This window comes from Populus nigra, chromosome 2, assembly GCF_951802175.1.
Source record: "Populus nigra chromosome 2, ddPopNigr1.1, whole genome shotgun sequence".
Taxonomy (NCBI): domain Eukaryota; kingdom Viridiplantae; phylum Streptophyta; class Magnoliopsida; order Malpighiales; family Salicaceae; genus Populus; species Populus nigra.
In genome coordinates this window covers 46,184,114-46,464,465 of record NC_084853.1, presented here as the reverse complement: position 1 = coordinate 46,464,465, position 280,352 = coordinate 46,184,114, and the positions used below count along the sequence as shown (strand labels likewise).

The 280,352-nt window shown below is 33.6% G+C and overlaps 37 protein-coding genes and 1 long non-coding RNA gene across 56 annotated transcripts; 17 read left to right on the top strand and 21 right to left on the bottom strand.

Annotated features, from left to right (window-relative positions):
• Positions 1-1,078: 1,078 nt before the first annotated feature.
• Positions 1,079-2,769, bottom strand: LOC133681380 (uncharacterized). The gene is made up of 2 exons (XM_062104414.1): positions 2,614-2,769; positions 1,079-2,111 (listed from the first exon to the last, which is right to left on the bottom strand). The coding sequence occupies exon 2, from the start codon at positions 2,087-2,089 to the stop codon at positions 1,403-1,405; it is 687 nt and encodes a 228-aa protein (XP_061960398.1). The 5' UTR covers positions 2,090-2,111; positions 2,614-2,769; the 3' UTR covers positions 1,079-1,402.
• A 6,071-nt stretch (positions 2,770-8,840) lies between these two features.
• LOC133681348 (elongation of fatty acids protein 3-like) lies at positions 8,841-10,393 on the top strand. Its single transcript, XM_062104381.1, has one exon. The coding sequence runs from the start codon at positions 9,276-9,278 to the stop codon at positions 10,185-10,187; it is 912 nt and encodes a 303-aa protein (XP_061960365.1). The 5' UTR covers positions 8,841-9,275; the 3' UTR covers positions 10,188-10,393.
• A 4,167-nt stretch (positions 10,394-14,560) lies between these two features.
• On the top strand, positions 14,561-17,278 carry LOC133681590 (probable 1-acyl-sn-glycerol-3-phosphate acyltransferase 4). 2 transcript variants are annotated; one of them, XM_062104676.1, is made up of 4 exons: positions 14,561-14,747; positions 15,527-16,143; positions 16,286-16,416; positions 16,757-17,278. In XM_062104676.1, the coding sequence occupies exons 2-4, from the start codon at positions 15,569-15,571 to the stop codon at positions 17,167-17,169; spliced, it is 1,119 nt and encodes a 372-aa protein (XP_061960660.1). In that variant the 5' UTR covers positions 14,561-14,747; positions 15,527-15,568; the 3' UTR covers positions 17,170-17,278. The 2 variants fall into 2 exon arrangements, with proteins under 2 accessions (XP_061960660.1, XP_061960659.1); XM_062104675.1 differs by having other exon boundaries at positions 14,562-14,747; positions 15,511-16,143.
• A 4,073-nt stretch (positions 17,279-21,351) lies between these two features.
• Positions 21,352-22,719, top strand: LOC133682177 (pathogenesis-related thaumatin-like protein 3.5). The gene is made up of 2 exons (XM_062105454.1): positions 21,352-21,624; positions 21,921-22,719. The coding sequence occupies exons 1-2, from the start codon at positions 21,570-21,572 to the stop codon at positions 22,607-22,609; spliced, it is 744 nt and encodes a 247-aa protein (XP_061961438.1). The 5' UTR covers positions 21,352-21,569; the 3' UTR covers positions 22,610-22,719.
• Positions 22,720-23,894: 1,175 nt separating this feature from the next.
• Positions 23,895-30,792, bottom strand: LOC133682415 (uncharacterized). The gene is made up of 17 exons (XM_062105759.1): positions 30,265-30,792; positions 29,220-29,576; positions 28,993-29,130; positions 28,713-28,845; positions 28,484-28,597; positions 28,322-28,395; positions 28,165-28,239; positions 27,906-27,998; positions 27,726-27,786; positions 27,065-27,397; positions 26,377-26,503; positions 26,186-26,285; positions 25,516-25,585; positions 25,270-25,422; positions 25,068-25,163; positions 24,670-24,983; positions 23,895-24,555 (listed from the first exon to the last, which is right to left on the bottom strand). Exons 1-17 carry the CDS (start codon positions 30,346-30,348, stop codon positions 24,298-24,300), a joined length of 2,580 nt encoding a protein of 859 aa, XP_061961743.1. The 5' UTR covers positions 30,349-30,792; the 3' UTR covers positions 23,895-24,297.
• A 16,809-nt stretch (positions 30,793-47,601) lies between these two features.
• Positions 47,602-49,477, bottom strand: LOC133682092 (calcium uniporter protein 4, mitochondrial-like). Its single transcript, XM_062105356.1, has 2 exons — positions 48,826-49,477; positions 47,602-48,442 (listed from the first exon to the last, which is right to left on the bottom strand). Exons 1-2 carry the CDS (start codon positions 49,408-49,410, stop codon positions 47,960-47,962), a joined length of 1,068 nt encoding a protein of 355 aa, XP_061961340.1. The 5' UTR covers positions 49,411-49,477; the 3' UTR covers positions 47,602-47,959.
• A 20,407-nt stretch (positions 49,478-69,884) lies between these two features.
• On the bottom strand, positions 69,885-73,433 carry LOC133681371 (uncharacterized). Of its 2 annotated transcripts, none has more exons than XM_062104403.1 (6): positions 72,973-73,433; positions 71,640-71,766; positions 71,005-71,144; positions 70,820-70,882; positions 70,662-70,730; positions 69,885-70,287 (listed from the first exon to the last, which is right to left on the bottom strand). In XM_062104403.1, exons 1-6 carry the CDS (start codon positions 73,186-73,188, stop codon positions 70,216-70,218), a joined length of 687 nt encoding a protein of 228 aa, XP_061960387.1. In that variant the 5' UTR covers positions 73,189-73,433; the 3' UTR covers positions 69,885-70,215. The 2 variants fall into 2 exon arrangements, with proteins under 2 accessions (XP_061960387.1, XP_061960386.1); XM_062104402.1 differs by having other exon boundaries at positions 71,631-71,766; positions 72,973-73,426.
• Positions 73,434-79,299: 5,866 nt separating this feature from the next.
• On the bottom strand, positions 79,300-83,701 carry LOC133682708 (NAC domain-containing protein 37-like). 2 transcript variants are annotated; one of them, XM_062106193.1, is made up of 7 exons: positions 83,580-83,701; positions 83,204-83,237; positions 81,689-81,916; positions 80,966-81,192; positions 80,694-80,858; positions 80,144-80,471; positions 79,300-79,962 (listed from the first exon to the last, which is right to left on the bottom strand). In XM_062106193.1, exons 2-7 carry the CDS (start codon positions 83,223-83,225, stop codon positions 79,685-79,687), a joined length of 1,248 nt encoding a protein of 415 aa, XP_061962177.1. In that variant the 5' UTR covers positions 83,226-83,237; positions 83,580-83,701; the 3' UTR covers positions 79,300-79,684. The 2 variants fall into 2 exon arrangements, with proteins under 2 accessions (XP_061962177.1, XP_061962178.1); XM_062106194.1 differs by having other exon boundaries at positions 80,966-81,189.
• Positions 83,702-86,852: 3,151 nt separating this feature from the next.
• On the top strand, positions 86,853-90,502 carry LOC133681909 (methyltransferase-like protein 2). 2 transcript variants are annotated; one of them, XM_062105103.1, is made up of 9 exons: positions 86,853-87,195; positions 87,281-87,595; positions 87,792-87,825; positions 88,282-88,354; positions 88,680-88,857; positions 88,935-89,024; positions 89,146-89,245; positions 89,417-89,650; positions 89,875-90,502. In XM_062105103.1, exons 1-8 carry the CDS (start codon positions 86,923-86,925, stop codon positions 89,572-89,574), a joined length of 1,221 nt encoding a protein of 406 aa, XP_061961087.1. In that variant the 5' UTR covers positions 86,853-86,922; the 3' UTR covers positions 89,575-89,650; positions 89,875-90,502. The 2 variants fall into 2 exon arrangements, with proteins under 2 accessions (XP_061961087.1, XP_061961086.1); XM_062105102.1 differs by having other exon boundaries at positions 86,854-87,195; positions 89,892-90,502.
• Positions 90,503-91,999: 1,497 nt separating this feature from the next.
• On the top strand, positions 92,000-94,488 carry LOC133682278 (probable NEDD8-conjugating enzyme Ubc12-like). 2 transcript variants are annotated; one of them, XM_062105561.1, is made up of 5 exons: positions 92,000-92,204; positions 93,128-93,779; positions 93,883-93,943; positions 94,057-94,173; positions 94,267-94,488. In XM_062105561.1, the coding sequence occupies exons 2-5, from the start codon at positions 93,649-93,651 to the stop codon at positions 94,405-94,407; spliced, it is 450 nt and encodes a 149-aa protein (XP_061961545.1). In that variant the 5' UTR covers positions 92,000-92,204; positions 93,128-93,648; the 3' UTR covers positions 94,408-94,488. The 2 variants fall into 2 exon arrangements, 1 of the variants encoding a protein (XP_061961545.1); XR_009836649.1 differs by lacking the exon at positions 93,883-93,943.
• Positions 94,489-96,281: 1,793 nt separating this feature from the next.
• Positions 96,282-98,375, top strand: LOC133683203 (protein BRASSINAZOLE-RESISTANT 1-like). Its single transcript, XM_062106757.1, has 2 exons — positions 96,282-96,734; positions 97,277-98,375. Exons 1-2 carry the CDS (start codon positions 96,432-96,434, stop codon positions 97,973-97,975), a joined length of 1,002 nt encoding a protein of 333 aa, XP_061962741.1. The 5' UTR covers positions 96,282-96,431; the 3' UTR covers positions 97,976-98,375.
• Positions 98,376-101,529: 3,154 nt separating this feature from the next.
• On the bottom strand, positions 101,530-104,961 carry LOC133681745 (uncharacterized). The gene is made up of 4 exons (XM_062104870.1): positions 104,241-104,961; positions 102,706-102,847; positions 102,473-102,614; positions 101,530-102,099 (listed from the first exon to the last, which is right to left on the bottom strand). The coding sequence occupies exons 1-4, from the start codon at positions 104,611-104,613 to the stop codon at positions 101,761-101,763; spliced, it is 996 nt and encodes a 331-aa protein (XP_061960854.1). The 5' UTR covers positions 104,614-104,961; the 3' UTR covers positions 101,530-101,760.
• A 4,425-nt stretch (positions 104,962-109,386) lies between these two features.
• LOC133682261 (anthocyanidin 3-O-glucosyltransferase 5-like) lies at positions 109,387-111,143 on the top strand. Its single transcript, XM_062105546.1, has one exon. The coding sequence runs from the start codon at positions 109,564-109,566 to the stop codon at positions 110,989-110,991; it is 1,428 nt and encodes a 475-aa protein (XP_061961530.1). The 5' UTR covers positions 109,387-109,563; the 3' UTR covers positions 110,992-111,143.
• Positions 111,144-115,590: 4,447 nt separating this feature from the next.
• On the top strand, positions 115,591-117,360 carry LOC133682091 (hydroquinone glucosyltransferase-like). The gene has a single exon (XM_062105355.1). The coding sequence runs from the start codon at positions 115,800-115,802 to the stop codon at positions 117,246-117,248; it is 1,449 nt and encodes a 482-aa protein (XP_061961339.1). The 5' UTR covers positions 115,591-115,799; the 3' UTR covers positions 117,249-117,360.
• Positions 117,361-118,727: 1,367 nt separating this feature from the next.
• LOC133681863 (peroxisomal membrane protein 11A-like) lies at positions 118,728-120,226 on the bottom strand. The gene is made up of 2 exons (XM_062105034.1): positions 119,280-120,226; positions 118,728-119,114 (listed from the first exon to the last, which is right to left on the bottom strand). Exon 1 carries the CDS (start codon positions 120,066-120,068, stop codon positions 119,301-119,303), a length of 768 nt encoding a protein of 255 aa, XP_061961018.1. The 5' UTR covers positions 120,069-120,226; the 3' UTR covers positions 118,728-119,114; positions 119,280-119,300.
• A 3,667-nt stretch (positions 120,227-123,893) lies between these two features.
• On the top strand, positions 123,894-128,227 carry LOC133682224 (lysophospholipid acyltransferase LPEAT1). Of its 2 annotated transcripts, XM_062105510.1 has the most exons (9): positions 123,894-124,656; positions 124,963-125,082; positions 125,218-125,255; positions 125,416-125,480; positions 126,024-126,092; positions 126,449-126,582; positions 127,206-127,346; positions 127,553-127,616; positions 128,019-128,227. In XM_062105510.1, exons 1-9 carry the CDS (start codon positions 124,123-124,125, stop codon positions 128,027-128,029), a joined length of 1,176 nt encoding a protein of 391 aa, XP_061961494.1. In that variant the 5' UTR covers positions 123,894-124,122; the 3' UTR covers positions 128,030-128,227. The 2 variants fall into 2 exon arrangements, with proteins under 2 accessions (XP_061961494.1, XP_061961493.1); XM_062105509.1 differs by lacking the exon at positions 128,019-128,227 and having other exon boundaries at positions 127,553-127,974.
• Positions 128,228-128,433: 206 nt separating this feature from the next.
• On the bottom strand, positions 128,434-132,088 carry LOC133682225 (deSI-like protein At4g17486). The gene is made up of 4 exons (XM_062105511.1): positions 131,724-132,088; positions 130,369-130,626; positions 129,745-130,032; positions 128,434-129,008 (listed from the first exon to the last, which is right to left on the bottom strand). The coding sequence occupies exons 2-4, from the start codon at positions 130,577-130,579 to the stop codon at positions 128,767-128,769; spliced, it is 741 nt and encodes a 246-aa protein (XP_061961495.1). The 5' UTR covers positions 130,580-130,626; positions 131,724-132,088; the 3' UTR covers positions 128,434-128,766.
• Positions 132,089-139,006: 6,918 nt separating this feature from the next.
• On the bottom strand, positions 139,007-143,394 carry LOC133681910 (J domain-containing protein required for chloroplast accumulation response 1-like). Of its 2 annotated transcripts, XM_062105104.1 has the most exons (9): positions 142,503-143,392; positions 141,427-142,196; positions 140,951-141,348; positions 140,736-140,847; positions 140,370-140,428; positions 140,185-140,250; positions 140,025-140,102; positions 139,372-139,548; positions 139,007-139,285 (listed from the first exon to the last, which is right to left on the bottom strand). In XM_062105104.1, exons 1-9 carry the CDS (start codon positions 142,979-142,981, stop codon positions 139,247-139,249), a joined length of 2,178 nt encoding a protein of 725 aa, XP_061961088.1. In that variant the 5' UTR covers positions 142,982-143,392; the 3' UTR covers positions 139,007-139,246. The 2 variants fall into 2 exon arrangements, 1 of the variants encoding a protein (XP_061961088.1); XR_009836579.1 differs by lacking the exons at positions 139,007-139,285; positions 139,372-139,548; positions 140,025-140,102 and having other exon boundaries at positions 140,223-140,250; positions 140,370-140,442; positions 142,503-143,394.
• Positions 143,395-144,470: 1,076 nt separating this feature from the next.
• On the bottom strand, positions 144,471-146,753 carry LOC133681911 (arabinosyltransferase RRA3). The gene is made up of 2 exons (XM_062105105.1): positions 146,531-146,753; positions 144,471-145,839 (listed from the first exon to the last, which is right to left on the bottom strand). Exons 1-2 carry the CDS (start codon positions 146,699-146,701, stop codon positions 144,721-144,723), a joined length of 1,290 nt encoding a protein of 429 aa, XP_061961089.1. The 5' UTR covers positions 146,702-146,753; the 3' UTR covers positions 144,471-144,720.
• Positions 146,754-149,724: 2,971 nt separating this feature from the next.
• LOC133682344 (probable protein phosphatase 2C 55) lies at positions 149,725-154,563 on the bottom strand. 3 transcript variants are annotated; one of them, XM_062105641.1, is made up of 6 exons: positions 154,359-154,563; positions 153,004-153,900; positions 152,429-152,753; positions 151,762-151,911; positions 150,883-151,197; positions 149,725-150,021 (listed from the first exon to the last, which is right to left on the bottom strand). In XM_062105641.1, exons 2-5 carry the CDS (start codon positions 153,762-153,764, stop codon positions 150,901-150,903), a joined length of 1,533 nt encoding a protein of 510 aa, XP_061961625.1. In that variant the 5' UTR covers positions 153,765-153,900; positions 154,359-154,563; the 3' UTR covers positions 149,725-150,021; positions 150,883-150,900. The 3 variants fall into 3 exon arrangements, with proteins under 3 accessions (XP_061961625.1, XP_061961622.1, XP_061961623.1); XM_062105638.1 differs by having other exon boundaries at positions 150,907-151,197; XM_062105639.1 differs by lacking the exon at positions 154,359-154,563 and having other exon boundaries at positions 150,907-151,197; positions 153,004-154,352.
• A 3,977-nt stretch (positions 154,564-158,540) lies between these two features.
• On the bottom strand, positions 158,541-160,866 carry LOC133681934 (cytochrome P450 734A1-like). Its single transcript, XM_062105139.1, has 4 exons — positions 160,319-160,866; positions 159,903-160,147; positions 159,408-159,771; positions 158,541-159,220 (listed from the first exon to the last, which is right to left on the bottom strand). Exons 1-4 carry the CDS (start codon positions 160,802-160,804, stop codon positions 158,807-158,809), a joined length of 1,509 nt encoding a protein of 502 aa, XP_061961123.1. The 5' UTR covers positions 160,805-160,866; the 3' UTR covers positions 158,541-158,806.
• A 3,182-nt stretch (positions 160,867-164,048) lies between these two features.
• On the bottom strand, positions 164,049-166,836 carry LOC133683133 (cytochrome P450 734A1-like). Its single transcript, XM_062106662.1, has 4 exons — positions 166,226-166,836; positions 165,804-166,048; positions 164,875-165,238; positions 164,049-164,690 (listed from the first exon to the last, which is right to left on the bottom strand). Exons 1-4 carry the CDS (start codon positions 166,709-166,711, stop codon positions 164,271-164,273), a joined length of 1,515 nt encoding a protein of 504 aa, XP_061962646.1. The 5' UTR covers positions 166,712-166,836; the 3' UTR covers positions 164,049-164,270.
• An 8,825-nt stretch (positions 166,837-175,661) lies between these two features.
• On the bottom strand, positions 175,662-180,450 carry LOC133682815 (UMP-CMP kinase 3-like). 2 transcript variants are annotated; one of them, XM_062106345.1, is made up of 9 exons: positions 180,292-180,450; positions 179,915-179,988; positions 179,525-179,642; positions 178,102-178,258; positions 177,896-177,976; positions 177,626-177,733; positions 177,468-177,539; positions 176,347-176,398; positions 175,662-175,855 (listed from the first exon to the last, which is right to left on the bottom strand). In XM_062106345.1, exons 2-8 carry the CDS (start codon positions 179,964-179,966, stop codon positions 176,387-176,389), a joined length of 600 nt encoding a protein of 199 aa, XP_061962329.1. In that variant the 5' UTR covers positions 179,967-179,988; positions 180,292-180,450; the 3' UTR covers positions 175,662-175,855; positions 176,347-176,386. The 2 variants fall into 2 exon arrangements, with proteins under 2 accessions (XP_061962329.1, XP_061962328.1); XM_062106344.1 differs by lacking the exons at positions 175,662-175,855; positions 176,347-176,398 and having other exon boundaries at positions 177,222-177,539; positions 179,915-179,990; positions 180,293-180,423.
• A 965-nt stretch (positions 180,451-181,415) lies between these two features.
• On the top strand, positions 181,416-183,036 carry LOC133682431 (uncharacterized). The gene is made up of 2 exons (XR_009836688.1): positions 181,416-182,226; positions 182,442-183,036. It is a non-coding gene; the product is annotated as an uncharacterized LOC133682431 (long non-coding RNA).
• A 1,219-nt stretch (positions 183,037-184,255) lies between these two features.
• LOC133682430 (haloacid dehalogenase-like hydrolase domain-containing protein Sgpp) lies at positions 184,256-185,804 on the top strand. Its single transcript, XM_062105781.1, has 5 exons — positions 184,256-184,532; positions 184,614-184,731; positions 184,848-185,002; positions 185,102-185,363; positions 185,475-185,804. Exons 1-5 carry the CDS (start codon positions 184,366-184,368, stop codon positions 185,664-185,666), a joined length of 894 nt encoding a protein of 297 aa, XP_061961765.1. The 5' UTR covers positions 184,256-184,365; the 3' UTR covers positions 185,667-185,804.
• A 149-nt stretch (positions 185,805-185,953) lies between these two features.
• LOC133682429 (phragmoplastin DRP1E) lies at positions 185,954-190,980 on the bottom strand. Its single transcript, XM_062105780.1, has 15 exons — positions 190,656-190,980; positions 190,428-190,491; positions 190,212-190,319; positions 190,021-190,122; positions 189,823-189,873; positions 189,663-189,724; positions 188,954-189,044; positions 188,784-188,848; positions 188,417-188,611; positions 188,190-188,309; positions 188,037-188,107; positions 187,173-187,398; positions 186,989-187,039; positions 186,495-186,884; positions 185,954-186,327 (listed from the first exon to the last, which is right to left on the bottom strand). The coding sequence occupies exons 1-15, from the start codon at positions 190,794-190,796 to the stop codon at positions 186,199-186,201; spliced, it is 1,866 nt and encodes a 621-aa protein (XP_061961764.1). The 5' UTR covers positions 190,797-190,980; the 3' UTR covers positions 185,954-186,198.
• A 2,771-nt stretch (positions 190,981-193,751) lies between these two features.
• On the bottom strand, positions 193,752-202,657 carry LOC133682432 (NAD-dependent malic enzyme 62 kDa isoform, mitochondrial-like). The gene is made up of 19 exons (XM_062105782.1): positions 202,264-202,657; positions 202,074-202,170; positions 201,864-201,982; positions 200,819-200,986; positions 200,434-200,562; positions 199,515-199,575; positions 199,215-199,318; positions 199,004-199,087; positions 197,668-197,774; positions 197,226-197,337; positions 196,678-196,791; positions 196,465-196,530; positions 196,208-196,280; positions 195,979-196,065; positions 195,678-195,732; positions 195,512-195,583; positions 195,153-195,215; positions 194,931-195,045; positions 193,752-194,276 (listed from the first exon to the last, which is right to left on the bottom strand). The coding sequence occupies exons 1-19, from the start codon at positions 202,444-202,446 to the stop codon at positions 194,202-194,204; spliced, it is 1,884 nt and encodes a 627-aa protein (XP_061961766.1). The 5' UTR covers positions 202,447-202,657; the 3' UTR covers positions 193,752-194,201.
• Positions 202,658-215,144: 12,487 nt separating this feature from the next.
• On the top strand, positions 215,145-216,555 carry LOC133681962 (uncharacterized). The gene has a single exon (XM_062105174.1). The coding sequence runs from the start codon at positions 215,491-215,493 to the stop codon at positions 216,472-216,474; it is 984 nt and encodes a 327-aa protein (XP_061961158.1). The 5' UTR covers positions 215,145-215,490; the 3' UTR covers positions 216,475-216,555.
• A 9,888-nt stretch (positions 216,556-226,443) lies between these two features.
• On the bottom strand, positions 226,444-229,436 carry LOC133682874 (probable purine permease 11). Its single transcript, XM_062106417.1, has 2 exons — positions 228,978-229,436; positions 226,444-228,388 (listed from the first exon to the last, which is right to left on the bottom strand). Exons 1-2 carry the CDS (start codon positions 228,982-228,984, stop codon positions 227,283-227,285), a joined length of 1,113 nt encoding a protein of 370 aa, XP_061962401.1. The 5' UTR covers positions 228,985-229,436; the 3' UTR covers positions 226,444-227,282.
• A 3,866-nt stretch (positions 229,437-233,302) lies between these two features.
• On the top strand, positions 233,303-235,323 carry LOC133682823 (acyl carrier protein 1, mitochondrial-like). The gene is made up of 2 exons (XM_062106353.1): positions 233,303-233,541; positions 234,889-235,323. Exons 1-2 carry the CDS (start codon positions 233,350-233,352, stop codon positions 235,063-235,065), a joined length of 369 nt encoding a protein of 122 aa, XP_061962337.1. The 5' UTR covers positions 233,303-233,349; the 3' UTR covers positions 235,066-235,323.
• A 1,032-nt stretch (positions 235,324-236,355) lies between these two features.
• Positions 236,356-237,219, bottom strand: LOC133682822 (putative invertase inhibitor). The gene has a single exon (XM_062106352.1). The coding sequence runs from the start codon at positions 237,051-237,053 to the stop codon at positions 236,511-236,513; it is 543 nt and encodes a 180-aa protein (XP_061962336.1). The 5' UTR covers positions 237,054-237,219; the 3' UTR covers positions 236,356-236,510.
• Positions 237,220-241,135: 3,916 nt separating this feature from the next.
• Positions 241,136-244,487, top strand: LOC133682533 (protein TRIGALACTOSYLDIACYLGLYCEROL 4, chloroplastic). Its single transcript, XM_062105906.1, has 5 exons — positions 241,136-241,558; positions 241,648-241,894; positions 242,428-242,809; positions 243,357-243,673; positions 244,063-244,487. The coding sequence occupies exons 1-5, from the start codon at positions 241,287-241,289 to the stop codon at positions 244,258-244,260; spliced, it is 1,416 nt and encodes a 471-aa protein (XP_061961890.1). The 5' UTR covers positions 241,136-241,286; the 3' UTR covers positions 244,261-244,487.
• A 558-nt stretch (positions 244,488-245,045) lies between these two features.
• On the bottom strand, positions 245,046-247,335 carry LOC133682535 (10 kDa chaperonin 1, chloroplastic-like). Its single transcript, XM_062105908.1, has 7 exons — positions 247,133-247,335; positions 246,976-247,034; positions 246,826-246,876; positions 246,632-246,697; positions 246,487-246,534; positions 246,324-246,353; positions 245,046-245,350 (listed from the first exon to the last, which is right to left on the bottom strand). Exons 1-7 carry the CDS (start codon positions 247,224-247,226, stop codon positions 245,282-245,284), a joined length of 417 nt encoding a protein of 138 aa, XP_061961892.1. The 5' UTR covers positions 247,227-247,335; the 3' UTR covers positions 245,046-245,281.
• A 1,459-nt stretch (positions 247,336-248,794) lies between these two features.
• LOC133683030 (endoglucanase 13-like) lies at positions 248,795-249,977 on the top strand (the record flags this gene model as incomplete). The annotated part of the gene is given in 5 exon segments (XM_062106544.1): positions 248,795-248,941; positions 249,069-249,422; positions 249,425-249,484; positions 249,577-249,663; positions 249,729-249,977. Coding segments are annotated over 5 exon segments (897 nt in total), but the record flags the coding sequence as incomplete, so codon positions are not given.
• Positions 249,978-250,316: 339 nt separating this feature from the next.
• On the top strand, positions 250,317-252,450 carry LOC133682534 (uncharacterized). The gene is made up of 2 exons (XM_062105907.1): positions 250,317-250,642; positions 251,704-252,450. Exons 1-2 carry the CDS (start codon positions 250,546-250,548, stop codon positions 252,297-252,299), a joined length of 693 nt encoding a protein of 230 aa, XP_061961891.1. The 5' UTR covers positions 250,317-250,545; the 3' UTR covers positions 252,300-252,450.
• An 8,594-nt stretch (positions 252,451-261,044) lies between these two features.
• On the bottom strand, positions 261,045-266,694 carry LOC133681598 (uncharacterized). Of its 5 annotated transcripts, XR_009836540.1 has the most exons (5): positions 265,643-266,694; positions 265,451-265,522; positions 265,013-265,140; positions 261,786-261,855; positions 261,045-261,401 (listed from the first exon to the last, which is right to left on the bottom strand). XR_009836540.1 is itself a non-coding variant. In XM_062104684.1 (3 exons), exons 1-3 carry the CDS (start codon positions 266,495-266,497, stop codon positions 265,129-265,131), a joined length of 939 nt encoding a protein of 312 aa, XP_061960668.1. In that variant the 5' UTR covers positions 266,498-266,694; the 3' UTR covers positions 264,816-265,128. The 5 variants fall into 5 exon arrangements, 2 of the variants coding, with proteins under 2 accessions (XP_061960668.1, XP_061960670.1); XR_009836539.1 differs by having other exon boundaries at positions 261,045-261,855; XR_009836541.1 differs by having other exon boundaries at positions 261,045-261,855; positions 265,013-265,112; positions 265,643-266,693.
• Positions 266,695-273,233: 6,539 nt separating this feature from the next.
• On the bottom strand, positions 273,234-276,309 carry LOC133681652 (transcription termination factor MTEF18, mitochondrial). 4 transcript variants are annotated; one of them, XM_062104745.1, is made up of 3 exons: positions 274,539-276,309; positions 274,280-274,396; positions 273,234-273,625 (listed from the first exon to the last, which is right to left on the bottom strand). In XM_062104745.1, exon 1 carries the CDS (start codon positions 276,253-276,255, stop codon positions 274,591-274,593), a length of 1,665 nt encoding a protein of 554 aa, XP_061960729.1. In that variant the 5' UTR covers positions 276,256-276,309; the 3' UTR covers positions 273,234-273,625; positions 274,280-274,396; positions 274,539-274,590. The 4 variants fall into 4 exon arrangements, with proteins under 4 accessions (XP_061960729.1, XP_061960731.1, XP_061960728.1 ...); XM_062104747.1 differs by having other exon boundaries at positions 273,234-273,589; XM_062104744.1 differs by having other exon boundaries at positions 274,280-276,309.
• An 863-nt stretch (positions 276,310-277,172) lies between these two features.
• On the top strand, positions 277,173-279,983 carry LOC133681585 (flowering locus K homology domain-like). 2 transcript variants are annotated; one of them, XM_062104668.1, is made up of 8 exons: positions 277,173-277,490; positions 277,607-277,951; positions 278,234-278,292; positions 278,406-278,494; positions 278,613-278,725; positions 278,943-279,005; positions 279,282-279,352; positions 279,651-279,983. In XM_062104668.1, exons 1-8 carry the CDS (start codon positions 277,218-277,220, stop codon positions 279,673-279,675), a joined length of 1,038 nt encoding a protein of 345 aa, XP_061960652.1. In that variant the 5' UTR covers positions 277,173-277,217; the 3' UTR covers positions 279,676-279,983. The 2 variants fall into 2 exon arrangements, with proteins under 2 accessions (XP_061960652.1, XP_061960653.1); XM_062104669.1 differs by having other exon boundaries at positions 277,174-277,490; positions 279,663-279,983.
• The last annotated feature ends 369 nt before the right edge of the window (positions 279,984-280,352 follow it).

Genomic DNA, 280,352 nt, shown 5'->3' with positions numbered 1-280,352 from the left:
AAACCTAATGAAATTTGCATATTATCAAGAGAGCCCAAGTTATCATCATGGACCGAAAACCTTCTCAGCCCTTCATACATTTCCAAGGCTCCAAAAACCATTAACAGAAGGCAAGCTTAACAATGGTTACATAAATTGGCATATAAACATCATCAAGATTCTACATAAGCACCATATAGACCACCAAAGACATCAAGGAAACCATCAAAAAGATGCTAAGCATCACTAAAGATTTTCTGATATCCCTAGAACACAAACGTAAGCATACAATGTCTGAATAAAATAGCTCATCTCAAGTGTCATCATTCCTCTAAACTTCCCTCGACAAAACATCCATGCCTGATAACCAAAAACATCCACTAAAATTGCCAAAAAAGGTATCTTCCTATCAACTTTGAAAAAGTTCTCTAGCTTATCTTCCTTCAAAACTCACAAGTCGTATGCACTGTATAGATTAAAATCAAGTACATGTAAGACACTCATTCACTTAAAAATCACAATTCACAGGAAATTGACAAGCAAGAATCCAGCAGCATTGCTAATTCTACAACTGAGACCTAGCAAAGCAAAACAAGAAAAGGGTTGCTTCCAAACTCAGTGAGTCATCCGCAAAGCTGTCTATATTTGTAACATGCTTCTATTAAGCAAGCATAAAAGAAAGTTTTCAGAGTTATGTAAAGAACATACACAAATGGAACTCAAAATAAATGCTTCATTAACTGCAAAATAAAGCAATATTTGCAGAATACCCCTGATGAGAAGTTAATGCTTGCACTGAGAACAGACAATTTAGCATGTATCAGTGAAATCCAAGAAAAACTCGTTGATTGAATTGGCACTGGTTAACAGGCTCGGACTAACAGGCAAATCAAAGCCAGATGAGGCTCAACCAGTCAACAAAAATTGGAAAAGAAAGGGACAATAACTTAAATCACTTAGCCGGGGACCAACATTTTGAAATCAACCACGGATTTGTGGCTCCTGTGAACCTTTTGGCTACATCTAAATCACCTGATAGTTTGAGCAAATCCTGGTGGACGATCTATAACCACTTTAAAGCAGATGTGTTTAGACCTGGTTAAGACAAACTGCAAGAGAATGTACCATATATAAGCTAATATACCATATTACAAGAGGACTGAAACCCTACTGGAAAAAAAAGCGGTAAATACAATGACAGCAACATCGTTTTACTCCCAAGTCTTGCAGTACAAGAAGAAAAACATGTGAGTTGCATTCCATGTACTTGTGACACACAAAAGAAGCTACAAGACACTGGTTATGGACAATTTCCTCAATATGAGAAAAGGGAAAAGGAAAAAAGAAACACAGAATGCACTAGCAGAAGATGGCCAGCCATAAGCATCTGTTAGCAGTTTAAGCTCTGAAAGAAGATTTGCTCTCATTGCCAAATAAGAGCAAGCAAAACACAAAAACAAATGAACAAAAGCAGCCTCTTCAGATAATAATCTTGCTGTCCTTGACCTTGGTGCCGATGATATCCACGTGGATGCCCACCATGAAATGAATGAAATCCATAAGGAAAGCCAGCAGCCGGACCATACATGGCAGCATTAGGAAATCCATGCACTTGAAGGTTAAAAAGTGAAGGAATTAGACCACCAAAAGCAGCAGAAAATGTGAAATTCCCAGACCTAGCAGTTGCCGTTGGTGCAAAACCTCCCAATCCTCCCGTTAATCCAAATCCATGTTGGCCAAAATGATTTGGTTCTGGAGGAGGAGCAGTTTCAGGTCGCTGCCCTGCAGGACGGTTAGGAATGTTAACACCAGGAATGGACTTCGATCTTGGGTCAGTCGATGTTTTCCCTCTACCATACAAAGGAACCAACTTCTCCTCTTCCACTAGAGCCTTGCAAACCGGACATTCTCGGGACTTCGAGTGAAAGTGAAGCCATTTGTAGAGACAAGGCCAGCAGAAAAGATGGCCACATAATGTCACAATCGGATCCTGAGCTAAGTCAAAGCAAATATTGCATTCAAAATCACCAGCATCACCATTTCCATTGCTGCTAGTAAATGAAGGGTTTTGAGGAACCCCGCTTGTTGATTCCCCAAAGCCACTTCCCATCTCTGAAAACCCAGCAAAATCCCTATAAATCACATAAAAAATAAAAACATTAATCAACACCAACAACAATATCAAATTCCCTACACAACACAGTTTTCCCAGACTTGAAACCTTAACATAGCAAAATCAGGATGCTGAAGTATATGAACAAATCATAACTGTTGAAAGACTCTATCTTTACACGACAAAAGGTCCAAGAATTTAGAAAAGATCAAAGGGTTCTGTGTTGGAGTCCAGATTTTTATGCAATTTTAATTTTACTATGGCATCATTTTCAATTAACCACACAAAAAGTTAAATATAATTCAAGCCCCCGTATTCTAATCAGGACAGGACAAAAAACCTGATAAATTCAAACACTAGATCATCAGATCTCTATCTTAAAATATTAATTCCTGGTCACTTTAAACAACATCTAGATTATAAGACTAATGCCATAATTCTAGAAGATCAATACAATCACAAATCAGCAAGAGGGCAAGAGGGAAAATCTGATTAGAAGAGATTCAGAGACCGAGACTGACCTTTTTGGATAGAGATGCGTATCAATTGAGTCAGGATGGAGAATGCTGAAGGCTATGCGTATCAATTGATTTTTCTTTTTATCTACTTCTCTTTTACGCTAAAATATTGGACTTGTTATTATGACCGGAGTTAAGCATTTATACTGTGGTAGTTGTTATTTTATAAAAATATATTTAAATAATATTTTTTAATTTTTAAAATTTATTTATAATATCAATACATCAAAATAATTTAAAAATAATTTTTATAAATGGGATATAATCAAACGATAAGTGACCACCACTCACGATAATTAACGAAAAGAAAAAATAATTACATAAATAAGAAGTTGAAGAATGATATTAGGATAAAATCCGTAGCAGGTCTCAACAAAGACATGATCGAGAGTGGGTGGACCAAATGCACCGAAGTTCCAGCCCTTCAGCCCAGAGGTGTTTGGGATTTTCTATTCTCCACTTGGCAAATATCTAATGGCTTATGTTGAGTTTCTTATATGAACCGCTGGATATAGACGCTTTGACGTCGATGATTTGTTTTGACCGTTAGATGATGACTTCGGAGGTCATTCAATACGGTGCATATATTTCCGTGCCCTGGCAGTAATAATTTAAGTCGAAATTTATTATATATGTATAAAAAGTCGTTTTTGGCTACTGCTAGCGAACTGCCATCCTCGTCCTAGGAATCTCTTTACTACGTCATTCAGGATAAATTTAAGACTGGGTCGTTAGATTCAATGTTTATGTTATTTTGATGTTTTTTAAAAAGTATTTTTTATTTAAAAATTTATTAAAATAATTTTTTATTTTTTATTTTTATTTTTTTATTAACATATAAAAATTATTAAGAAAACATTAAAAAACTAATTTAATGTTTTTTAAAGCGGAATATATTTTAAAACACGTCAAAAAATATAAATTATCACGCTTCTAAACACTTTATGTGTTTTGTGATACAATATGTTTTTTAAAAGTATTTTTTAATTAAAAATATGTTAAAATAATATTTTTTATATTATTTATTTATTTATTTTTAACATGAATATATAAAACCATAAAAAAATAACTTTAAAAAATTAATTTGGTGTTTTTTGATAAAAAAACACATGAAAAAAATAAATTGAGCTCAAAAACTAACACACACTTAAAAGATTATAAATAAAAATAATATAATTTTGCACGTGTCCAAAAAATGACGAAGCATGCACCTGGAGGTTAGAGATGTTTTTTCCATGGGATATATTCGGGGCTCTTTTAGATAAAAAGAAAAGAAAAGTAAGACTACGACCATACCCTTTGAAGGGGAAAAAATATACATGCATGGAGGGACTTATTCGATTTTTCATTTTATTAAAACAGTTAAATGAGAGAATTACCCCTGGAATTTAAAAAATCAAAGGTTAATTGTGGGGGTGTTTTCAACTTTTTAGACTGGTTTTTTTTTAATCTTGGATTTTGACAGGAGTATCTTGGTAATTTTAGGTTTAAAAAAATATTTTTTAAAAAAAGTAATTGACGCATTTCAGCGCGTGATGGCCTTCATACCTTTCAAGTGGCGTGTGAAAGCCTGTACAACAATCAAAGTTTTGTTTGATTTTGGTTTTTTTTAATTAATGTTTATCTTTTAAACCTTTTTTAGTTTGGATTTTTTTTTCAATTTTGTCCATGGTATTTTATTCAATTTGTTTTTTTTATCTGGTTTGGTCCCTCTACCTTTAATTGCTCTATTTGTATGCATTTATACTTCTTTTGATTATTATTTTTCTTGCAATTTCATCCATTTTCATTTTTTTGCATTTGTTTTTTTAGTTCATTTTTAATCCTTATTCTCTTATTGCTATATTCTTATAACTTTCTTAATTTTTTTTCTATTTTATTCTTAATATTTAATTTTATTTAGTTTTTTATCTAGTTTTCGTCGTTTTTAAAGTTTGTCTTTAAAGTTTGTCATTTTTTTCACTTCTCTTTTTACTTTGTTATTTCGAGAGTGGGTTGATCAAGCTAACTTGGGTTAGTTTGCGTTTTCGTTCACGATATTTTTTTTTTAGCCTTGACCTTTTTAGCTGGGTCCTTTAATTGGAAGCCTATTTTTTTTATTATTATGATCTCATGTCGTGGGTGTGGGTTAGTCGAGTTAACTCAAGTTGACTAAAAATTTTTACCTCCATTTTCTATGATTTTTTAAAAGAAATTTTATCATTTTGCAATAAATTACCATCCCTAAAGCTTATTTATTTTTCCAAATTTTGTTGTTTGGTTATTCCAAGAGCGAGTTGATAAAATTAATTCTGGTTGATTCGGGGTTTTTTTATTTTTTTTATTAAATTTTGTTTTTTTTACCAGGTCATTTGCTTAATATTCTTTTTTAATCTTAATATCATATTATGAATGGTTGGTTTGTTAAATTATCACTAGGATTTTTTTATTCGATGTTATATTTTTTATGTTTTTTTTTCATATTTGATATTAATTTATTAAACCTTCAATTTTATAATTTATTTTTCTTTTTTCTTTTTACAAGTTATTTCCGTTTTATATCTCACATCACATTTTTAGTTAATCTAAGTTATCTCGAATTATCTTGGCACCTGAATATTCTTTTTTTAATATTGAAAAAAGTCTGCATCGCAGCGCATGCCACGTATATTAGTAACTATGCTATTTATAGTTCTTAAAAGGTAGGATTGTCAGATTCTTCTTGTTTTTTCCCCTCTTAAAAAGAGTGGAACTAGAGGGAGTCAACATCTTTTTTTATTTATAAAATTAGACATCTTGACAGAGATTTGAGGATTGAAAAGGTATTCCGGTCAAAACCCAATTTGTTAAAATTTTGATTTTTAAAATTTTTTATTATTATTTTAATTTATTGATATCAAAAATAATTTTTTTAAAAATAAAATATATATTATTTCAATACAATTAAAAAATATATTTTGAATATATTTTGATTATTCCAAGAACGGATTAGTAAAATTAACTTGGGTTGGTTCATTACTTTTTTTAATTCAACCTTAGTTTTTTTTACTAGATTATTATTTTGAATTTTTTAATTTTAATTTTATATTATGGATTTTTATTTATCAAATTACCTCGAGTTAACTTAAATTTTCTTCTTCAACTATATGTTTTTTTATTTTTTTTTATCTTTGATATTAAATTACCAAGCCTAAAAATTTACAATTTCATTTTGTTTTTCTTACAGGTTTTTTTGGTTTCATATCCCTAGTTATATTTTTAATTAATTTAATTTGGATTATCACATATTATTATGGCTTGAATATTCTTTTTGAGTGTTGGAAAAAGTTGGCTCAGCACACGTGCCACCTAACTAGCTATTTATAGCTCTTAAAAGGGAGGCGCCAGCATTGTCTGACTCATCTTGTTTTTCCCCCCTCTTAAAAAGAGTGAAACCAGAGAGGGAGTCCACATCTTTTTTTCTTTATAAAATTAGACATCTTGACAGAGATTTGAGGATCGAAAAGGGAATTAGCGTATTTTGGCATTTCGGTAAAAATATAGTTTTTTTATTTTAATATATTGATATTAAAAATATATATAAAAAAATAAAAAAATTATATTTTTACACAAAAAATAATTACAATAATGTTATTGAGAATTGGTATTGACTTAAGACAATTCATTTCATTGAATCTATTTTGTACTCAACGGATATTGTATATATATATATATATATATATATATATATATATATATATGCTCTCTGTGTTTTTTTTTTGGGTAATTTGTCGAGAAATAAAACCAAAAAATACTGCTTAATCTTGGAAACATCGAGTGAATTTTTCCAGGCGAACAAATAAACGTCAAGCGAGGCACCTTTTGATTCGTGCGAAAGCTTAGGTAATTGAGATAAATAAATTACATTATGTTAATGTATCAATCTCAATCCCAATCAATATGTTAATATATGTTTACTTTTCTTGATAGAATAATAAATAAGCTAATGCATCAATCGCATTCACTTGACTATTATGTAAGCTGGGATTGTTACAGATATTTCAGGACATTATATTATGTAATAAACTATTAAATATTTTTATTTATCATGTCATGACAATTTATATTATAATTATTTATTCACTTGGTTAATTATCCTATAATAATATTGATTACTAATGTTGCTGTATCACGACTCAAAACGTATATTGTTACTTTTAAAGTAAAATAAATGCTGTTCAATTCGTGAGAAGTAATTAATAATCACGAATTGCATGTTTAATGAATTTACTAAATAAACTGTAAGAAACTATTTTATCCTTTTGTAATTTAACTAATTCCTCGTAATGTAATGGTTACAAACAATTAGGTACAGATTTAATAGTAAAAAATCCTTGTTATTTCAGAGTAAAAAATTTGTTTTAGTTATAAACAAACATACTAGAGTGATTACAAGACAATAAATACTTATATTTGTTATGTTACAAATATTATCTTATTATTTCCCAACTTTAAAATTAAGTATGTTTCAATGTAATTAAGATATATAAATTGCAATCACAACAAAAAGATTATATATGTAAATTATAATATGCAAATTAAACTTGTAACCGGTATTAGAATAATGTCCTAACATGCATATTAACCATGCAGTATATTATTGTATAAATTAAAACATAATGAAATAAAAATATTTACTTATTGAAACACTTTAAAATTAATAAAATTTTATTATTGTCAATAATTATTTATTGTCTTAATTTTAAGCCTTAATACTCATCGTTTAATGTAAATATATTTTTTTCAATGAGTTTTTCAAGATTTCAATAATTTCTTCTTGGTGAAGTGCACTGTTAAATAAGATCTAACAAATCTAGATAAATAATACAAAATCTTTCTCTACAAAAATATAATAAAATGCCTCAATAATCTCAATCAATACCTCTCTACATATACATAAACTCAAGCGTTAGAGAAGAAAGACATAATGGAATAACAAGTTTTCTTTCAATGAAAACCAATAGCAGTAGAGAAAAAAACTTTTAATTTTTTTTTAATTTTGAATTATTGATAATTCTTTAAATAGTTAATGAATATTCAAATTCATGAAACATGTTCATGAATACTTTCACCCATCCCTATCACATAATTAATATTTGCTTCATGTACCAAGACATTCCATGTAATAAAAATAAATTATTAATTAAATAGGGTTTTAATAGCTTTCATTAACCAGACTCCCGCCTAAACTCATAAACATGTAGTGATGTAGACTTGTAGCCCAATCTATAAAACTATTTTAGGTTTAAAGCTAAGAATAATTTTTTATTCATCTTTAATTAATTTTTAAAACATGTTAATATTTCATATTAAAATAACCATTTTGAATTGTTTTCATCACAAATGTGAGCGGGTCTCATGTGTATTTTGGCCTTCAAAATCACGGTATATATTTTATAAACCAATTTTAATAGTATTTTAAAGGTATAATTGTTGGAGTAATGGTTTCAAATGTGACAGCCGGATATCATGTTTTTAAAAATAGTTCAAATTCAATTAAATACAGCTTAAAATGGGTTGAAAAAAACACACACAAAGAAATAAGTTTTTTGTTTCCATTTCGAATTTCGTGTTTGAAAATAAAAATATGAAATGAAAAACGATACCGAATATTCTCTTAATTTTCAAACCCGTGCCTCTGTTTCTTCTAGTATAGTTGTTAGGGTATCTCCATTAGCAATAACCACAAAAATGGCTGGTCCTCCACAGTTTTTTGATACTCAACAGGATAGCCACAAAAGATGCTAAAATAGCTTTAGTCAAAATAAAAAAAGTCATTATTGTATGTAAATATTTCAAATGTGACTGCATCTCTTGAACCGACTTTATTTATGGGAAACCTTCTAGATATTATTTAATAAATTGTTGATCAACTCTATAGAACCTTACCTGCGTTTAGATTTGTTTAGAAATATTTCAATTGCATTTCTATAAATTTTATTTAATTTGAAATAAAAACACAACATGGATGATAATAATTTTTTTCAAGAGACTTGTTTTTCTTATCCATATATAAACATCACATCTATCAGAAAAATTATTTATGCATCCTATCTTTATGTAAAAGAAAATAATACATACAAACAATTCCTTTTCTTCTTCTTGCTATTATATCTTAAACTTGCTGAAGGTTCTATAGGGTTGACCAACTACTTATTTAATAATATCTAGAAGGTTTCCCATATATATATATAGGTTGCTTTCCGTAACAATATACTTTAGAGAAACAGGGAAATCCATAACATAAACACAAATCTCGACGACCCAGGATCACCATGCCAATAATTGAGAAAAGTCTGTGTTAAGAAATCTCCCAACTTTTCTTTTTCGGTCATCACTATATATATCATACGCCGCCGAATGACGGTGTCGAGATTACAGTAGCCGTTGTCCAAATATTTGTAACCGTTGTTCATCTCCACCTTCCATCTTCGCTGCCAGTAAATGTAGCAGCACATAAAGCTCAACCCAATTGTCTTCTTCTTTCTCCATTTCGATTTATGACCGGTCTCCAACAATACCAAGAAAATTCTCAGCTTGAAAAAACCTTAACTTTCCCGTCACCAGGTTCACAATTTTCCAGGGTTTTCTAACAGCACAAGTTTTCATGTCATCTGATTGACAATTCTCCAGGGTTGTAATCAAACATGAGACTATCTATAATACAGAGCACCAAATATTGGCTATCAGAGCACCCATCGATTGTTAACTTCCGATGGAGCCCAACCGAATCATGGGGTTCCACGTGGTCTTTTCTCTTCTCCGCCATCACCATCTACCTCATTTCTGCCGTCATCCTCCACGTTGTGGTCTCCTTAATTCTCCGCACTAACCGACGTCTCCCACTTGGCCCAATCCCAGCAATACACTGCCTGGCAGTGGCGATGGCATCGGTTGTGATTTTTGTTGGCATTCTTCTTTCAACCGCTGCTGAGATTCGTGACACGCGCTGGTTCTGGCGGCGCACCAAGACCACCACGGCTTTCCAGTGGCTCCTCTGTTTCCCTCTCGGCACCCGACCCTCTGGCCGCGTCTTCTTCTGGTCCTACATTTTCTACCTCTCTCGATTCCTTCATTTATTACGTACTTTTTTAACAGTCCTCGAACACCGCAAACTCACTTTCTTTACCTTGTTCAATCAATCCATTCTTTTGTTCATGTCATTTCTTTGGCTTGAATTTTCTCAGTCTTTTCAAGTCTTGGCTATCCTTTTAACAACGTTGTTGTACTCTGTCGTTTATGGGTACCGGTTTTGGATAGCAATTGGGCTTCCAAGGGCTTGTTTCCCTTTTGTAGTGAGGTGTCAGGTTGTGTTGTTGGGTTGCAATTTGGTTTGCCATTTTGGGGTGCTTTCGTTGCATATATTGAAAGGAGGGTGCAATGGAATTGGAGCTTGGGGGTTTAATTCTATGCTGAATGCTGTGATTTTGTTGTTGTTTTTGAAGTTTTATCTGAAGATGTATTCGAACAAGAGAAAGGGCGATTCCTTGAGTGAACTTAAGGGTTCTTCAAGGCATTTGCATTCTGGCTTGGAGAAGCGGGACAGTAAGGGTAGTTGATGGATTGAGATTAACGAGTCTCCCCTTAGCTTACTTTTTGCTTCTCTCTTGTTTCAGTTCTTGAGTTTTTGTTCTCTGATTATTCAGACAAAAGTGTAATTGTGCTAAGTACTAAAGTGTATGTGATCGGATTCATGTTAGAGGCTTTTTCTTGTAATTGCTTATTTATATTTAGTCTAGTTGGTACTTTTTAGTTGCAGAGAAAAGAGGAGAGTTGTGATTCGAGCAACGTCAGCTATTTCAATTGGTCGGCCATGGAAAAAGCAAGACTTGTTTAACTAGATCCCCTCTAGAAGGGTTTTTTTTTTATTATTATTATTAACGTGATGTTTTAAGCCAGTTTATACATGTTTTAATTAATCTTATTCTAAAATTAATAATTATATAAATTTTTAATTATTTTAAAATTTATGAAACTCAAAATTAATATTATTCTAAAACCTAGAAGATATGTTTTTATTCAATGGTCATGTCCCTTTCTTTATTCAATCCCTTGAACAATCCACCAGATGCTTTATCGTTTCCAAATGCAGGGAAGCTTCTTATGTCCGAGACAAGTTCAAAGTCCAACTTCTCGATCTTGCTTTAGAAATTGCTGTGGTCAATGTCATGCTTTGTCCTTACGGGAGCACAGTAGAAAATGAGCCAACTGTAAGCCACGATTAATCCACCCTAGGTGCTATTGGTTCTCAAATGGTGATTCCATGACTGAAATCTATTGCTTTCACAATGAGGTGTGAATTAGAAAACTAAAAAAAATCATCGTGATTTCACACTAAGAGACAGCTTAGATTTGTTGTAATGATTTTTTTAAAAAAATGTTTTTTTAAAAAATATATCAAAATAATATATTTTTATTTTTTAAAATTAATTTTTCACATCAAAACTATTAAAAAAAACTTCAAAAATAATTTATTTAAAAAAAAAAAAGGTTTTGTGAACTCGTTTGGGATGCATTTCCAAATAGGACGAAATGCATAAATGATTTTGAATTTTATGTGACCATTTTAACTTAATCAAACGGTAGATGAAATGTGACAAAACAGTGTATATGACAAGCCCACACCTGCCATCTTTTTTGAGCCCAAGCTATGCACACGCAAGAACCCGAGATTGGGCCCAATATTAAGATGGTCAACCTCTACATCCAGGACTTCCACGCCCGGATAGGGAAATGGTAGAGCCCATAAAGAACGCACAAACCCCGAGGGGACTCGAAGAGGCCCAACTAGCATTCCTTTCTCGAAGGCCCAATTTATCCAAGAGACGAGTAGCATTGCACTTGTGTGGGAACTCGACTCGGATCTAGCATCCGGGTAAGCCTAGCCTAAGGAATGGTCTCGCACGATGGTGGTTGTCACGCTTACACTTGGCAAGCTGTTAACATAGCAAGATTTTTATCTTAAATAAAAAACCACCATCATTACGGGTTAATCTCTCATATAATTGCCCATAGATTAGGATATTTGAGAGATTGGTGTCTGATCCCTTGCCTCGGGTGGATTGAGCGACTGACCGACTGATTGACCGAACTTCCTGCCTGTCTGGTGATTGATGTGTTGACTTTTTTTTTTTTTTAATTTACAATCCCTTTAATATATAAAAAGCCATCATCAAAAATAAGTTTTACATGCTTTTTTTTTTATTATTTTTTTCTCAAAAAAAAAGAGGAAATCACACATTATCACACCTTTATCCTAAAGACACAAGCTGTCAATTCTTAAAAAAAATATTATGTTGTCTTGCATTTATGTCTCTATTTATAAAAGTTTACATTTATCCTATATTTTTACTTACTTAAATATTAAAAAATCCCTTTCATTAACATAAGATTACCAACCAACCTCGTCGGTTGGATATGAAAAAGGCCTAAAATAGTAAAATCTATAGAATTCTTCTCCAAACCTCGTCGGTACACATCATTCTTTAATTTGACTAAGCAGCCTGCAGGATTTTTTTTTGGTTTTTAGCACTTTTGAGAAAATTTTTTGGATAAACCAATACAATACAAAAAACATATAGAAAAATAAAGAAAATCACATATAATATATGAGATCCACAAGTTGTAATTATTTGCAACTCTTTCAAACTCTAAAAATAAGTTGGCACAATTAATAATAAAAAGAAGAGAGAGAAAATCATAAGAAATAAAAAACTCTATAAACACATCGAAACTCTGACGATGACACTATCTATACCATTTGAAAGATATCAACGAGATAAATTTAAAGACATGAAAAAAAGATCACAAACAGTTACCGGAGTGAACTACACGAGTAATCTAAATGTATCGAGACTCATTTACCTTCGAATGACGTACGCGACACACTCAGGTCATCGTTAATATCCTGTTATATCCTTTTATGGTGTTTTGGGATTTATCTCGTCAAGATCTTTTTAATAGTACTAGTGGTGTCACTATCAGAGCTTCAATATGCCTTCAAGGTATTTTTTTTGTCACTCTTCCCTACCATTCTTGGAACTCCTAATGAGATAAAGGAGAGAAAAAAAAAGTAAAAGAACATCTTGGAGACATATCAAAACTCTAGTAACGACATTATTGATATTGTTAGAGAGATCTCGACGAGACAAATAAAAAAATCAAAGAAGGTCACCAACACTGATCCAAAGTGTCACATGAGCTATTTGAAAGACAAATGAGTTTTGATACATTTAAACGACTTGTGTGACCCACATCGATCATCGTTCATGACCTTTCTTGTCATTATTGGGTTCAACTCGTTAATATACTTTCAATGGTAAATATCTATTTTTAGTAGCTGAGAGAGTTATGAATGATATTTGTGACTCGCGAGTTGAATATATGATCAACGACTCTCTAAAATGTTCTACTTTTCTATATATTTTTTGTATTTTGTTATATTTTTTTTATTTTTTTAAGTGCTGAACTACAAAAATACTCGCAACTTGCATAGTGTCTGGGAGAATTCAAACAAGAAAATAGGAGGCTTCTAGATTTTTTTTTTCATGTCTGGAAAGATCGAGGAAAAGACTACCTTGGAAAGATCGATAAGAACATGAAATGAGAAGAAAATCTTTCAACCCAACATTTTTACTCACCTCGAAACTGAAGATTCATTTAAGCATGTGGTATTAATTTACTAACACCGTATCTGCTGCATAAATCCGCTGAGCTGTAAAATCAAATTTAGCTGTAAAAACCACATAATTTATCTATTGCTATCTTTCTCCTTTATTTACCTTTACAAAACACTTCTTTCGTTCCATTTTCGGTCCTTCCAAAGCTCCCTTGTTTATTTATTCATTATCATTCCATTCATTTTCTATTTTTCTTTGTTCTTGGTATTTTTATTTTTACAATGCAATTATATTTTTATTTTTTTAAAATTAAATATTTTAATATACTGATATTAAAAATAAAATTATTATTTTAATATATTTTAAAACAAAAAGAAATCTGGAGGCAGGGACTCGTCACCTATGAGATTAGCTAATTCAAATGAAGCCCATCCTGGAAGCAAATCAGAGCAGGAATCAGGAAATCTGGCGGCTGCCTGACCATCCGTACCATTATACAAACCGAAATTCGTAGCCATAAGATAAAATGGTCCATAAAATAAAGCACGCTTAGTTGACCCGTTGCCGTTTCTAGAAACAGAAACACAAATATCTGCCTGGACAATTTAATTACCACGCAAGCTCTTTGGTTGGTAATTAACCCCCGACACTTTGTTTTTTGTTTTTTTTTTTAATGTTCCCAAACGAAACTGCTGGGGTTGGAATACTAGCTGCTAAGTACTATATTTATATTTAATTTTATTTATGAAAATAATTAATAATATTTTATCAGTTATCATTTAAAATTTATCTCAAGAAAAATATAGACAATCACAAAGATTAAAAAAAATATAAAATTCACATCTCATCTAAAATAATAAAGATATATCTTACTATAATTTTTATCTTCTAGTTATTCTAATTATTTTTAAAAAAATTAATATAATATTACTAATTAAACTTTAAACATTATAAAATCACTCATCGTAATCAGATCAATTTAATTTAATTTTTTTTAAAACAAGATTTTTTCTTAAAAAAATTAAAATAGATTGACATCTGACCTAACATTAAATTAAATTAAGAAAACAAGAACATCTAAAACTTCTATAAGTGAGGTTTTTGCATAAAGATAAATTGTAATTAATATCCTTAATTTTTACTATATTTTTAAACAAACCTTATTTAATATTGTGTTTGGATCGTGTAAAATTTATTTTTTTTGTTTTTAAATTATTTTAATAGATTAACATCAAAAACAAAAAAACCAAAATATTATTTTAATATATTTTAAAATAAAAAATACTTTAAAAATACCGCACACCTCTTTAATAAACTGATGCGATGCGGTGGGATTATCCTCTGGCCGATCTTTACGAATCTAGATGCCAAAATTCTTCCTATTTTATTGGCTCTGCCCTCTCTGTTTCGCGTGCACTTCTCTTATTTTTATCTTCTTCTCGATAACAACTCAGTCTAGTTAAAACTCTTTGACTCTGTCCCTCTCCATACAGAGACCAGGTAACTCATCGTTAAATTCGGTTTTACTTCAATTCACAGATCGTTTTCTTAATTTTATGCTGCTCTTTCAGATTCGAACTATTTAAGCTAAGAATGGGGTGTCTTCGTGTTTGAATTGATGGAATTTATGATTTTTGATGTTTAGGTTCCAATTTAATTATGAACGATATTGTCTTAGTCTTAGGAATGTGAATCTATCGGTTTTGAGGTTTAGAGAATGAGTAGGTGCTTGCTTAGCTTAACCAAAAAGGCAATTGTGTTGTTTATGAAAATCAGGACTGGATAGAATGTCTTACACTGGAATTGTGAATATAATTGTCTATGCTAATTGTAGTTTTAATTGAAGGGCTATAGCTTGATGGCCGAGATTAACTTATGAATGTCATACAGTGGGAATTGTAGGTAATTACTACTTAGGATGTTTAGAGTCAACCATTATTTGTTATGTATAGCAACCTTTACTTCTATGAAATCCTCACACAGTGGGGCTGAATCGCATTAAGTCTTCCAGTTTTTGGGGAAAGGATGGGTGCGCCACCCAATTGAAGAAAGCATGCAATCTTGTTTGTGACTTTACCATGGATTGACCTGTGAACTGGAGCTCTTGTGTTCATTTTTTAATTCCAGTTGGCTGTTTGACAATGATTAGCACCATGGTGTTATGTGCTCGTGCATTTTTTTTCTATATTTTGTTCTCATTTGGATTTTTAGCTTGTTCTTTGTAAAATAATGAGGTTGAGGAATTTCTCAAATGATTCTTCAGGCACATTGTATTGCAGCTGGCATTGGAGGAGGTGGTTGCTATTGAATCTGGAAAGGAGATGGAAGAAACTTTCAAGCCTCTCAAATCCGATGATAGACTAAAGCTTTACCCTTTAACTCCTTTTAGGTTGATAAGGGGTATTATATGTTTGTTGGTGTATCTTTCTACTGCTTTTATGTTTGTAGTGTATTTTGCACCTGTTGCAGCTGTCTTGATGCGATTTTTCAGCATACACTATTGTAGAAAAGCAACATCCTTCCTCTTTGCTCTTTGGCTAGCTTTGTGGCCCTTTCTATTTGAAAAGATAAATGGGACCAAAGTTGTATTTTCTGGAGATTTAGTTCCGCCTAAGGAACGTGTTTTGATAATTGCTAATCACAGAACTGAGGTTGATTGGATGTACTTGTGGAACTTAGCATTGCGGAAGGGATGCCTGGGCTACATCAAGTATATCCTCAAGAGCAGCTTGATGAAACTACCTGTCTTTGGGTGGGGATTCCATATTTTGGAGTTCATTTCAGTTGAGAGGAAGTGGGAAGTTGATGAACCTGCCATGCGTCAAATGCTTTCGACTTTCAAGGATTCTCGAGATCCCTTGTGGCTAGCACTTTTCCCCGAAGGAACTGATTTCAGGTACTTTAATCTCCTATGTATTCTTTATGCAGGCATATTTACTCATAACATTAAGCTTAATTTTTATCAAAGATATTTGGCTACTAAAATCAGATATCTTACAGAGTAATTGGCGGGATCTCCTTTTTTTAATATTTGGCAGTGAAGAGAAATGCCAGAAGAGCCAAAAGTTTGCCGGTGAAGTTGGACTTCCTGTGCTGGCAAATGTTCTACTTCCTAAAACAAGGGGTTTTTGTGTATGCTTGGAAGTTCTACAGAATTCCTTGGATGCAGGTTCTTTTCAAATAATTTTTTTTCCTGTCAGTGCGGTGATCATATGCTTTTGATAATATAATGTGTGGCTTTCACTCTCTCAAGAAAATATATATATATATATATATATATATATATATATATATATTTGATTTGATTCCATACTGTTTTAAAAAGCAGCCTGTCTCACTATCAGTGCATCACTGCTGCTAAGTATTACCTCATCAGTTCTGGAAATCTATTAAGTTCATCCCAACATCATGAACTTTATTGCTTGATGAGAAGAATTCAGTTTTTTCCTCTCTTTTTATGGCTCCTTCTGCAAGTTACTATATACTTAATCATGTTTCCTATGCTGCAGTTTATGATGTCAGTATCGCATATAAGCACCAATTGCCTACCTTTCTGGACAACGTATTTGGGACAGATCCTTCAGAAGTTCACATTCATGTCCAGCGTATCCCTGTTAAGGATATCCCAGCTTCTGATGCCGAGGCTGCTACATGGTTAATGGATAGGTTCCAGCTCAAGGATCATTTGCTTTTAGACTTCAAAGCTCGAGGCCATTTCCCTAACGAAGGAACTGAACAAGAACTTTCTACACTGAAATGCTTGGTAAATTTCACTGTGGTAATTTTATTGACTGCATTGTTCATTTACCTTACATTTTTTTCATCCGTTTGGTTCAAAACATATGCGAGTTTAGCATGTGCCTACCTTGCTTCAGCTACTCACTTTAAATTCCGGCCACTACCCATTATGAATTTAATATAGCATTGCTTAGTGCAAGAAATTAATAGTTTTGCTATAGAAGATGGTCAGACTTACAGTTAAGGTCTCTTGTGAACATAGAAGCAATATGATCAAATGTTCTATTTCAGTATACTGTTCTGATATATTATTTGAGCACCATGACAGAACTGTTTGCTGCCTAGGTTTTAAAGAATGCAAGTTTACCGCCAAAATGTTTTGACATGAAGCATAGAAATGCTTCATCACTTGAATGCCCTGAAAACCGTGGTGTTATGCGATGTAAAATGTTAAGATGGAGCATAGCAACCCTCGCTATTAGGCTGGGTTAGCTGTCAGCTCTAGTCCCCACCAAGAGTCAGCTCTCAAGTTCTATGCTAGCTTGCACTTCCGTGCTGTAAAGAACCAGCCCTATCCGCTCAAGTTCTCACTAAGAGTCAGCTCGCTAGTGCTTTTGTGGGCTGTGTAACTTGATTTCATACACTCAGGTTCTCTCTCTACTTCCTAGGTGTCAGTTCTCGGTCAGGTTACGTTCCCTGTCTATGTCTCATACTCGCTTTCTGCATTAGAGTTCTCAGAAAAGGATCTCATCTCAGTGACAACCATCCTACTCCGAAGTTGCTAGCTTGCAGCTTCTGTGCTATAAAGAATCGCCAATACATCGGATTCGTTGGGCTGGATTTGGGCTATCTTAGATTCACACGCAAGATGTGGATTCAAGTCTTGTCTAGCCCAATACTAGGTATGCTATCTTTCACCCAGGTCCAGTAAGAATTAGCAAAGCCCTGACCTCTCCCGCCCAGCCCATCAAATCTCTCTCTCTCTCTCTCTCTGAGTGCGCTTTTTTTTTTTTTTCTCTTGGTGCCGTGAAATTCGTGTCCTGCCAAGCACACCATTTCCAAACTTTTAGATGAATTGCGGTTTCTTTTGAAAGAAATCTGTTCGGGGTTTAGAAAAAGGAAAAATAAACTGATTTGCACTGGAGGGTTTGAAGCTTAGAGAAGATGAATTTTTTGTTGTGCAATTCAATCCATTGATTGTTGAACTAAAATGGGAAAAAAAAGTGGTGACATTACTAGGATTTGCTTCAATAGAGAAACAAGTGGGCACAGCTTAGGATGCCTGTGTTATCATGACGATTCAATGCTGCATTACCTGCCCATATCTTGTGCTTACCGTTTCTCTACTCATCTTCTACCTCTTACCGCAATTTGTCAATTCCTTACCATCTGCATATTGAATAGACATGAAAACATTCCAAAAAAAGGGGTCCTAGATGCCATCGCTGTACATGATAAAGACAGTTGCAGTCGATATGCCTTTTGTCATTTGTAGATCAACAACATTTGATCTTGTCAACAGAAGTAAGCAAAAAGAGAAGGGAAGTGGTTCAGAGTCACCAGATTCACCTGAATGACAAATCAGTATCTGGTAAATTCGAAACATTTGGTTGGAACTATTTCAACCATATAAAATTTGTGTCCGTGTGTTAGGTTTCATATGAAACTGTGATGCGATGCGACCTTTCAACAAGAATTTCTAACCTGTTAGGTGACGAGCCATCTTCTCTCTAACTAATCACATTATATTGGTTCATACATAGGCCGTCTTTTTTCCTGCTTTAGACTTATAGCTGAAGCTCTCTAATTAATAGATCAAAAACCAAAATCATTTTAAAAATACAATTGTTTGCCTGATTGAGCTGTGGATACACGTTTTTGGTGGGCAAAGGTCTATCGTGTGATGAAATAGCTAGTATGTGACACAAGGTTACGTGTTGTTGTGTCTTTGTGTCAAAGCAAGCAAACAAACATGTACATTGATGTTGTGTGAACTGAAAGGCTTTATGATCTCTTGGCCGACAAGATAGTTCACTCCATTCAAGCTACCACGTACAGGTTTTTTATCATTACGTTGAATGGAAAAGAACGGAGAGATTTATTGCTGACCATATCTTGTGAGTGGAATGTGGACATTGAGCGATTATGATGGTCGATACCGGCTTGTACTTGCTTGTCACTAATTGACGGGGTCGTGTTACAATGACGAGTTTCGAGCTCCAAGCCTATTTAGAACATGAAAACTACAAATTGAGTGTGAGCATGGAATCAAAGATAATAAAACAGGTTAGTTTATACACTAATTGTCAAGTAATTTCTGTTATAGACGATAGTGTTTCAATCCTCAGCTGGGACCATCCAGAAACATTTTATTTTACGTTTTTTCAATCAAAACACATTTTTATTTTATTTTTTATATGAAGTTGGTAAATAATCTAGCAGAGCTTGAATAAAATATGGGGAGGGATGATTTAGTGAGCTTGTTCCTGGGATGAAGTGGAAGCTAGCACATGCATGTTAACTGCCTTGGCCTTAGGACGTGTGAGAGTGGGAAGGAGTGCTGATGTTTGCCACGTGACGGGTTAACCTTCAGCAATTTTTATGCTTCGATGTTCAAAACGAGCCAATTATTTCTGATCTGATTCTTTTTGTCTAGGGGGTGATACCAGCTGGTTCTCATGTGACTCGATACTCTTTCAGCTTCAGCCAAAGCAATGGTTTCTTATTTTCTGAATCATTTTTCTACTGCCCCTCTTCGAGACCCGTTGCCAGTCAGGCTTCCCTTGTTGCCAGTCAGGCTTCCCTTATTGCCAGTGAACATTTGCTTCTTTCCAGTCAATTAGTAGCTCTAGCTAGCTTCATTGTTCGTGTGCTTTGATCATGTTTTAATGGAGCAAGGCCCTAGCTCCTTCGGCTGAATAAGAAGTGGATGACGTGAAATTAGTATAAACTGCAAAAACTAGACGCATAGAAGAGGCAAATCACTTATATTCATACAAGGCAGGCAAGCAAGTTGACTATGGATATCTTTTATCATTTTTTTTTTAAGAAAAGCAATTTGACTGTACATCCGAATATTTAGAGTACATTTAGTATTTAGTATTTTGTATTATGATAATGATTGATTTTTAAAGTATTTTTGTTTTGAAATGTAAAAAATAATATATATTTTTTTCTTTTTTAAAATTTATTTTGATATCTACACTTGAAAACAATCTAAACACACTTAAAAATTAATAATTTAAAACAAAAAAAATTCAATTTTTTTCAAAAATATTTTTCCATCATAAAAACAAACAGGTTCTCCTTCATCAAAAAAATTGTAACTTAGCATGCCAATAACAAAACATAGATTCATTAAAATAAAACAATTTGAGTTGTGCCTGGTACTTTGTAATTAGTGTTTGATTCTGCAAATTCTTTAAATCTAACTTCTGTTCTGAAATAATTTTTATTTTTATTTCTTAGGGACTATATATATATATATATATTGCTGTCAGATTGATCAATGAGTTGTCTAACAATTTAATTTCTGATCATCAAACCATATTGCAGGCACCTGGTTGATCACTTGACTCAACATGGATTTATTTATTTATTTTATTCATGAATTGCTCGGCATGCATGTTAATTAGGTAAAAGCTTCAGCAGATCGAGAATCAGTTCTACCAAAAAAGAACCCATCACCCCACGTTAGACCATGATCTCGAAAAGAAATGGGCGGTCTTACTGGGGAAAAAGACTAACCAGGCAACAAACCACATCACTGCAAATGCAATTATAAATACGTACGTGGAGCATGATCTAATTAAAATCTTATCATGTATATCACGTAAATTTAGAGAGCACGATTGGGTGGGAAAACAAACCTTATTTTACGTATAGAATTAGAGCTGGAAAAAAACTAATTATAAAAATTTAACTATTAATTAAATTGGAAGCATAATTAAGAGATCTAGTGTACTCCACGATCCAGTTTAAAGTTTGGATTACATGTTAATAAGTCAATCTAGATAAAAAAAAAAAAAATCTCACGTATAATATATGTGAACTGATTGGAATTTCATAGCATTACATTACACAACTAGTTCACACACACAAAGAGTTTCTCCAAAAACAAAAACAAAAACAAAAAAAAATCATAATGTGAAGTCACGAAAAGAAAGGACGAAATAGAAAAGGCAATCAAATCTAAATTAGTACTTTTATTGGGTAATAACAGCACATGCCATCAATGGGGAAAAGAACCTAAAATCTTGAAATCGAGGCACGAAAAGAAAGGACGAAACAGAAAAGGCAATCAAATCTAAATTAGTACTTTGATTGGGTAAAATAATAGCACATGCCATCGATGAGGAGAAGAACCTAAAATCTTGAAATTTAATCACGAAAAGATTGGAACGAATTAAAATTTTCAGCTCAGAAAGATAAGGGTATGGACACAGATATAAAATTCAAAGCCTTCTACAATAACTTCCACGATCCCAACTACAACCACTCTAACCTTCCCATTAGCATTTTCTATATTTACACACAACTGTTTGTTCTCTTCATCCCCATCTTCTTCTTTCCTCTCAGAAACCAATGGCGATTTCCTCAATCTCTTTGTGTTATCTTCTGCTCCTTCTCTTCGTAACAGGTAAAGCATTAGCTCTCAAATATATCTCGTGACATCTCTATGTTGGGACTAGACTCTTGTTTTTTGAAGAAAAAAATCATGTTGAAAGATCATATATATGCATGTGTCTAGAGATTGTCAGTGATAAAAAAATCTTGGATTCTTGATTGATGTTGTGGTTATTAGATTGCAGCTAAATTAATTAGCAAATTAACCATTCCAAGTTGTAATTAACTAAGAGATGATTATATATATGTGTATAAGTTGCCGTATTTACAAGAACTGATCTCCACATGTCTATGGCTGATTTCTTGCAGGCAACGTTGGTAATGCCACCGTGTTTACTCTCCAAAACCAGTGCAGCTACACCTTATGGCCAGGAACTCTCTCTGGGAATGGAGCTGCCACTCTTGGTGATGGTGGTTTTACGTTGGCACCTGGTGCCTCAATCCAGTTCCAGGCTCCACCAGGTTGGTCAGGCCGATTTTGGGCCCGAACTGGGTGCGTATTTGATGAATCAGGCAGTGGAAAGTGCGTAACTGGTGACTGTGGTGGCACTCTAAACTGTATTGGTGGTGGTGCTCCTCCCGTCAGTCTTGTGGAATTTACTATTGGGACAAACCCTAATGACAAGGACTTTTATGATGTTAGTCTCGTGGATGGCTACAATGTTGGCTTAGGCGTCAAGGCATTGGGTGGCTACGGTGATTGTCAATATGCGGGTTGTGTTACGGATCTTAATGGGAACTGCCCCGCGGAGCTCCGAGTCGTGGATTCTGGCTCTACAGTTGCTTGCAAGAGTGCTTGCGCAGCCTTTAACGCCCCCGAGTTTTGCTGTACTGCCGATCATGCCACGCCACAGACTTGCTCGCCAACGCAATACTCGGTGATGTTCAAAAATGCTTGCCCAACAGCATATAGTTATGCTTATGATGATGCCTCAAGTACTTGTACTTGCACGCGTTCTGATTACTTGATCACATTTTGTCCGAGTGGTTCTGGATAATTTCCTGTCATGTTTCTTGGTAGATGATTATTTTATGAAGAATACAATCTTATTTATAGATCTATTTCTATGTGGGAATTCATACATTTGCAAGCAAGCATTTTTCTCAAGATTATCGTATGACCATATTTAGCATTTTTCTTTCTTGTATTATTGGTTGTTATAATTAATTTGTTGATAATATTATGTGTTAGTATTATAGTTTTCTTAAATGTTCTAAAGGTTCCTTTGGCTCAAGGCTGGCTTCTCTGGTTGGAATGGAAGTGCTCAACACCATTCAATTAATAAATTTTTTAAAAAAAATTTACTTGAGTAGATCTTGACCGAGATGTTTGACAAGGTCAAATAAGTCATTGTTTAACCCATTAAATTATTTGTTATTAGCATAGTCAATATTCAAAACACTTTGAAAGAAAACCAACTCAAATGATCATTTGAAAGTTGAGTTCATTAGCGTTTAATAACTATGGTGAAAGCTGCTAAAAAGCCTGTAGTAGGCTAATCGGTTCTACTTAAAATGCCTATAGTTCAAGCCATTAGCCCATGATTTCATAGTCAGCCACCAAAACCCAGCTAAACAAGAAGCATAAACGCAGCCAAACCCATTTTTTTATATTCAAATAGAGACAGTCCCTGCTGCTACAAAGCAAAAGAAAGAAGGGAACAAACTACAAGAGTGCCTAGAAATCATGGATTAGCTATAGCATTTGAACAAGGAGTATTGAGAAGTCTAGTCCAAGTCCAAGGCTTTTGTACTTTTAGAGCTTGTATTGGCGGGCCACCGTACGTTCCTTTCTCTTCAAACGAATGAAGTATGATTTACGAACAAGCGTATCAGGGCAATCTTATGAGAGCACAGACGGTTTTTCTTCTGCAGATTTGTTTAACCTCTTGGAATCACAAAGACCAATCACCAGACTGCCTACCTGGATTACATTTTAGAAGAATTTGCTACTGTGTAGTTTTTATACAAGAATAAAAAAAACAAGTAATTTCTACCTCACCACCAAAGCCACAAATACCACCTTAAGACTCTCCAGCAGTGGAAGCAAGAACCGAGTTTCTGAAGCATTTTGATCTCCGAAATGGAGAAATTCTAGAATAGTGGTGGAGCTTCAATGGTGAAGATAGACGGGTCTACTGACTGTCAACAGACTGCATCATAAAACTTGCGGTTTCACAAATCAGAACCATATTGCTAGCCAAACTAACAAGGAATCCACTAAGTTCAGATCAAGAAAGCAGGTTACAGGCAGGCAACGTATAATTTGAGATATGGGTTCGATTGGCATAACCACCATTTTCATCTGACGCGTTAACTTTCAAAACCCTGTATCCGACTGTACATTAGGTGACACTTTGCAAAATTATAAAGAAAAAACTAGGGGAAGAAACAAAGTAGACAAGGCTTTTCTATAAAGGCCTTCGGCCAATCCTCTAATCACTCGTCAACAAAGCTTTTTACCTTCCTTTCTTTTTTTTTCTTTTTTGTTGTTTTCTTTCTACATCCATTTCCAAATTTCTCTACAAGCGGCTTCATTTTCGAAAGCCAATGCCAATGCCACCCAATTTCTTTAAACGAGGGTGAAGCACAAGACCAAACCTACATCCAGGGCACGTGCTCTTCGTGCCACCTTTCCTACAATTGAGCCCTAGAAAAATTAAGAAAAAATCGAAGGGGAAATAAACTACAGCTGCCTATATTTTACAGACATTCCTCTGGACGAAGTATTACTTGAAAACAAACTACTCCGCAGACGACTAAACCATGACACTTTCATCTCACCAGAGCCCGTGCACTGACCCTCCCCTTCCCCCTCACTGCTAAAGAGGGTTTGGTCCGAGCAGTCAAGTGATGCTCCACAAGCTAAATTATAGGACTGACATGCTGAATGACATACCCGGAGCCTGTTGTCACCATCCATGTCACACTTTTGGATAGAGATCTGGTCATTCACGTGGACAAATTTTAGCCCATGCAATAAATCATCATCATGCATGACAAATATTTTATAAATTGATGGGAAGGAGATTGATGAAGAAAGAGGCGGGTGACTTACCCAGCAGGCTAGTCGCTTGGCAGCTGCATCACAGTAACTGCTGCCAAATATATTAAATAATTTCCGAGCACCACCAGGGAACAATCGGTGGTAGTTGGGCATGACAACAACTTCTTCTAGCTGCTGAAGTATGCTTGATTCACTGGGTGCGCAGTGTTGGCTGTCACTCCCCAGTACATTTTTGCAAACTGAAAGACTGGACAGCAGAGTTGAGCTGTTCAGACATGTGTAGCCTGCATAGTCTGAGCAACGGAATTCACAAACTCCGTTGTCACAGACCCCACCATGTAGGCTGCATTGTTCATCACAAACAGCTGCATATCATAGCAAAGAGCAAAATTAGAAAGATAATACTTGGAAGGAACATTATCAGGCTTCTCCGAGAAAGATCACATCACCAGTAGAGCAGTCAATGCCAGTGTAACCATTTTCACATTGACAGATCCCATTTGAAAGGCACTTGCCCTGGCCATTGCAATTCCCTGGACAGGAGCCTGCAAAAGAATGAAAGAAATGCTTTACAGAATTGCAAAAATAGAAGTCAATGAAACCAAGATTCCTATCCACTGACTTCAAACTGAAACCTTTATAGGAGCTTACGTTTACTACAATCATGACCATGAAATCCTACAAAACAGTGACACTTTCCATCTACACAGTCTCCATTAAAATCACAAGAACTGGGGCACTGTCCAGGTACAGAAATGTAACCTGTACTGCAGAGCTCATGGTAAGCAGGACAAATCAGCTCCCCTACAGGCAAGAACACAACAACAGAAAATACAAGGATGAATAGGCTTCACAATTCAATGTGATCAATCAGCTTAAAAACAAATAAATAACTACCGTTAAATCCAGGGAATTGAACTGGTCCTCCAGCTTCTGGACACGCTTTCCAAATACCATCCACAGCAACCTAAAAAGAGGGTCATCAGAATTACATTGAAATACACACCATGCTTTTTAGTAGCAGCACAAAAGTACCAATTATTTTCAAAATCCTAAAAATAGACATTCAAGTCTCGTTCAGACCATCCCCTTAGTAAACAACAGCGCCATGTAAGAGGCAAGAAGCTCGTGTTGTGCAATCTGGTGCCTTATTCCATGTCCAAGAGGGAAATTGGATGGATAGGTATGTTCAATGGACATCCTACAGACTCACACCTCCATAGTGGAAGTTTGCTAAACCCTGTGACTGAATTCCTCGACACAAATGTTATTTGCTGGAAAATTTAGGAAAACTTAAAAGTTCATAGGTCATAAGAACAGAGATTAAATACTTGCAAATCTCCAAATCATCACAAGTCAATAACAGCTTACACAATTGCACAAATTTCATTAATTCATCTTTTCAACCCTCTCAAAAACTCATAATTTGTTGAGAAAATTACAGTTTATATGTAACGTTTGAAGCTCAGAAGCCTCCACAGACAACTGAACAGATCACACTAGCATCTATTAAACTACAGCATGGCATGCAGGAAAATATTAACTGTATCAGAGCTCTCATGCATACCTCAAGAGAGTTATTGACACATCTGTGCTGATAACAACCATTTCCTTGGGTCACTGAGCCCCGGACAAACCCAGAACGTACTAATGATGAGGTCATACACCTACATGCATTATTTTAAAACAGATGATCAGTATATTGTTGCTTAAACTCTTCAACTAGATCCTAGAAAAGGCTCTAATCTAAAATCTCACCTGGACCTACTTCCTCGCACTTCACCTAACATTCTATCTGGCTCTCTTGCACTGTTAGGGTCTGTACAGGATCCATCGGAGTATGCCACAAAATAAGTACAGTAGTCGGCCAGTGATGACTGCCCGCCTGTGATGACCAATTAAAGAAAGTAAAACAAATTATCAAATTAAGGACCAATCCAACCTGCTTAAGGATATTGATTTATTGAAACAATCACAGCCTTGTTCAAATGCATATATGTTGAAGCATGGCCAGCTGTCACAAGCAGCTTATGACACCCAAAGATTTGTGCAGAAATAATTGAGGAAAAAAAACATTATCTTGACAAGATTTTAATCAAAGCAAAGTCTCCATAAGTTGAAGCCAATAAATGAGGATCTCAAATGAATTATGGAATAATGGGAGAAACATGTGGTTAAGGAGATGATCTCCTGGATCTCAACGATTAATCACAGACATGACATGAAATCTAGGCTTAGTTTGATGTGAGAATCTTGAAGGACAGACTGAAATTCCAATTTATATAGGAAAAAAAAAACAGGGGTTAAAAATATGACCTCCAAAAAACATCAATTTACAATAACATATATAAGAGCAGGAAATTTTATAACTGCATATTCATAGACTAGCAGAATTTGAACACGGAGCATAAATAAAGTGCTAGAAATAGCAAGCTCAAGAACAAACCTTTATTTGCCTGCGGGAAGTAGCGAGCCCACTGGGGGAGATCTCCACTGTAACTTACAATTGGGCAATAACCTTCTGCCTCCCTGTTATATGTACAGCCTGACAACTGGGTAGTGTTGCAATGATATGCCCCCTTCCAGAGGTTGCAAGGGGAAGTAAGAAAATCAGTTCCTTGATTTCGACCCCAATCGAGATGATCTGCCATGCTATAGTTAGCTCGGTACCAACCACTATCCTCCAATAGAGCTAGTGTCATTTTTGAAACTACCGATCTTGTATCCACGGATCCTGTCATTATCTCGTTCATCAGAAGCCTCTTTTCCCAATGTGACCCTGCAGCCAAGTTCCCAGATAACTAACAATCACTAAATTGCTAAGAATCACCACTTTTTTAGCTAGAATATGGCACGCGTCAGATAGTAACAATAGATTATTGCTCCTCAAACTGGAATAAACATTTTCCACATGTCATTCATTCAGTATTTCTGTTTCCCCAAATTAACATCCTGTCATTTACTGCAGATTGATTTTCAGAGATAGGTGTTGATGCAAGTGCTTCAAAGACAACCAAGATGTCTACAATCTATTTATAGCGAAATTAAATATAAAAAGTAAACACTGCTTGAAATTGAAAAGCATTCACAGAATATAAAAAGAATACCTGATGTGCCACGTCCTCCCCCATCTTCAAGCTCTAAACCTGTAAAATTTTCAGAAAATGCCTGCTAGAAGGAAAACTTATCAAACCTTTGTTGGCTTTAGGGTTGTGATAATCGGAAACGAGAGTATTTTGACGATGCAAGCATTTCCTTGGAAAACTGGTAAGCTGCACAGCACTTACCCCATAATGATGTCGTGAGTGCATGACAACACGGGGAAGAACTACACGTGTTACCATCCGGCCAAGCTTTTCATCCATGAGTTGTTCAGTGACCTGAAAAGGCAACATGCAATGTGAGCTTACTGTAGATGTGAAATTCTCATGAAAGAACACAAATATACCACGAAATCTTTTCAAAATAACATTTTTATGGAAGAAAACATAAATAGTTCCCTTGCAAAGTTTTAAGAATTGATCCAACAGTATATTTGCTATCTACCTTACTGCGCCTTCTCTTTCTGTCATCCCTGAAATGGGAAAAGGCATGAGGATCAAAACCAAGGACATGCATCACCTGGACAAGATTAAACATGTTAATCGGTAAAGATAGATCATTCCACAGGTTGCCAATCTTGTTAATTTAATTACGAAATCACCTCATGAATGAGGGTAGCAGAAAGTAAAGTCTCTGCTTCAGCTGTCAAATGGCGAGGGGCAACATTCACATGTCCTGCAAAAGAAATGAACAGCTCAGAATATTTATCACGTGAACAGGGAGATATTGCTCAATGCAAAAAATTGCAGAAGTAAGAAATTACCAGCAATTGCACGACCCCATTGATCACGTTCACATGCCACTGCCCATGCAAGAGTGTTGCCAGTGGTAGGTCTTGTAGTCACCAATAGAACCAAGTCCGCATCAGCAACACCCTCTGTGAACAATTTAAACAAATATGAAAGTTGCCTCAAAATTCAACAAGTGCCACAAAAGCCGGAACAGAAATCTGAGTAGATCACTAAGCAAAAGGGCAACTGAAATGATGATACCTTCAACGTATCCATGTGGAAGTTGTACGCCTCCATCTTGCCCACATGCAGAATATCCACTCAACCGCAAGTTACCCTTTACAGGCTCAACAGCCAATGCTCCCCTAAACCAATCAGCTGTCTGCCCTAGAGCCTTCACCAAAATAAGTTCTTCAGCTTTATCAAGCTTTTTTGCTGATAGAAATGCAAATTACAGTTTCATGCCTCATGAAGTTTTAATAGTCATCTCAAAACATGCTTCACAGAGTAGACGTCTTGAATTAATTTTATAATGGCTAACCTTGCGAAGACGATGCCTTTTGTCCTCCCCGGAAATATCATCAACAGTGCAATTGTACCAGCAATCACCATAAATTGGAGGATCTCCATGGGGATTGCAAGGAGTGCCAAGAAGAGAAGCCACTGGAGGCTCCCCGAGCTGATAAGAAACAAAGAACAGACAATATTACTTCCACAGCTGAAAGTAGTGCACCTAACTGAGCTTACTAAATCAGATACGACACCCACCTTCACAATATCACCAACTTTCCGACAATCTCTATCAGGAGAGTGACCAACAGCATCATAATTCAAAAATATCCTAATTGGTTTCTTTACACCTTTTCGCTGTAACGATGTTTCTGAGATTCCAAGCAATGCCCTACCTTTGCCATTAAGGGGTTTAGAATTACCAGACTGACCATAAACCTGTGGCGTAACAGAGTACACCTGGCGACCAGGTCGTTTCCTCTCTTCAATTATCTGGTCATGAATGCATGAATGTGATACAATATTTTCACTTCCCCTTTCTGCACTTTGCCCTTGCAATTGCTGGCCATGACTTTCAGCATTTATACCTTGAAAGCATAACAATATCAACGCAATCTGTTTCAAAGTCAATAACAAGCACATATTATTGAAATTACTTATCAAACACAAACAAGTAAATATGACAGGTATGAACATGAACAGAAAGCTTCCAATTTCAAACACAGATAGTAATAATATTAAAACGAGCAAATTTGCAACAAAAATTGGCCAAAAAAAAAGAATCAACAGATCTTGCAACTCCAAATTCAGAGTAACAAATACCAGAACAAAGAGCCAAGCTTTGAACTCCATGAGCTCAATTAAGCTTTAGCTCCAAACTAATAAAGCAGCTAATTATAATACTTTTTACTTGAAAATCCTCGAACCCTTAACCGACCTAGCTTATTCGTACAGGCTAAGTAATCCAAATTCTATAACGAAGCTTATTTCCAAAGAAAATCAGGTAAACGTGAACAGTTTCAGAAAAGTGTTTTCCACAAACAAAAGGGAAAACTAAGAAAGAAACAAAGAAAGCGACTGGAGGAAAAAAAACTCTAAACTAGAAAACAAAATCTTTGGCATCTGACAATCACTTAAGGGTTACAGTTCAGTAATAAAACCCAGAAATTTCCTCACTTTTCCCTCGAATTCTCAGTAAACAAACAAAGCCGGTGAACTAAAACCCTAAATCCTACATTTCACAGAAGAAAAGCAAACAAGAAGACAGCATTAATATTTACCAAAAAGAAAAGGAACAGCATACCTCGAAAACAATGAGTGTGAATCTGAACTTGGTGTCAACTCTAGTCACCGAACATGAACTAAACTTGTTTATAAAACCCTCCATGAAATGTCTAAAACTGTACAACAAAACAGTGTGGATTCCATCAAATCGCCGGCGATTTCCCGATCCGCCCGAAAAACCGCTGGCTAATCCGCATTTCAGCCGCCCAGACGATAAAAAGCAAATTTTGATAGAATCAAAGACAAAATAAAATTTTATTCTGATTATAATTAAGTACTAAGATTTTGAATGGTCCATAGTAGTACGCGGGACAAAAGAAAGAAAAACAAGGAGTAGAGTAGAAGGGTGTTTGGTTTTTTCCTTTTTATGGACTGATTCAAAAACGATGTGGTGGTGTTGAATGCAAGAGGAGGAAGAAGACCATTTGAACTGGCTTGAAATTGAAGCTTTATACACAGAAGAGGAAAATCTGTGACAGTGAAGAGAGAGAGAGGGGACGAAGTAAAGGAGAAAAGGTTGAGAGAGAAAGAGATGCTTGAAAATCAAATGGATTAGGTAGGGGTGGGTATAGTTGATATAATAATATCGTTGTTTTTTCTATTTTTATATTCATTAATTACTAATTAAATTATTGTTATCGATCTGGTTTAAAGATTTATCCTAAAAAACAAGTGTGGGTTGTTTAATTATAAAAAGAATGTAATTTTATTTCTGAAAAAATTAATATTTACCTAGTCAGGTTAAAGTGATGTTTGGCTGGTGTGAATAAGTTTAGAAGAAATAAAAATATATTTACGAGATATAAATAAAGATAAAAAAAAATATGTATTTGGCATAATTTTTAAGTAATTTTCTATAATAAAATGAATTGAGTTTTTTTATATTTTAACAAAAAAAACTTGAGAATCAAACTTTAATTTTGAATTTTTCAAATCAGCTTCTCGAATCAAATTTAACTATTATCGTACTAGAATTAATTATATATAATATTAAATTTAATTATAATAATTAATTTAAATTAAATAAATTAATTAATTAAATTTAAGTATCTAAAAAATAAAATTTGTTTTGTTTTTGTTTTTTATATTACTCTTATTATTTTTATCTTTATCTTTTTTAAAAGTCTTTAAAAAAGAGATTGGTAGATATTTTTTTTCTTTTGGTGTGGTAAATGAGATAGATTAGCCTTTCATTTATTTTTTTTATTTTTAGAAATTTAATTTAATTTAAAAAATTCCAAACATGCTATACGGGTATAATAATTTTTTATTATTTTTTGGGGCAGTGAGCTTTAAAAAGTTGTAAAATTTGTGGCAGTTAGATATTGATGCAAAGTATTTTTAAAAATATTTTATAATTAAAAATATCTAAAAATAATTTTTTTTATTTTTAATATCACCATAATCAAAACCATAAAAAAAATCACTGAGCTGAGTAATTTTATTTTACTCGGTGGACGAGGCAACGGCGGCCCATGACCGCAACTGGGAGGGAATAGTGGTGAAAAAAAAATACTAGTAATGAATTTAACTACTCATGTTGTCGATTCTTGTGTTTACCCAGGAAGCGGCGTGTTGGCGTTGTGAATTGTAGTGGCGGTCCGGCGAGTATTTTTGAGTAGATTTTACGTTTTTTAAATTTTATTATTTAAGCTGTCACGTATTCAAAAAGATATTGTGCTTTCAACCCCTCGATAATTAACACATTGGCGTTGATGATTGCATGAAAATTCTAGAGATTTTCTATTTACAGCATTTAACGTACACTTGCTATCAACAAGCAAGCCCTTGATTGGTTGAAGACACCATTGGCTTCCCCCCTCGTTACAGCATTAGTTTATAATCCAATACCGTGATTCGATTTATGACAACTCTCGAGTCCACGTCCACTACATTTCTCTCTCTTTTATATATATATATATATATATATATATATATATATATATATATATATTGATTGATTGCTAGGAAAAAAATATAACAAAGCTTCCTTCGGTGTCGAGAGAATAAGTGAATACAAGTTTTATAGGTCGTTGTTAATTAATAATATTATAAAATTAAACAAAATATTTTTCAGCAAGACTTTTTTAATTTATTTTATTTTTTAATTTAAAATAATACTTTTTTAATTGTTTTTAAAAAATATTAAAATATAATTGTTTTTGATTCCCTTACTCCAATTAAAGATTTTGCACTCAAATGAGTTAGGCTAGGTTAATTTTTTAAATTAACAAGCTATGCGGTAGAATCAGTAGAGAATTCTAAGCTACGATCATTAATTATATATATTTTTTTTGAGATTACAAATTAAAATCAATGTTTTTAAAAATTTTATTTACATTTTAATAATTTTTTGAAAAAATTTAAAATTTATTTATTTATTTAAAATTAATATATTTTTAATATTTTTAGATGCATTAATTTTAAAAATAATTTTTTTTATTTTGTTTTAATTTGTGGTTAGAAGTTCAACCTGGATAGCTTTGTTACACTGATCAAATAAATGTTGATGGGCCCATATATATAAACGGCTCCGGTGTCGGTACTTTCACGGCACCGTAGTTGAAGGCATTTGGTCCCACGACACCACGTAGAATTATAAATTCGACGAAATTGCGTTACAAATTATTTTCTAAAAATGTTTTTTTTAATATATATTAAAATAATATTTTTATTTTATAAAAAAACAATTTAAAACAAGAAAAAAATTATTGTTTTTTCAAAAATACGGTTACACTGTAAAAACAAATACTGTCCAAGAGGTGACTTTTTTTTTCATTTGAATTTGTGTTTAGGTTTATTTTAAAAGTATACTTAGCTTAAAACATTATTAAATTGATATTTTTTTTTAATATTTCATGCTTTTAATATATTAATATTAAAGTAAAAAAATATTTTAATGCATAAAAAAAAACATTTCTTAAAAAATACCTCATATCACAATAACCAAACATACTATAAACACCGAGTGTCAATTTACTTATAGATAAAAGCAATCAATTGAGTTAATATATATTTTTAATTGTTTTATGACAGTTTCATGCATAGATTAGTTAGTTAAAGTATGAAAGGAGGAGGCTGAGGACGTGGATATGATTCTCACCGGCGACAATAAAATCCTTTCAAGCAATTAACGACTTATCATATGTATTTTTTTTATTAAAAAAAGGAACAGACGATATTATTTGACAACAACTTTATATTGTAGTTCAATTAATTAAAACGCGCGGAATCAAATTTTGCTGGCAACAATAAAATTCTTTTAGGCTATTTCAAAGGAAAAGATAATGGTCCAAGTCCATGAGCATAAGCTTCGGTGTAACAAACCTTCGGGTTTTTTCTGCGCTTTCAGTGGATTTTTGTTTTAAATTTTATTATTTAATGTGGGGTAATTTTTATTTTTTAATGTTGGATTCATGGTAAATTTCTTTTTTATCTTCTAATAAAAAAAATCATTTGATCCAATGAATGTTATAAACTGGATCATAAATTTAATAGGTTGAATAAAATGAACTTTACTTGTTTTTTTTTGCTTTGATTTTGTTTTTTACAAGCTTAATTAATCGATAAAGTCATGTTAGGTAATTTTCCATGTTAGGTAATTTTCACACAACTAATTTATTATCTATTAAGTTGTGATTTTTTAAATTTGACCTATTGTACCACATTTGATGATGATATCAAAATATTTTTGACAATCTTAAATATTAGTTTTTTACATTCTAAAAGATTCTGGTCCAAGCTACATAGCCGTGGAAAATAAACTAATATAGCACCATGCAACTTGACTGGTCCGAGTTTTTTATATAAATGCTCCCAAGTTTGATACAGACGTTGCTGATGTTCATTGCGATAATTAGAGTGTGGGTTCGGAGCAATTCCTGTTTGAAAATTTGAACAGGGTAGGTTAGGGAAAATCCAGGAGAGTAAAGGAACCAAAAACTATGAAGGTTGTTTTGTAATGGATTAGATTAGATTAGATGAGCTGTTCGGTTTGGTATTTTGCTAACCCGCAATGCAAGCTTCAATAATTATCTTTCTAGTTTGACATTTAATCCTGCTGTCTCATTTTTTTAGTCTCGAGATATATTGTAATAGGGACAGGTAATCTAAGAGTATTATTCATCTCTCACTGTCTCCGAGCGTCCCTGCTCACCAATAGTAGCAAGATTACAACCCATCTATTTTAAAAAAATCAATGTACTCATGCCTTATTTTATTTGGGTAATTGTTACTTATACTAACGAACACTGTTCTTGACACTCTCTATAAACACAATTTAACCCGTGTTTCTAAAAAATTTTAATTTTTTTTTTGTTAAAATTTAATATGGTTTATATATTTTGGATCGTTTTGATGTGCTGATATCAAAAATAATTTTAAAAATAATAAAAAAAATATTATTAACATATATTTTAACATAAAAAATTATTTAAAAAACACCCACAACCACACTGCTTCACAAACTGGTTGACAAAACAAGAAGCCAAGGTGGTCCCTACACTGTTCAGCCACGTAGCACGAGCACGAGCACGACTCCAAGTTCAAATTTCACAGGAGCACAAAGAGAATTCGAGTAATTGATCGAATTCTAGCTGAAAGATAATTCAAAACAGCTATACCAAGGTTACCAGAGGACAGGGAGCCCGGTTGAGTAACTGATTGAATTTTTTTTAGAGTAAGACAAAAATGTTTTTTTTTTAAATATTAAAAAATATTTTTTAATTTTTTAGAATTTGTTTTTAACATTAACACATTAAAAATATTAAAAAAATTAATTTAAAACAAGAAAAATAATCAAATTTTGACAAAAAACATGAAGAATTAACTCCAAAACAATGCTCTAGTCCAGAGTTAATTCAAAATAGCCATGCCAAAGTTATCAGTCTGTGAGTTCAATAACTTTTATTTTTAGATATTTTTTAAAAGTGCATATCTTAGAAAATATTAAATTAATTTTTTTAGTATTTTTTAATAATTTTAATATATTAATATAATAAAAAAAAAAAATTTTAAAATACTATATAACAATACTAAACACTTTTCCAAAGAAGCAACATGTGAGAATCTTGTGAACTCGTCAATGCTTCCACTATTTAAACCCTAACATTATCCTTTTAGATTTCAAAAATTTTGAAAGCTAGCTAAGAGATGATCTCTTCTTTCGGTCCTTTCCTTTTTCTTTAAGTTCTTTTATTTTTTGCTCTCAAATCACAACATATGCGATGATATCTCAGGGAAAAATTCTAAAACCCAAAACGGAAATTCCAAAAAATGGAGGTGCCTTGGTAGTAATATTTAATTAGATATTTAATGACGGGCTAACATTAAACTTTCGAGAATATTATAAAAGTAATATCTCGAAATTATAAAATGTGTCGAGAGAAGTGAAGCCTTGACGAGTCCATATAGGAGAAACATAGCTCGAGAAAAATAAAAATTCAGCAATTATAGCATCAGAATTTAAAAGAGAAATTCAACGGCATGTAACAACCTCAGACAAACTAGGTGAGTTCTGGTGAAGGATTTCGAGCTCCTTTCCACATCCAACGCATGTGTTACAGAGCTTTTTTGCACACGACACGAACACTAAACTGTTTTCAATGTGTTTGGACATGTGAAGTCTGTCAGATATTTTTTCCTTTTCAATGGCAAGGCCACTAGCCACGACATCCATCTTCCCTCGGTTGGTAAATGCCACCTAAATGCACACCAGGCAGCTGTCGAAGTACACATTGCTATTGCCACTCCACGCATGACAATATGTTCAATGTTCAATATTACTCTTGCCTGTTTAAATTATAGCTATTAAACCCTATCTATTTCAGTAAATTAACCGGCGACTTATCGATTTAAAATATGATTTAATTTGAGTTTGTTTTTAAATTGTTTTAAATATTAATTTAATTAAACTTGAATGACTGATGACTGGTCAAACTTTTATAAAACTTGATATAATCAAATTTTTTTAAAAAAATACTTTTATAGTAAAAAAATGTTATTTTAAGATTAATCTATATTAACATGGTGATGTGAAGTTGACTACAACCCGAAAAGTCAACAGATACAGGGATCTATGAAAACTATGTCTAAATTAGTTAATGGAGTGCTCTTATATCAACGTAAAGTGGTATTATCAGCATCCATTGCCGTCATCTTTATAGTTTGATAAATAATTCAAACTTGAGAGCACTAAATTGATTATTACGTTTTTTTTTTTTTTTATTGAACAGAATTTTACAAATTAATTATTAGTTTAACTAAAAATAGTTCGTGTGACAAAGAATTGATTAGAAAAAAAGATATTTTTATATTATATTTTATTATTTGCATTTCTCAACTCACATGTTCACATATATATATATATATATATATATATATATATATATATATATATATATATATATTATCACTGTTTTATCTTTCCTTTGATTTTTGCCTGGGTATGGTTTGGTTGCATGTTGACATCCTAGCACCACTTCCGCCTAGTCGCTTTCTCGAAAAAGGTTAGGTGATAAAATCGGAGCTGGATATGATTATGCTATGTTTTAGTGGGGACGGTAAAGGTTAGTTCGTGCCAGGGAAATAATTAATTTCACAACTTTGACCTTCCGACTAATCATCGTCACCCCCAACGCCTATGTACATTTGAGCAGTAGGGTTTGACATCAATTCAAAATTCCTTTATGATTTATTTAGGCTCTTTAATCATTTGGTTTTCTGGTTGATATAACTTTTTAATACAATATCACAACTTTAATGATCAACGGAATAAGAGTATAAATTTCATCAATTAAAAAATAATACAAAAATATTTTTGGAATCCAATCAATGTTTAATAAACGTCATTAAAAAACAAATCATGGAACAGTATGGGTTGCTGTTCTGTGCGCCAAACCAAAACTTCCAAGGAAAAGCAACATCAAAATTACGCGAGAGATTTTTCAAGAAAACAATGATCCTATTGCTTGCCGAGGCTGGTCCATTCACGTGAGAATTATTTCGATGGAAGTCCTGACTAATCTATCTGGATAGATGGTGTCCTGGATGCATGGACGGCTTCCACCCTTCGTCTTCTCTATTATCTAAAAGGGAAACAAGGAGGCTAGCTAGGGTCAAGCATGGTCACGTCTAGGGACCGGCACGTGAAGAATTCAAGTGGAAGCGACCCATGCATGCTGTCTAACCACTGATCAACGTGGAAAGTTTCCTCATGGCAATCAATAATTTGACTGTTTTTTTTAGTTTAATGTGGGTGTCCGGACCAGCTTGCGCGTACCTTGACTAATCACACGGGCCCTGAAGTTAACGACCATGTAAGCCTCCAGTGGCAATCATATGAGCAACCACAGGACTCGAACCTGAGATTATAGAGGGAGCAAATCTTTTGGTTCCAAGCTGTTACCACTGTGTCACCATCTAGATGATTAATAATTTGACTGTTTTGATCTAGCTTGTTGTAGGGAAAACCAAAATTAAAAAAAGGAAAACGAAAATTAATATTCACGGGCTCCCCGCTCAAACAAAACACGATTAGGGCCTTTCTCTCGACATCAAAATTTATAACGAGTGAAACTCCAGCCTTTCCTTTTCTCCGTCTCGCAGGGCAAAGGAGTGATTAATACTACTGTAAGTCCCACCTATGCATCATGCCGACATCATTTATCACGGTCCATGGAACACTACACCTTGTTTTTTCCTACAAAAGACGTGAAACATTACACGATGGACATTAATTAATGGTTTCTGCCACTAAACACAGTGAAATATCGGTTTCCTTAGTTTATTTATCCTGACTTTATAAAGAACGTAGTCTAGCACTAGAGGCTAGATAGTGTTTAGTGTATGTGAGGTGGAAAATATTTTTTAAAATTAATTTTTATTTGAAAATATATTATTTATTTATAATATCAACGTATTAAAATTATTTAAAAAATTAATTTAATATTTTTTCAAAATAAATACAAACGAAAACTACTGCATTCCCTAGCATGTTCTCACTTCAAAAAACCAAGCATATAATGAATTAAAACTTTTTTAAGATTGTTGTGAATATTGTTTTTTAAATTTTTTTATTTAAAAATATATTTAAATAATAATGGAAATATTAATTTAATAATATCCTGATCTTCCCTGCAGGAATGATTTCTTGAGCCACTTCCTATTTTTTAAATATCAGGGCTTGAAAAAGCCAGTGGTAGCCAGCCAACAAACACGTGATTACAGCTATATATTTTTAACAGTTCAAGTTAAACAAGCAAATTGCTAATTATGTGGGAATCTCAGTGAGTTAATGATCGGACAGCCATTAATTAAGAAGCTTGTATAATGTGGAGTATTGTTCGAATGCACCAGCCATCGCCATTAATATAGTAATTTCATAAATCCGCTCTTCTCTGTCTTCTCGTGGTACGGCAGTTCACAGAGATCTGTAATAAATACAGCAACAACACCAAGAGAAAATATTCTAATATTTTAAGAGGGATTTTAGTACTGTGGCTGGATTATGTCTTAAAATTTTTTGAAAATTTTTTAGTTTTTTTTTAGTTTTATATGTTTTTAATATTAAAAATAAATTTTAAAAATAAAAAATATTATTATAATATATTCCTAGACAACAAACATTTTAAAAAACAACTAACTACAGTTAAAAAAACACTAAACACAGACATGCTAAAGCCTGTCAAGTATGAGATCTCAAACGGGATTGTCTTAAAAAAAATCCGATGATTAGATAAATAAATTAACTATGAATTGCCAAATTGGTCGATTATTTTTATTGAAACAATCTAGTTTTGCTGATTAAAAAAATTAGTGCACTTGATCATAACCATTAATTAACTTAACGAGTGAGTCTCAAATTATATATATTTTTTTAAAATCAGTTCGCTAAACCAAATTAGATTCAAAAACAGCCTTACATAGAGTTTTGATTTCTGACTCAACATCAATTATCAATTACTATATTTAGAATAGTCAGCAGGCGTACTCATGGGGCCTTTCTAAATAAATTCTTTTGATCTAATTATTCAATTATATTTTGCACGGGAAATAATAAAACTTCCTTTTCTTACCCTTTCTCCTCCCTTGATTTTTCCACTTGCAGGAAGGGGTCCATGGCTATTGGGCTGGAGGAGGGAGTATACCAGGTGCTTTGTTTAATACACAGCCGAAGATCTACTGGAGAGAGGGAGAGAGGGAGGGAGCGAGGGAGGGAGGGAGGGAGGGCAGTGGTTGGGCTAACTTCAATTTGGATGTAGGTCCCCCCTGCCCCTCCAGTTGCACCAATCACGAGGTGATTATATATATATTTTTAATCATGATCACATCAAGATTAAGGTAATATTTGTTTTTTTATTTAAAAATTGTTTTTTTTAAAAATTATTTTTTAATTTTTTTGATAAACCGATATTAAAAATAATTTTTTTAAAAAATAAAAAATTATTTTAATGCATTTATGAGTAAAAAATATTTTAAAAAGTAATTGCTATCATATTATCAAACACCTCACAAGTATTTAAGAACGCAATTGAAATTATATTTTTTAAAATTTTAATTTTTTTATTTAATTTTTATTTAATATTAAAAATAATATTTTAAAATAAAAAATTATTTTAATATATTATATAATAAAAAATATTTTCAACCAGAATCACCACTAAGCTGTTAAATAGCCTCAGAAAATCACAGAAAGGAATAAGAAGAAGAAAGGACCTTAATTTAGTGGTTGTTTCTCCTACAAGAACGGCTCATTCAGTCCCTTGTGCTGTAATTGGCTGTGCAAGTGAGCTGATTGAGACGTGCTGTGCCCCTTTAGGAACTTTTTTAGGTAGCCGAGTGCAGATTTGTTCAACTAATCATGGAAAATTAAAAGATATAATCCATTGCTAGTTTGCTACCAAAACTATACACAACAATCCTTGTTCGGTGGGTCATTGTTTGTTGTTATGTATCCTTTCGGGGTGAAGTGGAATGGGAAGCCTTCCTTTTAATGATATTCCTTTTCCACTCGAATTGAGATGATGGCCCATAGAATTGAGCTGGAGCATCATTTGCATTTCTCTTCGAAAAGAAGCACCGGGAAAGTTGTTGAAAACTCTCTGTGAAATTCTGCTTAAAGAGGCATCGTTTCAATGATGCAAATTGAAAGTCGGCTCGAGGAGATTTGTCGAGTAACTGGGCTTTCTTTGTGTTTTTTAGCCCACTGGATAATCTTCACCGTCGCCATTCTCGTGGACACAGCTACAGATTCCAAATGGTTGGTACTTTGATAGACTGTGCTCGGTGCATCGAGAACATAATAATATTAACAAGATTAACTTTCCATAGCCTGGTGAACCTCATCATACAGCTAAATTCAGTGAATGATTAAAAAATTAAACTAGTATTATAAAAAAAATCTATTGCTTTTCCCTCGTACATTAGAGCATAATCTCTTAAGTTCATAATATAATTACCATGCTGGTCCCAGAACCTAGGTAACAGATATACTGAATCAACCTATAAATCAATAAATTAATTTATAATGATATCATTTTAAATAATATTAAAATAAAAACTAAACCAACATCATCTTAAATAAAAAAAATATATACTTGAATTGATCTAGTCGAGTTTATCCGGGTTATGAGTTGATTTATCAGGTCACCTCCACTCTAGTTCAAAACCAACCCCAACCCATTGAAGGCTCATAATTTACAGGTCATCTAATTGATCTTCCAGGTAATACTATCATGTTTTTTTTTTCTTTTTACATATAATGAAAATGTGGGTCAATTTGATAGGCCTTAACACCAACGTAAATTAGAGAAGCGCAGTAATCTACCTATCAAAGCATATGTTGGCAAATAGATTCACATCTTGTTTTTTAAAAACTAATTTTTTTATTGTTTTAAATAATTTTTTTATATATTCATATTTTTTTGATTTTTTAATATTAAAAATAAATTAAAAAAATAAAAAAAATATTATTTTAATATATTTTTAAATAAAAAATACTTATAAAACATAACCGCAACATAACACTCCTGCTTGTTTTGTCCTTAACGTTCATGGGCCAACGTTTTCTCAAAGGTTCTTCTTATAAATAGAAAGTGTGACTGTGCTGAACCCAGCAGCCCTTTTGTACTAGGCCCAGGTTTGGTCACGTGCTTGTTACCCCCAAGTTGGGCCCCATCACTGAAGCCTCCGCCAATTCTTGACATGGGCTATTTACAAGGACCCGTTTTGTCATAAAATCAAATCATCAAGGAAAATCTTTTCTCCTAGCTCGGAGCGTTAGACCATGGATTCGAATATGATATCGGTTCCTGCAATATTATACGAGATAATTATTTTTATTAATCACATGAAAAGTCAAAAAATTAATTTCTCTTGAAATCATTTTTTAAATCGTAGCATTATTATTATTTATGAAAAAATATTATTTTAACTATTTGATTTCAAGATAAATTATTTTTAGAATATTCATAAATAAATAAATAAATAAAAGAGAAGTAAAAGGCAAAGCTATCCAAGCCTAGGGGGGCCTGGTCTAGAAAATAAAAAATAACATGCGTGGTCCACTGTAATTTCCACTTGACCGTGCTTGCAGTTTTCTCATTTTCGTGACATCAAAAGAGAACCAGTGGAGTATAAAAATAATCCTGCTTACAGATCCATCAGCCTTGGCAGTTTAATTAAAAAAGAAGAAGGATATCTCTATAAAACGGTAAGTATTGTACAAGTATTCTGCAAATCCGGTACATGTCTGGGTCACTGAGAGAGTTAGTATGAATTAACTTAATTTTTTTAAAAAAATAAAACAATTTTATTTTAATTATTTTTATTTTTTAAAAAAAATCAACGAGTTTTGATAAGATACTACCCTATAACAAGCTGACTCGACAACAAGTTAATCTAGATTTTTAATTGAGTTGAACAGTGCTATTTTTTTCTTTAATCTAAATTAATTTAGATCCTGAAAATTATCAATTCCTGAATTGATGTTTGAATTTATTAACAGTGACAGGTACTCATCAATGGATCTTAATTTCAAAATGGCACATCTCCTTTTCGAGTACAGTGAATGACTGCAGTTTCGTTCGGAAGAAAAGAAGAGCATGCGGACAAAATTAATTTTCCCTTCCACAATTCGGAGCACATGCTTTCCACGTGATTACGTGTGTCAACAGTTACGTAAGAAAAGACCATCCGGCATCCTGGGAGGCTGTAGGCATATGAAAACCAGCGAGCCCTCGTCGCCATCAGAAAAAAAAAGTCGAAGTTAAATGCATCAATAACTCTAATTAAAACTACGTGCACGCTTAAACCTCTTGAGACCTTCATTTTTTTTTTTTTTTACACAAGAGAATTAAGCCTAAATGTTTAATGAGCTTGATACATGAATCTATTAAAGTACCAAGAACATTTCTTAGAACTGCAAATTCAACCGACCATGTGGAGATGCCTCCATATGTAAGCATAAAAAATAAAATAAGTTACAAATAGAAAAAAAAAATAGATGAAACAAGGGGGACTGATTAATTTATTTCTCAAGATTAGAGGGACTAATTTATAATTTACTCCACAAAATAACCACCATGGATACGAAAGCAAGTGTATACCTACAGCATCTACCCCTTTGATAAATAATTATTTAATTTGCACTCGAGGTTGTGGCCTTGCGATTATGGCAGAGATTTGTTTTCTTTTTCTGCACTGGGGTTCGATTCTCTATGTGCATGCATGTCACTCTCACAGTGTCTTACCTGCTTACTAGGCTTGCAGGGTGTTCAGTAAATCTGGAGATTAGTCGTGGTGTGCGTATAAGCTGGCCCAAATACCCTGAGTTATAAATAAAAAAAATTATTTAATTTATTTTATAAAAATAAAGCCATTTAGAACTTATATACTCCATGAAACTACACAATATATCCGTTAAGGGGTACTTTTTCAAATAATTTTTCATACCGAAATGCATGTCAATGATTTTTTTTATTTTAAAAAAATTATTTTTAACATCAACACATCAAAACGATTTAAAACATATAAATTATATTAAATTTTAATAAAAAAAATTTAAATTATTTAAGAATACCGTTTTGGACCGCGTTTTTAAATTTCTAAATGACAAGCCAACTTAAGCTAGCGTCCTTCGAATTAATTGAATCTGAAAACATTGCTGGTACAAGAAGCTACAACAAGATTCGGATTCCCCAAATCTCAGGCCGGCATCATTTTATCGCCACTAGTTGAATGAGATAACATGCATGGATTCTCGAGGATGGCTGATTTTCATTTCTGGGGAAAATGTCAAACCACCTCCAAGAATATAATCAATTTGTCAAATGTCAATTGTTCTCTATTATTTTTATTTTTTTCATTTTTTATCTTTAAATATTTAGAAAGATGAAAGAAAACAATTCGATTAAACTATATTAAAATCAACTTAAAATTAATTCTGAGGGGTGTAATTCAACTAGTCAGGTTTTGTGTTTGTTTTTTAGAGGTCATCAGTTCAAGTTTCAGAAACCTCAGGATCACTGAAGGCTTATATGTTTGTTAACTTCAGAGTTCAAGTCGAAGTACGTGTAAGTTGATCCGAACACCCATATTAATCTAAAAAAAAAAAACCAACTTGGAATTAATTAATTACATGTGTGTAATTTTTAAATCTACATGCCCTCGACTCATAACTCAAATTATTTTGTTAAAACTTAGATGAAACCGATTAATTTTATATTTTTGTTAAAGATTATTTTACCCAATCCGAGTCAATTCAATGACCACTCATCTAAGTCATGATACAGAGTTTGGCCAAACTACAATTAAGAATAAAGTAATTAAAGTTAAAAGTTGAGAGTAACTAATGCTATATATATAACACTAGCTATTAGCATTAAAACAAAATTAATCACCCTATCAATGCTGGATGATTTTTATCCTCCTTACTGAGGTGTAGTGGGCATTTTGGTCATTTAAGTATAAAAACTGTTCAGATCCGTGCCAAGAGCAATTCCCCTTTAATTATTTTGCTTTCCATATCTTTTCCCTGCTTTTACTTTTAGGAAGCTTTCTTTTACTTTTGAAGCACTAGAGATTAATATAGACTTCCATGTCCTTTGGAAATTTATATTTTATTATTTTCATATCTAAATTCATGTCGTTTTTCAAATTTGGGCTTAATTTCTTTTTCCTTTTTCCTTTTCCTTTTCGTTTTCTTTTAGCATTAGGAGATGAGCTTGATTTTTCTAGCGACCAGAATGTTATGGTCTCCTCTTCCTTTGGAATAATTAATTTTAGATGGCCCACCTTCAGCATGAATAGTCATAAGTCATCTTGCTTAATCATTTAGGATGTGATTAAAATGCATACGTACGGTGTTTATATATATAAATCAAAGAACTATATATCATAAACAAACATGGACCGACAATTATAAGCTTGGCTATTAAATTTGGATCATCCTCGAGTCTACTCAAATCCTGGTATAGTCAGAGTTTATAGAGAAATTTACATGGTTAAAAATTTAGTTAATTCATGATCTGAAAGTTTTGGGCTAAACTATTCAAAATTTCATTTTTTTTTAATTTTAAAATGATATTGTTTTGATTTTTTTTAAATAATTTAATTTAGATTAACTTGTTTAGATATAGTTTTAGATAAATAAAGTTTAATAATTATGATAAGATGTGATGGGAAGAAATTATAACCGCATAGAAATATTGGTGCATTTCTCGTCAAGCAGATCCTGAAGTGATTGGAGGAGCTTTTCCCTGTTTATATTCTAATTCTCCAAACCCATGAATTCCGTAATTCAAATAATGTCTAGTGGCTAAGTGGGCCTCGTAGGAAGAATGCTTGTTTTTGTCACCAGAATGCCGTCACTATATCAGCTAGGTCAGGCTCCATAGTTTCAAAAGCAAACACTACTGATCAGTGGACATACGCAGAAATAATTCATTGGTAAAGTAAAGATTTTATATAACTTTATGACGTGATAGTAATTTTCAAGAAAATGAAGTAGGAAGATTGAAAATCATAAGCATTCACAAATTATTGATGTGTCAAATGAAGGAAATGGATCCGTCCCATGGCGGATTCCAACTAAGGGAGACCTCTTGGTTTGGGAAGTTATGGTAATGGTGCCGGTGTTCTCACGCCAACTGCGCCAACAATTCTTGCACGGGATCCTATCTGTTTCAGTGCAAGGAAAGAGGGGGAACCGAGAAAACATGGATTTATGGATTGATGTGATGCAGATTCCACCTGTTGTCCCGTAGAATTATTAAGAATTTGATGGTGGCCAACATCTACCATGCACGAGGGAAAAAGGTGCAAGTAGACTTCTCACTAGGTTAATGTAAAGAATCTCTTGCGCACACACGCAAATGGAATCGACTGCCTAACATGATTCCTAGCCCCCAATTTGCTGGGATTCTTTAATTCTTATTCAGTTAACAAACAAGGATTCTTGGAGTGAAATTTTCTCATTCTTTGATGGATTCTTCTGATGTTTTCTTCGTTACAAGACACTCATCGTTTCGGGATAAAAGTCTTAACCTTTTTTATAGGGCTAGGAATCGCTGCCTTGATTGATTGATTTAAGAATCCTAAAATCCCTGGTCACCAGTTATCGTTCAAAGCCAATGGAACTGTTATCTTAGAGTCATATTAGGACCTCCAATAGCCGAGGATTTGAGTTCCTTCTATACAGATGCAGTTCCGTTTCGTTTCCTGCTGCTTTCGTTAGGTCGTCTGTAACTCCCGACTGAATTCATTATGTACGCTGTCCCTTATCAGTACCACCCCATCGATGACATGCCTTGATTGTTCCGTTTACCAGAGAAGACTCAGAATATTCTTCGCATTCTCAACATAAATTCCAAAAGGGCGCCTGATATCATTGAACTTTTCTCTTAACTTCTCTCCAACCGGAATGGAGAGGAACTCTGATATCTGGTCAACGGCTCTATGGTGAAGGAATCGCCTGAAAAATCCTTTATCGATGGAATCTCCGGTGAGAAGCATTTTGTGTAGGTTGGTTCTGTAGGTTGCATTATTTTGTGGTACTGTTGTATCTCAGGGGTTATGATGAATGGTCTAGAGTTGCTGCGCCTGCGGGCGATGGAACTCTATAACCGTTGATGATGGCACGCCTCGAAAATAATTTCCGAAACGCCATATGAAGCAGTTTAATGAGGGAGGTTGACGGTGCTGGCCCGCAGGGGAACAAGGGGGAGGGATATATGGAGGAGCATATGAAATATTTTAATGTTTAGCAAAATTCTTGGGATTTTTTTAATAAAGGGAAAGAGAAAAATATATATTTTTCAAAAAAATAATAACCAATAATTACTAGGAATTCATTTTAAAGAGATGATGAAATAAAAAATTAGATCCATCAAAAGCCACACACACACACACACACTTGAAATATATATTATTATTTTTTTAATAATAAATAATAATTATAAAATAAATATTTACATGCAAGTGTGTTCTTTTTTTTTTTATCACAGAAAACATATTTTACATTTTTCATATGTAAAATATTTTCTGCAAAATAAACAAGTGCATGTCAATGTTCCTGTAAGAATACGAGAATTCCGTTGTTAAGGGCATCTCAAGCTCTGAAAGGATTCTAATGTTTATTGATGGGCTATGTTTGGATCTTGCCGAACTTTATGACGTGATAGTAATTATCAAGAAAATGAAGTTGCAAGATTGATAATCATAAGCATTCACCAATTATTGATGCGTCTAATAAAGGAAATGGATCCGTGCCATGGCGGATTCCAACTAAGGGAGACCCCGTGGTTTGGGAAGTTAAGGTAATGGTGCCGGCCGGTATTTCCTGTCTGTTTCAGTGCAAGGAAAGAGGGGGAACCAAGAAAACATCAATTTATGGATTAATGTGATGTTGATTCAAGTGCAGATTCCACCTGTTGTCCTGTAGAATTAAGAAATTGATTGTGGCCAACATCTACCATGCACGAGGGAAAATGGTGCTAATGGAATCGACTGCCTAACATGATTCCTAGCCCCCAATTTGTTGGGATTCCTTTATTCTTATTCAGTGAACAAACAAGGATTCTTGGAGTGAAATTTTCTCATTCTTCGATGGATTTTTAAGATGTTTTCTTCGTTACAAGACACTCATCGTTTATTTTCTCATTTTTTGATGGATTCTTCTGATGTTTTCTTCGTTACAAGACACTCATCGTTTCGGGATAAAAGTCTTTACCTTTTTTTATAGGGCTAGGAATCGCTGCCTTGATTGATTTGATTTAAGAATCGTAAAATCCCTGGTCAGCAGGTATCTTTCAAAGGCAACGGAACTGTTATCTTTATGCATGATTTATAAAGGATGAGAGGCATGAAAACACTACTAACAATTGGATATTTATCGTCAACAATAAAGAAGATCTGGATCGCTCTACTGAGGCATTATATTTCATAATTTACAGCTTACAAAGAAAAAAAGAAAAAGGAAAATAAGAACAACAAACTCCCATTCCTTTTTGCTAGCTTGACTCCAGCTTCTATGCTATGATGGATCTTCAAATTTTCATCATCTTGTCGAAGCCTTCAATTAGTAACTCTAACAAGGTCGGATCATTCGATGCTTGAAAAAAAGTTTCTGGCATTGTAACAAAAAGTTCTCTATTCATTCTTTACGCCCTACTTTATTAGCAGGAACATGCTCGAACTCATTCCTATGCATGGATTGGCTAAGAAATTAAGGCCCCGTCTTCAGGGTGCCCGGGTTTGTAATATTCGGATTGTGGTAAGCCATAACCGAGGTTAGGATAAAAAACTCTGCGAAGTTGGTTATATTTTTGGACATCAAAGCCATGAAGCACCATGAGTTTCTTTTGTTTGGTCTTGAATCGGCGCTGGAAGTACCCTTCAAAAGAAGGATCGGTGGATGTTCTAAGGAAGAAACCAAAGGCTATTGCAGAGTGAAAGGAGGTCACGAAGTAGCATATCGGCTCCATGACATCCCAGTCTAGTTCCCAGAAGGTGAGCCTCATGAACCCAAGTGTCTGGATTATTATAAAGCCCAGCCCACAACAAAGCTCCGCTCGTACCTGGGTTCTAGCCTTTTTATCAATTATTGCCTTTAGTTTCTCCATATGCTCAAGCTGTTTTCTTCTTGGATCGTTCGGAGTTGCCATAGTCTGTGATATCATGTGCTCCATTGATTTCGCCACCTGGTACACAAAAAAGAAATTTAGATGTGTTGATGTTTAGCGTGATATACAGAATTGTATAAATTAGACTTAATCAGAATATCATTATTATGATAATATTTCTTTGGTTGTCCCTTGGCAAATGGCAAGTCCAGGAAAACAAGTCGACATAGAACAGTCACACCAAACCACTTGGATCATAAGTAGTATGTATCGCTGTTATTAGACCCGGAACAGCCCAATAAATAATTCGGTGACATGTCGATTCAGAATGACTTATTAGAAAAAACCTTTAAGAAAATAATATGTTTTGATTTTCTTACATTTTTTTATCAAATAAAAATATGCTACACATAGACAAAAACTACCAGTTAATTAATTAATCAAATAAAAGTAATTAATACCTGCTCAGGCCTGAGATACACAATGTTCCCTAAAACGATGACGTTCCCAGACTGGTCAATCAACCTTGCAAACTCAACACCTTGATCTTCATTTCCACACTCATCAACACAGACTTTAACAAACTCCGAATACATAATCGATACTTTTGGGATCTCTCTAAGTCTCGCCTTCAACTTCTCCATCAGAGAAACCCTCAGGACCTTCTTCGCATTCTCAACAGAAATTCCGAAAGTATTCGCCTCTCCGGCGACCTGTTCCGGCGGGGTCAGACCATCAAGGTGGAGCCGGTTACTGGAAATGGTGAACCCTTTGAGCTTTTCTCTTAACTTCTCTCCAATCGGAATGGAGATGAACTCTGGTAACTGGTTAACAGCTCTACGGTGAAGGAATCGCCGGAAAAATCCTTTATCGACTGAATCTCCGGTGAGAGGCTCTTGGTGTAGGTTGGTTTTTGATGGGGCATTATTTTTTAGCGTTGGAAGGGATTTAATGGGTGATGATGAGTGGTCTAGAGTTGCTGCAGGTGATGGAACTCGACAACCGCTGGTGATGGTACCCTTCGAAAATAATTTTCGAAAAGCCATATTTGATAAGATTTGAGGGTTTTCAAGCTGTTGAATGAGGAAGGTTGAGGTGTGCTAGGGGAGAATGAGGAGGTATATATAGGGTCCAAAGATGGAGGAGAATCTGGAAATGAAAATGGCGATATATCGGATGGAATCTTTTTGTTTCCCTTTCTGCACGGAATCATTTTTTACCATTTATAGGTATAGATATCCTACCGCCTGAGACTGCGCGGTAATGTCGCATATTATTTTCTGTTTTTATTTAAAAATATATTAAAATAATATTTTTTTAAAAAAATTAATTTTAAATACTATTACATTAAAAAAATAAAAAAATAAAAAATTAAAATTTTAAGAAAAAACAAATTGAATCTCAATTTTAAACAGCATGTAAAATGAAGTGTTTATGTTTTTAGATGTTTTTTTAAAATATTTTTATTTTGAAAAGATATTAAATTAATATATTTTAATATTTTATAATGATTTTGATGTGTTGGTATAAAAATTAAAAATATATATTTTTTTTTATTTTGATATATTTTTAAACAAAAAAATTATTTTATACCACAATCTCAAACATTTTTGGAGAGTAAGAGTTTTTTTAATTTATGTTTTAAAAATATATAAATTTATTTTTAAAATATTATAATTTTTTTCTCCAACCAAATATATGTATAGCTCAATGCTTTTATTTATTTCGTATTGAGATAATAACAATATTATTAGATAAAATTGTATCAACTATTTTTATAAAAATAACATTATTTTATTTTATATTTTATATTTTTGTGTTGATCCGATCTCGTTCGGTTGAGTGAACCAAATTTCATAGGTTCAATGTTTCGTTGTGTTTATGAAGCTAAGTTGAATTCCATTGTTACTACTCGTCGTCCTGCATGAGACTACTCCTAGCTGTAAACTTATAGTGCAATGCCATCAATGACCATGCTCTAATGTCAATTGATTATTTTATTATTTCAGTCCAATAATCTAATAGCTAGAGAAAAATATGCTGATATTAATATTTTTACATCATTTCTTATGGACCTCGGAAGATGCTTTTTTTCTTATCACATAAAATATTTTACATTTTTCATAAGTAAAATATTGTATGCAAAATAAATAATGGTTAACATACGAACAAGATTTTAAGAATTCTCCTATCAAGAGGATCTCGAGCTCTGAAAGGATTCTAATGTTTATTTAAGAAGTCTCAAAATTTTTAAGTATCCTGGAAATAAGGCTCCTGAGATGGATAATTGGTCCAATAAATCTCATTCACCTTTTCTATTTAAGATAGTTGATGGCATATACTTAGTGCTTAGTAGGTTAAAGTGGCTAGTACTTGCAAAAAATCCTTTTTGGTGGAGATAGGGACATTCCAATACTTAAATAAATATCTTTTTAGAGAAAAAAAATACAATAATATTTTAGAGAAAAATGCTCTGAAAAAATACATATACAATAGAGAATGAAGATTGTGAACCTTTGATTTGAAGGTTTTATGGTGCATTTATAGCCCACGAGTCTTGTTTTTTGTGGAGAGAAAGGTCTAAAGTATAATTTTATCCTAATAGTATTAATGAGGTATAAATATCTTTTACATCTATAATAATATTTGATAGAAATATAATAGGTTTTTAAAGAACTTTTATGCACCTAAAAGGTATAGGGAAATTAGAATTCAAGACATCAGATATAACTGAGCCTATGGGAGCTGAACTTTTTCCCTAGTCTAAACCCAAAGGAAGAGGGTCATCTTCTTGGGCGTGCCCCAGGTAGGATGGTCATCCCCTTGGGCATGACAATGGAGAATGATCATTCTATTGAGCATGCCAAAAGAGGATGATCGTTACCTTGAACTTGTTGAATTGCTAAGTCCAAATGCATTGGGTTTGACATATTTGTTAGGCTCACATTACCTTAGTCTTGGCGAATGACCAAGTCTAAGTACCCTGGGTCCGACATGTTCGCCCGACCCATATTACCTCATTCTTTTGGGCATGCCAAGAGAAGATGATCATTTCCTTGGATGTGCTAAAGAAGGATGGTCAACTTGGGTGTGCCATAGAAAGAATGTGGTCATTCTCTTGGACGTGTCTAGGGAATGATGGTCGTTACCTTAGATTTTTCGGATTGCCAAGTCTAAGCGTCTTGGGTCTGACATGTTTTTCAGACCCACGTTACCTTGAACTTAACTAACTACTAAGTCTAAATATCTTAGGTCTGAAATGTTTTTCAGACCTATGTTATCTTAGTCTTGGCTAACTGCCAAATCCAAGTGCAATGTACTTGATTGTCTGCTAAGTTCAATTGCCTTAAGTTAGACATGTTTGTCAAACTCATGTTACCTCGAACTTGGCTAAATGCCAAGTCCAAGTATCTTGGTCCTAACATACTCGTCAAACCCACATTACCTTATTCTTTTGGGCATGCTAAGGGAGAATAATCATTCCTTTGGACGTGTCAATGGAGTATGATCGTTACTTTAAACTTTCCGGATATCCAAGTTCAAGTGCTTTGGGTTTGACATGTTTACCAGACCTACATTACCTTAAACTTTATGGAGGGCCAACTCTAAGTACCTTGAGTCTGGCATGTTTTATAGACCCATATTATCTTGGACTTAGTTGTCTGCCAAGTCTAAGTGCCTTAAATCTAGTATGTTTACTAGACCCATGTTATCTTAGACTTGGTGGATGGCCAAGTCAAAATACCTTGGGTTTAAAAATATTTGTTTGGCCCATATTACTTCATTTTCTTGGGTGTGCAAATAGAGGATGGTTATTTCTTTGGGTGTGTCCCAGAAAGGATGTGTTGGAGGATGATTATTACCTTGAATTTACTGGACTACTAAGCAAGTGCCTTGAGTCTATAATATTTGTCAGACTCAATTTACCTTAGACTTGGATAACTGTCAGCATGTTTGCCAAACCCACGTTACCTTAGAATTGACAGACTGCCATGTCTAATTGCCTTAAGTCTGACATGTTTACCAGATCCACGTTACCTTAAATTTAGCTAAATGTCAAGTCTAAATACCTTGGGTCTGGCATGTTCGCCAGATCCACATTACTTCATTCTTTTAGACGTGCCAAGGGAGGACGATCATTTTCTTGAACATACCAAGAGAAGATGTGGTCATTTCATTAGGCATACCCAAGTTTGGCACATTACGAAGCCCAATCGCGTCAGGGTCTGGCTAGCGCTATATCCTGCGTTTCTAGGACTTGGCACACTGTTAAGCCCAATCACGTTAGGATTTGGCTAGCGCTATATTTAGCATTTCTGGAGTTTGGCATAATGTCAAGCCCTATCATGTTTGGGTTTGGCTAGTGCCAGACCAAGCATGCATAGGGCAGGGCACATTGCCAAGCCCAGCGTCTCGAGGCTTGGCACTACCAAACTCAGCGCGCCTTCACTAAGACGTATTTTTTTTCTTGAAAATTTATACCTCTAATTTTTTCTTGATACATTAATTTTTAATAAATATATATCGATAAAAATTTGTTTTTCATTTGCAATGTTTGGAAACTCTTGCTAGTAAAAGGTAAAGATATTAATTCAATTACATGCGGGGTGGATGTTTTATCTTCTTAGGAAGAAAATCTTTTCAATTTAATGAGAAATATTTTTTGTCAGGAAATGGGAAATGCTTTCAAAAAATGATCCAATGATATTTGTTTGACTAATAAGAAGCTAATAATACTTAGTGACCGTTTAAGAATCATCATTTTAGATGTAACTGCGGCTTTTAACTATAACGACAACTTTTAAATACTTTAAAAGTTAATATTATGATGCTTTCCATGTATTATTTTTATAAATTATAAATTATAAATTATAATTTTTTTAAAATCACAGTCACAACTTTTCCAAATCAACCTTTAGGATCTTTACTTATCGATCGGTGCCAAAAAAGTTAATACATGCTTTAGATGCATGATACCTAACACTGAAAAAAGTATAATGCGTCCACCACCAGTCCATTAAAAAATAAAAATAAAAATAAATTAGCTATATATTACCACAGCCAAATAACAGAGGAGATGATGAAATCACATAACAATGTGTTTTCTTTCTTTTTGAAGATAAAAAAAAGAAAATTGTTTTATTTTTTAAACAAAGTAGGGTATCCCTTATTTTAATTAAAATCACACGTGCTTGTTGTAGGATCTTTTTCTCTCTTTTTTTTTTAATTAAAATGATATATTTCCATTTTTTTAATGTATGTCATTGATTATATTGATATAAACTATATAATACTATGTTAAAAATAACTTATTTTAATTAAAAATTTAAGCTAATTTTATTTATTTCTCTAATCCTAGCCTTCTTCCTTTTAACACATGCTTCCACTCTCAATCCGTACGATAACTCTCAAAATAGAATATAATTTTTTCTTCTTCTATAACTTCTCAAAACTAATTATCATTTAATTTTGTTTCTATGTGGGAAAATTTAGTGCTTTTGGGCCTTAACGATTGCATTATTTTGCAAATTAAAAAAAGAAAGGGCTGTACTTTATGTTTACCGATGCAATTTGCTTTGACTTGGTATGGAAATACATAATTTTACATAATTAAGAAGGCATGTTTAATATTTATATATTCGGTAATTTTCTTCGATAAAATAGGCCGAGTTTCAATTATTTCAATCTATTTATTTATTATATAACGATGAAGAACTACTCATGTTATATAATATAAAATTCAAAAACTATTTAATTCAAACAACATTATTTCAATATTTTTTTAAAAAAATTAAAATAATATAGTTTTAATTTTTATTTTAAAAAAACATTCAATCAAGCTTTGATCATGTCATAAATTAACTTATCAATTTATTCAAGTTTAACCAGGATCTATTTTTTAAGAAAATCTTTACCTACACTGATTTGGTTTTAATAAAACTAATTTACTATTGCAAATGACCATGAATAGACGAATGAGTAAGTTTTTATATGTAATCAAAATTGTCTCTTTCCAGAATTATTGCTATAAAAAAGTAATTAAAAAGGGAAAATAAAACAGGAAAAATATTATAAATACAGAAGTAGCATAACTCTATAAAATACATGACGCAGTGTTGATATATATATATATATATATATATATATATGCAAACAAAAAATAACAACCATGTACCAATTCCTGTACAATATCCAGTGCTGTATAGTCCACTATAATACCATTAGTTGTAGGCCATGAAATGTGGAAGTCCACCTAATAATTAACTTTTTGATATTATTTTTCTTATATAATATAGTTTCTTTAATAGTATGATGCATGATTTTTTTAAAAATATTTTTTAATTAAAAATACATCAAAATAATTTTTTTATTTTTAATATCAATATATCAAAACTATAAAAAAACACTTAAAAATATTAATTTAATATTTTTTAAAATAATAATATTTTAAAAAACAGATTGAATAGCATTAAAAATAAAAAAAATGAAAGATATTTCGAGTGGATGTAGTGCAATCCTAGAAAACTCAACATTTATCTCTAAGATTTTTCTCTTACAAGACAAAAGGAGTAGGTTCAGAAAAGACAACAATACTTGTTACTCGCTAAAGCTATGTTGCTAGGTACTGTAGTGTCCTCTTCATCAATTACATTCAAATTGTATCAAGTTAAAGCCCCAATTTTTTTGTCGGAAAATTAATTATTTTGAAAAGTAAACTCCATAAAAAAAATTTGGAGAAAAAAACTATCTTTTGAAATATTTAAATGCATATCAAGTACTAATAACATATTTTCTTAGAAGGTCTAACGGGCTTTGAGTTATATAATAAAAAATAATATTTCCTAGAACGTAATTAACGTAATTATAATTAAACATTAGTAATCATAATTAAGATTTGAACCTCATTTCATTACAGAGAGTTATCCTGCCTGTAGCTAATTAAGCCTGTTGCGTAAAAATGATATTCGCCAAACAAAAAATGGATGCATAGATATTTTATGGTGGAAGGAAGTGAAAGGTTTTAAAAAATAAAAAAAGTTAATGAAAAGTCTGATAGAAATGTGTGTGTGTATGTGGACTGACGCTGACGGCAACCATTAATAATATAATAGTTATAATTATTAGATTTAATTTGAGAGTCACTTGAAAAAAGCATGCATCATTAAATTATTATATTAACTTGTGAATTATACTGTGAGTTATTTTTTGTAAAATAATATTTTTGGTTTTCGACTGATCAAGTCTAGAGGTATCAAGTAGATGCATCAATCATACCACTAAAAACTCATTTAAATGGTACAATAAGTTTTGCTAAGTTAATTTTTTATTTGATTTTATTAAAAACTTGATCCAGGTGATTTACCGATATGATTTTTCATTAATCATACAATTTTTTATTTGATTTAAAGTAAAAAAAGAAGGGTTATTGTAATAAGTTGTTTCAAATGCTAGATTACTTGAATCAACTTATCAGACTCAATCCGGTTTAACAACTTACTACGATGATAACCCCTGTTCTTTATACTTGAACAATTTTGATCTGCATGACTCCAGTACACGTGTAATAACTTCTCCATTCCCAGATGAAGCCATAGGAAACAAAATCTTCCACCTGGTTCAAAAAAGATGCCTGTTTGAAAACTGCAGATATTCGTGAGTGTTTGCAACTGATGCAATTTGTAAGAGGGACATGCACAAGGTCAGGCCAGAAATGAGCTGCGTCTCTTAAGCGTAGACCGGAAGCAACGTGGGGTGGTGGTTCTGACTTTAATTTGTGGACAATTGGCAAGCTTTTGCTTTGCTAATTAGTCAAGTGAAAGGGATTGTAGTGGAGTTGAGGTCACCACAAAATCTTTATCCAAAGTTTTAACATCAATTTTTTTTTCTATAATGGAAATGATTTTGAATTTGTTTGTTAGAGAGTGTTAATTGTATATCTAGGGAATTAAGGTAAAAACAATTTAAATTTAAAGACAAATTCTCTTTAACCCAAAACAAAAAAAAAACGGTGCATCAAATATTTTTTTAAAACACTACTTTATGTCAATGGACATAGTTTTCGATCCTACTATTAAAATTATACTATAAGATGATTCCAAAATCTTGTTTGCATCAATGTCACATCCTCTCCATACAATCCTACCTTGATGGACTCATTTGTCATTCATTTCAACCCCAAGATCCACGTATTTTATATATATGGATGCAAATTGTTCCATGATCGAAAGCTTGCATCCCTAGTCATGACTCACGAATCCATTTTAGGACCTTTGGTCCCAAACGAATTATGATCTGTTCACAATATCTTCCCACTAGAATAATTATATAGAGAGAGAAAAAAAAGAACTGTTTTTAGCTTCCTAATTTCCCCACCGAACCTCCATAAATTTCAAATAATTGTGGGTGGTGTAAGCATCTCTCTATCCCCCTCGAGTAATTAACTTTCCATTTATAAGTATATTCTCATGATCTAAGCGTAGCTATAATCTTCTACTGTCCGCGATAGAGATGCATTTTATTTTCATTTCTTTTGCATGTCCTTGCGTCACAAGTCATTTCTCTTAATTTCTCTACTAAATTCCCCATGCCTTGCTTCCTAATTTCCCCACCGAACCTCCATAAATTTCAAATAATTGTGGGTGGTGTAAGCATCTCTCTATCCCCCTCGAGTAATTAACTTTCCATTTATAAGTATATTCTCATGATCTAAGCGTAGCAATAATCTTCTCCTGTCCGCGATGGAGATGCATTTTATTTTCATTTCTTTTGCATGTCCTTACGTCACAAGTCATTTCTCTTAATTTCTCTACTAAATTCCCCATGCCTTGCTTCCATGTACGCATGCGTTTACTACCGCAATAACCATTGAATTCTTTTTATTTTTTCGTGACGTGAGTTCCTGGTTGTAATTGGGTTGTGTTTTTCGATCTCTAGCTTTCGTTATTATAGGAATGCTACGATGGAAAATGCCTTTGCTTTTAGAATTCTTTACGGAACTACTTCATCGTTTCATCACTTGCAAATCAATATGTAGAAGATTCACGGAAACTAAAGCAAAGAGGGAATTCTAAAATTCATAAACAACTTCAACTTTATGTGTAGTTTTACTTCTAGCATGCACGCACCAAAGGAGGGATAAATAATATATTGATATACTTCACGCGGTACGCATCATCGATCTACTCTAAGATTATAAATGTAAGACTTGAAAAATATCTTGCAAACTAAAGCACCCAGTTGGCCGTCGACAATGGAGAAGGGACTCCATAGAACGATAAAGTCAAAGACCATAAAAAAGTCTTTAATTAGTTGAGGGATCGGGCATATTTTTCCCTATTTGAGTTCTGAGACGGATCGAAAGAACTCCTATTGATCACTAATCTATTTGACAGTACCCATTAATTAAGGACCTGATTTTCTTCAGACTATTTCATATAAATTCATTTTAAAAAATAATCTAAATTATATTTTAAAGTTTCATTTAATTAATAGTTTATTTTAAATGATTCTTTAATATAGTAACAGAATTTTAGTAATTAAATGGTTATAATGAAGTTTCGAATCTTGCCATTTTAATTTTTTTAATTAAAATCTAATTAATAACTATGTTAAAAAATAATATAAATTATATTTTTAAATCTCATTTAATAATTTAAATTTTTAACATGATTACTTTACAGTTTTTCAAAGGTTCTAATGGTGAAGCTAATTGAGTAAAACATGATCGTTGATAAATATATCCCTTTCTCATTAATTTATTGTCCAAAATAATACTACAACACTTATCACGATCGAGAAAATGACGAAAAGTTTTAGAAACCTACTGCCCGCCTCGTAAATGCATGCGATTCATTATTTGGCTGCCAAACGTAAAACCTGTGGGGGTTGATTCTTGAGAATTCGTAAACAACGTCAAGTTGGTGCATCGGTTAATTAAGATATCAAGATCTAGTCTTATGATTCGTGAAAGCAACGGTACTATATTAATTAAGTGAAATGGATGTAAGTAGTGAGCAACATGGAAGAAAGTGCAGACAATAAGGTATAAGGCGTACGTTAAGAACAGATGAAATTATAAGAATTATAAATATGGTGTGAGAATTGAAGAGATGTGAGAGAATTTTGTTAGCAAAATGCCAAAAGCAAGCAAAAGTCCCCTCCTACTTGTTGGGTGACTCTTCATCGCTAAAATCGTGCCACGTTATTCATTTTGAACAGTCGGATTTGAGCTAGATAAAGAAAGCTTCTTGACAGTGGTGTTATACTAGTATTCGTATTCGTATTCGTCTTTGGACAGCTCAAACCTTAACTGGAGCGAAGCTTATCGACAAGTCATTTGGTGTGTAGATGGGACTTGTGAAAACATAATAAAATTAACTATTATTTGATTAAATTTCAGAGATAAACCTAAGCATATGCAACCTTTATAAGCATAAAAACATTAGTTAATTATCCCTGAAGTACTTTGCTGTTGACGATGAATACCGAGAGTAATAATGCCTCACATGTTCTTATAGAACATAAAGACAACGATTCTGTTTTAGGTAAAAGAAATTGGATCTAATTAAAGGATAATGGTGCCGACGGATTTTGGGATTCTTAAATAAATCAAGTGGGGCAGCGATCTATAAAAAAAGTAGAGAGATTTTTGTCCAAAAACGATGAGTGACAAGTAACGAAGAAAACATTAGAAGAATCCATCAAAGAATGAGAAATCTTCACTCCAAGAATCCTTGTTTATTAACTGAATAAGAATTAAAGAATCCCAACAAATTGGGGGCTAGGAATCATGTTAGGCAGTCGATTCCATTTGTGTGTGTGTGTAAGAGATTCTTTACAAGCTAGTGGGAAGTCTACTACCCCCATCTTCCCACGAGCACAGTACATGTGAGCCACCATCCAATTCATCTCTACAGTAAAAATGGCGGAATGCGCGTTTGAATCATCATCACATTAATCCATAAATCATGGCTTCTCGGTCCCCCCTCTTGCCTTACACTAAAACAGACAGAATCCCATGTAAGAATTGTTGGCGCTCTTGGCGTGGAAACACCATCACCATGACTTCCCAAACCCAAGGGTCTCCCCGTTGATGGAATCCGCCATGGCACCGCTCAATTTCCTTTATTAGACACAACAATAATTAGTGAAATGCTTGTGATTTTCAACTAATATTGCAACTTCATGCCATAAAAGTTTGATAAAATCTTTGCTTTAGGAATGAATTGTTTCTGCGTAAGCCCACTGAATTTTACTAGTGTTGGCTTTTGAAACTATGGAGACTGACCTCATAGAAATAATGATAGCATTTTGGTGACAAAAACAAGCTTCTTTCCGACGAGGTCCACTTAGCCACTAGCTAGACATTATTTGAATTATGGATTCATGGGCTTCGAGAATTACAATATAAATACGAAAAAGCTCCTCCAACCACTTAATGATCTGCCACATGAGAAATGCACCACTGTTCCTCTGAGATTATATTTTCGTCAATGACATCATATATAATGTTCCATACATTTTTATTTATGCTAGATCTTTACATTATTACAATCATAGGTTAATCACATCCAAAAATGATTAAGCAAGATGGTCTATAATTATTCATGATACCATGCCAGAAGAAGAGCCATCTAAAATTAATTAGCCCACAGGGAGAGGAGAGAGTGACGCCATGGCATTCCGGTTGCTAGAAAATGCTATAAGCATGATAAAAAAAAAAAAAAAAAGTAAATACTAATCTCCAAAGAACATGGAAGTCTATTTAATCTCTCTCTGGTGATTGAAAAGTAAAATATAAACATATTAATGCTCCCTTTAGAAATGCGAGCATGGCTACATTATTGTAATTATCGTACGTATGTTTCATAAAAAATAATTAAAATAATACTTTTAATTTGAAAAGTCAGGTGAAACTGCAGTTCTTATCCACATTTATAAACGAAACAGAGAAAAGTTGAAAAAAAATTCCAAAATAAATTAACCAAGGACTATAAAAAATCCTCTTCCATCAACTTCAATAGAAAAGATGAGGATTCCTTAGTGCCACCCAGCATTAATAGGCTGCTTATTAATTTTTTTAATGCTAATGGTGTTATATAGCATTGATTATTCTCAGTCCCATGTGCTGTTGTCTTCTTGGTCTCCTGTTTTAACTTTAATTACTTCGTTCTTCTTGGATTACACTTTCCCGAAAGAAAATGAAGAAGACAACAGGAATTCTTGGTGCGAGAAAAGGAGAATTATAAAACTATAAGAAAGAAATGGGTGAAAGGAACTCGTAAAAGATGGTAATGTCGCAACTTGTATATATGTTGCATATCGGATTAGAGTGAGATAATTAACTCAATGTCGAATCATTTTTTTTTCCAGAAAAAAGTTACCTACTCCAACTAATAGCTTTCACGTTTTCAACTTAATTAATTTAAAAACACATCAGCGTTAATGGTGACTTGGAACCAATTAAATTGATCATAAAGCAGGTGCACTGATTAGGTTCCTGTTGTTAGGCCTCGAAAGAATGCTTGCAAAAACTTTAACCACGTCCTTTGTGGGTGCAATGCGGTCCGAATCTGAAGCACTAAAACACATTATTCGAAAGAAATTGACAGGAGTGAGAGCGATGAAGTATATATGATATGCAGAGTATATTAAATTATATAGGACGAACAAATAGGGCTTGAGTCGGTTTCAGCACTCCAAGAATCAGCTTCGGATTCATTAATCGCAAGGGCCATGTCCCCCTTTTGTGGCTAAATGTGTACCAGTTTGGATTCCTCTAACAAGTGCACACCTGCAATTGATTCATTCGAAGTCAGTTGTAGTCATAGTTATTAAAGAAAATTTAGTGCAAATCCCGGGTTACCAAGAGGTAGCTCGGATTCATCTATTTAAAAAAATTAAAATTAAAATAATATTATTTTTAAATTATTTTAAAAAAAATCAATAAATTTTTAATGAGATCAACTAAATTAAAAAAATCCATTTCAAGTTGAATTTTTAAAAAAATCCAATCTAGTTCAGGAGCATATTAACTAAATTTTATATTGGCCGTAGAGCCGTGCCGAGTTAATAACAATAGTTTTAATAGTGATTAACGTTACCTGTGACGGCTATAAATTTGCCATTTACACTAACTATTTTCTTGCTTCTTTCAAGGAAAAAAGAACTGAGAGAGAACAATTGACATTTGACAAATATATATTCTTGAAAGTTACATGTATATATATATTCTTGGAGGTGGTTTGAAATTACCAAATTGGGAAGAAAAGCAGCCATCCTTCAGAATCCATGCATCCTACTTCTTTCAACCACTAGCTACTAGCTAGACAAATGATGCCGGCTTGAGATTTCGGGAATCGTAATCTCATTGTAGCTTGTTGTACCAGCAATGTGTGCTGATCCAATTCATATTAAATAACTTTAGAAAAAAGAAAAAAAAGGAATACATGCCTACATATATATATATATATATATATATATATATATATATATATATATATATATATATAGAAGGTTTGTCGATGGTCTTATTGAAAAAAATAAATATGTGCACCATATACTTTGCAATTATTTGGCAAATTAGGGTTTATATAAAGGGTGTAATTTTACTGGGGAATCTTTCTTTGTTCGAAATGCCACTGGGTAGATGCTGTGGTATACGCACACCTAGGCATATCTAGGGTAGTTGATATTTTGTGCCAATACATGGAGGCAACTTCCTTTGCTTCGGCTGAGTTTTTTAGCTCTCTCTTTTTAAGAAAAAAAAATTTAGTTTGCTCGTTAATTAAAATCAAATATTTCTTTATATGATTTTAAAAATACATTTTCACACCAGTTTTATAAAATAATAATAATAATAATAATAATAAATTTATTCTCATATCAACCCTTTGAGATTAAATATTTAAATTTATAAAAAGATGCTGTTGTTACTTTAATAGATTCATATCTAGCTGTGAACAGATACGAACTCTGCAGTGGAATTTATTCATATTCTCTCACAGTCGTCATTGTCATTTGATATGCTTACATCATGATGCTTAAATTTCAATGTAAATTCCATTTATGTTAAGCTTCAAGATAGATTCGTCTTCACATGCTGCTTAGATGAGTGTGAATATTCCATGAGCTTTGAAACATAGAATTCTTGGTGCGGGAAGGGATATTCCCTCTTCTCTAAATACATAGCTATTAATTTCGATCTACGGTCGACGGATTTGTGTGGGGCTTGGATCATTGATTAAATAAGTTGATTGGGATTAATAAATAATTTTTTTTAAAAAAATAAATGTTGTTGCTTTCAAATAACAAAAATACCAAATTAAATTTTGATTTAATCAATGGATCATAACTTGATTCATTAAATTGATCAGATTGATCGGGTCAAATAAAATTATTATAGGATGAATTGTTTTGACACTTGGACGGAGACTGTCGACTAGGTCATGGAATCAATACAATGATCTGGTCAGGGTTAGAATGTGTTTGGAAACGTGGTGTAAACTGCATTCTTAAAAAATTTAAAAATTTTTTTTATTAAAATTTAATATGGTTCGTACATTTTAGATCATTTTGATGTGTTGATATCAAAAATAATTTTTAAAAAATAAAAAAATATCATTGATATTTATTTTAGCACAAAAAATTATTTAAAAAATAATCACCACTGAACTGCAAAACACATTTTAATAATCTTGGCGTGATGGATTAGATGGCAAATTCAAGAGGGTTAGTTTTGTAATCTACACTCCACTAGTACTCTTTCTGTCACGAGAAAAACTTCGAGGCGAGTAAATTAGAAATTACGTACATAGAGTAAGTTTTTACTTAGTCCTTTTGTTCTGTATAATTTGTGTGCTTGCCCTTTTAGTTTTTAAAATCACAAGTTAGTTTTGTCCGAAAAACTAAACAATTAAATTATTAAAAAAACTAACAAAAGGAGTAAATTTTAAAGGAATACTAATATGCAGTGATCCAATATTAAGGATTTAAAACTAAAGAGATTGGTTAATTATTTTCTAAAAGAAGTATTTTAAATAAATATTATTTTAATGGTAAAAAAAAGACAGAGATGATCTAGGGATTCCTCTCATTATCTCCCGAAAAACTCGAGAAAACATTTTGGCATTTTGCAGCCACGGAAGTCCTAAGACTAGCCCTTGCATCAAGGGTTCATAACTCCTATGAGAACGTAGCTATGGTCAAATATAAATTGCCTGAAATCGATAGGTTCGTGTGACTTGCTCCTCCAATTTTGACTGCAAACTCAGCCTAAAACAATCGGAACGTTCACAGAAACAAGTTGCAAGGACCTGACCATCTTCGAGACCCCAGCAATTCCAATGAAGATAATTGAAAACTCTAAATTTGAACCAGGAATATTAGCTGCACAATCCATGTATTTGCGTTGAATTAAGTGATGAAGAATTAAGAGTGAGAGTATTATTGAGCTGAAATGGTCGATCCTTTCAAATTTTCCCCACTTTTGTTTTTTCTCAGTAGAGCTTGTCGACAACTGACTGCACTTTCCATTGTAGTTATAAAATTTGACCCACTTTATAATCCTTCTCCATCCAAAACAATATTATTCTAAAAAAAACAAATCATATTTTAATCGGTTTTAATCATATTGATTGGTTGTGTATTGACTCGTTAAGTTAATTCTCATCTAATTCAATATAAAATCCAACTTAGATGTTTGGGATAGAGAGTTATTGAATTAACTTACAGTGTCAAGTCGTCAAATCACCTGCTTTACTCTCTAAGTGAGGCTGTGTTTAATAATAATGTTTTTTTATATTAAAATACCATGATAAATATTCCATTAGCCAATGTTTGAGGAAAAGGCAGCCAAAAAGAAGTGTTTTTATTTAAATCCTTTGACCAAGTTACATCCAGTCATTACATGAAAACAAAAGTTGCTTAATTTGAGTTGGAGAAAAGCTGTAAAAGAAAAGTCCCTCATCGTGGCTGATTGATTGATAACAAAGAACGTCCACGTTGTGGGATCAAATTGAATCTTTGACCAAAAAGGGTTGGAATCTTTTGTAGTGTTCTTGATCGCAATAGCGAGTGATGGCGTGGAAAACTCAATCATGGAGACTTTTCCAAGAGTAGAGACGATGGGATTGTGGAAACTAATAGCAATAAATGATAGGAAGAACCCTTGTTCTCGGGGTGGAAAATGTTTGACAGTGCCATGTAGCCTGGATAAATGCAAAAATAATCGGTTGTTGTGACCAAAACTATGACGACTTTGAAGACTGATTGAAAGCTAAAGAAATTACAATAATTGTTCCTGCTTTTTATGGTCGGAATTTCCTCCTTCCACGGTGAAAATGCCGCTGATGAAACTCTCCATTCTCGCATTCTTGATATAGGCGCTTGCATGTCATAATTAGTTAAGAGAATCATATTACTGTGATGGGAATTGGATTCATCATCGCTATAAACGTAAAAGACAGGCGAGGACGTTAAGAACAAAAGAAAACGACGTGTGTTATGTTCCATTTATGCCGAATTGTAAAAAAGAAAAATCCCCCCAATTTTGGCAAAAACACAAAATATTCTTTGATTTTTTGATAGTATCTATCTTTTTGGTTTTATTGAGAAATTGATGGGAAAAACCTTTAAGAATCTTTCTGATTCCTCTCCTTTTCTCTTCTAATGAGAAAAAAAGAGAAAAATATGAAAGAAATATTCATATATCTTTTTAATTAAACTTCATCATTAACACCCACCACTCAAATCAATATTCAAACTAAACCAACAATACGATGGAGATGGGTTTTTTTTATATATAATTATTATTATTAAGAGTTATAGAGAAAGAGATGAGTTTAGAGTATTTTCATGGAATTTTTCATAAATCCTTATTGTTTGGGAATAAATCTAAAAAGAATCATATTGTTTAGGAGAGAAAATCAAGGATTTTTTTTTCTGGATGGTGTTTGTTTTCTAATTAAAGTTAGGAAGCTTTTTACAACTAGGCCTTCTATATATTGGGCCAACCTGTCCAGCACCACCTCCTTTGAAAAGTAAAAGAGGGGACAAACTAAATTTTGAGATTACTTGGGCCATTGTGGGCCTTATTCCCAGAGTTAGTCCAACTAACCTATTTCGATTTTGGGCCCAGGCTAACCCCTCTATCAAACAACTTCTAGCCCATCAGAAACTACATAGATTAGACACACAGATCCCCATTGCTTGGAACTGTTTGTGATCGGTGATGCCATTACTTGATCATCGAGGGCCCAATTTGCTCTTTTTGTTTTGTTTTTGGAAAGACTACATGATGGTTGCAAGGGTTAGGAATTTACAAGCCATTTAGAGACAAGAATCGTGTCCGGGATATCCTAGTATTCTCGGCTCTTAATACTTGCACCAACGCTTACCGTGCTGATGGTCTCCATTGTCGAGCAAAGAAAAATCCACTTCACATTGTTCTCCCGTGGAAAATAAGAAAACGAAAGCAAAACCCTTCCGAGAAAAACCATGAGGACTTCATTTTGCTTGAGGATTCTTAATGGACAATGCTCGAGCGCCTGCTTGTCGCCAATGCTCTGGCCAGCGCAGTGAAAGATATAGAAGATGTTGAGGCCTGAGGTCATGAATCAAAGGCTTCCTCTAGTTACGTTCTAACCCTCTAGCCCAGTTAAAAATCAATAATCGACGGGGAAAGGGAAAAACTTGAATAAAAGGAACATAACGATGTAAATCCATTTGACAATTTTGTAGGTGGAATGCATTAATCCATAGTTACAAGTTCCAGCCGGCTCAAGATCGGGTTGTGAGTTGGGAGGGTTATCCAGCTTGAGTTTGTTATTTACAGTCCTTTATTGAAAACGATCATGGCGAGCTGTGTTTTCCTCTCTAGCATAATTTAAAAAAATGTTTTGGTAAACTGATATAGATAATAAAATAAAATAGTTTGGTAAAAATCCTAGCTTTCAAGTGCAGAATTTTAATTTTAAAAGAGAAGAGAGAGGACAGAGAAGAGAAAAAGAAATTTTAAAAATCATAATCACACTAAAATTTTGATAATGACATTTCTAGTATTATTAGAAAAATCTTGATTAGATAAGTCGAACATCAAATAAGATTATTATACACCGAGTGGTCCAATCATCTTTTCTAGTGTCATTGAATTTTTTTTATTAAATTTTTTTCAATAGTATTGAGATAATCAATGTATTTATGATCTCATTTTATTTTTCCTTTTTTTTTCCCTTTTCTCTCCCTGAAAAATTAGATAGCACACTTTCCAAAGATATTTTAATTTTTATCAAATTTATCTACATTTTAAAATCTAGTTTTTCATTTTCTTTTTAAAGAAACATGTTATTTTTTTATTTTAAAAAAATCAGATAGCTGATTACGAGACTTGGTGTGAAATTTGAGGCTTCACTTGTGTCATATATACACCCAGAACCTGCAGGGAATCCAAAGATTAAGAGAGTTCCGAAACTTTAACATTACGGCACCAAACTTCCTTTAGCAATTAGCATCTATGCCATGTCGTTATCAACATCTATGAGTTTGCCTGACATGAACCTCAGGCATTTAATTACACCATTAATTCATTTCCTTCCCCGCAGGGTATTTTTTTTTGCGAAACTATAAAGCTACGAGGATAAGCTATATAAAATTATTTGAAAAATAATATAATTTTACATAATCACTAATAGAAATCATGCTTGAAATTAATAAACTGCTGATAAAAACTACGGTTGTGTTTTTAGTTTTCTTGCTTTCTTCCTAATCATTAATCCTTGCACCTTTCCGGTAAGAATTCATAACCTTCTTGGACCCCGCATAGATTGACTCCTTTTATTATACCCACATTTTCTACTCTCTCTTTCTCTTTGATATTTCCCTCCTCTCCAAACAATAATTGTCGATCAGCTTTGAGTTGTCTTATATACCAGAGTTTATATAATTATTAATTTTAAAATTAATAAAATTAATTAAGATATACATAAATAAATTGATCTGAATATTAACATTAATTAAAATAAAAAAATCGATCACCTCACCGATAACCAAATCTTCAAGTTCAGTAAAGCTTTCAGTCTCTTAGGGATTGCCTCTTCTCTCATCTCTTTTTATTTCTTAACCTCTTTCTTTCTCATATCTATATGTTATTTTCTCGTTTTCTCAAGAGTTCTTGTTTTTTTTAGCTTGATTTGTCGACGTAACACTGAAATATTAGTACCTGGAGCATGTATTGTCAAAGATCCATCTAGATAATTTTCTCTGATTGAAAATATAATAGCAAAAACCAGTCAAAACAATTTGTTGTACCCGTTGCTCCAATAATCAAACCAAGGCTTGCCATGCTGTGGAAATAAATGGAATTGTCAAAAGGGGAAAAAGAAATGTATTGTGGGGTTTAATTTGTTGAATAATGTTTGATCATAGGGACTACGAAGAAGAAGAAGAAGAAAGAATTTGCTGGTATTGTCTTGCTTCTTAGTGTGCCGGGGGAGAATTTTTGAAGCCTAGCTTTGAAAATCAGGTCGAACCATTGGCTTTCGAGCTCATCCACCATGCATGTTAGTGCTACTTGACCATCTCTCGTCCATGTTACCTTTTATCAAGGAAAGAAAAAAAAATTGATGTACGTTTCAATCAACGCGGGGTCCAAGAAAATTAGGAACTTATGTTAGAAAGCTGCAAGGGATAAGAAGGAAGCAAGAACATCTACGAATATGATAGACATGGAAACGAAAGATGCAACCGCTATTTTCATCAGCGGTTTGATAATTCAACCGTGGTTTTCATTAGCTGAACCGCAGTTTTCATTTGCGGTTAAATAAAAATATGCCATTTTGCAATTATTCTTTTATCCCATGCCTATATCCTTGGAACTCTTATCATATGTTAGTTTCGGAAAATACAAATATGGCAACAGTTTTCCATCGAACTCACTGTTAATGTGACCAAAAACTATCAATGATCATGGCCCAAAGCAAATTGGTACGAAGCTGAGCTCTGGAAAGAGAGAGCGTAGACCTCTGGACGATAAAGCAGTGTATTAAATACACACAGGAGTCATCGAAAGCAAGGGGTTCAGGAAATCTCATCCCTTGATCAGTCCTCTATACCGACAATAAAATAGTCCTAATAACAAGATGGGTCCCGTTCCGATACGTAAGATCATGTTCTGAACTTCTTCCGAGGCCTAGAAAAGGACCCTTCTCCAATCAAACAGTATGCTAGCACAGCCACAGCCATGTATTTTAATCAAATTGAAAATGACGTTCACTGCCTCTGGTCCTCAGCAAGGGGATGGATGGCGCATGGCCGAACCTTCCCACTACATTTGGGATAGTTACGACATTAAAACTTTCATTTTTTTTTTTTTCCATTTGAATACATCAATTTCATACAGTATTGCCAATAAAGTATTTTCACTGCCTAAAATACTGAATTATGATTTTACCCTTTTCTTTGTTGGAGGGGACTTTCCCTCCCAGATGATTTGGAGCGTTTTCGAGTAAAGCTCCCATTCCTTCCATCCTTCATTTTCCAATCTTTCAATTGAACGAATGAAAAGTTGTCCACTGACAATTTCAAGCTGTGCGCCTATTTGAAGAAAAATGGAGGCTGTAACATTTCCATTTGGATTGATCCCCCAATGTGTGAAAGAAGCAGAGCCATCATCCCTCGCTTATTGAGAAAAATCAATCAGATTAAACCCGAGCTGTAAAGGAGCAGGAGAAATAGTAGAAATATTTGGTTACGGGTTTATGAATCGCCTTTCTTTATCTTCTATTTTTCAATACTGTTGACGCGGATTTCGATCATGGTAACAGATTATTGTGGAGGGAGGTGTAGTAAGTTCTATGTTATGACGATTGGATAAACCTAGCAACAAGTATTGTGGGTAATCAGCATAGTATTGTGTTAGGGGTAATCTGCGTAGGCATGTGTTATGGGGTTTTAGACAACACTAACAATGTACATGACATGCTTGTAGAAATGCTTCAGTGAGAATCATGTATGAAGATGAAATTAAAACATGGCATGGATAAGAGTGGTCTTAAGCCCTGCCAATTTAATGCAAAATGCTTCTTTTGAAGTATGAATAATCTGTTCGTTAAAATGCTTCTTAGAAACAGTACAATTTAACAAAATCATTTGGGAGGGAAAGCTAGCTCCAAAATTGTTACATGGTAATCTGGATAACAAAAGGAAATTGACGGAAGTTTAACAGAACTTGATTGGTGGTCTTGAAAATAACAAAAATCCACGTATTCCGTCGAGAAAAACTTGAAGAGTAGACATGCTTGTAGTGCAACTATCCCTTTAATTATTAGCTAATCACTTCTTTGTTGACCTAGCTAGTGGAGATTTGTTAAGGGTTTTCTTCACTTTAAAAAATATTCACCATGGACCCCGCTTTCCATGGCCAATTAAAAGTTTCCAAATCTAAAGCGGTAGCTCCCATTTCATCTTCAAAATTAACCAGATTATCATTTATGAAGCACGGGACCCGTGGCACGAGGAAATCAAATTGGCCAACAAAGATCCAAGAATATATACACTTTCAGAAACCCATTTCCCTCAAAGTCAGCAGTACATTAATTAAACCAAGCTTAGAAGACAGCCACGGGGACTTGCTTCTTAGAGGTCCAGTCACCTCACCAGTTTTTACATATATCTACATAGCTACACTAACAAAAAGAAGGAACCTCTATAGCTCTGACAGGGTAAAATACTAACCTAGTGATAGATACGATGATACGCAAGCCAGGGATACATATGTTACACATGGGGGAGGGGTATTTCAAGTACCAAGTATCTGTTAGCATGGACAAAGAAACTCAGATATCCCTGTCTCAGGGTCATTTGCAGACGGTCTTCAGTCTTTTTGCAGCCTGGACAAATCCCACAATGACCTGCAACTCGTCCATTTGCTGCACCAGCAAATGACATAATGTTCAGATTATGATTGTCTGAAAATCCGAAAACTATTAGTAACCTTCCATTACAGACCCTTGTGTTTCAAAACAGAAAGGGAAAATAAATCCTGATAATTGAACCCAAGAACACTAGTGTTTCAGAGAAGCAAGAGTTTTTCAAATCTCCAGTTCAGCCAGCAACTAGTTCGCAAATATGAGCAAAGTGTCCATCAAATATACTTGCCTACCATTTTTTTTCAAAAAGCATCTAATTCTCAGTCCCATACAATACATTTAAATCGATGAATATATATATATATATATGAAAGTAAATCACGAGGAAAAAACTGCAAGAAAACCATGCATGAATTGTCCAATTTTTCAAGTACCTGCGACATAAAATGCCTCTGAACAACATCAATCAGTTGCTCTTTAGAAGGGTTGGGGATGGCATCCACCTAGAAAAATTCATGATGTTAATTAAGTTGGGCATGCGACAGAATGTATTGAGATAATTGTTTAAGTTTCCTTCTAAAAAAACACTCACAAGATTAAAATGTCGCCAATATCTCCACAGAGCAGCCATCTCCAACTTGCTGAGGTCAACCTTCTGTAGTGAGAAGAGTCGATAAGAAAAAGATATTAATACATTTCTGTAGTTATTTCTTGTTAAAATTAGATCATGAAAGGAAAAAAAAAGTGAATAGAAGTACTAAGTAAAGTTTTATTTACCGTGGTCCCACGAGGTGTGGAGACAGAGCCCTTAGACTGCGAGTCACAAGAGAGAGACCTGCTCATAGTCTTGTGAGATGATCCTGTTGATTTATGAGTCCGATTCCTTGATCTATGGGACTTTTGAGTGTCATAGGATGCTGGAAAATTAGGGATGACAAAAAACAAAAATTAAAAGGGAGGTGGACCCAACCAAAAGAAAAAGAAATGATACAAGGGAGCTTTTAGCGATAGTGAAAAGTAAAAGGTGGGAGACAGAATGGATCCTATGTGCCAAACTTTACCCCTTCCACTAATAATAGCATATACTATTACGAACCTACGGTAAGAGTCCAAGCAAACATTTAACTACACCGAAAAGACTAAGGATTCCCCTAACCAATGCCATACGTTTTTTACCAAGACGATTGGAAAGGACACAGGTATCAATTAAGAAAGCTTATGAAGAAACATGGGTGCAATTAGCATAAACCAGCACAGCAGTGCAAGGTAATCGTGAGATTGATAGCTTATTTTCTGTTGAATACCAGGATTGTTTCCACAACTTTTAACAGAGCTCTGCTGAAACAAGTCTCGCTAAAATATGGGAATCAGAAGACATTATTTATGAAGAGAGATTTACTAACCAAGCTCACCCATATCCAATCCATTCCATTGCACATTATCAAATTCCAGATCATCATCATCCTCATTGCCCGTGGGAGCCTCAATCACACTAAGGGCATTCCTCTGTAGCTTGACTTCAATGCCATTTGTCAGGACCTGTATTTTTAGTGATCAGAGAATCAAAGATATCAGAACATAGCAAATGCCTGGAATGACATCATACAGATGATAAACTGATTCGTAGACAAGTTGGTAGACATCAGCAAGAGAGCAAAAGTCAAGAAACGGTTGAAATGAAGCAGTGAAGTAAATAAAATAAGTTCCATTTTGGAGTTTAGGCAAAGATATATATTTTAGACTTTCCTGATCATTATACTAAAAATACCATGATAAGCAATTCACCTAATAGGTAAAATGCTTCACTAAGCAAAAAGAAACAACAAACCACAGCAGAAAATGGGAACAAATACTAAATCTTTTTTTCCCCAATAATAAAAAAAACCAGTTAAAGAGAGTGATCAAACGTTTAAAGGATATTATCTAAAGTGGAGTAGAACATTCTTAAAAAACCAGCTTTATTGTCTTTAGCCCGTATCGAAAGATGTTTCAAATTTCAGCAGTAAAAAATTGAGAGGTATATATCAAATACAGACGCTAGATAAACAAATAGAAGGGGTATTCGAAGGCAAAATTAGGGAATTCCATCAGTAACCCAGGAAGCAAAACAAGTTTCAGAAGATGTTAAAAGAAGCCTGAAAAAACAAGCATGCAAGAGAATTACGGAATCTAATAAATTATTTAGTCCAAGTGAATTCAGATAATGTCTGAAAAAAAAATTTGCATAACCAAAAGAGTATCATTTAAAAATGAATCAAAACAAGATCCCCCGGCATAGCCCCATCATGCAAAGCTAAGAAGCAATCCAAAGCAGACGAAGAACACCAAAACAATCAAAATAAACCTAAAAACCTCAAAAATCATACATTTGAAATCCCACATTACAAAAGGCCCATCAAAACACCAGATCCATGAGTAAAAATCCACATGCAATGAAAACCCATTTCCTGAACCCCTTAGTTATAGCTTCCAATTACCATAAAACGCCTTAATTATTGCAAAGTTTGACATTTAAGCATTCATTCTCCACAATTTTATCTTCTGTAATAAGAAAATGAAAAATTAAAGCAAGTGGTCAATAAAATAGTATCGCATTAACACAAAATCCAGACCCAAAACCATTAGATTGACCTGCATTGCAAAAGAAACTACCAATCAAAAGCAAACCAAACCACAGATGACAGTACATAAAAAACCCATTTTTCCTGGATTCTTAAAACCCAAAAAAAAAGTCGAAAAATTTACCAGCCAATGCCACCCGCCAAGCCCAACAGCCTTCTTGACAACACCTTGAAGACCCACAAGCACCGACTTGGTACGGTTATTTCCAGTAACTACCACTTTAGTATGACGTGGCAGCACAGAAAGCTCTTCTTCACTGCTGTCACCACAGCTCTGTAAGTGAGAAAACCCTCCTCCAACTCCTCCTCCATTGACTGAACTCTCCATTGTCTCGAACATTATTAATAATGAATAACTGTATCTATAAACAACTCAGTGAGTCAAAATTCGAGTTTCAAAACTCGAAATGAAGATCGTGCATTGCAGAGCAAGGCAGTGAATGTTTTGCGGGACGAGGGGAGAGATGTAGTAGTGAAATTTAGGGATTTTTGTAGGAGAAAAAACACAGTTTTTAGAGAGAGAGAGTTTTGTGTTTGTGTGGGAGAGAGAAAGGATGAGAGTGACTCCTGGCTATGTTTATTGGTTGTGTAACCATGAATCCCGACGAGAGAGAATGGACCAGTAGGAGGTCGACACGTAAGAAAGAGAAGATAGTGTCGTTAATCATGCATAAAAGCACTTCCTTAATAGCGGTTTTGGATTGGATTGTTTATTCAAGCGAGTTTGACTGTTTGACTTGTTGCAAGAGGCGAGGCTAGTGGGGGTGCTACTTGAAATGACGGAATTGACCTTGCTCCTGGTGCTGTGGTGCTTTTGAATTTGGAGGTGGTTTTTTTTATTTTTTTTTCTTGAATAACTAAACACAGGAATAGAACAGGAAGATATAGAAATTGGGGTTCTTGTAAGGCAGGAATTGGGATATGTACCTTCCTGTATTCTTGTTATTTTCAATCATGATGTGGTAGAGAAATATAATTCTCGGGAGAAAATTATTCAGTAATTATTTTGGTAGAATATAATTTTTTTAATTTATTTTTTTAGTATGTATTTAATATTTTAGTGCATGACACTTTATATAGATATTTTTCATTTAAAAATATATGGAAATATTTTTATTTTTATATTAACATATTAAAATACTTTAAAAAACACAAGCTTGAACACTTCCTTTATCTGAGAATTGAATTTTAAAAAAACATAAGGTAGAGTTGCAATTAATATAAACTTTGTTATTTCTCTTTGGTATGGATTCAAATGATTAAAGTTATGCAAAACAAACCTTTAATGATTCGATGAGGTGTCAAGGAGAAGAATAATTTCTTTGATTTTTCAGAGAGAAGGAGCCTGTTTATATTTAATTAGTTTCATCTACGTATATATCTTAAGTGTTGATTTAATTTTTTTTATCTGGATATTCTCATATTTTTTTAAAAAATAAAGTTAGTTATATTCGAAATTCGTGACTGCCTTCTCAATAAATATATTTTTTAATAATCAAATTTATATTCTCATTCTTGTAAGGATATAGTAATGCTTTAATCGCCAGAGCAACACTTCATTGGTATATAACTAATAATAATTAATTTTTAATGTAAGTAAATTGACTTTAATTAGTTTAAAAATAGTAATATACTTAGGGGAAATTCTCATAATTTTTTTATAGTCTATTTATTTTTATATTTATTATTAGTATTCTTAAAAATTACCATTTATATTCTTGACGAGTATAAAATAGACCAAGTTACGGTAATAATTTATAATGAAAATTATTACTTGCACAGTAAAATTTAAAATGAGACTGTAAATAAATATGAAAATAACTAAGCTATAAAATAACAAGGCTATTTTTTCTTAGATTTTACCATTGTCTATGTTTCTTTCCATGGTCGTCTATGAATGAGATAAAACAAGGGAGAGTTGTGTTTTTTTTTTTTTTAAGGAAATGAAAAGATCTCAAAAGCAAAAATGGCGTTTGGTAATTTTATCGCAGAGACAACAAAAGTTTTTTTCTTTTAAGAATAAACAACAAAAGCAAACGGGATGGAAAAAGGAAAAGGGAAACGGCGGAAGGGAAACGTAACGGAAACCCGAAGTTCATATGCGGGGCCCACGAGCGGGGAAGGCGCTACCTTCCGTCGGTGTTGTCCTATCCACCACGAAATACCACATTTATTTGCTTTGCCTCCGTATTGAAAATTAAAATACCTCAAAAAATATATCTTGCCTTTATTTTCCCTCCGGATTTTCCCGCCACAAGTGACCACCATCAACAGTTGATTTTTAGTGACTGTTTAGGATTACAATTAGAAATTGCGTTTAAGTGTGTATTAAAATTGTGGTTGATTTGAAGAAAATATTAAATTAATATTTTTTATAATTTTAGCTTCCTGGTATAAAATAAATTTTAAAAAATATTTTTATATATTTTAAAATAAAAAATATTTTTTAAAAATACATTGAACTACAATACTAAACAAGCATTTAAGTAGTTTTTTAAAGTGTAATAACGGTTATTTTTTAAAATATATTTTTTTTTAATACATAAAAATAATATTTTTTTTATTTTTAAAAATTATTTTTAAGATCCATATATTAAAATAATAAAAAAATTAACTTCAAGCAAAGCAAACTTAAAAAATTACAAAACCCGGTTTTAACTACAATGTTTAGTCACTCACCTGAACCAATAAAATGTGCTTTCCGGGAAGTGGTGTCCTCGAATCCAAAAAAAAAAAAAGTGTAGTCATTATCATTTCAGCACCATAACAATAGTTAGATTAAGTGTCTGGCCAGACCGTGTAATCATTGTTTTGCTAAATTTTGAGTTTTTTTATTTAAAATTATTTTTTATATATAGTTTTAGATGGTTTTGATATATGAATTTTAAAAATAATTTTAAAAAATAAAAAAAAATTATTATTATTATAAATTTTTGAGCAAAAACCTCCAGCATCACATTACATCCCTCCTCATCAAACCAGTTAATTGCCAGTTATGGGTCCTATACCTAATGTATTCTTTAATCCAGGGAGTGCATCATTATAACTCAGTGCGCCACAGGGCACATAATCACTTTTATCCATTCTTGATTTACACACACATGCTCAAATAATGAATGCAATCAGGCTAAATTCACCGGAATTAGCTATCGGTTTGGAAATTAAAATCCGGTGCCGGTAGCCTTGACGTGTCGACAGGAAGTGGTTGAAAGGATAGTAACTCAGGGAGCGAGAACCGAAAAGATTTAGAAGATACCAGAGAAGGGGGTGATAGCTGTGGCACCGGGCAGCAGGTAGGAACCCTCAGATAAGGTGTGATAGCTAAAGGAGACAAGACACTGGGCTCCACCATGTAACTACCCTTTTCTTTTCCCCGTCTTCTCTCTCCGTTGTGGTAATTCCGTAATTGTAGTAAACCTTTTCTTTTCTTTCATTGAGATGAAACTTCTACCAAGTTTCTCCGTCTGTCTGGATTTGTTTTGATTTTTAAAATATATTTTATTTAAAATATATTAAATTAATATTTTTAAATTTTTAAAAAGTTATTTGTAACACTAAAAAGGTGAAATAATTTTAAAATAAAAAATAAATTTCAAAAACACGGTTTAATTGAAATGACAACCAAAACCTAAAAATACTCAATGATGCTATGCATGATGTTTTTAATTTTTTTTATTTTTAAATATATTAAAATATAATTTTTTAATATTTTGCATATGAAGTATTGAAGTTAATTAAAAAACATCAACTTATTATATTTACAATTACAATTCATTTAAAAAAAAACAAAAAATACTATATTCATACACTCCCTGAATTTAAGGACAATTATGGTAAAATAAAATGAATTTATTGATAAAAACATGTATAATTATTAAATTAATTATTTTAATTTTGAGATTCTTTTCATGATCATTAGATGAAAGTTGTTGTTTTATTATTTTTTAATTTATTTTCTAGATTGAAATATTTATTTAGCTTGATTTCTATTTAGCTTATTGTTTAAAATAATTCTTCAAGCTATTAAAATTCAATTATTTACATTTAAGTCTTATCAAACTAGAATGCTGTCTATAATTGAAGCAATTTTAAAGTTCGTGAAAATCTATTTTTACCACGTGTCGTGTATTGTTTGGTTGCTAGAATTGAGTAGGAATAATTGATCTCGATGGATGACTTGATGATGTTTTTTACTATGAAAAAAAGAAAAGGAATTCCAAATTAATCTCAGTATCTACCGAGGCCATTATCTTGGGTTTTCAAGCCTTTTGCTTGGTGACATTAAATCGCTGGCACTAGTGTCCAGCTAGCTAGCTAGCTAGCTAGCTAGCTCGAGACTAGGGCTGAGGTTACAAGTTTGCTGGGAGGTTTAGATGCATCTGGATGGAATTGAATTAGAGGCGACATGTTTCACTGTTTGTCGTCTCATCGTAAATCTTAAAGAATGTCATCCACTGATGAAGCCATTTGAATAGCTACAACGTTTCTGGTGAAAATGGCAGTGGCAGGTTTGTAAGTGAGTGAAATCCCTCCTCCGAGTACATGTAATTACCGTAAAAGACAATTCCCTCGGCTTCCGATTTCACAATATTCTTCAAGGGGGATACTGCACACCTGAACCGCGACCCACTGCTCCCACATTACCTGGACAGGAGTGGCTTTTGCTACTGAAGTCCTGAGGAGGGACCAGGCAGGAAAAAGGCCCTGCTTTGTGCATCTGGCTTGGACCCATGGCATGCTTGTTTATTATAATTGCAGTTCCTGCTGTATTTTACTATTTTTGGCCTTCGAGATACATACAGTTGCACGCTATTTTCCCATCGAACTTACATAACAAAACAAAAAAAGGACGAGGGGAAGCCACGAGCCCTTCACTTCGAGAACATGTTAGACGCCCCCCCCCCGCCGGGGAACTTGATTTCAACTCAGGCCAGTTCGAAGAGTTAGGCACGGGCATGTGACTGGGGATAAATCGGATCAACAGTTACTTGTTCTGGGTCCTTTTTTTTTCTTTTCTTTTTTATCAGATGGCTACAACACACATCGACACGCTTGGTCCCCTGAGTTTTTATATTTTCTGTTTGGTGATGTTAGCTGGCTTTATTCATGAAGGATTTGCTTCAGGCAGCAATATGTACTAGGATAAAGTTGCTGGCTGGTCCCATTACCTCGCATACTTCCACCATCACTTCTGGCAACAGAGTTGTCCAAATTACCGTAGTTTGGTCCAATCAAATGATTCTTGTAATAAATTGTTGTGCCCACTGTCAATGTGCACCATGAGGGTCATTGAGTCACAGGGGACAATTCGCTCCAGAAAAAATAACAATACAAGAGCTAACAACAATGAAATAAATTATGCTGATCCAGACTTTGAAGGAGCTCCATCTATGGTTATGAACCCGACTTGGCTTGGTAAGATAGATTTGGAGCCTGGTACAAGCCCGGTTTTTTTCTAATAATCTTGGAATTTGACTCATGAGAACTAACCATTTCAACTCTAAGAACTTTGTTTTTAATTTTTTATTTAAAATGATATTGTTTTTATTTTATAAAATTTTCTTCGAAATAATTTTGTTTGATTTTTTTAAAAAAATTTAAAGTAATATTATATTATTTTAAGATGGACTTGAATTTACCTGTTAATCTCTACTTGACAAGCACACAGCCGGTATCTTCAAGCAGGTCTGATAAATATGGTTCCATAAGAGGACCCCTCGGACCAGACAGTGAGCATAGCTAACAAAATCCATAAAAGGATTTGGCAAACAAGGCCCAGCACTCGATCCGCAGCCCAGCCCAGGTCCAACAGCAAGGTCTGATTCAATCTTGTTAAATCAATAAGAAGAAAAATGAGTGTTATTAATGTGGTTTGTATCTTAATAGCTTTTTATGGTTTCAATTTGAAAAATTAAATTCAATAAAAAAATATAAATTATTATTATTATTTTTTTAACCAAGATCTTTTAAAAAAATTTAAAATAAAATTATAATATATATTAATTTTAAAATATATAATTAAAGATACAAACCGCACTATCCTAAACAATTGAAACAAGCCGTATTTTTTTAAATTTAAAAAAAATTATTAATCTTTTTATATTTTCAAATTATTTTAGTTTTTAATCTCAAAAACAAACTTTTAAAAATAAAAAAAGTTATTATTTTTATATATTTTTAAAAAATATATTTTAAACCACAACTGCTCACAATTCTAAACAACGTTCAGCACGTAGCCGCACCCTGGCCTAATGTCCCATTCGTTTGTTTTTCAGTTCACTGATTCTAGTGTAATGGGAAAGCAGTGAATCACAAGGCACAAGGCATGATTAGTTGTTTAAGGCATGATTAGTTGTTTTTTTAAATATTTTATATTTTTTTATTTAAAAATATATCATAATTTTTTTTTAATATCAACGTAAAAAAATTTCAAATAAAAAAAATCAAGGCATTCCGAAAACGCTACCATTGCTGAAAACAGCAGTTTTATTATATTACAAAAATCACAGGAATAATTCACAAATACAAGCTTACAAGAGGGAAACGCACAGGATTATTGTATCCTTGCATGCAACAGAACAATCAGTTTCCTATCTTTTTCCATCAGTGTCCGCTTGCTACTCTTGACCGACTCAAATACCACCACCTATGTATACCCTATTATCCTTAAAATCTAAAGTCCATTGATCATTTGAAAAGAAAAATACCTGACGACCTAACTATACCAGCTTCTGTCACTGACCTGGTAATTTTAGGATACACTAAGCAAACAAGAATCGTTAATTTACGTGCTAAGATAATTTAATTTTATACAAATGCTCAATGAAAAACTGATATCAGAAGAAGAAGTAAAATGGAACGAAGCACAGATACTTCTTCTTGGACTTTTTCCTTCTGCGTCTAGCAGCCTTCTCCTCTTCATCTGGAGATGCAACATGGCCACCTGATGATGCACCTACAGCATGAAAATTTGATGATGGGCCCTCACCCCAGTGATTTGCACCTTGATTTCTGACTGCTCGTTGAATATCTAAATCTCTATGACCATTTCCATTGATGGACGAATCAGTTTCAACAGCATGTGGCTTGCCTCCTTCATTGCTGATATATGATCCTGTTGATAAACCATAAAAACAGTCTAAGCCTCCTCACATTCAAAACTTATAAAGGTAGATGCATGAACTAGTTTGTTTTTTTCAATTTGAAGATTATGTGCATTTCCCAGGAAAGCACAGAACAGTGAAGAGACGAGCAGCAGGGGTGCATAGGAGCGGGGAAATTGATAATTGACGTACCCTGAGAAGCTGGAAGCACAACCACCTCATCTGGTCTGAGAGATGCAGTGACACTAAGCTTGCAGTCCTTATCCTTTTGTGCCAGGGCCTGATTACTTTCAGATTCTAGGTCTCGCAACAAAGCGATTGAGTCAAAGTATTCATCCGATGACATGGTCATGCAACTCGAATTATCTGAACTAGAAGAACGTGAAGCTGGATTATCAAGATCCAGCAGTTCCAGGTAGTCACCTCTGGAAAAACAATCAATTTCAGGCAGATTTGCGACCGGGAGATTTGGCGGTCTTCCTGTTGCAACCATGTTTTCAGTTTCATCATCCTTGTTCACCTAAAAAAGCATTAGAATTCAGCACAAGAGGAGACCAGTATATGGAGGAAACACTAGCACGCATGGACATTCACACATTTTGCTCTACGATCCAATGTAACCATAAGAGAGCAATCCCTCGACGAGGACTCTGTTACAACTCCAAGCAACCGGTCTAAAAGGAAATATGAAAATCAAAATCACAAAGCAGACGTTAAACAAAGGCCACAATCAAGGTCACACCTCAGGATTGCTTGAGGAACCATGGCTTGTATCAGCAAGAGTCCCTGGACCAATTGATTGTGTAAGGTCAATGTGGGTATCACTGTGGGGGCTAGCAATCAGTTGATTTTCATGGTCTAGAGCTTGTTCACCACCCAGAAATACTCTGCATAATGATCTGGCTTCCTGCAAAATGTCCAACCAAACTGGCAGTTGACTGGCAGGTTGGGAGGAGAGAATAAAATACAAATGTTATTTAATGAGAGGAGAGGGTTGCATATTCTATTAAGTACCTTGGCCTTTCTTTTTTCAATATGTTCCTTCTGAGTTATCCAGTATTCCTGCATCAACCAGTCAGTTTTACGCTCATGAGGCACTTGGCCTTCAAAAAACTCGAGGGTGGTTCTCCAGCCAGTGATGGCAGAATTCGAGAACAGCTTACAGGCCTCCCCTTTGACCTTCCAGATTCCAAGTCCTGTATCATCATTCTCCTTGACGCGAAGCAAGTACCAAATGTCTTCTGCATAAGCATCTTCATCAGCTATACTATTGCAGTGTCAATCACACCCTAGCATGTTACTTTTGGCATGCAAACTTAGCATGTTATGGTTAATACACAAGATCCGGTAGACAATGCCCAATAATGCATAATATCCAGTAAATGAATGAAAATTGACATGCTCGATTAAAAGAGATCATAAACCACAAATCTGTGGCATACGGTAGCTTGTTTAGCAGATAACTGTAATGACATTTTTCATATCATTAAATCCAATACATGGATCCATTATTCATGGCTACAGAAATAAGCCTTGATTAAAAATGGAATAGACATTCTATTCAATCAGGATAACACAAGTCTGATTAGGCCACAACATTGGATGGTGATTTGTAAAGAGGGAAGACAAAGATGATGGATTGTTCGGACCATGATGCTACATTGCAAAATGCACAGTAATGTTGAATAATTCAAACCATTAAATCCTACCACCTTTTTGAAGAAAAATTACTCTTACCTGGTAGATTTGATGGTGCATAGATGTAAGGATTGACATCAGTAATCACATTTCCTGGGAGAGGGGATCCACTAGTAAGTTTATACAAAAACATAAAGAGCTCCTCATCTCTACAATGAAAATCAAGATCTGCAACTGGAGAGGAAGCTGGAGGGCACATAGTGGCTGAATCCAAAGGGAAGCAAACAGCACGGGGATCAAAATATCTCTCTGCACCTTTTGTAGTAGCTAAAAAAAAAGGGAAGAAAAGCAGTGAGTTATGAACTATCAAGTTGCAGATCAGTCATAGTAAACAAATGAAAGGGATGAATCACACAAATAAGAAACCAAATGATAATTCAATACACAAGTTCAATTCACATTAATGGAAGTGCATGTCTATCAACTTTTAACATTGTTCATTTTAGTTTATCATCATTCAACTAGACAAGAACGATACAGGCTAAAACGAGCGACAGCAAAAGATCAAATAAAACCAAATACCCCCCCCCCCCCTCCCGGCAGAAAAAGAAGTCTCAAATGTCAAATAGAAAACTAATTAACACTCTCAGTTCACAAGGAGAAGAATACACAGATTCAGGTGGGATGAACATTTATAAAGGGTAGAAATATGAGCAGAACTCTCAGATCTTCATTAGTCGGATTGGTGAAAAGAATGTTGCAGAAGGACCAACAATATATTACATAATGCTTGTGTTTCAAAACCAGTGATGCTAGGAAAAATAGGAAATTGTATTATAAATATTGAAATGAGAGAACCACACAGGCCAGAGGCAGAGATCAATTCGACCATACATATGAGTTCCAAGCTTGGTGAGATTGTCCTTTTTCCTACAATAAGTCATGTTCCAGCCAAACTTTCTATGAGTTGTTATGGAACTAAATCCTGTTTCTTTACATCAGGAAACACCTCATTGATTTAACTTCCATATTCTTTGCTCCTACTATCCCAGTCCGAATCTGATTACTCTTTTTATACAGATGCATCCATAAGTCCAGGAACCAAGTTATTTAAGAAATAACCATGGTTTTCTAACCCTAATCTGATCAACATGAAAGACCGAATAAACCCTCGAAACAAAAATATGGTCACCATAACAATAAATCTGAAGCAGGATCAATAAAATCAAAAAACAGGGGAAGCAGAATAACAGGGAACAAAAACTTTCTAAGCTCTTATATGATATAATTTTAAAAATGGAAACAACTAAATCGTTTTCATAGAATCGAAATTCACAACCAAATTTAAAGAAAATTTATTCCTTGGCATAAGTAAGATTATCAAAACTTTCTATTCAAAACATACGAAAACCAGAGCCTCCTTCACCCAGCACCAGTGAAACTTTTGAATTCCAGGACACATAGCAGCAGAAGCTATATAACTTTTACATCATTTTCTAATCAATCAAACAAATGGTTTGCTAAAGCAATTGCCAGATTTCAACAGAAAAGGATCAACATAGCTGAGCCAGAGATAATAATAACAACAGTAATAATAAGGGTCATAAAAATTACCTGGAATTGCTAGCAAGAGCATCCAGCGGTGAATCTGTATCACAAAATCAAAACCCCAAGATCAAGTTCAAAGAGAACGAAGTTCTCGACAAACAATCAAGAATCATTTCTCAGTTTCCAAGAAGAAAAAAGGATCAGCCAAAGCATAAAATGTCATTTCCACTCAATCCATTCGCTTTGTTAACATAAACCCTTTTGCTTTAAAGCAACAAAGTTTCTTTTCGTTTCCTTTCTCTGTCTCCCACTTCCCATCAACCAAAAAAACGATAAATTAAATCTTTAAAAAGAACAAAAAGTACCAGAATAAGCAAGAATTATGATATTCAATGAAGATACAGTGCAGAAACCTATACGTTTAGATGATCAGAGTTCTAACCTTTTAGGACCAGAGTCACTACACGGTTCCTTCTTAGCTACTCAACTAGCTCCAACAACCGAGTAGAGTGGTGGTGGGGTATTTGTAGGCCAGTACAAGTGGTAACACTGTTAGTTAACCATGGTTAATTACTTGCCGCGCACACAGTTAGCGGTTTTGGTTTCTTTGTCTTAATATTATAGTTTTTGAGTCATCTGGCCACTAAGAAATAACCACATAGTATTTCGTCATTGCCTTAGCTCATGCAACTCTAGTTTGTAAACCCCACCGTGGTCCTTTCTTGGAAGTTTCTTTCTTGGATAAACTATACTTTACCCCCTGTAATTTCACTATATTTCATTTTGGCTTGCTATAGTTTAAGTTTTATGATATATGTCCTCCTTTGAATTATTACATGCTAAATAATATTTTAAAAAAGCCTCGTACAACTAAAAAAATAAATCCAAAATCATCCCTTTTTTCCCTCAAAATAACTCTCGTTAGTGGTATCATTTCTTCAGCTACATGTCTTATACAGGCGTACTTTTTATATGACAAGAAACAAGGCAAAATATAAGATAATGGAAAATATCTAAAATCCCATTTAATGCGATAATATTCTTTTTGTAAAATAAAATTATTTTTTGTAGAATATTGCCACGTGTAAATGAGATTCTATATATTTTCAACTATTTTGTAGATATTTTATTTTTGTTCGTAAAATACTATTATTTTAGGAGATAATAAGAAAAGAAATAATAAAAAATAACATATTGAATATGCAGTCCTTCCTGTCCTTTTTCTTATTATTCCCTTTTAAGTTTTCTTTGCCTTTTCTAGTGCTCTCATGTACTGTACGAGCTTGCTTTTGCTCTCCTTTTTAGTAGCGTACGTCTGGCTACTATTATATTATGGGTATAAGAGATAAAGATAATTGAGAGAGATTTGATATTTTTTATGTATTTTTTTTGTTTTAAAATTATAAAAAATTACTTTAAAATTACATCAGATACGTTTATTTTTATATTTTCATTTCCAACCCTGCAACCAAATATATATATATATATATATATATATATATATATATATATTCTGTTTCAGGACACTAACTTAAGACAACCTTGTGTCTTCTATCAATCCACTTTTGTCTTGTAAGAAAAAATAAGAAAAGGGTGACATTGAGACTTTTGGAAAACTATAGGGTCTATATTGAAAAAATCTGATCTTTAGGGACGTTAAAAGAAATAGCTTATCCTTCATTCTTCAACTCGCGATTCATTGACTAGACTGTGCCTTCATAGTTCATACACGGCAAGAGAAAATTTAGGAGCTTGGAACAACATGACCAATGTTCTGGGGGTACAAGGAACAGCAAGTTGAAATGTTAAAACACTGTTTATTTTTATATATATAACTTTTAAAACACTGTTTATTTTTAAAAAACTTTTGCCTGTTTTATTTATTTAAAATTTTTGTTTTAAATTAATAATTCTTTAATATTTTGATATCGTTTTAACGTGCTCGTATCAAAAATAATTTAAACAAAATAAAAACCATATATTTTAATATATTTTTAAACAAAAAATATTTTAAAAAACAACTGTTATTACACCCTCAAACTCCTCGTAAACTTTCCACAAACCAGCTTCGTATTCAAACATATCGTGTTTTAAATATGTTTTCTTGGGTATTTGAAAGGATCAACAAACAAATCAAAGCAGCTGCGGGACTTGTTCTTTAGGTAGTTTTATATGGGCTGGTCAATTAAAGAAAAGGAGAATGAGGGGAGATTAATAAAGCTAAAAAAAATAAAGCTAGTTGTCGTATGCCCGCCACCTGCTTCCCTCGAAATGAGATGGCTGAGAAGGGAAAATTATAGCCATAAAGCGATTCGAGAAATCCAAAATATCAGTCAAACTGTCGAGCACTGCCTCGTGCGTACTAGGGTTAGTTTTCGCTGTCCAAGTTATCTATATATTATTGCGAGATTTGGTTTCTTTAATTTGTCGCAATAAATTGACTCTTATGTTAGTTAATTATTTCTATACATTAAATGACAATAAAATCATACATTTATGAGTTTAATGGGATTATTATTATATAAATACAGGGCTTTGATCTTTGAATTCACGTATTAAAAATACGGACTTTTACTGACAGAAATACACCCTTAAATCTTAAGTGTGTTGGAACTTAGAATTATCAAAACTTAAAAAAAAAATACATGAATATTTTTTACTAGCGAGATATATTTTGATATATTTTATCTTTTTATATAAAATTTAAATACAAATTATTTAGAAAATATATTTACATTTATCAAGTTTAACTGTTGATATCATAACTTATAATAACACCCCTTTTTTGATATTCATGTTGATATGTTTATTTGAAAATTCACGAGCTTGAATAAATTAATTCATTTGCTTTATTATAATTGCCATTAAATTTTAAATGGTCAGTTAATTTTTTGATTTCATCGTATTTTACATGCCCTTAAAATTTTAGGAATAATATGATTTCAAATTAAATTAATGATTAACTTGATTTTTATTTATAGCTGTAGAGTCTAGTTTATGATATGATGGAATGAGTTTCAGTAATTACCATGCATGTAGTGTCTAATAGCAAATAAAATAATTGCCATCAACATGGTGAATGAATAAATTGAATTGAGCATGTTAAAAAATATGATTGCGGTTGTTTTTTAAAATGTTTTTTACTTAAAAATATATTAAAATATATATATTTTTGATTTTTTTAAAAAAAATATTTCTGACATCAGCACATTAAAATGATCTAAAAACAATAAAAAAATTTAATTTAAAATAAAGAAAACAATAAAAAATTTCTAAAATTTTTTAAAAACATTTTTGATAAACAAAAACAAACAAGATAAAAAAAATATTTTAAAGTTTTTATTTCATGGGTTGTTTTGATGTTTCATCATATGATTATAAATCATTAGAAAAACTTTTTTCCAATCACTCAATGATTGGGGTATCGTTTTATTTTCCTCTAGGCTATGCGATTTTAATTCACCTGACTGTCACTTTGATTTTTACGTTGTTTATTTTCATGGCCTTATTTTTGTTTTATTTGGTGTTTCTTTTATGATTTTTTTAAAGGTAACACATTATTTTATGTTATATAAATATAATTAGAATAATTGATCAAAGTTGATAGCCCCCAGTCAGGTCATCCAACTCGGCACACGAGTCAAACGCCTCACTGGAAGCCCACGCAAACGTTGTTGGGCCTGAAATAATCTCACATCTTAATGAGCGCAGACCTGGTACCCGAAGCTGCAGTTTTTACTTTTTAGCAGTAGAGCTAGAAAGTGAAGACACTTGAAGTGCTAACCATGGAGAACTCGAAAACAAGCGACAAGCTATCTGCCTTTTTAGAATCTGGAATTTACAGATTCGAGAATTCAAATGTTGTTTTTATAGACCCGGTTCGAATGTTAAACCGGTCCTATACCCGCTTCAGGTCTTCACCATCTGCCTACTATTCTCGTTTCTTCGATTCCAAAGAAACTACTGTAACTTCAGATTCAAAGAAACGAAAGCGAAAGGAGAAGAAGACACCCCGCGACTTAAACGAAAGAGAACAAGCTGCTACTCTGCGTCACCAGGTAACCATAAATTCGCTGCCCATTTACTATTATTTGGTGTTTATGATTGTGTGTGCATTTATTTTTTATTCTGATCCTGTGGCAGCAAGCGAGGCCTATGTTGTTGAAGGCCCATGGATTTTTGATGGAAGCTACTGATCTCTTAGCGATTATGAAGGATTTAAGGGGTGGCAGTAATATCTGTTCTTCAACAGAATTGAGTGAACAACACTCTTTTATTGAGCTTGGAAAGGTCTGGCAAGCTCCTCTCTATGAAATCGTTCTTAAAGGTGCTTGGAAGGGGTTAGAAAGAGTGGTTCCTGTTTTTAACAATTTGGTTGTTAACGAGACAAGTGATGATATGGAGGCAGAATTTCTAAACAATAAATATATATTGCCAAGAGAGAGTTGCTTCTACATGGTATGCTCTGTTGATCTTGTCTACCTCTTTTAAAGTAGCCAGCTTTAGCTTCATGTGTCTATTCAATTTGGTATCTTTCGATTTATGATTCTTTAAGGCTGCTTCTTTTTCTAGGGGAGCATTTGATTGGCTTTCCTGTGGAGTTTGTCTTACTTATTTTTTTGCATGTTTTTTTTTTCCTTCTACCATGTGGAAGTCTGATTTGGGGCAGGTTCACAACCTTATTCACGGTAATTACTTTCTAGTAGCCATTGTTCTGCATATTTCTTTTCCTGATCATTTGATTCCACGTTGCATCGGAAGAAAAATATAGAGAGCTCTGGAGGTTAAGCATCAAGATATAGGGTGTTGAATCCATTCTAGCAAGGAACATCCTTTGTCTGCTAGTCTTGGGATCCATTTGTATTATCAGGCAATTGCTAGTCCTGCCAATATGATTTGATCAATGGCAGCTCTATATCCAGCATCCTATGTAGTTTTAAGAAACGAGTGCTAGTTTACGCATAAAATTTCTTACTTGTTCTATTGATCAATGGCAGCTCCATTGCCAGCATCCTTTGTAGTTTAAGAAATGAGCATCCTTTGTAGTTTAAGAAATGAGCATCCTTTGTAGTTTAAGAAATGAGTTATGCATAAAATTTCTTACATTTTCTATTTGTCACTCATTTTTGTTCTTAATGTTGCAGAATGCAATGTTGGCTTCAATCTTATAGTGATCGATCCACCATGGGAAAATGGAAGTGCTCGTCAAAAACTTAGGTAGACATTTCCGTCCATATAGGATTTCATTAATTTCCATCTGGTTGGTTAAAAGTTAGCTTTTAGTGATAGTTGTTTCTTTTTCCTGTAAGTGCATTTTCGGTTATAGAAGTATTTGTCAAACAACGTATGTTTTTGGTACATTACTCCAGCATGTGGAAATGAGCTGACTTGTGAATAAATGATGGGAAAAAAAGTTTCACTTACTTGACTCTGTACGTAGGAGAAATTTTGAGCTGCAATTGCTGTCTTCAACAAGTACCTTTTGCCCCAATTTGAACATCAGTAATTATGTCAACCTCGTCCTTTTTTCCTTGTCATGCAGGTACCCAACTCTGCCAAACTGGTATTTCTTATCCCTTCCTATTAAGCAACTTGCTCATCCAGATGGTGCCCTTGTAGCCTTGTGGATGACCAACAGAGAGAAATTGCATAATTTTGTTCAGAAAGAGCTATTTCCTTCATGGGGAGTCAGTCACGAAGCTACTTATTACTGGCTGAAGGTGCTCCCTCCCTCCCTCCCTCCCTTACTTATTAATGGTTATCATTCCATTGATTGTGTTTTACTCAAACATTACAGGTGAAAGCAGATGGCTCACTGATTAGTGATTTAGATCTCTTTCATCATAGACCTTATGAATGCCTTCTATTGGGCTATTTTGATGGACAGGTGAGAGTATGAAGTTTCAATGGATTTGGATTTAGTAATAATACCTGAATGTTCTTTGTCTGGTGTTTCTTTAAACTCTAAATTACTTGTTCATAGCTCATCCTGTTGATTTATTTTCCAGGGCACAAATTCTAAACAGCCGCCAAGGCTGAGACCTATAAAACATGATCAAATCATCATAAGCATCCCAGGGGAGTACTCGAGGAAGCCTCCAATTGGAGGCAAGTTTGTTCTGACGTGGTATTAACATTTTCACATGCACACACTGTATCAGAAATTGGAGTGGGCAATCACATCTCCTCTTACTACTTGCCGTCAAGGTTATTCAATATGCTACTTTTTCTGTACTACTCATAGATTCTTAATGCTTGTTCTTCCCTTGATATCAATAGAGTTGCTGCTGGAGCATGTTCCAGACTTTAAACCTGCTCGATGTATTGAACTATTTGCTAGAGAGATGACAGCTGGATGGACTTCTTGGGGAAATGAACCTCTTCATTTTCAACAGTCGACATCTTTTGTAAGGGATGAGATCGATGATACATCCTGATGAAGGCACTTTTGTAGTGAACTTTCAAGGGAGCCTGGAGCTGTTGGCATCCCTCTTTTCCAAATATATGCTCCTTGTAAGTTGTTATTATTATTACTATTATTTTTCCTTTCTCATGTCCTTCTGAAGTGGTATCGTTATAGATTGAGAGGTTTGGACTAGCCTTCCAAGTGTTATTTTCGCTTGAACAGGTTTCCTTGATTTTTTCCTTTTTGTATACGTATTATTTATTACCCATGCCGTTAACAATTCATTTTGCCTTTCGTGAAGCCTTGACTGGATTCTCTCTTCACTTCACAGATTACATTTGTGTGCAGGTAGCAAGCAGGTGGTGAACTGGTTTGGTCACCATGTTCAAAAGCCAACCAGTTCCGGAACAAGAGTCTAAGTAGTGTGTTATTGTGGTCACTTTGCCAGTCCGAGCTAATGGAAATGATTTTTTTAACATGTGCAATGAGTATTCAGATCAGGCAAACGAGATTAGGATAGTGAAGGAGGAGAGGATGTTCTGGGATATTCATGGAATGCTTTTCCTAATATTCAAAGATGCATAAAAGTTTCACTAGGCAATCTGGAGTAGATTGAAACAACCCGAGCCCTTCCTTGTGTTTGTATCACTTCTCCCAGTTCTGTACTTGAGACCGTGAGGCATCTCAGAATTTCCCAGTAAAGGATGTACTTGGTAGGTCTAGAGAAAAAGGTCCTACAGAGAGTCTAACATCGTGCACGCTTGCGAAGGATGTCTGACCACCGGCAACTGTCCTGAGGGATGTTTGTGATTGCTATAACAAAATCACCTGCCACTATACTATCTCATGACCTATCTGGGCAAGTGATCATCCATGCAGTAACAATCCTATCCATGTGTTCTTGTGTTTGTCTCTCACGTGATAAGTCTGTAATGCAATCTATCAAATATTTCACGAAATAGGTTCTCCTGTAAAGCATGGAAAAAAAAAAAAGGTTACAGGAGAAGGAGCTTACCATTCTGCAGAGCTTTAAAAAGAAAACAAGGGAAAAGGACCGCAACTAGAAAAGTTTCCAGCTCCTGCAAATAGCATAAAACTGGCTTTGAAATACATGTATCGGAAGAAGCTTCGTGTTGTGGAACTTGTACTGAATCTCTTGCTTAATCCAATTAACTAAAGAGCAGCAGCTGTTACACTTGTTGCCATAAATTCGTCCATTTCTTTTCTTCCATTTGCAATAAGTTGCAGCATTTCCATGCAACCTCGTTAAGACAACAAGAAACATCTGTCTTGCAAGTTCATTCTTTCCCACTGGTATTTAGTATTTTACATCCTCTTCGTCCGAACTTTTGCAAAGAACACAGGTTGTATCCATTTGTCTACCCATAAGAATTCGAATGAGCATGAGAGCCCAAACCATTTTATGGTGGGTTCGGATTAAGCTTATCCAAGCCCACCATTCATATGACTTGGGCTAGGATTTACTCCTAGAGATACACCAACTCGAGCCCGAGAGAACTTAAGATTTGGCCTGGATCTTACTAACCTGAATCCACCCCATCTTGGTGGTTTCGAGTGAAGCTTGTCCGAGCTCATTACTCATGGAGTTTGGCCCTGGGTTATTCATGAGAGATCCACCAACCTGAGTCCACGAGAGCTCAACGATCAACCCTGGTTCGATACCGGCAAAAGGAATTTTTAATGTTGAATATTTTGCTTTTGGGAAAAAAACGAACAAGGTAAACTATAAAGAACATAATCACGACTCTTTCAATTCATTTTTTTTTTATCTCCAGCTAGCTGTCCAAAGCTATTTAAAGGCTATTTAAAAATATAGATTTTTTTTTTAATTATAAAAGGTATAACTCAACTAGGTTATAAATTTGGTCATAAAGGCTACCAATTTAAATTTTATAAACCTCAGGGTCACTGAAGACTTATATAGTCGTTAACTTCAGGGTTTGTGAGATTAGTTGAGGTACACACAAGCTGGCCCGGACACCCACATTAATTAAAATATATATATATATATATATATATATAGATTTTTTATTTAAAAAAATATTAAAATAAATATATTTTTTATTTTTTAAAAATTAATTCTACATCACCACATCAAAACAAATCTAAAACTATGAAAAATAATTTTTAATTAAAACCTAAATAGCAACCCCAAACCAACACTTCACCTCGAAAAAAAAGTTTAAACCTGCGGTTTTAATGTGCAGAGGCAACGTGCAGGAAATAAATTAAAACAATTCTAACAAATAATAATTTTGGGAATTTTACTGATTGTATTTGCAGACAAACATTGCACTTCCGGTCAGCAAATTGACAGTATTTTCATGGAATAACAATACATGCTAAAATTTTAAAAAAAATTCCAACTAATGAATTTCTTGTAAAATCTCAACAATACCCCTACTACATGGCGGTATACCACGTCCGACTGCACAGCATCTAAGCAATACGCAGACTCTCTCGCACTCAACAAGCGAAAGCCAAGAAACTGCGGAGCCGTGCACTATAAATGCGAGTGCGAAGCAGTTTCTCTGCAGAATAGGAGAAAAACACACTAGAGAGACACCCCGTCTGCAAACTCTCTCTTCGCTTACCTCTTCAAAGTCTAAAATTCTCATTGATTTTAATTTGCTCGAGCAGGTCTGATTCCTTTTTTTTAATGTTCATAATTATAATTTTCGGAGTCCTATGTATCTGTAATCAATTCCCTTGTTTTCGTTACTTAAGTAATTCTTAGTCTTGAAATTTGCTTAAACTTATCAGGTTGATTAGACAAAGCATAATCAATAGATTTTGGAAACAAAATCATGGGTTTACTATTCTTTAGCTCTCAATACAAGAGCAGATATCAGTTAATCAAGCCAGGTTGTTTGAGTTTGAAGATCAACTCAGGCTATACTCAAGGCACTAAACCCTCCCAAGTCCTGGCTCAATGGATCCGATTCTTAGATCCATAGGTTATTCTCCTTTCTGGGTTATTGTTAATTAATTAGCACGAAGAATGTTTTGTTACCTAAGGAAATAAGTGTTTTGGTTGTGTTTGTTGATTAGGATAGGTAAAATTTAGCCAAGAATTTATGTTATGCTATCATGTTAATCTTCTTTTCATGATAAATTGGCTCAAATAAGGAAAAAAAAAGTATTGAAATATATTTTTACTGACCAATTAGAACTGATTCCTAAGATTCATATGGGTCTAAAAAGGTTCGATATACAAACGTTGTGAAACTTTTTGAAGAACAATCAAGAAAACCTTATGAAAATTGAATGTTTTTGCATAGAAGATGTAAAACATATATTAAATATAGACATATATTTCTTCTTCTTTTTTCAAAAATTGAAAAAGTAATTTGAATCTTTAACATAATCCATATATTCGTAAAATATACCAAAAATGTAATTGAATAAATGTTATCTGCAGTGAAGCAAGTATTCAAAGAGAAAATACTAAAATTATTATTTAGTATAGTTTCATTGGAAATAACTTGGTGCACGAGGATACAGAGTCGATGAATCAAGATGTCAATCCATTACTAAAATTTCTGTTCCTTTTCTTCTGGCAGGCATAATGATTAAATTGTTCAAGGTAAAGGAAAAGCAGAGGGAAACTCAGAGTGCAGATGGGAAGCCTCCAGTCAAGAAGCAAAGTTCTGGGGAATTACGTCTTCAGAAAGATAATTCTTGGTTTGATATACTCGGTTATAACAGCATCATGAATGACACAAAATTAGGCATAATTCACACACTTTGACAAGAGTTTGAGGGAGCTGAAAATGCAAGAACAGGACCAAAGTGCACGATACAATCTACTAGATCAAGGCTGGAACTCTGAAGGAATGTGCTTATTTCCTCAGCCCATTCTTCTGTCCACTATTTTATGGGCACTTGGTTCCATCTTTGGCTAGAAAGATCAAGGCTGGAACTACTGAAGGAATGTGCTTATTTCCTCAGCCCATTCTTCTGTCCACTATTTTATGGGCACTTGGTTCCATCTTTTGCTAGAAAGTACAGGACGGCTGCAGGAAAGTTTTCTATATGAGAGATTATACATGAATATTTCTATTTCCTCTTAATTCATATCTGTATGTTTACCCTTTGGCTTGCAGATATAACTGAGCTGAACCTACCGAAATCATGTTACATATCCTTCCCCGATGGAAAGGACAGCCTGATGAACTTCGAGGTCACCATTAAGCCTGGCGAAGGATATTACAAGTAATTTGAAAAACCCTTACACCTGTGCTCAAAATCTCTGGCTCATTCCCTTACCTATGGATCGCCCTTTTCTTCAAAAACTCTCTTTTTACCTTGTCATCAGGGTGGCAAATTTGTGTTCTCATTTCAAGTTTCACCTCTCTATCCTCATGAGTCGCCTTAAGGTCAAATGCAAGAAGAAGGAATGGATGCGATGTTTGGTTCTGCCATCAATCTCTCTCAACGACAGTACTTGCCTAAGCATTGTGATCACACGGAACTTCTTTGCTGTTTGCAGGTCTACCATCCTAATATTGATCTGGAAGGCAATGTGTGCCTAAATATTCTTCGAGAAGACTGGACGCCTATCCCAAATATAAACATCATCATCTATGGATTGTTTAACCTATTCACGGTATCTACTTTACAACTAACTTTATCTAACCATTTAGCCCACAAGAAACAAGACCCTTTGATGACTTGTGATCTTGAATGTCTTAATGTGCAGCAACCAAATCATGAGGATCCTCTGAATTCTGATGCAGCTAATGTGTTGAGAGATGATCCGGATGAGTTTAAATCGAACGTGAAGAGGGCAATGAGTGGTGGTTCTGTAGGAGATGTTCACTTCTCTTCCTGCCTAACTTAGCATCCTAAGGCATAATTAAGTAGCAGTATAGTCATCTCTTGGTGGTTGATCAAAATTTAATGCATTCAAATTCTCTAGCAAGCTTTGTGTGTTCTAAAGTCCGCCCTAGCTGTTTGCATGGATAAAATATTCGGACATTTTATTGATTCACAATCTTGAATGTGTCCACGCCCATAAACTTCCTAGATGAAGAGAGCCTTGCTGAATTGCAACCACTGATCTTTCCAATCAAGCCAAGAGGATTCGAAAGATTTTGTACTGTATTCTATTTTAATTTTCTCCCTTGCCATCGCACAATCAAGTGTGTTTGGCATGATTTAACCTAACTTTTCATTTTGAATTTCACCTAATTGTTAAATAAAATATAACAAAAAAGAGTTAAATTAAAAGTATGTTCGGTAAAATCTAATGGCTAAATGATTCAAACCTTCCCCGAATCTTCGCTAGTCCTTTTGTTATATAAAAAAAATTATAAATTTTATTTAAATAAAAATGACTTAATTTTAAACAAACTTATCCATCTAACTTAAAAAAAATTTCTAATTATATATAAAAAATGAAATCTCCAAAACTATGAATTAATACTCCTATGACCATGGAAATTTATTAATTATTCAAGGTGTTATTTAAACTTCAAATTTAAATTCAGACCCAAAGAAATATTATCTAATAAAAAATATTAATTTATTAAGATTATATAGTATTTTATAAAAAAATAATTTCAAATAATTCTGATTATTTGAGCGAAAAAAAGACTAAAAGAAAAGAAAAGAAAAGAAAAGGTGAATGCTTAATCAAATAAGGAGAGGAAGAAATTGTGAAAGGTGAAGTGTACAAGGAAGGTAAGGGTGGATTGGGTCCCAAGGAAGCCGGAACAAATCAGAGGGTTTTAATAAGTTCAGTGTCTTTGGTCTTATCAGTTTCTAACAACTGGGAGAAGAGACACGTTCTCTCAAATGTTGGGTCCCACCCTCAACGGCTTGGACCCCATGTTTGAAATATTAGGTTATTACATGACAGGTACCGTAAACATGACATAAACCCACACACGCGGCAACTTCCCCGGCCCCACTCTTTTTATTTTTTTCAACAAAAACAAAGCGCCAGAGCAAATTCGCGTGCTCAAACAGACACACACCAGTCCATGGTTGCTTCAGCATGGAGGATTATTCTACAGAATTCGTGATTTCGTCCTTTTAATACTATTTTCTCTCCCTCGTGCTTTTAAAAATATTTTTTTAAAATTATTTTTGTGTGACAAAGTATTAAATTGATATTTTTAGATATTTTAGATATTTTTGATGGTTTTGATATAAAAATAAAAAGATAAAAAATATTATTTTAATTTATTTTTAATTTAAAAATACCTACTCCATATTACTCAACATGCTAAATTCAATAGTCCCTATATTTATTTGATCAATTTCAATTATTTTATAGGTTAATTCCTAATTTAATTGATCTGATCAAATATAATTTATACTTGACTAAATCAATATTAATATTTTTTTAAAAATAAAATAACATTATTTTTTTAAAATAATTAATTTGAATTATTACATCTGCAAAAATCCATTATTCAAAATTTAATCAGGGTTGAATTTCAATTTAAACAGTCTTGATATTGATTTGGCTAAGTTAAGATGCCTTGATTTAATTAACCTGAACAATACCGACCAAGTCAACATTAATAATTTTTTTATAAAATAAAATAACAATTTTTTAAATAAAAATAAACAATTCAAATTAACTTAATGACTCACAAATTAATCTGATAACCAAGTTGATCAGACAAGAAACTGAGTCTAGCATACAACCTTTTCATGTAATGAAACACACCGTATCATTTCTAGCGGTAGTAACAGACTTTTCCTTTTTCTTTCTCGTCTTACTATATAAAGCTTTATTAAAATAAATCCCCAGAGAGAGATCCTTCTATTATACTTCCAGCCAATTAAAACCGTCTTCCTCGTGAACTTCTCTTCTCTTCTTCCCTGTCTTTTCCTTTTACTCGAGGGAGTTGTATGTACAGAGAGGGAGAGGGAGAGTTTGTGGTGGGCTGTTGTCGGAAAATGACGTCAGATGGGGCAACCTCGACGTCAGCTGCAATGGCGGCAGCCACAAGGAGGAAGCCATCGTGGAGGGAGAGGGAGAATAATAGGAGGAGAGAGAGGAGGAGGAGAGCTATAGCTGCAAAAATATTTACTGGGTTAAGGGCTCAAGGGAATTATAATTTGCCTAAATATTGTGACAATAATGAGGTACTGAAAGCTCTCTGTGCTGAGGCTGGTTGGGTTGTTGAAGAAGATGGAACTACTTATCGCAAGGTATGCTATATATATGCCCCTGTTTTCCTTTTATGGATCTGCACTTATTGCTTTCCATTCACCTTGTTTTCCTCCCTTTTTTAGCCAGATCAAGCTTCTATCTTAGCTTAACATACTCTTTTGTATATGGTTTTTTTCATGCTTAATTGCTACTACTACTCTACTAGGTTTTGATTTGAGCATTAAGGAATCTAAGATTTAACATCCGGCCAATTGATGCTTAAAATGTTAATAAAAATGGCTTTAATCTGAAGGGTTCTTTTTTTTTTTTAAAAAAAAAAGGAAACTTGAAATTTATTGAATTAAGTGTGATTAGCTATCCTTGATCGATTAAATAGGCTGTTCTCTGTTCTTTTTCTGTTTTAAAGCGCTTAAAATCCAATTAATTAAGCTTGAATTGCTGTTATCTGATTCTAATGACCTTTCGTTGCTTAGCCTGAAATTTCTTCACCAATGTTTTAATGTCTTTATGACCCTTTATGGTTAGTGGTAATGATTTCTGATAATAGCAGTGCTTTGTTTGATTGATTTTTAATGTCCAGGGACACAGGCCACCTCCTATTGAGATAGTAGGTACTTCGACGAGGGTAACCCCATACTCATCCCAAAATCCTAGTCCACGATCTTCGTTGTTTCCTAGTCCAATTCCTTCCTATCAAGCCAGTCCCTCCTCCTCCTCGTTTCCTAGCCCTACTCGTGGCGATAACAATGCCCCTTCTAATCTCCTTCCATTCCTTCGAAGTGCCATTCCATTGTCTCTTCCTCCTCTTCGAATCTCAAACAGTGCGCCTGTAACCCCACCTCTCTCGTCCCCGACCTCAAGAAGCCCCAAGCCAATTCCCAACTGGGATTTTATTGCCAAACAATCCATGGCCTCCTTTAGTTACCCATTCAATGCAGTGTCTGCTCCGGCTAGCCCAACTCATCGTCAGTTTCATGCTCCAGCCACTATACCTGAATGTGATGAGTCTGATACATCCACTGTGGAGTCTGGTCAGTGGATAAGCTTTCAAAAGTTTGCGCCTTCTGTGGCTGCAGCAATGCCAACCTCTCCCACCTATAATCTTGTGATACCCGTGGCTCAGCAAATTTCGTCTAGCAATTTGGTCAAAGAGAGTGTAGTGCCCATGGATTTTGAGTTTGGTAGTGAACAGGTGAAACCATGGGAAGGAGAGAGGATTCATGAAGTAGGATTAGATGATCTAGAGCTCACACTTGGAAGTGGCAAGGCTCAGAGTTAGAGCGAACTAATACTATATATCAGTAAAAGTCATGGCAAGGAAATGCAGGAACATAAGAGAAGTTTTCCTTTTCTGGTTTGTGGTTCGCAAGCTTGGTTTGGAAGAGCATTTGCAGTTTGTTTCTTTGGCGCGAAGTACATTTCCCGAATCAATATTGGTTCCTGAAAGGAAGTAAATTTTCATGTTTATTTAGTTTCTGTTTCTTTTACTCATTTGATGATTAAATTTACCAGCTGAATTGTTTGGAATGTTTCACAAGCATTACATGTAGATAGTGTGGGATATTTCTCAGTGTGATACAGACTTTGAAAGAACCTGCTGACAACATTAACTCCTTTGTTGATGTTTTACTTCACTAAGTTAATGAATGTTCCTTGCTACAAGCACCTTTGTATTTCAACGCTGGTTTCTTTTGTCTTTCAAATCTGTTCTCCCGGCTACTGTATATGGTCATGGTGTTCATGATCCTCGCAGCATATCGCATGCTCTTCAAATGAGGCTGGATTTTGAATGGCATCGCCCGACAAATCCCACGTTCACTCGTGGAGAGACTCAACACTAAAACAAGGGAATGGGAATTAAGGAATTTAAATAATGATTACATAAAATATGAATGGTTGTTATGTAGCAATGTCATCTGCTGTCGAACCAGAGGGGTCTGGTTGCCATCCGTATCTTTTTACTTGAAATTTCTATGTCGCTTATCATTTGCACCACTCGTGTTATCCGCCAAGCTGAATGCAATGATTTGTTAGCACGAAAGTTTTCCAGGTTTGTGCATTGCATCCAGCCCATTGCTATGTAGCCCTTCATCAAACCACCCTGCTTGATAACGTCATTTTAATTGTATTTTTGATGAGCAGTAGTTTTTGGCGGGTGTAGTTTAAAAAATTAAATCTAAAAAAAATTATAAATTATATTTTTTTAACTAAGACTTCAAAAGAGAGTTTTTAGTGAAAAATATACAAAATTATAATATATATTAATTAATTAAATATTTTTTAAATTATAGTTGAAATAAAATATAGTTTTCAACTATACCTACCACACTTCCAAAAAAACAAATCTAAAATGATTATAGATGTGATTTAAGAAAATACTAATCTTCTTGCATGGCCTTCATATAAATTACTAACACATACAGAAGGAAGTAGAGCATGCAGGAACTCGAGATTTTTTAAAAAAATATTTTTTTAAATTAAATTTTTTAGTATTTTTGGATCATTTTGATATGTTAATATTAAAAATAAAATAAAATATATTATTTTGATATATTTCTAAATAAAAAATATTTTAAAAAACAACTACTATCACGGTTACAAACTACCCCTGCGGCAAAGATTTTCATAATTGAAGGATTTTGTTAAATATCATTTATGTCACTAAAAAAATGATCTATAATGACATTTATAAAATGTTATGATACGAAGAAAATTGTCATTATAGACCAATACTAACGTTTGTAGCCAACATTAGCTACTGCCATGACACCATTGCTGCAAACCTACAAACGTAAAACTTATGTCTAAAATAACAATTTTAATGACAATTTTAACTGTCACTATAACTGGCTCTTACGGCCTTTGTTAAGTGTCACCAAAAGGTTGCTCATTGTCGGCTATAAACTTAAAACAACATTTATTAAAGGTTATTGCAAAAGTGTCGCAATACTCTAGAGTTTTTTTTCCTTTAATTCAAATTTTAATATGAAATTCTCATTTATTTAATTCATTTTCTTTGAACTAATATAATTGTTCATTCATAAATTTGATGACTATTAGAATATTTTTAATAATTTCTTTTAACAACTGATCGATAAATTGCAATATAGCAAACTTATATATATAAAAAAAACCCATAAATAATTTTCAAGCTAATTTTTTATTTCTTAGGCAGTCCTTCCCTTCTAATGCTTCAAACACCATATTTTCATTAACCTTTTCAGCTTGTGTATTAGTATCCTTCAATATCTAAATAAAATTTTTATTCTATAATTTTGTGGGGGAAAAAAAACCATGGTTAGTTTAGTGAATTAATCAGCTAAGGAATTCAAATTAAAAGCATGAATCCTTGCTTTCCCCTTTCCGTTGCAAATGACTTACCAGTCCCGAAGATAGATTTTAAAAGAATCATGCTTTACTTGTGGACATGGATATGAAGGTTTGCAACAATATAAATCATTAGACAGAGATTTTTTTTTAATAAAAACAGAAACAGATGGTAATGTGTTGTTAGGTGCATCAAAAGCTTCATGCTTTTAGTGTCCGATAATTTTTGTTTTTTATATATTTTAAAAGTATATTTTATTTGAAAAAAATATTAAATTAATATTTTTTTTAGTATTTTTTTAGTTTTGATATGTTGATGTCAATAATTAAAATTTATTTTGATTTATTTTTAAATAAAAAAAAAATAATATACCACAATACCAAACATATTATTCTAGTATATCATAATTATAATTGTTCAACATGACTGGCTAACTCAATTTGATAAGAAATAAGTTGATGTAAGAAATTCCAAACAAAGTTTGATCCAAATTGATTTTTTAATAAAAAAACCAAATATTAACTTGATAAATTCAGTTGATGTGCTGAATCCGATCAAGTCAATAATGAGGATTTTTTTTTCTTTCAGAAAGAATAAATAATTGATCTAAGCTGATAAGTTATGCAAGCCTTTTTCCAAGGTTAATCCTTCAATGAGAGATGTTTTTGGTCAAGAATGAGGAGCTTTAAGAGGCTGGCTTTGAAGGGATGGCCAGACAACACCCACGTTCAGACATTTAATAACGAAACAAGGGCATAGAAAGGCAGGAATATAGATCAGAGGGGATCGATATAAATATGATTATATGATTAGTTGCTGTGAATCAAGTCATCTCACTGTCTGAATGGAGGGCTATGGTTTTAATTATTTATTAGATATTAATTAATAATCAAAATAAATCTATTTATTCTTCTTGATGAATAGGTTTTAAAAAGTTAGCCAAAATAATAATTATAACTTAATAATTATTCATAGATGGTAGAACTCGAGGATCACAAAGCGGTGATGACTGTGATGAGGGTTTTTTTTTTATTATTTTTTTTAACCTCCCATCTAATTTGGTGCTGGATTTTGATGGAATTAGTGGGTACATGCCGAGTTATTTTTCTTATATAAAAGGGAGTTTATGGATAGTTTTCATAGGAGGTTACATGTCTATTCAAGAGAGGAAAAAAAATTTTACAAAAAACATACTTAATAATTTCTTCCAGTTTAAAACATAATTATTAAACCCAACCAGTCTAACGAGTTGATTTGAGAAACCTATCTTGATATACATATTAGGTTTTAATTTGAATAAAAAAAAGACTCGTTGAATTGTCATATGACTCAATGACCCGGTCAGGTCATTCCAAGAAGAGGAATTTGATTTATACAGTAACCTCGTTTAAATTTCTATTTCACTCATCATCTGCACCAATGGCCATGGTCTCCTTGCAAGAGCCTTCATGCAAACTTATAAAATTTACTGCTATCAAATAACAATGTTAACGAGATAAACAGCATGCTTGAACACCAATTTATAAAATTTACTGCTATCAAATAACAATGATTTTTTTTTTATTACAGTAATGTTTGGTTAGGAAAAGGATACACAAGTGGAAGAAGAAACTATGCTGCTTAGAAAATCCAGATGAGATTACTGACATTACAAAAGAACAACTGCTCTGCTACTTGTCTTGCTATAGATTTATGAGTGTGATTAGTCAGGGAAAGGGATATATGGTTCTGACAGATTAGTTACGAGATAAGCATGTGTTCTCCAAAGCTTTAGCAACTATCACTATCTCTTGACTCTTGGGGGATTTGAAATCCTTTTCGACGTCTGCATTGCATTCTTGGTATCGGAAGCATGATATCAGATGATCATTAGCAATTCCTGCCACTTGCATGAATGAATAAACAACAGTGGGTCCAACGCAGCGGAACCCTCTTTGCATCAGATCCTTGCTAATTAGTTCGGCTTTTGGGGTCTTTGCAGGTACTTGGCGCCCATAGCGAAAACCATTTCTTAATGGCTTCTGGTTCACAAACCGCCAGCAATAGTTGCTGAAGGAACCAAATTCCTGCTGAATCTGCAAATTAAGAGAAAAAAGAAGCTCATTAGCTTCTGTCATTTGTGCAAATGAATTTCAACTTGATGCAGCATTGGTCCAAGTCCAAAACTTAGTTGCTCTTGGATTTGGATTGCCCCCTACCCCAAATCAGCCAGCGAACAAAAAGAAAAGTTCAATGTTCTCTCGTTAAAACTGATAAGATGATCCCCTCTGTTTTCGCATTTCTAGTGTCATTAGAATGATGCGAAATCCAAATCTTGAAAACTAAATTAAGATAAACCACGAATTGAGCCCTTTAAATTTGTCTATGCTTGCAACCTCCACTAAACTCTGCCTCCCACAAGCAATTTGCAACAATACTGGGAGGCTGCTGGATTGATAACTTAATTACCTTGAGCATCTGTTTAGCATTCTCCACTATTGCACGAAGCTTTGGTTCAGATAGCAACAGATTCCCATTAACTTTCAATGATAGGAGCTTCTTCTCAGTAAATTGTGCAATGGATGATGGGTCAAATTGGTCAAACAGCTTCCTGACAATAAAATACAACAAAAACATCACGTAAAATTCATGAAATCCATTTTTTTAAAACCAATAAACATAAAAAGTGAAGACCAGCATACCTGAATATGTCTCTCATGTGAAGAATTGCTAGCCAGCTGAGTTCTGCTAATGCTTGTGAAAATACAAGTAACTCAAACAGCTTCCTGTCATCATGAACTGGAACTCCCCATTCTTCATCGTGGAAAGACATATAAAGTGGGTCTGTGAATAAAAGTACCATGAAGCAGACCTTAAAAGTTAGTCAATTTAGTTTTTAATAAGATAGGTTGACAGTTCAGGCAACTTGGAGAAACTAGGGAAAACAATAACCTGAAAATAACACAAACTTGTAAATTGAGATAACTGACCAAAACCTATACCATGTTAGTAGAATTCAATGAAATTACCCGTACATGATTCTACTATCTTGATAGGCGGCCCAAAAGCTGATTGCTCATTGACACGCTATTAGAACATCTAGCACTAAAAACTATTCATGGTATTGGTTTTTCAAAGACTAGTTCAAACTCTCCATTTTGTCAATAAAGTGAAAACAATCCATGGAAATATTTTGCATCTTCTAGGTACTTTATTCATCTTGTCCATGTACTTCAGAGATCTATATGTAATTGCTAAGAACTTTGTGATTTTACCTCAGTTTATTCAATAACAATTTGTCGAGTCAATAATAATCTCACAGTATGTGCAAGAATTATCTCTGGATCTGGGCTTTTAGTATGGTAATAGATTTCATCAATAGTAATATGTCACAATTTGAAGCTGATTCAACAAGAAACTTGTTATGTCTCAACCTCGGTGCAAAGAAACTCATATTCGCTACTTTGGCATTGCTACCAGTCACGTTATAAAGGATGCTAAGCTGGATCAAAGAAAGACAGCAAACTCAAATTTATGGCAGTAGCATGGCTCAATCTCATGTTTTAGTACGAAAACTCCTTTTCCAAACCTGTAAAATGATGCCTATTTAAGAAATAAAGACAGGATGAACACAAATTACCACATTAAGCAAGTAGAAAAGCATCTTTGACCAAATAATGACACAATTGCTGGTATAACTCATGGATTTTCAGTCTTTCTTAGTGTTCTACAGTTACTAAGAAGCTATGCCAAGTAAAAACTTCCCAACAGCCCCATCATCTCAAACTTCAATACCATGGCTGGATTCTCATCTTCCACTTCACCACATTTTTTGCTTACTCGCCCTGTTTAATTATTAACCAAATCTTGCATCTAACTAACAATCCAGGAATAAAACCATTCCTAAACTGCTGCCATCTTCACTATTTCCAGCTACCATTTCCTCAAAATTAATCAATTATATGATCTCAAACACTAAAACTCAGCTAAACAAACCAAGAAAAGCATCAACCTTCTTAATTTTAAGCAGCTAAACTATCCCCTGTTTTCTATTGTTAGAGAGTGATATAAAATCTTTAAGCTTTAGTTTTTGGATCGGTGATTCTTTGAAATGCTACTAGAACCTCAATGATCAAGCGATCAGACGTTTAAATCTCATAACTCCATTTAATTAATAATAGTAAGTGCAAGATAACAATAAAAATGCATATAACCTTTAAATTCAGTAATTTCTTACCAGAATTCGGAGTAATCCAATCACACCTCTTAACCGGCCCATCTTTCTTCGACGAGACATCCTTAATTTCACCTCCATTAGGAACGTCCCTGACTTGTTTTATTCCATTACGCTTCACATTCCTTCCAGAACTTGAAGAAGAAGAATAAGAATCCGAAGAACACGTGCTATCCACTGACAAGTTATTCTTAACAGCAGCTTGAGACATTTTCTCCACAGGTTTCTTTGGTTTCTGCTGTGATTTCTTTAAAACCTCAATCTTCCTTTTAGCCTCCTCCGAAACCCTAACTCTGTTTCCTGCCGGACCAAGTATCGCTCGTGGTGGCTCCTGCATTTGTTTTTCAGCCGATCTTAGCTTAGTAGCCCCAGACATTGTTGCAAATAACTGAATTGAGTACAAATTGAGGTCTTCTGGGGCTTCAAGAAATGGAATCAGTCAAGAGAGTCAAGTGCTGTGGTTTCGAAAGGAAATTTGAAGGGCTGGAGAGGGTAAGATGGGAATTTAAAGAGAGAAAGGGTTCGGGTAGCAGGTGGGCAGAGAGAGCAGATGTGAGGGGAGAGCAAGGGAAGGAGGGAAAGGGCATAAAAACGGTCTAAGGCTTCTGGAGGTTTTAAAAACGGAAGCCTGGAGATGGCAAGGCACCGGTTACAGCAGGTCATGTCGCTTGCGTGTCGGTTGCCTTAGACCGTTTTGGTGTTTGAAAAGGACGGGGATATGAGCTCATTTTCCGAGTTTGCCCTTCTTGAATGAATACAAATAAAGGTCATGGGATTTAAATTAGTTAAATCTTGACTTTGCATATATCTTTAATGGATTATGAGAGTCACATTATAACCACCTCTCAAGTGCCCAAAAAAGCATAATCAACTAAGGTCATGGATGTATTAATTTATAATTATGGTAATGATTTCATACCTTTTTCATTAGATTTAAGGTTTCGAGATAATGTTGAAAAAAGACAAATCTAACAGTCATTAGCTTATGCCAAAATAGCATCATTATTCGGAATGAGAGGAAATACATGATCATTACCATTTCAATAATGGCATCCTCTTTACCTCAATGATCCCATGAACCTCATTTCTTTTACCCATTAATGTAATATGAAATGTTGACGGTTGATTTAGAATATAGTCATTGAATCTAATGTAAAAAACTCACAACTCAATGGATAAAGTTTTGTTTTAACTAGAAATTAGCTAAAAACTAGATTGATTCATGATTCGATTAATTTTATCAATTCAAATTAATTGAATAAACACCAATGATTTTATTTAAAAACATATAAAAAAATCATATTATTTTAATTAAAAAAATCATCTAATTAACCTGACAACTTTGAGATTTTTTTGAACTAATCAAGATCTCCAGTCGGGTCTGACAAGAATGCAAACACTACAGTGAAAAAAAAAGAGAGTAGAGTGGCGAGGGTAAATGTGGTATCTCGAGGATAAAGAGCAAGACTGGGAAATGGCGGTTAGAGTAGGGAAGGAGCAACCTTAGGCAAGGTGTCAAGATCAGTTGGCAATGCAAAATTGGGTGTCGTGTGAAGGGGGCATGGCATGGTGGTGAAGTTCCTTACCGTTAAGAGAAAGAATCCAAAGACTCCCGAGCCTCACCAGAAGAAAAAACCGAAGCAACAACAAGAGTGGGCACCTAACGGCTATGTAGCCATCTGCTCTATCCAGAAAAATACGAGAATGGGCCTGGGCTGCTTTTGTTCGCTTTAATGATAAGTCTCTAGAGTGGGCTAGCAAGCGGATAAGGAATTTGAACTTCACTGCTGCTTTTCGTGCCTGCTTGGCAACATGGCAGGTGCAGCTTTCGAAGGTTTTGTTTGGCTACGATGCAACCCACGTTTTACGTTTAAAAACATCTTTTTTTTGTGCCTTTTTTTTTCAAACGCAGTTTACACCGTGGTGAAATTATTATGAGCATGTATGGAAACGCAGTTCAAGCCGTGTTTTTAAAAAATTTAAATTTTTTTTAGTTAAAATTTAATATGGTTTGTATGTTTGGATCGTTTTGATATGCTGATGTCAAAAATAATTTTAAAAAAATAAAAAAATATAATTGACATGCACTTTGACACGAAAAATTATTTAAAAAAACATCATTGGTATGCATATATGGTTTAAAAATCAGATTGAAATGATGTTTTTTAAAATTTTAAATTTATTTTGTTAAAAATTATTATTATTTTATGTTTTTATATGATTTTGATTTGTTGATTTAAAAAATAAAAAATATTATTTTAAAATATTTCTAAACAAAAAAACACTTTAAACCAGAATTACTATTATAATTTAAAATAGACAATCTTGGGGAGCTAGCTAATGTCTGTGTTATCTCCATGACGGTGGGAGAACTTATTCAAAAAATATATGAATTATTAGATTAACTTATGTATCTTCAAATAATCACTTTTATTAGAATTAAAGTGTTATTATTATTATTATTATTATTTTAAATTAAGTTAGACCATGCGTGTAAAATGAAAAAAACCAAAACCAACTCTGAAGAATTTAGAAGTAGTCTTTCGGTATGATTGTGTTTTTTTAAAAAATAATTTTTCTATGTTTAATTTATTTATTTTTATATTTTATTATTATTTTAATATACTGATATTAAAAATATTTTTTTAATATATTTTTAAATAAAAATTACTTTAAAAAATAATATCTATTATAATGCCAAATACAATTTTTTTAATGAAAAATGATGAAAAACATGGGTTACGATTCATGAACAGGAAAAAAAAATGTCTAGGTGAATGAAATCATCATTGTATTATTGCGTCTTTAGTCTTTACGATGTGCTTTTGTTGACTAAAAATATATTCACCGTCGTTTTCCAGTTGCCAGAGCCAAACAGGCAACCAATTGTCGTTGATATAGACATTAACGAGTATTGAACGAAGATAAACCTTGGTCCGACAATACATTTGATATTCTTGATATTTTTAAGGAATCTTGAGATTTATAACATTTTTATGAATATCTAATCAAATATAAATGTCTTAAAACATCTGAACAAACTTGTTGTCGGCATTCATCGAATATACATAGCTGGTGTTCTATATTTTTTTAGAGGTACAAATTGTATTTAGAGGTGTTTATTTTTTGTTCGGTTCAGTTTTATCAAAAAAAAGTAATCAAATTGAAATTAAAAAAAAACCGAAACCGGGTCAAACAGACCAGTTTGACTCGGTTTTCCGGTTTGGCTTGGTTTTTTCCGATTTTTTTGTTTCGGTTCGGTTTTTTACTTATAAAACCGAACCAAACTAGCTTGTTTTTTAAAAATTTTAATCGGTTTAATATGTTTTTTTTATTATTTTTTTTCCGGTTTTCTCGGTTTAATCGGTTTTTCAGTTTTTTTGCTCGCACCTAGTTGTATTGAACTGTATTTATGGGATACAAAAGCTTTTCTCTTAACTGAGTTTCTTATATTTGATTATTTTTATGTTTTTTATTATTCTTTTTAATTTTATATTTTAATATTAAATTTATTTTTTTATTAGGTTATCTTATTTTCATGGCATGGATCGCGGGTTTAGCGGGTTAACCCGATTGGATGAAGTTTTTTTCTTTCTTATTTAACTTTCTCCCCTCTTAATTTCATCATTTGATATTGGATTAATGACTTCATATATTTTTTTTATTTGCTTTTTATCAGGTTATTTTGATTTCATGACTTGAAAATAGTGTTTAACATGTTAACCCAAATTGACCCGGGTTATTTTTTTACAATGTTATCGTTTAATATTAAGTCGATTGAAAATTAAGTTTCATAATTTATTTTGATTTTTTTTATATTAAGATATCTTAGTATCATGATCAAGGTCGCGAGTTTTGATATTTTAACTCTAGTTAAATCATATTTTTTTTTAATGAGGTTATTTTAATCTCATGTCCTTCAACATTGAATTTGCTTTTTAATGAGGTTATCTTAATCTCATGTCTTTCAATATTGAATTTGATTTTACTGGGTTGTTCTTGTCTCATGACCCAGATTACAGACTTGACATGTTAATTCAATTAACTTAATTTTTTTTAATTAACTTTTTTTCTATAATTTCATCATTTAATATTGTGTTTGATTGAGAATTAGGTTTTTTAATTATTTCAGTTTGATTTTTATGAGGTTATCATGACCTCATGACCCGAGAATATTGCTTAATGGGTTAACCTATATTGACCTGACTCATTTTTGTGTCAATTTTTTTAATTATTTTTTTTTTACAAATTTCATCGTTCAACATTGGGTTCGACATGATCAATTGAAAATGAGCTTTATAATTTGTTTTGATTTGCTTTTTATGGGGTCTTCTCAATCTTATGACTAGAGTTACAGATTTGACAAGTTAATCCAGGTTAAACCGGGTTGTTTTTTTATATTATTTCCATGAGGCTATCTTGGTCTTATAACTCAAGTCACGAGTTTGACAGATTAACTTAGGTTATTTTTTTAATTGATTTGTTTTTTTAGTCTCATCCTTCAATATAAAATTGATTAGGAATTAAACTTTGTCATTTGTTTTGATTTTTTTTTTATATGATTATCTCAGTCTTCTAACTTAAGTCACGAGTTTGACAGATTAAACCGAATCGCTTTCTTAAGGTTTTTTTTAATTTCATCATGCAACACTAGGTTAATTAGAAATTAGATTTTATAATTTGTTTTGATTTGTTTTTCATGAGTTATCATAATCTTATAACACAGATCATAAATTTGATAAGTTAACACAGGTTAATCCAAGTCAATCTAATATATTATTTTAATATTAAAAAAAATATCATCTTGAATTTATTCTAATTAAACTATGTTTTTATAGATTATTAAAATTATTTTTTAACCCATAAAATTAATCATGTCATATCAAATTAACCCCACAGGATTCAAATTCTTTTCCATTAAAAAAGGTTGACAATATCTTACATTAAAGCAAAATTTAACTAGGCCACATCAACATGTCACGATAAAGTATCTAGTATAATCTACATTGGGAATAAAGATGGACGGTTCTTCACACGAAAATATAACAATCATTTCGAGCATGACCAGTAAAATTGGCTCAGCCTTCATGATATTTTTTTATTGAATTTAATAAGAAAAATCAGCCTTGATCTCTAGTCTTTTCAACAAATGAGATCACATCTCTCCCGCTTCTTGAAAAAGGAGATAATGGTAGCCAATCAGCTAGAAGAAAGAAGCACGTGATAAGGGAGGATACGATGCTTATATACACATTCCGAGCAAGGCTTTGGTCCTTCCTTCTCCTTATTAAAAAAAAATACGGTGTCTGTCAATAACAAAGAAACAATGGCAGTAGTTGAAAATGAAACCGCAAAGCCCCATGTTGCAATCATGCCAAGCCCAGGCATCGGGCATATCACCCCTCTTCTCGAGATCGCTAAACGACTGGTTGTCCTCCATGACTTTCATGTCAGTTTCATTGTCATCGCCACCAACGAAGCCTCTGCGGGCCAAGGCAATCTACTCCAATCATCCACCCTACCTCCAGGCCTTGACGTGGTGTACCTCCCTACTGTCGATGTTTTTGCGGTCACAACAAATGGCATGCCGTTGGCCGCTCGTCTTTGTGCCATAGTAGAAGAAGCCATCAAGTCCCTAAAATCTGTCCTCGTAAAGTTAGGAAAGATCAAAGCTGTTGTCGTTGACTTGTTTTGCACCCAGGCTTTTGACATCTGCAGCGAGCTTTCAATTCCTGCTTACTTGTTCTTCACTGCATCCATTGCCTTGCTCAACTTTTCTCTGTATTTACCGACTCTTGACCGCGAAGTGGAGGGCGAATTTGTTGATCTCCCCGAACCTGTTAAGGTCCCTGGTTGCCCTCCAATTCGACCTGAAGACCTCTTGGACCAGGTCAAAAACCGTAAGATTGATGAGTACAAATGGTATTTATTTCACTCCAGCAGGTTCCATTTGGGAGCTGGAGTATTTCTCAATTCCTGGGAGGATCTTGAACCAGCGAACTTTAAAGCTATCACAGAGGGTCCATTCTTCAAACAGATCCACACACCACCGGTTCACCCTGTTGGACCCCTAGTCAAACTAGAAGAGCCTCTGACTGCCTCAGATGCTGACTGCCTGGCCTGGTTAGACAAGCAACCTCCTAATTCAGTTCTTTTTGTGTCACTAGGCAGTGGCGGTACGTTAACAGTTGAGCAACTCACTGAATTAGCATGGGGACTTGAATTGAGCCATCAAAGGTTCATTTTTGTTGTTCGTATGCCAACAAATAGGAGTGCCTCCGCAGCATTTTTCAATGCAGGGAGTGATGTCAGTGATCCAAAGACATATCTGCCAACAGGATTTTTGGAGAGGACACAAGAAAGGGGGCTGGTGGTGCCATCATGGGCCCCGCAAGTTCTGGTGCTCAAACACCCATCAACCGGCGGGTTTTTAACTCACTGTGGGTGGAACTCAACGTTGGAGGCTGTGACTCATGGTATGCCTATGATCGCATGGCCACTCTATGCGGAACAGCGAATGAATGCTACAATTCTTGCAGAGGAAATTGGAATAGCTATCAAGCCAGTGGCGGAGCCAGGAGCGAGCTTGGTGGGACGTGAAGAGGTAGAAAGAGTGGTGAGATTTGCGATATTAGAAGGGAAAGAAATGAGGAAAAAGATTGGAGAGCTCAAAGATAGTGCTGCAAAAGCCATGGAGATTGGCGGGTCGTCTTATGACTCGCTAGCTTGTTTGGCCAAGGAATGGAAGTCTTAATTAGTCCACTGTAAGCTCCTGAGGATCATTCTGGCTATTAGAAAATAAATCTTTGTTTCCATGTCAGTGGCTCCATCACAAGTTTGTTTAATTTTCTGTAAACAATCAAGCACTGCAAGTTCTTGTAATAATAAACGTGCATGTTTCCGTAATTTTTTAGTGTAGAAAAAGCTCTTAAACGCGCGGGGGTATAATTGTCTTTACAAAAGTACATGTTACTAATGACATTCATTAGCAAGTTTTACGGGTTAGAGGGGTGTTTTCTAATTGTTTTTGCATAGTATAATGACATAATTAACCTTAGGAGCCACAAAAGTTAAGCTTCCGTCTAGGCGCTTTGTTGACATCAAAGAATTTAAAACTTCGTTTCAGGGGCTTTCTGATCCTTGAACCTTGTTTTTTTTTTCATGCTCACTTGGGATTATGGGTAATTTGGTCTTTCTAAGAATATATGGAATTATATAAAACTAATAATTTTTTTAATGCACAATATAATTACCTTGGTGCCCCTAAACCTCAAAATTTCAAAGCTATGTAAATTTTAGTCTTCTACCCTTGGCTGTTTTCGTTATATTCACGTGGGATTAGAGGTAATTTGGTACTTTTAAAATATAAAAATTGTTGGCTCGTGACGCGTACATGCCAGCAGATTGATGCCACCTGCACCCTTTAGACGACATGTATAAAGACGTCCAACAATGTAACTAGTTCAATGCTTGTTAACATCCTTTATTTAGTGGTGTGATGTGGTCCCAGTTAGACTAGTAGTTAGGTTTCGATGAACTTTGTTATTTTTCTTCATTTCTCTCTCTTTTCTTTGCCAAAGTATTATGTTGTCCTCTCATTTATTTTGTGAATCCAATTTAGTCATTTTTTTATTAATTGTTATTTTTTTTGTTTTTATCTTTTTTTATTATTTTTTTCAATTTTCTCTATTATTTGGTCTAATTTGATTTTTATATAGAATTTAATCATCATTCTTTTGAATTTTTTTAAACCCTTTTACTAATTGAATCTTGTTTAGAATTTCATCACTCAACATTTGATTTTAATTTATTTTTATGTCAAATTTAATTTTTATTTTTTATCGTTATTTGTTTTATTTTGGATCCTTTTCTATCATATTATTTTTTAATTTCATCCTTTAATATATATTTTTTTAATTTTTCTTGTCTTTTTTAGGTTTTAGTCCTAACCTCATAACCAGGATTACAAGTTTTGAAGGTTAACATGACTTGACCTTGGTTTTCTTTTTAGGTCCCTTTGTAAAATTGATTTATTTTCAATTTTATCATTTAACATTTAATTTTTTATAATTGATCTCGGGTTTTTTTGTGGGATTATCTCAATCTTGTGTCCATGTTTGGGGGATTAGCAGGTTAATTTGAGTTGGTTTAATATTTTTTTTCATTGTTTTTTTTAAAAAAACTGATTTTTTTTAATTTCATCGCTGAGCATTTTTTATTGAAAATTTTTCTTTGTTATTGTCATCACTCGATTTCGACTCATGTTTTTTTAATATATTCTCAAAAACACAAAAAAATAACAAAAATTAAAAAAAATCATAAAAACTATATTTTCAACATGTTTCGCCCAATTACATGCTATTTTGTGATTTTAGACCCTTATACCTTATTTTATTTACAAATTTTCTAAACATTAAAGAAGTAAAAATAAAAACAAAATTTTTTTCTTAAAAAAAAAACAAGTGCACGAAGTACATGACACTAAAATACAAGAGCATTTAGCGCGTTACATCTAAGAGCCTGTTTATTTTTGCGTTTCAAAAAAGCTTTTTAATTTTATTTTTTTTTGTTTTAAATTAATATTTTTTTGGTGTTTTCATATCATTTTAATATGCTGATATCAAAAATAATTTTTGAAAAATAAAAAAAATATTATTTTAATATATTTTCAAGCGAAAAACATTTTAAAAAATAATAATAACCACATTTTCAAAGACAATTAGAAAAACACTTCCCATGCATGGAAAAGAAAATTGTAAAGGGGTCAGTGTACTAAATGTGGTGCAGGATGGCTTTCTCTTTCTATTTCAGGATTTATTTTTTTTTATAAAAAACTAAAAATAAAAAAAAATAAAATTTGATATCCAAATTGAACTTTGTTTTTTTTCTTCATTTCTCTCTCTCTTTTCTTTGCCAAAGTATTATGTCGTCCTCTCATTTATTTTGTGAATCCAATTTAGTCATTTTTCTATTAATTACTATTTTTTTGTTTTTATCTTTTTTTTTTATTTTTTTCTTTTCAATTTTTCTCTGTTATTTGATTTAATTTGATTTTTATATGAAATTTGATCATCATTCTTTTGAATTTTTTTAAACCCTTTTACTAATTGAATCTTGTTTAGAATTTCATCACTCAACATTTGATTTTAATTTATTTTTATGTCAAATTTAATTCCTATTTTTTATCATTATTTGTTTTATTTTGGATCCTTTTCTATCTTATTATTTTTCAATTTCATCCTTTAATATGTTTTTTTTTTATTTTTCTTGTCTTCTTTAGGTTTTAGTCCCAATCTCATAACTAGGATTACAAGTTTTGAAGGTTAACACAACTTGACCTTGGTCTTCTTTTTAGGTTTCTTTGTAAAATTGATTTATTTTCAATTTCATCATTTAACATTTGATTTTTTATAACTGATCTCGGGTTTTTTTGTGGGGTTATCTCAATCTTGTGTCCATGTTTGGGGGATTAGCAGGTTAATTTGAGTTGACTCAATTTTTTTTCATTGTTTTTTTAAAAAAACTGATTTTTTTTAGTTTCATCACTGAGCATTTTTTATTGAAAATTTTTCTTCGCTATTGTCATCACTCGATTTCAACCCATGTTTTTTAATATATTCTCAAAAATACACAAAAATAACAAAAATCATAAAAACTATATTTTAAACATGTTTCGCCCAATTACATGCTATTTTGTGATTTTAGACCCTTATACCTTATTTTATTTATAGATTTTCTAAAAATTAAAGAAGTAAAAATAAAAACAAAAATTTTTTCTTAAAAAAAACAAGTGCACAAAGTACACAACACTAAAATACATGAGCATTTAGCGCATCCCATCTAAGAGTCTGTTTATTTTTGCGTTTCAAAAGAGCTTTTTAAATTTTTTTATTTTTTTTTGTTTCAAATTAATATTTTTTGATATTTTCATATCATTTTGATGTGCTAATATCAAAAATAATTTTTTAAAAATAAAAAATATTATTTTAATATATTTTCAAGCGAAAAACATTTTGAAAAACAACAATAACCACATTTTCAAAGGCAGTTAGAAAGACACGCCCAGACATGGAAACGAAAATTGTAAAGGGGTCAGTGTACTAAATGTGGTGTAGGATGACCTTTTCTTTCTATATGGGGATTTATTTTTTTATAAAAAACTAAAAATAAAAAAAAGTAAAATTTGATATCCAAATTGAATTTCTAATAACTAAAGAGACAATTTACATGTAAAATAAAAAAAGATAGGGATCAAACTAAACTTTTCATATAAAATTTAAAGATGATATTTTCTTTTCCCTCTAGTTTTTTATCTTTCAATTCCATCATTTCCTTTGAAAAAAACAATTGACTATTAATTCATGTATACAAAGATTCAATTATACCAAAAAAAAAAACTCAAGAACCGAATTGAAAACTTATGGAAAGTCATAATGATTTTTTGATTTTTAAGAGGCTGCATGTGCAAAGTGAACAATAAAAATGCCTCACGGCCTAGTTTTTTTGTGTAATATAATAATGATGTTATATTTGTACTCCATGCGTTTAGTAGGTAAACCAATAATTCATGTTAAAAATAGTTTAATAAATTTTTTTACTAACATAGTTTTTAGACTAACTTGTATATATTTTAAGTAATCTTACAAATCTTTAAATAAATAATTATATAAATTTTTAATGAATTTAAAATTTATAAAAATCAAACTAGTAATTTTAAAAAACTAAATTTAAAATTTTATCAGTTAAGGCATAATATTTCATTGGTCCAGTGGGTGTGTAAAGTCATGGCCCAGGTTGATTCTCTCACTTATTCTTGTATAATCAACTAATGGAGCTCCGCTGGCGAAAGAGTTTGGATTATCTTAGTGTCGGTTTGCCTGCTTCACCTGCCCTTGACTTATCTGGGGAAGAAGAAGAAAGAGGGCGAGTCTGTGTATTTTTTTAAAAGGGAAAGGCTTAAAATTATCCCCTCCATTCAGATAAAACAACTCCATCTTAAATAATAAAGATTCTCTGGCTTTTTATTTTATAGAACATGAATATAATAATATTATTTTTTTTATCTATTTTAACTAAAACTTAAATAGCATGGATGTGGAAGCTTTAAATGAACAATGAAAAGGACAATATTTAGTATTATTGGGTAATTGTTAATTTATTTAATTAATTTTTTATTTTAAAATAATATTTTTTAGTATTTTCATATCATTTTAATGTATTTATATTAAAAATATTTTTTTATTTACTTTAATATATTTTCAAATAAAAAATACTTTCAAAAATAACCATCACCTCACTCGTAAACACCACAATTAAATCATCATGTGAAAACCGGAAAACCATGCGCATATTATGTTATCAATTTTTTTTTTTTTTTTTTTGGGACTCAGTAGCATTACTCTAGATTCAAAGGCACGGAGGTGCTATACAGATGGACAGTGCATGCCCTCGCTAGCTGCTCGCTCATTGCCAATCAACCTCCTCTCCATCCACCCCTCACCGTTAATTGTCAAACTCTTCTTGCAAAAACCATTTCACAGTGTGTACTTTGACTAAGAAACAATGATGGTATCTGAGATTGAAGCCACAAAACCCCATGTTGCCGTCGTTTCAGTTCCACTCATGGGGCATATCATACCCCTTCTTGAGTTCTCTAAACGATTAGTCGTCGACCATGACTTCCATGTCAGTTTCCTTGTCATCACCACCAGCAACGAAGCTTCGGCAGCGCAGGACCAGCTCCTCCAGTCACCCACCTTACCTCCTGGCCTCGACGTTGTCTACCTTCCTCCCATCGACGTGTTCTCTGTCACCACAGATGACATGCTTGTGCTTACTCGCCTTTGTGTCATGGTAGAAGAGAGCCTCAAGTCCCTGAAATCAGTCCTCAAAGAGTTGGGGGAGCTCAGAGCAGTTGTCATTGATAAGTTTTTTACCCAAGCCTTTGATGTCTGTTGTGAACTGTCAATTCCAGCGTACTTATTTTACACTTCAGCCATTGTTATGCTTACCTTTTCCTTGTCTCTACCAACTCTTGACTGTGAAGTGGAGGGTGAGTTTGTTGATCTCGCTGAACCATTGAAGGTCCCTGGTTGCCCTCCATTTCCTATTGAAGACCTATTTGACCCACTTAAAAACCGTAAGATTGATGAGTACAAATGGTTGTTGTTCCATTCCAGCCGTTTTCACCTGGCAGCAGGGATATTCGTTAACTCTTGGAAGGAACTAGAATCTGTGACCTGCAAAGCCATAACTGAGGACCCCTTCTTTAAACAGATACCCACACCTCCAGTTCTCCCAGTTGGACCGTTGATAAAAGGAGAAGAACCACTAACTGCCCGAGACATTGAGTATCTGGCTTGGCTTGACAAGCAACCATCCGATTCGGTGCTTTTTGTAGCACTTGGCAGTGGCGGTACATTAACAGCTGATCAACTCACTGAATTGGCATGGGGAATAGAACTGAGCCACCAAAGGTTCATATTTGTTGTGCGTAAGCCAACAAATAGTAGTGCATCAGCTGCAGTTTTCACTGCTGGAAGTGATATTGGCAATCCAATGACTTATTTGCCGGAGGGGTTCTTAGAGAGGACTCAAGAGAGGGGATTGGTGGTGCCATCATGGGCACCACAGGTGGCAGTGCTTAAACACCCTTCCACCGGTGGTTTTTTGTCTCACTGTGGGTGGAACTCAACATTGGAGACTATTATTAATGGAGTGCCTTTGATTGCTTGGCCACTTTTTGCTGAACAACGAATGAATGCCACGATACTTGCAGAGCATGTTGGAATAGCCGTCAAACCAGTGGTAAAACCAGGAGAGAGCTTGGTGGGACGTGAAGAGGTTGAAAGAGTAGTAAGATTGGTGATCGAGGGTGAAAAAGGGAGGGATATGAGGAGAAGGACTGGGGAGCTGAAAGAAAGCGCTGCTAAAGCTCTGGAGATTGGTGGATCGTCCCATGATGCGCTTGAGCGAATGGCCAAGGAATGGAAGACTGAGTCTAACGTCTGATCGTTCGTACAGCGATTTTTGTTTTTAGTGCAAGAGTTGCTTGTTGTTATATTTGCAGTAAGGATCAATTGTGTACGCACGTGAAATAAGTTGTCACATCTCTTTTGTGATATGTTGCCGATTGACGCAAGAATTATATATATATATATAATAAGGGTTTGGGGCAGAAACTAAAGAAAATAAGAGAAAAAAGGATAAAAAAAGACAACAAACTAATAGTCATTTGTCCATTTAGACCACCCAAGCATGGAGGGGACGTCGAGTACCTTTCATTGTTGCCCTGAAATCTAGTATTTAACCAATGAGCAATATTATACGCACCATCCAAATCATACGGAGATACCTATGCATTAAACTCGTCATCCATTTTTTTTTAATAATATTTAAACTTGGTAAATTACTAATTATCTCTTAGCCCACATAATAATAATAATAAACCATACTGTAAAGATTAAAAAAAAAACTTTGACAATAAGTTTAAGATTTTTTTGTTATTTAAAGTAATAAAATCATTTTATATTTTTAAAAACTAAAAAGACCAAGCACAACACCTGAATATTAGGCAAAATAAATTTGCTTTTCAAAGCTAATTTAGTATTTTTAGTGTGCTAAAAAAAATAAAATAACCAATTTAACCATAATTAACTTGATAATGCTAAGTTAACCATGTGAAAATATGATTTTATCCTCTAATTTATGCCTCCCTGGCTTGTATCGTAGAGAATAAAAACACCATGTCACTCTATCAATCCATGGTTGTATGAATCTTGTTTCACAGTGATTCAATGATACCTCTTTAGTTTTTTCAATAATTATTTGCTAATGGTACTATTGGATTCTCACATGCTTACTTGTATTTATTGTAATAGGGTGTTCGGTGTACCATTAAAATAAATAAAAAATTTATAATGATCAAACTTTAACTAATAATATTTTATTAATCACTCAATGAAATATCTTTACCTACTCTCTGTTACTTGTATTTATTTTAGAAAATTTCTGATTAAATAATTTATTATTTATAAAAACAAAATAAAAAAAAAAGTAGAGAAAATTACTAAGATCTTCCGAAAGTATGCACTCGATTTCACTTTCCTCTCATAGTTTTAGAAATTACATATCAAGAACGCAAATTCTAGTGAAAAGACGAAAATACCAAACGATATATCAATCTGGTGTGCATAAAAAAAATCGATTCTCTATCTCCACGATTTCTTCTCTTCTCTCCCTCTTCACGAACAGAAAATAGAATATAAATCAGAACAAAATTGTTTATGTTGGCCTGGTATATAAAATCAAGGGTGAGATAAATTTTCATTAGCTTTCCCATTAGGTTATCTTTGATTGGTGCATTCAAGAAAAAATTCTCTCACTGTTAACTTTGCAGACATGGAGACAAAAAATTGGAACTCTACTCCACTTTTGGATTATGAACTGCAATTTGATGCTGTGACATTCAGTTTAAACAATTCCAGAAGCTATTTGCAATTGTTCCCATATCCATTATAGATGTCTACGAGAGTGCAAAAACCCACGAGTTCAAAGTTGACAATTGTTCATCACTTTGGCAAGAATCACAGTTCAATGGATTAGAGGTATTTGAGTGCTGTCTAAGCATTGCTATTTTGAACCTTATTAACAATCACGTAGCGAAGATATTTACGCATCAAGAATTCACTTGGAGCAAACATTCCTAGAGAGAAATCTTGAAAAATCAAAATGCTCTTATCTCGTTTGGTTGGAAGGGTAGCAAGGACAAGAACAAACCAGCAGCAGGAGCAGAGATATCCTTCAAACCACAGTTTGTTTCCTGTAATGCTTTAGGCATCCAGGACTCACTCTGAAAACCATGAGTTACTTCTGCTGCTGCAAATCCATATTCATGTAAAAAATGGTATACTGATTTCCAAAGGCTATCACTTTATTATTCAAATCCAACAGTTGAAGAATTAGCACATCTCTTATTGCAATTTGGAATCAATTAATTACTTTCACGTCTTTAGAAGAAGAAAGAATTCCTTAACAGCATACCTTCCACGATGAGTGACAATCTCAGCAAGAGACCCAATTCTTATGAGTACTAATAAGAGCAGATAGAAGGCCTGCACAAGATACCAAAAGGGGGCCTGAAAATTGCCCTCTGCCGTCACGAATATCAGCCAGAGCCATTAGCCCATCAGCAAAATCCTGCACAATTGATAATTTCTTCATCAGCTTCTTCTCTCTCAGCTTCCACAATCTCCTCTCTTCCTCTTGATGCCCAACTCCTCTCGTGACTGCAATTCCAACGCTGGATTCCAGGCACACCTCATCTTCACTCAATTTCTTTAAATCTCTAAATTTCAAAGAAATACTCCCTATATACCCAACAAACTCCGCCCAAGCACTGATTTTTCCTAAACTTTTGGAGTGTTTGCTATCGATCAACCCCGATTTAGCCAACCAAACAAATTGCTCAACAAAATAATAAAAACCTTCACCTCCATAGGCAATGAAGGAAAGGATGATTTCTTGTTTTGAATCAAAATGAGAGCCTCTTAATGCGTTGACATCTTGAACGAATTTCCCAAGTCGGAATGCTTTGCGACTGAGTCCAACACTTGATTCGAAACTCTTGAGTCGTTTCGTTACGATTAAGGTTTCGGGGAGGACGGATGAGGCTAAGATGATCTTGGTTGCGTAACGTGAGATCTTGAGGAGCTTGTCAACCCCATCTCGCTTTGCAAGGTATACTTCTAAATGATTCAAAAAGTCCCTTTGTCCCTGTTTATTAGGGATTTCATTGGCGTTTTGTGGGGTTGGTGAAGGCTTGGGATCCATCGTGACGGTGGTGGTGCAAAACAGAGAGGAAATTGCTGGTGAGAGTGTGTAGCAGGAATTTCTTAGTCGGTAGAAGTCTTTCGCGAGAGAGAGAGAGAGATGCGAGGGGAGATGGAGTCCCTCGCTCGCTTACCTGCCCTGCCTTTGTCTCGCCTGCTTGCTTCTTGCTCTGCGTGCCACGTTCACCAGCAAACTAAAAAACAATATTAATTTAGTCCTCCTTCTCTTATTATTGCTTTAATATAGCCATTCTATTATTTTCTTAATTTATTTGGTCCCTTTACTCATGAAAAATCCCTAATTTGGTCTTTCCGTCTAATTTTTTTAGCAATTTTTCATTAGCGTATGGCAGGTGACGGTGAACTCACATGTCAGAATAAGCATGACATCCTAAACAAATCAATGTTGCTAATGCCTAAAAATATAAAAGAGCATATTAGAAGATGGAAAATTGCTCTAAGCCCTAGCGTTGAACACCTTTCCTGTGTTTTTCTCTGGTAAATTTGATAGTCATTATTTTTTTTTATTTGAAAAGTATTAAAATAATATTTTTTTATTTTTTAAAAAATATTTTTAATATTAACACATTAAATTAAAAAAAAAATCAATGATTTTAACCACATTTTCAAACAATATCGTGAAATCATGTCACTTCAATCCCCTTCTGCAATGTAACAGTGCTCAGCGTGACCATCACCCTTGAGCAAGCAAGGTCTGTTACGTGGCATCTGGGAGTGCACTAGTTTTAAATTTTGGTTATTTTTTAAAACTATTATATTTTATAATTTTGATATATGGTTAAAAATATATATACAATTTTAATATATTTTTAAATAAAAAATATTTTTAGACGACATTTTATACTATAAAATCAAATACACACTGTTGGAAAATCATACGTCGGAGCATCAGTAGGTGGATTCCATCGAGGCTGGGCTAGTCCTAGCCGGGCATCGGATGGGTTGGTGCATCCCTGAATCAGCTTAAGGTACATGGGCTTTCTTTCGCAGGTTAGTCAGTTTGGTCTTGGGATAAGGAAAAATTGTTTTTAAAAATTCTATCTCGTTAGATATTTAAATTTCTAAACAAGATTTATTCTTTCTTTTTTCCTTTTTAAAAACAGCTATAACAAAATACACAGCTTAATACACACACAACTAAACTAATAATTAAATATATGTTCAAGTTGTTAAAATATGATTATTTTTTTTAAATAATGTTAAAATATATTAATCAGTATATTTACCACTTAAGATTCATGAGAAAAATATTGGTTAAGACTTTATTTAATTTTAATTTTCACACTACACTGACTAATTAAATAGTTTCATTGAATTATAAAATTTAAATTATAAATAACTCTTATGTTTATATTAATTCAAAAAACAAAAATTTTCCCAATGGATACTTGTATAGCATGTTATGATATTTGATGAATGATTAATTTTGTTTTGTTTTAATATGCACACTTGGCCTCACATGTTTTTTTTTATTTTAACCTTTAATGTTAAGTTTTTATTTAATTTTACCTTTTAATATTTAACTCAACCTTAATAAATTAATTTTTTTATGTTTAAGTATCATATAACTAAGTTAAAAAAAAATATTTTGTCTTTACATTAGATTTCAAGACCTAGATCAAAAATTGATATATTAATTAAAGTTGATCGGGTTAAATTTAATATATTATTGTTTTTATATATATATTTTTTTTGTTTATGTTCAAAGAATCTATTTAGATATCACGACAATTAACATAACTAAATAAAACTACTTGAATTTGGCACTACCGTCCACCACCCTTTCTAATCTGCTGTTAATTTTAGCTTTCCAATTATACGAACACATGGGACTCAATCATCAGTCAACATCTTGATAATGACTTTCCTGTTGGAAATTATTTTATTTTTATTTTTTAAAAGATTAACTTCACTATTCTAATTAAACGCGCATCTCGATTAATCTTACAAGTTTTAAAATATAAATCTTCAGTAATTCTGAGATTCATAGGACTTAAACTAGTGACATCTAAAAAACAAATTTAAGACCTTACTAGTTAAACTATACCTTACAACAGTATTATTTTTCAATGAACATGCTACATAAGTAAATAAAACTACTTGAATGTGGCACTACCGTCCATCATCCTTTCTAATTTGCTGTTAATTTTAGCTTTCCAATTACATGAACACATTGCACTCACTTATCAGTCAACATCTTGATAATGACTTTTCCTTTCGAAAATTATTTTATTAATTTTTTTAGATTAATGTAAGTGTCCGGATCAGGTTGTACGTACCTCGACTAATCCCACGAATCCTGAAATTAATAACATGTAACTTTCTAGTGGCTCTAAAACTTGTGAGAATCGAACTGGTGATTTCTAGAGAGTAAACCCAGGACATGATCAGTTGAGTTACACTTCTCATGATTTTTTTTTTTTAATGAATAGGCTAGTTCAATCTTCTTTTTTTTCTAGATAATTTAAACTAACCTTACCAAGAAAATTAAAAATATTTTTGTTTGAAATACTGTCTACCTAACCAACCCAATCTCACAACAAAATGAGGTTTTAATAAAATGCTGAAGCATAGAGTATACATACCAAACCCAGTCTAAGATTCATGGAACAATCAATTAATTTGTGTTTATTTAAAAAAATATCATTTAAGTTAGTTTGTTTTTAATTAAATGATATTGTTTTAGATAAAATTTTTAATAAATTATTATAAATTGAATCTTTAAGTTAATCTACCGAGTCTTCTAGGTTTGCCCAACTCGATTAAAAAAACAAACACAATCCGGTTAAACTCGGCAGATCTTCATGTAAACTTGCCGAGCCAAAAAATGAAAATCACACCAATAATAACGTGTTTATTCCCTTCGGTATATTCCTATCTTATGTGATGTCATTCCTAGCAATAACATATTTTATTCTCGTGCCGACGTTTGTTCATCTTCTATTTTACATCTCTAGTTACAAGATTCCGTTCAATACTTGTATCGGAGAATGGTTGGATCAATTCACAATTCAGAATCAAATTCTATTTTTTTTTTATTAAAATAATTTTGTTTTGAGATTTTTCTAATAAAATAATATTTTTTTAGTAAAATAAATATGATTCAAAATAAAACCCAAACTATGTCAAGTTTCAAACCACTAAATTTAAAAATTATTTATTTTTGTATTTTTTTTTATCTGAATCCTGATATTTAAATTTTTTTTGAATTCCAATTAATCTGATTAAGTTAGAATGACCTATTAAAAAATAAAACTCTTCCTAGTAATAATATAGTATTTATTTGAATTCAAGATCCTATTTAAGAGAACAAGTGCCGAATAACTTTAAATAATTATTTGTTTTTGCATGTAGTAGTGTATTTAAATTAATATTTTTTTTAGTGTTTTTAATAATTTTAATATACTAATATAAAAATAAAAAGAAAACAAATAATTTTTTTAATATATATATATATATATATATATATATTTTTTTTAAAAAAAAATAACTTGCACGCCACCATCAAATAGGCAAATAGAATTCAGCTGCTGACCTCATCGTGATTTATAAGTATCCTTTCTGGCAATGATTACAATCCTTCGTTGATGATAAAAGAATAAAAATTGGGAAAAAAAAAAAACATGTACGAATCAAATCTTGTCCTACGCTACAGAAGTCAGAAGGCAGTATTTAAGTTGGTTTGAAGGCCCACATCCACAACCGTAAGTTTGCTGGCTTATGATCACAACCGTCCACTTAATTTAATCCAACGACTATAATCACAAACTTATCAAATTTGACAGGCTAGATACATATCATGAGCCGAAAAATCATTTGACGCCAAGCCGTAACAGCGACCTTCCTTCCTCCCTTCCCTGGCGAGAGTAAAAATAACACTAATACCACACCACATCATAGCATGTCAACTCCCCTCCCCTCTCCTTCTCTAATCTGATCTGCTTATCCTTTCCAAACTCTATCTATCCAATTATTAAATGATTTTTAATCCTTGATTACTCTAATTATTATTGTCATTATAATCTCTTGCCATCATGGATACCGAGCTCAAATCCATGAATCCGGACCCGCCCAAACCCGAGCAACCCGACCCGGCATCCCGAGACGATGGCTCGAACTCGAAAGACGACCGTCCGCTGCTTAAATCGGACTCGAACAGAATCAGCTCAACAACAGGTGAGAGCATCGAGGAGCTGGAGAAAAAATTCGCTGCGTATGTCCGCAATGACGTGTACGGTCCGATGGGACGTGGGGAGTTACCATTGGTCGAGAAAGTTCTGTTAGGAATCGCGGTGGTTACGCTGGTGCCGATACGATTTGTGCTCGCATTGCTTATATTGGTGGTGTATTATATAATTTGCAGGGTGTGTACGCTGTTTTCGGCGCCGAATCGGGATGAGGAGGAGGAGCAGGAGGATTTTGCGCATATGGGAGGGTGGAGAAGGGCGGTTATTGTTTGGTGTGGGAGGTTTTTGTCTAGAATGCTCCTTTTCGTGTTAGGGTTTTATTGGATTAGTGTAAGCTATAGAGATATTGAACTGCCTGATCAAAATAAATCTTCTTCCCAGGTATTTTTTTTATTACAGCTGCTTTTTGTAATTTTATTTGGAGCTAAGTGTAATTAATTCGATGATAATGATTTTAGTGGTGAAATTATTTATGCTTTGATGTTGATGCTTTTTTACTTTGTTTAGCTTATGTTTCTATTTGGATTTTACATTAAGATTAATGACTGGGACTATTATATTAAGTAATTAATGTCTAATGGTATGATTATGATGGTAGTTTTTTTTTTCTTAATCATGTTTAGGTTCTGATCCAAGTGAACTAACTCTTGTTATCATTTCCTCTCCATTATTTGATTTTTTGGGCAGAATGAGGGAAAAGATCAATCTGAAGAACCGGAAAGACTGGGGGCAATAATATCGAATCATGTTTCATATTTAGATATCTTGTACCACATGTCTGCTTCTTTTCCAAGCTTTGTTGCCAAGGTTTGTTCGTGCTCTGTTTCTTGTATACGATTTAGTCTCTTAGAATTTACCTATGCTGACAGTATTTCTTGTGGTGTTATTGACCTGATTCTGGTTTAATTGTGATGATTTTGACCCTGGATTTTATCGCTAAAGAGATCAGTGGCTAAACTTCCTCTGGTTGGTCTCATCAGGTTAGTTCACTATGAACCATATTTATCTGGAAATTTATTTTTATTATTGTGGGCTTCATTTGGTATTGCTAAATGACATGATAATTGTCTCTTCATATATTATCTCATATGGTTTGAATGGGGGGAAGTTCTGATGTTTTTTTATGCTTGTTTTTGACAGTAAGTGCCTTGGTTGTGTATATGTTCAACGGGAGTCAAAGTCATCTGACTTCAAGGGTGTTTCAGGTACAGTGATTGTTAGTGTCTATACACTCCACTATTATTTGATGCATGGTGAAGATTAACAGGCTAGCTACTCTCCCATTGTATATCTTTTTAGTTTAGTAGTGTTGGACTAAGCATGATTAGTGCATGCCATAGATTTCATGTTCACAGATTTCAGTAATTTTCAAGCTGAGTGGCATATTTATCAGCCACTACTCTGACCTTGCTTGAGTATTTGATAGTTGCAACTTGCAATAGAGAACTTAAGATCATCCCTAGAAAAGAAAGCTCATGGGTGTTTTGACCGGAGAAACTCCTCACTGGGTTGGGTTAGGGAAAAAAGCAACAGTTCTGGTTTTCTGCATTACAGAATATGGAATATGAGCATGCCTAAAATATTTTTTGCCTGAAAAAGTGAATTGAATTAAGCCATGCAGTTTAGAATGATAATGGTTCTCTACATTACTTATATGGAATATGAGCATGTCTAAAACTACTGTTAATATCTTTTTACAACGAGAATGTGATTGCTTGTGAAATTTCATTTCCCTTCGCTCCTTGCAGGCATTGTGACTGAAAGAGTTAAAGAATCTCATGAAAATAGCTCTGCTCCTATGATGATGCTTTTTCCTGGTTGGTATTTGTGGATCTGTTAAATTCCTAGCTAGAATATTGCTTGATTCATGAATTGCTTGATGTGTTTATAATTTTATTTTACTTGAAAATGGATTGAATATTTTTTATTTTATTTTCCCTCTCCAATCGATAAGAGATTGGGTTGTTTGTATATACGAGTTGAATTCAATTGTGAGGAACACATACAGTCAGTAATGAATTAATGGTTTAAGAATAGAACTACACGTGGTGCTGTATGCTTGTTCTCTGCATGGGTGACCACAAAACTATATGCCCCAAGTATGTTGATATAGCCTGCCTGTAATTTGCACAGCTTCCTAAAAGGTAGTCAATCATCTTTTATGTTAATACAGAAGGCACAACAACAAATGGAGACTTCCTTCTACCGTTTAAGACAGGTGCATTCTTAGCAACAGCTCCTGTGCGTCCAGTGATCCTGAGGTATCCGTACCAACGATTCAGTCCTGCCTGGGATTCAATATCTGGGGTGAGTTTTTCTTATGCAATTTTGATGAGAACTTTTTGTTTGGTAGTTGATTCTATAGTTTTGGTAAAAGTTGAAACATCTACTTCAGTGCCTGGTCGGCCAACCATCAAGGAAGATGAGTGATGAATAATTTGTGAAAATGGACTTGATTGGGATCAAGGACCTGAAATTATTGCCAGTTATGAATGCATCAGCTTGAGAAGTGATATAAGAACTCAAATAAGTTAATTTAAGCTGAGGGAATTTAAATATGTAGTTCAAGATGTAAACAATACCGTGAAAAATAAAATGTGCTTGCTTTTAGAGAAATGTTAGTAAATGCAAGGGTCTAGGTTTAATATCAGACAGATCAGATTTTTATAGCCAGCTATTCATTTCGTTCATGATAAATCACATGTACAGGGAAGAAACTAGCCAGCCAGGTTTCTAGCCACAATGGTGTCATGTACCAAACGTGTATGCGGAGTTGGATTCGAAGTTTCTTGGGGAATCTTTCCGCTGTTTTTTAATCTATGTTTTGTATGTGCCACAGAAAGGATGCCCTGCTTGAAAAATCAGATTTACTAATCTGCATTTAAATTCTTTGTTCTGCTCTCAGCCTCATAATATATTTCATTTTGCAGGCGCTCCATGTGTTCTATCTTTTCTGTCAATTCATAAATCATATGGAAGCAGTATGGCTTCCTGTTTACTACCCATCACAGGAAGAAAAGGACGATCCAAAGCTATATGCTAGTAATGTCCGACGGTTGATGGCCCGTGAGGTATGCACTTCCCTTGATGTTGGATATTGAACTGTTTGAGACAATTTAATAAATTCTTGGTAGCCCACTCATCCATTTCTAAAGTTTCAAGTGTTACCGTGACCTAAAATTATGCAGTCTGAAGTCATCACTACAATTTCATTTGAATTTTTAGCATTCTATCCCAAATTGCCGCATATATCAACATTTGTTTGTTATGGCTGCAGGGTAATTTAACAATGTCAGATATTGGACTTGCCGAGAAGCGAATATATCATACTGCTCTGAATGGTAATATTAGCCTGCCTAGTGTTTTGCATCAGAAAGACGATTGATAATTTCATGGCCTCGCTTCCAACTGATAAATCTATTCTGAGTTGAGCTTTTAACTTTATGTTGGGTATTTGCTCATAAATAACAGTCAAAACACGATGGCAACACTCCACCATTTAGGATAAGAAAAAGATGCTGGTATTGATTTGTAAACTCTTGCGCGGGAATTGTGGCAATTGAGCACGGTGTTAAATGTGTTGGTGGGGTGTATGTTTGCCAAAGAACCTAGTTTAAGAAATTTCTGGGATTCTGTATCGTGTTATGTATGCATTTCTCATTGAGTTTACTGAATGCCTTGAAACCCTTTTCGATATAACGTTGCATTTGTTAAACTGAATCATCTGTTTCCTGTTCCTGCAGGTTTGTTTTGACAATGCTAATTCGGATTCGCCATCTGTATATTTTACTCTATGGTTCTAAGATTAACAGAACAGAAAAGATTAAAATTATATAGGAATCATGAGCAGAATAGTATCTCTTATGTCTTCAATTGTATTCACCTGAATTTTCTGGAATTGCCGTGGAGCTGGACTGGCGTTTACAAAGAAAGCCATTTGCTTTTGATCCCACATTTTTTTCGTTTAGGGGCAATCTGGGAGATTAATTTGTTCCACGAAGAGGTGGCTCGGGCTCATCACTACCACCACTTCGTCAAAGATTGATTTGATTTCACAGATCAAATTGCGTACTTGATTTGTATTCGATGACTTCAGATTTCTGGTGAGGGACGAGCAAACTTCCTTTCCCTTTTAAAGCTATTTCTCTGCCAGAAAAATTCTCAAACTCACACTATTATATACAAACTGAAAGAACAGGCAACCAATGAATTCGTCTGCCAAAAAATGGCCACTGACATAAAAAATAGATCAACCACAGCTCACTGCTAACAAGGGTGCTCCAATGGTTATCTAGCTTTTTTCTCAGACGAGGGAGAATTTAATTAGCATTTTAATGGTTTGCAACAGCAGACTGATGCTAAAACCACTACACCACACAAAAACCATTCATCTCAACAAACCCGCCCATTAACCTTATAGGGTATGGTCGCTAATCACTAGGCAGAGATATCAAATCCTCAATGAACGCTAAAGCGACCCTCGAGTAGCTTTCATCTTTCTTTCAAAGAACCGTTCATGGACCTTCTCAATTCCCATGGCAGGCAGCCTTTCAAAGGTGATTGTAGCAGTAATGAAGAAGTTGACAGCTGCTTTTGTCGCATTGAGATTGAAGACAGGCAACTAAAAGCACTTCTTAACCTTCTCTTCTCACTGTCATAAGGTTGGCCGCAGGGGTCATGTCGCACAGCAGAAATTTTAAGGGATTGAGGAAGCACGCAGTTGCATATTGAACCTATCATAGAGTTCAAGTACTTAGGAATTAAAGACAATCATCATAAACTCTTTGAAATCATGCAATTTAAGAATTAAAGACACAATTTTCTTTTGATCAACATAAACACTGCGGACACTAGTAAGTTGAAGTCATGCAACATAAAGATAAACTTTCTTGACATGATTAACCATCATTTTTTTGGAAAGCCCTGTTTTCAAGCAAAATGCCTCTTTGTTTTAATAAGGGGCCTTCCAGTGCGGAAATAGACTTTTCCTGCAATTACCACTTGCATAATGTAGAAGTCTTGCCGGAAAAGCAGTTCCAGGGTGAAGGGTTATGCCAGAAACACCCAAAACCATTGATCCTCGACCCCAAAAGAATTGATGCCATAGAAATTGTTCTGCCCGGGGGCTGGAAAGTCTACGCATCATCTTCTTGTGACATTTACAGTAAGGTGAGTCCCTGACAGAGGTTGCAAGGGACGTAAAGTTTGACATCGACAAAGTGCATGCATCTTAGGCTACCATGGTAGAAACTAAAAGATCAAGGTAAATTATTGAGATTTCCTCTCTTTTTCCCCAACTTGTAAACAGAACCTGTCTACATTCCAGCAAGGTAACGAGCTGATATTTAAAAGAAAAATTACTTTAGAATTGAAAGTCTCAGTTACATAAATTTAGATGATACTGATGATGATTTCATGCAGTAATTTCTCAATCTTGTACTTGGTAGATGGTTATATGAGAAAACATACCTATTTTTGCCAGTCGATTTACCCACTTTGGAATTGGTTTCCCAGTCAGCTTGTAACAAATATCCTTGCAGAAATGGTTGCAATTCTTAACAATCAAGTGATATGTATCACCATGATAGCTCGCAGCATGCTGCTCCATGAATTCTCTAACCTGAATGGAGTCCAGGCATGTGGTCCCAATGAATATGGACCTCCTGAACTTGAAGCCTGGGCACTGCCGAGGCTCGACCTCAAAAACACCACTTGTTGGGTAGTCATGGGCTCCAAATGCATATTCTACTCCATGAACTGCACAACAGTGGAAGGCGGGCAATGAGAAAATTTGAAACCTAAACCAACTTGAAACTGGAGTAATATAAAAGAAGAAAATACAGCAGGATAGGGCTTTTAATCCACTGCTTGCCAATACAGTAATTTTATTCAATGCACAAGGATTGCACTGGTTTGGCTGGAGGTTGCTTAGATGGATAGCATGAATGAGAAACTAGATTAACATATCTGGGAACTCAGTTTTTCTCATTATAGGCAAAGGGCAGCATGTTTTTTATGAATTGATCTCCAGACTGGAAAGTAAAATCACTACACGTGAGGTGCATGATTGGAAACCATGAGTGAGAGCCGTACCTTCCACACCAGAGTGAAAGATGCCGAGGCCTGCCCAATAGGCGTAGCCATTCATTGGCGTCAAGTCATACACATTGAGATAAACAGGTGTATCGCCTGGACCATAGCTAGCCGATCTTGGTTTGGGAAACAAACAAAAGCGGGTGGCTGATTTGCCTTTCGAGCAAAGGGGTATGATGGATTTCCATACTTTCTTTGATCCAAGTTTCATATTTCCTTAAAGTAAAGACCAAATTTCAACTAATGCTGGCCCCCAAACTGCAGAGACAAGAAAAAAAAATCAACAGACTTTTCTTAGTCTAAAAAGAAAAGCAACTTCTGTAACAATTAACACGACAGCTTTTTCTACGAGATCACATCAAGATCCAACTTAAAATCACATCAAGATCCAACTTAAAATCACATCATATCCTTTCCAGCGCCTCATGAGACAAAAGAGCCCTGCATCTTGTGGATCATGTCCATTTCGCTACAGAAGTCTATTTTTTAGGTCTTGATTTCTAGTTGATCAAACTGAATCTTAAATGCAATGAGTTTTTTGGCTCTACAGTACATGGTTTTCCTTTCTAACTTTCAACTCCCCTGTTATGCCATTATTTAAAAATCACAAACGGTCAATAGCAACATTAGTATATTTTAGGTGATCTTTTCAAACATAATATAATAACATATTGCAGAATCTGCAGACTAGTCAACATTATAGCAACCATCTGCAACACCAGCTGGCTGTCATCCTAAATAATTAGCAAAAATAGTGGTATACTATTTTGCACAATCACATTCATCATGAGATATGATCAAACCTTTATGCGAATCTTGGTCCAACTAGTTATGGCTGGCATACCAATGCATTTAAACCAAATATGCAAAACTCAAAGTTGCATAAAATCCAGTGACTTTTAACTGCAAAATTCAAGACATGAATTCTCCACGAGAAAAGGGACTAAATATTACCAAATTCATTGACAAGAGAATCTGGATTTGCAGCATGGCTTTAGATTTTAAGTTGAAGTATAGTTGTTTCAGATCTAGTTGAAATCATAAATAGTAAAAGCAAAGCAAATGTAATAGATCAAACAAAAACCAGTGATCTTAGAGAGCATCCAAAAACAACATTACAAGAGCTAGAATTATACAGTTTGGCTTAATTTTTAAGTAAAGAATTCCAAGTATTCATTGAAAGAAAGAACTTTGGGATCCAACAACATCTACAATGAAGCAAGAAGATCGCTTCTTTTTTCAGATTTCTCTCAAAGTTTCCCAGGAATCAAGCGAACCCTTAAATGAGAAGCACTTAAAACAAAGAAGATAGAAAAGAAGAGAGGCAGAGTAAGAAAAATACAAGAAGAACTCACAGATTTGCTATCATAAAAGGTAGCCATTAGAGCCCAAGAAGACCACCTTTCTGAAGCATCATTGGAATGAAAACCTCTTTGAATTGAAAGTAATAATATTACTCCCTAAACAAGAAAAAGAGAGGGCCTATCTGATTCTGAAACACTCTTTGCTGTCTGACACAAAACAACAAGAGGGCTAAAAATTATAAGAAAATAATATAGCACCAACACAGGATGGCAAGGTAAAACTGTAAAAGCCAACAGTCAATTTCCCTCTCCCTCTCTACTGTGTACGCCTCTAATACTATAATGACACTAGTACCATTAGCTTAGGTGCTGAATTACAAGGGAAGCTCTGTTGAAGACTTGAAGGAGATAGAGGAGCTGGTTATTTAGACGAGGAGGAAAAGAAAATGAATAGATTATTTTAATCCCTTCATATTTAGTAATTCCTCATTTTGATCCCTATTAAATCTTTTCTTGTATTGATACCGAAAGTTCCAATGCAACCCCTCGCTGATGTATAATGAAGTCGGTAGAAAATAGTTACACGACCTTCCCTAAGTCATGACCCGGTTGAGGGTTGTGATTCTCAAGTCAATTCCATTACAAAGCTGTTTCAGACAAACTATTTAAGTGATGGTGATCCACGTGTTAGATATTTTTATTTTTTATTAGAAAATTATATATATAAATTTTTTTAATATATTTTTATAGTTTAAAAAATTCAAGTTTAGATTAAAAATTTATACACACATGTAATAAAATAAATCAAGAATTATATATGTGAATAAATAAATAAAAAATCATTAACGATATCTAAATATAAAACTTGAAAAATAAAAAAATAGATGTAAATTAAGATATTTAATCTTGAAAGATGAGACATTTACTTAGTTGTGCCTACTAAATGTTTTTATTTAAGCAAGCGATAATAGAAATAAAGACACAAATAAAATTAATCAAATAAAATGAAATGAAAAAAAAATATTATGCAATATTGCACATATTAGAAATATTATATGAAAATGATTTTTTTATTTTAAAAAATAAAGTTCTTCCAAGCAAAAAATTTTAAAAATATATAGATGAATAAGAAAAACTCTTCAAACTTAAATGTATAACTAAAAACAAAATCGTCTTTTAAAAAAGACTCTAAAAAAAAAACAAGTACGAATTTAAATATAAATTAAAAAAAAATAAAGATAAAACTATTAAAATAATCATTAATGTTTTTTTTTTTAAAAAAAAAGCAAAGCCAACCCATCTGGCCCATTTTGCATGGGCCCATGCATGGCCTACTCTAGAAGGTCCATGCGATTGAGTCCTTAATTTTTTTTGTTTGTAACTAGGTCCACCCTGAATTTTTGTTTTTTAAAAAATTGACAATGCGTCATCTGATTTACCCAAATTCTAGCCACTATAGTCGCCGAAAAACCAAGGCTTGAGTTTTTTATCTAAAAACTTATTTTTAACCCATTTTGACCCAAAACATTATAGAAACTGTGATAAACTTATCTATGACCTCAAAAAACCCAAACTCCAAAAACAAAAAAAAATTGAAATCAATCCGAGTTCGAATTTGTTTTTTTATGAATTTTAAAGGTAAAAAAACACTTAACATGAACTCTCCTTTTCAAATTGAACCATTTGACATAAATATCATCCATTTTTGTGACTTAAATCGGTTTCAACAATATTTTTTCTCTCTTTATTACCAAAATTCAACAACCTTTCTCTCTCATCTCTCAGACAAGGAATACAAAAAAGAACAACTTTTCTTCCAAAATTGAATTAGAAAAATATTGAGGTAATAAAGTGTATATATCTTTTGTAAAACTTATGGCATCACACCCATGTCTGACACCCTTTTCACTTCGGTTCCTTTTCTTTCAATCCTATCTTTTCATAATAAATCAAAATCAATTGGTCTTCAATTAGAATCAAGTTGACAAAAAAAGAAGTTTGATGATCAAATTGAAAAAATATAAAATTTTGCACTACCCGTATACAATAATATATGAGAGAATGAATAATAGTCTTGCACGATGAAAAACCTACGTCTTTTAGAATGATACTTAATTAACAAAAGAAAAAAAAATCTTGGAATTTACTTGGTTATGGTTTGCTCGAGTTTGACCGAGTTAATTTAGTCTTTAGTTGACACATTAGATCACCCAAATTTAACTGATTAACATCAAAATAATTCAACTCACATCACTGAAGAGGGTTTAATAACTATGAATTAATGTTCATTATTTTTCTTACCTTTTTCATCCCTGGTGATTTTATTCCACAAAATATTTAAAATTTACCTAACAAAAAGGATCAAGGGAGGTCAATTCGATATTATTGTGTCGCTAAAAGCTATATTGAGAGCGTGCTTGATATTGTGATAAAAACACTAGTTGTCAAAAAATTGATTTGTTTTGCTTAGAATTAGTTGTTTTGATGTTTTTGAATCATTTTAATGTGTTAATATTAAAAATATTTTAAAAATAAAAAAGATACCTTGATGTATTTTTTAATAAAAATAATTTTAAAACAATCGCTGCCGCAATGTTAATATTGAAACATCTTAGATTATGAGAACCGAAATGGAACACCAAGGGGTGTGTAGGGATCAGAATATAGTTTACCAAGAAAAAAAATATACGAGGATGACATGTCTCTAATCTTTTTTTGACAGTGCCGTGTACGTGGTCCAGCTCAGGCACGAATTTCTGCCGCATCTTTTATCCCGCTCCTCCTCCCTTCATCTCAAAATTTGTGGTCGTGTTCTAGCAGAGAAAGGAACTCTGGGTTCTATTTTTTTTATACATGTTTGTTATTTTTATGATATTTTATTTATTTATTAGATTTATAAAGTGTTTAATAAATTTAAAAATTAATTATAATACATGTAAATTAATCTGAACATCTCCAATTATATATATAAAAAAATTATGAGCACATCAGTTACTGCAATGTCATTTTGATTTTTTTTAATGCACAGTTCCTATGATATTTGAAATAAAATAATAAATCATGATTAAAGAAAAGTAAACAGTGAGTCTTGCCAGTTATAGATAAAAGATAGTGAAATGATTGTGGGATGGCGAGTTAAATGGGATTGAGATCGCATGTCATCCAAAAGAAATCCTAATTTCATCATTACTGATTTTTTAAAGCTATTTTTATTATATTATAAAAATTAATTATCAACCAGCCTATATTAAATAATTACTGTACTTCTCTTTAAGGCATGGAGAGAGTGAGTTTAATAATTACTGTAATTTTTTTTTTATAGTTAGTAATTACAGTCATATTTGTTCATCTAAAATTCAATGAATCTTGATTTAACTGCGTGCTCAGATGTGAGAAAATAAGGTATCAGAAGATAAGAAAATCTCTGCAGAAAAAGAAAAAGAAAAGGAGAGAGATGAGTTGATCTTTATCATTCGTGACCATTTCTTCCTTGTGGAATTTTATCCAGAAAAGACATGAATGGCCATGGTAATGATTAAACTCCTATTTCTTTCCACGACCAAAAATAATAATAATTAGAATGTCATTGTCTTAATGCAACATCACACTATTTTGTGGGTGCCGATTGATCAAAGTATAATAATTTCGTTGCAACTGATTTTGCTAGAATTTAATGAGAATATGACCGCTTTTAATTTTGACTATATTTTTTTTGATAAATTATTATTTGTAATTAATTTTTTTAGTTTAAAATTGTTTTTTTAACTTGAAAATAAATTACAATAATTATTTTTTTTATTTTGAATGTAAACACATCAAAATTATTGAAAAACAAAAACAAACGTTGTTTTTGTTAAAAAAACTATTTCAATTCAATAGTTTAAATTGTTAGATGAAGTTCTAATATATAATTTATATCATCCTCTGATAATCTTAAATGACAATCATAATAATCAAATATTCATTGAATTTTACTAATACACCTTTGATATTTAACACTTTTGCTTACAACAATAACACTGCTTGACTCATAACCACTATTTACAATTGTAAGTAAATTTTCTCTCTGTGTAACTGTAAAAATCCTGTATGATTTAAATAAAAACAGAAATCTCACATAAGAATCAGAAAAACACTATTTTAGATGGATAGCAAAAAAAAAAAAAACAAAAAAAAAAAGTCAATGCATGCACTTACCAGATATAAAAAAACGAAACAGAAGAGGTTAAATCCTGACAAGGACAGAAGAGGGGATTCCAATTCTGCGCACGGGTGCAGGAAGATTTTTAACCAGAGGTGCTTTAGCTTACTTGAGAAGTGAAATGTTTGCAAGATTATTATGAGCCACGAATTCTAACAACTCCAGTCTAATTAAGCTATGATTATATTCTATGTACAGTGGGTTTGTAAGTTGACATGTCGTTTTCCCAAAACGGGTCAGACGCAGCAGAGAAATGTTTACTACAATTGGTGGATGCAAGAGACGAATCATCTTGGCAAGATTGAAAAATCTTGCATAAATATCCAGGTACGTTATATCAAATCTGAGAGTGATAATGGCCATGGCATTCCCACCTTGATTTTAGGTCAAGAAGAAATGATGGTAGATATTTAATCTTATTTAATGAGAATTGATTTTATTAAAAATCATTCATAAAATTTAGATCTTAAATCAGGCCGGTTTAACAACTTGCTCAAGAATTACCTTTTAGCTCTCGGGAAAACCTCAAATTAGTCTCCAATCTACCTGCCAAATTTCATTCTAGATCTTATATTTTTTTTGTTGGGGTTGTAAGGACTCAATCATGACATCTTCGATTAGGAAACTGTGGTGATTTCTAGATGCAAAGATCCAATTGAAAAAATTCTCATGCTTTAGTAATGAAATTGATAAAAATAAATTTATTGGATAAGAAATCGAGATGGAGGCTTCGAACCAAGTAACAGGTCAAGGGATAAAAATGAGGTTTTTCAGGGAGAAACATCTACGAGTTCTCACAACCTGGGATCAATTTACACGCTACACCAACCACGAAAGACCCTCGAATTGAGTCACGAGCAACGAGCAAGAGCCAATTATTGTCGGGAAGCAAATAAATATTACAATTGGGCAGCCATAGCTTGCATTTCCAAGGTCCTCCACTATTTTACTGGCTAGATATTGCAGACGTGTTGCAAAGTCAACTTGTATAAATACTTTATATTTCCACACTCCCAAGTATATTTATCAAACTCGATGGTCCCCCGGTTAATCGGCCTGGAAATCCATAACTTCGAAGCCCGATTCAGCCTTAGTTTATCATTGAACTAGATTAGTAATTGATGCCGGTGGACCTAAGCGATGCAGCCTGGCTTGATACAATATCGTTTTAATTTTTTTTTTATCTAAAATAATTATGATTCTATGTAGGAAATACCACCAGCACTTTCTCGGAGAATTAAGTATACACCACCGATATTAATTGAAGCTCCTACAGAGGAACAGCTGGCCATTTCAAGCTGTTTTGAAAGCCTTCACGAACATCTTGTGTGATGGACTTGGCCTACTTCCCATGACCAGAATGGCTCAATAAATTATTTTTATGTAACAAACGCATTAAATTCACAGAAGAGAAGTCGAATACTGCTTATAAATACTTTGCCCTTTCCCACGATCAACATATCTGGCTCATAAATATTAAATACTTGCTGCGCCAACACCACACCCCACCCCACCCCCCCACAACAACAAAAGGAAAGGTGGGTGGGTAATCTTGCAAATTGGAGTAAATAATAGCAGTGACAGATTTTACATCATGTGGAAAAGGCAAGTGTTGTCTCTGTCAAATATTTTAAGCAATGCTGCAGGGAGAATTTATGTCCCTCAACTGCCATTACAGGTAAATGCAGATAATGTTTGAAGCACCGAATTCGAATCCAGTCAATTCGAAGTATACACTCGTTGTTCAAGTGAATTATTACTCCTGCTTTTCTTGAACTAATTAAAATCGAACAATTAATTCATGGATGATATCTAAGTTAAACCGCGCATAGTTATAAGACTTCGGTTCTTGAATTAAGGGCTAACCTATATCAACTAAACCTTTGATTTTTTTTCATGAAAAATCCAAAACAACATTTTGGTAAAAGAATTTTTTTTTTAACCAATTCAATCCAGGTTAAGCTTTAAGTTCATGAATTATCAGCTTTACCTATCAAATTTTATCTACTCTTAATTACTAAACTTGAAAAGGGATGAAAATCTAATCTAAAACTTGATAAATACTAAGTCAACTTGTTTTGAATGAATGAATATGTTATGAATAATTATTTTATTTAATGGATAATGGGTAAGGTATGAATACTGTTATATCTAGATTGTTTTAATATAACTATAAACTAAATATTGAATAATAAAAATAATAGTCTCATAATAAATATCGGGATTCAATATCTAGTTTATAAATATAATTTTTTTATTCAATAAATAATAAATAAGATATAAAAAAACTTTGACAAGTAGATATCCACCCTTAAATTTCGGACCGGAATCTATTAGCAATTCAAATTTTCTACAAGAACAAGTAACTTTGATCGGCTAACTTTTGATGTAGATCCCACGTTGTCTGTTCGGGAAGTGTCAGAAGGCGGACAAAGTAGCTAAAGGAGCCTCTGGCAAGGTAGAAAGTATCGCACAGAGTTTTGTGATGCTTTAAGAAACGACAGTTTACTTCCAAAACAAACATATGGAAACGACAGGCATGTTATGTGCACAAAACAGAGGCTGCGGTGCATTAGAAAGGAACTCAAGCCTTTTCTCCTTTGCGTTCTGACAGGTTTGAGCCTTGAGGGTTTTTCTCGGTAGGCCCTTCGGTTAACTGTGATGTTTCAACTTTCAATTCATTAGCCAATTAGACTACCTCACTGGGTCCAATAAGAACACAAAAGCCCAATTAGAGATATGTCAATTCTGTCTGTCCTTCACATGTTTGTGTCAGCCATGTTATGTTTTGTCTCGCCCGAGATAATATTGTTATTGATTATTCGAAATCACATTCTATATAGATTTTTTTTTTAAAATTAGTATAAGGTAGAGTAGCAAAATATCATAGATATTAAATCCAATTCGAAATACACCAAGTTCAAGAATCGGGTCATAGTCGAAGGTTATATATGAGGAAGGTTGCCTCGTGATCTGTGGGTCAGCATTGAACAATTTTTATTTTATTTTTAATCTCAATACAGCCTCGTTTAATAAAAAAACATGAATTTTTTTAGCGACATAACCCATATCAAAATCTTAGTCGATGAATCATCAAATTAACCATTTGATAGATACTCGAATTCAACTACGGTTAAATAAATATTTTTTTCATATGCATAAAAGGAGAACTCTATGACTAAATTCAATTTCAACTTCTTAATGTTTAGTAATCAAAATACTCTAAGACACTGCAGCACAACGCACAAGCAGAATAGCTATCCACAGTATGATGTTCCCACAAATATATTTTTTACCATGTACACTTAAATAAACAAGCATCTCGATGTCCTTGATCCATGAGAAATTACTATCTGCATTCCTTGGTCGCACATCACACTGCTCCGAGTGAGTTGAAAAGAGTCCATGCTTCCTGTGTGCATGCAAGGAGTGGTTAGATGAATTTAGAATGGCGATGATTTCTTTAAGTTCAAGAAATAAAAATTAACTGGATATTACCTGCAAAATATCGAAGATTTTTTCTGCTGTGTATTTTTGATGCGAGGTAGCACCTTTCTGCTGTAGTTTATCAGGGTGTAGACAGAGTAAGGCCTTTTGATATGTTCTTTTCACCGCATTTCCTTCAATTATATCAACAAGAGGCACAGGATTCCACCCACTTCCAGACCAAAGGACCTGCGAATGCAGCCAATATCAGTTTAAGAGGCAGACAGTTCTAAGTTAGTCGGAGCCAAAAGATATGATTTAGAAGTTCAACTAAATAGTCAAAGCCTAAAGATATGACCCGAGACCGACCCGAATAAGTTGAGCCCTAGTTGACTTGGCCAAACTTGGTCTAAACCGGCTGGGTCAGCTCTAAGGATTTTTTTTTTAAAAAAATAAACAACATGGTTTTGGACTAAAATGATAGAACCGATTGACCCACAGCCAAGTAACTCAGACCCTTTTTTAGGTCATATCCGACCGGAACTGACAACTATGCTTGGAACGGGATGAAGTTCAATTTACTAGGTTTAGTCACGAATCACCAGAAAACCACTTTAAATAGAAAATGCAGTAGGTCTGATGCAATGGTAATTAAAGTTCAGATAAAAGAATGTGCACTCTAGAAAAAAACTCGCAGCACAAGCAAGAGTAGAAGGCAAACTCACATATTGTAAAGTTGACAACAGGGAGCGTATGTTGCCTTCCTTTCCTTTCGACCACTTCTGTATTTTATCATCAATGACCTGCAATGTATGATTTCCAGTTACTATTTCCTGGTAAAGTTGAGAGAAAAAATGGAGTGTCTTTGTCAACTTTCTTCCTTACTTGGATCTCCTCATGGTTATCGCTGGTTTGGAGCTCCCTTTCCTCATCCTGGGCTAATTCTGTAATCTGTCCACAGGGCAAAGTATACCAGCTCATTAGTCATTTCAGGAGGCAATTAAATAATCCTAATACCTACTAAAAAAAAAGATGGCGGAATGCTAATGTTTATATACACAATCACATACCAGGAGGAAGGACATATCTGTATCTGCAATGGTTGATTCTAATCCATCAGGAATGTAAGCTGTCAACAACGTTCTGATGCATTACATATCACATTTTTTAAGAATCATTAACAAAGAGTTCAAATCCTTTTTGTATATGAAGTAGTAAATTCAGTAAAAGAGCTCATTCTAGCGAAATTGCATAGCAATTGGAATATATGAATCATGATTCAGATGAACATGTAATATGCCATGCTGCTTCACCATTTTCATCCTAATTGATATTAAAAAACACAAAATCATTTTTCTAGGTGGATGGTATCCAAAATCTCCCAGTCAACATGCAGCAATTAAAATAGCATATAGCATCAATTAATATCAAAATACCTGCAGTTGACACTGAGCTATCCTTGCGTCCAGAAGAAACGCTTTCGGACCTGAGGTTGTTCGCCTTTGTCTCGGGATGTTGTTTCTCAGATTGCTCAAGACATTTGTTCACCTGAAGATTACAATAAAAGTTGAAAATCTCAGGTCCACTATGAGTGTATCAGCTGTGATAATATTTTACAAAATAAAATGCAAGATCATTTTCAGCTGAGTACCAGGATGGAAGCATCTGGCATGTTTTTATTGTTAACATTACGCGAGTGCATTTTCTCATTTCTGGTATCGTCAGTATTGAATTTTATTCTTTCCTTTCGTCCCGAACTCTGATGTTGAGAGTCATTAAGATCAAAGTTGGGCTTTTCTGAACCTGCCCGATTGAAAATTTTAACAAATTCCTTGACCTTTCCCCTAAGTCTGTTCTTCTCAAGGCTGTCTCTTGATTTTGTTGGTGGATATTGAACGTCAGCTTTATCCACTTCTACATTATTCGCTGTAGTTCTTTTCTCATCTTGATCCTTTACGTTTTCACTAACATCAAAAACTGCAGATGGTTTTTTGGTGCTTTCTGCCTTTCTTTCTTTCAAACCATTTTTTCTAGTCATCTTATCAATACCTGCCAGAGAAAATAGATGTGTTATTAGAGATATCACATGAGAAGCATACTTGATATAGATTCCAGAACATGACTTACATTGCTCATGATCATCCTCGGATAACAGGGAACGTAGTGGTTTTAACTCAGTCTTGCGATCCTCAAGCGTAACTACAGAAATTCGTTCCTTTGTTTTTTCAGATAAGTCCATTTCAGGACCATCTTCAACAATCACTTGATGAGTGCTTGGAGTATCTAACTCAGGTACAGGAAAAATTGTGTCCTCAACAATCTGACACGGTTCTACTTCACACTGAATGCTCTTATCAAAGAGGAAGCGATTATCTTGTTGATTAAGCTCGATGTGACTACTGAATGAGGGAACATCGATATCATGTGGATTTGCTGATCGTAATGCTCTTGCTATACCCTCGCTTGCTATCCATCCATTAGCACTTGAACATCTCTGAAGTTCACAATTCTCATCCAGTCTTGATTTGGTAGCTCCTCTAAGGGACATCACAAAGGGTATTCCTTCGCTTGCCCACTTGTATATAGAAAAATGAGACTGGTTTCCATTTGTTGGAACATCAGAACTATCTGAATCACTTTTCAAATTTGTGTTTGTGTCTGTTTCTTCATGTTTGGTCGAGTTTGATGACTCCTCGCTGCTAAGAGATAGCTCCTTCGATAAAGTGCTTTGCCTAGAGATATCATTAGTCAACTCGTCTCTAACGTGGTCCGTTTGGCTTGCAGAATGTGCATAATTGCCTACGCCATATGAAGCACCATCCTTATTTTTGTGAATGCTATGGGCGCTAGAGTTAAATGTTGGCAAGTCTGTCCGCTTACTCAGTTTGGCAGAGAGGCTGCAAAATTAACAGTACAGGATTTGAGATTTTGGGATGCATTTGTTCAAAAGACACTCAAACCCAAGCAGATAATAGTGCAGATAAGAACAATTACTTGAACAAAGAATCAATAACCACTAACAGACACCACATTAATCCGAAATACATTTGAAACAACCTAGGCAATGACATATCATCACTTCTTATTGCTATAAAGGATTTTAATTGGTGATTTATGTTGACCAATGAAGAAAAGACCATCTAAATTATAAGATCTAAGATGTACAGAAATAAGCGAATAGCATCTCAGAGTGAATCCAAAACCTGAATTGTGCAGGCAGAGATGGACTCCAGGGATCAGCTCTAGGTGGCAGCTGTCCAGTAGGGCTTAGGACTCTTGAACCTGGAGTTGAAGAAAGTGAATGAAGGTCATGCTTCTTCGGAGAAGAACCCAAAGACTTATTGCCTCTGAAAATATCATCAAAGAAATCATTTCTTGGATATCGCCTTCTATTGACATTTTCATCGCCAAACACTGGCTTCTCATTTAAACCCGACAAACTGTTGCGAGACAACATGGTATCAACATCACCACTTCTTGAAACAAATGAATCTGTCGTTTCAGCAAAACTAGATCGCACCTCCTGAAGCGATGATCGCCTCGGTGGGCCACCAAAAACATCTATAAAATCAATATCAGAGTTTCCATGTTGGCTAGTTGAAGAAGAGCCTGGATGGTTTATAGATTGTCTTTGAAGATTATAACCTAACAGAACACTTTCTCTCTGAGAAAACCTCTCCATTTCAACCAATAACCAGTACGGAGCACCCACAAAACCAGTTCAATTCAACTAGAAAGTAAGAATTTAAACAAAAACTTCCTATCCATCTTTTTGATCATGGAACTGCAAGTCCTGAAGAGGGTTCTTGTTGTGAATCAAGAACTTGCAGAGATTTTTCTTTTGAGAATCATGATGTTGAGGTATGGAGGATGAGATACATCCAAACAATAACGTGGGAGATTTTGAAAGGGAGAATACAAAGGCGGGGCTAGTGGGTTCTTCTTGTTGAATCAAGAACTTGCAGAGAGGATCATGATATTGAAGCATGGAGGATGAGATACACTCAAACAATAATGTAGAAGATTTTGAAAGGGAGAATACAAAGGTGGGGCTAGTGGTCTTTGAAGCCACTAGTAAAAATCAATGTCGTCTGCTTGTGGATATTAAGGAAGAAAATTCCATACAGCAACCGAAGTATTAGGCAATCTTTGTCGTTAACCTGAGTTTTTAGAAATTAATTCTTGGTGACCGTTAAACTCAGATTTTTTGTGAACCCACGTTGTTATGGGTTCGTTTTCTACAGCCTCCGTTAGGATGACAGCCTGTTATTGCTTGCATGCAATGAATGATGTCATGAACTTCTTTTGCTCCCTCCTCCAGTCCATGTAAATTAAAACAAAAATCAAATTAAAATTAGTTGCCAATCTTGTTCACTAAAATTCGATCATTATTGCAGCAGATGTGATTAAAATTGACCTACAAATTAGAATAGGACAGAAACAGAGATATAAAATAAAAATATTTTTGAAGTAAGTTCTTATACTCTTAAAACAGAAATTGAGAAAAACATGTCCCTTCTATCCATATAATTTTTGTTTTTTTCTGAAAGAGTAACTAAATACTAAGGATTGAACTGGGTTATGATTGGTTAGCCTTGGGATAACACTTTTACATGGTAACCCAGCTAATTTGCTGTCCATGCATGAAGGTAGGTGAGCAGCCGCTGATTGACTATAAGGCAACGAATATCAGGAGGGTCTGCCAAGAAAAGCCAAGACAGAAATCTAACCCTCCAGGAAAAAAAAATTACAGTAGACCTGATTCTGGTTTATGCTAGCAAACCAATCGCATTAGGAACCCCACCTTAGCATCTGGTAATAATAGATACGGGATCCACTGCACCTCGTGATGAGATAGTTATAGTCCTTATGAACCTAAATTTAGTGTGATAATCTTTTGTTTCTTTCTCTCAAAGGGGTGCGAGCCAAGAAGTACGAGGATCCTGGTTCATGGTCCTTGCCGGTCCAGTCACATTGTAGCCAACCACCGAAGTCATTGATCCCAACTCCACCAGGATGCAACAAAATGTCACTCTAAAAAATAATCAAATACCCAGAAACTATCAAAGAATAGAGCTTCCAAGTTGCAGCAAAATCTTTTATCATGAAAAATGACAAGCCTGACCATATTGTTGGCGCACATTATATAGCACAGATGAGACCAGTGGGGGTGCTCCAATGAAACTTAATTTAAAGCTACAGGAACAATACAAACCAAAGTTCTGAAGAAAAAAGAAGGAAAAGTATCTCACATCAGCTACACATAAAATACAAACCAAAATCTCAAAGAAAATCAAGGAAAAAGTTTATCTCACATTTCTCTTCAAAGGTAATAATAGATTTAAACTAACTGTATCATGTGAAAAGTCTGGGGGGAAACACTAAATCTCTCGAAATCCTCTCTGTAGTTGTATGAGGTTCCTACCAATCAGAACCATCAGGGAAAGGATCCAACGCATCTTGCTTCCCATTAACATAGAACTCCACAACTGCTTGCATTCTTCGAAGTTTATCAGGGTGATAGTTTACATGAACAATTACTGGCTTCAATGTTTTTAGCGCAGGATCTTTCCTTACTGTCTTGAAAAGGACCTTACTATTCATAAACAAAAACATATCCATTGTTCTTTTTGCAGCATGAAGTCCATCATACCCAGGATGTGAAGGGGAGAAAAGCTCCTCGTTGAAAACTGCTTGGTCCCATGAGTTTGGCTCTCGAGACAAACGACCAGCCACACGATCCAAAAGCTCAATGGAAGGAAGTGTAGGCCTTATAAAAAAGAATCCAGAATTGTAAACCCATATTCTCATTGTATGAGCGTAACGAGCCCAACCCATGGCAGGTTCATTAAAGACATCATCAAATCCATAAGCTGTCATATTATCATGACCATCAGACATAGATTCAACATCTGAATCCCGATAAAGATGATCAAATGGGTTCTGCAAGTATATTATATCAACATCTGACAGAAGAACACTGTAACCCAACTGCAAAAATTCCCTCAAAATACGGAACTTCAATCCAGAAACAGCGTGGTTTCCTCCTGTTCTTGCAACTGAATCAATACCGCTATCTGGATCCCTCTTATACACTGGAACATCATTCGACTTGCAGAAATCTACAATATGGTCATCTAATGCTACAACAAGGTAATTGCGTATACCAGCTTTCTTGATGTTAGCGAACCAGACTTCTAACATGGTTTTCACATTTGAATTTGCAAGTGCAACTATAAGCTCCTTACGAACAGCAACTTCCTCCAAGAGTTTTGCCAGTCTAGGATTCACAGACTCATCAGGAACAACAGTTGGGTTAGTTCTCAAACCCTTGACAGTACCAAAGGGACCAGCTTTCTGCTGTTTACCCAGTAACAAAACCTGCTTCTGAGCATGATCTTGTCCTTGTTCCGCCAGCTGCAACTTTTCATTTAGCTCCCTAACTTGCTTCTTCATCTCAGCATTCTTCTCCGATATCAATACAATATCAGCTTTCACCATTTTAATTCGCTCGGGCGATTCACATGAAGACAAGCCTGTCTAACAAACAAACAATAGGAAATCACAACACAATAAGCGGCCTATAAATCACAGAATCCACCCCCCAAAAAAAAGCAACCATTAAATGATAATTCCCAATAACTGACAGAATATTGACTTGGAAATGCACTCTACGCATCATGTGACAAACAAGCTCATGTTCAAAATAATAACTAAAATAACAAACCTTGCTTTTCATTCTCACCAAGCCGGGGGATGCAACAAGAAAGGCAAAAATACTAAGCAAAGACTAAGACAGCGAAGAGGGGACACAGGTGAAATGATGCCACTTTCACAAAAAAAAATTAATGGTACAAAACTGGCTTCTCTTTAAAAGCATTTTCTATTCTGTATCCTTTTAGTTTCACCAAATTACCCCATTCCTTAGTGAAATCATGGCTTCAATTAATTCATTAAAACAAAAAACAACCCGAATTCTAACTATCAAAGCAACTAACACCATCAGCAACAAGCATAAAACCAAAGTCAACTGCAAGAAACAAAGTCAAATCTTTGAAGTTAATAAAAAATCAAAATTCAAGAACAATCATTACCCAATCAAAGAAATTTTTAAATAGAAAACATCAAAATCAAGTTTACCCTATGTTGAGGACCCCAGCAGCAATCACAAAGTAGAGAGAAGTATACACAAAAGATATATTTGAAGTATTTAAGGCAAAAAGATTTGAACCTGAAGATTTGAATTAGCAATTCGACGATGTGAGCCAGTCGGATTGGAGCTGAAAAACCCATGAGGATAAAACACAGCAAAGACGCAGCCAAGAAGGATACCGATCAAAATGGCTACGGCGATTCGAGATCCTTGAAGTGATTGCCCTTTTTCTCTTCGAAGAACCGCCATACCTTCCTGTGTTACGGTCCACGGACAGTCTCAGAGAAGGATAGACGAATAAGCAGCGGAACTTTGCCTTTTATAGCAAAATTAAAGAGCAAAACTAATTTATTAAGGTATAATTAATTTTTCGGTTAATTACACTGAAACTATAATTTGATATTTTTTTAACAAAATTATTCTTATATTTTATTTAATAACTACAAAATTCTTGCAATATTAATATTATAATTTTATCATAAATATATAATATTATACTTTATCATTAAACTAATATTATAATTTTGTTAAAAAATTAAGTTTTTAAAAAACATTGAACAAACTATATTAAAAAATCAAATTATTTTAACCTTTATTTTTTAAAGGTAATTAAATCAATTTTACTCTTTATTTAATTTTAAGTTAATTTAAAGATACATACAATTTTAAACTTGTTTTTTAGAAGTAGAGTAGAGATTATTTTTAAAAATATATTAAAATAATATTTTTTAAATTTTTATTTTTTATATTAACAAATTAAAACAATAAAAATATTAAAAAATCAGTTTTTATATTTGTTTTGAACGAAAACATTTAAGATTTTTGAAAAAAAGGCCAAACAGCACCTTAGAGTGCATCGGAGGAGGTGTGTTCTGTCTTCTTCTTTTTGCCTTTTTGGTTTTTTTTTCTAAGATCGATAAAAAATAAAAAATAAAACGGAGAACGGAGAGGAGAGGATCAGGTGTAGATGACATGAATGATCTGCAAACAGGTATGAAGTCTTGGCCTTGCGATTGTAAAGTAAATAATAATCGCGCGGCTCTAAAATCGTGGGGGCCCGTGAGTGGAAAAAAATAAAACTGGAGCCTTTTACTTGGCAGAATACAGTGTTTTAGTTTTTATAGAATTTAGAAACACTCCACTTTATTTTTTCGATATTGATTCAAAATATTCTCAGTCTTGTGTCTAACCTTTTAAACCCGTTTGAAAATATAGTTGTAATTATTTTTTAAAATAATTTTTATTTAAAAATATATTAAAATAATATTTTTTATTTTTAAAAAATTATTTTTAATATTAACACGTTAAAATAATTTGAAAAAATTAAAAAAACATATTAATTTAAAATAAAATAAAATAAAATAAAATTTTAATCTTTTTTTAAAATATTTTTAAAACACAAAAATAAACAGGATATTAATAAATAAATAAAAATTTAACTAAAGATTCTTTTTTGAATACTAGTAAAGAAACATTTAAGATTCTTAATCAATTTTCACTTTCTTTTTTGGGATAGAACTTATCATAAATGGTTAAAACATCATTGATTTTCATTTGAATATAGATTTTTAGGTGGGCGTCGATTCAAATGATTCCTTTCAAACAAAAACAACTTAATTAAAACAGTTTTTTTAAAAATCTAACCAAACAAGATAAATAAAAATAAATTGATCAAAAAATTATATTAAAAAAAAATATTTGTTCAAACTTCACAAGTGTAATTTTAATTAATAAGTGTTTTGTTATACTATTTTTTAAGGTGTTGTTTGGTTAGTGTTTCAGAAAAAAAAAACATGGATAATGAGAACAAAAACTGGCTTGATTAAAGATATAAAAATAAATATCTTCTAAATAATTTTGAAATGAATTTATGTATTTTCAAAGCATGAAATATGAAGGAAACATATCCATGTAAAATACTCTATATCTATATTATTATAGTTATACATTTCAACTCGAAGCAAGGCTTTGGTCATAAGAACAAATCCTAAAATATATTTTTTAAAATGATCAAAACATTGTTGTTTTAAACCTTTTTTTTTAAAAAAAAAAGGTCAACAAGTTTTTAACTTGGTTTTTATCCTGGATTGACTAGGTTGCAGGTTGAACATAATTTCAATCAAGTTAGGCTAGGGATTCTTTCTTTATTTGTTCTTAAATTCAAACTCATCAAAGCCACGAGTGGGCCAAGTATTGAATCGACCTGTTAAATTGGTTTAGGTTTCATAACTAAAGTTATTACACTATTATTGTTTTTATCACTCAATATAAATTAAAATAAAAAATAATGTTTAATAATTTTTTAAAACATGTAAGTTTAACAATAATATATATTAAGGATAAAATAAATTTTTTTCATAATTTATTTTATCTTGTCCACTATTAATCAAACATAATACAAAAAAATACACCAATATCAAACATAATTATATTTTCATTTTCTGTTCTATCTTGTCTTCTCTCTTCTATCCTTATTATCTATTCTATCTTGTCTTCTCTCTTATAGATAGTAACCAAATGTTACCTAAATTATTGAGTCAATAAACTTTTATTTTTTAGTTTATAATGATTTTTTTATTTGATTTGATTTTTTTCCTTTTTTATCCAAATCAATTTTTTCAAACCTTTTTGGATAACAGATTTGACAATCTCAATCCTTTAGAATAATGGGTTTGGCAATCTCAATTCTCAATTTAGTTTTTTTATCCGGGCCAAGGCCCGACTATGGACTTTGCCCAAATTCACCAGGGTTCCAATGACCCCACTGAATTTTCTACACCTAACAAAAGTCAAACCCAGGATCTTGGACAGGAACACACTTTCAAATCTTAGCTCTTCTTCGCTTGGCCACCTCCATGGAGTTAAATTGACAGAAGAAACTGCTATTTATCTATAAACTAAACTTATAATTCAATGGAAATTGTTACATGAACTGAACTTGTCCATATACAGCAGGCCTATCAAAATTATCTATGCGATAATCTGCTGTCATAACTTGCAACTCAAACCAATTTACCAAAGACTAAATTCTCTCTATCATTACAAGCTTGTCTTCATCATATTGTGCATGTTACACATCACCGTTTACTCAATGCTTGGGACAATCCGATTCATTAAAAATCTAAATAACATCTTGAAGCGATCTCAAATCTTCTATAAGTTCGAACTACCTTTAACTTTGAGAATAAAAAAACACAACACATGCTGCCCTTCGCAAGTTTAGTGTTAACAGTCTCAAAAAAGGTTTGCTATCTGAACTAAAATCGCACATATCATGAAAAGCAAGTTACAAATTTAAATTTTAACATATCAACAATAGCTGCTACGCAGTCAACTAGACCATATAGTTTTTGATGGCAAAACTAGAACGTAATACAATATACCTGGCAATGAATATTTACATCAGATGTGCTTGACGATAAAAAGTATTTGATTAGTGTTCAAGCTCAACAAGCTACACAACTGAGAACCTCCTATGCTCACACAGTAGCAACAATCCTCCTAGTGACAAAACTGGATCACCGCAATTCTTAAATGGCACTGCCTGCTTGAGAACTAGATTTCTTTTCCTGCTTAATATGTCACGCACACATACACACAAAAAAGAGCATGCCATTAGTAAATGACTTACTGGAATAAACTCCATTCTTATCACAATCAATTTGACAATTTTTGTTCAAAAGTGTTGTGATACTTGAAATGATTGAGAAATTTATATAAATTGAAGAATGAGAGGAATGCGTATTTTTCTAGGTTTAGTTTGTCGACAATTAACATCTGGTCCTAATTGATGGCAATGGAGCAGGGAGAGATGGTCTAGCTTGTTAGCATATTGTTAATGCCAGCCACATTGGAATCTTCACCCTCCCTGGTCAAAGATCAAATTTGTGCTCAAGTCACCCGTAGGGGCTTATTCCAGTAAGTCAACTTAGACAGACAATTCTTTCCTGATAAAGATGATGACTACCTAAATATCAAATATTGTAAATCAACCAATTCCTAGGAGACTCCAATGTGAAAAGGGATGGGAAATTAGGGCACAAATTGAGCAGCAAGCACACCACAGCTGAAGAGAAGGAATATTAGGAACGAAAACTTAGCCACAAGCAAACACAACTAAACTTCAAACACATTCAACGATCACTTAAATTTCTATGACTCCAAAACCTCCGAGCATAAACCTTGTGCCCCGAGATCATGCACATAGGCTAGAATTACAAAATGCCATTTAGGCTGCTCTTGCCTGTCAAAAACTATAGCAGAGAACTTGTATATGCATGCATGCATGCATGCTTGCATATCCACCAGGCCCTTAGAAATGCCCATGCATTTAAAAACTCCAGTATAAACATGATTAGAAATGATGTAAAATGACAATTGTGTTCAGAAAAGCAGCAAAAATAAAAATGAAAAGGAAACCACACACACACATGTAACATGGAGGAGAGTCATACATCGTCAGAGCTGGTAATATATGAAACAACAACAGTGATGTCATCAAGCTTGCCACCATAATAGCGAAACCCAGCATCTTGTGCAGCAGTGGAGAATGGGGTCTGCCGGTCTTTATCTTGGGCTCGTTGCCGTGCTAATGCAGCTATTTTCTGAGCTGTTGCCTGAGGCTCTAAGCCAGCTCTCATGGCATGAACCACCACAGCATTAATTTCATTGTTGTACAAGTTGTCAAACAATCCATCTGTTCCGGCAACTATAACATCTCCAGGAGCAACAGGAATTGTGAAAACCTGAATCAAATGGGGTTCTTTAGTTCATCTACACATTCTGCAACGGACCATGACTGAACCATATCCAAAAAAGAAAATCACAAATCATATGTATTTTTCTTTTAATCACAACTACTTTTGGCGATTCTAATGCCAGGTATGACTATTGAAACTCATAGACGATCAACTATGACTAGAAATTCAGAAATATAGAATAAGCAAGGTTGCAAGGAACGCAACAAGAGCATGCTTGCGATGTTCAATTAGGCTTAAGAAAATATGAAATCATTAATGATACATTAGACCATATGAATGCTAAGGCACTTCACATGACCAAATACCTGTTCTTCAACACAAGGTCAACCACAACCAGAAATTCAGTTATGCAACATTAGTATGGTTTCTAGGAATACAACTACTTGCAATATTAAGTTAGGTTTGAGAAAATATGACACAGTTGATGACATATTAGATACCATATGAGTGGTAAGCCATTTTACATGACTGAAAGGAGCTTAACCAATCTGCACCCATATTTGTAAATAAAACAAGACAGTAATGTGAACAGAACATGCAAAAACTAACCTGGCCAGAGCTAGGCAGATCACCATTGTTTCCATTCTCAAGTTGATAAGTGAAATTAAAACCATGCTGCTGCACAGGAGATCGAAAGACGGTGCATCCATCTCGAACCACTATAAACCCACTATCCCCTAAATTGATCGCATGGAGACCCTGATTATTAACAACGCAAATAATACAAAAGTTAAAAAAAAATGAAAGACATTGTGATCTTGTCTCAACAAAATAAACAATCAACAAGATTTAGTTTGAATCTGAGGCAGTGGTATCTGTTCATGAAGTAGACAAGTGCAAATGCATCAAGTGAAACCACTCAAATACGAAAAGAAAAGAGCTAATTAATACATGCAAGTATGAAAAGGGATTTGCAGATAATCAATATCATAAAACTCAAACTGTTGAGATAATTGATCCTTGCTACAATAGTTTTCATTTATTTATCTTTTTATTATTATTTGTACCACACGTGGATGAAATTTAAAGATTTAGTCCCTGAGTAGATGATATCAATTATTAGATAGGAGTAGGGTAGTGGAAATTTAAAAGATTTTAACTCTAAATGGCTTGTTGCATTTTCTCTGTCCACCATGAAAACACAAAATGATGGTTATAGCTGAAAAGATCATCACTGCAGCATTTCAAAATCCATGAAAAAAGTGAGAACAGATACCTGGTCTGTGAGTGCTATGATGCATGCTGTTGAGGAACCTTTGGCTTTAGTACTAGAGTGAGCTTTCTCCAGGACCCTAGCTGGATCAATTGAGCCCTTGGGCTCCTCTTGAACTGCAGTAACTGAATTAGACATGAGCTCCCGAGAATACAGCCCAGAATCAATACCATGATCAGCCCAACCACCCACACCATCAGCTACACCAACAGCGTGTTCATCTGCACAAATAAAGTGGGCATCCTCTCCACCAGTCTCTTCTTTATCAGGATGGGGCAGGTAGCATGATCCCGAGAGTAGCTTGAGCATTTTGCCAGTTGAAATCTTCCTGCAGTCAATTAGAAGTAGCATAGCAAGATTGTAAATGCTAGCATTCATGCTATAGAACAAAGAAAGCCACACAGACAAAGTGAACATCATCTAGACCAAGCAATGTCTTTGGTCTGAATTAGACACGCATGGGAAACAAAAGGATCATGGGACAGGGGGCAAATGCAACTCAATTCCTAAATCAAGATCTGAGATGATATATCATGAAAAATGAAATAAGAGATCGATGAATAGGTCTAAGAACTTACTGTTCTGATGAAGCAGAACCTTCAGGCTGTTCCTCACGGGTAGAATTCTCATAGGTCACATCAGGAGCAGTTCCAGCTGCAAAGCATGAATGCGCTGAACTTTGGAAATCTCTAAATCCCGTCTCCATATATGGAGAAAAGTCACACCACCTCTTTGCAACATTATAAACAAAATATCCATAAATTGGAGAATTGGTAGGTTGCTCTTGGTTTTTCAAACTCATGCTAGCCTTTCTGAAACTCTGGGAACTACTGCTGCCATAAGAGATGCAGGGATTGTTTGTCGATGAGGGAAGATGCCCAACCCTTGAAGTCAGATTCTCTAATAAACTCTCACCAAATACAGCTCTTGATGCTCTAGCAGCCATTGGCTTATTGTAAGGCTTCCCACTGGCCAATATTTGATTGTTGTCACAAAGGGCACGATCTATGTGATAGCCACAAACCTGAAACGAAGGGCCTGATACAGAGGGTACAGAAAGTGTACGAGAAACTGCTCCTACAACAGAGATATTCCTTTTTCGGTTAACTACCAGTGAATCAGAACTGGCAGCAACAACTGTACCGGGTCTCAACAGTAGTTGTAAATCTGTAAGCGATGCAACACATACAGAATGAAATAACCTATAGTTGCAGAATCGAAACTTTCCTTGCCCAATCAGACTCTCAAAATTTTGCAGTACACCTTCTTGTCCTTTTCCCGATCTCTGAATCCCATTCTGAACCGCACTCCTTAACCTTGAAAAATACGTAGACGGCATCTTACCCTCTTAACCAAAAAACTCTCAATCGAACCCGTCTATTACTGCCACCACTAGATACAGATAACAATCTCATAACTTCCAACACATCTATACTTTTATTCTCCAGCAACAAAATTCTTCTTCCCTCAAAAGCCTATAATACAAAGATGGCCATAAAAAAGATCATACACATATTAACCAACCATTCTACAAGCAATAAAACCTTTGTGAACCAAATCGATAAAAAAAAACATAGATAATAACTAGCCCTGAATCCTAATCCGTACAAAATCCTCTAAACAAATCAATTCTAAGCTCAGTATCACCAAATTATATGATTATTACAGATTTAAACAATCAGTTAAACCTAAGGTTTGCGTGAGCAATTAAACACTGGAGTCGAAAATTCCTTCCACAAAAAAATTCCAGGAATTTTAAAAAGAAAACCCACTAATTTAAACATGGAAATATAAGAGATAAGAGAAGAAAAAAGGCATCTTTTATTGAATCCTAGAATCTAATCCTCTTTATCTTATGGGCACAAAAAAAAAGAATAGAAAATAAATAACCGAAGCTCCAAAGAAACTGGTCAATCTCCAAGGAAGTAGGTACCAGACACGAGGCTCTCTAACCCCTTTTTAGCTTTGACTCTTCTTCGACTTTATTTTCACGATCGCAAGAAATGAAGGTAAAAAGAAGAGGATTAAGAAAGTTCTTTGTCGTTAATCCTTAATCCTCGCCGAACCCTAAATACACAGAAGTGCGACAACCAAATGTTTTCTTTCTTTAAATTACCAGTTACTACTACTAAAGGCTGGTCACTCGTTCATTAACATGTATTTTTAAGGATGTAAAGATTGTTTTATGCTTTGACTGATTTGACACTCGATGTTGCGTCCTATTGACGGTATGATTCTGTTGTTTTCGTGATTGGCTAGGGTTAGTTTGGTGATTGTACAGTCACGTCCAAACTAGTAGGCGATTAGTAGAGGCAGGATTTGCTAAAGTGCGCCGGCGTGCAGCGAATGTACTTTGGATCTTTCGAGTTCTTGCAGGTGACCACATGTTGTTCGTGTTATTTATGAATTAGCCCCACGTTTTGTTTAATTTTTCTTTTCCGGACGTTTCGCAAACATAATTTACAGATTAAAAAATTTGAATTCACAAACATACTTTAAATATGCAAAATATAAAACAAATTTAAAGTCTTCAATATTCAAATAACAGCAACCATAATCCATAAAAAAAACATTAATTCTTACAATTTTGCTTATAATTTACCAAATTTGAACTCCAAACACTAAAAATTCAATTAGGTCAAATTAATTTTATTAGTTAAAGTTATAGTCAGTAATTCAATTAACAATTCAACTTCAATTATGCTTTAATTTTTAAGTTTTCAGAATTAATTCATCACAACCTAGATTTTATTGCTATAGTTAATAAACTATGTTTTCTTTTTGATCTTTTAGATTCAAAATTTAAAACAATAACCCATCAAAATTTACCAAATACATAACTATATATATAAAAGTATGAACTCTACAACTAATATTAATAAATAAATTCAATCCCCACCTGTAATTAAGAAACAAATCCAATCCCCACTTCTAATTAAGAAAAAAACCAATATTGATAAAATTCTTGAAAGAAAAATTATCAATTTCTAAGGAATAAGATAAAATTTGAATGGATTCTAAATTATAAAATTAGTCTCTTTTTTTTATCTTTTTTTAATTAATTTATACACCACATACAACTATAAATAACATAAGATAAGCTAGTTAAATCATTTCTAAACTATATGGTATAATATTGATATTTTATTTTAATTATCAAAACCCTAAAAACACTTAAAACAAGTCAAAAAGAAACTGCGCATCCCTTTTAAACATCTGGACCCATTCAGTCGCAGCATTTTAAACTTGGCACGTAAGAGGGATCAAACTGACAATCTTTTTTACCTCTCTGCAACTGGAAGTTCCTTCCTTCCATAGACGCAAAACACTCCTTCCCGAGCCTTGTTTTACCATTGATGATGTAATGCGCTGAAAGCAGAAGTGCCCGAGTCTCGAGATCGGCAGCGGTTTCCTTTCCCTGCAAAGTATAATGTTTTGCTTTCATTTACAATATCCTCGACGGCTCGACCCCTTATGTCTCTTCCCTGCCATCTTTGTTTTTATACGAAGACATCAGTAAACTAAGTATACTTTTTGAATTTTCTTTCACACTGCTATTGGTCCTGATGAGGTTCTTTATTGCTTCACGAGTTTCATTCTCTATCCTCCACTCTCTGTGTTCTTCATTTGAGTTGATTGAAAACGGAATATACTATCCACCTTCAAACTTCGAAATGCATCAGCAACTAATCAATGTTCTTGTCTTCGCTTTCTTGAATTACTTCCATGGCTTGAATAATTAAATTTATGTCACCAGGGCGCCTAACATGCATGCATGATCAGTTGAATCAGATTCACCTGCGTACAAAAACATGGAAAGATGATCTAAGCAAATGCGCTACTGACTGGACAAAAGGAAAAATAACCACCAGAACCCTGTGATACAAGCATTTCCTAAAGCCTGGAAGCTAGGCAAGGTGCTTTTGTTGTTCCTGCAATGAAAACATATAAGCCGCTTTATAATTAGTCATTTCAATCCATAGTTATAATTAATATATATATAAATGTATATCTGTTTTCACGTGTCCAAATGAACAAAGATTTTTACATGATCATAATAGCTAGTGATTATTCATGCTTTATAATTAGTCATTTGAATCCATAGTTATAATTATATTATGAAAATAATATGCTTCAGATTTCATAATTTCTTTAGCTATCATAAAAGCTTGATTTATTTGGGCAGAGATCAATCATGAAAGCCTGATTTGCTATCCTCCTATGAAGAGCCCAGTCCTCACCGTTGAGCCCAAAAAGCAGCTTCGCCAGAGGCATATCTCTTGCTTTCTCAAACGACCCACCACCCATGTTCATGAGAACCTCTTTAATCATATCAGGGTCTGATATAGCTAGCGTGGGCTTGGTTTCAAACCAATAAGGAACGTCTTCCCGTTTCAAGACATTGGCTTGGAGCTTGCTTCAGCAAATACATGATAATTAGTTGATTAAAGGATAGTGGGGTAGAAGTTATTTTTAAAAAACATATTAATTCTTTTAAAAAATTATTTTTAATACATTAAAAAACACATACAAAAAAAATTAATTTAAAAATAAAAAAAATTCAAAAGCACAGATGAACTGTGATGTCAAATGAAACCTAAATTAATGTGCAACCAAGAAAAAAGTTGTCAAGATATGATTTAATAAATTAATCTATAAAATCTAAGATTTGATAAATTAATTTACAAAATCTAAGACTTGAAATCTAATTGAAATAGACAATTAGATAATATATTAACAAGAAAAAATCTACTTTAACTTAAATTAGTTTCTGGTGACACAATTGACATGAATAAACTCATTATCAAATTAACATTATTTTTTTTAAAAAAATATTATTTTAATAAAAAAAACAATTGGTACAAGCTGACAGGTTACCTGCAAATTAACTTCATTACATTTTTTTCGAGTCAATTTCGTGACCTTACTGTGACTAAGAATGGACGGTGGTTAGGGCCATTAATTTATGCCTGGCTTTCGGAAATGGACCTGGATTCTCCACGGAACCCATACCACCACCGAGTAGAATGATTTCAAGATGCAGGCGAGTGAGAGCAACACAAGCAGAAGAAAAGGAAGATGCACTGTCAAATCTCAGACCTGTGTGTAAGAGACAAGGTACGTAGTGTTGTTCAAGGGCTGAGGTGATGAATCGGTGATCAAACCATTTACAAAGAAATAATTTAAACACGAGATTCAGGAATTGCTCTGCCCTAGTCTCCACCTCTCCTCCTTTATTTTCACTTTAAAGCAAGAGAAGCTAGCTAGCCATATACATGCTATTCACTAGGAGGGAGAAATTAACCAGTGTGGAGGAATTAACACCATCATTACTCATCAAGGAAGGGATAACACTGCTCTCAGTCTCAGTCTCAGCCTCAGGTCCACTGCAAATATGATTGTCTAAGCAATCATTTCCTCTTCTTCTTCTTCTTTTTACTAGTGACGCTACAGCATTTGAATTTATTTATTTATTTATTTATTTGTCGAATATTGGGTCCAACCTTCTTTCTTTTCTTCTATTTATTTATGAATGGAATGATTCAATATTGATTGCTACCCAAATTGCAATCATGCATTACATGTTTCTTTCACATGGAACCAAATTGAACAGCATATCTTATCAACTTGATGATGGTGGTAATTAAATACTAGCAATTATTCAATATATTATTCTTGTTTGATTGCATATCTTGTCACATGGAGATGGGAGAGATTTTGATAACTTTTCTTTGTTGGAGAGTAGGTCGGCATGTCTATAACACAAATTAGAAGAAAACTTTACATAATTGGAGCCAATAATTGGTGTTTGCTTGGCATATTATGAGAACCCGGCTGCTATAATTTTCTACCTATTAAAAAACTTAAATATTTTTTAAAAAATTACTCACACCATACTATCGTTTAGTCGTTTTTATATTTATTCTCCGTATTTAAAAAAAAAATACAGTTTATATCTTTAATAAATATAAAATATACTAATTTAGAATAAAAACAATTACCTGAAATTATTAAAAACATGAATGGAACAGGTAAGTATAGCATAGCATGATGAGAGTAATTTTTTCAATATTTTTCTTAAAAACACCTGTTCTGTGCAGCAAAACACCAAACATAACGCTTTTCAATTCCATTAAATCAGACAAAAGCACACCATAAAATATATAAAACATGGCAAGAAAGTAAAAAAAAAAAAAAAAACACTACCGAACAGAAGTACACACAACTCACCCAAGGTTTGAATCATAATATTTGAGACATCATAGTGTGCATATACTCGTGAAATGGGCCTTCTGCAGTTCAGCATAGGATTCACCGTACAACCACTTAGAAACTCCATTGCTTTAAAGACAACGCCACCACACAAAGCTCCTTTCAATTTTAAATCCTGCGAAAGAGGATCTGTGCACCAAATTGAGGTTGTGTGCTCAGCAAGAGGCTTGGTGCATGAACATAGGTGGGCGACACAACGAAAGAGTAACTCCTTATTATCATGGCTAGGACAATTTTTACCTCCATGACTGCTAAATTTTTACCAACACACATTCGGGGACCTATCCCAAATGGAAAAAATGAAGCCAAGTGATTTCTTGGCTCATTGAATCTTAGGGGATTGAACTCATTAGCATCTTTCCCCCATATATCAGGGTCATGATGAACAGAAGGCAAGGCTAAATAGAAATGAGTGCCGGCAGGAACGTCGAGGGTTCCCAACTTTACGTTCTTAGATGTTTGCCTCGGCAACATCACGACTGGAGGATAAAGTCGCTGTGTTTCACAGAGAATTGAGTTCACCTATAAGAAAAAACCAAGATATAAATCGTTACAAACATGAAAATGAAATTTCTAAACGGAGTTATATATATATATATATATATATATATATATATATATATATATATATATATATCCTTCAAATACTTTGACTCTTTTCCAACCCACAACACTTTGAAGCTGTCAAGTAATCAAGGACCATACTTACAATCTTAAGGTCATTTAACTTCTCTGCAGCTATAGACTCATTCTCTCCGAAGATGGAAAACACTTCTTCTCTTGCCTTGTTTTGCCATTCTTGATGCAATGCTAAAAGGAGAAGTGCCCAAGTCAAAAGATCAGCAGTAGATTCCTTTCCTGAAAAGTAGAAGGTCTTGCATTCGTTTATAATCTCCTCAATCCCTAGTTTCTCTTCTTCGCCCTCTTGATTTTTATAGGAAGACATCAACAGACTGAGCAGGTTTCTTGAATTCTCTCTTTCACTGTTGTTATTTTTTATCAAGTTGCGTATTGCTTCACGAGTTTCCCTGTCAAATCTCCACCTCTCCCTGTTCTTTTTGGTGGGCAAAAACCTGCATATAAATGAAGCAACAAAGTATATCACAAAAGCCACTCGGTAAAAGAAATATGATCCAAAATGCGTAGACTCTCGATATATAATTAAATTAAATAATGTATAACTGATGAGAAATAAAACATTCACCTGAATCCGGGAATATAGACATTTCCAAAAGCCTGGTAGGCAAGGTACTTGTGTTGATCTTGTAACAAAAATATACGTTTCCCTTCTTCATAATTGCTTCCAAAAGCCGTTTTGGCTATAACATCTGAGGTGAAGTTTTGAAGCTCTCTATGCACATCAACCTCAAATTCATCTCTCCCTCCTCTTATTTCCTCCCACTTGATTAGCATCTTGGTAATGCTTTCCACAATTTCCGGCACCCAGCACTGTAAAATAAAGACTTGAGCAGGGAGTTTTTTAAGCTATCAATCTAGTGTGAGATTTTTGTCCAAGTTGCGATTAAGAGACGGCCAAGGCTGTCATGTTTATAGTAAAATTCAACTTGGGCGTAAACCAGAAAAGAAGCTGTCATGTTTAGAGAGAGCAAAAAGGCTCACCTTAACCCGCTCAATCATAAACGCCTGGTTTGCGATCCTCCTATGAAGAGCCCACTCCTCACCATCCAACCCATTAAGTCCCTGTCCAAAGAGCAGCTTGGCTAGAGGGTTGTTTCGAGCCTTCTGAAACGAGCCATCACCTGTATTCATGAGAACCTCCTTGATCATATCAGGGTCCGATATAGCCAACGTTGGCTTGGTTCCGAACCAGTAGAGGAACGTCTTCCCATACTTGCGCGACCACTCGTAGTAAAATGGGGCAACTCGGTGGACGATATCGTGGTTAAAAGGCATTGGCTTTGATCTTACTTCACTAAATAGACGGCGATACTCGGGTGTGTTTCCGAAGATTGGACGGTAGTTAGGGCCACTTATGCCTTGCTTTCTGAAGTAAACTTGTGTTCTCCATGGCACCCATATCACCGAGTGTATAAATTTGAAGATGCAGACGACTAGTAACACAAGCAAAATAAAAAGAAGATGCATTGCTAAATCTGCTTGCGAGTGTGTGTTAGCTAGTGAAAGGGAGAGAGAAGGTAGCTTGGAGGTAGTGTGTTTAGGGTGCGCTCAAGGAAGGGGTATATATTAAGAAATTTTGCCTTTTATTTTATTAATATAATATTTCTCATTTGATCCCTATAAATTTTTATTCCAAATCCTTTATCTTTCTGTTCTTTATTTAATACCTTTTGAATTACAATTAATATTAATATAATTCATCATTTATTAAACATTTCTTATCACATTCATGCAAAAATAAGAATAAATTGCATCGTATTATCAAATAAATAAATAAACTATACCAAGATGTTTTTACATAATTTTTTTCCACAAAAGACAATAAGAAATATATAAGACCACCTTTTCATTTCTTAGAAATTAGAAACTAATTAGTAAGATATATATATATAAATAAATAATTGGAGAAAATATTTTACTCAAACTGAAATGACAATAAAACCCATAAATCGTTGTGAAAAAATAAATTTAAAGATCTCATCTTTGTGTTCTTAGAATTTGTTCACTTAACCTATAATTATTGATTCCATATATATATGTTGTTACAGAATAATATAAATCATATCCTGGAACCTTATCTAACAACTTAAGTTAGTGGGTTGAGATGGTCGTTTGACATAGTATCAGAGTCTTGATGACTAAGCGGTTATGATTTCAAATCTCACCATCCATATTTATTTGATAAAAAATTAAGTATAAGATAATGTGGATCTACGCAAGTTTCAAGTTCAAAAAGCTTTCACTTAAGGAGATGTGTTAAACATTGAGATAATTCTTTGATATATGTTACCTATTACACTTAAATACCTTTATTTTAAGATGACATTTTATATTTAAGTGGGGCCTATATCACCATATAATTAAATTGTCTTAGATTTATTTTTCTAAGATAATCTCTCAATTTATATATTTTTTAAATAATTTTTTTGGTGATATTGATCTTACACTAATATAAAAAGTCATTTTATAAATAAAAATTATATATATATATATATATATATATCCTATTCGCAAACATGGCAAGATAGATACTTGATATAAGTAATTATTGAGTTAACTCAATAATAAATTTAGAAATTACAAAAGGTTTATTGAACAAATTCAAAGAACATAAAGATTAATTAATCAAATTAGAAACACAAGAATAAAAAAAATGATATAAATATAGGAATAAATTTAGGATTTCTTTTTCCAAGATTCAAATACTTATAAATCATAAATAAACTACTTATCACTCTTTTTGTTTGATATTTAGTGAAGTTTTAATTACAGCTACAAGAAATTAAAAAGACTAATATTTAAAATAGCAGCTAAGTGAAGTTAGAGTAATATCAACTATTTTTGTTTTTTGAAATTCTATTATTTATTAATATGTAGCATAGTTGATCAGTGAATGTACTTACTTTTTATTATATCATTTAATGATCGATTCTTATAAGATATTTTAAAAAATATATTTAATTTCTTATGAATATACACCAATTCAAACGTAAATGTTCTCTTTAAAACACGAGAAAAAAATTAGTTTGAATATTAGTTCAGAGATACCGTTTTTATTAAAATCTAAAAAAAAAATAGATATTTCTTTTTAAATTTGGCTAACGGATGTCCCTATAATACTTATTAAAAGTTATTAATTTAGGTTGTTTTTTAAATTGACTATTTTATTATTTTTTATGAGGTCAAATATATATTTTCTTTCTTTCTTCTTTTCTTTGCATCTATTTTTCTTTCTAAAATAATCTCTTTAATTAATAACCCCCAGTTTTTTCAACACAAAGCTAAACTAACATTAGTACTGTGGCTGAAATCATTCTTTATATATATATAAAATTGATGATGGGTTGCATCAATCTTTTAACTTTCTTTTATTGCAATCTGTATACCCTATTATTTAACACCTCACCTGAGATAAAATAATACCTCACCTGAAATGATCATCGATCGGTCCCCACCAAGAAAGGAGATCGGATTCACCAATTTTCTGGCGAGATCGCGGTGGCAGCCCCACAACGTTTAGTGCAAAGATATCGAATAGTTGAATCTCCCACATGCATTTCGATGATGGCATGTCTCCTTTGTGTTGGAACTATAGTTTTCTGTTCGGACTCAAGAACTCAACAGAATAGAGTTGTCAACTCAATTACTCATATGGCAACACATACAAAGACTTGTTTTGTTTACAGGAGATTAGGGTTCGCTCCTTACAAATGATGATCTTTGTTTGCCAGAATTAAATAGAGAAGAAGAAACAACCATTTCATTGTGATGGTGCAGATACTTTTTACCACAAAAAAAAATATATTATTGGCCCAAACGCAACACTTGTTGCCGTTTGGGCGGAGGCCTAAAAAGCAGTACCCACGACATTTGAATCGTGGCCCAAATGGCAGTATACACCCACACATGAATAATTTTTTTGAGTTCCAAGGATAGAGAACTTGTTGCCCAGCACAAAAAAATTTCTATTTTTTACTAATAAATTCTTTACAAATATATACTTTTATACAGTACTGGTATCATATTTTTAGTTAATGTTCGCAATATAACATACACTACATACCTGAAATTTTTTTTAGAGCAATGCATATCACTAATATTTACTGATAACTCCACAGATAACAATATCAAAATATTATTATAACTTTGATGGGTAATTTAATTGGTTAGATTTTGAATTTACTCTTTAACGATCACGAGTTTGAGTTCTCTCAGAGTCACTAGAGGTTCATATGGTCGTTAACTTTAAGGCTCGTGAGATTATTTGAAGTGCGTGCAAACAGACTCGAACATTTATATTAATAAAAAATATATATTATAATTAATAATTTTTTTCTTATATATTTACCCACTTAAACATAATAGAATTCATAGTTTAGGAATGACTTTTTTTTTCCCGAAATAATCAAACTTAACACAACCAAATTCAAGTTCACATGTCTTGGCTCAGCCATCTTGCTATGTGAAAAGACTATCAAAGGCCTAATTTCAATGTGAAATTTTTTCACACTTCATCATATTTGAAATGTCGATCGCTCAGTCATCTTGCTCAGCGGAAGTTTTGTTTCTTATGTGAAAGCACCAATGTCTAGTTCTTAGAAGACTCGGATCGAAGCACTAAGCAAGGAGAAACAATGCATTAACGCTGTACCCACCCGTGCCCCAGAGATATTTTTTGGTGGGTAAATTCTTCTTTTTCACTGTCAACAAATAAACCAGAAAATTAATGCCATCCAACAATTTTATGTTGCGATCATCATACTGTGCCTTCTGCGCAAACATATCAAATATAACACACTTCAATTCTGTCAAATAAAATAGGACACCTGACACCACATTATACGGCCAAGAGGGTTACTGAAATCCCAATACTATAAGCATAAATTAAGACACCAGACCACAGACCACAGACAACAGACAACTCTCTCAATTTTTAACTTGTAATCCGGCGGAGGAGGAGTTGCGCACCATACTGAGGCTGCATGCTTATCAGGAGTCTTGGGGCATGAAGGTAGGTGGCGGACACTACGAAAGAGTAATGCCTTAATATCATGGCCAGAGCAACTTTTGCTTCCATAATGGCTAAATTTTTACCAACACAGATTCTAGGACCTAGCCCAAATGGAAAAAATGAAGCCAAGTGATTTCTAGGCTCGTTGAACCTCAGCGGATTGAACTCGTTAGCATCTTTTCCCCATATATCAGTGTCATGATGAATAGAAGGCAAGGCCAAGAAAAATTGTGTGCCAGCAGGAACATCGAGGGTTCCCAACTTAACGTTTTTGGTTGTTTGCCTCATCAACATCACTGCTGGAGGGTAAAGCCGAAGTGTTTCATGGATTATCAAGTTCACCTATAGGAAAATACCGATAACAACAGATATGTGAAAAGTTAGGATATTCACTTAGGACATGTGCCCCGTGTTAAAATTTTTGGAAGATTTGCCATTGTGATTACTCTAGATGGCCTGCGTAAAACGTAACTAGATTCTCTATGATAGAAATTAAACTTAGAAAGCAAGAAAGGAATCGACTTACAATCTTAAGATCATTTACATTCTCTGAAAGTAGAACTTCATTTCCTCTGCAGACAGATAACACTTCTTCCCGTGCCTTGTCTTGCCATTCCTGATGCTGTGCTAAAAGGAGAAGTGCCCAGGTCAAAAGATCTGCCATGGATTCCTTTCCTGCAAAGTAGAAGGCCTTGCATTCGTTTATAATCTCCTCAACCCCCAATTTCTCTTCCTTCCCATCTTGATTTTTATAAGAAGACATCAGTAAACTAAGTAGATTTCTTGAATTTTCTCTTGCTTTGCTGTTAGTTTTGATCAGATTCCTTATTGCTTCACGAGTTTCCCTCTCTATTCTCCACCTTTCTCTGTTCTTCTTGGTGGGCAAAAACCTGCATATTGAGGAAGCCTGAAATTAAACCCCAAAGTCATTTGCCAAAGAAAATATCAAAATCCCTGGATTCTCAACATATCCCAACTCTATACAATCAGTCAAACTAAACATCTCCAGCTACTGCTATACAAAAAAGATTGTTCCCGTCAAAATTCAATGCAGTTTAACCTGTTTTTTGTAATCCAACATAATAGAAGGATCCATCAGGCAAGAAGTTGAACAGCAATCACGTTGACAAGTTTGATTACTCGGTCAGTTCATTGTCGACTTGCTGTTACAACAGGAAGCCAAAGACAGTTATAAATTTTCAGAATTGTAAAAGATGGAATTTTGACCAAGTTTTTCCATAACAGATGCTTTTCATGTAACACATCTCTCCTGTATTGCTTTGAAATGGGAGCATTCCCCATGATTTCCTTTGATTAATGAAATATATTCACTTATCAATTATAATTATTATAGTTCTCCATATATGCTCAGCCTAGCATGCTTATTTGACTCAAGACAAACATACGAAAGTTCGAGTAGCGACATTTTTAATGAACCCGAAGGAAAACGATCACCTGAAACCTGGGATGTAGACATTTCCTATAGCATCGAAGACAAGGTGCTTCTGTTTGTCCTGTAACGAGAATACTCGCTTCCCCTCCTCATAATTGCTTCCAAAAGCTGTTTTGGATATAACGTCTGATGCAAGGTCTTGAAGTTCTCTATGTACATCCATCTCAAACTCATCTCTTTCTCCTCTTATTTCCTCCCACTTTGTTAGCATCTTCTTAGTGCTCGCCATAATATCTAGTCCCCAACACTGTAAGAAATATTTCGAGTCAGGTAAGAGAAAATTAATGTCCAACTTGCACATACTGATCAAACAGGAATATTAAGAGAAATTCTTCACATAATGATCCAACATTTCTGAGAATCCAGGACCTTTACTACTAATTGTAAACGTGAAGATATTAAAGTTAGTTTTAACGTTCCCCACCTTAATCCGCTCCATCATAAAAGCCTGGTTGGCGATCCTCCTATGAAGAGCCCACTCCTCGCCGAACAAACCATTAAGCCCCTGTCCGAAGAGCAGCTTCGCCTGAGGGTTAAGCCTTACCTTCTCAAATGATCCACCACCCGTGTTCATGAAAATGTCCTTAATCATGTCAAGATCAGCTGTAGCCAATATGGGAATGACTCCAAACCAGTAGAGGAACGTCTTCCCATACTTGCGTGACCACTCGTGGTAAAATGGGGTTACCCGATGGACAATATTGTGGTTAAAAGGCATTGTTTTCTTCCGTGCTTCAGTAAATGAATTACGATACTCTTCTGTGTTCCCAAAGATCGGGCGGTAGTTTGGACCACTGATGCCTTGCTTTCTAAAATGCACATGGATTCTCCATGGAACCCATATCATTGAGTGTATGAATCTTAGGACGCAGACTGGTAGTAACACATAAAGAAGACAGACAAGATGCATGTCGAACTCTCTCTCTCGATGTCCTTCTTGCTACTTCAGTACTTCCCCCAAGCAAGAGTTGTATAATAAAACTTACAGGCTACTTCATTGATGTTTTTTTTTTCCAGCATAGTAAGAAAAATTAATAAAACAATACATTATAAAAAATATTTAGAAAAACAAACACGCTGCAAATTTTATATTAGGCTCGTTAGTCATATGCAATACTTTTTTCCATATAAAATTTATTAAATATTGTTAATGGTTATCATAAATGATGAGCGATAATTATTTTTTAATGTATGTATACATGTTCATCAGTTCTTGCAGGACTGCAGGAGGCTCGAAAAGCAGCATTCATTATTCGTGAATGGATCAATGTGATGAGATGTGTTGTGATCAATACTATACTTTTTTTTTTTAATTTTCGTGGGGTGTCCGGGTCAGCTTGTGCGCACCACAACTGTTCCCCACAGCCCGCTGGACATCCTGCAAGCCCAGGAGCAGGTAAAGCACCGCGGGGGTGACAGGCGTGCACATAGAGGATCGAACCCGGGACAGGAGCGGAACAAGTCACACGATTGACCACAATAGCTAGACCCTTAAGTGCATGATCAATACTATACTTAATTTATGTTGTGATGAACTTTAAAAATTTAAAGGATTTTAAAAAATTAAAGAGGCTAAGCTTGTTAAAATGAACCTAGTTAAAGATGTGATGGATTATTGTGAACTAGATAAATTTTGATGCTAGCTTTTGGACGAGTGTTATAGGTTCATCAACGAGTTGTGATGATTTTTAGATTTTTCATTTATTTTTTAATATAATTATTAGAACGAATGTTTTTCTTCATTGATTAAAAAAAAAAAGGGTTAAGGCCCCGTCACTCACAAAAGCTTGTCACTGGCATTTTTTAAAATTAATATATTTTTTTATATTTTTAGATTTTTTTAATATATTAATATAAAAAATAATTTTATAAAATAAAAAAACTATTATTTTAATATATTTTGAAACTATAAAAAATAAAACAACGTGAATATATTTTTCCAAATCAACTGTACACAAACAAAATGTTATCTGACATAACAAGATGATATTACCCAGTGTATTTATCCGATCTCCATTAATTAATGGAAGGAAATAAAGGAGAGGGGGGCCGGGAAGATGGATGCCGGTCCGACTGAAAACATGATTGTCCACGCTACCATTACAATATTAATATTTTTCTTTTTTTTCTACTCCTACTTTTGACAGTGCAGCATCCACTACGTCTTGTGCTTGAATTTTATTTTATTTTTTCCTTACAACTTTTGGTAGTGCAGTATCCACTACGTCCGGTGCTCTAATAATGTATTAATTGTTCTTTTTTGTGCATCTCAGCTTGTCTAACCGATGATGATGCTAATTAAGAAACAATTGATGATGTAGTGCGACAACCACAGATATTATAGAATTTAATTTCCACTATTTAATTTTGTCGCTTGAATGGAAGATGAGAGACTGAATTAAAGCATGATTTATGCGTTTTGTGTGGAGCATGATATCCCACAACTACCCTTGTTTAATTTGATCTTTGAAGAGTTAATCTGAATTTCTTACATTATTATAGATGAAGTGTTTAAAATTATGATTGCGGTTACTTTTTAAAAGTTTTTCACTTGAAAATATATTAAAATAATATTTTTTTAAAAATTGATGGATGCACATCAAAAAAATATAAATATATCAAAAAAATATTAATTTAAAATAAAAAAATAAAAAAAATATTTTTTAAAAAAATATTTTTAATACACAAAAACAAACATTACAAGATCACCTCCTCATGAATAATTTATACAAAAAACACATCACAGACCAATAGAGGTTCTCCATATACAAATAAGCTTCCTTCTGGCCCAATTATAAAGCCCAGGAAGAATACGAAACCAACAAACTCCAAATAAGAAAAACAATTGTTATGCGGTCAGTAGAAAATTCAGGGCCAAATAAGCAAGCCATTATTAGAGTATAAACGAGTAAAAATCAAAGTTTGGTAACGTCAACCTGCAAATAAAATGGAAGCGTGGTTCAATCCAAAGGAGAGATTAATGAGTTATGGTATTTATCATAGAACTAGAGTAGAAATGATGGAGATTTATAACTTTGTTTTAGTTAAAAACCTGTACAAATCCTTAGGAATACCATGATCATGAAACTCTTGCTGTCTTTTGTCCTTCGCAGGAAGAAAAAATTATTATAACTTGGATAATTGATATAAGGGTAAATTCTAGTTTATCCTCTAAGATTTATGGATTTATGGGGATTTCTCAATTTCACTTAAAAATATTTTTTAATGATTTTTTATTATTTAAATTCATTCTTTCTTATTGGATAATATTGAGAAAATTCTATTTAAATTAAAATATTTTCCCTTATGATCACATAAATTAATAAGAGAAAAATTGAAACTATAATAAAATGCTAGCTTTTAGGTTGAGATGATTACTTGACATGGTTAATCAAAGCGTTGATGATCAAGCGGTTACGAGTTCGAATCTCACTATCCTTATTTATTTGATAAAAAATAAATATAAGGTAATGTAAGTCTGTACAAGTTTTAAATTCAAAGAGCTTTCATTTGAGAGGATATGATAAAAAATAATATAAATCATATTTTAAGATTTAATCTATCAACTTAAATTATTAGATTGAGATGGTTTTTTATCCATTGATAAAATTTTAAAAATATACTATAAACTTTAATGGGAAAAGTTTAAACACTGATTAAATAATTCTTCCCGGGAATATTAAAAGCTGATTAATTAACTTTACAGAAACTTGAGGGTAAATGCATAATGCAGCCGCCCTATATTTCACGAGCATTAAAATATCTGAAGCCTATCAACCTCGGGCTCGTTCCCTTAGGTTGGGTATTCAACAAGCTACAGTCCGCAGGTAATTAGCGCTTGTTTTTTGAAATTAGATTATTGATTAATATAAAGAAGCGATAATGATATAAAGTATGAAACAAGCATGACATTACAAAAGCATATTCAAATGGGGAAATATTTAGTGGGATATGGGATAGGGTAATGCAAGGTTGGAAAGAAACTATAAGATATGGTAGTGGGAGAATATGATTTGACTTGTGAGTAGAGAAATTGAAGAGGAATTAAGAACATTATGCTGTTTGTACTGTTTGGAAATTCCCTCCTCTGTCGGATGGATCCAATACTTTAAGATGGATTCAAAACTTAGGCTAAATATTAACGTGTAGTTTGCACGAGTTTACTGATCTAACTTTTAGTTTAATTTGAATTTAAAACTTTGATGTAATATAATTAATTTTATGGGTTTAAAAACAATTTGGATATTCAGTAAAAAAAATATTTTGATTTTTTTAAAAATTAAAATGATTTATTTTTAATATTAAAATATTAATATATATTAGATTAATTCAGACTTCATATTTAACCAACCAAACTCAAGACTTGAATGATGTATCCTGTCGGCCTTAAAAACTATTAGAGCACCTCTATAAATTAATTTAACCAGGCAATTCATTGAATTTATGGTAACCCAGTGTTTGTTTCACCTACCATATACCCACACCATTAATTAAAATAAAATAAAAACGAACAAGTGGCGTTCGTGGTTGCCGATACATGTTTCTTTACCAAACTAAAGAAACTGGATCACATGAAAAATAATACTGTAGCCTAATTAATTTCATTAATTAAATTAAAATAAAACCGAACAAGATCAATATATAGAGAGCTAGTTTGCAGAAAATTACAGAATTATATATTGATTATATAGCCATTAACTAACTCAAAGCTGGTTTTGTTGCAAAAACGAAAGAAAATGAAAAAAGAGACAACGTTTTTCATTTTGATGTTGATGATCATGGCGAAGAAGAACCTGATTTCGACAGAGAGGACAGGTGGAATGAGACTGGAACCAGGCGTCTATGCACGCAACATGGAAGCAGTGCTTGCATTTCAGCAACTTCCTCAGCCTTTCACCATCCACGACTTCATGGAGGCAAACCACGCAATATGGGGTCTCGTAATCATTGTTCTTTTTGGGATGATGCTTTTGGCGAAAGGTGAAAGAAGGGATGTGGTTTTTTCTCCAGAGTACCTCTGTGCATAGTCGTATGGCAAAGATGATGACTATGATGACAATGGTGCTCTTGCAATTTGCTGTGGCTGCTATACAGCTAGCTACTTTTCTCATCACCAACTCCATCTCATCTTTCATCATCTTGTAAGACAGATAATATCGAAGCTGTTTGCATATGTATCGTGAAGAGGAGAGGAGAGAAGAATATCGAAGCAGCCAGCAACCTTGTCGAAACAAACCATGCTACATCAGACGAATGCGTGTTGTTCCCTGGAGAATAGCGAACAAAAAAAAGGAAGGCAGAGAGAATTAGGTGATATACTCTCGCACCGAAGGCACCATCAACAAGATGATGACTCGGCTGATCAACTACTCTTGATGATGAATTAAGCTTATATTAATGGCCACTTTATAAGGTGTCTTTCTTCTCTAATTTACGGTGCATTTTATAAGTATTTGAATGTATTTTTTTATTTTTATATAATAGATGTTTTCAAACCCACTTATTTCTGGACTAAAAATATTTTTTTAGCTTAAAAATATATTAAAATAATTTTTTTTATATATTTTTTTTATTTTTAACACTAGCATATCAAAATCATTAAAAAATATTAAAAAAATATTAATTTGATATTTTTCAAGACAAATATAGTTTTAAAAGGCATCTAAAAACAAAAGTTACCTGCACACTCCCATATAGATTTTAATTCAAATGAATTTAATTATTGTGTTTTTGAATTCTAATCTCAAAATCCAAACATAAAAAATCAAAAGAATTGACAAACAATAGCCTTGACAACGACCTCTTAATATTTTAACCATATTGTTTGGTCATCATGTATTTGAACATATTATAAGTATAGATAATCGTAGCTTCCAAAACAGTATTACATAAGCGTAGGGCATGCTAGAACTTCTTTTTTTTTTGGGTAACCCGAGATATTCGGGCCAGCTTACACGCACCACAACTAATTCTCGGATCCACTAAATACTCTGCAAGCCCAATAGACAAGTAAAACATTACAGGGATGACAAGCATTCACGCTAAGACTCAAACCCAGGTAATAAAAGCAACAAAACCTTACCTTTACCGCTAGGCCAGAAACCTTGATACAGGGCATGATAGAACTTATTATTACTTCTTGTGGAAAATACCGTTTCCGAACATAAAAAGTTGTTTTACATTTCGAGAGAGATTATTATTAAAAAAAAAAAATTGATTTTACACACACATGCAACCATATACTTATGATAAAAATCAACAATAATATCGGGGTTGAATGCTCCTATCAATATTTTTTTTTATCAGTTCAGTTAACCCAAGTTTTGAATTTATGTTCTTTATCACGTAACTAATAATTTTTACCAAATTAATTAAGCACAGACGGAGGCAATAATTGGGCTATATAGATGGAGTATAATGCCTGAGGTCTTCGAGCAGGGTACGTGCTTAGTGTTGTTTGAAGTAGCAGGAAAGAACAGGTACACCAAACTTCAAGATTGTCAATGCTTGAATTTTCAGCCAGTGCTCTGCTGCCATGCGTAACATGATCAAAAGGGAACAAACGTAAATTAAAGTCGATGATCCCCTGATGTTCTCTCCTCTCTATTTCCCCGACAGATCTTGATGTTTCTATATATATATATATATATATATATATATATATATATATATATGTTCAATTGAGAATTGAATATGAGAATTGCAAGTTATTTCTAATTGAAGTCACATTATCTAATCAAATATTGAGGTTGTTAGTTTCTTGAAACAAAAAAAAAAAACAAAAACAAAAAACACAAATACAAACACAAAAAATAAAATAAAAAACGTGTTTGGTTAAAAAACAAAGAAAAAAAATATGAATTAAATGATTAAAAAATAATTAAACATGTTTGGATAATTTTGATAAAAATTTTTGTTTTTTTTTAATAAATAAAATAATAGAATCTGGTTATTGTTTTGGGACAGAAGATACAAGGATAGATAGATAAATAAGATATATCTTTCTATATTTTTTTATTTAAAAATATATAAATTCGATAAAAAATTATTACTAAGCATATTTATTTTATATTTTTATTTTTTCAATCAAACAATTTCTTTTTATTATAAAACACTGATTAAACAAAGCTTATGGTGATAATGATTCATGCATTTTTTTTTCCCAGTATAATGAATATCTATTGATTGGAACTAGCTACTGACATCTTGTTTGAGGTATTAATGAATTCATGATTTACTACTTAACTAGTTTGAAGGCTTGTGCTAAACTAGGAGTTAAATTCAAGATTTTTTAACGTAACAAAAATACATACAGGTAGTTGTTTATTTTGGGTTTGAAATTAAATTATATGGCAATTATTCTAATATAACTTAGTTAATTTGATTGTTTTGAAGGTAATTGGTCAATTAATTAAAAAAAAAGCTTAATGATAAAATTAGCATAAAAAATCTCATGGTCTAATTTCTTGCCTAACTTGAATTTAAAATTAATTCATATAAGAGTTTTTCTGACATGACTAAGTTGATTTTGTCAATTCAAAGGTAACCTAACTAATCAATAAAAAGATTATGGGGACAAAATTGAAAAACAAAAAGATGAATTTGAGAGAGAAGAAACCTCTTGACCTGATTCTTTGCATAATTCAAATTTAAAATTATATCATGTAGGAGTTATCTTGACATGATCCGGTCACCTTAGCAAATCCATAAACAACTTAGACTATTATTAAAACAAAATCTAAGATGAAATTAAAAGTATAAAAAACAAAAAGGGAATCAACTCAAAAAAAAAAAAAGCTAGCTCCACTATTTAAGCATGTTTTGCAATGTGGTGTGGCAATGTTTTTGAAAGAAATTATTTTTAAAAAAAGTTAATTATTATTATTATTATGTGTTGATGTTAAAATTATATTTATAAAAAAAAATAACATTTTAAAAAAACCAGAATCATACTACTACACAATAAACCTAGACAGGCACTCATGTAAACAGTGAAGCTACATATGAAATTTCAGTATTTTAAGCATAGAAGGGTAGCGAAGCAGTCTTTGATCTCGCTATTCAATACTGAAGAAGTCAAATGAACCACTTCGTTTGACTATCTTGAACTGTTATGTATGTAGATTGAATTTGTTGTCGATGATCTGACAAGTTAGGTTACCAAATCCATTGACTTATAGCGGCCCAGCGCAGATTTTGTCGATGAACTGTTCTGCATTGATCATATATTCTGCACTTCAAAGAAATTCTTATAATTAATTGTTCTTATTAAATGCAATCTCATGGGTGTTTGGGTTATAATGTAAATTGTTTTTTATTGATTAAAAATATGTAAAACACACACACACACACACACACACACACATATATATATATATATATATATATATATATATATATTTCATTGTTAAAATCATAAAAAATACTAAAACATATAAAATATTACAATGATAAATAGTTAGAATCATGACACTGTTTACATGATCAGGTGAATTAATTTTACATGAACACTATTCCAGGTGAATTAATTAACTTAGTATAGACGTCAAAAGCAGCTCTTAGCTGTTTTGTGCGAACTAATGATTTTAATATAAAATATATGGGTCCCATACAAATAATAAATTATTTTTTAATGTTACCAAACATGATGTTTACGTGGTTTGCTTTAAAAGTTAAAGCTACCGCATAACAAACACCCTCTAAATACAATCTCATGGTTGTTTGGGTTATGATGTAAATTGTTTTTTAAAATATTATTTTAATTAAAAATCTCTCTCTCTCTCTCTCTCTCTCTCTCTCTCTCTCTCTCTCTCTCTCTCTCTCTCTCTCTCTCTCTCTCTCTCTCTCTCTCTCTCTCTCTCTCTCTCTCTCTCTCTCTCTCTCTCTCTCACACACACACACACACACACACACACACATATATATATATATCAATGTTAAAATCATAAAAAATACTAAAAATATATATAAATTTAATGTTTTCTAAATCAAAAACAATTTTAAAAAACATCTACATCAGAAATAAAAGCTGTAGCGTTTACCATGCAGCCATTTCAAATTTTTTTCTTTTATGAATCCATCTGGGATAAAATCAGCTAGCATGGAGGGACATTAGGGATGACATTTGATACCATGGTTGGGTTTTATATACTTGAATTAAAAATAACCATATGAACCCAAACAAGTATTGATTTTTAATATCTAAACCAAACCAAAACCAGAAACTTGAACCCAATCCGCACCTTAATGTTATAATTTACAATTAATTATTTATATACATGTAATTTTTTCAAACATTAAAATTATTTATTTAATTCAACTCGTTTAAGCCGTGTGTTTTGGACATGCTATATTCATATCAAACCTCAATCCAACTTTTTGCCCAAAAAGTCTGAAACTGCTGGATTAGTCTCGATCGAGCTGGGGGTGAAATTCTCATCTTTAAATAGGGTGATGACTTTAGTGATTCGAGATCAAAACTTGATACAGTAAACTGTATATTTACAATTAGCCCTTTAACCCTTCAAGACCGGAAGAGATGTAAAAAGTATAGTTTTTTTTTTTCAAGGTCATCCAGATGTTTCAGTTAAAGTTAGATTCGGAAAATTTGCTTTAGAAAACCAAGGTAACTTTTAATTACTCTTAAAGGGTAAATTTTCACAGTATAAAAAATTAGTTTAAGACTATCCCAAGAATAAATTTATTTTTATCTCCATCTTCACATCTGTAACCAATCTCCTCCATCTCTTCGGCTCCAAAACAATAAAAAAAAGTTACTTCCCAACCAATTCCCCTCGCTAGGCAAATTAAACATGACTAACAAAGAGAGAGAAGGAGATGGGAGAAAGGAGAGAATCGTAGGCTCAAAAGGAAGCATTATTGGTGCTTTATTACTATTTCATATTAGAACCTTGTCAGAGGAACAAGAATATAGAGGTTTATACCTCATCACATAAACTAAAACTACTATGATAAGAAGCATGATGTCCGCTTAATGAATGAACTATGCCTTCCCAATAACGTATAATGCAACTACACCATAAGAAAATATCACCTGAAAAGGAGAATAAATTCTGTTAATTATATAAAACCCGGTACAGATGCTAGTTGATGAAAGATGCAATGCATTATCTCCAAGCCTAGAAAGCTATGTTCCAAATGCAGACACGGACAGCTTGAAGAACTGAATAATTGCATATATTTTTTTGCAGCATCATTCACCATAGGACAGTTATGTTCCAATGGAATATCTCAAAGTATGCTTCTCATGCACTACTCTACAGAATATCTTCCAGTGTTCCTCCTGGAACTTGAGATAAAAAAGATCCTCACGAGCTTCATTTTGTGGAATTCACACACAACAATAACACCATGGGACTTGTTATTCATTGATGATAACAAAATCTCCAAATCTAGTAATGTTTCACCCAACACCGACCAACTTTAGATTTACATGGTGATTTTCAATCATTTTAGGAGGCATACATGAGATTAAAACATCAGCAGTTAAAGAGTATCTATAGGTCTAAACCAGAAAAATATTACCTTTATATTAGGTTTGAAATATCTGGTACAATGGAAACACCTAAACAGCAACCTGCACAAGTATAATCAATAAGGAGGGGAGGCCTATTTCCAGATAAGATAATCCACAACATGATCATCAATTAATTCCTTTTTCGTTTTAAATAAAAATTAAATTGAAAATTAAAATTAAAGACTTAGCAAAAGTGTTATCAAAAGTCAAATATTGCAGTCATGTCAATATGAATTTCCCTTTTGGAACCCTCATATCATGCGGCAATTACCTGTTAAGCACAAGCAATCTAGTTTATGGAGCAGAATTTTTAAATTCCATATGATTCCTAAGCATTGTTTCTCCATATTCCAAATGTCCTCAATTCTTGATACCTTCTCCATAAAACCAGAGTTGATAAACTTCTCCACTTACATTGAACTACCTTTTTGTTATGTTCAAGAGAAGTTGCTGTTATTGGTGGGCAACATGCATTAGGAAATAAAAGTTCTTAGCTATATCCTATGGCAAAGTAAAGGATCACACACAAGCACTTTCTTGTTTTATATACCGGGATATTAAATTGCATGCATCCACATCCTATCTGGTCACATAAAGGCCATTACTCAGTATTAGTCTCGCTTAAGCATGCCTGGAGGGTCCGAAAAGGTGCTAACAGTAAGCATTGTTGCATTAAGATAGTCTTTCCAGTACTCAAACTTGCACAGAAAATGCTCCTTCTAAGTTCTATGCATTGTACAAACCACACGCACGCACACCCACACGCACATCTTTTGAAAATAATCCTGACTGCATTCACAACCCAGGAAATGCAGGTCATCAGATGGCAACCGTAGATCCAATCAATAAACTACTTCTTTGCAAAAGCTTCTTGAAGGAAGCATTATAGGTTGAATTCTCATGTTATTTCCAAATGCTAGGTTATTTCCAAAATATAGGCTTCACAAAATGCATGGTATTTGTCAAGCAATACAATAACATGCATCATTCTGCATCAAAAGAAGACAAAGGTTGATTCTGCACACATTTCTGATGATATTATTCATAGCATAACAATGAATTTTCTCAAGATTACACATTTCTGTTTACAATGGAATTCCTACAAGATAGCACAGCAATGCTGCTTTACCTTCTCGTCTTTTGGGGTAAAGATGGCTTTAACTACCTCAAAAACCTCATCAATAGGCTTTGCAGCATCAACCTAGAGGTCAAGGAAAATATATCTGATGGTTATAGTAATCAAGCAATATTTATTTCAGTACAGAAACAATTGCATGAACATGTTACCTTTTGAACTTTCCCCTTGGAGTCATAATACTCAACCACAGGAAGGCTAGACTCTAGAAAAACTTTAAACCGCTTCCTTATTGTCTCAATGTTGTCATCTTCTCTTCCCTTAATTACCAAGAAAAGGAGAAGAAATGACGAATAAAGAAACATTAGAACATGAGATGAAAAAAATGGAACAAGAAAAACTAAGAATATGACCTCCTTTAGAAATATTTTATGTCCATGAATATTTATATTACATAGAGAGAGTTGTCACATTATTCCAACCTGGTTCCTGCTCAAAATACGCCTCTCCATCTCCTCTTCAGGACAATCAAAGAAAAGGACAAATGCCGGCTCAATTTTGGTCTGGATAATAATATATTATGGTAAGAATGCTATTCAAACCAAGCAGAAAGCAATCCCTCCCTTTACCACTTTAGCTACAGTCTATGGGGAAAATATTGGTACAGAAAATTGTGTAAAAAACTTACAACAGCTTCAAAAGCAGCTCGGTTTTCCTCATTGCGGGGAAAGCCATCAATCAGAAATTTGTCGTTTCCACTATCCTGCATTGCTTTTTGGAGGAGCTTTATTGTTACCTCTGAAGGCACTATCTTGCCCTCCTTAATCATGTTCTGAATCATGGTTCTGTAGACCACAAGGAACAAGATTACCAAGTGTTCACTGATAAGGTCAGGGCAGAAATTATAGAAGTTCCAAAATCTAACACCACACCACATGACCAAAAAGAACAATATATGAAGGGACATATAAGCCAACCCTGACTCAATATCCACACAAAAAAGTGCAGAAAATATAAGCCCTTGAAGGTTGATCCAAACAACATATTTAACATCTGGCTACATGAACAGGTAGGACAGGCAGAAAAATTCCAATCATTCGATACATTAGATGCAAAATGCACCCTATTCCAATAAAGAAAGACGGGCTTGGTAGGAATGAATACGAACACCACCAGCTTTAAGAAGGGGTAAACCTAAACACTCCCCTTTGGTATTCCTATACAAATATTCATCATCGACATAATGTGGAGAATGATCAAATTACTGAGAGCAAACCAAGAATGAGAGGAGGGAAACTAGCATGATCGTTGTTATGCAGCAAGGAAAGAGAGGTTCCATGAATCATTCTATTTTTATTTTATTTTTACATTCTGTAATGTTTTAGCTTTTCTTATAAATCTAATCTATTTAGGAAATTGCCGTGCTTGGGAACCTTAGAACTATTTAGGAATCTTACTTTATTCAGGAAATTAGAGCAATAGTTAGATGGTTCTCTATTTTTTATGGTTTTTTTTCCTATGATTAAAAATCCCTATTTAGTTTAGTACTGTTAAGGCTATTTGGTGTCTATAAAAGGAGCACCAAACCAATTCTGCGAAATCATAAAGACTTCAATAATGAATTATGAGCATTCAATTTAGTTTAAGGACTGTGGCCTGATAGGGTATCCTATTTACTTTAATGACATTTTATTCTTCTTCTTCTAAACTCCTCTTGCCACACTGTCCATATCCTATTCATAGCTGAAATCCACAACTTCCAGACAAGTTTTCTGATCTACATACCCTAACTCAACATGAAACCTTTGTGGGACACAGATTTACAGTCATCCTAGATCACCATGTCACTAAGAGAAGATTGAACAGGAGGGATGGAATGATCAAAAGCTTGAGAATTTACTCCCCAGCATCATTATAATAAACTGAGTAAGGAATCAAATAAGAAACAAACATTGTTTGTCAAGATATGGCATTTGAAGACTTGTTACAATGGTCCCAAATTATTTCTAGTAAACTTTTTTAAGGTAATCATGGAAAAACAGTGACATTTTAAAATTGATAGAGACAACAAATGTAAGGGTAGCTAAACAAAAAATGCGTGCAAGCCATACCCATTTTCAGAACCAGATCTAATTTCTGCTCGAAGAAGATCTCCAGCACTAAGATGAGTGTAACCAAAGTGTTCGACAATATTGGCACACTGGGTGCCCTTTCCACTTCCAGGGCCACCTGGTCACTCAAGAGAAACAATCAACCAGATGTAGGAAAAAAAAAAACTTTAAAGCACGCAGAAGAGGAAACGAAGACAGCTCCAAATAACCCAGATACGGATACAGTCCAGCTACCAATAATATGACATTTCATGCTCTTCTATCAACAATATTTTCAAGACACGACAACATTATTTAATTAAGGTATACAAAACAAGTGATGTCAGTAAGAACAGACAAACAATGAGTTATAACTAAAAACTGAAATGAAAGAAAAGAAAATGGTCTGACCCAAAACAAAAACAACAGTAGGCTTCTTCTCAGAATCACCGGCAGTCCCCATGAGCGTTTTTCAAATGCAGAATCTGCAAAGACAACACCACACCATAAAATGTGAGAAATAATATATAGCACAGGATGATTCTGGGGATGCAGTTCAATTCTTAATAGATCTGATCCTGAGACACCGCACCGACAGGTGGATCTACTTTACTATCCTCTGTTTATCAAATTTTACGTGATAGATCGGAAGAAACTGCAGGGTGAATTAGCACTAAGTATGAAATGCAGGTGCAAAAATAAAGAGAATGGGATCGTTTATCATATATAACCAAATCTATCTGAGAAAGGAAAATAGAGGCGAGATCTGATGCGGTGGCATAGCTTACCTTTTTTTTGAGGAGGGAGGGAGGGAGAGAATGGAAAGAAATGTTAACAGCTTTGTACCGCAGAGAGAGGAACCAGTTGAGGCGGAAGAGGGTGCTCTCTCTTTATATTTATACAGGAGGGGAGAGAGGGGTGTGATAGTTTAACAGTAACCCTCGGGATTTGTGAAATTACATAGAAATTTGAAGATCGATAAAAACTTAAATATTTATTTAATAATATATTGCATAGAAAGTTCTTTTTTGTCTAAAATATCTAAAATATTTTAAAAGTCTTTCTTGGGGGATTTGTTTGTAGTGCTTCGTTTGTTTTTTTTTTTATTTGTTGTCAAGTATTTTTTAAGAATGTTTTTTTATTTGTAAATATATTAAAAATATATATATTTTTTTATTTTTAATATTAGCATATTAAAATTGCTAAAAATAATATTAAAAATATTAATTTAATAATTTTTTAAAAATAAACATAGCATACTTAAATATATTTGAAAATGTAATACTAAGCAAGTGGTTTTCATATCAAATCAGATTATAAGTTGACACGGTCAAACTAAATTGACCAGATAAGTCAATCTACGATCCATTTATAACCCAAATAAGATATAGTTTTTTTTATATAAAAAAATCAAAGTAATATTATTTTATTTTTTATTTAAAAATATTAAAATAATGTTATTTTCCGATTGATGCAAATTAACCTGAATTAACTATCCAACTTATAACTCATGTCTCTTATCTACAGTTAAGTCATGGACAAAGCCAAGTTTTATAGCTATAATTATGATATAAAAAGGAGTTTTCATACTTGTTTGGTATTTTGATGTATATTATTTTTTAAAATACTTTAAAATAACTTGTTTTAGGATTGTTTTAGATTTTTTTTGTTTATAATATCAATACATGAAATCCATAAAAAAACTAAAAAACCAATAATTTAATAATTTTTCAAGCCAAATATATTTTTAAAACTTACACAAATACAGTTACAAACATAAAAATAAATGTTATATTTTAATTCCTGAATAATGCTAATGATTATGATAGCACGTTTTTTGGAATGGAAATGAAGGAGAGTAACGAGCGGTGTTTCCTCTTTCTGAGGCGTTTGGTAAGGTTGGTGATTTCACTTTGCGGAGCTCGAACGACCAAACGTCCATTCCCATTCCCCAGATCCCTCATCTTCTTTCTAACTGTAAAGTATTCTTTTTGTTTAGAGTGAATCTCAAGCTTTAATGGCCTCCCTCATTCCTCCACCTCCCTGTCACAAACCATTTTTTATTTTTTATTTTACAGCTAAATCGGTAGTTAATTCAACTTTCAATGCCTTATTTATTTCTTAATTATTAACAATCAAGCTAGTTTTCAAGGATTTTATGCAAGTTAAATCGGTACCTAATCTAATATTTTTTTTAAAAATCCGAACCCTTTTTGAAAAAAAGAAGAACAAACACTGATACCAATCGAGTTACAAGTATCTGGCAGTAGTTTAATCATGCAAAACAAGGGAGGCTTGAGCCAATAACATGGATTCACCTGCGATAGCGAAGAATACAAATCTTGGTGGAATATGTGCAGATTTCACATCAAGTGGGAGGACAGGACCACCTAGGCCAAATCAACACTGCTCTTATTCTTATATTCTCCATCCCAATCTAAAGTGCTGGAAACAGACCAAACATACATACATACATACATCTTAGATTCCAATCAAATCACAGCCAACAAGATCTCCACCATCTGTTAAGAAGCAAGGCACAGAAGATCAGCATTCGGTGAGAGTCCAAGGAGAGTGCTTAGCTTTTCAAAGAGGAGGAAAGCACTGCTTTCCTGATCCTGATGACAAAGCTGCTTCTGGATTTGGTGTGTCTGGAGATCATGGCATCAAATCCTCTGAAGTTTATGGTTTTGTTGGCTCCATTACTACCGTTGTTGCTACAGGTGTCTTTAACTTTCATCTTCTTGAATTTAGCATTCATGTGGAAATTATCTTAATTCTGTGCTTGCCTTGATATTCTGAATTCACCATTTTAATTGCCACGAAACATTTTACTTGCTGGATGAAAGAAGTTTGGTCACCTTAACATGGAATCATTTTCTTGTTTGCCCTTTTTTTCTCGGGGACATACTGAATTCCATTGTTTTTGGCCGAGCAGTCATTTTCTTGGTATGGGCATATGTTCCTGAAAATTGGTTGCACACAATTGGAATCTTTTACTATCCCAACAAGTCAGTGGCCATGTTGCTTTGCTTTGACTAGTCTTGTCTTCTACATTGAGGAAAGTACATGATGAGTAGGCCTAGTTGTAACTTGGATTCTGCTCTTGAGGTACTAGGCATTGGCTGGGCCAATTTATGCCATGTTGACAATCTTACTAGCTCTGCTATCTTACTATCTGGGCCAATTTATGCCATGTTGACAATCTTACTAGCTCCGCCCCCAAGCTCCTTGAATACAACTTTTGGTATGTTGCTCCTGCAAATGTGAGAAATCACTTTTTGGCTCCCGACGAGCTACATGTTTGTATGATGTCGTGCTCTGTGTTGTACAGATGAATTCAGTAACGAACCTTCACCCTTCATTCCATCGAGGGAGGGAGATGAGCAGCCCATCGAACCCATATCTGACAATGGCATCAACAAAATAAAAAAATCTCATGTTTACTGATGTAAAATAATTGATAACCTCATTTTTGTTGATGATTGGTGAGAAATGAAAGATGCACCATCGAAAGCTGCTGTTGTGCCAAATTTACAGTTTAGTCATGAAAATTTACTTCAAGCTTGCAACTTTCTAGAAACATGTGTGACATCTTTCTTTACTTTGGAATATAAAATCCTCACTACTTCTCTCTGTCTTAAAACGAATGTAACTGACCATAGCTTGTTGAAACCCCGTAGCTTGTTGAAACCCCAAGGCAATGGAATTCTGCTCTTACAGAGATTTAAACTTCATTCTGCATTGCAATTCTACCAGCAGGTTGAAAACTTGGAATGAGCAACAAAAGCACGATTCAATTCCGGTGAGCTCTAGCTCTAGCACATAGAACTCCATATCTGTATTTGGGAAGAGGCGAATCCTATAAATCGCGAAGAATGTAACAGTCTTGTTAATTAGCTCTAGCCATTAATCAGTCATCCAGATGCAAAAAGAAAAAAAATTAGAAGGGCTCTTACGAAAGCAAGCAATCACACCAAATTCAGCTCAAAATTAAATCTTTAGTTCTTGATTATCCAAAATTCAAGCCGTCTCAGAAGAAGAGAGAAAGAAGGTTACATTTGAAAAGATTAGAGGTTTTGAGAAGAATGTGTTGAAGAAATCTGCAATAGTTTCGAGAGAAAAAAAAGGCCCACTCATCTTCACTCTTTTTTGAAATCAAGAGATGCAAACAAACCATTTTTGGGGGGTTTTATGTTCTTCGTCCCTTCTCTTCAGGATTTACGAACACTATCTTCCTTCCCATCCTGATGGCAATCATACTCCTAGTCCACCCTTTCGATGCTAGTGGCCCAGCATCTTCTCTTCTTTGGGCTGAGTTTGCTGAAATTGCGCTTTATAGTCTGCTTCCAGACCCAATGAATGAGTCCAGACTTTTTTCTTTTCTTCTTCTCTTTTTTTTTTTTTTTTCATCGAATAAGTGGATTAACCTAGTTAATCAATTAAAAATAATATTTAATAAAACTAAATCATATTACATGTGTAGGTTTTAAGAACTTTTCAAATTTATAAAGGAGGATAGAGGTTTAAGTATTAACAAAAATAATTTATTTTTATGTTTTATTCTAAAATCAACCTTTTGACCAATCAGTTCTTAATCAGAATGAACTAAATTAGGTTTTGAACGAAATTAATATCCTAATTAATTTAATTAAAAACTTAACCATAGTCAACATGATAAGCCGACCTGATTTTGACAACTGTAAAATGGACATGTACGGACATTACAACCAACCAAAGCATGTAAAGAATCAGACCAAACCATTCAACGATTCGCATATCTCACTCGCTCTGAAACTTCCTCTCTGATTTTGTTTCCTATCTCTCATTCCTAGCAAAACCAGACATACTACTGCTCAAGCATGATATCCTTTGCTTCCATTCAGCTTCCTCCTCCTCCTCACCACCAGCACCACCACCACACCCTCGTTTCTGCCCATCTCCACAAAACTACAATGTACCAACCAAACCGCTTCAAAGATTTTCCCCGCATGTCATCCATTTCATCGAATGCTCGACCAATCCACAGGTTTTTTTCTGTCTTTCTCTTACTTCACTGTCTCCCAGCATTTTCTGGCCTAATGTTTTTCATTGCCTCGTATTATGATAGCGGTGGAAGTTCTCTGGCCTCTGTTGCTCCTTTGGAAGCAATACTTTTCGACATTGATGGAACATTGTGTGACTCGGATCCTCTCCATTTTTATGCTTTTCGCGACATGCTTCAAGAAGTTAGTCATTTTCCTTCTTTTGATTTATAATATTCTCATTTATGTGTTCTGCAAAAGAAAATTTAGCAGGATGACTTAAAACGGGGCCAATGGTGTTCCATTCCCTCACCACACAGATAGGTTTCAATGGAGGAACTCCCATCACCGAGGAATTCTTCATCAAAAATATTAGTGGAAAGCATAATGAAGAACTACGCGAAATCCTCCTTCCTGATTGGGAAATCCAAAGATCCCGCAAGTTCTTGGAAGATAAAGAAGCATTGTTTCGAAGGTAACTTCATAGTATAATCTTCTTTTCTATTATTACAAGTTCAAAAGTTCTCTTTCCTTGCCTCAAGTGGGACTTGAATTGATTGAAATTGATGTACAGATTGGCATCGGAACAATTACAGCCTATGAAGGGCTTGCAAAAGTTGTGCAAATGGATTGAGGATTGCGGTTTGAGAAGAGCTGCTGTTACTAATGCTCCAAGATCAAATGCTGAGCTTTTAATATCCATGTTAGGTCTGTCAGATTTCTTCGAAATTCTTGTTCTTGCGAGTGAATGTGACCGCGTAAAACCATTTCCTGACCCCTATCTGAAAGCCCTCCAAGAACTTGACATTTCTCATAAGCATGCCTTTGTGTTCGAGGTTTGCCTCTTAACCTATAACTGCGGGCTTGCTGCGTGCTGTGCATAAGACACTTGTTGGAAGAATATTTGATATCAGGTTCCCCCTCTGTTGTAAATTTTGCTTTGCCAGGACTCTGTTTCAGGGATAAAAGCAGGGATGGGTGCTGGGATGCCAGTAGTGGGTTTAGGTACAAGGAACCCTGAGCAGTTATTGATAGAAGCTGGAGCTGTTTTTGTTATTGCGGATTTTGACGACCCAAAGCTGTGGACAGAATTAGAAGAAATGGAGATAAAGGCAGAGGCAACCACAGCCACCAAATAGAAACAGTGATACAACGCGACTCGTGTAATAAATCAAGGGGCGAAGCATTATGTAACCCCAGGAGCTAGTTATGTATGGCTGCATTGGCTGCATAACACCTTGACCTAATGAAAGTAGAGCTATAGCATATTGGATTTTTGCTCCATTGTATTTCAAATGAAATGATCAAATAACGGAACACAAAAGACTGGCTTGTGAAACTCTATTAAACACAAACAATGAAACCCAGGGAGATCAAGCTGAGTGGCTGGTAAAGCAAGGTGACGATGAGAGAACACAAAAAAAAATTAAGCAATCAAATAATACATTACACCAGGAAGCCTACAAGTTTCCAGATGTAAAACCATCACATGTATCTACTACAACCACCAAGCATAACCGAAGTTTCATCCCAACCCCACCAACACTATAAAGAATCTAAACATGGGTGAAAAACAATATAAGCAACCAGAAAAAAATTTCACCCGCCATGAGTCTGGATCGTCAGTTTAAGTGACTATAGTACAAGCTATTTCATATATAAATCCACTCTCTATCGAGCCCACGATACAGAATCAACCTCATCCCTCGCTGCCTTGTATAATTCAAGCCGTTTTGCACACTGTTGTCTTCTTTCCATCAATGCAGGGTCTTCATCTAACAACTGTGAAAGCTGCTTACCCTGAAAAGCGTGTGAAAATTAGTGGCTGTCAAAGAAACCAATCACGTGCTTGGGCCAAGTAATGAAATTGCCAGTGGCCAAAATACAAAATCTAAGCGGCCATGAATCAAACATGAATGCATGAATTTGATGCTATGATTCGTACAAAAATACAGCGATAAGAGTACCTCTTTCTTCCCAATTTGAGTGTAGAAGTAATTTAGCAATGATTGTTTGGCTTCTTTAACTTGGCAATGCACCACGGCCTTGGGAATTGTGTTCTTAAGTGTCTCAGACACCATACCAACATAAGAGGACACATTTGACCCAATCCTCCTGAAGTGCATCTCTGAATATCGGTCCACGGTTGAGGAAGCTGGATTAGCTGGAATAGCTGGATTTCCTCCTTTATTTTCTACTTCCTGTGGAAGCCTTCGAAAGAAATCCACAGTCAAGTATGAAGATTCCATATCCACTAATCGAATAACTGTCTTCTTACTATCCTCTCGGAATCTCTCCAACGCTTCATTAGCAGCAGCTGCCAATTCAGCTTGCAGGGAAGGAAAACGCCTCAATTCCTGTTTCATATTGAAGATTAATGCTCTTGCTGATCAATGCAACATTGGTACTTGATCATATTAATTAAAAAAAAGCCAAAGATAGGAAAAAATGAAAATTATACCTGAGTTTCTGCAATTGACTTTCTGACAAGCTCTTTTAAGACAAAGTGGACCTAAATAACAATTTCCACATCAGCTAAAGGAACTGGTGAAATCTCCATGAAAGATTTTATCACTTCCGGATACATTTGAAGAAATTTAATGTAAACCTAACAGAAGGTAAATACAGAAAGTTAGACTACCCACAGCATCTGCAGAGGCTTCAGCTGGCCCCCTAAAATAATTCAGTGCACTCTCAATTAGACGACGGTATCCTTGCTCTGGAGCAATCAAATGCGGCTGATAACCATCTGCCTCTGAGACCACCCTCCTCACATTCTGCAGAGAGAGATGTCGATCAAATGGCAGCTTCCTCAAAGCAGCAGGGAGTTGATTATCAAAAACTCCATAAATCCGGTCACCTCCAGGTCGCCTAGAATAAAAAATCCGAAGGTCTCGTTAGAACACTTAACACTACATCATTGTACCAAGGGAGAGAAATTAACCAATTCTTCTAAAGATGTGAAGGGACTAAGAAATTTTATTCTAATTGATTTAAAAAAAATAAAAATTTATGTCTTTAGTCTTGTTAGTTTGGAAAATTTATAAGCCATACATACATGTAAAGCAGAGTGCACAGTGGTTCATCCACAAAAGAATTCAATTACCGGGGCTCAAACAGGAGTAGGCAAGTGCAAATCTTTCTGATCCCAACTAGTTCATTAGGGTTTAGAAATCAGAAGAAACTGAATCACTCGCAGAAAGGACTTTTCTTAAAGTATATAAATATCATGAAAACTAGTGACATAAAAGGTCAGGCAACAACCTCCTTTCAGGGAATGGTTATCATGAATTACTGGGAACATTGTAATTTCCAATGTTGCACTCCTCCAACTTGAAATAATTGGGAATTCAAATTCTTTTAATATAAAGTTGGGAAAAGGAAATAAATTCAATAATGTACAATTTCAATAGATAGATATCGTCTTTTGGGGGGAGGGGTTGGGTTAGAACTTTCCGAATCAAAGGTTATATTTTTAGAGTATAGGTAAAAGAGTAGAAAATGATTACCCTCCATCCAGATGCTCCTTGAATACCTTGTCAAATGCACGGCAAAGTTCCAATATGGTGTATAATTGAGCCTAAAGCACAAAACATCAGCCATACACGAGGAATAAAAAGAGGGTTGGCCAGGAATGACCATGTAAGAAATAGGCTACTCACCCCAGCATCAACAGCAATAGGTCTACCCAGATGGTCCATCTCTGATTCAAGCTCATCAATGGTTTTGTTAATCAACGATGTGATACTTGGTATGCGAGCCCTAATTGCAGACTCCAAGTGCTGAAACCAAGTTCATGCCATTAAAATGATGCCATGATTTTAATTTATTTCTTTATGTTTTGGAAAAAAGAAATCCTGGAGTCAATACAGCATGTGAAATATCAAACCTTTGAGAGAAGTTTTGCCAGATATTCTGAACCCATTTTATTGGCTAAATGCCCATAATCAGGACTAGTCGCAAAATACTCGCGCTCCTTGCGCCTTGCCACAATCATGTCAACATTCTTATTAATGTCAGCTTGGGATCGGTTCACAATTCCAACCCAAGGATGCTGCAGCCGATAAGATCTTCCTTCAATAACCTTAAATACAAACAGAAAAAATATTTTTAATTCTTAATTATGAAATAAGCCATTTCATTGGATTTTGATATAGAAATTACAAGGAAGGTGTGTGTTTGAGGTGTGAGCAAGGGCATGTATGTGCCCGAGTTGCGCGCGTGTGCGTGAGAGAGAGAGAGAGAGGAGGGGTTACATCTAAGGCGTTGGTCCCTTTGTCCATCAAATCCAACTTAGTCAGCACCCCAAAGGTTCGTTCACCTGGGCAAAGTGATGAACAAGAATAGGTAAGGGAACCCTAAACCAAGTAACAAAATGTTTCCAGTAAATTATGGCTCAGGCACTCAGCTATATGCGATAAAATACCTGAGGGATCCACTTCCCTAGCAAGCTTGATAGCATCTGAAGTTGCTATATCTTGATTGGCTGGAGATATAGCAAGTATAATACAATTCGGCTGCAAACATTTAGTTTGATCGGTTAGAACATAAAACATGCACAAGGAAAGATATAATTTGGATACAAGAAACATTGTGCATTTCTTATCTCTATCACACATCTATGCAATTCATTACAGAACAGAAGTCTTAAACTTCTCAGGCACCTGTTCAACACACATTTTCGAACCAGGCCATTTCATCAACATGTTTAGTTTGATCGGTTAGAACATAAAAACATGCACAAGGAAAGATCTCATTTGGATACAAGAAACATTGTGCATTTCTTATCTCTATCATGCATCTATGCAATTCATTGTAGAATCAAAAGTAAAGTGTTGAACCGCTCAAGCACATGTTCGACACACATTTTTGAACCAGGCCATTTCATTTAACGCTTAAATTCCAGCACGAAATGTTAAAATGTTATGGATGCATCCTACTTTTGAAAGTTCCACCCGTCCCTTGGGACATAAAAGACTACAGATATAAAACATGTAATATAGAAGACCAGCTAGAATGATGCGGCCACGTTTAAAATATCAAGACAATTTAAGCATATTGTGTTGAAACACAACAAAACTCGCCCAAATGACCACCATTTCCCAGTTTAAAAATGAAATGCAAGGCATCATTACCTTCTCTACATAAGTGCGGACCATAGTTTCGATGTCCTGAACAATACTTTCAGGCTGTCCCTCTGAAGATTAAAATATTTGTTACCATTCAACACTAATAGATAAAACCAAAACATGTGCAAACATGAATACAAGATCACCGATTAAAGCAAAAACATACCAACAGCAACTTTTGTTAAACCAGGTAAATCGATCAGGGTTAAGTTGACAACTGCAAAACAAAGCAGACCAAGTAAACATAAGTTCAGATCTTGCGCATAACATTGGTGCAAGACAGACAACTTAAGAAAACAGCACAGTTGACAACTAATCCACGTGTTCAAGATCAAATAAAATTGAAAATAAATTAATCACGCGCCATTTGGAGAATAGATGCTGAGATGGATAGGAACAGGAGAAATTTGTTTGGTTTTCCCAGTGATTCTATCAGTTTCATCCTGAATTTCTTTTCGCACCACAGCTGCACGTTAAAAAAAAAATCAGCAACAATTTTATCAAATTGACAAGAAAATAAGTAGAATTCAAGCAACAATAGGACTTAAAAAATACCAAAATCACTGAATCGTCTTTTCGGGAGATGAAGAAATTCAGCATACTCTTGTGACCCATCTTCAGTCTTATGCAGCTGCAGTACCAGAGGCCTCCTTGTCACAATCCCTGCAATTAAGACTCATCAAATAAATAAATGAATAACCCATGATCAAACATCTTTTACACCAAAAAAAAATACTCATAAAAATAAAAGGGACAAAAAAAGGCACAAACCTGATCCTCTGGGAAGAAAGTCTCGACCAACAATGCTTTCCAAGACTGAAGATTTTCCTGAACTCTGCTCTCGACATCCAAAATCAAATCAAAATTTTATAAATATTTTATTTTTATCCCTGAAAAATCTCCCAAAAATTCTCTCAGATATCTTTCTAGCTAGAAGAAGTTTCAAACTCTGTCTTTAGTTGAAAAGAAAACAAAAGAAAAGAAAGAGGGCCTTGTTACCTGTCCACCAACGACGGCAACAGAGGGAAGAGCTTCCCAAAGGGAAGAGAAAGCGTTATCAACGCCACCGTAGTCTCCGAGAACTGTACAAGCTCTCTGGATTCTATTTACTAGCCCTATCAAGCTCTCCATGGTTGTCATCTTTGCAAATTTTTAAAAAAAAACCCTAAAATAAGCTCAAAATTTTGTTTTTCTAGAACAAGTTCAGAGAAGTTTCAACGAAGAAACGTTTGGCTCTGAGGTGCCTGTTTTGTTAGAAATGTCAGTGTGTATGCCGGTGACTTGACTCTTTTTCTGGTGGCTACTTGGCTCCTTTGGCTTGGCTTTTATGATTTTACTGTCACGCGTTCGAGTTTTTTTGAATTTTGAACGTTGCCAAAGTTGTGGACCTCTTTTTTTTACATAATTGCGGAAATAAAGCCGTTTTCCTTGTAAGCATCCACTCATTTTTGCTGAGATTTTTAATTATTTATTCATTTATTTATTTATTATTTGAGAATAAATTATGATGCTATTTTCAAGTTAGATGGTGTTTGGTATCGTTTTTGTTTTTTTTTGTTTTTAAATTTTTTTTAAAATACTTTTTGTTTTAAAAAAATATTAAATTGATTTTTAAAAAATATTTATTGATTTTTAATACTCAATAGTTTTGATATTATACTATAAAAGATAAATATTCTCGAGTTAAAAGTTATTTTGAAAAATATTATACACATAATATAATGGGAATTGTTTTAATAAAAATATTTTTTTAATTTTTTTATTTTTAATATCAGCATATTCAAATTATAAAAAGCATTTTAAAAATAATATATTTTAGATAAAAAGTAATTTAAAAAACATGATGAACGGAATCTTACAAAACTCGTTTTATGTTTGAATTAGTGAAAAAACCTAGTATTTTATTTGAAATAATCATTTTATTGAATTTTTTGAAATTAGATTAACTTTAATTAAATCATCCGATCCTATGAACTGTGTTCATCCTTTGATCAAGTCTTATAACTGTGAATTTTCATACTTTGAGATTATGTTCAGTTTTCATCTAATGTTTTTTTTTCTTGTCATTCAATTTTTAAAAAAAAACGAATGATGCTAAATTTCAAATCAATTTAATACGTCAGTGCACATTGAATTTTTTCCTCAAACGATTTCCAAAATTACTCCTATTCTAATTTGATGATGACTCTATAGCTCTAATTAAAAACAATGGAAAATAAAATAAATTTTTTTAACTATCAAACATAGTTCTTGAAACTTAATTGATTATTCATATTCAAAATAATATAATACATAGAAGCAAACTCATTTAGGAAGTCCGAGCGGTTGCTTTCCTCGAGATTGGAATTTTAAATTCTAAGCATCCACGGTCCGGTCTATTCCAGTTTGAGGGGCTGAACCTGCAAATATACAGTCTAATTTTTTAAATTGTGTTTAGCTTAAACAAATATTGAATTAATTATTTTTTTAATGTTTTTTCATAATTTTAATGTGCGGGAATCAAAAATTAAAAAAAATTATCTTAATATATTGCCAAATAAAATTAATTTTAAAAATACATTTTGTATCAATCACAATACAAACAGGCATTTCTAGGGTCCATTGTTGTTTCTGCCCCAAAAAAATAAATATTAAGAGAGCTCATTTTTATATTCCACACCTTGGAATGTTCTCGTATCAACTCTTGATTAGGTCAAACTTTAAATTGATTAAGAAACTTTGACATCACATACCACTATTTAATTGAATTACACCGCGGCAACTGCTAATAACCACGACCCAAATTGAGCCTCTGCATCTAATGAGTTTTTCCTTTCCTTTTATTTTATTTTATTGAACTTAACGAAGAAAAAAAAAGCATCCTTTGTTATCCATTTAACCATGGTTATCAACTTTTTAATTTGAGCTAAATTTACACTAAGCAGTCTAAGCTAGACTAGCATTAAACCAAGTGAACCCAACCAACCCGAAGAGGACCACCAGGTGTAAAGGCTTGCAATTAATCTAAGTGAACCTAACCAACCGAACTAGACCTAACATAGTTATTTTATTTTTTTAATTTTATTCAAAATAATATTGTTTTAAAATTTACCCAAAGTAAATGAGACACCAAGAATAAGGTTGTCAATTCCGTTCTGTTTTACCTGAAATGACCAAAAGATTCCATATCAATTTAAAAAACAGAACAAAACAAAACAATTTTCATCTCATTTTAAATCTCGGCCCGTTCCGGATTTTTCAGCTAAATTTCGATCGGAATGTTCCGGTTTTATTCCACATGTCTTGTTCCGTTATTGAAAAGCCATTAAATTAAATTGAACCTTGTTCAATTTAATTAATTAAACCACCTAAATATAAAAAGCTCTTTTTCATTACTATTTTCAATAACAATGATATTAAAAATAATATTAAAAATTAATATTACTATTTTCATTAACAATGATATTAATTTTTTAAAATTAGATTTATCACTAATATATATGATTTATATTCATGTTGTTTTTTTCATGTTTATACTTTGTAGGAATTTTAACAAAACAAGGGATATTTTAGATTTTATTAGTCTTGATAACATTGACCTAACTTTATATTTAAAATATTTATGTTAACACATTTTACTTTCATAATATTTTGATATTTTATTTAAGTTGAATTATTTTAAGTTAAAGATCTATTTAATCTTGACTATTTATAAATATTTTAAATTTTAAAATTATATTTGTTTGGTATGGTGTTTGTATTGCATAATTTATAATTAATTTATCTTGAATTTAAATATTTCATTTTAATTAAAAAATAAAATAATCTTAGACAATCTTGACCAAGACAGTCATAATAACTATGCGTTTTACCACGGTATCAGAGTTCACTTCGGTAATAACCTGAATCTCTAGTTCAGTTCAAAAAAACAAAATCTCAAATTCTACCGTTATACCCGACATGATTCCGCAATAGCACCAGATGACTTTTTCTTGCATGATCCGGTGCCTTTTCTTTTATTACTATGTATGCAGTGACTTTATTGTTCTCGAGCAGTTGTTTTTTATGATATTTAATTAGGAAGAAAACAACTTTTTCAAGGAGCCACGGGACAAATAAACAAGCACACAGCTCATAGTTTTGAGCTGCAATCACAACTCAATGATGAAAGCATTCGACTATCTGCATCACATGCATTACAAATTCAAACAAAAAATTTTACAGTTGCTTGAGCTCATGCATACATATAATAATTACAAGCCACCACTAAAGCATAGTTTTACACGGAACGCATAGCAAGCTCAGATTCACATCCATTTTAAGAGATTTCAGCTGGCTTAATTGTACAGGCAGGGAGCTAAAGCGCACAAAACACCACTGAGGAGATCACAGAAAACTGAAATGTGAGCCCTTTATAAGAGCCAACTAATCAATAATTCAATGGCGTGGAAAACATAAAATGCCCTTGCCAAGCTGCAACGTAAAGATCGTTGACAACATGTTTGAACCCCACTTTTCTCCAGCTGGCAAGGCTTGATGACAAATTTGGTGCGTATTTCTCAGGTTTCAATCCCTCTTATAGACCAATGTTGGGTAATCCGGACTCCACATGTTGTTCTTCACATATTCTACAATTTCCTCCTGTAAATCAGGTGGGAGTGTCAAATTGAAAACTGTCTAGAATTGGCCTCGCATGAATAAGCATGAGAATCAGGAACTACCATGCAGTCCAGATCACCAAAAGATCAGAATTACTGGTGAAAAAAGGTTTCAACTTCCAATGCTATTTAGGTTCTGTTTCTTTAGAATCAAATTAGGGTGGAATGAGTTAGCCTAAAATTCTCAATTGCTTAACTTAATCATATTTGACTTTCTCATCTACTACAAAACACCTACCACTCGTTTCAAGGACAAGTTGACCTTTCAATATCAAGCAATCGTTCGCATTCCATTGCAGGTATTGGGAATAAGGGTGACAATGTAATTAAAAAATTCAATAAGCAATGAGAAACCAATGCTGTTCTCAAATATTACGCATCCATGTCATTTCAATTTTCAGATACCACAACTAAGCCTCAATCCCAAACTAGTTGGATATGGTTCTTTTTGTGCCATTCACATGCAAAAAATAAAAAAACCTGACTCAAGTCCCAAGGAGTACAGGTTCAGGTAAAAAAAATCCTCTTAATTTAACAACTAGATCATCCATAAGTATGCAAACAAGATGGGCAACTTCAACTTCAGGTATCATGCTAATGCTATAATAAAGGGTTTTCAAACAAATAGTAAACACACCTGGCTGAGTTTCTGGAGCTCCCTAGCGTCCATTTCACGGTATCCTTCTGCAAGATCCTCTTTTATGGCTTCCTTCACCACAGCTGCAGCCACTTCCTTTGTTATATCTCGTATTCTGCAAATATGTACGAAGCTATGAAGTCAGGAACATGCACACAACCTTTAGATTGCAAAGCTTTTTCGGCTCACTGGATAGAAAATTGAAGAGATAAAAGTAAGTACCTAGATGTTGAAGGGTATATGATTCCGTTTAGAACCTCTTCCTCTGCCATATATTCGGCTAGGCTGTAATTTTCAACTTGAAGTTAGATAATCAATATTGAAACATAATTGCCAAAAAAAAAGGAGTAAAATGAAGCATCTTTCTTAGTGATTCTTAACACAACCAGTACATTATTAATTTGTTTTCCTGGTTATATCGTAGTCTATTTAAATTTCTTGGAAAAGCAACACCAACATATTTAATCCAAAATATCTATAAATTCTTGAATTGTCTATGGATGATGAACTATTAAAAATTTCACAAATTGTAGAAAATGCTTCAGTCGACCTTCTTCAGAAAGGATATGTAAAAAACATACCATTCAGCTGCAGCCTGTAGCATGCCATCAGAGATGATCCTAGAACCAGAAAGTAGAGTCCCAAGTCCGATACTGCAAGGATAGAAGCGTCAATAGGTGGTAAGAAAATTGGAATATGCATGACTATATTAGTTTAGCTTGAAAAAGTTTAATTGGGAAAACTGACCCTGGAAAGAGATACATGTTGTTTCCCTGGTTGCAGTGGCCAATATGACCATTTCCTGCAGCAACAAAAGTTTAAAAAAACTCTTTCAATCATGTTAATAATTTCAAGTAAACTCTTATTTGGAGAAAATAAAGAGATGGACTATAGACATTCTTGGCATGTCAAAAGAAGAACTATCCATCTCAAGTTGAAATGTAGCAAAAGATGGCTTTCAAGCAGGAGAACAAAGCATTGGTGCTTCATTAATTCGAAGAACCATTTATTCAGGATCAAATTAAGACGTTTAAGCCACAATGCATACCAAGATCCACATCTTGGAATGGACTTCCACTTGCGAAAAGAATATTGTCACCCACAATGGAAAATGCTTCTTCAGGAGTGCATTCAGCTATCAACACACAGAGGAAAAGGGAAGCGAAAATAAGACAAAAAGAAGAAAAAATCATTAGGTCAATTCAAGAAACAGTACAAAAAACAGGCATTCTTTCTTACAATGGGCAACAAACAAAAAAAAGGGGCAAACTTTATACCATTTTTTGTGGGATTTGACATAGCAAATATGGCTGGTCTAGTCGAAGTTGAACCTTTGAGGGCCTCTAATACCTGCAAGTATCCACAACATCCAGTTTACATAAGCGGTAATTCATCACTTGTATAACCCTTCATGCGTGCAAAAAAATTTATAATTGCGTAAAAAAAATTGATGATAAATTCTCATGTATCCTACTATGTATCATGTACAATAAGATTTTGTTTGAATTATAACCGGGTTAGATGGGTTTTCTACCTCCTTTGAGAACAAACCTCCAACTGCAGATAATCCAAGAAGAACATCAGGTTTCACTTCTCGCACCTGGTTAGGGAAGATCAACCAAGATGAGGACAGTAATGAAAAAGCAATAATCTTTCAAAAAGTACGGTGATTTTGTCCTAAATGATTTCACCCAGATAGCCATGGCTGTACATAGAAGATTAACTATCAAGAGAGAGTTTTACACACCACTTCTGCAAGACTTGCACCTTCCCTTAATCCTTGACGACTAGCTTCTTTGACCTTCCTTGCAAATGGCAGAGCTTCCGGATCAATATTTTCACGTTCCTCTGTAATAAGACCCTGGGTATACAAAGCAACAAGTTCAATTATCATGCCTATAATGGAAAGGGCATCTGAAATATGGATGACAAGCTAGTATCAAGAAGGTAGATCCAGCTCAACCATTCTTAAAATTCAAAGTACAACTGCAACAAGAAAAGAAGATCCTAAGAGCCTCCACAAGATTATCTAGGTCAATCACAGCAGTTTTACAATACCTTGCCAGAAGTGAAAGCTGTTTCATAAAACAGAAATTGTGCAAATCTAATGGACATGGATATAAAATAATAAACTTGAAGCTTATGACCACGCAGTTGAGCACTAATATATAACTGGCAAGCAGGGTGGTGTGAGTTTTTCTTAGCTATGAAAATATTAGGAAACAGGAAATACAGTTTGAAAAATACAATGCATACATGATATAGAATTTGAGGCCAACAAGTACCAATTCTCACCTTAGCATCAACTACCCAGAACTGTCTTCCTGCACTTTCAAAAGCAGATTCATTATTTCCAAGCATTCTAGCCATTGTTTTCCTGGCAGCATTGAGAACCCCTATTCCTGCACTGCAGATGAGCAAAGATTATGCAAACAAGCCTTAGTATATTGTATCATACACGCAAGTGCCAAGTGCCATTTCACAAATTAAACCACTGTCATTTTATTTTCCCTGAAACCTTTAACTGTATTACCAGTTCAACCAAGTCTCAAAGAGCATGACAGGTTCACGCAACAAATCAATGGAATGCAACTTCGGAAAATTAGATTGCTACAAAAAACAATCTTGACTTTCTGGGTGTAAATCAAGTATTAAGGTGATAAAAACTTTGGACATTCAATGTCCAGTCTACCCTAAAGAATTTATACTTGGGTGTTGACACGGACAAACAGGTTACCTTCCAGCACCAGCAACAACAATCTTTTGCTTCGGAAAATCAATCATAGGCCTTCCTTGTGCTCTTACAGCTCCTAAAAGACCAGCTATAGCAACACCTGCTGTTCCCTGTGCCATGGAGTGGCATCAAATCATGCAAGCAGATTAAATATTGAAATGTTGAAGCTATGAAATTTGCATACTCATAGAAGACAGCATTCGATTCATTAATTCTGCAAGCTATTCACTCATGACAATTGTATCAACAGAATAAAAAATCCACAGAAGCTAATGGGCAAGTTTTCAAGCAGTGGTGACAAAATAAAGTCAAAAAAGGTCAATCCATGCATTGAATAAGTATGATACAGACAAGGAAACAAGCACTCAAATCTTATATATGGTAGAACAGACATGTTCTTTCACTGGGCTTAGTCTAGTCAACTCATTGGAAAATCATCACAACCATATAACATATATCTTACTGCAAGTGGGGCCCAAATCAAAAACCTCATTACCACTCTTTATAAGGGTTTGTCATGAAGGTAAAAGAAGGGAATGTGTGCCGCTATAATTTTTCCATAGTTCAGTTACGTTCTAGGGAGGGGGATTTTTAAGGGAATTAACAGTTAAACCCAAAAGCCTTGTGCAAGGGGCAGGATGGTAAGGAATTCTGAGGGAAAAGAATGTGTGTGTGATTTTTCCTGTTCTCTCTTCCTCAAGCTTGTAACCCATTTTTTCACAATTTCACTTGCATCTTACTACCGGGCTCCACTAATGCACGTTTTTTGACATTTTCTTTAACTTCACATCAAATAACAATTAAATTAATTCTCTTCTAAGCTCCTTGCCAAACACTCTAAAAAATTAACTTTTTACAAACTGATATGATAATTACCTTGGTAATAATCCAATTCCATGTCTAGTGTCATGCAAATTGTTCATTAAGGGAATGAAAACTTTGGGGATTATGATTATTTCCTACACGCCTTTGGTTTTTCAAACTCAATTTTCTGGCTGAAGAGGGAAAATAGGCTCTTTGGTTTGAAATGCAGGACCTACGTTGTGTTCCTTCTGTTTTGCATATGTGCCTTTCATCAAGTCCTGTGCTCATTCTATTCCATCTATTTCTTACTACGAAATTACCATAAACCTAAAACATTCTCACTTAATAACTATTTAAGGCCTTCTTATAGACTGGGGGTTACAATGCAGCAAAGTAATCATATTTACTTACTATATTAGAAAAGACCAGCCAAACAAGTAGTGTTGCAAAGTGACTGTACATTGACAATACCCCCTGTAATACACTTCAGGAGAATAATAAGGTGCTATGTTATTAAATACAGATACTTAATTACCTGGACATCATCGTTGAACATTCTGTAGGTATTCCTATATCGCTGCAACAACTTGAATGCCCACTTACTTTGGAAATCTTCAAACTGAATAAACATAGGGCATTAGTAACTCCCAAAAATAGTGAAAAATAGAAGGGAGGGAGGGAGGGAGAAGGAGGGGGGGCGTTGTCTAACAATGTCTGACTAGACTATACATAAAAATTGAAGCTACCTGCACGATCACATGTGGCCAGCGAGTAAACACTGCCTCCATGAATTCATCAATGACTGCAATATACTCATCACCATCTAGACGGTTTTCTTGTAATCCCAAATCTATTGGCAAAGAATAGCACAAAGTGTCCCTTGTCATTGAGACAAATTAAACATATCTAACAAATACTAATAACTGTGATGACTATACGACGTTGGACAATGTCACAATAGGTGAACAGCTCTATTATAAATAAAGATGCTATTTCTTGTGATGTCCTAAAAGATCTTCAAAATGATCTAGTAGAGAGACACTTACACAAGGGATCTTTGAGTAACTTCTCATTGTTAGTTCCAACATCAATCATGACAGGAAGCACCTAGTACAGGCAAGAAAACAACAGTAAAGTTCTATAAAAAAAAAATAGTCTGCTTCACTACGGTAAGAGGTTAAAGAAGAAATTAAGCATGGCAGAATCTAAAAATAGTTAAGCAAAAAATTGACTGGAGTAATTATACACATCAAGAATTCATTAGAAGACGTCATGAATCTGCAAGAAAAGAATCCAGCAATATACAATTAACTAGAAGACACACTTGCTCTAAAATTTCATAAATTTTAAGTTGTAATCAAGGTAGAAGCATTTACAATGCAAACAAGGAATATAATATTAGGTCCTACAGAAATTAAATACAATCAAAATAAGCATTTACAAGGAGAAGGAAAATGTTCAAAAAAAAATCGAAGGAAAGGAAAAAAATGCAAACAAATCATCTCGGTGAATATAATATTAGGTCCTACAGAAATTAAATACAGCATCTTATGAATTAAGATGCCACAAGGTAGTAATACACATTAACTACAGTGTTAATGCTTTGTGTCACATTTTCAACATTATTTATTCCTGATACATGGATAATTACTAGAAATTGAAGAATTGACACTGCATGCTGTGATGAAAACTTGTGTCATCAATTTGGCACAACTTCAGGTTAAAGATTTGCTATCTCATACAAGTTCCATCTATACTTTAATAGCTATGTCCAAGAATTTTCTGTTCCAGACTCAGGTGTAAAGACGGTTTATTAGATGGCGGGCATGATCAAAAGATTATCAGTTTGGTATTGGGAACACAGATGATATATGGATGAAACATATTTACTGCTTTTCTGGAAAATTTATCATACAAACAGGTAAAAAATGTTTATTCAATAGAGACATGTAAACAAGAATATACCCTTTGAGGATTTATCCCAGCAGCAGCAACATACAAATCTAGCTTCCCAATAGCAATACCAATTCCCTGAACTCCAAGATCTCCAAGACCCAATATCCTGCTTCCATCCGTAACAACAATCATGTCAACCTGTAGTCATTGAGAACAAAAGGAAGAGTAAATAAAATCTGCAATTGATGTTCTAAAGTCTAAGGTCCTGCGTATACTTCATCAAGCCATCCTGATGGCCCTGGCATGACAATCATGCGGTTATAACACAACCCTTCCATCTTCTTTTCTGTTTATATTCCCTCTACCCCTCCTTACTCTCATCATCCCAATGGAATAATAATCCAAGACACAAAGAAGTCCATTGTTAAATGCATAACTGATAAAAGCAAGATACCTGCTCAGCTGGCCAGTTATACACCATGGACATCATTTCTCCACGGTCTTCAGCACTGAAATACATTCCCCTTGGTCTTCTAAACAAACCACTGTAATTTTGGCAAACAAGACCAACAGTTGGGGTATAAACTATGGGTGCATATTCCTCAATATTGGCAATTAGAACCTGTCAAATTCAGAAACAGTATTATAACCTGGTATATCATGGACAAAATAAAGAAGCCTAAGAGGTTAGGGTGCATAATGTCATTGGCTGCCCAAAACAGTGTGATGTACAAGCTATATTTCAGCCTTCATCCTCTGATGAATTGCAAAAGGAATACACGAAAAATTAGAGTATCTGATAGAGCATAGCAGAGAAATGATTTCTAGTAGAATCCCTAGCTAATTACATGGATGATGGAGAGGAAGACCAATTGATATTCAACAAACAAACAGACACCTCTTAAACCAAGGCTGTCAACCAACTAACATCGTATTGGGATGGGATGTCTCACTGTGTGCAAACCAGTTGCCAGGGGAATGACAATGAAAGAGAGAGTACAAAGATGAAGAGCAGGGGGACTTTTGCATAAGCAGAAGGGATTTCCCCCCAGAGTTTTAGCAAAATGAAAACATCTATGTGCACATCCAACCTTTTACAATAAATCTTTCTCTTTTTTTCTCTAACAAGCATTGTTAACAGGTTTTATGGCTAGTCATCAACCAGCAACCACAAAAACAGACGTTGTCACAAAATTCTGCTGCTGGTATAACTCGTAATCGGTGTGACATGGCCAGAAGTCAGGTTTCGACATAGGAACAAAGAGCATGAAATGGAACTTAAACATTGAACATTCATAGCTACTGAGAATTCAGAGTCCAAAGCATGAAGCAGATAAATGAGCTAAAGCAGAAGAAATTCAATCCACGATTAGCAGTGCCAAATCAAAAGTGTATAAACTACCAATCACTCCTAAACATTTTATTTTAAAAAAAACTCAAAAAACTTAATTAAAATAACTCAAATGTAAAATAAGAAGGAAAAAAAAAGAGTAAATCACCTGGTAGTACATAGTCTCATTCCTATCATGTAATCGATTAAGTATCCGCCACTTAGCCAGCGCATATGGATCAGATGGTCCGTCTCTTGCCTGCACTTCAAGCCTCTTCAGGTCAGCCGCTGTCATTTATCAAAAGAAGTATTCGCTTAATATTCTGCTTCAAATAAAAAAAAAACTCAGATCAGCTCAAAATTAGAAAAGAAAACATACCGAAGCGTTGAATTTGCTGTTCAGAAGTCATAACATTGGGAGGGAGAAGTCCCCGTAGATCGAGACGGTCGCGTTCTGTCATAGAAAACGCTGTCCCCTTCATAAAATTAAAATAAAAAAAGGTTACCAAAATTGAGATTAGAAAGGAAGGAAGAGTGAAAAATAATTATTGAATTATTAATGATAATACCTTGTTGAACCAGGGATCGTGAAGAATATCAAGGCTCCGTTTGTGAACAATGGTAGGACGGTGGCCCTCCAATGTAGTGAAATGTCTAGTAGCCTGCATCAGGGCCGCCGGATTCGTCATTCTGTGTTTGAGCCGTTTGATCAGAGACGAAGACGCTCTGATCTGATTGGAAAAATTTGACATCCTTCCTTTGTGAAGATTGACGATCAGCGAACAGAGAGAAACAATAGTGACACGGCAAAGAAACACGGTAGTGGAGTGGCAAGTGAGTGGCTGAGAGAGAAAGCGAAGGAGGAAGATTTCTTTTTCAGAGGGGGAGATTGAAAAGTCAGAGGAACCCGCCCCCTCTTTTCCTCTCTTTAATGCTTAACTAATTTGTCGCTGGACTCAAAATGTTTACCTGTCATTTTATTTTTATCGTTATTTTCATATGTATTTGTTGATAGGAGTAGTTTTAAGGAGATGTCATTCTTGAAGAGACTTCTTTCCTTTTTTAATTTTTTTTTATTTAAACTAGTTTACTTATTGTTTTCGGTTTGGATTAAAACAATTGTACATAACAAAATAATATTTAGATTGTAATAAAAAAAATTACATTGTCCTAAAATTTAGTATAATTATTTAAGTTTGAAAAATTCCAATCTAATTATTTTGTTAACCTATATTTTAAATTAAATTATATAAAAATTATCTTATGTAACCTTGTTAGGGTAAAAATATCAACACAATAATTAAAAAATAAATTAAATAAAAATTTCATATTAAAACATTAACTTAATACGTGAGACTGTATTATAGGTTTGGAAAGAAAAAATCAACAAATAAAATTAAATAAAAGTTTCATATTATAATATTAACCCAATTAAATATGAGATTATGTGGCTGATTGAACAGTGACATAATTGACTTATCTGGTTGGTTGAACTGTATCATAGTTGATTCAATTAACTTGAGTAAGACATGATTGGATCACCTTCTAAAAATATTTTAAAAATAAAACGATCTCATTTAATATAAAATAATTGATTAAATAACATGTAAATTAACCAAACAGCAGCTAATAACTCGGCCACTGAACCAAGCCATACACCGTATAGATTTTTTTTTCAAGTCAATAAAAAAAGAAATTGATAGAAAGTCTTTTTGCTTCTTCTTTTTTTTTTCGTGGGAAAGGGTGGGGGAAGGTGCTCAGATCCAATTAAGGGAGAGGGACGTGCAATGCCCCGTAGCCCGAGCTAAAAGACCAAAGACTGAAAACGATATCGTAAAGGCTAGAATGGACGACCATCAATCATCAACAAACGACGTTCATTCAGAAGGCGATCAAGTGTCGTCCTGAGCAGGGCAGGTTGCTCGATTTTGTGAACTAGCTCTCCTTGTATGTACAGTCCACCTGTGCAAGGAGTCTATTTTTTAGAATGTGTGCATCGTGTTTTTTAAAAAATTAAAAAAAAAATTTAATATAATTTATATGTTTTAAATTATTTTGATATGCTGATATTAAAAATAATTTTTAAAAAATAAAAAAAATTATTAACATATATTTTAACATAAAAAATTATTTAAAAAGCAACCACTATTACACTACCAAATACATACTTAGTATTCATTTAGGAACTACAGGTGATCTAATACTTTTGGATGGAAAACACAGTTATATTGTATTTTTATGAAAACGGATTCTCAAACAGAATAATATATATTGTAGAACTTGGCATTGTGGAATTCTAGGAAAAATATGTTTTATATGTTTTTTAATTGTTTTAATATACTAATATTAAAAATAAATTTTAAAAAATAAAAAATAAATCTTATATGAAAAAATATTTTTAAACTGGTTTAATGAAGTATTTGGTGCCGTGATTTAACTATATTTTTTATTTTTTTATGTTTTTTAAAATTATTTTAATATATTGATATTGAAGATAAAAAATATATATTATTTTAATATATTATTAATTAAAAAATACTTTATAAAATAAACTCTCAAAATATTCATTAAATGTTGAACTCTTCTGGTTAGGTGTATCTATCAAGAGGGGAGAGGAGTGGATGACTCTTATTTTATTTGTCTTGCATTACGGGTAAGAACTTGAGGATGTAAGGGGAGGACCGGAAATATCTCCCTTGTCCTTCTCAGTTGTAATTTTCCTTCCTTCAAACCTGGAAATTTTGAGAATATTCATTTTAGTCCTATAAAGTTTTTTATTTTACTCATGGAATTTTATTTGTGACAAATCAATCCTTATTAGAAAGGTTTTTAGTCCTTGTAATTTTTTAAATTATAATTTAGTTATTAATATATTTTTTTTAATTTTATCTCAGAATATTAAATTGATAAACAACAAGACCCCTTATTTAAATAGATCGATGTAAGACTTGAGTGGATTTAACTAATTAAGTGGGTATGATTATCCATTTAAAAAATAAATAGATGATAAATGAATCATGGGTAAAACACAATTAACACCCATTTTGACCCAACCCATACCCCACCCATTTGCCACCTCAGAGGATAATTGTTAGGAAATTTAGGTCTGGGGCCGGGTCGGTCGATAACACACAACACATAATGTTGACCATGGAAATCATATAGAGTCCTCGAAACGTAAGCCCGCCGTGGGTAATATTGGGCCTCAAAACTAATGTAAGAAAATGGACTAGGTCCAACATTGATTTACATTATACAGCCCAGGAGATCCCCGTGCAGGGAATAGAGATGTTATTGAAAAGCAAAGAAAGAGATTTATTTTGATTTTTAAAATCGACAGATATTCTTGTTAAATTTGAAATGAGGTTATTTCGAGATGTTTTGAAGTATGGTAGTAGTTACGGTTTAAAATGTTTTTTATTTAAAAATACATTAAAATAATTTTTTATTTTTTAAATATTATTGATATTAGCACACAAAAATAATCTAAAAAAATCAATTTTTCATGAAATACAATTTCAGTAGCATTCTCATGTACTGTTTTCCTTTCATCACTTGTTATTCTACCGACCATAATAATAGCAATAGCAATAGCAATAATAATAATAATAATAATTGTTGCTGGTGTTATTATAGCGTTGAGGTGATATGTGTGACATGGATTTAAATGATAATGTGACAAGTGATTGATGATGTGGTGTTGGTGACAAAGAAAACATTTTTAAAAATACTTATTTACCTTTCATATAAAAAACAATTAATTAAATAATCTAACTAGAATTCAGAAGAGCTCCCCCTTGTTCTTTTTTTTTTCCACTTGATTTTTTGACAGGATATATAAGAAATAATCAAAAATCAACTTGCCTAAACTAACCATGAAATCGAAATGTCCCCCCTTTCTCTTTGTTTTTTCTTTCTACTTTTTTCATCAGTGACATCATTTGTCACGTCAGCATTAAAATGATGAACTTTGAGAGTTTACATATTTATTTATATATAAAAAAAAAAATAACATGCCTGACTGTAAAAGTTGTCAGGGTATACAACAGTTCTTGCCATCTCCAGTAATAATGGAACGCAGCATCTAATCTTCGACCTTGATGGTTCTACCTGCAGCAGCAGAGCCGCACCCACAGCCAGTAAACTGAAGGCTGTTGGCTATGATGTGTTTGGAAACACGGTGGCTGAAATTTTAAATTTTATTTTAATGTATTTAAAAAAAAACATTTTAAAATGATTACCGAATTTCAAACACACCAGCTCCAACCGTCACTTGATGTCAACGATGATATTACCTCGACCGTTTCCTTTAAACAACTAGACTGAAAGAGCTTATAATTAAGCACGTAATCAACTGACTAATCATCGGCATTTTCTAAGGCAGAACAGCGGAATTAACATGCGACCTTTGCTGAATAAAGTGCAAGAAAACATATAGATGCCACGACAGGATGTGAATGACTTCATGATTAGGATAATTAATTAATTAATTAATTGCCTGTCTTCGAGTCTTGATGGATAATGCTCAAAAAAATGTTTAATTAATTACTTTTTTCGAAGTTTTTGGGTTGTGACTTTTAATGGCTTGATTGGTTTCATCTAAAAACCAGCCGCAATCATTGTGACTTGAGCATTCATTGAGATAATCATAGTCTATAATTTCAGCCATTCCCATTGTTTATAATAAATACTAGTTAAATTATATAAGCAAGTAGTCCTGTTTTTCTAATCATATAATTAATTATATCATGATTAGCTATTGTTTCAGAATAAAAAATATATATATAAAGATGGTTAAATTAATATTTTAGTTTGAATTTATTTTAAGGGTGTTGATTTGAATTCAAAATAGAATTTAATTGCTAAAAAAATATCAAAAGTAAACATGTGAGATATCGGCAGCGTTTGGGAACGCGGCTGCGGCTGCATTTCTAAAAAATTTGAAATTTTTTTTTGTTAAAATTAAGTACAGTTTGTACTTTTTGGATCGTTTTGATGTGCTGATATCAAAAATAATTTTTAAAAACTAAAAAAACATCATTGGCATACATTTCGGCACGAAAAGCTATTTGAAAAACACCCACAACCACGCTGCCAAACACAATAATCATTGATTTGCTACCATAATTCCTCCTTAAATTAACATTAAAAATAATATTTAAAAAATGTCCTTAGCAAACGATGTTTAATTGGATGGAGTTGCTTGTACTTGACAATTCCTTGGGCGGTTCCGCCTTCCGAGAGTTGCTATTTAGGAGGCTGCAAGTAGAAGAGAGATGAGATACGTATGATGACGCAAAGAAAATTAAAAAGGGAATGCGGTGGCATTTTCAGGATGATATCACTGTGATTGTAATTTATCTTACCAAAAGGGTCCTGAGAAATAATGTTGTTGGCTGCACCGACGCGCTACAGTGGATATTTTCTCCCTTGATGCCAGATGAGTAGAGGTGGACTTGTTTCAAAAAGTTACATGAATACTGGAAAGAAAATTATTGATAATATGTTTGTGAGTGCACTAAATATTATTTTTAAAAAGTTAAATGGTTTGAGAAATTTACTGTAACTGTAGGCATAGATCACCGTGGATTGTGACAATAAAAAAAAAATTATGTGTATATAATATGTAATTAGAAGAATTATGGAGGGTGTTTTAGTGCACAAAATTTACCACAATGAAATTCCCATACTGTTTTTTCTATTTTTTATTTGAAAAAACTTCTAACGTGTGAACCACACGTTCAGCATGTGTGTGATATCTACGCCGTTAAAATGACGCGTGAGATACTTGGTGATTAAATTCTAACCATCCACTTTCTAGATAAATGCACAAAGACACGTGTAGACATATCATGGTTAGATTGCCAGTAATGATCAATTGTTTATGTTTTTTCTTTTTTCTTTCTCTTGTGACAACTAAAATGCACAATTGTTGTCTGTTTGTCTATTGTTTGCCCGGGTTTGACAAGTACTTTGGTTCTAGTTTGGCTGTCAGATCTAGGCTCGGATCTAGCATGACCGTCAAACCTAAAAAACTTAAAATATTTTTTATACTCAATTTTTTTTTTACATTTTAAAAAATTAATATTACCCCGTTGAGCCTGCACTATTCTCAAGGTATATTAAGACGGGTACAATATGCAGATAAGGAATTGGAGGAAGAATAATCTTACATGGATGAAATTATTAATGGATAGCGGGTAATCGATATTAGCCTTTTTCTAGCAAAGATATAACCTTGCTTATTTTTATATTTTTTTCTATCAATGATTGGTTTGAAGAGCAAGATATTGAAGATTGCTAATTCATTTTATTTTTATATGCATTTCAAATATAAAAATTATAATGGGTTATAATATATATACATGTGTGTGTGTGGTTTCTCTCTTTTTTTAATTAACGTGGGTGTTCAGACCAGTTTGCGTGTACCTCAACTAATCTTATGGGCCCTGAAATTAATAACTATATAAGCCTCCTGTGACCATCATATTTACAATCATAGGGCTCGAATTTGAAATCAGGTGGAGCAAATCTTTTAATTCTAAATTTTTATTACCCGAAGAATAAGTAGATAATTGTTTCTCTTCTTTAATTAATTGCCAGTTGACGCCCATTGAGTCCAGCTTGCTGATTCTCTGCCTGGAGTTTTTCTGCACAGAACATGCGTGGTTATGCTTTATGAATAATAAAAATCATTAAATATGTATTACTCGTTTGTTAGAATGCCAGTCTTCGAACGTAGAAGTTGTTTAATTAACCGTCCCATTTATTTATTTTGTTGGAATGGATCAACTCTACTTCGGAAAAATAAATAAAAAATAAGAAAGCTAGCTGTGTTATGTATTTTTATTTTATTTTTCATTAAACAGTCAAATATTATCTACCCGCCAGCTCATAATAAATCAAGATTAAAGCCACGCTACATATTTAAAATCATTAGTGAAACATAGCTCTTCGATTATTTTCAAACTCTCATCGTAGAATATTATGGGCGGGGTCTGTTGGTATCGTTGTTGTTAGAATTATTGCAGGCTAACACGAGGTTATTGGGTTAATAGATTTTTATATGATTAAAATTTAATTAGATTAGATTAAGAACCTGATTTATATCATATTCTCCGATCATGAGTTTTTTATGGTAATCTACACAGAATAAATTCAATTTAATAACTATATTTAATTATTTATATTATGTTCTGGATTCTGAATTTTTTAGATCAACCCGTATAAATAAGTCGGGTTTAACACTGCAGCTCAACTATCAAGCAATCGCATGTTAAAACTAAGAAGAAGAAAAAGGAAAACTTGCTGGTCCATTATACAATTTTTTTTTTTTTTAAATGTGTGGATTTGGATATATATTCAAAATTTCAAATTATTGGTTCCATACTGGGCCATGCATTCGAATTTGGCACACCGTACACGGTACACTGCAGGGATCTATCGCAGACGAGAGGGTCAAAACAGCTAGGATCTTATATATAATGCAGTGCACCTTGCTAGTTCCACTGATCTGCTATCCCCACCAGGGGATATTGTGCGTATTCCACGAGGATCTATGGTGCCAGAATCCCAACGTGTGCATTGCAGCATTAAACGAAGCATGATATTTTGTTTTTAGAAGTATTTTTATTTTTAAAAAATATTAAATTAATTATTTTTTAGTATTTATTTTTATAGTTTTAATATAGTGATATTAAAAATTTTAAAAATTATTTAATATATTTTTAAGCATAAAACTATTTTAAAAGGAACTTTTACTACAATTTCAAATACTCTCAAATTATCTCCATGTTTTATTTTTCTGTCTAATTTTCAATATACCCACGTTAAACTAAAAAATTAAAAAAAGAATGGTTTAATTACAATTACGAGGTGTGTAATTCAATTGGTTAGACTCCAGATTTGCTTTTTAGAGGTTATCAGTTCGAATCCTACAAATCTCAGGGCCACTGGAAGCTTATATAGTTGTTAACTTCAAAGCTTGTAGGATTAATTAAAGTGTGCACAAATTGATCCGAACACTCACGTTAATAATAATAATAATAAAAAGAATAATTTGATTATGAAAATAAATAAAATCTAGACAAGTTAAACTGGTTTGCTGTAAAAAGCATTTAGAATGAAGCTAACAAAGTGTGTTTGTTTTCCATAGTTCTTTTAGTTTTAGCAGTGGGAATCATTACTAAAAACAAAAAAGACAGCAAGAATTTGTTGTTTTTGCTCTTGTATTTTTATTGCTGTGGAGAGTTATACCCCACAACAAACACAAAAGCTGAAGCACAAAACGAACAAACCCTTGATATTTGCCATGATGCAGGGCATAATAATAATAATAATAAAGGGTGCTGGGTAGCTGGGTTTGGAACTTGTCAAAAGAGATAATAAAACTTGCGTGCACGAGCAAAAAGCATAGCACTGTGCCCTGCACTTGCATCTTGTAATGATCATTCATCTTCCAGGACAGAAATGCCACAGACACGACGAAGCCAGGACAAGGCCATAAGAGTCAATAATTTCGGTTGTTGGATAAAGCAGAGATTACACACTTAACCTGCACGAAAATGACTCTCAAATTATTAAAGAGACCTTAGCCACTGCCGCATTGATTTATCGTACACTTCGTGGATCATCATTGCCAGGAAGATCTGGTCTTCGCGACTCGCGTGGCTAGCAAGTAGTTTTAACCCCACCCCCCATTTTGAATTGTGCCTTAATAAAGGCTGGTTAAAAAATTATTTATTTATATCATTTTAATGTTATTTTTAAAATAAAAAACTTATTTTAATGAAATTATCAAAAAAATTACTTTAAAAATTATTTCTTACCACACTCTCAAATACCATGTTAGTTTTATTGAAATATTTTTTTAAAAAAATGGTTTGTTCTCAACATAATTATTAAAATCGGTATAACCTGAAAAGTTTAATCTAGTAAATTATTATTTGGAGTTCAACTCGGGTCAAGTTTTAATTTAAACCAGTTTTAACATTAATTCTATCAAAATAAAGCAACTCGAGAGGTTGACCCATTCCAAACCTAATCGAGTCAAAATCAAGAAATAAAATAATAAAATAATTTCATTTTAGATAAAAATGATAGACATGAGTTTACATGGTGATCTAATAACTCGGTCAAATTCTATGCAACCAGTTTTAGCATTGGCTTCGCTTGAATATAATGATTTGATAGTTTAATTCAGTTCAAGCTTGATTGCATTAAAACCAAGATTTTAAAAAAAATGACATAACATTATATCTTAAGAAAATAATATATTTGAATTTCTCGGGAAATATAAATTAACATGACAACTCAGTAATCCAAATTCTTTTTCAGGCAAGCCATCAAATTATTATAATTCTCATCCGTGTAGCAATGATAGACATGTAGAGTTATATTATATATCTCAATACAACAAATAAAATCAATCATCCCTGATATTTAATTTTATTTATCAAATATTATTTCGATCGAGTCCAGTAGAGTTTAAAGGAGTTTCTTCTCTCCCGTATTTTTTTTCTTTTTAGTTTGATGACGATATAGTATCCTCGAGTCCTTTTTTTATTATAAGATTAAATTAAATTCTTCAAATACATAGTTTTATTTTTTTATAATCAGAGATTTGAATAGTAGTGACGTTGTGGTATCTTTGCAATTCTTTTTCCCCTGAAAGCAAAGAGTTTTATCCAAGGTTGTAGCTGTCATTTGTCCACCCACCAGCAGCTGGCTTGGACCCAGAGCAGCTTTTACTGTTCAGAAGCTGCGGTTTCAGGTCTGGGTCAACAAGATACTTGGCCATGTTATTACCACCAATGCAGATTGCAAGCGACATGCTCTTTGACAATTTCTTAGGGTCAAGTCAACTTTGGAGCAGGGGCTTGGTTGCCGAAACACCCACGGCAAAAAAAAAAGAAAAAAAATAAGCTCAAAGCTTACACCAAGCCCATTATCAAAAGCCTGTTTGCCACTCAAAATTAAGGCACGCATGGAAAGGAAAAGCTCTCTCCGACGCTTTTCAGTAGCGCGTGCATGTCTTCACAAACTGACAAGCAGTCGTGTGAATAAGCCTTATATGATTTGCTCTGCCGGGTCGTGCCCACATGAGAAGACACCTCATTTTGTCCCACTTAACTAATTTATTTCAAGCACGCGCCACCGGAACCGTGCGTACCACCTAATTACAAATACTAGTAGTACTAAGGAAGTCGTACGTTACCCATTGACCACGCAACCCAATCATTAAATGTAAAAGGTTAAAGACGGTGAACTTTTTTTTAAAGATCTTTACTACTTTTATTTCAGTGGATGGATTTTAATTAAGTCCATTCGTATGAAAGTATTTGTTGTGAAAAGTAAATTTTAAAAAAAGTAAATTATTATTTTATGTTTAATAATATAATAAAAAATAAATTAAAAAATATTTTTAAGTATTAGGTTATATCATGGAAAATAAGATAAAAAATAACTTATTAATATTTTATTTTTTTCAAATTTATCAAAATAATGAAAAACAAATTTTACAAATTAAAAAATTGAATGAGAATGAAATTGAAAAAAATATATAATTTAATAAATTATCTCAAATAAAATAAATAATAATCAAATAATAGAGATCAAATTTAAAAAATAAAAAATTGAAAGATGAAGAAATTAAAAAAATAATAATTAACATTTCATAAATTATTTCAAATAAAATAAGTAACAATAAAAATAATGATGACCAGATTTGATAGATAAAAAATTTTAATTCAAAAATAATAAGAGAAAAACAAATAACAATTATAAAAATAAGGACCAAAGTTATATAAAAATTAAATTATAAGGGATGAAATTGAAAAACAAATATTCAAAACAAAATATGTATAGCAATTAAAAATTTGAGGATCACATTTGATATAATTTGCAAATAATATAACATTTCTAAATTTTTTACAACTTTCGAAAAGTATTTTCCGCCCAAAATGAAAGGAAAACACTTTCCTGAAAACCAAACTAAATTTTTCTTTGACTGGAAAGTATTTTTCGTCGCCCAGAAAATATTTTTCGTCGACTAACTTTTCTAATGGCAAACAAACACATGAAAGTTTGGGAAGTGATTTTTCAAAAACCACTTTCCGAGAAACAAACGCACCTTAAATACGGCAACAAATCTCAACTGGCTGTGCTGACCATGAAAACAACACTTAGAAAAATAAGGATTGAAGTTGAGATATCAACAATAAAAATGACGGACCTGTAATTTAAATGAGAAGAGAGATAAAAGAAAAGAAAGTTCAATAAATAATTAACCAACCGATCGTTATCGACACGCGCCACACTAAAAGAAAGAAATTGTGATGACGCTTTAAACAGCACGATGAAAAGACAATTATTATAACTAAAAAATGTTGAACGCATCAATAATTTTTAAAATTTAAATATTAATTAACCATCCTGACAAAATCAAATTGTCCTTCATAATTTTAAAATTAACAGGAAAATTATGTGAAAAAATCAAGAAATCAGATTTTTCCTGACTCTAAAAGTAAAGATGTCTTTTTATTGTATTTGTAAAAACCGAAACACCCAGGTTACTTTTATCATCAACATTACCTTTTCTAGCGTGGAGGTTATTAAAATCATTTTTTTGTACTCAAAATAGGAAAAAGCCATGTATACCCCTACTTAAATTTGTAATGACTGGTGAGCTACAAGAAAATACTGTATTGTTCCAGCCTGTCAGCCTTTGGTTTTTGCTCGGAGGAGAAAGAAAAAACCACACTGTAGCAATAAAAAGTCAAATATGTTTTAGGGTAAAGTAGGGACATTATTTTCGGTTCAATTTGATTTTTATAAAAAAAAGTAATTAAACCAAATTTTTTTAAAAAAACCTAAACCGGGTCAAACCGACCGGTTTCAGTTCGGTTTTTTAGGGCAAAAACCAGTTCAAACCGGTTTGGCTCGGTTTTCCGGTTTGGCTCTGTTTTTTCCGGTTTTGGCTCGGTTTTTTCTGATTTTTTTGGTTTTGGTTCGTTTTTTGCATATAAAACTGAAACCAAACCGAACCGGCTGGTTTTTTCAAAATTTTAATCGGTTTCATCGGGTTTTTTTGGTAATTTTTTTTTCAGATTTTCTCGGTTTAATCAGTTTTTTGATTTTTGGTAAAGTATTTTTCCTACATGTTTTAAAGTTTCTGTTAATATATTCTGCACCTTGTATTGTTTGCAATTTGCTAAGTTCTGGACTGTTGGCTTATTCTTTCCTTATTATAAGAGTAAAGATATCCTTTCATTGTATTTAAAAGAACCAAAATATCTAAATATCTTGGTCAACAACATTATTTTTTTCTGGCTTGAAGGTTATTAAAGTCATTTTGCAAGCCTTTGGTTTTTTCTTGAAAGAGGAAAAAATATATATATTGTAGCGTTAAATTGAAAAATATGTTTGGGTGTATAATGTTTTTCCTACTCTTGTTAATTTATTCCGCTCCTTGTATTGTTTGCAATTTGCCGAGATTCCGTAACTGCACCGTTGCAACCCAGCAGGTTAAAAACCTAAATTCAAAAACTAACCCCTTTAAATAATTATTTCATTTATAGCATGTTTATCTTGCACCTTGGAATGCTTTTTTGCAATTTGCCAGGTTGTGGTAGCTACACTTTTTATAGAAATTCCATGGTGTTTATGGTGTAGCTAATGTTACTATATTAGCTACTTCATGTGGTATATCTCACATAAATAAACATATATAGGTAAAAAAAATAAATATTAGGTATGGATATTCTTATTATTTTTTATGGATTATAAACTCTATTTCGTTTATTTTCTGTGTCTATTTATAAGATACGAGAAGTAATTAATAGAACATTACTGGTTATTTCATATATATTATAAAAAATTTCACTATTCATCCATGAACCTGTGCAAAATCAAGTTTTTGACTTGTATTGGGTTAATATTTCAAAATAAAAAGATCAGAACAAAAAAATAAAAATATAGATAGGATATAAATGTATTTAATTAATGTGATAAAAATATAAAATAAATTCATTTTTAAAATGAATTTTTATATATAATTTTTTAAAAGCACAAAAATGTATCTCCATATCTATTTTTTTTTTAATTTCTTGACCATAATCAAATGGAATTGTATTATATTATAGCTAAAGATATCTATTATTTTCAACTTTAACACAATTAACAAATTCATGAAGCCTAATTTAAAATTATATCTTAAAATATTTTATAAGGTATTTGAAAATAGGATGGTGATTATTTTTTAAAGTGATTTTTATTTAAAAATATATTAAATTAATATTTTTTTATTTTTAATTATTTTTAATATAGCTATCAAAATAATTTTAAAATACTAAAAAAAATCAATTTTAAATTAAAAAAATATTTTAAATTGGAAACGAACGCTTAAACCAACTATAGTTGGTCTGAAAACTCACAAATACCCAAATTCTCTCGCTATCACCTCAATCCCAAACAAACGTTAAACCCACAAATACTCTCACTATCTCTTCTATTTCCCTGAAAACTCCCACCTCAATCCTTATAGTTGGTCTGTTTCCTCTACACCAACTATAAAAACTCATCCCTCTCTCTCTATTCTCTAACAACAAGACAAAGCCTTTCCCTTTGAGCTCCTCATCAGATCTCTCCATCTGTAAAGTACAGACACCACCTGAACCACCCCATCAAAGACAAAATGCCACCACACACCACCATCACCACTGCATGAACATTCTTCACTCACAAGCAGAACAGATTATAATACGCGTGTATACTCTTGTTGTCGTTGGTTTTACTAAATGAGGTGCAATAAACACCCGTGCGACCTCAGCTGCAGCGTGGGCGTATGCGCTTCTTGTCTCCGAGAACGCTTGTCTGCATTAATCGCCGCCCAGGTTCAAATACAGCAGCAGCAGCAGATAGCACAATTAGCAAAGGCACATCATAACCCACGCGCCGCCGCAGTAATAGACGAAAGCCGTAAATCAGATTCTAATTCTCAACATCATCAACAACAACAACAACCTCCTCCTCTGATATTTCCCCTCTCTGTTTCTCCTTACGTTTCTCGCCGTAAATCTGACGACCACTCCTCCTGGTACGCCCACAACCAACACCACAACCTCCGTTTCTACAGCACTCCTCAGGTGGGCCCTACCTACACCACCACAACAACCGCAGCGTATAAGAAGCGAAACAAAAAGTTCTCGCTTTTCTCCAGTCTATTCAGGTCCAGATCCGACAAGTTCAGTACACACTCTACTAGCTATCGTGATTCCATAGAGGCATCATCGTCTTCTTCCCCTTCTTGGTTATCAACAATCTTCTCCGGTCGTCGGAGAAAGCAACCAACGCAATTATCCATGGGATACTCCGGCTCGGTTAGTGGAAAGCCTCGACAGAGGTTAGATCGAGGAATGTCGCCAGCGAGAGGCTCGGATTCTGAAGAGGATTGTGAGAATTGCGATCGGTCACCTTCAGGGAGCGGCTTCTCGCCGGAGTCTTCGCCAGGGTGGAAGAAGACACCAGTCTCTCAGGCTTCCATGCGGCGAGGGAAGGCGGGACACACTAGGAACGTGTCTGGATTGACGTTTTGCTTGAGTCCTCTTGTGAGGGCGAGTCCTAACCGGAATTGGAGCCAGAAGGGAGGATTGCCGCCTGAATTGGGACTTTCTGGTGAGGCTAGGGCACCGGTAAAGCCGCATCTGTCTACTGCGGCCTCGTTTTGCGCGAACCGGTCGAGGAAGCTTGCCGATTTTGGAAGAGTCAATCACAACCGTTAAGAGTGATGACTATTTCGCGCGTTTGATTTGACCATAGTGTTGATGCTGATATATCTGAATTACGGTTTTGTCCCATCCAAATTCTCTGTTTTTATATATATATATATATATATATAACACTCTGTGTCAGCATGATTTACGAGTTCAATTATAATGAGAGGAAGGGAAAAATACTAAAGGAAAATTAAAAATAGAAAAACCAAAAGTCTTTTTGGTTCTTTGCATACATTAGTGATGTTTATTACTCTACCATAAACGAAAATATTTTTTTCTTGTGTAATTTGAGAATTTATTTTTCTACATTTTAAAGGATCGAGCCACTTGAGCAATAAAAGAAATTGTCCGGAAAAAATATATTCTTTTTTCTTCTGGTTTATAGTATGAAGTATTTTAAAATTAGTTTTCGAATATAATAATTAAATTATCTCTATATTTATTAATTAAGAGTAGGAATACTGTGTTACAAATATTTATTGTGACGTGTTTTTGCTTGAAATTTGAATCCTAAAGCAAACAGTCGTCGGACATTAATGAGATGTAAACCCAAGTACCTGAAAATTTAAAATCGGACCAGTTTATTCCGGTCACATGTTTTGACCCTTTTTTTTCTTCGTATGGTCTGTTCTAGCCATTAAATAAATAAATATTGATAAAAAAGATAATTCGATAGTTTTGGATGATGAAAGCCTTGACTTAAAAAAAGAACAAGGTATAATATAATATCCAATGAAACTAATACATCTGTATGTTCTTTTTGTTTTTTTAATTTATTAAGAGTTTTATTAGATGCAGGCCTACAATTTTCCTATTTATTTTTGTATTTTAAAAGTTTTTTTTAAGTTAAAATATTTTTATTTTTTCTTTGTTTTAAATTAATATGTTTTTAGTGTTTTTATATTATTTTGATGCGTTAATATTAAAAATAATTATTTTAATATATTTCTAAGTAAAACATATTTTAATGAGCCCTTTTATGTTAGATGATAGTCAAATAAATTAGAGTTATTAGGAGGTTATTATGTGGTTAAACACTATTTTTTTTATTTGAAAACAATATTAAATTGATATTTGTTTAGTATTTATAAATTAATTTAATATATTTAATACTAAAATAATTTATTAAAGATAATAGCATTTAACCCCTGCTGTTATTGTTTAATACCACTGTCCCTAGCACAAGTGCACAACACGAGGTTTAAAAACAATTTAGACAAAATGGGAATGGCATCCTTTGTTGACAAAGCATACGGAGTATATTAGTGATGTTCATGTTCCCCACTAGAATTACGTAAGACAAGCAAATGGGTGGGTAGTCTAGGTGGTTGAAGAGGTTGATGAAGAAGGAACGGCGAAGCTCAAGAGAATTAATTGTGTATTTTCTTATGCAGTTGGACCTGTTTTTCAGAACACTAAATTAATACTTTTTTTATTTTTAAATAATTTTTACATGTAGATATTAAAAAAATCTAACAAAGTATTTCGATATATTTTTAATTATTATTCTTGTATGAAAATACACTGTAGCTTGTTAATAAACACACTAAAAATGAGGTGTTAATACATCAAAATTTGAGAGTTATTTTTTAAAAACTAATTTTGACATTAATTCAGCAATGAAAATGAAAAAAAGGACTAATTATATTGTAAAATATAATTCAGCAATGCCTTGATCAACATTAATTTATTGTTTTTTTTCCAGAATTTTATTCTTTACTAATAAAATCTCCCATTCTTGGCTATTTATCTTTTCTATTTTCCAATGAAGGAAAAAACAAGATATAATGGAAAGAGCATGAAATTGGAAAAAAAGGACTAATTAATTACTTTTAACAGACTACGATTACTTGGACAGAATCATCTCTTCAATAAAGGGACGGTGGCGGTGGTGTCAGCCGATCATCTGGTGGGGCCGAAGGAGTTAAATGTCCTGACCAAATCTTCTTTATTAACGGTCAGAAAAAGCAGGGTCATATGATCTAGGGAAAAAACCCTTCCTCTTCGATCTCTTGATGTTCGATTTCTCAGAGAACACAGCACGATTCGTTACTATCAAAGTCTTTTTTTCTTGTCCTATACCGTTGGATCGTGGAGACCACCCTCCTCCTCTAGCCGCTGGTTTTTGTTCAACTCTAGATATATATTTAAAAATATGGTTGGGATATTTTTTAAAATTTATTTTAAAAAAATATTAAAATAATATTTTTTTTATTTTTTAAAAATTATTTTTAATATCAACATGTTAATGTTAAGATGATCTAAAAACATAAAAACATATTAATTTTAAATAAATTTTAAATTTTTTAAAAATATTTTTAAAACACAAAAATAAATATTACAATTTTTATGCAAAGTTTCTTCTGTTGCAGTCAAACAAGAAAGTGTGAACATAAAAACATAAAAACATATTAATTTTAAATAAATTTTAAATTTTTTAAAAATATTTTTAAAACACAAAAATAAATATTACAATTTTTATGCAAAGTTTCTTCTGTTGCAGTCAAACAAGAAAGTGTGAACACGAAAAATTTAATGGCCAGGTATGGTGGAAAGATTAGTCTAGTCAAATATACTTCAATTTATATTCGCATTTAAAACTATATTATGAAACGTATTGAATTATTATTTTTTAATATTTTAATATAAAAAATAAAAAATTATTTTTATATATTTTTAAATAAAAAATATTTTTTAAAAAATTCTAGAGACGGTCGCCATCAAGAAACAAAGTTTCTTTCTTTAATTTAAGCTCATCATCTCCTCCAATCATTTCTTTTGTGGGAGATAAATGCTCTAAAAAAACAATAAGGTTGCTTGTACATCCATAATTTCGATAACCCTTTTGTTTTCTCCAAGAAATTGTCAAATCTGAATTTATATGCGACGCTAATTTGAAATATCTATTCAAAAAGAAATTAAAGTATAGAATTAGGACATCTTAAGCACAGGAACTAGTAAAAATGAAATTATAAATGAAAGAACATATAGATGGTGGTTGGATGACATTTTAACACGTTTTAAATTAAATTTTAAGGAGGTAATTAGAGAAGTTGGGAATTAACTGTGGAGTTAATTTGGTTAGTTTAAGTTCTGGTTCCTGGAACTTTTGAACAAGAGTGTAAATTTAATTGTCTTATTTATAGTTTCTGACCTTTCCATGTGAATTGAATCAAGAAAATCAAGATCCACGTTAATGGGAAATAATAAGAACGGCTGACCTTTTCTTTTTCTTTTTCTAAAGTACATCTTGTCCATTTTGTGGCCAAATGTTTTTTTTTAAAAAAATTAAGCTTCGTGTGTAGAATTTCATGGTAAACGGGAAGTAGTCAATGATACCATGTTAATTATTTTCGAGTTTATTTTAAATATATATATATATAATTAATTTCATAACTCATTAAAAATAATTAGAATATTTTTACTGGGGATTTTTCTCTTCTATTTATATATCTTTATTTCTTTAAAATGAATCCTAAAAAGAAGTTATTAATTACTCAACGAGCAATATAAAATTTATAGTTTTGTTTGGTGTATTTTATTTCTAAAACATGGCTACTTTTAGTTGTATTTTATTTAAAAATACTTTTTGGTTAATATTTGTTCTAATTTCACATGTTTTGTTTTGAAATCAAAAGAATAATTATTTTAAAAGAAAATTATCTTGCTTTTAAAAATAAGCATGGAATCCCTTACTTTTAACCGTGAGTATAGCTGCTTATTACAAGTTTTATTTAACTAAAACAATAAAAAAATTCTCATATTTTTTTTAAATTACACATTTTAAATATGCTACTGTTTTATTAAATAATTATATTTCAAAAAAATATATTTTTACATATATTTCATTAATTTTACTGGAATAACGTGTCTATACATATATTTCATTACCCAAATTCAACTTTTTTTTTCTTAAAAATTAACAATAACTTTCATATAAAAACATGTTTACATATTTAAATGCTCTCAGTGCACTTGTTATTGATTGTTTTATATCTCATTTAACACAAATAAAATGTATTTACTTAAATATTTTCAATAAAGTCTTCACTGATCATTAATTTAAATCATAAAACACGATAACAAAATTTAATCAAACAAAAAAAAATTCTTTTAATCCAATTAAACCATATACCACTTCTAATCCAATTAGATTTGCAGAGAATTCTTTTAATCCAGATTTTGATTTTAAATGCTCAGCAATTGACTTATGATTCAAGGTTAATTGCTATACCCACTAACAGTAGTTCTTACGATCGATCTGATGTTAACCTGCTCTACCCACTGACAGTAGATTAAAATCATATAATACTAGAAAATAAAATTCTGTAGTCCTATTCAGGGTAGGTTATCGTAGTTTAAATTAAAAATCACACCTTGGTGTGTTTGTTAATGTAATATATTATATTTATTAAAAGTATTTTTTATTTAAAAATACATTAAATAGTTTTTTGAAAAAAAAGATTTGATACCAACATATGAAAATTAAAAAATAATTTAATATTTTTTAAAATAAAACATGTATATAAAAAAAAAAACAAAAGCTGTTGCAATCCGAAACCGTCACGCTTTATAGATTTCGTTTTCTTTTCTGGTGGATGGGACTTGTTAGAGATATGTAGAACCCTAGGAATGTCAATCTCTTTTGCAGTTAAAGTAATAAGACGTTTTGACGTGTTACGGGATACAGCTATCAGAAAAAGAAATGCACAGCCCCACCGGAGAAGAAGCTAAGCAGACACCAACCTTCCCCTTTTACAGGCTTCTTAATCTTGATCCTAACCAAGTTTTGCTTAGAATGGTGGATGAATTTGCTTTCAAGTCTCGTCTGGCTCTGAGATTCAGGTTGATTTTTCGGCCACAAATCCAACCATTTTTGTTCGGTGAAACAGAAACTAGCTGTCGGATTCGTGGAGTCTTGTAGTTTTTAATTCATATATTTAGTAATTCTTATACTAACACCTATTTTAATTAAACATATTTCTAACTACCACTACAACCACCCTCCTCTTTGGCATTATAATAGCTTCAACTTTATACATTAAATTAATATCTTTGATCGAAGGTATTAAAAATTAAATAACAAAATAACAAAATATTTTAATATATTCTCAATTTAAATAAATTTTTGAAAAGAATCACGTTATCAAATACATATGAAAACTATAATAATAACTATGAGTCAATTTTTATCTTCAAAAATATTTTATAAAAAATGATTTTTTATGTTTGTTTTCCATTAAATATTTTACAGGAAAATTGATTAACAAAAAATATTTTACAATTAATTTTTGAGCTTAATTAATTTCTTAAAAATTATTTTTAACTCATGAATTTTCATAAAATATTTCACGAACAATAATTCACTTATAATATCATCTTCATCAAATTATATCACTCATTGCATCTATCTCACCACCACCGCCACCTAGTTCTTATTTGACACCATCTCATCATCATCTCTTTCGACCACAACCACCTTCTCCTCCATCATCACTCCATGTCACCATTATCTTTTTCACTATCACTATCACCTCACCACTACAACCACCTCCTCCTCCTTTACAACCACAATGATTATCTCAATCATCTCCCCTTCCATTGTTACTGTCATATTACCACCATCTCCTCATCTTCATTCTCATTCTTTTCCACCATTATCATTGTTTTCTTCATTATTATTATTATCTCATTATTATTGTTATCATGTCACCATCACCATTATTTTTTTTCTTAACCAGAATCATAATTATCTCACTATTATTATCATTGACAAATATTTTACATAAAAATATTTTTCAAGCAAAACATTAAAAAATATATTACATGCAAAACTTTTTATGAAACAACATTTTACACATAAAATTATTTTACTCGAAACAAATAAACCTTGCATAGCAAACAAATCCAAGTCCAAACCCCTGTAGGGGCTGTGATTTGATGGTAGCTCTTGGTAATGCAAAAACTTAGCGTGGGATATATTTGGACCTCACCCTTGAAAGGGAAAAACTCAAAAGCTCTCTTATAAGCTTATTTCAAGTGGGGTTATCATTTTTTATTCGGTTTAATTTTTATTAAAAAAAATAATCAAATCAAATTTTTTTTTGAAAAAACCAAAATCGGGTCAAATTAACTGGTTTTGGTTTGGTTTTTTAGGGCAAAACCGGTTCAAACCGGTTTGGCTCGGTTTTTTTTGTTTGGCTCGGTTTTTTTTGTTTGACTCTTTCAAAATTTAAATCAGTTTAATCGGTTTTTTTTCGGTTCTATTTTTTCGGTTATTTTTTTTGTTTTCTCGGTTTAATCGGTTTTTTAATTTTTTTACTTATCTCTAATTTTAAGTAACTTTATGATATTCGAGAATTAATTAGTGATATTGTAGTAATTATTCTCTTGTGTCCACTTAAAAAAAAAGAAATATACACAAGAAAAGAGGAAGTCTATAAGGAGATATTATCATTATTTTTAGTGGATTATGAATTTAATTTTTCATCTCCTCTATGTATTTTTTTTTAAGTAGAACTAAGAGAATAACTAATAGCACGTCGCTAAATACTTGCTGCATATCATTTTCTTAGTTTTTGCGGTAATGTTTGTATTGTCTACCATGAAATTTCAGGTGCATTGATAAATAAAAATATCTAAAAAATAATAGATAATTCATTTATCATATAAATTAAATATACAAAACAAGCCGATATAAAAAAGATCTAAATCTTATTCTATAAATAACATAAAATATTTTCTTTAATTTTCTTAACTCTCTCTATTAATCTATGTTTTTTTTATATAAAAAACAAATATTAATTTTACCATTCAACATTAGATTTAATGGGGATTGAACTTCATAGTTTCTTTCAATTTATTTTTTATGAGATTATCCCAGACTCATGACCCGGACTGTAAATTTGACGAACTAACTTGATTGACTTGATTCCCTCATAGTTGATTTTTTTTCCACATGGTTTAAATTTATTTTTTTACTTGAAAAAATATTAATATCTAAATATTTTTTTCACATTAAAAAAATTTATAATCCGACCAGTAGTATATCCCACGACAATTATCTAGTTATATTGTAAATATCTCTTCCTCCACCACTCTAAATCCTTGAACCCTTCCCCCCACGCTAATTCAAAGGCAAACGCATCACGTTAGAATGATCAAGTACTGGAAGAAGAAAGACATTTCTCGTAAACTACCAGTCCTAACAATGACACGCAGGGAGAAATGAAAAGGGCTCCCAAATTATTGGCACATCAAGAAAGAAGCTTCTTCTAGTCGTGTGCTCGAGGTCGAGGGCAATATTTCTTTGACCAGCACCAGGCTCGTGCTCTCTTAAATGTAGAAGAGCATGCCATGCCATGTAGCGCCTCGCAGCAATTAATAGAAATCGACTGCAAAGTCTTTCAACGCCCGCCTTGTAAATATAGAAAAAGTATCTTCGCATTAATTATCACACCTTTCTTTTCAAACCACTACTACGGTTTTCTGGGGGCACTTCCTTGGCCAAGGATGCCATTGACCCGTAAATGATAACGATACGAGTTGATTTTTAAAATATTTTTTATTTAAAAATATATTAAAATAATATTTTTTATTGTTATAAAATATTTTTTCATATTAATATATTAAAATAATTTAAAAATAAAAAATAATTTTTTAAAAAATACTTTTAAAATACAAAAATAAATATTCTATTGAACTTTGATAAATATTTATTTTTTTTAGTTTAATGTGGGTATTTGAGCCAGCATATGAACAATCACATGACCCTGAAGTTAACGACTATGTAAGCCTCCAGTGACCACCATATAAGTAACCACATGATTTGAATTTGAGACAAAAAAAAAATATTCATTTTAATTTCATTGCAAGGTGAGAAACTTCCCATCCCATGCCATGCCTGTAAATATCATAATTCAAATATATTAAATCTTGAGTAAACTCATGATAATGATTTTATACTTTTTTTTAATATTAAATCAACCTAATCAATTTGTTCTAAATCTGTTTATGCAAAACTCCAAGAACAACGAGAAGGGTACTGAAATTGTCTTGTATTTTTTTTTTAAAAAAAATCGTATCAATCACTATCAGGAGAGATTAGTCAAGGGCATGTAACAAGTGTGGTAGCTGCATTTCTCCATCCTCTCCTTCCTTACCTAACTAAGAAGTGTAATTCGATCAAAGAGGTCAATGCCTCCTTAATTTCACGCGTTTCTGTTTATGGTTTGTTGGGCATGGAGTTGCTTTTTTATTTTTTAAATTTATTTCAAAAAGTGATGCTCGATGATTATTTTTAATTAATTTTTAAGTTATGTATCATAATTTATATAAATATGCTATCTATCTTCTTTGTTAAAGCTGCTTTCATTTTTTTTTGGTCCATCACACTTAACTAAACTAGCTTCTAAAATAAATTATTAAAATATTTTTTTATTTATAAATTATGCCAATTAAGCTTGGAATATATTTGACAAATTTTAGTGCAGCGAGATGAAGCATAGTTATAACATCTAGATTGGTTTATGACATCGAGTTGAGTATATCAATTTAATATGTGTTTTTAATTTTTAAATATCATTTTGGATTGATTTGTCGAGTCAACCAGGTAAACCCACAACCTAATTTGATATAAAAACTATCCTAAATCAAATTTCAAATCAGTGTATTACTGAGTTCATGCACCGAGCCTATTTGAATTTTACAAGTAATTGTTGAATCAGAACTCATAATCTAACTTTGAATTTTTAAATGTGAAACGATAATGGAGTTTATAAATAATACCAATTACCACTGGAGCCAACAACTGGGGTTATATCAGAGCCTTTTTGTTCTTAGTGTGACTACAAGTATATGCGTGCCAGCAAGAAACATGCAAACACCAGTAATCAAATGATTCGAAGTGAACACCTCAGTGAATGTTGACGATGAAATTCGTCATCATGGCAGACAGGAAGAGCCATTACATGGACTAAAGCCGAAGCAAACAAAGCTATGTTATTTTATAGGGATGGAAGTGCTACACCTGGCCACTAGCTAGCAGAAAAAAACTGCTTAAAAACTAGTAGAACTCCATCAGGGCGATCTGACAGCCAAGAAATAATCGTTGTTAATTTGAGATTTGAATGACAAAATGCTGTTCAAGTTGTAATCACTTGAATCCAAATCAAAGAAATGCATTAAGAAGGAGATTTTGCATGTCTTATTATGTTGTGGGTTCAGATTAAACAAAGGTGATGCCTGCGTGATTCATTATTAAATGAACATTGGCGGGTGTTTATTGTTTAGTCCTTTGAGTTTTTTGTTTTTTAATTTAACATGAATATTCTAATCAGTTTATACGTACCTTAACTAATCTCATGGGTCTTGAAGTTAACGACTATGTAAGTCTTCAGTGTCCATCATATGAGCAACAACAGTACTCAAACCTGAGACCACAGAAGAAGCAAACCTCTTGATCCCGAACTCTTACCACTAGACCATCACCTAGATAGTTATTATGTTGAGATTTCTTACTTATGTCTGGGAGGATAGTCGAAGATCTATGTTGAATCGAAAAACAAATTTGTAGTTAAATTTGGTCTTCAAGTTGTGAAATTGTTGGATCTCTCGCTAGAGAGATTATTATTTTTATCAAAGAAGTCTGGCAAGTTATAATATCGTCCAAACACGGGGGCTAATGAATACTTCACTCAACAAGCAACCGAGGGGTTCATCAACTGCATAATGGAGCTGAACACAAAAGGCCAAAACAGGGGTTTGGTCAAGTGCAATCTGTCAAAAAGCCTAATTATAAGAAAATGAAAGAATTCTTCTTTCCTCAACCCACCAGCTAATTCTCAGATGGCTTTATCTAATGTAAACAAGTGCGGTCTTTTTCCAAGTGCAGGCGAGATGCCAACGAAGATCTTGTCCTCTGCCTGTAAAGCTTTCGGCAGTATGCACGATTTGAAGAGAGGAGTTCATCAACAGTGAAAGGAATAAAGCACAGCAATATCAATCTCACATTACATGGGACTTTTGATTCTTTTCCAATTCTTAGCATCATAAAAGCAATTATTTCTTGCCATCAGAACAGAAGCCAGAGCAGGAATTTATGGGGCATTCCACAATGAGGCCAAAACACTGTTTAGCAGAGGATGTTCAAAAGGCAACCTTTCAAAACACTGAGACAAAAGGGAAATAGTCTAAATTATTAGTACAGCCAAACCAGAGAGAGATATGTTATGCTAGACGCACTTGCGAAGAGCCCAAACCCAAAATGATTCTCCTTTTCTTTTCTGAACAATCTCTTTCAATAGGATCATAGTCACCTCCTCTGAGAAAATTTATGGCTCACTGCCATTTTGCACCCCACACATGCACAAACATAGGAATTTGTTCAAAGTCGAGCAATATTACTCCCTGTTTAGCTCTATTCTAATCAGCTTCTGCCCTACTTGGTAAATAAATGGACCAAGGTAAATCTGCAGTAAATTATAGCTTTCTTTGCTGCTACAAATTTCTTTTTCCCAACCATATTGTGGATCGAGGGGTTCTTTATTAATGCCCTAGACTACAGAATGAGCCTCGTTCAAAATCCATCACAGCCTCCTACTGCTTCGTAAACTTCTTTACATGTATCATAGAAGCAAAGCTAATGATCAGAGCAGCAGAAGAGGAAAAGGAAGAAAAAATGGTTTGGTTAACGAGATAAAGGACAACTACAAAAATCAAAGTTCCCATAGCATGCGGAATCAATTGCACTACATGAGATCAATTCTTCAAGTCCACCCAAGAGAAAAACTATATGCTCATTCTTTCCAAATCTATCAACACACAGAATTGTTATGGGTTTCGGTAACATTACTTTGTGCCTTCCTCAACTTAGAATCATCAAGATAATTCTGATAAGTATAAGAGGCAAAACCCCAAACAGCCAGAAGCATAGCAATTATCTTCACACCATTCATCTTGTCATGGAAAACTATAACTGCAGCAATAGGAGATACAGCCAACGCAACAGTACTGATCACATTGGAGAAGAGTGAAGATACCACAAAAATCAAGCCCACAACACCAACAGAACAAACCTGCCAAGTAATTGCAGTCCAGACTAGAGTCAACACATACGAAACACTTCCCTTACCAAAACTCTGCATTTCTCCATGCAAAGTCTTCCATTCCCCACTCGCAAAAAGACACACCACAGAAACACAGGTGGCAACAAGAGATGTGAAAATCTGCATTTCTAAAACCACAGAAAATGTTTCCTTTTTTATGACCTTCTGAAACGAAAGCTGCATGAGCGAAAGCAAAAGAGAGTAAACTGCGGAAGCACCAAGAGTGGCAAGGAAGCCAAGGAAGTACTTCCACTTAGAGACTCCTGACGGTCCTCCCGAATCGTCATTGACAGCAATTAGAGCAGATGAAAAAGAGAGAATAATCACAGAATTGAGAATTAAAGCTGTGAACTTCTGACAATTGATGAAGTATGAGAACACGGCATTAAATGCTAACTGGGACGCACAGATTAGTGAATAGGTTGAAGCAGATAGATACGACAGCCCCAAGGAATACAAATAGTTATCACCAGCTATAATCACCCCGAGAACCAAGTATATCGAGGCAAGTGTTCTAACTGAAGGAGACGAAGTATAAGAGGCTAAAGGTTCCTTATCTGAAGGAAGCAGGAAGAGTGGAATGAAAAGAATTGGAAAACCAGCAGTCTGAATAACAGTTGCAATCCATTTACTATTTCCACCCTGATCATAATAAAATCTACCCAATAGAACAGCAGCAGACTGTCCTGCGACGAGGAAGAAAATGTTGATTGCCACCAGGAGCCACCATTGCCAGCGCTGGAGTTTGAATAACAGCGATTGTAGGGCTACGGTATTTTCAACCTTGTTCAAGATTGGCTCTTCATTATCTGTAACTGGTTAAAAGTAGAAGAAAGTTTGAAGAACAAAAAGATAAAAAAAATATATATATTCTTTTGATCATTACTCAACAAATTATAATTTTTTTTTTAAAAATCTACTTTCATACAGAAAAGAGTGAGTTTTACTGTCATAATCATCCCGAAATTAAATGATATAAAAAAATCATGCCCATTAAACATCGCCGAATCAATTTTATCATACACTGTTTGGATACTAAGAAAAACTAAGAAAATGAAAAGAACAGCCACCATGTAATCAATGAAACGTCAAATTTATGATCGAAACTAATTCGTATAAACAAACAGCAGCTCTATTTATAAGCCTATGCTCAGTTACGCAGAAACGAGAATCCAATACTGAATATCATTCTCATTCGATACATCACCCACTATTTTGTTTTAAAAAATAAGAATTTCTAGACGTAAAAATCAATTTTTTATATATATTTTTCACCCCTATAACATACGGACTGAATTAAACTGAAACGAATATAGATATAAAGGGTCTCATCTCTGTAACCATGACCATCAAGGGAGAAACAAAAACATAAAAAGGGCTAGAAATTGAGAAAGAGAGAGATACCTTCCATGTTGTCTATCGTAGCTGGAGATTAATTGAAGGTCTTCTTTCGCTGTTTAAGGAAGCAAAAACAGCAGAGACAGATGGGTTTTTGACGGTCAAGAATCTGATAACAGAATCCTGATCGTCTCGATTTGTTGTCGTTTTTGGAACGAGTTCAAACGCTGTGATGTTTGTGTTCGGTGGTAAAGATCTGATGGATGCTTCACGGATTCGATTCCGGTACTTATACTGGGTCAACGGCTTGGCAACACTTATCTGTGGCGCTGACATGGATACTGTAGTACGGCTTCCGCAATTTGAGTTGGAATTGATTTTTATCGCCTTATTATTAACATTTGTCAATGAACTGTGGATAAGCTCAACCAACCACTTCTATCGGGAGCCTCTTCTCAAGAGCCTTTCCTTTCTAAGCTAAAAAATAAATAAATTAAATTACAAAAAACCTACAGGCATCCGTGGCCGTACTCATTGCGAATCAGAAAATTGTACTGACACTTTTACTCCCACAGATGAAATCAATGAACTTGTTGTACAGGATAATATAGTCTTTTCGAGAGAAACTTTAGTCATTCTCGGATTAATTCAGGCATATTTGTTTTTTTTTTTAGCACAATAAAATTAGTAGATTATTCTTCGAAACAAGATTTGTTTAACAGGCTCCCGATGGTGTTTTAGTTTTTTCTTTTCTTTGGTGTTTTAGTTTTTTCTTTTCTTTTCAAAGCATAATAAAATAATAAAATTAATTTTTATTTGATATTTAGAGGTGTTTTTATATTTTTAACCTGGTTTTTTTTATTATGATCAGTTTAACTTATGGATAATTGAATAAATACTAAATATTATTAAAAAAAATGACAACGTGAGTTCTTTTCATGTCATTTTGGCGGCGTGTGAGGAAGCCATGATAGCCAAACAGTAGCTTATAGGGTGACGTTCTATTCATCCTAGCACCCCTTTCATCCCTGTACAGCGCGTGTGATCAATAGATCTTCAACTAATAGAGCGTATTTGGCAGTGTGGTTGCAGATGTTTTTCAAATAACTTTTCGTGCTAAAATACATGTCAATGATATTTTTTCATTTTTAAAAAATTATTTTTGACATCAGCACATCAAAACGATCCAAAACATATAAATCATATTAAATTTTAGTAAAAAAAAATTCAAATTTTTTCGGAACGCAGCCGCTGCCACGTTCCCAAACGAGCTCTAGAACTCTTAGTTCAGTGCTGGGTTTCACGGTCAATCATTTCATTCTACAGAGGGGATGGGGTGATCAAAGAGAAAGAAGAGAAATTTGGACATGTTTCCCGAGAGATGTCGCCTTCTTCTGCCTTGTCCATTTCGAGCGTGTTTGGCAGTGTGGTTGCCAGTGCTTTTCAAATAACTTTTCGTGCCAAAATGCATGCCAATGATGTTTTTTTCATTTTTTAAAAATTATTTATGACATCAGCACATCAAAACGATTCAAAACATACAAACCATATGAAATTTTAGCCAAAAAAAATTTCAAATTTTTTGGGAACGCGGTCGCAGCCGCGTTCCCAAACGTTCCCTTCATTTCATTCACTCGTCTCTTTCCGTCCGGGCATTCATGAAATTTACGACGGGTTTTATATTTTTTTTATACCGGTGCTCACAATTTTTTTTTTTTATTATTTCCGTGCTTTACCTTCAAAATTTTTAAAGTAATTTTTCATTTTTTAAAAAATTTTATCTATATTTTTCATTACTATTTGTTTGATTTTAAATCATTTAAATTTTTTATAAATATTTTTATTATTTTTTAATTTATCAAATTTGATAGTAATAAATTCCATTGAATGTTGGCCTTAAAAATTCTTTTAATCCAGATTTGAAGATTTGCAAAATACCAAAAAGACCCTACACCACTTATAATCCAATAAGATTTGCAAAATTCTTTTAATCTAGATTTGGAGTTCAAGTGCTTGCTTATGATTTAAGGTTAATTGCAAGGCTGCTAGTTGTAAGTGGAGATGAGTCCCCTCTGGTTAAAATCTTTATAATATTATAAAATATATTTTTTTAAAAGAATTTTTGAAAATTTGTAAGCGGTTATTTTTAAAAGTGTGTTTTGTTTAGAAATATATAAAAATAATATTTTTTTTATTTTTTAAAAATTATTTTTGACGCCAACATATTAAAATGATTTGAAAATAAAAAAATTAATTTTTTTTAAAAATACTTTTAAAATATAAAAATAAACTGTATATTAATTTTATCAAGGTAGGTTATCACTCTGTACATTTCATTTTCTGATAGCCGTGGCCTCTAACACGTCAAGAGATTGACGCTCTTATGATTTTATATACCTCTAAGAAGTCCCATCCACCCCAAAAAAAAGGCGAAATACAAGGAGTGTTATTGATTAAGGAGGTTCTGATTTATAAATTTAATTTATAGCTAGCCTGATAATCAAGGATGGTTTTTTCAAACTATATGAAATATATAATATAAATTTGAATTGTAAAATTATAAAATTACAAGTAAAATATTTTAACTAATTATATATTAACAATTCCAATCAAGTAGTAAATAATAATATAACACAATAAAAATAAAAATAAAATAAATAATATAAATGTTCAAACACCTTAAAATATATAATTCAAATAATTAATTGATTAAAAATATTAAATTATTTTTAATAAGTATTCATTAGCTGAATCCTAAATGTATTGATTGAAATTAAAAAAAATATCTCCACGAGATTAGCCATCATTTCAGAAACAATTTTTTTTGTTCATTTTGATTTTTATCAATGTACAAGGCATGTGCATGCGATATTTCAAGAACATTAATAAAATTCTCCCTTGATATTGAAATTATAAGAATAATAAACATAAAAGATAATAAAATCCTTGCTGGCACTCATTGGAACCCAATTTGCTGATTAAGCTTCGCAAGTTGCCCAAGCATGTCAATTTGTTTTTGAAATATTAAACTACATAAAGGTAAATTAAAACCAAAGCAATTTAATTAAACTATATAAGAGTAAAATATTCATCTCAATTGTGGACCACACAAAATCCTTCTTACCACTTTGACTGCAGTGACCTCCTTTAAAAACCACACCCTCCATCTCCTCCTCTCTTGCATTTCTTTACTTTACTCCTCCTCCCATGGCTTCCATGAAGCCATTTCCACCACCCTGAAATTCTCCACATCTCAAATCCCCCTCAACATATTTATTTTCTCTCGAATACCACAAAACTCTCTTTTCCTCCTTCCATTTCCACTTCCCTCCTCAAAACCAAAACAATCACCTCCTCACTACCCCCCTCTTCCCCCCCCCCCCCCCCCCCCCTCTCTCACCTGCCCTGTCAACATCCCCAATAAAATCCCAGATCTCAATTAGCGTTGCTGGTGCTAGCAGTGCTAGGATTGAGAATGTGAGATGTGGGCAAAAGACAAAGAAAAAAGGGGAGGTTGGGAAGTGGGCAAAAGACAAAGGGAAAAGGGATCGAGTGTCAATAAATTTTGTACCTTTTGTCAACCTTCTAATCCATCGAGTTGACTGAGTTTGATTTATTAGTTTTCAAAATTTTTAATCTGATTTTATATTTTTTTTTTATAAATTAACTTATAAAATTGTATGATTTTATAAATTAACTCATGATTTTAATAAAATTATTTCTAGATGTTATATTTATACATTGAAATAAAAATAATTCTCAATCGGGTGTTAATTTTTTTTATAAGTTTAAAAATTCTTGTTTGGATATATATTTTTTTCTAATATTTTTTTATTTGATTTTTACATATAAATTTATTATAGTTCTGCAAATCAACACTTCACAGACACATTTCTTAATAAAATTATAAATAAAAAGACAGAATATATATATATATATATATATATATATATATATATATATATATATATAATAGGAAGCATTATACTCTTATTTTTTTATAGTTTTAAACTATAAAAAAATAAGAGTATAATGCTTCCTATTGATCGCGTGAATATAAACGACGTGCATCATGCTTCCTATTTGACATATTCTGTTGTTTTACTGAGGGAAACCTTAATTCAGCCCCTTATTATCAATTCAGTCCCAAACCTTTTAATCCTTATAATTTTATCTAAATTGTAATCAATATGTTATCGTGTTCGATAGAAGAATTTAAAATATTACATGCAAGTCGAATGAAAATCTTTAATCATCGCTGCAATTTAAAGGACGGAGGGTGACATTGTTAACATTCAGGGTAAGATCGAGAAAATCAAAAGATACTAGGCTGAATTAATAATAATATAATATATTAGGGGCTATATCTTGAGCTTTTTACCTTTAATTAGTTTGCTTTGCAGTCCAAAAAAATAGAGTGAAAGAGAGATCGAAGGAAATGGCACTGAGAGCAGCCGTGTTACGCCACGTCCGGGTGGCGGTGCAAACCCGGGGACTCAAATCAAATCCGTGGGCTCCGTCCGGTTCGATCCGGTTAATGTCGTCACATGATGACCATCTAACCAAGGAAGAGGTGGCCGAAAGAGTCCTCTCTGTTATCAAGAGCTTCCCTAAAGTCGATCCCTCCAGGGTTAGAACTGATTTCAATTTCGTTTCAGATTTAATTTTTCTGATTTCTGCTGATAAGCTATCATATAAATTCTCAGAAGATTCCTTTTGCTTCTAATTGAATATATTACCTTTCAGAATCCTCGCTGGAAATTAAATAGAATAAAATCTGTACGAGTTGGAAGATGATATGATGTTTAGCATGTATTTCTGGGATTTGTTGTTGATTCTTGATTTTTCTGATCTTGATTAAGATAATACACCCAAAGGTTTTTGAGGTCTTTAAGGAGTCCAATTTCTTTTTCTTTTTATTATTATTATCAATCTTTGGTTAGTGTCGGAGATAGTGGGGAAGAGAGGACATGTCTGTCTCCTTGAGAGAGTTAGAAATCCACTCCAAAACTGTCTTAGGTTTATCCAACCAATTACATTTCCATCACTGTACTTTTGTCAAATGACACTAATCAAACGCAACATAACTGTGTATTTGTGTGTGCCAGTCCGATAACCCTAGAATTTAAGGACTTTTGTTTTGTAAATGTGGTAGCTGTATACGATATTGAAGTCACGTTATTTGGGTAGTGTCAAAAGCTCGTATCCATAATTTTGGCATTCCAACAAGAAGAAAGTGATGGGGTTTTGAGTGTCTATCTACCCATATAAACGTTGTGGATAGGTGTGTTGCATCCCTGAGGCTGAGGGCATTATTTCCATTGCGGCAGTGTAGTTTGTTCGTTACTTGAGTTAGTAGCGCACTCACAAACACTAACTTTTCTTGACTTTTATAATGTTCATCATGCGAGTGTTACCTTCAGTTAATCTCCTGCTCACAGACAAGAAAATTTGTTTCTTTTATTATTTTTATTTTTGTGAATGATTTAAATTTCATTAGTTGAAGAAGAAAGCTGGAGCCACTCCTTGCTAAGCTAACTCCCAGTTGGAGCAAATAGAAAAGTAAGTAGGCTGGCTTATAGCAGCTTTACAAGTGTTGAATTCTGCAGTCTATTCTCGAGAGAGAAGAGAATGGAATGCAAAATAAAATTAGGTGTGGGTTCCTTAGCAGAGTGAATTTGAAACTTTTTCCTATCCATGAGAAATACATACAAGCACACCAAGAGATAATTCTTCTTTGCTCCTTGCCCCTTATTGAGAGTACTCATGTTTGCTACTTGCCCTCTCGATTACTATGTTAACTTATATTTTAATTTTCCGTACCGAGCTTAAATTCACCTGCTTAATCCCAATCCACATGCCATGCTGAATTCTGGCACTGTAGTTATGCTTGTCTTTATTTTTTAAAATCAAGCATCTTCATTTCCACGCATGGAAAATATTTTACTGATGTTGAATTCCAAACATATACCTGCAGGTGACTCCGGAAGTACATTTCCAGAAAGATCTGGGATTGGATAGCTTGGACAACGTGGAGATTGTAATGGCTCTAGAGGAGGAGTTCAAGCTTGAAATTCCGGACAAGGAAGCTGATAGGATTGACTCTTGTAACCTTGCCATTGAATACATTCATAACCATCCACTGGCCAGTTGATTTGAGCATCGGGTTTCTCTCCCTGAATTTCATGGAAAAATTAAAATGACAATCTGTTTTGTTTATTTTACTTGTTCGGTGTTTGTATGGATTGAACCTCGTCTTGGGCTGAGAATAATCCAAGTCTGTTTGATAAGAGGAGCATTGGCAGAACAGGCATTTGACTTTATTATGCTTCAATTTCAAGTGATCACTAGTTTCCATTTGTGAGGAACCACTCTGATTGCGCAAAATTTCATTTCACATTTAGAAGCTCAAGTTTCCTCTTGTTTCCTTTGTGTTCATGGGTTCTATTGTGCGATGCACTGTTATTGTAGTGGCTACTTTTCACTTGCAAGGGATTTCTCTGATGCATGCCTCTTTTCTTCGAAATCATAATGCTTTACATAGCTCTCATGTTGCTGCACACTGTTGAAACTACTTTTATATATACAACTCTGAGCTGTTTGTCTCTCTTGTTGAAATGGGAAGAAAGAATTTCTCTTGCATTGCTATGGATTGCAATCTCTATTGAATGTTTACTATATATACAAATCTTCGGTTATGACTAAAGGTGCTGCATCCTTGAACTATGAGGCCATGTTTGCCAATTTTTTTCCTCAAAAAGAATTGTCAATTTCCCTATCGAACCGTTAACTAAATTCACTGCACAGTACCATTATCATGATTTCTCTTTTGAATTTGACCAGTTACGTTGTAATGAAGGAATTCATGATCACTTGAACTTGCCAATGGTTTTTATCCCATGGAAGTTTGGTGGCCGTCCACTCTCTTACTGGATGGGATTCTTTGCTGCAATATAACAATCATTTCATAGATGGATTTTTCTACTACATCTACAAAGTCGTGTTTGGCGGATCATGCTTCATCGAAATGCAATTCTTCCCGCTTTCTTATTCTTTAAGACAAATATAGGCAACAGGGCGCCGTGTGGAATGAGGCCTCCGGCCTTGTTCCAATCGTCAGCCTGTGAAGAAGCAGCTATTTCTGCCCACGAATGGTTTTCTCCTATGCTGTCTTTTGATTGTTCAACTTTCCCAGGATCGTCCATGCTGTCTTTTGTTCAACACGAATAAATTCCTTTAACCATAGGACGCGACCATTAATATTATATAAGACTATAGAAAAGAAGCGAAATCATTGAACTCCAAAGTCCGAGTACAATTATAATTAATTAGAAGTCACTTTTTCTTAAACTTTTGCTTAAGAAATAGTTAATCATGATTTTTCCAGATCATTTTGTTACATGTGATAGTTGATGGAAGAAATGGAAATAAAAACAATCACAACAAAGACAATATACGTCGCATCAATAAATTAACAACTGACCAACACAAAAGGATATTGAAAAAACAACCGTTAACATCAAGAAACCTAACAAGAAATTAAGGAGCAAGGAAGGATTAACAGTGATAGAACCTTAATCTCCAACTGCTACATACAGATTAGAGCATGTTGATGAGCGCAAGCGCTATAGCGGACAACTGAAAAGTATCATTATTTCTTTTTGTTAATGGTGAAACTGCACCTTCTTTCTCCTCGAATCCATCTTCACAGGTTGTGGCGGCATCGATGACTGAACTTACTTCGATATTGGCATCCTTATAGTGCTTAGACTTGTAATCCATCATGGCCTGCTTGAGGGTAGGGATGGCGTCAGAATAAAGATCAAGGCAATCATTTAAGCATGCCCTAATGAAGGGGTCCATTTTTTTGTTCTTCAAGAGATTCTTCACGTAGTGCCTTGTGTCGGTCACGTTGTATTTGATTAACTTGATGGACATCATGCCAAGCCCACGAAGGTTATCACACTGGCTACGATTGGATGCTTGAAGAGAAGATACACAGAAGTTGTAGCTAAGGTTCGGATCATTTGCTGCACATTTCTTGCAAGTTTCAGGGATGAGATTCTGAGCAATATTGGCATGGAAAGTACAGAAGAGTAGAGGGAGGAAGAGGAGGAGGAGACAGTAAGAGAAGGTGGGCATCTTTTTCGTGTTGTGGAGGATAGGATCAGCTAATTACTTGTGGTCCTGAGGGAGAATTATTTTTCTTATCGTGGAGCTATAGGGGTTAATATAGGTGTAGTTTCTTTAAAGAGATCAATTGACATGTGAGAGACGGGCTTCGCAGTTCATCTTACTGTAAACGGGCACGTGTAGATTATCATTTCTTAATCTTTGTTTTCTCCCTTGTAGATATCCAGTAATGAAAGCATTGTTGTCAAACCAGGCTGGAGATCTGACCTGATTTATAATTTGTCATTAAGTTAGGTTAGCGTTAACTCAAATATATTATTAATTTTTTGTTTAAATAATATTATTTTAGTTTTTTAAAAAGAATTTCTTGTGTTTTTATCCTATTATTTACTAGTTACGAGTTAATGGGTCAAATTAATTATTTTTTTTTTTAAAAAAATACATGTAAAAGTAATTAAAAATTGAGTTTTTTTGGGATCGAATAAATAAACAACAAAATATTTAAATGCCACTTCTCTGAAGATTTAAATTTAGATGAAGGTGCGAATTCATTTACCAATAAGATAATTAAACATTAAAAATAATAAAGAATCAACAATTTTTCTTGAAGAGATGGGCATCGTGATGGGGGGGAATCTGATAACTGTGTTTTTCAACAATGTAGCGTGGAAGATACATGCAGCGAGCCAAAAGGTTGAAGAACATATGCAAGAAAAATGCAGGTTAGTTATCCAAAACATCACAGCAAATGATTACTTCCTTCGGAGGCAATGCTTCTGCAAGCCTCTTACCTTTATAATGAGACATATCCATAAATTGCGTCCCTAGTTATCAAGACATGAAGATCCTGTTACGTCTTAATTTAAGGTTCGAATCAAATTAGGTTTGGTTTTTAATTATATCGAAAATTGACTTGATTGAACTCGAATAATATTGTCAATATCTAATTTGAATAAAACTGGTTTCTTTTTGAATTATATAGAAAGTTGACTCGGTTAAATAAAAAGAACATTGCCAATATTCAAGTGAGACTTCATTTATGATTTTTTATATATTTATTTTTGCCCACTTAAATGACATTTTCGTTTTTTTTTTTAATTTTAATTTGTCCAAAACTCGTTGGTTTCTACGTGATAAAGCTAGATCAATATCAGTTTCGAACATTATATTGATTGTAATAACTAATTATGATGATGTTCTAATAATTTATTGCCATTATTTATCAATGATTATGAATTGAGTTGGAACGAGTGAATGCTTGCCTGTTGATTTTTGGTTTATTTGAACTCACTTCTCAAGTTCATTAATTAATCAAATAATATAGGAGTGCTTTCTCTATCAATTAAAAAGAAAAGAAAAGAAAAGGCCTCCATTAGTAGCCACTGTTGTTGATAAGTCAATGCAGTGAGTGTAAATATAAAGATAAGTTCGAAAATATAAAGCTGGCGTTTGCTTTAGGTTTTGGAGAATTAGCTTAGAAGTAGCATAAACAGCCACCGATTTCCACTTATCCACTACTTGACAGCAACTAGGAAGGAATGTCATGGGATAATATTTTTTAAAATTATTTCTTATTTCAAAATATATTAAAATATATGTTTTTTAAGTTGATAGAAAAAAAGGATAATAATTATTGTTTGGATCTGTTTTTTAAAAAAATGATAAAAAACAAGATAATAACCCATTATTTTTAGACTTAACTAAATATTGAGTCTAGACATATATGGATCTGATGAACTACCAGGCCTACTATTTTTGGATTCATCCAGAGCTAACTCCAAAAAATCTTAGCTTTATTTTTTTTTATTCTCATAAGTTTGAGATATTTTATACTTATATTTTGCTGATTCTTGAACTATTTCTTTTCAATAAAGAGTATTCAGAAGCTATAAAGAAGAGTGAGAGATCCTTCAAAAGAAAGTTTGGTTTCTTTTCCATTACGAATTATATGTTTATTTTTAGAGTTTTTTTTTTAAATTATGATTACCTTTTTTTTCAAATGATACTTATTTAATCACTAGATGTCCCTAAATATAAAAGGAAGGATTTTTTTGCATGTATCAAGCAGGATTCACCAACCATTTATCCAAGGAAGAGCCTATTATATTACGAGAATAAAAAAATTAATCAAATATCTCAAATACCAGCTCGATTAGCCTATACAAGCCCATAAGATAAATTCAAACCTCTTTACAAACTAGACACATTTTAATTTAAGATATATTCAAATAAAGTTCCAAACATAATAATAAACAATGTATTTGTATCACAACTTCAGCAAAAAAAAAAATCATTTGTTTCTCAAAAAAATAAAAACGTAGTTTGGTAAAAAGTTCTTAATGCTTTTAATTGTTTCGTTTGTCATTACATTTTTATATAGTTTTTGCTTTTATATAATTTCTTTTTATTATAAATCCTACCCTTTAATTCATAATTATAACCAATCCAGAGTTTATATATGAGGCAGTTTACATCAATATATACAAGCAGCTATATATATGGCCAACCTTTTTGAGAAAAAAAGATAATATTAATGTTTTGTTTACGTAAGCCAAGGATTAATTAGAGGCCATTTAGTACTTTGAGATTTCGACATTGCATGCATGAAAGTAGGAATTTCTTCTAGTATCAAGCCCATATTAAACTAATCACTATGATTAACATCAAAATATATGCCTTTTGTATTTAAAGACTCAAGTAATTAATATGGAGGTGCCATGGAGGGAGACGGGTCAGAGGGTCTATATATTTTTGCAGGAGAGGAAGCGCTGTCTTTTTTCACTCAATTATTTATATTTTATATTTTAAAAGTATATAAATTCACTAGAAGTTGGAAAAATAGAACAAAAATCCCTCATGGACGGCACGAAAATTCCATGGGAACATACTCGTTATGTTTGATGATCATTTGATGGGGAGCTTGTATTTACAGAACGCATTGGTGCTTCAAACTCAAGAATTTAGCTTCTGTTTTCAGATTTTTATCCATTTTCTTGGTCATGTTTCCCTTCTGCTTCTACCAAATTAACCTATAGAGGACTTTGCAGTGCCATTTTTACTTACTATCACAGCTTATTGTCTTAGCCTCTATTCCTGCTATAGGTAGGAGAATGTCTTCAGAATGGTATTATCATACATTCTACCATGCTTCTGTGTACTCAAACACCTAACGTCCAAAGCATTGTTCAAGGAAAACAAAGCATCTTAATTGTTAACAAAAACAAAAACACTAAAAGAGTTTTGGCTTGTTTGTGATTGTGGTAGCGATTTAAAGTGTTTTTTTATTTAGAAATGCATCAAAATGATGTTTTTTCATTCTTTAAAAATTATTTTTGAAATCAGCACATCAAAACAATATAAAAATAAAAAAAAATTAACAACAAAACAAAAACAATTTTGAATTTTGAGGAACGCGATTTCAACCGTGTTCTCAAACGCGGCATTTTAGTATTACACTATAGAGGCATAACAATATAACAATGATTTTGAAGGGTAATATGTTCTTTTTCTTATGGTTTATTAATGGTCACTATTTGATTGACCGGGAATAACTTTATTTTTTATTTTTTTAAAGCATAATAAAAGAAGTAAATTATTTTTAAAAATAAAAGTTATTTAACTCCCATCCCAGGGCTTTCTAAATTTTCACCAAATAAATTTTAAATTAGAGCTTCAACTTAAAAAGCTTAAATTTATGTGATAGAGGTGAAAATAAATCAAAACGATCCAGCTAAGGATTTCTTCGAATATTTGGCCATTTATAACCAAGGAATGACATCGTTTCGCTATATTTTCTTCGAAAACAATTTTTTTTTTCCTGGGAGTTTACTATTCATTTTAAACAATAAAAAAAACCTCTCAAATTTTAATTTTATGTAGTGTTATTTGATTGGGGTTGACCCATAGAAGTACTCATCATATATGATGGGCCTAAAAACCAGATTTAGATTTCATGAACTCAATCCAGAAAGAATGGCCCACGATCTCTATTTGTTGGACTTCATGTAACTAAAGCCCCAAGATCTTTCAGCCCAACATGCGTCCCTCTTTATCTATTACACAACAAATGCAAGTTCAAAAAAAAAAAAAAAAAAAAGGCCTCCTCCTAGGAAAATCCACCACAAACCCCAAACAAAACCCCTCAGTACTGTCTCCTCACCCTTTTTCATCATTTCAAAACCAACTAGCGAGCAACAACACAGATAAGGAAAATCAAAAACCCCACCAGCAACTCTCCAAGAAATGGCTAACTTGAGGACGGCTGTGGACTCACAATTCTGGGACCAACCCATTTCTTCCTCACAAACCCTAGAAGGTTGTGCTTACTCCATTCCTGGAGACCCATTTCCTCTTGAAGTCACCAGAGCCAGCAAAGCCCTTAGAGTACAACAACTCTCTGTTTTAGGAAATGGCTTCCCTCTTGGCACCATTCCCTCTTTCTCTCCTACTTCGACCAAGGACCTTGGCTCTTTTTCTCTCCAGTCTCTCTTCCTCAAACTCGCCACCTCTAACAGGTAAAATGATAGCAAAATGTTCCCTTCTTTTTGGCTTACTTCTTTGCTACCAATTGGTGTGATGAATTTGATTGTGTTTTTGTGTGCAGTTGGCTAGGATTAATTGGCCAATTTAGACCAAAGAAGCTGATTTCTTCCATTAAAGGAGAATTTACTAATGCTGATGAATTTGAATGGCCTGCATTTAAAGATGTAGCTAAGCATGTTTTTGACAAGTCGATTTATTCCCTTGGTTTATTCTCACAAATCTCCTTGTCTTCATCTTCTGTGTTGCTAAGCACAGAAAGGCATGGTGACAAGAGGAGACCACGCTACAAGATGATGCTCTGGCATGAGGTATTCGGGTTTTTATTTTTTATTTTTTTGCATTCAATGTCCATATTACTATTCTTTAAAATGAGTAGATTATCTTGTAGACATGTCCAATTTTGTAAATCCCATTTTTATATATAGATATCCGGACATCTTGTTTTACAGATTGTTTTGTAAGTCAATATAGTTTTTTTAAAAAAAATTGTTTTTTTTTAGCTATGTCCTAAGTTAAGGATTTATCTTAGAATCGTTGATTTGTGTTCTTGTTGTCGAAAGGGTATGCCTTCAGGGAATTTAAAGTGCAAGGTTGTTAATTCTTGCTCAGAATTTGGTTGTAGATAATGAACACACAGATACAATGAGGCTGTGGAACCTGTGTAGTATATGGTAGTTCTATTATGAGATCTCTAGCAAATAATCAACCAAACCTTGAAAATCAAAATGATAATTAGTTATTCTGATCACAGATTGCTTGTTGTGGAGCTTTTAGCTTGTTATGCAGTCTGCAGTGATAGACAGTTGCCTTAACTTTGTAAATTTTACATGTGATTTTACAGCTTCCTGATCATGATATAACTTTGGAGGCTGCGTGGCCTGGGCTATTTCTTGACCAAAAAGGGAAATACTGGGATGTTCCTGAGTCAATATCCTTAGATATGTCCTCCCTTCCCTCTGAATCTGGGTTCCAATACCGCTTTGGTGTGCACAAAAACGGTGGTCATCCCCAGCCTGTTAACACCTTAAATGGTGAGGTACCCTGTGCTTTGATGCCTGGATTATGTACGAAGGCTGCCTTTTCTTATGAAAAGAGAAAGGATTTTTGGAGGCAAAAAGACAAAATTGATGATACTGCAGTGAAGACAGATAAGGGCAAGGTTTGGCACCCGTCATTTGATATGCGCCTTAGGGAACCTCATGCAGCAATATCTGGGATTATTGGTATGTCACTGCATTGTATTGGGTAGCTCTTTTTTACTAATTAACCTGGAATTTTTGTTTTCTTCTTATTCATATTTGGTTACTACAGTCTTCTGCAGCTGCTGTAGCTTCTAGCAATTTTATTTAGCTCTTCAATTCTTTTTTTTTATTATATTGTGCTGCACATTATGATACGCTCTGCTTCGTTTCTGTTTATGGACACATTTTTTCTTTCTTTTGGGTGGCCCATGCACAATCAACAATGCCACTCACTTGTGCTCCCTCCCTTGATCATCTGAGAACTTAATTGGATGAAGGTGTTTCTTTTTCATGGAGGCAGGGATGGAAAATGTTTACGGAAAAAATGTTGTATCTGAAACTTAATATGGAAACTAGGATGTGACTGCCTTGTTTGCCATACAGTAGTGAATTGGAACTGGTTATATGAAGTTTCTCATGATTCATACAAATTACTTGTGTTCCCCTTTTCTTTTCATTCTCCTTTTTGAAAGAAAGTTCCGCTTTGCAATTTGTTACTGGCTTCTTATTATACTAATATTTGTATTAGGTGGCACCTCTGCGGCCTGGTTTGGGGGCAGTGAAAGCTCCCCATCTACAGAATCAGATGTTGATAGGGACACTTCAATTGGTACAAAGAAGAGAAGTCCATTAAATGCCAATCTGTTTGGCTCAGTTTGCTATACTTTTCAGCACGGGAGGTTCACTAAGCTATATGGTGATCTAACTAGGGTAGATGCTCGCCTGGATATCTGTTCAGCTTCTGCTGTTGCTAAAAGGGTTTTCAATATTTTCAGACGTTCTTCCTTTAGTAATGCAGACAATCCACTGTCTTCTCCCAAGCTTAGTCTGATCCTCCAACAACAGGTAATTTTTTTCTTGCTTCACCTTTGGCTGGCGCAATGTCATAAGAAGCCAAGTCCTGCATGTGGATTCAATAACCTGTGGCTTGACTAGGCTAATCATGCAATTTTAATTTTGAGAACCACTGGAGATCCAGTTAAACGTTATTTTTTTAAGATTGGATGATTTGAACTTTCAATCACCAAATCAATCCTTATGGTCAGAATTTTTTTAAAATTAATCCGAGGCTCCAGGAGACACATAATGAGTTAATGTACAGTATTATTGTTTACTGTGATGCGAATAGGTTATAAACTTTTGGAAAGTGGTAAAAACTTCCCTGGGATTTTTCGTACTTGGCAAAAGGGTCTTACCTTTGTATAGGTCTTAATGTGACAACATGCTTGTTGCAGGTTGCAGGTCCAATTATGGTTCGGGTTGATTCAAAGTTTTCACTTGGTTCTTCCTCTGGGAAACAAGGCCCACATGTCGAGGATCTCATATGCAGCTTGAGTTACTCATTGAGGCTTTTACGCTCTGGGAAGGTTGTTGCTTGGTATTCTCCAAAAAGAAAAGAGGGGATGGTTGAGTTGCGCATGTTTGAGTTTTAATTCATTCTGTACTTTTTTCCTGTCATATGATTGTTTTGTCTTGAATACACTTGTTTTTTTCTGGAAATTTTTTATTGCAGAAAGCAAAAAAGCACTTTCTTTTCATCATTGTTTTTTCCATCATGATATAGAATGGAGGGGGGTGGAGAATGTAAGCCGTCACGTTTTTGTGAATATATACAATTCACCATAAATAAGTGATCAAAGTCTTGAGTTTCGTGCTTTCAGCCAAACTCTTCAAATGCATTGAAACGGTACATGTTTATGTACGGTGATGATGATGCAACTCCCAACAAGTGATAACATCACTACACTCAATAGTGCCTGTGGTGCTGAATTAGTGAAGTTCTGTTATAAGATTGTGGGGTGGCAAAATGACAGCTGATGTTGGTGAGTAGGCAACATCGCTGCAACTGAAAAGAAAGATGGCCCTGTGGTGCTCGTGCAATATTAGGTGGCCGGAGGATAGCGGATGGCGGTTCCCTGGGAGGTGAAAGCCCACTAGCTACTGAAAAGTTTTCCCTTCCCCCGAGCACTGATATATAAAACATGTTACTGGTGCTCCCGGCCTATCAAAATGAGCTCCAAAAACTGCTGATTTGCAGCGACAAGGATTTATCACTAGATTATGTGATTGGCACACTGTCAATTTCTAGGGAGTTAAATTCCGGATAACAATTTGCCTTTGATTGTCAATTTTTTTCATCTTCTTAAACAGAACACGGACCTTGGTAGTTAACAATTAAGGTGTTTGATAAAGAAATGTCTATCAGAACTCAGGATCGTCAACGTCAGCCATTAATGCATAATATTATTGGCTACCTGAAACAAAAACTCCCGTCTTTTTAAACATCGAAGGAGGGAGGTTAAACAGCACATAACAAAGAACCCCTAAATCTAGAGTTTACTTCAATACAGACAGTCTGAAGATCCCATATAACTTGACACTGACAGAATAGTGAAATTGACTCCCTCGTTGTACGGAGCAGGTCTTTTCAAAATTGGCAGAAATGCAGAGATATCACTCCACGACGGCCAACAAATCACCAGCTTTGCAAAAGCAATGCTTAGCATCTGTTCCCAAATCAATCTGCACAGTTTCAGGAAGTCTTATAAACACATCCAGGTACAATAAAAATGCACAATTAGCAATACAGGGGGCATAATGACCATTATCTCAATGGTCAGACATGTCAATTACAGCAGAATCAATTTTACACCTACAAAGGTCAAAGTCTGCATGCACATGCAAAGGTTAACAACTCTGGGAGGAGATGATCATACCCTAGGCAGATATGAAAAAATATCAGCGAACTCCAAATAATCACATAGAATAAAGGCATGCGCCTAACTGGATTCTACAAGCATACAATGTTTCAATCTGGAGAGAAGAAAGAATTTGTATTACCTGATTACATGGAGCAACATGCCACAAAAAGAGTATTTGCCATGCTCCACTGTCTAGATGATGGCACACTATGCACATCATATTCACTTAAAAACAAGAGAAGTTTGTACGACATTAAAGGGGTGTTAAGAGTGTGGTAGCGGTTACGGTTTAAAGTGTTTTTCGCTCGAAAATACATCAAAATAATATTTTTTTATTTTTTTAAAATCATTTTTTGCATCAACATATCAAAACAATTTTAAAACATAAAAAAATTAATTTTAAGCAAAAAAAATAAAAATTTTCAATTTTTTGGAAAACACAGTTTCAACCGCGTTCCCAAACACTGCCTAACTCCAAGACGTATAGGTATTCTAACAGTTGCAAGAAAGCAGGCATTTTCATTCACCAAGCACAATAATCAGGTCATAAAATTTAGGATTTCAGGACAAAAGGCCTCATGGCTAGCATATGCTCACAAGGGACCTGTTTGTGTGTGTATGGTTTGATGTTTATTTTATAGCAGACTCTTTCAACATAATGATCCAACAGATTCAATATGCTGTCTTCCCGACATTCAAGGGGGATTTGATCCCATACAAACAGGTAGCTACAGAAACACACTCAGTGAATTCACATGTGACATGCAAGTCTTCCAAACGGTAATGCCACTTACCTCATAAGCATTGATGTCCGAGAAAAGAACCTGCAAAATGAGGTATACTTAATGAAAATCACAATAGTTACAGGAATGAAAAATCTCAGAGAATAGCAGAATTAACAGCATTGAAAGCAACAAGATGGACTGATCGTTTATGAACCAAGAAGTACTTATTTACCTTCTTTCCTGCCTCCACTTCCCCAACCTCAGCACCAACAGACAAAACCTAAAACAGAAAACTCAAGATATAATGCTAAAAGCAAACAAGAATCAATCCATCCTTCCTAATAAGAACAAGAATGGGAATTGTACATAATTCATACCTCCCCCATTAGATACCGCTCAAATTTAACAGCTGATTTGGGCAACAAAACTCCGCCGGACGATTTCTACAAAGCAAAATTCACCAATCAGCATAAAAAATTCTTAACAATGGGATGTTTACAACATAGGGAAATGCTTTATATGGGTATCAGATATGAAATATGAATTGAAGCAAAAGACGAAAACCCATCACCTCAGGAAGGTCCTCGAGACGGATAAGAACTCTATCAGCTTGTGGAACAACCTACAGCAATACCCACCATATTAAAACTAAATCCAAAGCTTAAAAAAAGATAGGATAAAAACAGATTAGTGAAACTAAATAAACATAAAAAAGAAAAACCTTAGTGGGTTCCCATTTCTTGGAAATCGCATTAATCCTCAAAGAATTCCTCTTCAGTCCTGGTAAATAAATGACAAGAAACAAATTTAGCGGAAAAGAAATACCATGCGCATTAATTTTTCCAGCAAGAAAGTAGAGAGAGAGAGAGAACAACAACCTGCGAGTTTGAGCTGAGAGAGAGAGAGCGCGTTGGTTTTGTTTACCGACAGGAAGGGTCTTGTTGTTGGTACAGTAACAAATGTAGACGCCATGGCTAGATAGACAGATAAGGCTTCGGCTTTGGCTGTGCAACGGGAGAACAGAGAGAGGAGAGCTTAGCAGACAAGGGACCGTTTGGCACAAAACTTATATCTAAAACCCTCTTCATATGTATGCCCTGACACGTGTTCTAAGGGGAAAAGCTCATTTAGGTTCCTGACCAAATTACGAATAAGTTCTGAATATTTTTATGTTTATCCATTTTAGTCCAAAGGTAATCAATCCACCTGTTGTTATGAAAACTAAAAGATTCAGTCCGATTTGTATATACTCATCAAGTATTTTACTTAAAGAGTCAAAATAAACTCCAATCTTCCCTTAATTATAATTTTAGCACGACAAATATAGCAATTTCTTTTTAATACAAGCTAGTGAAAGGAAGGGAGAAAACATAAATTTAAATCAGTTTGATACTAAAGTTATCTTTCAGGGTAAATTAGGGTTTGTTTTATCATCTTGGATTGGCTGAAGTGCTTAGTAACCCATACAGATTAAATGAAATAATTTAAATACCATTAGAAGCATATGGATGGAAGGTTGATGATTTTAAGGTGATGTTTGGAGTAAAATTGGAAAAAGAAAAGGATTCAGGGTTTAACTGATAATAAAGTAATATATTAAGGGCTAAATTGAGGTTCCTGTTTTAAATTTCCAGTCGCCGGAGTTCTAGAGGGTTCTTTTCTTTTCTTTTTTTGTTACATTTTCTGTTTTTTAATTTCCCCTTCCTGTCTTCGATTGAGAAAATAAAAACGCTCACGTTGTTTCACAAATAAAAGGAGCTTTCATGATGCCTTAGTTAAATCTTGATCTTACAATTCAAATTAACGGCTAGGATTTTGTTAAGTAGGTTTTTAGTTAAATTAAATATTCTAACTAAATAAATAACAAAAAACACCATTAAATAAATAACAAATAAAATATTTAGATTGGAATTTATCATTCTCTCTCTCAATTTTCCTCTAATAACAATTTGTAACATTGAGTCTAAAATTTCCAAGAAATCAACAAACTAATTCTTCTCTCTATTCATGTAAAAAATTAATGGAAAAACGGCCTCAAGAAAAGAAAAAAGACAATAAGAAGGTAGGATTCCTCTACCAAATTTAAAATTTTAAGAGATAAATTACCTTTTAAATTGATCAAATTTTATAAGGGAAGTAATCTCTCAATTATCTTTTAATTTGACCAAATTCATCGAGGTAGGTGGCCTGATCAAAATTTATGATCAGGCAATTAAAGACTAAATTCAAGATTTCAGAAGGTTGGTCAAGATTTCAAGAGGTAAATAACTTCTTAATTTGACCAAATTCAAGATTTTAGTCAAATCGAGCCATATTCTTCATGGATCATTGACGTCCCTATATTTATATATATTTCTTCACTATAAATACACGTTGTCTATTTTTCATATCCACCACTGCAAAGTTACTCTTGAATATTTTATTAATTTTCTCTCTAGCTAGCTAGGTGCTGACTATTTACCTAAGAGACATCATGTGTTCTACCAGTGTCCTCGGTTTGATTAGCATGATGATCTTTATATATCTTGTTTCTCTTGACGAATGGAGCTGTTTCAGTACTTGATTATGGAGCAGCACTTACTAAATCTTTGTTGTATTATGAAGCTCAACGCTCTGGAAAACTGCCTCCTAACCAGAGAGTGCAATGGCGTGGAGATTCTGGGCTTAAAGTTGGCAGCGATGCTCAAGTAATACATTGTATATAGAAACATATTGCCTTTGTTAATTAGAAAATTGGACACTTGAATTTATTTGTATGTATATAATTAACAAACAAGTTAATCGACATGGGGCTGATTGAATTTGCATTAACAGATCGATCTAGGAGGAGGATACTATGATGCAGGAGATAATGTAAAGTTCGGATTTCCAATGGCATTTACTGTGACGATGCTTGCATGGAGCTCTGTCGAATTCCAATCCCAGCTAGAGGCCAAAAATGAACTCTCAAATGCCCTGGACACCATCAAATGGGGCACAGATTACTTCTTCAAAGCCCACCCTCAGCCAGACGTCCTTTATGATGAAGTAGGTGATGGTGATTCCGATCATTCTTGTTGGGAGAGAGCGGAGGAAATGACCACTCCGAGGACTACTTTTAAGATTGATGATCACCACCCTGGTGCTGATCTTGCAGCTGAGACTGCTGCTGCCTTGGCTGCTGCATCTATATTGCTTTCAAACCTTCTAACCCTACATATGCAACTGAATTAATAAATCATGCAAAACAGGTACGATATTTGCTACGATGAATTAATTATTCATGTCATAAATATATCTCTTATAATTAACAATCACGTTAATTTATAACAAATGGTTGCAGCTTTTTGAGTTTGCTCGTAATCACCCTGGTCAATACCAAAACAGCATCCCTGTGGCTGGAAAATTCTACTCCAGCAGTGGATATGAGGTAATTACAAATATATTGATGAACAAGTGAATTAATATTATATATAAATGCAAATGTCCGTACAGGCTGATTACAAATTAGGATCAAATCCAAATAATATGAGATATATGTGGTTGGATTCCGATCAAACTACACCAGCAGCTACTCCTACAGTTCCAGCAGCAGCAGCACCAGCTCGGAAACAAGAAGACCACCCGCAAATTTTAACAAAAGAAACAAAAGTTAAAAGCAAGCAAAAAGCGGGGCTGGGAACATATCGCCATAGACAATCTTTTCTGATGTGCGATCATCCAGAGTTTTCTGAATTCTTTTAATTTTTTTTTTTATATTATGTTAGCGGTTATATTTTATTTAAAAATATATTAAATAATAATTTAAAATTTATTTTTAATATCAATGCATTCAAAAAAATCTAAAAATTAAAAATAAATAATTGTTTTTTTTAAAAAAAATTAAAATGGTTTGAACTATCCAGCTGTTTGAAGAAATTGAGAATTGTGGGCCTTGAAAAACTGGATCTCTCTCGACGGGCTTGATCACTGACAAGGAGTCCGCGTGAAAACGGTAGGTAGGTCCCACTTGAAGGAGGTGCCTCGATATCTGCGCTCCATTTCCATGAGTGTGAAAGGGAAGGGAAAGGGAGGGAAAATAGAAAAACAAGTGTCCAAAAAGGCACAACAACGTCTACTGCCTCGGGACCACCTTTCCCATTTCTCCTTAATCTCTGCAACCCTTTTATTCCCTTTGTAAACAATAAACAAACACTTTTCTTTCCCGGAAAATAAAAACCATTTTCCTTTCCTTTACAATGTTTGGGAAATAAGTGAGACCCCTTTTCTACAGTTTTCTTTCCCTTTTCCCTTCTCGTTCTCTCTACCATTGATGATGGTGGCGAAGAAGCATTATTGTTGCTGTGAATGGAAGTGGATTGTACTTTGCCAGCTATTCCTAGCCACTGTTGTTTGCTCCAGCCACCATGGTAATAATCGTTTGCTTTTCTTTAATTTTCTTGACTTCTCTGAGAATGCGATGCTACTGCAGCCCCATGAGTTTTTTTTTCCTGATATGTTGATCAAGTAGTTTTGTGCAGTTTACTATAGTTGTTCTTGACTGATAATTTGCTATGCAAGGTCTTACCACTCTTTGGTGATAATGCAAATGTTAAAATCAAAAGGATAGGAATCAGAGCTTCAACATTAAAAATTTTGGCTTTCCTAAAAATTAAGTTTTAGGTAGCATTAGTAGCTCTATTCATTACTAGAAACTCAATACTAGAGCATCAATACTAAAAAAATTGCATTTTTATCCCAAATAATTCAAAAGAACTACCTGGATCCCAGAACTAGGGATGATTGTGCTTGTAAAGGAAAAATATGCAAACATCATCTACGCGCTTAAATCAAGTTATAAATATATTTCTGGAGGCATCAAGGATAGCTTCTATCTTGACCTGCTGTTTAGCTGCTGTAATGAATGAAGGGATGCATGTATCAACAAGCGGAGTAATCTTTTGTCTTTATCTGAAAATTATGTCTTTTGCTGCAAAATTTAAAGCTTTAATAGGGAAGGCAAACTTAAGTTGGTCAAGTAACGTGATTTCCATCTTTTAGGCAACAAAGTTCATAGCTTCTCTGTTATATGATTTGACTATCTACATTAGGAATCTTAAAGAATTGGGAGTCACTAATTAATTTTGTTTCTAGAGGACAGATTTAGCACCAGAAATACAATTTTCTACCATGCAATTCACGCACACACATGTAAAGGGACTTGCATGTCAGAAGAAAATTTAGGATACAGGATTTTTTGAGCACCTGGGTTAAACTTGGCCAAAACCATTTTATGGTGAATTTTCATTTGCATGTGTTGTTACGAAGCCCAACTCAAAAGGATTTTTAAGCATCTCAAGATAAGTTGGAACTTATGCTTTAGTCATTGATAATTATGACATTTGAATACTAATAAATGCTGGTTACAGTAATTGCACATCAACAAGCTAATTTTTTTTAACGGTGCTTTTTTACATGCTGTTGATATCAGGGAACCCTGCGAATGATCTTGTTGATATCATCAATAAGAACCGAACATCCCAGAAACTCCCACAGCTGAATGACAATCCTGGTCTTGGCTGCATGGCTCTGCAATATGTTGAATTATGCAAGGAAAACTGCACTAGCAATGGTGTTGTGAATTGCAAGCCACCTGAAGATGACTTTACTGAGGTTTTCGGTCCAAATTGTGGCGTAGAGTTGCCCACATTTGGCACCGTAACTGGCCATATTGTAGGTTGTCAACCCAAGTACCTTGAGCCATCACCAGCCTTTTCCCATGTTCTGGTTAAGGACAGTAAAGCTTTATCCATAATAAGAAATAAATCGCATACAGAAGTGGGAGTAGGCTTGGTTGGGGCTCATAAAGGTTCCTTCTTTTGGTGTATTTTATTTAGTGATGGCAAGACAAATTCCACTTTTATTCTTGAAGATAACGGCGAAGGGATCAAGCAAAAGAAGGGGTGCTTTAGTGGAAGCACTTTTCCATGCAGCAGTGGACAGAGGATCCCTGTGTTTCTTAGCAACGTTTTGGCCTTATTTCTTCTACATACTAGTCTGCTACAACACTGGTATCCAACTTGGTAATGTGAATTATTTTCTGAGATAAAATGTGCTCGGATATTTTGTTATATAGGTGGGAGGACAGTATTTTCGTTGTTGAAGATCCTTGTGAGAGTTGTATGTTTTTCCACATTTATCATTTTCTTGCAGTTTATATCAGTTCATGTGTTTCAAAGCTGCGGCCGTGACTCTTCTGCGGATTAATGCTCTTAGTATACTAGAACGAACACTGGCATTGGTTTGAAAGCTATTTACCATGGCTATTCCATGGTGCTTTTCCTTGCAAAGGAGATAGAGGACTGGAAACCATATCTTGTCCTCTGTAAAGGGAATGAAAACTAGAGCAGTTAGTGCCCCTATCTATCTCGCCGGAATGAGAAATTCACAAAACTTAGCTGTCATGAGACGTTTATAGTTCCTAAGCCATATAGGGTTTCATCTTCAAACACTGTACATACCTCAAATAGAAACCTAGCTAAAACTATGTTGGTTGATGCAAAAAATCAAACCAAATTTAACAACATAAAGGAAGATTACAATCCTGGAATATTGATTATAGAAACCCTAGTAATGAAGAAAACAACAGTCCTAGCTAGCTTTTGCATGTTGAGGCAGGAAACGGTACCAAATAATAGAACAGTTGATAATACCACTCATCGACAAAAAGTTACAATCCTGAAACTGTAAACGTTAAGAATCCAAGAAAAGAAAAGACAAAGCAACCTAATTATGAACATTCAAAACAATAGCACTAAAAATAACGATAACACTAGTAAAATATTCTCAAATTAATTACAAAGATACTTAGTATCTGTGTCTTGATGGAGAAAGAAAGAATTTACAAGTAACGAAGACCAGGAAACAGGCTGTCGAGCTTTGGCCGCGCATCCTTGTCTCTCTTCTGGGGCTTTCTCTTAGGTTTTACTCCAGTCAATTGAAGAAAATCAAGTTCAATCTCCTCTTTCGTTAGCGAAATCGAAAAACTTCGTTTCTTGATCCCCTTCTTATTACTCACTCTCTCTTTTTTGCTTACACTCTGAACAAAAATATGATCATGATCACGAGGCTCATCATTGCTATTTCCTTTCAACAACGATCCTTCAACATCATCAGTTGCATTCCCAGTTGGCCTTTTATTATTAATGTGCAAACGAACTGATAGCTTAGGTTCTCTGATTTCAGGCTGTTGGTGAGGCACGGTTTGCTGGGATGACAATATTGCAGAAGAGTTGAGCACTGACAAACTAGGAGGCTTCATAGTTTTTTAATTAATGTTTTTGGTGTATTTTTACAACCAGGGAGCGGAGCTACAGCCTATAATCTATGTGGTCAGTACTGCGGTATACGGCATTTATTGAGATTTTAGGGTTTATATAGGATGTCAGTTGGATAAATAGATTCGTTTTTTTAATCCAATCCTGAGTGGGATTTGATTGAGATGATCAACTTGAATTAGTATTGATTAATCTAAAATGATATTATTTTAAAATTTAAAAATAAAAATAAAATAAGTTTTTTATATATATATATATGTTAAAGACATGATTTTAAATTGATATGTAAGTTCTACAGAGTATATATGTTGTATTTTTTATTTTATTATAATCCAGATGATATTGTATTTTGATAGCATAGTTTAAATAACTGTTTTTTAGTTTTTAGTTTTTGTAATTTGAGAAGTTCTAGACATGTAGTAACACTGGCTCTACTAGTTTTTCTTTTTCTTTTTTATTTTATTTCTCCTATTAATATGACATGACTTTATCTTCTTTTAAATTTGGAGAGGTAACATATTTCTGTCTATTCCTGTATTCCAGCGCCGTACCAAGCGAAGGTTTTCGTTTCTACCGCCTCCATATGTAAACAATGTGCTGGTAAAGAATCTTAAATATGTGATTCAAAATTCTAATCATAGTTATTAAAATAGACCGCCCGATTCACCTAATAATCTGCCAGTTTTAGTTCTGGTTAGGTTATATTTTAACTAATTTGAAGGTTGATATTATTTGATTTAGTTAAATTTATCAGGTTAGTTTTCAGATATAATTTTATATTATTAGTTAATAACTTTATATTATTCTTAGGTTCCAAAATATTATTTTATATTATTTTCTAACACACACCTTTAAAGTGAAAGTTTTTAAAACTTGAAACTTAAATATACATAGGTTCACACTATATTGTGTTTAATTTAATGAGATTTGAACATGTGACTACATAGTTAACAAGACTCTGATATCATGTCTAATATTTATCTCAACTTAATAATTTAAACTGTGAGGTGAGACCCTAAAATATGATTTTATATTATTCTTTAACACACATTCCTCAAGTAAAAGTCATTTGAGCTTAAGATGTGTACATGTATAGACTTATATTATGTTGTGTTTAATTTTTTATTAATTAGAATGGAATGAAGAAATTTGAACTTGTAATCACTTGATTAATAAGGCTTTGTAATTATGTTAAGAAATCATTTTAACCTAAAAATTAAATTTTTAGATGAAATAGTTCTTTAACAATAGACCTGATCAAATTTAAATGAGACTCCTGATCAAATTTAAATGAGACTTAAAACGGTTAATATGTTATTTTATTAAAAAAATATTATTTTGACATCGACCAATAAACCGAGAACTGGATATTGGCTGAGGTATGATAAACATGATTCAAATCAAGGTGAGAAAAAATATCCTAGCAGAAGATTCAGCGAAACTTATTGAGTTGAAGAAATAAGTTTTGCAGTTAAATTATTGTGATAGCGCATAGAAAAGTTCTGAAGTCGAAGAAATGCATAAGAAAATTAAATTCTCGACAGGCATTCCAAAACAAGTGCCGGAAAAAAGTCTTGGATTTGAAAAGAGTTGCTAAAACGCATGGGAAGGACTCACAATACGACTCGATCACTGGAAGATGTTACTGGATCCTTTGCAAATGAAGATTTTGCATGCACATGAAATTATGCCTGAATTAGACATATACTGCCAAGTGCTTTTAGTGTCCAAACAGATTTCAGGAGAGAAAAAAAAAGAAAAAGAAACCAGATTTATACTGTTGTAACCCATTTTTGGGTCCCCAAATAAATGAAATAAAATAAATAGCCAAAGGAGGTTAGAAAAATAACAGGAGGCAGAAGCGCTCAGCAAATGGTCAGAAAAATCAGTCAAGGAGGTTAAAAATACAAAGATTGGATTTTTGACAGTATATTCTTGAAGGATGAGAGCCCTGTTGAGAAGGAAAATTTGAAATTTGAGGAGAAAAGCCCAAATTTGGAGGTTTATGGACTTAATTGGATTTTTAATTGAATTTATAGGGGATTTGATTGCAAGAAAAATTGATTTTTAAGTCAATTTGGGCTTTAATTAGAAGAAATTTAAGTTCGGGGGCCAAAATATATTTTTTAGGAATTTATTGGGTCAAATCAGGGGCTTAATTGCATAAATATTGAAGTTTAAGGGCCAATTAGGGACTTAATTGAAGAAATCCGAAACCAGGGACCAAATTGAAGAAGACGCGTAAGTATAGGGGCTGGAATTAATTGATTCAGGGGCCTAATTGAAGAAATTTGAAGTTATTTGGTCAATTGAGGGCTCAATTGCATAATTCAGAGGCCAAGGACCAAAGTGAAAAACGCGGCCAAATATAGGGACGGGGTTCGAATTTGGCAGGGATGCAATTGAAGGAACAAAAGATGATTGAGGGCTGATTTGGACTTTGGCGCGTTCTGGCGCCACATTTAAATGAAACGGCGCGTTTTATCCAAAACGACGCCGTTTCATCCATTCAAAAAAAAAAAAAAAAAAAAAAAAAAGGGGAAAGAGCAGAACGGTGTCGTTTTGAACGACACTGTTCATCTTTCTTCTTCCCCCCCCGAACAGGCAGCAGGGAAGAAGGAAAAAATGTTGCTTTTTTTTGAATTTTTTTGGCCGGCCCCTCTCTCTCTCGCCTGGAGCCCACCGACCGAACACAATGGCCGACCACCCACCGCGCACCACTCGCCGAACCTCGGCAGCCGTGCCCATGGCCGACCAGCCGGCTGCCCCCCCATGTGAGCTGTAAAAAAGTCATGCCCTTGGCTCTATAAATGGGAGCCAAGGACGCTGAACCAGTGGAACCAGGAGGGAAGGGACTCGAAAGAGGGAGAAAGAAAAAAACAGAGGGGAAGAAGAACGAGAAAAAACAGAGGAAAGAAAAACAGAGGAGAAGAAAAAAAGGCAGAAAAAAAAAAAGAAGCAGGAGAAGGAGAGATTGAAAGGGAAGGGAAGAGAGAAGAAGAAGGAGAGAGAAGGAAGGGAGGAACGAACCAAAAAGAAGAGAAGAGGAAACGGACCGAACCGTTGGAAACAGCCGCAGCGCCGCCTGGAGCCGCCGTCCGTGAACCACGACACCGCCACCGGCCTCCGCCACAGCACCGCCAGAAACGCAGCAAGCCGCCGCCTGCTCCGCGCCAGGTAATTTTTCTTCCCCTCCGTTGCTGCATTTGGTTTTGTTTCCTGCATGCAGAACGAATAACGTTCTGCATGCAGGAGGGTGGGGGGAAAATAATTCCCCCCGCCAGCTTTGTTGCTGGGCCAGGCTGGTCCTGGCCCAGCCTAATCTTCTGGGCCGGTTCCGGCCCAGAAGAAAGTAATAGTTTTTTGGGCCGAAATCGGCCCAGTAAATTTTGGGCCGAAATCGGCCCAACACTTGGGGCTGAGACCGGCCCAACCCAGTTAGTTGGGCCGGCCCAGCCCGATTTAATATTATATATTATATATATTTTTGTTATATATATATATATAAATTTAAGAAAATTCTGTAAACGAGAAAAAACAGAGGAAAGAAAAACAGAGGAGAAGAAAAAAAGGCAGAAAAAAAAAAAGAAGCAGGAGAAGGAGAGATTGAAAGGGAAGGGAAGAGAGAAGAAGAAGGAGAGAGAAGGAAGGGAGGAACGAACCAAAAAGAAGAGAAGAGGAAACGGACCGAACCGTTGGAAACAGCCGCAGCGCCGCCTGGAGCCGCCGTCCGTGAACCACGACACCGCCACCGGCCTCCGCCACAGCACCGCCAGAAACGCAGCAAGCCGCCGCCTGCTCCGCGCCAGGTAATTTTTCTTCCCCTCCGTTGCTGCATTTGGTTTTGTTTCCTGCATGCAGAACGAATAACGTTCTGCATGCAGGAGGGTGGGGGGAAAATAATTCCCCCCGCCAGCTTTGTTGCTGGGCCAGGCTGGTCCTGGCCCAGCCTAATCTTCTGGGCCGGTTCCGGCCCAGAAGAAAGTAATAGTTTTTTGGGCCGAAATCGGCCCAGTAAATTTTGGGCCGAAATCGGCCCAACACTTGGGGCTGAGACCGGCCCAACCCAGTTAGTTGGGCCGGCCCAGCCCGATTTAATATTATATATTATATATATTTTTGTTATATATATATATATAAATTTAAGAAAATTCTGTAAACGAGAAAAAACAGAGGAAAGAAAAACAGAGGAGAAGAAAAAAAGGCAGAAAAAAAAAAAGAAGCAGGAGAAGGAGAGATTGAAAGGGAAGGGAAGAGAGAAGAAGAAGGAGAGAGAAGGAAGGGAGGAACGAACCAAAAAGAAGAGAAGAGGAAACGGACCGAACCGTTGGAAACAGCCGCAGCGCCGCCTGGAGCCGCCGTCCGTGAACCACGACACCGCCACCGGCCTCCGCCACAGCACCGCCAGAAACGCAGCAAGTCGCCGCCTGCTCCGCGCCAGGTAATTTTTCTTCCCCTCCGTTGCTGCATTTGGTTTTGTTTCCTGCATGCAGAACGAATAACGTTCTGCATGCAGGAGGGTGGGGGGAAAATAATTCCCCCCGCCAGCTTTGTTGCTGGGCCAGGCTGGTCCTGGCCCAGCCTAATCTTCTGGGCCGGTTCCGGCCCAGAAGAAAGTAATAGTTTTTTGGGCCGAAATCGGCCCAGTAAATTTTGGGCCGAAATCGGCCCAACACTTGGGGCTGAGACCGGCCCAACCCAGTTAGTTGGGCCGGCCCAGCCCGATTTAATATTATATATTATATATATTTTTGTTATATATATATATATATATAAATTTAAGAAAATTCTGTAAAAATTATTTAAAAAATATATGTTTTTTTGGTAATTTTATTATTGTATTTTGATCACTTTTGGTTTGTATTTTTATGTTATAGAAATACAAAATTCAGTTTTAAAATACCCGGTTTTCGTCAAAACATCAAAGATTTTCAAAATAAAAATGTCTTTTGCTTTCAAAAAATTTCCTAAATATCTTTAACAATATTTGTGATTTTTCTACATATTTTCACCAAAATGGATTAATATTTGGTTGTACTTTTGTACCGTAAGAATACAAACCCGGTATTAAAGTACCCGATTTGCGTCAAAACAAAAAATATATACATAATTAAAAAATGTTTTGTTTTAAAATACGGCCTAGTCTCTCCAATATATATATATATAAATATTACAACATCATATTTTTCATACAACAAAGAAAATTTCAAAACGATATATGTATTAGCATGCATTTTGGCTTTAATAACCAGTTTATTCAAGCCATGAGAACTAGGCCAATATTTCAAAAATTCTAAAAAAATCTTTTTGTTTTATTTTTTAGATATGGGATTATGAATTTATACACAAAACTTTTTCCTGATGTTAAATATGTTTTTTTGTCATAGACATTAGCACGGTTAGGTTTTACCCGATAAGATAAGGACCTCCTTATTGAGGAGGACTTTTCTTGAACCATAGATGGACCAACAACTAGGAAACACAACGGGACCTTGATTTTATCAGACAAACAACAAAAGCAGCTTACCTTAGGTAGGGCGTATTTGGGGTGCTAAAACCTTCCCTTTACGCAACCAGTCCTCGTGCCCGATCTCTGAGACCAGTTAGGGTTCCTAGTGACCAAAATACTAGGTGGCGACTCCCACACCATTTTTCACTGCTAAGAGACAAAGAACTCCTTGTCTCACCATATTTACTAGATATATACCCCCCATCACACCCCCTGAGGGTGGACGATCGCCGCGACGTCGCGCACCCCGCGACATATACATATAGAAAATAACTGCTACTCTGATGTATTATTATATTCTGGTTATAACTTCAGGGGCGTTCAATATTGAATTCATAGTTTTACTCCAATGGTGGAACCATCACTTGCAGGAGCTAACCCAAAACATTCTAGGAAGCATGCAAGAATCAAGTGCTTCTACTTGGGTCATTTTTTTCCCGTCTTTGATAATCTTGGCCAACGCTGATTCGCAAAGCTTATCCAGAATCAGGCATATGTAATAAGGAAAAAAAAAAGTTGTCTGCAACCTAGGAAAAAAAAAAAAAAACCCTAGTGGAAATGAACAACAGGAGTAGTGCCGACATGACAGATACTATTTATGCTTCGACCTATAATCTCTAGAAGTAATGATTTGCAACTTAAGACCAGGAAACGTGCTATCAAGCGCTGCCTGCACGTCCTTGTCTCTCTTCCGGGGTTTTCTCTTAGGTTTTACTCCACTTAATTGAAGAAAATCAAGTTCAATCTCCGCTTTCGTTAGCGAAATCGAAAAACCTAGTTTCTTGATCGTCATGCCCTTCTTATTTCCACGACTACTCGTCACCGACTTAGCAACATCCTCCTGCTTCTCCTGCTGCTGCTGCTGCAGGACTGTTGACGGTCCAACGACATTATCCGATGGAGTAGTGGCACTGCTGGCTGCTTCGGATTTCTTAACGTCGGACTTGGAAACGACGCTATTAGTTCTTAAACGAACTATAATTTTGCTTTCATCGTGAGAAGAAGATTTTTGGATGGGAGGATGATCAGGGGATTGCTTGGGGAACTTTCGTGCTGGCTTTCTAATTGGTTTCATGGCTTTACCTTAATTATTGATGGAATTGAGAAAGACTTCTTGAATTTTTAGACCTCCGACTATCCCATTTATTAATATATAGAGGGGGGGGGGGGGGGGGACCTTGATCCGTTTATGACTTGGTTTGCCAATCCAGGTAGAATTCGGATTAGAATTCCGATTTTTAATTGAGAGTGACAGAGAAGTTGAGAATTAACTTTTTTTCCGGCATTTGTAGTGGTCATGATGTTTTAAAAAAAATAAAAGAAAAAAGAAAAAATGTGACGGAGTATATACATTAAGAAATTGAGAGATAATTTTGAGAGATAATTTTATTCATAGAAATTCCACATCACCAATTGAGCTACAATTCTAAGCTTTGACCCGTCAATTTTGAGTAAAACACAAGCATAGTCATGGTACACAGATAGCTTGTTTAAAAGGGTGATTGAGATTATATTCTAAGGTGGTTTTAAGAAGGGAAAAAAAATGGTTATAAATTAATTTTTAATATTTTTAAATTATTTTAATAAATTATTATTAAAAATAAATTTTTAATAATTAAAAATATATTATTTTAGTACATTTTCAGGATTCTTCACCATAATTCCAAATGCTATAATTCCAAATACTTATAGCATGACTACAAAAGAATCACAGTCCCTGTCTTCGAGCATGTTTGGCAGTGTGATTGCAGGTGCTTTTCAAATAACTTTTCATGCCAAAATACATGCCAACGATATTTTTTTATTTTTTAAAAATTATTTTTGACATCAGCACATCAAAACGATCCAAAACGTACAAACCATATTAAATTTTAGCAAAAAAAAAAATTCAAATTTTTTGAAAACAAGGCCGCAGCCGCGTTCCCAAACGGTGCCTTCATCATTAGAGGTTCATCATTAGAGGCAGGAAGCAAAACAAAAAAGAAATCAAATAAAGGGACTCAAAATGTTTAAAAGACTGAAAATGTCAAAAATGCCATCTGGAGTTGAAAGGAATTGCGTTCATATACAAGTAATTTCAAACAAAGACAGATCCTTGAGCTTAGAAGGCACACAATATGATCAATACGGCAGGCGCCCGCTTCGGATGGATGTCTATCTCCATGTTTTAATCTTCCAGCCACTGATTACAGCATCCAACTTTCCAATAAATACAACGGTAAACAACCAATCAACAAGGGCACAAGTCTGGGTAGCACTGTCCCCGTCTGTAGTCTGCTGCGGGAGGCACAAAGCAGCAGCTCAGGCCCCATCACTTGTTTGGCAAGAACCTGGGCTGCACCCCTGAGAGACATCAGCAGGCTTTGGAATATTAAAAGCGAACTATTCAATGCATTCACTGTTATGAACTGGACCTAAAACTGTGTTCGCCTCTCTTTCCACAGCTAGTCTGCTACATTACATCTTCTGTAGATAACATGTAAACAATACCTAACAATTCTAACAGGACCTACGACAACTGAAACATTTTACATGTAGCGAGCTTGTGCCTGAAAAGACACCACCACATGCACGATCCAATAACAAAAAGCAGAGCCAGACTCATATAACAGTTTATAGACTCGCAGTACAAAGAATTTTCAAAAATCAAGCCTTCGAAATGCAGGAAAAGAAAACATGTTGGGGGAATAAACTCGAGTTTATAATCAATAAGACGACGATCATTACCACTCTTCCTCCACACAAACTCTTCACGTCGATCTCAGAAGCAATCCAATCAGCATTCAGTCAGATCCAACTGTGAGCAAAACAGTACATATCAAGAGATAACAAACACATAAATTGCTCATGTCAAACAATGGTTCCAAAATATTATGGCCGCAGGAGTAGGATCTCTTCCTTTTCAGTTCTGCAAATGACTGAGGAGCTTATCCATGGTCTCAATTGGATTTATATGAATGGATCAGCGCTCACAGAAGCTAAACAACAATTATGGAAATAAAGTGCATGCAATATGGAGTGTATTCGCTCAAACAGTTTCAAGTACAAATGGAATCAAATTTATTGTTTTACAGCAGAGTCATTAATTCGAAGTTTTAATCAAGAAAACTAGGAGCAAAAGAAAAATAAAAACTATAACAAGTTTCTACAAAAATCCCAATCCATTGAACCACTCATTTATATGTTGAGAAAATAGGACATAAATTTGAGGACATTGATTATCAAACACAAGATTGATATTTAAGATAACTGCGGCTGAAATAATCATATAAATCAATATAGCATATAATTCAGGGCATTCATCGAATTTATTATTTTATGTACATGATGTAAACATAAGAGCACCCAGCCCAAAAAGCTGAAAGTGTACAAGACTTGCATCCTCCTATTCTCATTCTCCAACAACATAGTACTTAGATTCAGTAAAGTTTTCTCATCATTAATAATCTTGTCCGACGCTAATTGGCAAAGCATACTGACACTAATCTGCAAGTATCAACTGTGATAAAATTCTGAAAATGATAAGATAGGGGCTTGAGTACTTATATGAATGCTGTTCAGATCCTAGGCCACTTCTAGGACTTGATTCAACCAGATTAAATTTCAAAGATTGCATTGCAGAATCAAATTTCCTCCATATAAAAAATTGAAATGGCCACATTCTTCAATCTTGCAATCTTACTAAAAACAACCATGACAGCCATAGCTCATATAACTTTCACAAAGAAAAACGGTTAAAAAAAAAGTTGCTTAGCTAATCAAACGATAACAGTTCTTTCATCACACCAATCAAGGTCCTGTAAGTTTGGCGTATTTCAAACTGAAACAAATCAAAATACCAAGTACATAAATTGATTATAGCTTCACCAGCCAAACAAATCAAGTTTCCATTGGTACTTGTTGCTTCCAGATATTCCTGCAACATCCTAGAATCATAATCAGGGTTCTAATCCCAGATTTTCAATCCCAGTTATGCAACAGCATGCAATCCAAAGTAGCTAAGTTACTATACATATACTGATATAAAAGGTGAGACACGGCCAAGGGAACAAAGGGAAAGAATAAGGAAAGATTCCATTTAAAGATTCAACCGGGTATATTTCTCTTAATGGAATAAATTGAGTTAATAAAATACTGATTAATTCATTCATTAAAGTTTAATAACTACGTAACATTCAAAGAAAAAAAATGCAAGCTAGTCTGGGAATTTGTTTTCTAAGTGGTGTCGCTCAAAAACCTTTAAATAAACAACTAATATGCACTTTAAAGCATCCTACCATAATATGAAATGTGAACCAAGTCTGGTCAAAAATGTTAAACTAAGTGACGTACACTACCCAGCATCCGTACATGAATTGAAACATTCCGCATTCTATGTAACTATGATCTTGATCATTGGAGTTATTTATGATAGGTACCAACTTGTTAGCTTGATAATTGCAACTCCATGATGACATGATATTTTCTGTATGATCTTACAATCTGGTCAAAAATACAATAACTTAATCCATGTATGAAACAACTCATCTCATAAATCTAGCAAATCACAAGCTTTCTCTTCTTAGAAGACACATTTCTTATTAATCGCAACATTATGAATCGATCACGCCGGCTTCTAATCATGACACACATGCATGGCCCGTGCAGTCCACAAATAACGACAACGACGTGCATGGCTCACTCTTCAAAAAAGGAAAGGCAAGCATAAGAAAATTGCTCAATCCCTCAAAGAATCAGACTTTCCCTTAATCAATTAAAAGCCGTTAAAATAAATGTGTTTTGCTCTGATAACGGCATATTTATAATGGAAAGAGCTGCAGACTAACAACTTGTTAGCTTGATAATTGCAACTCCATGATGACATGATATTTTCTGTATGATCTTACAATCTGGTCAAAAATACAATAACTTAATCCATGTATGAAACAACTCATCTCATAAATCTAGCAAATCATATGCTTTCTCTTCTTAGAAGACATGTTTCTTATTAATCGCAACATTATGAATCGATCATGCCGACTTCTAATCATGACACACATGCATGGCCCGTGCAGTCCACAAATAACGACAACGATGTGCATGGCTCACTCTTCAAAAAAGGAAAGGCAAGCATAAGAAAATTGCTCAATCCCTCAAAGAATCAGACTTTCCTTTAATCAATTAAAAGCCGTTAAAATAAATGTGTTTTGCTCTGATAACGGCATATTTATAATGGAAAGAGCTGCAGACTAACAACTTGTTAGCTTGATAATTGCAACTCCACGATGACATGATATTTTCTGTATGATCTTACAATCTGGTCAAAAATACAATAACTTAATCCATGTATGAAACAACTCATCTCATAAATCTAGCAAATCATATGCTTTCTCTTCTTAGAAGACATGTTTCTTATTAATCGCAACATTATGAATCGATCATGCCGACTTCTAATCATGACACACATGCATGGCCCGTGCAGTCCACAAATAACGACAACGACGTGCATGGCTCACTCTTCAAAAAAGGAAAGGCAAGCATAAGAAAATTGCTCAATCCCTCAAAGAATCAGACTTTCCTTTAATCAATTAAAAGCCGTTAAAATAAATGTGTTTTGCTCTGATAACGGCATATTTATAATGGAAAGAGATGCAGAAATGAGACGTGTAAGTCGATCACACACCATATACCAACTATTTAGGTTTTGGGTTCTAGACATAATTCATGTTGTTGGAATAACAAGTAACAAGTTCTCGAAAACCAGCATGAAACAGAGAGTTGGGAAAAGCATCTTGATTTCAAACTAACTGAAAACATAAACATCAAAGTTATTCATATCTTCTACTCATTGGAGAGACTTTTCTTATGTACATCTGTAGCTACCCATAACATAAACTATAACACTAACCCTTCCAACATTCCCATAGACTCCTCGGTGATTAGAAAAAGGCACAAAAACAAGATACATTTGTTACCCTTTCATCTTCACGGGATCATGTGTTTGTTACATTGATTTCGGCATATAAAAAAGGTCTGACAGTCATCACCTCCAACTTCTCAGTCGATTCTCTAACCCTGCAGGGCAGGAGAACTACATTCTCAACTGTATAAATCAAAGCATAAAACAAATTAGCTGAAAATTTATTTTAAAAAATAAATCACATGGCCATTATATATATATAAAACATGTCTTCTTCATCATTATTCTCCTCATTTTCCACTTTTGCTAAGTAACCAAACCCCATATTGACTATTATTTTACTTAAAACCACAACAGCAAGCCACCAATTCCTCTTGCTGTTTCATTGATTCACTGAGCCATCAACTAGGAAATGGAAAAAAAAAAGAGAAGAAGAAGAAGAAGAAAGAAAGAAAATCCTTAAAACAAACAAAAAATCAACACAAAATCAGACCTTCGAAGGAGCTTCATGAACCTTATAGCAATCCGGGGTGATCGAATCCAGCCACATACCAGGAAACAAGCACTGCAAAAACAAAACCAACAAAACAAGCACATAAATTAGTCACCAATTCCATCAATTTACCAGCAAAAAAGAAACTTTATAAAACAGAAATAAAGAAAAAGAAAAATAATAGTGACATACATCAAGTTGTTTCTGCACATGCTTTGCTCTCTTCTTAGGCCTTCTCGCCGGCTTTGACCCAGTCAAGGAATAAATATCCTCTTCAATTTCCACTTTCGTAAGAGGAATCGAAAACCTCACCTTCTTCTCCTTTTCCTTTTCCTTCCCCTTACCCCTCTCCTTCTTGTTATTATTATTATTGTCATTATCATTATCATAATTATTAGCGTCATTACCATTCCGGTTGGACCGAGTCAATTCAGTCCGGTTACCACCCGGCACCTGAGGTTTGATCTCCGGCACCGCACCCCCACAAATCTTCAAAGCACCTCCATTCCCATTCAAACCCTTGTTGTTATTATTATTACTATCATTATTAATATTATTAACAGCTCTCCTCGGCCTCAGATTCCACGTCTTCGGCATCAGTTCCTCCACGTCCTCCACTACAGCAGCAGAGCCCTGATCCACTGCACCCGCAGCAACATCACCAACCACGCCCTTGCTGCTTCCGCTGCTGCTTCCGCTTCCGCTGCTGTTTTTGTTAGTCCTCAACCGAATAAAGATCTTCGATTTCCTCTCCGAATTCTCAACATCACCAGATTTTTTCTTCAATAGTTTATCAATCTTGACCCCGCCGTCTCCCTCTGAATCCGCCGCAGAAGCAGCATCGCGGTGAGGAGACTTGTGAGTGCGAAAGCGGTGGTGGTGGTTGGTAACGTTATTGGAATGGTTCATTGACCATTTTAGGTCTTGCAAAGGGAAGTTATGGAGCGGCTGGTGTGGCTTCACAGTACTAGTAGTAGTATTAGAAGAAGCCATGATAGTGTTGTTGTTTGTGTTTGGCTCAGTTTCCGGTACAGTGCGAAACACCATTGAAGAGAAAGAGTCCGATTCTTTCCCTGTTTTCGAGAAGCAAAACGACAGCTTATCAGGGATTCTGATGGAGAAGGGAATCAGAAATTCTAGAGCATAGGCTTGTCTGATAAGAAAAGATGGAGGGAAGAGGAGGAGAGGAAGCAGTTAATATACTACTGCTGCCTGTTGAGGATACTCTAGTCTTAAGAGAGGAGGATGGAAACAAGAAGGTTAGTTATTGTATTGCCAATTTCGTCCTTGGGATTCAGTGTATTTGCATTTTGCCCTGGTGGGATTTGATTACTTGGGTACGGTTTTATCTATCTGTAGGCGTTTTTTTTAATCTCCGCTCATAAGGCAGGTTCCGTGAGCACCACTGTAGATTTTGTTTTCTATATTAGATTTTTTAATCTATTAATTGCTAGGGCGTAAATTTTTGTGTAGATTATTTATTTAATATTGTTTCCATATGTGTTACAAAACTTTGGTATAGGATATAGCAGGTTAACCGGTAACTCGTTAATTCAAATTCATCTAACGTAAAATTAATAAAAAAAATTATTTTATTTATTAAAATGGTATTAGTTTAAAAAAAATTACAAAAAATTTAAATCTAAAATTGACTTGAAAAAACCTACTTTTAGCCATTTTAATTTTCAAATCAAGTCTTGTTAAAATAATATCGTATATATGTTAGAGAAAATAATATTCGTTCAAGAGAAAAACAAATAAACAAAAAAGGTATAGCAGTTTGTTTTTATGTTTGAAACTGTATTTTAAAATTTTTATTTAGTTTGAAAACATATTAAATTAATGTTTTTTCTAGTCTTTTATGATAATTTTGATATGTCGATGTGAAAAAATTATTTTAATATTTTTTAAAATAAAAAAATTTTAAAAAAAATATCTTACCCTATAATACCAAATATATATTATGCAAAATTAGTACTGCGGTGAAAATAGCTTAAAAGGAAGAAGAAGAAGAAGATTTTGTTGCGGATTAAAGAGGGTTGTTATTTTGTTTGTCCTGGCATGGCAAGAACTTAAATCACTTTCCCTTTGCATGTTCATAAAATAAGGCTATTGCTAGTATAAGCTATTATGGAGAATCTAACGAGTCATGTGTGGAACATCTGTGCTGTGTTCTTACTGGATTTGGTCCTTAAATCTGGAGCATATTAATCTCCCAACTGCATCCAGAAAGTGGCTACAACTTTAGACACCTAGGAAAAGGTTGTTGACTGGTGGCGGGTTCATTGCAGGATGCCAAGACGAGAGGCTCGAATCAAGGAAAAACATACTCTTATCACGAAGGATCACAATTTAACATCGACTTATCCGAACCAACCTAAATCAATATGTTTTTTTTATATATAATTACCTTATTTAATAGTCAAAATGATTGGAAATCTTCCATATTTATCCTTTCTTTCTTAGTAGGTAGTGATAGATTTATATTTATAAGAGGTAATATATTTAATATCAATATTGTCAAAGTCCATTCAAGTTTAATAAATATCTAAATTAAATTTGTTTTATATATATATACACACACATTTAACATGTAAAAAATTTAGATATTTATATTTTATCTCTCAAGTTTAGAGTATCTATATCAATATCATTTACTCGAGTGTTATTTTATATTGAACAATAAATAACACCCGAGTACATGATATTGATAATGATCCCGTTTGTTTGCTGGAAAGTAGTTTTCTTTTAGAAAGTGAATTATTTTATGATTTTTGGTAGTGTAATGGAAAATAAGTTGGAAAACATTTTCCAGTGTTTGATTATGTCATGGAAAATAAGCTGGAAAATAACTTATTAATGTTTTATTTTTCTCAAGTTTATTAAAATAATGAAGAATAAATCTTATAAATTAAAAAGTTGAATGATAATGAAATTGAAAAAAATATAATTTCATAAATTATCTCATATAAAATAAATAATAATCAAAATAATAGAGATCAAATCTAAAAAATAAAAGATGAAGAAATTAAAATAATAATAATTAACATTTCATAAATTATTTCAAAAAAATAAGTAACAATCTAAAGAATGAGGACCAAATTTGATAGATAAAAAATTTCAATAAAAAAATGATAAGGGAAAAGCAAATAACAATTATAAAAATAAGGACCAAAGTTAATATAAAAATTAAATTTTAAGAGATGAAATTAAAAAATAAATATTCAAAACAAAATACACACACACACACACACACATATATATATATATATATATATATATATCAATTAAAAGTTTGAGGATCAAATTTGATATAATCAACAAATAATATGACATTTCTAAATTTTCCATAACTTTCGAAAAGTGTTTTCCGTCTAAATTTTATAAGAAAAAACTTTCTTGGAAACCAAACCAAATTTTTCTTTGACTGGAAAGTGTTTTCCGTTGATCAACTTTTTTAATATCAAACAAATACAGGAAAGTTTGGAAAAAAATTTCCCGAAAAATGAATTTCAAGAAACAAACATGACCTATAAATACTCTAAACTTGAGAAATAAAATATAAATATCTAATTTTTTACATGTTAAGTAACAAGTAGAGTATATATATAGCAAACACTCGATTTGTGGATGTTTATTTTTTTTATTTTTTATTTTTTATTTTTTATTTTTATTTGTGGATGTTTATTAACATGCCTACTTGTTATGGTGAGATTATAGTTCAAGTTTATCCTACAAAAATGTACAAGAATCCTTCTCTTATATGCTATCAAAATGGTATGTGAATCTCATTATAATATATATTAAAACGCTTAGGATTTTTATTGTAGCACTTTCTTTTTTTAATTGCTTTTTTCTATGCTCAAATCAAATTATAATTTGTTAAAATTTAATAAAATCGGGGAAAATTAAAAAAAGCAGGGGATCAAAAAAACATGAAGAAATTTCATTACCAGTCTAAGTTTTTATTTAAAAAATCATTTTTATCCTTCCACTTTCTCTTTTCAACCTCTACAACCCCTATAATTTTTAAAAAATAAATCTAATCTAAAAATTTATTTTTTTTATTTTCAGTCTCTAGGCTTACAAGAGAAGAAAAAAAATTATTGAATTCCAATTAAAAAAAAAGTCATTGGTTGACATTAATTCCAATACTAAAAAGGTTAATTTTGATACAAGCAAGCTCCATTCACCAAGAAAAGTTTAATAATAGATGTTTTGAATTTTAATTTCGCTTGAAAAAACAGATCAAGATCGAGAAATATTTTTCTACCTGATTTGATTTTGTGTTCTTCAACTGCTTCTTGGATTTTTTTTAGCGTGATAACTTGATTTCTTATGTCATAAGAGTGTTATTTAGGTGTTTGTAGGGCAAAAATAGATTGAAAATAAGTTTTAACCCAGAAAAACAACTCATAATTTTTCAGCTACCACTAGTGGCCGGAATCTGAACAAAAGAAGACAACGCTTTGTCTGTCTTGTTTAAAAAAAAAGATTGATGACGAGTGGTCCACCGTTTACAAAAAGAAAAAATAACTAAGAAGAGAACATGAATGTTGAGTCACCTAAGTCAGGCTCGTGCGCTTGATTTCTTTTTTATTTTTATTTTTATTTTTATTTTTTATCTTGTCTTTCCCTTCAATTCTTCATTCCAATTACATCCTTTATTTTTGTACAAAAAAAAATTATTTATTTTTGTTATCATAAATTTAGCTAGAAATATTTTTTAAAGAAAAACTACCAATCCTAATAAAATCCATGATCAAGTGAATTTGACAAATTATGCCCAAGAACCGATCTAATATTTTTTCGTTTTTTTATTTTTATTTTTTATTCTAGTTTCATGTTTTAACTTTGTTTCAAAAAAATCTCTATTTTTTTGTTACATGTTTAGGTAAAAAATAAATTTTTTAAAATAAAATTATCCAGCACAATAAAATTTATAACTCGAGTTTAATGAATTAAGTTATAAAATAAAGATGAATTCAATATATTATCATCCTAATATTGTAAAATTTATAACTCTGAAATTATGTTCTTTGTATTTTTTTTTTCGTCCATATTTTTTTAAAATTAATTATAACCGCAACGTAACGCACCCTCGTGTCATCTAATAGAGTCATGATGAACTGGCCATGACCCAGCTCAATGTTTATTCAACTTGCACTTAAAAAGGAAAAAAACGACCTGAATTTTCAATTCTGAGGTCATCAGACCTCTTCGCATGGTTATACCGAGGATAAATTTAGCGGTTAGCACGTAAAATTAAAAATATTAGCGAATCGATATAAAAGTAAAAATTTCAGTGAAAGAATATATTTTGGTTATATGTGTTTCGAAATATGATAGGTGAAACTTTAATTATTTAATTAGTTTACAATAATCAGTAAAATTGATTGATTGATTCTAAAATTAATAAAAAAAATTTCAAATCTGTCAAAATTAAATGTCCTCGTGAGATTTTTTTATTAAAAAATTTGATGGTCTGCGTAATGATATAGTGGATGATATTATATGAATAATAAATTTTTAATATTTTAATTGGATTCTAATTTTTACTATACAGGTGGAACGAGAGAGATATACTTTTTATCTATAAATATATTTAGAAATAAATCTGTATAAAATTATGATTTTTATGTAAAACAATTAATTGATTAATATAATTAGATCCAACTAGTTGATCAATTAAAGTAAAAAATTAAAATTTAATTATTTCATGTTTTAGAAATATTAAACTATGGTATTTTACCAGATTTTTTTAAACGGCGCAGATAAAATTTTACATCTACTGTGCTGATTTTTTTAAAAAATCCCTGTACGGAGACACGTTCATCACACCATGCAGAGAGTGTCAAATATTGTAATGAGTAGATACACCCTTGGCATTAACGTGGTTTGTTGTTCACTCATTGACCAGTCCTATCTGTCGATCTCGAGCGACTTCCATTTGGAAATGGAAACAACATGCTAATTTATTTCTTTTGGCCTTTTCTTTCATTTTTTTAATTGATAAAATATTTTCGAATTAGTTTGTTATTTTTATATATAAACATTCAAAATTAATGAAATCAAGTTCGTTTGGATAAATTTAGTTAAATCACCTCCGTTTAAATTAATAAAACAACAATTATAAAACATTAAAACAAATAAAAAATGAAATTGACTAGATATAACCTAGTCAAAACTTTAATTAACTTGTAATTCAGTCAAGAAATTATTTTTTAAATCAAAATAATAATATTTTATTTTTTAAAGAAATAATATATTTATTTGCTAGCTTTCCCGGTTTTCAATAGTCCATCTTTTTTTAAACTAGAATTAACTCTCCCATCTTATAACATGTAGTCATATTTTTTTTTAAAAAAAAATCAGATTAAAATCTCTTTACTATACATATAATTTATATAAAAAAAATTATATTTTCAAAAACTTGATCTTGGATTAGAATACAAAATCAACGGCCATCCATCTACAATCTGGAGGGTTAACTTGTTTTTCAACTATGAAACCCAGAAGTTTTAAATGCGAATGCGTCAAACAAAGCAGGTCCAAATGACTATTACCACTCTTTGTTGGATTATACTTTACCCCACCTGTTATGACGTCGTCAATACATTACCTGTCTCTGTTTTAAAAAATTATAAAGGCGAGTCGGCATCACAAATTCTTAACTTTTTATTATAAAGGAAGGCTTACGGGCCCACGAACTCGAGGTGTTTATGGGCTCAATATAAGGCCCATATAAGAGGACACTGAAATGCACTCGAGTAGTTTTAATTTTTTCGAGGCTCCTCCTGAATCTCTTTATTTTCTGGATCGTCGATGAATTATTCTTTGAATTCATTTTGAAAAAAAAAAATCAAATCCGAAACCCAATAAAAGTAATAATAATATTATCATTTAGATTGTAAATATTTCTTTTATTTTCTCACATTCTTTTGTTTGCATCTCTTACTTGTCTGAGAATCAGAAAATTTCCTTTTCAATTCCTATATAGAGCTACAGTATATTAGTAACAAAATAGTTTATTGGGCGCGCTCCGTCCAGATTGGATCATAATTTTTTTGAAAAAATATATAAGGAACTATTTTGTATTGCAGTTAGATCTAATCTAAAAAGTCAATTTTAAAAACTCATGAATAACCCTTTATATAATTTAAGTTTAAAATTAAAATATATAAAAATTACCTTGATATATTTCAGTTAACTTGAAAGATCTAAAATAACTCAAATAATTGATAAAAAATATAATTTATTTTTGTTTTTAAATCATGATGATTTTTTATTTTAATATTAAATTAGTAATATATTAGATCAACTCGAATTTCAAGGCTTAACCGATCACACCTATAACCCATATCATAAACTCTACTAGGTTTAATAATTTTGATTTTTTTTCCTTGTTTGATAAAAACTACCAATTACTTTATGATATAATAACAAAATTAAACACTTGTAAAATTAAATATTAATAAAAAACCAGAATATTTATTTGAAACTACAATAACCTCATATAAAATAAATATAAACAAATTATAAAGGTCAATTTAAAATAAATTAAATGTTAAAAAATGTAATTAAAAAAAAGATTGAATCAAAAAGAAAAAAACTAGAAGATGATTTTTTAAAATTAAGTTATTGAATTCCAATAAAAGAAAGAAACAATGGGGTAGCTCCTTCACTGTTAACACACAAACACAGTGAAGTTGCTGGAGTTTCACAAAGAAAAAAATTTGGAAAGATAGAGTTAATAAAAAAAAAAAGAAGGAAAAAGAAAATATGGACGGTGAAGGAATCCAGTTCCTTTTTAGTAGAGTAGATAATTACTCCCCTAAATATCTTAAAGCTCGCCATTAGAAACAAAAACTGCGTGAGAATAAACATCCCCATACGTCATTTTCTTATCATAGACAAGCAGTGTCATTGTAATGTCTTGTAAGAAAGAATTGTGGTATAGTGACTGCTACTTCCAACATCAGAGTTCAGCAGCCTGGCCATCAGCTTTCTCCAGCTTACATGTCCACTATATCTGGAGAGGAGAAAGGGGAGGTGCAAGTTTCATGAGAAGTGAGATTGTCCACGAGTCGTCCACATCCCTGGGACTTCTGCCTTCAATTTCAATGCACCCTCCATATGCTCACAGGGATGAAAATATGCAACAGCCATGGTCATCTGTCGACCAATCAGTGATTACAAGCAAACATCTAAGAGTAACAACAAGAAAAAAGGAAGCAATATATGCCCAGAAAATAAGATAGAAGCAAGCAAGCAAACATCTAAGAGTTACACCAAGAAAAAATGTGGAATGCTCGTGAACAAACCTAGCCCTCCCAACTCAATTCTCCCAATCTTCAAAACTGGATTGAAGGTTGAAATTGTCAAGGGTTTCTTTCCCCAATTCAACAAGATTTTCAAAAAAAAAATCTGCATGTCCATATGCAAAGATCAATGCAACAGTTTGCAACAATGCATGCCCAGACAATAAGTTGGAGGTTACTTGAAAAAAAATCACTTCATCTAAACACTATGAGAAGAATTTTTTCAGCACAATTTTCCATGGGATGTTCAAATGTCTGAGAGTCATGAATTTTTATGATTAACCGCCAATACATGTATAACAAAGTCAGACCAATGTATCTCTTTTTTATGGCAATACATGCATATTAATATGCAGGAGAAGTCAACGCGCACACAAGAACTATGTTTGCAAAATCTTTTCCTTAAAAAAAATTAAAAGCCTTGTATCTGGAGACAATAGTACTATTATTGATCGCAGAATAGCCAAATATAATGAATACTTTTTAGATGTCAAAAAAGATAACTTACTTAACATGGAACAAACCCTGGTTGTTTCCAAATGATGCGCAAAATTTGTTGGAATTTTCTCAAGGCCGCACCCAGGAAGATCAAATCAACGCTGCTGAATTCAATACTACATAAAGGCTAGAACCAGAGACCGAGGAAAATGAGAGATGCAGGTGTCCCCGGGCAAGTCAGCAAGATATTGACGGATATGACACATCCATCCAATACATGAATGAAAAAATTCAAAACACTGTTTACAGTAATTGTCAGAAGTATCTACCTGCCAAGAAGATCATCACACCGAATCACCATATTTTACTGTTCTCCATATTTCAGTGGGCTTTTGAATGAGAAAAATCAACCCAAAGTTTTGCAGCATCTGGGTGAATTACATGTAAGCGAGCTACAAAACTCTTGTCACTGGTTGCAACAATGCTTGCAATGGAGTACTCCTGCTTACAGAAACCCCTTTCTGTGAGCCACATATGAAATCTATGTCTTGGTTTAATCCGATTCTCCAGGTTAAAACACAAAAATGAAGGAAAAATATCAAGGTACTGCAAGGAGGATTTCATATCCTTGCAAAGGTAGTTTAATTTCTGCTGCAGTATCTCAGGTTTTTGGCTAAGGATCTTTGGCATCATTCTAATCATTGAGCAAAGCTTCGAGAATACAATCCCATAACGAAGAAGGCAATCAACTCGTTCTTGTAATTCACTACTAGTACCATGCAAGTCAGTTAATACCTTAATAGTTAAAGCATTCTCTCCAAACCCGATTGCATGCAAGAACTCCAACTTATTCATTGTATGCATGGGCGTTCTTGTACATTGGATCCTTTCCAAGCCATCTCTATATTTTTCATCCAAATCTTCATCAGGATCACTCATGACATAACTAGCAAGCAACTGATGATTTCCATCCTTAATTTTATTGAAAAACCATTCATGTAACTCCATAGCTCTCATCACATGAGGCAAATTGGCCATTTTATTTCTGCCAAATACATGGCCATAATTTTGAGCAACAGATTTCAATTCTTCAGCACTCAACCCAAAATGCTTCAACAACCCCTTAACAGAAATCACCTGCCCTTCCAACTGAAAATCCAAAATTCCTGGCTTCTTTAGTAATAACAAACCAACATCCTCCTTTCTAACACCAAATTTACAAAAAAACTCAGCCTTTTGAACCAAAACCTCTACTGGGTAATCAACAAAAATTCTTTTACTCTTCCCCATCAACTCCCCTACTTTCCCTTTCTCACAACCCAAATCATAAAACACCCGAATTTTCCTACAAACCTCATACCAAGCATCCACATTTCCTTCAACACAACTCTCCAAATCAAAATCCACAAAAACCCTTTTCAGATCATCAAACAAAGTACCAATCTCGCCACTCAATTCACCTCTCAACACGAAAGGAAACGCCAAGGAAATACCAATCACCGACGTAGTGCTAAACCTAAAACCCTTAAGCCCACAAAGCCTGGACTTCACCTCCTCTTCACTCATACTGAAAACACGTTTCTCCTCTTTATACAACATCCCCAACTTATTCCAGGGAAACCCAAAATCACAAAGCACACAAGAAACATTTATAGCACTCCCCTCTTCAGAAATAAAAAACTTGTCATTAGACAAAAACCCACTAACCTCATCATAATCAATTCCAATACTTTCATAAAAAAACTCTAATTCATTAATGGGATGGTACCTGAGATATTTCTGAAGTGAAGTAGCGAATGTTGGTGAAGTGAAATGAATGTTGGAGACGAGATTTGAGAGAGAAACAAGAGAATTCTTGCTTATTTGATCTGCATAGCTGTATGGTAGTGACCTTGTTGAGTGTAGATAATCTGTTAAAGCTTGCTGGGCTAGTTTGATTGCTTGATTCTTGTACTTCCATGGCACACTCGTAAATATTGGACGTTTTGGTAGAGAGCTGCTAAAATGGCGGCAAAATGTTGTATAGATTGAAATTGGTATTGGCATCTTCCACAAATTAGGGTTTTTGCTCTGATTTTTCAGGGCTTTATGTTTATTCGCTTGAAAGAGTTCGGGTTTAGTTTTTATATAAAGGGTATAATTGTGATTTTAATAGTTTTATGCGTCCTTATTATTCAGGATAAACCCCATTTTAGCTCCTAATATATTTCCTTGTTATCAATTAAGTTTCAAATCTCTTAACTCTATCAATTTTAGACAATTAAACAATTTCACCCGTCCACTATGCATATCATCTTCTAGTATCTTTATTTAAATATCAAATAAACTCCAATCTATCTAAAAAAAATAATTATAATATTTTTTTATATGAGATAATGAAGATTTTTTTAAAAAAAAATTATTATAATTTAATGTTCTAAAATTAAATTTTAAAATAGATTGGGGGTTATTTTTATGCTTTAAATGGAAATATATAAATTGAATGATTTTTTATTTGTCATTATCCGTTTGTTTTGTATAAAATATTTTCTGGATTTTTTGTATTTATTTTCAAAAATATTTTATAATCAACATTCAAATTTAATTCATTTATTAAAAAATATTTTCAATTCATAAAATTCCATAAAATATTAATATTCCAGTTACATATCAAACTATTTTAATATTCTTCTTCATCTTACTACCATCATTTTCTTCTCTTTAACTACTATCATCTTATCATTATTTTATCATTATCTTCTCATACACCTTTATTATTAAAAAATATTTTAAATATAAAATATTTTACATAAAACAAACTAATCACCGTAAAAAAAAAAAAGGAAGGAAAGCATTTTCAAATATGGATTTTTGGATGGTATTGATAAAATCAAAAGATTTAAAATTTAATTATCAATATAGTAAACTATCAGGGGTTGCATTTGAAGTTTTTCCTATTATTTATTGATGGCAGCCTCCGGTCTTTCGTCTATTTGTTTCTCTCTCCAAACAAGGACTAACGTTCTTTGATGGCGCAACCATGGGAATTACAGTTAAATCCCTCGCCGCCAGGCACTGAATTGCCTAAGTTAAACGCCCTCCCGGTGACAGCCAAGCGCCGGCGTGACGATTTTGACGGTGGTGAAACATCCGCCGCAAAACGGCAAGCTAGAGCAGATGTTATATTCAGGATCGTGGTCCCGTCGGGAAAGATCGGAAAAGTAATCGGCAAACAAGGCCATCGTATCCAGAAGATTCGAGAAGATACCAAAGCCACGATCAAAATCGCCGACGCCGTCGCCGTCAGTAATAAAACCCATTCCCCCCAATTTTAATGAAAATTAGGGTTTTGTACTTAAATTCAAATGATTGACTATCGAAAGTTTTTTTATTTTTTATTTTTTTTAATGTTATGTAGAGACATGAAGAGCGCGTGATAATTATAAGCTCGAAGGAGAGTGAGAATGGGGCAACTGACGCGGAGAATGCGTTGCAGCGAATAGCAGAGTTGATTTTGAATGAAGATGATGGAGGTAGCAGTGGCGGCGGCGGCGTGGAGATAGGGAAACTAGTCAATGCAGGGCATGTGGCTGCAAATACGATAAGATTATTAATAGCTGGGTCTCAAGCTGGTTCTTTGATAGGAATGTCTGGTCAAAATATAGTGAAATTGAGGAACTCATCAGGTGCAATGATCACTGTTCTTGCGCCGAATCAGTTGCCTCTCTGTGCTTCTGCTTATGAATCTGATCGTGTTGTGCAGGTTGGCTTGTTGTAATGGTTTTAATGAACTTGCTTTTTAAGATTAAGACGGGGTTTTGATGCTTCTTTATTTGATTTAGCTCGTTGTTAGCTGTTTCATGAGTATAAAATAATTGCCTTGCTAGCCCTTTTTTTTGTTAGTGGAAATTTGTTTAACTTGGTATGATATTGAGAATTTTAAGGTTGCTTTAGTTGATTTCATTTTCATCAATTGTGAAATGGATAACTAGCTGAAACCGGATAGAAAGAATAATGGGCAACTGAAATTTTTTGTTAAATACAGATATCAGGAGATGTACCTGTAGTGCTAAAAGCTCTGGAGGAGATTGGTTGTCAACTCAGGTTTTGAATGCTATGTTGGTTGATGTTATTTGGTGTTTCAGTCTTGTTTGTTGTATTGTCTTGGGAAAATATATTTTTAAAGTTAAATAATGCTTTGAGTTTATGTGGTTTAGGGAGAACCCACCTAAACAAGTAATTTCTATCAGTCCATCGTACAACTATAGCGCAGTTCCATTTCAACAATATGCGCCCCAAGCTGCAGGTGATTTCATTGTTGTGTTTATAGAAGGAAAAAAAAAAATTATACCTGCCGACTGTTTTTCAAATGTTAATATTTTTGTGTTATAACCACATCATCTTTAGGACAACCAATCTTGCAGCTGATTATGTAACCATGGAGATGATGGTCCCGGAGACAATGATGGGTGGCTTGATAGGAAGAAGTGGTTCTAATATATCAAGGATCAGAGTGGAGTCTGGAGCAGTAATCAAGGTCAGCAGATGTCCAAATCTTTATCTGTGATATCCAATTCCCAATCTCTTACTGATTTCTGGTTGAGAATGCAAATATTTAAATCTTTTATCAGTTCTGGGTTTATTGATTTCATAAATTACCTGTTTCACTAGCTGCCTAGCTTGACAAAAACATTGCAATATACAATTTGGTGAGGACGAGTGAGTATTATTCTCTTTGGTTTTCTCTTCTGCAGGTTCATGGTGGGAAAGGTGCACAAAAACATAGGCATATACAACTAGCTGGTAGTTCTCAGCAGGTATTCCTACTGTCAACCATCAATTTTCCACAACAAATAAGAAAAACTCAAAAAAGTTCATCATTGTAACATATAAAAAACAACTATTTTATGGGCTTTGCTTATTGTCCTCATGTTTTTGTAACGTAATCTTATGTATCAAAAGAGCCAATCAAAAGTGTTTGTTTAATTAACTGGTATTGGTTTTTTCTTAGAAAAGGAGCTGTAGTGTTCTTATAGCTCTAAGTTGTATTTTCCAAGGTTTTCTTTTTATTGAAACTGCTGGATGCATTATAGGTGGCGCTAGCAAAACAGAGGGTAGATGAATACATATATTCGCAGTTGGTTCAACAAGCTGGCACTCAACAGTAAGTGCTCCTGCCTCAAAATGTTTTCAATTCTTCTCTCCTTGTTTGGTTGTGAAGTTTTCTGTCGTATATCATAGTTTGCGGGAGAGCTGGCCAGTATACTTGATGAATTTTCACTCCCCATTATTTTGCAATTGAGGGAGAATCGATACTGTATTCTAAAAGCTTTCAGATATGCTTTGAAGGATAAATTTGTTGATATACTTGTTGATTTCTTGCTCTGTCTAGTGGCTGGAATATTAGTTGTGCCAACCTCGAATACAATTCAAGGAATCTATATATAATTTCACATGATAAGGTGTATTTTCAGGTTGCAGATATGATGAAGCTGGAATGGCCAAGATCTTTGTCAGGCTCTCTCGTCTCCACATCTGTTAAAGTTCCTGGCAGCTGTATAACCGTGCCTTGTTCCCTTGGTGCTTCATTGACGGGGCACGAACATGAGCCATGTAGGTGGATATCTATTCATTCTGTTGCGTGAATGGTGTATTGGGTTTTGGGATGCTAGTGCTCAATGAACAAACTAACCTTTTGCCTTTATTATTAATTTGGTGAGACTTTTGTAATACCATTTATCTTCTGAGCTGCTCTCACATTACGAAGAAGAGCACCATGAGAAGAGTTCTGCTAACTTGATCAATTGCGTTGGCATTGCATTAAACTGGTTGAGCAATGGAGAATAGCCGAATGGAGGTTTCAATAACGAAGCCATGATGCCTGCGTCTCGCTGTTTGATGCTAAATCACTTGTTTTGAAAGTTGAAACAAATGGGTATGCCTTTAATCTCAAGGCCAAGGAATAAAGGCAGATGCATGCTCTTGGATCTAGAAAGAAGTGGAAAGAACAGAACCGAGTGTTTATCAAATACAATCAGTGATAACTCGCCCTCGGGACAGATAACATTCCAAAATTAACGTTAAGAATCTAGAGGGGGCAGGTTTCTGGGCCTTCAATCCAACAAATTCTCAAATAATGTCGGGGCCATGGGATGAATGTTCAT

What these genes read in the sequence shown, in the direction of transcription:
- LOC133681910 (XM_062105104.1), bottom strand. Translation starts at nt 142,981, where the DNA reads ATGGAGAGGTTTTCTCAGAGAGAAAGTGTTCTGTTAGGTTATAATCTT. An exon ending in CGAGGATGATCATGAGCAAT is followed by an intron (nt 141,349 to 141,426) that starts GTAAGTCATGTT and finishes TTTCTCTGGCAG; the next exon opens with GTATTGATAAGATGACTAGA. An exon ending in AAATCTTCGATATTTTGCAG is followed by an intron (nt 139,286 to 139,371) that starts GTAATATCCAGT and finishes GCATGCACACAG; the next exon opens with GAAGCATGGACTCTTTTCAA.
- LOC133681598 (XM_062104684.1), bottom strand. Translation starts at nt 266,497, where the DNA reads ATGGTGTTTCGCACTGTACCGGAAACTGAGCCAAACACAAACAACAAC. An exon ending in ATGTGCAGAAACAACTTGAT is followed by an intron (nt 265,523 to 265,642) that starts GTATGTCACTAT and finishes TTGTTTTTGCAG; the next exon opens with TGCTTGTTTCCTGGTATGTG.
- LOC133682533 (XM_062105906.1), top strand. Translation starts at nt 241,287, where the DNA reads ATGGCTAACTTGAGGACGGCTGTGGACTCACAATTCTGGGACCAACCC. An exon ending in AGCAATATCTGGGATTATTG is followed by an intron (nt 242,810 to 243,356) that starts GTATGTCACTGC and finishes TATTTGTATTAG; the next exon opens with GTGGCACCTCTGCGGCCTGG. An exon ending in GTCTGATCCTCCAACAACAG is followed by an intron (nt 243,674 to 244,062) that starts GTAATTTTTTTC and finishes TGCTTGTTGCAG; the next exon opens with GTTGCAGGTCCAATTATGGT.
- LOC133683133 (XM_062106662.1), bottom strand. Translation starts at nt 166,711, where the DNA reads ATGCATCTTGTCTGTCTTCTTTATGTGTTACTACCAGTCTGCGTCCTA. An exon ending in TTATGATGGAGCGGATTAAG is followed by an intron (nt 166,049 to 166,225) that starts GTGGGGAACGTT and finishes TATTTCTTACAG; the next exon opens with TGTTGGGGACTAGATATTAT. An exon ending in GTCTACATCCCAGGTTTCAG is followed by an intron (nt 165,239 to 165,803) that starts GTGATCGTTTTC and finishes CTCAATATGCAG; the next exon opens with GTTTTTGCCCACCAAGAAGA.
- LOC133681962 (XM_062105174.1), top strand. Translation starts at nt 215,491, where the DNA reads ATGAGGTGCAATAAACACCCGTGCGACCTCAGCTGCAGCGTGGGCGTA.
- LOC133681585 (XM_062104668.1), top strand. Translation starts at nt 277,218, where the DNA reads ATGGCGCAACCATGGGAATTACAGTTAAATCCCTCGCCGCCAGGCACT. An exon ending in ATATGCGCCCCAAGCTGCAG is followed by an intron (nt 278,495 to 278,612) that starts GTGATTTCATTG and finishes CCAATCTTGCAG; the next exon opens with CTGATTATGTAACCATGGAG. An exon ending in TAGCTGGTAGTTCTCAGCAG is followed by an intron (nt 279,006 to 279,281) that starts GTATTCCTACTG and finishes GATGCATTATAG; the next exon opens with GTGGCGCTAGCAAAACAGAG.
- LOC133682823 (XM_062106353.1), top strand. Translation starts at nt 233,350, where the DNA reads ATGGCACTGAGAGCAGCCGTGTTACGCCACGTCCGGGTGGCGGTGCAA. An exon ending in CTAAAGTCGATCCCTCCAGG is followed by an intron (nt 233,542 to 234,888) that starts GTTAGAACTGAT and finishes ATATACCTGCAG; the next exon opens with GTGACTCCGGAAGTACATTT.
- LOC133682534 (XM_062105907.1), top strand. Translation starts at nt 250,546, where the DNA reads ATGATGGTGGCGAAGAAGCATTATTGTTGCTGTGAATGGAAGTGGATT. An exon ending in TGTTTGCTCCAGCCACCATG is followed by an intron (nt 250,643 to 251,703) that starts GTAATAATCGTT and finishes TGTTGATATCAG; the next exon opens with GGAACCCTGCGAATGATCTT.
- LOC133681934 (XM_062105139.1), bottom strand. Translation starts at nt 160,804, where the DNA reads ATGCATCTTCTTTTTATTTTGCTTGTGTTACTAGTCGTCTGCATCTTC. An exon ending in TTATGATTGAGCGGGTTAAG is followed by an intron (nt 160,148 to 160,318) that starts GTGAGCCTTTTT and finishes TTTATTTTACAG; the next exon opens with TGCTGGGTGCCGGAAATTGT. An exon ending in GTCTATATTCCCGGATTCAG is followed by an intron (nt 159,772 to 159,902) that starts GTGAATGTTTTA and finishes ATTTATATGCAG; the next exon opens with GTTTTTGCCCACCAAAAAGA.
- LOC133682177 (XM_062105454.1), top strand. Translation starts at nt 21,570, where the DNA reads ATGGCGATTTCCTCAATCTCTTTGTGTTATCTTCTGCTCCTTCTCTTC. An exon ending in GCTCCTTCTCTTCGTAACAG is followed by an intron (nt 21,625 to 21,920) that starts GTAAAGCATTAG and finishes GATTTCTTGCAG; the next exon opens with GCAACGTTGGTAATGCCACC.
- LOC133681745 (XM_062104870.1), bottom strand. Translation starts at nt 104,613, where the DNA reads ATGTCTGGGGCTACTAAGCTAAGATCGGCTGAAAAACAAATGCAGGAG. An exon ending in TTGGATTACTCCGAATTCTG is followed by an intron (nt 102,848 to 104,240) that starts GTAAGAAATTAC and finishes TTTTATTCACAG; the next exon opens with ACCCACTTTATATGTCTTTC. An exon ending in ATGCTAAACAGATGCTCAAG is followed by an intron (nt 102,100 to 102,472) that starts GTAATTAAGTTA and finishes CTTAATTTGCAG; the next exon opens with ATTCAGCAGGAATTTGGTTC.
- LOC133682535 (XM_062105908.1), bottom strand. Translation starts at nt 247,226, where the DNA reads ATGGCGTCTACATTTGTTACTGTACCAACAACAAGACCCTTCCTGTCG. An exon ending in GTCTCGAGGACCTTCCTGAG is followed by an intron (nt 246,698 to 246,825) that starts GTGATGGGTTTT and finishes TTTGCTTTGTAG; the next exon opens with AAATCGTCCGGCGGAGTTTT. An exon ending in AAGTGGAGGCAGGAAAGAAG is followed by an intron (nt 246,354 to 246,486) that starts GTAAATAAGTAC and finishes CTCATTTTGCAG; the next exon opens with GTTCTTTTCTCGGACATCAA.
- LOC133682224 (XM_062105509.1), top strand. Translation starts at nt 124,123, where the DNA reads ATGGATACCGAGCTCAAATCCATGAATCCGGACCCGCCCAAACCCGAG. An exon ending in AAAATAAATCTTCTTCCCAG is followed by an intron (nt 124,657 to 124,962) that starts GTATTTTTTTTA and finishes TTTTTTGGGCAG; the next exon opens with AATGAGGGAAAAGATCAATC. An exon ending in CCTCTGGTTGGTCTCATCAG is followed by an intron (nt 125,256 to 125,415) that starts GTTAGTTCACTA and finishes TGTTTTTGACAG; the next exon opens with TAAGTGCCTTGGTTGTGTAT.
- LOC133682091 (XM_062105355.1), top strand. Translation starts at nt 115,800, where the DNA reads ATGATGGTATCTGAGATTGAAGCCACAAAACCCCATGTTGCCGTCGTT.
- LOC133681652 (XM_062104744.1), bottom strand. Translation starts at nt 276,255, where the DNA reads ATGCCAATACCAATTTCAATCTATACAACATTTTGCCGCCATTTTAGC.
- LOC133681590 (XM_062104676.1), top strand. Translation starts at nt 15,569, where the DNA reads ATGGAAGAAACTTTCAAGCCTCTCAAATCCGATGATAGACTAAAGCTT. An exon ending in CCCGAAGGAACTGATTTCAG is followed by an intron (nt 16,144 to 16,285) that starts GTACTTTAATCT and finishes AATATTTGGCAG; the next exon opens with TGAAGAGAAATGCCAGAAGA. An exon ending in ACAGAATTCCTTGGATGCAG is followed by an intron (nt 16,417 to 16,756) that starts GTTCTTTTCAAA and finishes CCTATGCTGCAG; the next exon opens with TTTATGATGTCAGTATCGCA.
- LOC133682815 (XM_062106344.1), bottom strand. Translation starts at nt 179,966, where the DNA reads ATGGGGACTGCCGGTGATTCTGAGAAGAAGCCTACTGTTGTTTTTGTT. An exon ending in GAGCTGCTTTTGAAGCTGTT is followed by an intron (nt 177,977 to 178,101) that starts GTAAGTTTTTTA and finishes ATTATTATCCAG; the next exon opens with ACCAAAATTGAGCCGGCATT. An exon ending in CCAAGGGGAAAGTTCAAAAG is followed by an intron (nt 177,540 to 177,625) that starts GTAACATGTTCA and finishes CTTGACCTCTAG; the next exon opens with GTTGATGCTGCAAAGCCTAT.
- LOC133682430 (XM_062105781.1), top strand. Translation starts at nt 184,366, where the DNA reads ATGATATCCTTTGCTTCCATTCAGCTTCCTCCTCCTCCTCACCACCAG. An exon ending in TTCGCGACATGCTTCAAGAA is followed by an intron (nt 184,732 to 184,847) that starts GTTAGTCATTTT and finishes CTCACCACACAG; the next exon opens with ATAGGTTTCAATGGAGGAAC. An exon ending in AAAGAAGCATTGTTTCGAAG is followed by an intron (nt 185,003 to 185,101) that starts GTAACTTCATAG and finishes ATTGATGTACAG; the next exon opens with ATTGGCATCGGAACAATTAC.
- LOC133681348 (XM_062104381.1), top strand. Translation starts at nt 9,276, where the DNA reads ATGAGACTATCTATAATACAGAGCACCAAATATTGGCTATCAGAGCAC.
- LOC133682092 (XM_062105356.1), bottom strand. Translation starts at nt 49,410, where the DNA reads ATGGCTTTTCGAAAATTATTTTCGAAGGGTACCATCACCAGCGGTTGT. An exon ending in TGTATCTCAGGCCTGAGCAG is followed by an intron (nt 48,443 to 48,825) that starts GTATTAATTACT and finishes TTTGTGTACCAG; the next exon opens with GTGGCGAAATCAATGGAGCA.
- LOC133682822 (XM_062106352.1), bottom strand. Translation starts at nt 237,053, where the DNA reads ATGCCCACCTTCTCTTACTGTCTCCTCCTCCTCTTCCTCCCTCTACTC.
- LOC133682278 (XM_062105561.1), top strand. Translation starts at nt 93,649, where the DNA reads ATGTTTACCCTTTGGCTTGCAGATATAACTGAGCTGAACCTACCGAAA. An exon ending in CCTGGCGAAGGATATTACAA is followed by an intron (nt 93,780 to 93,882) that starts GTAATTTGAAAA and finishes CCTTGTCATCAG; the next exon opens with GGTGGCAAATTTGTGTTCTC. An exon ending in TCCTCATGAGTCGCCTTAAG is followed by an intron (nt 93,944 to 94,056) that starts GTCAAATGCAAG and finishes TGCTGTTTGCAG; the next exon opens with GTCTACCATCCTAATATTGA.
- LOC133681863 (XM_062105034.1), bottom strand. Translation starts at nt 120,068, where the DNA reads ATGGATCCCAAGCCTTCACCAACCCCACAAAACGCCAATGAAATCCCT.
- LOC133683203 (XM_062106757.1), top strand. Translation starts at nt 96,432, where the DNA reads ATGTACAGAGAGGGAGAGGGAGAGTTTGTGGTGGGCTGTTGTCGGAAA. An exon ending in ATGGAACTACTTATCGCAAG is followed by an intron (nt 96,735 to 97,276) that starts GTATGCTATATA and finishes TTTAATGTCCAG; the next exon opens with GGACACAGGCCACCTCCTAT.
- LOC133681380 (XM_062104414.1), bottom strand. Translation starts at nt 2,089, where the DNA reads ATGGGAAGTGGCTTTGGGGAATCAACAAGCGGGGTTCCTCAAAACCCT.
- LOC133681371 (XM_062104402.1), bottom strand. Translation starts at nt 73,188, where the DNA reads ATGTTCGAGACAATGGAGAGTTCAGTCAATGGAGGAGGAGTTGGAGGA. An exon ending in ATTGGATATGGGTGAGCTTG is followed by an intron (nt 71,145 to 71,630) that starts GTTAGTAAATCT and finishes CTAATTTTCCAG; the next exon opens with CATCCTATGACACTCAAAAG. An exon ending in AGAGGCATTTTATGTCGCAG is followed by an intron (nt 70,288 to 70,661) that starts GTACTTGAAAAA and finishes TTGCTGGTGCAG; the next exon opens with CAAATGGACGAGTTGCAGGT.
- LOC133682708 (XM_062106193.1), bottom strand. Translation starts at nt 83,225, where the DNA reads ATGCTCTTGCTAGCAATTCCAG. An exon ending in GCTCTTGCTAGCAATTCCAG is followed by an intron (nt 81,917 to 83,203) that starts GTAATTTTTATG and finishes CTTTTTTTTTAG; the next exon opens with CTACTACAAAAGGTGCAGAG. An exon ending in TGCACCATCAAATCTACCAG is followed by an intron (nt 81,193 to 81,688) that starts GTAAGAGTAATT and finishes ATGCTTATGCAG; the next exon opens with AAGACATTTGGTACTTGCTT.
- LOC133682432 (XM_062105782.1), bottom strand. Translation starts at nt 202,446, where the DNA reads ATGTCAAATTTTTCCAATCAGATCAGAGCGTCTTCGTCTCTGATCAAA. An exon ending in GTTACTCAAAGATCCCTTGT is followed by an intron (nt 199,319 to 199,514) that starts GTAAGTGTCTCT and finishes CTTTGCCAATAG; the next exon opens with ATTTGGGATTACAAGAAAAC. An exon ending in GGCCACATGTGATCGTGCAG is followed by an intron (nt 199,088 to 199,214) that starts GTAGCTTCAATT and finishes ATGTTTATTCAG; the next exon opens with TTTGAAGATTTCCAAAGTAA.
- LOC133681911 (XM_062105105.1), bottom strand. Translation starts at nt 146,701, where the DNA reads ATGGCGGTTCTTCGAAGAGAAAAAGGGCAATCACTTCAAGGATCTCGA. An exon ending in TTGCTAATTCAAATCTTCAG is followed by an intron (nt 145,840 to 146,530) that starts GTTCAAATCTTT and finishes TTTGTTTGTTAG; the next exon opens with ACAGGCTTGTCTTCATGTGA.
- LOC133682225 (XM_062105511.1), bottom strand. Translation starts at nt 130,579, where the DNA reads ATGAAACTTGGATCAAAGAAAGTATGGAAATCCATCATACCCCTTTGC. An exon ending in CTTTCACTCTGGTGTGGAAG is followed by an intron (nt 130,033 to 130,368) that starts GTACGGCTCTCA and finishes ACTGTTGTGCAG; the next exon opens with TTCATGGAGTAGAATATGCA. An exon ending in AAATCGACTGGCAAAAATAG is followed by an intron (nt 129,009 to 129,744) that starts GTATGTTTTCTC and finishes ACTCTATGATAG; the next exon opens with GTTCAATATGCAACTGCGTG.
- LOC133682261 (XM_062105546.1), top strand. Translation starts at nt 109,564, where the DNA reads ATGGCAGTAGTTGAAAATGAAACCGCAAAGCCCCATGTTGCAATCATG.
- LOC133682415 (XM_062105759.1), bottom strand. Translation starts at nt 30,348, where the DNA reads ATGGAGGGTTTTATAAACAAGTTTAGTTCATGTTCGGTGACTAGAGTT. An exon ending in AAAGGCATCGTCTTCGCAAG is followed by an intron (nt 28,846 to 28,992) that starts GTTAGCCATTAT and finishes ATTTTGGTGAAG; the next exon opens with GCTCTAGGGCAGACAGCTGA. An exon ending in GAAAGAGAAGGCGCAGTAAG is followed by an intron (nt 27,999 to 28,164) that starts GTAGATAGCAAA and finishes TTGCCTTTTCAG; the next exon opens with GTCACTGAACAACTCATGGA.
- LOC133681909 (XM_062105103.1), top strand. Translation starts at nt 86,923, where the DNA reads ATGGAGAACTCGAAAACAAGCGACAAGCTATCTGCCTTTTTAGAATCT. An exon ending in GAGAGAGTTGCTTCTACATG is followed by an intron (nt 87,596 to 87,791) that starts GTATGCTCTGTT and finishes ACCATGTGGAAG; the next exon opens with TCTGATTTGGGGCAGGTTCA. An exon ending in GAGGAAGCCTCCAATTGGAG is followed by an intron (nt 89,246 to 89,416) that starts GCAAGTTTGTTC and finishes TGATATCAATAG; the next exon opens with AGTTGCTGCTGGAGCATGTT.
- LOC133682344 (XM_062105638.1), bottom strand. Translation starts at nt 153,764, where the DNA reads ATGCCGTCTACGTATTTTTCAAGGTTAAGGAGTGCGGTTCAGAATGGG. An exon ending in GGTTCTGCTTCATCAGAACA is followed by an intron (nt 152,754 to 153,003) that starts GTAAGTTCTTAG and finishes AATTGACTGCAG; the next exon opens with GAAGATTTCAACTGGCAAAA. An exon ending in ATATTACCAGCTCTGACGAT is followed by an intron (nt 150,022 to 150,906) that starts GTATGACTCTCC and finishes CATATTAAGCAG; the next exon opens with GAAAAGAAATCTAGTTCTCA.
- LOC133682429 (XM_062105780.1), bottom strand. Translation starts at nt 190,796, where the DNA reads ATGACAACCATGGAGAGCTTGATAGGGCTAGTAAATAGAATCCAGAGA. An exon ending in TAGGGAAGTGGATCCCTCAG is followed by an intron (nt 188,849 to 188,953) that starts GTATTTTATCGC and finishes CACTTTGCCCAG; the next exon opens with GTGAACGAACCTTTGGGGTG. An exon ending in TGGCAAAACTTCTCTCAAAG is followed by an intron (nt 188,310 to 188,416) that starts GTTTGATATTTC and finishes ACTTGGTTTCAG; the next exon opens with CACTTGGAGTCTGCAATTAG.